General features: G+C 39.2%; 5 protein-coding genes across 6 annotated transcripts; all 5 read left to right on the top strand.

The window, feature by feature from the left end:
• Positions 1–18,499: 18,499 nt before the first annotated feature.
• On the top strand, positions 18,500–150,412 carry LOC128514119 (B-cell receptor CD22-like). Its single transcript, XM_053487817.1, has 14 exons — positions 18,500–18,728; positions 19,022–19,309; positions 22,741–23,001; positions 24,897–25,157; positions 31,026–31,286; positions 31,798–32,058; positions 40,178–40,438; positions 40,991–41,251; positions 53,490–53,750; positions 59,246–59,506; positions 144,848–145,114; positions 145,250–145,346; positions 146,269–146,407; positions 150,009–150,412. Exons 5-14 carry the CDS (start codon positions 31,109–31,111, stop codon positions 150,045–150,047), a joined length of 2,025 nt encoding a protein of 674 aa, XP_053343792.1. The 5' UTR covers positions 18,500–18,728; positions 19,022–19,309; positions 22,741–23,001; positions 24,897–25,157; positions 31,026–31,108; the 3' UTR covers positions 150,048–150,412.
• A 317-nt stretch (positions 150,413–150,729) lies between these two features.
• Positions 150,730–154,640, top strand: LOC128514434 (free fatty acid receptor 2-like). Its single transcript, XM_053488287.1, has 2 exons — positions 150,730–150,918; positions 153,635–154,640. Exon 2 carries the CDS (start codon positions 153,650–153,652, stop codon positions 154,604–154,606), a length of 957 nt encoding a protein of 318 aa, XP_053344262.1. The 5' UTR covers positions 150,730–150,918; positions 153,635–153,649; the 3' UTR covers positions 154,607–154,640.
• Positions 150,886–167,591, top strand: LOC128514433 (free fatty acid receptor 2-like). 2 transcript variants are annotated; one of them, XM_053488285.1, is made up of 2 exons: positions 150,886–150,918; positions 166,547–167,591. In XM_053488285.1, exon 2 carries the CDS (start codon positions 166,565–166,567, stop codon positions 167,552–167,554), a length of 990 nt encoding a protein of 329 aa, XP_053344260.1. In that variant the 5' UTR covers positions 150,886–150,918; positions 166,547–166,564; the 3' UTR covers positions 167,555–167,591. The 2 variants fall into 2 exon arrangements, with proteins under 2 accessions (XP_053344260.1, XP_053344261.1); XM_053488286.1 differs by lacking the exon at positions 150,886–150,918 and adding an exon at positions 155,966–156,159.
• Positions 160,641–161,599, top strand: LOC128513832 (free fatty acid receptor 2-like). Its single transcript, XM_053487383.1, has one exon. It carries the CDS (start codon positions 160,649–160,651, stop codon positions 161,597–161,599), a length of 951 nt encoding a protein of 316 aa, XP_053343358.1. The 5' UTR covers positions 160,641–160,648.
• A 32,431-nt stretch (positions 167,592–200,022) lies between the features above and the next one.
• Positions 200,023–200,886, top strand: LOC128514338 (free fatty acid receptor 2-like). The gene has a single exon (XM_053488147.1). The coding sequence runs from the start codon at positions 200,023–200,025 to the stop codon at positions 200,884–200,886; it is 864 nt and encodes a 287-aa protein (XP_053344122.1).
• Positions 200,887–208,591: the final 7,705 nt, after the last annotated feature.

Here is a 208,591-nt window from a genome sequence, read left to right on the forward strand (position 1 = left end):
AATTTTATTAAAACGATATAAAATTAAGTAAAACTTTCCTTTTTGATATAGTACGAAGCCCCTAGATAGACAAAGGAGGAGAAAAAACGGCAGAAAAAAAGTAATGGCAAAAACTTTTGGTTATAATGCAAAACATGACTTGTTTTTTTTTTCTTGTGCTGTTTTTTACTCTTCCTTTGTCCCTATAGAGACTCTGTAGTAGGTTTTCTTAGTTGAATATGAAAAAAAAAATACTGCTGAATGAATGGCGCATTGCCCAAGTGCAAGTTGATCTTGGAGCTAAACTATTTGCTTTGGGTGAAAGCGCCATCTAGCAATCATTGTGTGTCAGCAGCAGCTTCCCATTCAAAACAATAGGCGGTCAAAATGACCGCTGAACCGCATTATAAGTAGGTCACACTGGCGCAGCGCTTCTAGTGTTAAAACAGTAAACACTTTGTTTACATTGTGAAAATCATGGCACAAAATGGATTGACCCATCTGGCTTCAGCACGTTACTATGGGGCTGGATCAGGAGCTGGTGGACTCTTCGATGATGCCATTTCGAAGCATGTTCTCTATGTCGGCGTGTGTGAGTCCTGGCTCAGTCCTGGCTCACAATACTTTGTGAAATTTCTCCACCAGTTCACTTAGTTCTTAATTTTGGTTAGGTGTCAGGTCATTCCTTTGTTGGATCAGTTCACATCTGTGGCATTTTGAAGTAAGAGAAACAAGAGCTGAGAGGCAAGACAGAGGTTCTATCCATTTTTTTAACAAATTTATGTGATTGAGCTCGGTGGATTTTCTCTTACCTGGCTGGTGTAATCTGTACTTTACCGGGCTAACTCGTTCAACTACTGTATATGACTCCTGCCACTGGGCCAGAAACTTACAGTTTGCACTGGGAAATCGTAAAAGGATGCAAAAAGCCCTAACTGTGTAAAAAAAACAAGAGGGCCCTTCACACACTATGACAACATAAGGTCAATGTCATAGTGCTTGGGACCTAAAATAATCCTTAGAAAAACAATAGGGCCCTTGCACACTATGACATCATCACTATCAAACATCATAAGCACCATTATAAAGATGACATCTTTAAGACAAAAGTGTCTTAAACATACTAGGTGACATCAAATTAAGCTGCAAGTGTTTCAGACCCCTCTGCCCTCTAAATCTGTCTGTCTTATCCTGGTGTCCTGCTTCTGATTGGAGATCTTGTCGCATGGATGCCTGCATGGTCTGCCTGGGATGCGTTTGGTGACTGGGGACAGGTTAAATTTTCCACGAAGATGGTCCTGTCCTTGGCTGATGCAGACAGCTGTTGTCTAAGGACTTGTGACTTCAGTCGCTTTCATAGTTAAAGACTAGAGTTTCCTACAGTCTACCTGAGCCTCAAAGAATGAACTGGAATTCATTTTTAACTTTAACACATTTCCTGTTAAATTGAACTTTCAGTCTCACACAGTATGGTGCAGATCAATCCCTGCTATCCGTTTCACCCAAATGAAGATGGGTCTTCAAGCTGACCAACTTTTGCATTGCATGCCCTGTGCCCTAGTTAACAAGAAGTTAGTTATTTTTGGATCGTTTACAAAATTTGGTATATGTACAAATAAAACAAAACTTAATAAAAATATATCACAAGGCAAAAGAGTATATTAAATGTTTTTTTGTTTATTAATGGACTGTTTTCTAAAACACCAGTGTAGCAAATGAAAGTCAGAACTGTATTTTGGTCAGCTTGGTGCAATTTTAAACACTTACTTATTCCTACTTTACGGTTATTTCTTTAAATTACAATTGTAGGAAATAATTTAAGCTTTGGCTGATGACAGATATTGTTCGTCATTAAGTCAGTGGTGTGTTACACTGCTGTGCCCATTTGTGGCAAAAGGCAGGACAACCGCAGGACTGTTCTGCGCTCGGCTGAAGAAAATAGCATAAGGAGAGCCCGCAAAAGCCAGCACAACCAGGGGACGGGGCGCCATAACTCACCAGGGCTGGTCACAGATAATTACCTACCCTTCGGCAGTCGCACACCGCCTATAAAAGGACTAAGAGGATGCAGTAAGTGAGTATGTTGGGAGAAAGACAAAACTTGTGTTTTCTGTACCCGCAGATTCCGAAAGCTCCGGATTCACTCTGGAAAATCAAAATGTGCCAGGAAGACGCTCCGCCAGGACATCGCGCATCAGCCAGCAGTTTTGTGAGTACCCTGTATGCATGGAGCACCTGACCCCACTGGGGACTCCCTCTAAGCAGCAGTCTCCAGGCTCGTCATAAGGAGACATCTTAGATTGTTTTCTGTTTCCTACTTTTCACTGCACCTCATTTTACATTTACTTTTGGTTGAGCCAATAAAGGAGGAAAATTAAATAAAAATACCACAGAGTGACACAATAGCTCTTTTTCCTGGTTCTCTTTCTCTATCCCCTTGCTACACTGGTGGAGAATGCTGGCTACTAGACCGGAACCAGTGGTACCAGGTACCCTGGAACAATATCTGGGCCAACTGTTAGAAATGAACATTCAACAGCAAGGCCTATTGCAGCAAAGGCTGCAAGTCACCACCACAGAGCTAGCGTGCCTTCAACAACGCGGAGGTCAGGAAATAACTCTGCCAGACCTATGGAAAGACAGACAACACCTCCTTTCTAAGCTTATGCCACACGACAACATAAAGGTGTACCTCCAAATGTTCAAGGGGCCTGCAGAGCAGGAGGGCTGGCCGCAGGGGGTCGGGTTGGGGCGGGTAAAGAAATTGTCACTCTATTTGCGGGGCGAGTTGGGACGGGTCATTAAAAACAAAATAAAATAAAAAAAATCCATGTATGTTGCGTGCAATTCCCTATAGCCTATATTAAATATTTGGGAATATCTATTTTTATATTTTATTAAGTTCTTTAATAAGGTTACGTCACGTGACAAGTCACGAAAGCGCCAAGCAGCTAGGGCTGCCAGTCACAACAAAAACAAAGAAATAAAAGTGAAGATGGAAGACGAGGTGCGGAAGAAATTGAGGTCAGGTTTTTACATCATTAAAAGAAAAAAAGGTCAGGCTGCTAAATCTAATGTTTTAGCATTCTTTTTTTGCACAGCGAATGTAAAAACGCTTAATGAACATTTCCGTGTGATAAATGAAAAAAAGTCAGTGGTTATTTAGCGTAGGCTGTAAACGCTAAAGTAGAAATACCTGCCCTGCCCTATACAAATCTAAAATAAAAAATAGTTTAGCCTAGATTACAAACGCTGCTTTGTAGATGTTTAAAATGTATCATTATCTTGTTATTAATATGACCTGATTTATCGTTCATATTCATAATCATATGTTGTTGCCAGTTTACACAGCGATGTTTCCAAGCACTTTCAGGCTAAAATAGAGGCTGTTTTCATTTGAATTACAATGCCTAGTATGTCTATTTAATGGTCGCAGGTGCGGGGCGGGTTGTAAAAATAGATACAGTGGTCGCAGGTGCGAGGCGGGTTGAAAAATAGATACAGTGGTGCGGGGAGGGCTGGGGCGGGCCAAATAATTTCATAAAAGCTGAAAAGGTTGGAAAAATACCCGACCCGCGCATCACTAGTAGGAACTGCACCCAAGCTGCCCGCGAGTTCCACTGCTGGGTATTCGATCCACAGAGCCCACCTCGAGCCCAGTTAGACAGGCTTATGAGGCTCGCTGGCTACAACCTACCCCGCTGATAGCACAGGAGATAGTTGAGAAGGTTGTCGAGACAGAACATTCCAAACTCTTCCCCGCAAAAAAAAAAAGCTCTAGGAATGCAAGCCTCTACCTCACTTTGCGGCGTCACAATAGTGCTTAACAGAGTGATGGCGACACTCTCCCTTGGGCAGAAGCAAAAACAGATTGCAGAAAAAAGCCCTTCCCAAAACATTCCTCCGCAAAGAAGGGAATCATTCCAGAGACAGACACACACAACGATTCTTTGCCGAACCAATGCCAACAGAACCGGACCCAGGCAGACACGCATCCTCCTGGGGGTTTTGGAATATGCTACAGATCTGGGGCCTCATGTACAAAGACTTGCGTTGAATTCATACTAAAACATTGCGTACGGACAAAGCTGTAAATGTGTGTACGCAGTAAAAAAATCTGATGTATGAAACACTGCGTACGCGGAATCCCACACATATTCTCTTTGTACATCCGAATTAACGTAAATTGCCTCCTCCTCCGTATAAATATGGTAATAACTCCACTTTGGCAAAACCAAACGAAAAAGCGAAGGGCAAAAACGAGCAAGAAGAGAAACTTCACAGAATGTAAATTGGAGGTGCTCCTATCGGAGGTAGACCAGAGAAAAACTTTGTTATTTGCAAGTTTGTCCTCCAGAATTAATTACAAAATTAAAAAAAACTTGAGCTGGAATAATATCTTTAAATACATCACTCACTAAGAAGCCACCCATCGCGCACCCTGCCACCTTGGAGCCTCATCCCAACCATGCTGTTTGTGAGATGAATGAATCATGAGTTGTCCCAGGCCACCTTGCCACAATATTTGTTAGGCGCATTTGAGCATCACATATTATTTGCACATTTATTAATTGGAAATGTTTCCGATTCACGTATGCAAATTCGTCTTCAGATGGCGCCTTTATAGCAATGGAGCCGCAGTCGATCGCTCCGATTACATTAGGAAAACCGGCGATCGCTGCAAATTGCGCTTTAATGTTTGGCTGGTCAACTGCATGGTATGGAAACCTTATATACCTGTTAGACATGCGGATGATCCTGTCCCATACAGCTGGCATTGCACGGCTCAAAGACGACTGGCTTAACCCTGAGGCGGTCTGCCAGTTCCCTTTGGAAAGAACCAGTTGCCAGGAAACCAAGCGTTGTCAACACCTGTAAGGGAACGGGTATTGCGTGGCTCCTTGCTGTCTCTCTTTCCAAATTTGGACTCAACTCAGCACAGAGCTCCAAGAGGATAGCTCTTGGAAATCTGAAACCGATAATAAGCCAGTCATCATCGTGGGCCAGAAAATCACTGTGATCCCTAAAAACCCCATTGTCAATGTCCTCTAATAAGGCCAACACTGCCATTGCCATAGACTAAGGGTTTTATACATTTGTAAATGCTTTTATATGTTCTAAATCACATAATTGGTAGAAAAATATTGTGTCAATTAACCCATTTTATCAATTATAAATTAATAGCAATGTTTTTCACGTGTTGGTGCGATACTTTGTAGTGTGCAATTTAAGATGATTGCCTCTAGGAGTCGCCAACAGAAATAAAACAAACACACACAAGAAATACACGTACGCCATACATGAAGTTGGCGTGGAAGAACGCACATTCTCACGTTAATTTCACTGTTAGTAAATCCGACCGTGAGTGTGAAAACTGGCGTAAGCAAAGTTTTTGTGCGTATGCAGCGTTAATACATGAGGCCCCTGGCCTTTAAAAACGCACGTTTTCAGAAAAGGGATCCCACGACTTGCTGCGGCTGCGCGCGGCAAGCTGTGAAAATGCCCTTCGTTACCTGTAGGGGGCAGTCGTGTTTCATTCAAGTATTGTGTGTCTACTGTTGTCTCTTAGGCGCCTATTGACAGCAAGCGACAGAGCTCATAAACGTGTCAAGCTCAAACTGATATGTATTTATTCTTCATTTCCATTTAGAATTATTATTATTAGTAGTAGTAGTTCTCCGAATTTATTATTATTATTATTATTATTATTATTATTGTAACTCACCCACGCATGTGGGCAAAAGAAATACAAAGATGTATAATACGTTAGCTTATAACAGTATTGTTTTATTGTTTTTATGCGCTTTAAACATAGATGGGCACTGGTGGCTCAGTGGTAGGTGATTCGCCTGCCATGCGGAAGGCCCAGGTTTGATTCCCAGCCAGTGCTCAAAATGCCGGAAGTTATGCTTCGGTACTAAATGCATGTTTGCAATTGAGAATTTTTTTTTCTTAAGCTATAAAACACATTAGCACTCACCTCACAGTTGCTATAATTTAATGATTATCATAAGCAAAAAGTGTAAAACAAAGGATTCACATTTATTACATTTTCACCCAGAGCGGGATTCGAACCAGAGTCTGGACGATTTTATACTATTATTTAAGCAACGCCACACCACGTGGAAAGCGGCAAAAATGCTTCAATTTCATTGGCTGTCACTGAGTGTCAGCTATTCACGACTGGCCCCCCGCGGAACGCAGAATCTCCGGGTTTTGACTGCGCTTTCTCCATTCGTTATTGCCACAGGCGGACTGGGACCAAAAAGTGGCCCTGGACTTCCACTACAAGGGTGACAAATATGCAAAGAAAAAATAAATCAGGATGGGGGCAAACACTTTTTTTATGGCACTGCACATGTAGTTAGATTGTTCCACTGGGATTAAACTGTGCCAGGTGGAGTTAAAGCACTTTCAAAATCATACTGACTACACTGATTTGAATAACTTTGAATGATATGAATAGCTTTTTACCACCCTTGTGACTCAATAAGAGACAATGCAAAGAATATTTTCTAACAGCATGTAAATGATACATTTTGGCAGTATTGTCTTACATCTTTTGAAATACATAAATAAATAAAAAAAATCACAATACTGACAAAATGTCTAATTTTGCTATCAAACTGTTTATAAGCCTTCTGGGTCTCTGTGAGACTGGTGCTACTGGACACTGAAAATATTGTAGTTTTATATGTTTTTGACTTATTATTCTTTCCTTTGTTTTACAAATATGACCCAATATATGTTCAGTGAAACTTTGTTTTACGTTTTTGTATTGTGTTATATTTTTATAGTAAGTAATTTTAAAAATTAATCTCCACTTTAATGAGCCAGTGTATTATGATGTGGGATGTGGTGCGCTGCTGGATCCAGCCTCACTGTCCCTGACCTGTTATAGGCAGAATCTGTTCATTAGAAGCATTTCACAGCATTTACCTCTAAAGCTTTTTCTTATTTTCGCGTGAACTTTTCTTCTTCCTCCTGTTTATTCATGAAAATTATTATTAATTCGCTCAGAAAATTAACGCTGCATCAAGAAAGAATCAATATCTAAAAATTTAAAGATGCCCACGTGTGAAGAAAGAATACAAAAGTGTATAATCTTTAATAAAGTTAGCCTAATACAATATTGTTTCCAATGCTGAAGCAAACATGATTTTTTTAGTCTATTCTTTGAATACAACACGACAGCGCGCTCCGAGGTGAAGCGCACCCACAGTTACTGTAATCCCCCATCTCACCTTTACAACAGGTGTGAAGTCATCAAACCGGTTTCGCTGCTGGGGGAATTCACAGAATTGGGGGTTTTAAAACAAATTAACAAGACTGAGCAGACGTCTCTGCCTAAAATGTAATTCGCCAGCAAAACATAAACATAAATAGAAAAATAAACACGTAGATATAAAATGTTTAATGGTAACAATTAAATCAGATTTCATAGTTGGATTTGATACTTTGAGTGTAATTCATAAATTTAGCATAGTAAAATTACCCTAGCATGAGTTATTATATACCTGTATAAAAAAATATGTAATATTATTCACACACACATTGATTTATACACATCGCGCAAAGGGGTTAGAAGTGGCGATGACGGGGCGGGGGGATGGGGGGGGGGTGCGGCGGGAGGGAGTCTCGCCTGGGGAGGAATTCAGTGTAGAACCGCCACTGCCTATTCTCCACCACATCCCGCCTTTCCTAAACTCCGCGCTTGCTTTTATAATGTGGAGCAAGCCCGAGATCATATTAACGCTAATTATCGCCAGCCGAAACGAATAAGCGGCTCCGTCCCTTTGCCGCCTATTCAGGGAGCCTACGGAGTGAGCGAGTAGCGATAGTAGATTTGGGAGCACACCCATCACAAGCGCACGCCGTGACAGATCATCATAATTTTCTTTAATAGTAAATAATGACCCCGTTGCGCTGTACCACCGCTGGCAAAACCCTTATGAAATAGAAGTTAAACGAATTTACAAAACTTTATGCATGCGGTTAAGCGCTGATTTTACATACAGTAGGAAAGTAAAGAGGAGCAGTGGCGGCCTGGCCATCTGGAGCACCAGGAGTTTTCCCAGTGGGCCGCTGGCCAATGTGGGCCAGCCCAGTCAGTACGTAAATATATGTATATAAAAAAAAATGACGGAAATCATAATACCATGCATCTCTTTTCTACGCATATGGATGCGCAAGTGCGCCGCCGACAAAGAGCGCGTGTTTATGTTACCGCAGATCCCAGTGGAACAATCTGACTACATGTGCAGTGCCATGAAAAAGTATTTGCCCTTTCCTATTTTTTTTCCTTTGCATATTTGTCACACTTGTATAGGTGGAATTTCCCCCTAAACACTTTATGAGGAAAAGACAAATTGGCCTTTTTGATTTTAAAAACAATGCAATTTATGCTATCATAAGGGAAATATCATTTTTTTTCATTCCAAGGATTAAAAACGGTAACAATGTAAACTTTAGAATCTAAAATCCAGAAGATAAAATTTACACAAATTTAAAAAGAGGCTTTAAATCACTGAAAGTCTTCAGAAGAGCCGCAAATTCAAGAGGTTTTTAAAGTGTGGAGAGGTGCCTCTGAATGTATAGGTGAGAACAGCTGATTCACACTTGGGGAGAGTGAATAATTTGCATTTGAATGTTGTCTGGCATTGTAAAGCACACAACTAAAAGAACAACAACCCAGGATTAATAGGAATAGGAGGCACTAAAGAGGAGGATTTTTATTTAGACTATTAAAAAAAATAACCTGCGTCTATTTTTAGGCGTGCCAGCTTCCACTTTTTAGTTAGAAGTTTCAGTACAAATCTTATAATGCCCACATGACATCAAACATCCCCCTTGTTAATATTTTAACTATTACCATCCGTGCCTAATTCCGTGGCCCTGCTCCTTCGCATATCTGAACGGGAGGCCGCCTAACTAGTGAGCGAAGAGCTATATTAATTTGAGCGCACGCCGTGACAGGCTAAAAAAACTATTGTCCTTAAAAATGTAACAGATGAGGACTTAGATTAATGTGCAAAACTATATAAGACTACATAGCCTTTATAAGACTCAAGTTTTATTTAAGCGCACTCACAATAACGAAAAAAACTTGAATTTGTAAATGTTTGAAAGCAAGTAAGGTGCGCTGTTCTGTATTGTTTTTGGTGAACTTGAGCGCGTCAGAAAATAAACGCAAACGTTTTTTTAAATGGTCAGAGTCAGCATCATCATGAAGTGCTTTAAGCGGCTCATCATGAGACACATAAAGACCCTGCTGCCCTCCTCACTGGACCCACTGCAATTTGCGTACTGTTCTAACCGCTCAACAGACGACGCCATCTCCACTACACTACATCTTCCCCTTACACACTTGGACAAGAAGGACACATATGTTCGAATGCTGTACATAGATTTCAGCTCAGCATTTAACACTATCATCCCCCAACAACTGATTGGGAAGCTGAACCTGTTGGGCCTAAACACTTCCCTCTGCAACTGGATCCTGGACTTTCTGACCGGTAGGCCTCAGTACGGATCGGGAACTGCACCTCCAGCACCACCACACTAAGTACTGGGGCCCCACAAGGCTGTGTGCTCAGTCCCCTGCTGTTCACACTGATGACTCACGACTGTGTAGCAACACACAGTTCGAACCACATCATTAAGTTAGCTGATGACACAACCGTGGTGGGACTCATTAGCAAGAACGACGAGTCAGCGTACAGAGAGAAGGTGCAGAGGCTAACGGACTGGTGTAAAGTAAAGACTTTAGGAAGACACAAGGCGACCATTCTCCGCTGAGCATCAACGGCTCCTCTGTGGGAATCGTCGAAAGCACCAAATTCCTGGGTGTCCACCTAGAGAAAGACCTCAGCTGGTCCCTCAACACCAGCTCCCTACACAAGAAAGCCCAACAGCGTCTCTTCCCTTTGAGAAGACTGAGGAAGGCCCAGCTTCCACCACTGATCCTGACCACCTTCTATAGGGGATCTATCGAGAGCATCCTGAGCGGCTGCATCACTGTCTGGTTTGGGAATTGTGCCATAATGGACCGCAAAACCCTACAGCGGATAGTGAGGACAGCGGAGAAGATCATCGTGGTCTCTCTCCCCTCTATTGAAGACATCTACACGACACGCTGCATCCGCAAAGCCACCAGCATTGTGGCTGATCGGACACACCCCTCTCACACACACTTCACACTCCTGCCATCTGGAAAAAGGTACCGAAGCATTCGAGCACACACATCCAGACTGTGCAACAGCTTTTTTCCACAAGCCATCCGTCTCCTCAACAAAAAGGGACTGGACTGATAAACACACACACACACACACACACACACACACACACACACACACACACAAACATTATCACACAGCTTAACTCTACTACCTCAAAATATTGGTGAAAATAAGAAAACCTGGCAGATAGAAATCATCTGTAAGAGTATAAAGTAAGAAAATCATCCTTGTCATCGTCATTATAAAAATCATTGCAATGTTGGACATATTCATTACAGTAGTTATAAAACATCATAGATGGTACCACAAGTTAGTTACTTAGTAAAAGGTTTGCTTAGATTTATTATTTTGTTTTAGAGTAGTAAGTTATTATATTTATAGGCTTCTTAATACAGTTATAGGTATAAATATATTTTACTACTTAGTACCTAATAACCTGGCAACTTAGTTTAGACCACAATAATGTGGAGAAGCATTAAAAATGGGCTGAGCTATTAGTCTACTATTAACTCTCTTGACTAACACACAGTAGAGTCCACACCCATGACCACAAGCAAGTTGTCATCTTTTCAGGGAAGGACAGTCCTTGTGAATATTGAGAATCAATGTTTTTACCATTCTCACAGTGCAGTGGATCTGGTTCATTTTTTTGGTTATTGACATTCTCTTTTTCATGTCACTGTTTCAGGGGATTATAAATGGTTGCAGCAGGCAGATTTTAAAGAGTACAGAGGATCTGTTAATACAAGTATTAGACTGAGCAACAGGGATTGGATTGTGAATAGTTTTCCTGTACAGAGTATCTACATTATCCAGGTAAGATTATTAACTGGTGACTTATCTGAACACCCTACACTACATTTGAATGTTTACAGTACTTCCAAACATCAAACTTAAACACTTGCTTTACACTTTTTTTTTATCTTTAAGACACTTTTACTTGTTATGCTGTGAATAAAAGCCAGTGGGACACTTTTAGCATAAGTAAAGCATCATTTTATTTCTTCTTGTCTCCAGGGCTCCAGTAATGGATAGATTTAGGACTCTCAAACTTTTCATTGCAGGTAAAGTAACTGCATTAATAGGTGTTGTATTATGGAAAGTTAAAAGCGCAGTAACTGATCTGCAATGGTGCATATGTTTCATCTCTGGTTTTAATGGACACTATGTACTATTCATATTTAAAGGGACCCTGTGTTTTACAGACAAAAGAAAAGAAATGTGTCAAATTTTTGGGTTGCCATCACATTATTTGCAAATAGCAAACATTTAAAGAAATGATTCTTTTGTAATTAAACATGTTATCTAATCATGTTACAAATTACACGAAAAAAAGAAACATAATTTAGAGTTTTTTTTCTGGTATAAAATTAATTAATACAGTAGTCTGCTTCTTCCATTTATTCACAGTGTTAAATACGTAACTAAAGGAAAGTATTAAGTAACCAATTCCATATTTTAAAAGCCAAAGATGATGTGGTGAAAATCCACAACACTATAGTATAAAGACAAATAAATCATTAACTAGGTTAAAGCATTGAAACCACAGTTTAACCACAGTTGGAACAGAACTCCCAGTCTCATACAGCAAACAGTTACAGCATGGAGAAAGGAGATTTCTTTCTTCCACCCATTCAATTTTATACACAAACTTCCTTGCCAACATCATCTACACCCTGTAAAGCTTGTTCTTACATAAAAGGAGTTGATTTGTCTCAGAACAGATGTCTTAACCTTATTATTCAGTGGAAACCTACAGTCTGTTTATTTCTATTGTACATTATTTTAAGGCCTTATGTTGCCAAAAACCAACAGGCCAGTTTTAAAGTGTCTACAGTCTATATGACACAATTAATACAATACATACAAATAATACAATTAATATATGATTATTTTATTACAGTGACCAACGTGTTGTACAGCTGGTAGGATTTTTTTTTTTCTTTTAAAAAGTTTAAAAGAGGATTTGAAAAATGCTTAAGAGCACACCATACAACCTAGCATCTAAAAATACAAGACAGAGTAAAATCAAACAAAATGGCAAAATAACTACAACACGGAAAAAACACAGTCCCTAAAACCCAAGTAATTTCCACAACTCAGGAAATATGATGAAATAAATTTTTATTCAAATTTAACCCACTTTAAACACATAACTGTGCCAAAAATGTAAAAAAAAAAATAATAATAATAATAGGTCACATAGGCAAAGAAACATATACCTATAATCATGTGTTTTAATGCTTGTTTTGGTTGTTTCCAGTTGTTTTTATGACCAATAATAAAAATAATACATGCATTCGGTAAGTTCTACATTTTTGCAATGTCATTCCCATATTCCTGTGGTGGTAAATTTTTGAAAGTAATAAAAACTTTGGTTTTATACCTGACATATTTGAAACACAAAAGCACAGTTTGATGTCTAAAGCCTCCCGTTGACACACAATGGTTACTTGTTACAATTCCCCCTGCCATGGATGGGTATAAAATATTATATGACACTATAATTTTTATCTTCATTATGATTAAATATTATATTCCTATTATAAAGTGCCCTAGTCATGTGAAACTCCTTGTTGAACATTAATAAAATTTAGTTGTCTTTTTTGATCTGAGCTCTCTGAACTAAAATGATGACTGAATGTGTAAGAATTTATGGTTATATGCAATAATTTCCATATACGTATATGTGAAATCAGTATTACATACCTTTTTAATGTAAAAAATATTATTAAAATATTTATTTACAATATTTATTTAGTTTATGTAATTTGTATTACATGACTAGCCCTCGCAAAATAAATATGCCCAATAAGAAACCCAATTATATGCCCAATTATGTATAGGGCTTATTTTGATCGGAATATAATATTTGATCATAATAAAGATTGAAAATTATGTTGAGGTCTCAGTTGTGACAGTTGGGGGGGGAGTGCATTAAAAAAACACCTGGCATGGATTTGTGCCAGTTAAATTTTAATAGTTAATACATAAATGGGTCACATAAGTAATAATACAGTACTAAAAATACTAAAGATTAGGTACACACATATGCAAAAGAGAAGAGATGGCATGATTTTAATAGACTAAGAGTTGAAGCTGATCTTAAATCAAGAGGAAGCATATTCCACAGTCTAGGCGCAGCCACTGAAAATGTGCATTTTTTATTTAATTCTGACCGGCGAGGCTTAGAAGGGATTTATTGGTAGACTGCAGAGCCTGGCCTGATGTATAGGGAATGTGTCGTGGAGACAAACCATGTAGTGACTTAAAAACCCATAGTGCACTTGCATTTTGGACAAGTTGCAAATTATAGAATAAAGACTGAAAAACTCCTACAGTACCTAAATAAAGTTTGCAATAGTCCATGCAATTGTGATAAAAGCAGAAATTACCATCTCCAGGCCTTTAAACAAGAGATTTGGTTTGAATTTGGCAATGTGTTGGAGCTGGTTAAAGCTATTTCTCACAATAGAGTACCAAATCTAAGAGTTGGATAGTTATAGTTGTTAAATGTTGTTTGCAAGCCAAGTCTTGGCTTCAATTATGCAATCAACGAGAATATTTAGGGGGAAATATCCTCAGGTTTTAAAGGTAGATATGTCATATAAAATTATCTGCATACCAGTGATATGACACTCCATGGTTTTGAAAGTCTGTGGGAGCAAATATAAAGGAAACAGAACTAGTCCCACAATGGAATCTTGTGTTTTTTGTATTTGCACTATTTCTTACATTTATGACACTTTTTTTTCTTTTAATTCTTTGCTCAGACATGTTTGTACAGTTGGTTAACACAAAATAAATACAATCCATCATATTAGCTAGGTTGTGCTGAAAAAAGATAGCTCTTCCTATATTGCACAATCCTGAGCCCTATATATATACAAAATGAACAAAATCTAAAGACTGGGGGAAACATTCCAAGTCTTAGCATTTCGCGCTGGTGGATCATAACCAGGTTGTAAAAAATGCTTTAAAAGACAAAAAAGGAGCAAGAGACAAAAAACAGAGATTGGCAATTTATAAAAACTGCATTTAAACTCAAACAGGTTGTTTAACAGCTGATCAAAAGACCATAGCCCCAAATACCCACAACAGAACTAAGAGGGGGGACTCAGTAGTGAGTAGTGCCACTATTCTTGTTGATATCTTTAAACAATCATTTAGACATGCTTGATGCAACTGTTTCCAGGAGGCTAGTGGGAATGTTGTTCCATGTGGTAAAGATGGCTGTATAAAGGGCATCCACAGTCTGGAACTGACATCCACTTTTGTAAACTTCCCCTGCCATCCATCCTCAAACATTCTCAAGAGGTTTTAGATCAGGGGAACATGCAGGATGGTCCAGAAGTGCAACATTTTAGTCCTGGAAGAAGTCCTTTGTCCTCCCCTGCACAACCTAAACCTTTATTTTCCCATTAAAGGGAAAAAGTACTCACAACCTGGTCATGATCCACCATGATCTCCGTCATGAAAACCACAAATTATTTGAATTTGTTTTATTTAAGTTAATAAAGCTCTGCAAATACTACGTGATCTTGGGTTATTTTGATGTGATGATGTCATTTCCTTTAAATACAGGGTAATTCAAAAATAATTAACCGATTTTATGAATAATTGCTTCAGTTCTCGAGCATCATTATGGAATGAGTTAGTGACTATTTTAAAAAGTAGTTATCTATGTTTTGAATGGCTGCCACCTTAAACATTAAACATTGAATAACAACTGATCTATAATCAACTCAGTGGATCATAATATGCTGATACGCACCTGGGAGGACTTCTCTTATCATATTGATTTTGCCCGTACTGCAGGTGGTGGTCACATCGAACACTTGTAATACAGGAAATAAAAGTTGATTGTGAATAAAACACTTCTGACTTGGCTGGAGTTTTGTATTACTTTTCCTTAATAATATATCGTGTAGTAAAATCGGTTGATTCTTTTTGAATTGCACTGTATACTCTCTAAATAACTATAATTATATTTAGAGTTTAGGAGAAATGTTGTCAGGAGTTCACAAAAAAATGAAACAAAGCTTCTCAATAATACATGCACCTGCAGGGAAAACTTAATTATTTTGCAGTGGTCTCTTATTTCTTTTTAGAACTATATATAAAATACCATAGTAATGCAAATTATGGCTAAAAATGTTCTGGGTTTAAGGGTTAAGATGAGGTAAAAGAATATTGTGGTTGATTAAATGAAAGTCAGTGGTAGCAAAACTAGAATACCACAATAGCCAGAGTCAAGAGCAACATATCAGTCAGTTTCAAAAGAGTTGTATTATGACAGATCCTGACTGAAAGCCCGACTGGAACTTATAGAATATATAATTTCTGCTTAGATGTAAAGACAGCTGGAAGTAAACTACTTTTTTTTAAAAACGTTTTGAGTAAGTGTATAATCCCAATCCATGTTGTCCTGTATGGAACTCCAAAGTGTTTAAAATTAAATAAGTAAATAGGACATGATAAAATAAATAACTCGATGAATAAATAAGACACATACATGTAATATGAGAATGATATTGTGAAATAATGGAACATATTTTTTTAATTTTTAATTATTGTGAAATATATTGCACTCTGCAAATTATTTTTCCCAATAACAGAGATTATTGCAAAGGCATTTTATTTAATTCATGCTGTTTTTATTTCAAAATGTAATTTTTTCAAAGTCAGTTTTTATTTCAAAATCCCGTTTTCCACGATGGCCTATTTATTTTATCATGCGACTTTTCAGCAGAATGAGTTGTTCTGTCAATCAGCGCCAGTGGGTTGGACCTGCGCGCCTATTGGCTGATCCTTTAACATCAATTAGTTTCCCTGAATACCTGCTCCGCGGACCGCTGCTACAGCTAGCAATAACGTGCTAGGCAGTGGCGGAAAGGCCATCTGGTCAATGTGGCCGGCCCAGTCAGTACGTAAATTTATTTTAAAAATGACGGAAACTATAATATTGCATCTCTTTTTTACGCAGGTAGATAAGTGCATTAATCGTACGGGTGCCGATGATAAAGTGCGTGTTTTGTAACGGCCAACACTTTGTTGTATTTCACATCGTGTATGTACAGTATGTTGCCCTTTAAGAGTTGCTGCGCGTGTCTGCTGAGGAGGTGTGTGCGCGTGTGTCAGCTGTGCTGTTCCCCCCCGAAACGCTCTATTGTTTTACCCTTTTCTTTACTTTTACTGTATGTTTTGTATTATAATTTTGTGACGCTAAAAAGGCTGATAGAGGTTTTGTGCTGAACGCTATTGTTGGCTCTGAGCTCTTTTTTCCTGGCTATCCGGCCCAAAGCGGCACAGTTTGTGTGCATGTAAATGTATTGTAATCCTATTCCATACGTGTTCTGAAACTACGCCCCCTTTTACTTTTAATTTACAGAGGGAGAGATATGGATCATTTCTCGATACAGCAAAGAATAAATAATTGCCATGGATAAAAAAAAGGTGGAGCTGAAAATTTATGCGACAAGAAGAAAAAACTTTAAAAGCAGATGCTGTGAAATTCCTCAAATTAGCAGATTATGCCTTTTGTGTGAGGAAAAATTACAGTTCCACAGGCTCTGACAGCTCTAACATTACAGTTCTAACATCTAACAGTTGTGTGCTAAGTTAAAACTCATGGAAGATATTGGACAGGTGTGAACTTCAGCCAGTTCTGGTCATTTTAGCTGATCAGATAGAGAGGGATAATATAACCATAGACACTGTACTGCCACCTACTGCATAAAATATGTATTGCACCATTAGCCCTAACTCGATACTTCATGCGCTATTACTTACGTCTGAAATAAAGGACCAACCAATCACACAGCTGGCTCCGCCCTATCGATCTTGATTGACAGAACGACTCATTCTGCTGAAAAGTCTCATTATGAAATAAATAGGCCATCATGAAAAATGGGATTTTGAAATAAAAACTGACTTTGAAAAAATGACATTTTGAAATAAAAACAGCATGAATGAAATAAAATGCCTCTGCAATAATCTCTGTTATTGGGAAAAATAATTTGCAGAGTACAATATATTTCACAATAATAAGCTTTTTTTCCCCCAAAATATGTTCCATTATTTCACAATATCATTCTCATATCACATTTATGTCTTATTTATTTATAGTTATTTATTACATCTCTAAAGCTAATTTGTAGATTTGTAGTTTTTTAACACCTACAGTACACACAAAAATTGTCAAATCTGACACCCTAATATATTCACTGTGAAAATAAAGTGCTGAAAGTTAAATGCTTATGGAAACTTAGTTAGGACTTTGGTTATTGAACTTAAAAGATAGAAATGAGACATTAATGATTGACACTGCAAACATGCATGTAAATTTCATTTTAGTTAATAATTGTTCTTAAAAAAAAGTTTATATTTTTATTTATAGAAGAAATTCTAAGGAGGGAAATGTGTGTTTGTACAAATGCTGCGTTTTTCCTATTATACCTTATATAAAAATGCCAGCACATTGTTTTTCTTTATGTTGGTATCTGACTACAACTTTGTATCTCATTACTTGCAAATTATCACTTTAGCTTATTTACTATATAATAAAAAATAAATACATACTTCACAGCACAAAAATCAGATTTTCTTATGTAATCCCTATGTTTGTGCACTGTCCACAGATTAATTTTCACTGTATATAAGATTAACCTATTTTAAACTTAAACAATTCTAATATAGTATTTAAATTAAAAATAATTTACTGTCTCATTAAATTACTACTATATCAAGAAGGCTACATGACAAAAATGCTTTACTGTATTTTAATCAGTGGTGTAACCATATTATAAGGAGCTATTAAGTGCATTTTTGTAAATGGCTGCACAAGCAAGTAATATTAGGCCAATAAACTACATGAATAATCATTTAAAAATTGATTTACAGTATGTTTATAATTAATAATGAGTAAATAATTTATGAATCATTTAAATGTTAGCCCAGCTTTGATGTAAAAGCTTAGACACTTCTAGAAAATATAAATATCCCTAAAAATATGTGAGTATGCTTTTACTTTGTAATTAGCAAAATACAAGCTACAATGATTTCCTACAATGGAAAATCATTGATAGTCTTTTCTGCTTTATAATAAAGCAAAATGTTTAACAAAAATAAATAATGTTTATTTTATCTTCTCAGTTTCACTGCTAGTTGGTGCGTGTCACTGCTGGTGGGTGTCCGTGGATTCAGTCAATGCCATCAGGGGTAGCTGCGTCTTGGTGCCGTGCCGCACTGTAACTTACAGTAAAGTCGCCTGGTACAAGTATGCGAGATGGGGATACCCAACTGTCTACTCTAATGAACGTAGTGAGATATTAAGTGAGTTTAGTGGAAGGACATCAGTCCCAGGATCTCGTTATAGTGGAGACTGCAGTTTAAGGATTAACAACGTCCAGGACAGTGACAGTGAGGAGGGCCTGTACGTATGGGTCTGGGATAGAGATGGGTACAACCAAGGATTTTATGAAGATCATCAAATCATCAACATATATGTCTGTGAGTATACACATATTATACTGTATTAGGGTTACTGCATGCTAATGTGTGAATAGTTTAGAGTGCACCTATGCAGAATTCTAGAGAGATTTTTTACCACCTCAAATGCAAACATATTGATACTATATTTTATATTATAGATATTATCATAAAAGACGCAGTGGCTGGTTTCACATGAGCCTTAGCAGTTGTACGATAGAGTAGACATGGTTGGTGGATGGGAATTGCTATTATTGTGTTAGGTGTTAATTCGTCCTATGATAAATCTTACAAACACATATTTTTTCTCACAGGGGATCCTACAGAGCCTGAAATATCTGTTGAAAGCAAACAAGTAGAGGGCAAGCCTTTTACTGCAACATGCAAATTCCGCCATTCCTGCCGCTCGTCTCCACCACGGATTTACTGGTACGGTGCGAGTCCCATTTCTAATGCGTTTACCAACACGAAGGACTGGGAGGAATTTTGGGAATCTCAGGCCACTGCTACATTCAGTGTAACTCAGGACACAAGTCTCAGGTGCAAGAGCTCTCTCAGTGGAACATCTTACTGGAGTACTTCAGTTTATATCAATGTCCTGTGTAAGTAAAGTTTATAAGAATGATTTTATATTGGATATCAAGTCTAAAGATGAGATCAGAAAATCTTCAGCATTTGCCTCATGACAATTACCACATGTTGCAGTTAGAGTAGCTGTTTTATTTCATGTTGCACTGTTAACATATATACTCAGCAAAAAAAGAAACGTCCTCTGACTTTCAATTGTTTTTACTTTCAGTAAACTTAATGTGTAAATATTTGTATGAACACAAAGAGTCAACAACATAAGACATAAACTAAAAATGTTTCACAATGTGTCCCTGAATGAAGGGAGGCTCAAAATCAAAAGTACCAGTCAGTATCTGGTGGCCACCAGCTGCTTGAAGTACTGCAGTGCATCTCCTCCTCATGGACTGCCTATTGCGGACAGTCTGAGCACTGATGGAGGGATTGTGTGTTCCTGGTGTGACTCGGGCAGTTGTTGTGGCCATCCTGTACCTGTCACGCAGGTGTGATATTCGGATGTACCGATCCTGTGCAGGTGTTGTTACACGTGGTCTTCCACTGCGAGGGTGATCAGCTGTCCTCACTGTCAATTTATTGCCCTAGCCCAGTGGTTCTCAAAGTGTGTGGGGCGCCCCACTAGTGGGGAATACAGACATGACAGGTGGGGCGCAATGAACGGGAGGGAATTAATGGAAAATAATAGGAAAGTACCTATTCTAATTCATGCTTTTCTTTATTGATTTATTTAATCTTTATTTTCTTTATCGGACACTCGAAACTAAATAATGACACACAAAGAAATGGATCATTAATACAAGTAAATTAAAATAACATCAGAGAAAAAGTGGAACCACAGTGCAACAATAACAGTTTAACGTCGGCATGTTAACTGCAGAGGAACAATATATAAGGAAACATTCGGTATTATATATGTCATTTAATTTATTCCAATGTGTATGCTGATGTTTCTGTATTTTTGTTAAACATTAATATTTTATTAGGCAGTACTAGTCTGGCATTTCTAGTTTTCAAGTGCAGCAACAAAGTTGCTTTTTAATCCTTCAGGCGTTGAACAGAAGGGACGATCAATATCGTTCTACGCTTTTTGTTGGTGTGCGGCTTTTTGCGATGTTCCCTAAATCATTTGTTGCGCCGTAGAAAATAATGGTGTTTATGCTTTTAAACATGTATAATTTAAGGCGGATGTAGCTTAAAGACAATGTAGAGAGGAAATATATCTGGGTATCTTATTTGCGGGTTTATTTACGCAGCTATTGAATTCTGAGATGTGAATATCAAACTAACTTTACCGCGGACACAAACAGGTGTTATGCGCTAAAATGCCCCCTGCCACGGATTGCCCAAGCGCCCCCCTCCCCCCAACACACACACACGTAATCTCTATCAAATATTATATTAGGACATACTGTACATTCAAAGGTTTATTATTATCAAATATATAATTACTATTATAATTAACCCTAGGCACGTGACAGCCGTCAAAACAAATCCCCAAAAATTATGATTTTATGGCACATTTATTTTGCAGGGGATTGTCAATGTACAAATAACAAATTATTTATCACAAATTACACTAAATAAATATTGTTTGTGGTGAAAAATTACATCAAACGATTTATAATTTATATATTTTTCCCCTATACAACCTTTTTTTATATTGCTTATTTTATAATGAAATTCATTTGTTATAATTCGTAATTTGTAAACCATAAACTTATGAGTTTATGTTCTAATATATTATTTGAAAGAGATTATGTAGGGGGGGAAATCCGTGGCAGGGGGCATTTTAGGGCATAACACCGGGTCAGTAGCGTACTGTATGTAGTGAGCATAATAACGTCAATGGATACATTTATTACATGGACCACAAAAAAGCAGGTGATTTAGCACTATCAGCCTAATCAACCAAAAAGCCAGCCGAAAGGAAAACATGATGAAGCCTACTGTATGTTGCGATTGGATTCATGGTGGGGATGGTGGGGGCAGAGGAGAGACCCATGTGTGTTTTGTGTCTTAAACCGCTGGCAGCAGACAGCACGAGACAAAACAAAGTAGGAAGACACTTAGAGACAACACACCCCAGTCACATTAATTAGCCACTCGACTTCTTTGAAAGAAAGCTCTAGATAAGTGACAAAGTAAGTCTGTTATAACAATTGCACGTGTAATTTGCCTCTGGGATTAATAAAGTTATTTGAATCTTGAATCTTTTATCTGTTTTGAACTTGGTATTATTTGATCTTATTGGCTTAGAAATTGATATTTTAATAAATAGTAAACTTGGCCGTGGGGCTTGAAAATTCGCCCACCCCCTTAAGTGGGGAATGACAGAAAATGTTTGAGAACCACTGCCCTAGCCACATCAGCAGTCCTCATGCCTCCCTGCAGCATGCCTAATGCACGTTCACGCAGATGAGCAGGGACCCTGGGCATCTTTCTTTGGGTGTTTTTCACAGTCGGTAGACAAGTCTCTTTAGTGTCATGCGTTTTTAGAACTGTGACCTTAAATGCCTACTTTCTGTAAGCTGTTAAGGTCTTAACGACTATTCCACAGGTACATGTTATTTAATTAATTTTTTTTTGCTGAGTATATAATTAGCAAATAAGCTAGAGGCTAAAAAATAAGTTTTTTACAAAAAAAAAATGTAAAAAACTTGTTTTTTTAGCCTCTAGCTTATTTGCCAATTATATATGTTAACAGTGCAACATAAAATAAAACAGCAACACAAACTGCAACATGTGGTAATTGTCATTGCAGCTGATTGGTCATGTGGTAGATCCATCGGCTGCATTTCTCTGGCAAAAATAAAGAATATCTACTGTAATGTGTAGAATAAATAGTTCAAAAAGTAACAAGTCTAATGCAGCTGAATGTAGCGAAGTTAGAGTAACGTTAAAAGTAAAAGTAAAAAGTATGCAGTAAAACTACTCAAAGATTTTTGCTCTTCAAAAAGTTACTTACATAAATGTAACGGAATAAATGTAACTTGTGTTACACCTTTGGTACTACAGTAGATATACAGTACTGTATCTAAGAAGCAGAGCTAATATTTAATAAAATAGTTAAAATATGTTTGTTAATTATGTCAAATTTGATAGAATAAGGTGAAATGATGATAAGTTATTAAAGAAAATAACATAATGGCATAACATTTTAAGTTTTTTTAAAGATTTTTAGAAGTTACATTAAAAATATGTTAAAATGTAACAATTAAACATAACATAAAATTCCAATGTTAAATGTAACAATTAAATGTTTCTGCTTTTGTATTATCAAATCAATTTATAATGCAAACCTAAGCTTAGAGTCTACAAAAAATATGTATATTACTTTAAGATGTTTACCTAAATTGTATTATGAACAGAAAGTTTATACAATAAAGTGTAAAATATAAAAATGATGCTGCATTCATAATCACACTTGATGTTTAACACGTTTCATCAGATGCACCCAAGAATGTGAAAATAACTTACACGAGAAGCAGCACTGTAGTCGAGGGTAACAACATCTCACTTCAATGTACCAGCAATAGCAACCCTACAGTCACAGCCTATGAGTGGGTCGTCACCCAAAACACCACCACCACCCGCTACAGAGAAAATCCTCTTGTCCTTCAAAATGTCAGGAGAGACACGTCTGTTTCCTGCATCGCCACTAACTCTGTTGGAACGGGCCAATCACAGCAGTTATCTCTCAGTGTCAATTGTAAGTAGCAGCTATTATCGATGTCTTTAAGTCATCTTCATGTGATTAGACTTCCGGGCCAGGGTAGGTTAAAGAAAGTATGAAAAAGTAGTGTTAATAGCCAAGTTATGGTAAGTGATGTAGTATTCTATACTGTCTCTAACTGTTATAGTGCTTATATTCAGTCACTTTGTCATCCAGCGTGTATTAGGCATTGCATAAAACATGATATCATTCCTCTTTATTATTTCATTCTGATCAAAGGTGTTGATTTCTTTTTCTTAGAATATATTATTGATTTGCTCTTTCTATTAGCATTTCTTAAGTATCAGTTAACTTGCAAATATACTGCTCAAAAAAATAAAGGTAACACTTTGTCCCATTTTGACTTGAATGGTTCTCATATGTGTATGCATGGTTCAAGTCAAACCTGGACTATGTGTTCTCTTTATTTTTTTTTGAGCAGTATAATGCAAATATATGCAAAATAATGTTTAGTGCATAATTCTTGTAAAATGAGAAAGATGCATGTAGTTGTGAATGTGATGAAGTTTTCTGTAAGGATACACTTTTATAATTTATGCTTTATGAAAAAAGTCTCCAGTGTCTCGGGTTGCTGTAACTCTGTTCCCTGAAAAGGTGGGAACGAGATGCTGCGTGAAAACACTATGGGAAACATCTTGTCATGTTGCCGGTTGTGAAGCATGTGTGTATCAAACACGCCAAATTTTTGGCTCATATAACCTCAGTCGGGTGACGTCATCTGATAAGATGCACCTGCAGGTTATAAATAGGAGTAAACAGATGTCGGGTCACGTAGGCAGTGCAGCATTGGGACTCAGCATCTCGTTCCCGCCTTTTCAGGGAACAGGGTTACAGCAAAGTAACCCGAGACGCGGTGGACGTAAATCTGAACAACACGTACTGGACACAGTAAGTGAAGTGTTTCCTGCTCGGGAGCTGTAAAAGGCGGAGGACAGAAAGCTTCAAGAACAACAGGGTGCATGGTTGAGAATGAAACTTTCGGAAGATAGTTCAGGTGAGGATGCAAAATAGCCTTGACTAGTCCTACTAGTCTAAACTGGTTATATAAGCCAAAATTTGGCGTGTTTGATACACACATGCTTCACAACCGGCAACATGAAAAGATGCTCACATAGCGTTTTCACACAGCATCGAGTGTAGCCTTTAAAAGGGAACAGATTTATCATGCAAGGGTGCGCACAATAGCTAGGAGGTCTTAGATCTAGCTCTGGGAGGCTGACTCGAGGACCTGTAAGCCCGGAGTAGCATAAACATCTAAACTATAGAATCCAACAAATGTGTGTGGAGTGGATCAACCTGCCGCACCACACACTTGCTGCAGGGGAATACCTCTGGCCAGCGCAATAGATGAGGCTAAGCCCCTGGTTAAATGAGCACTAATTCCTAGAGGCGAAGTGAGCCCACGCGCCTCGTAGGCTAGGACAATAGCATCTCTCTTGAAAGAAATAATCCGATCCGACATCTTTGAGGCAGATTGCAAAGCGCAAATCCAAAGCGCTAAGAAACAGAGCTAATATTTAATAAAATAGTTAAAATATGTTTGTTAATTATGTCAAATTTGATAGAATAAGGTGAAATGATAAATTATTATAAAGAAAATAACATAATGGCATAACATTTTAAGTTTTTTAAAGATTTTTAGAAGTTCATAAAATTCCAATGTTAAATGTAACAATAAAATTTTTCTGCTTTTGTATTATCAAATCAATTTATGATGCAAACCTAAGCTTAGAGTCTACAAAAAATATGTATATTACTTTAAGATATTTACCTAAATTGTATTATGGACATACAGTTTATACAATAAAGTGTAGAGTATAAAAATGATGCTGCATTCATAATCACACTTGATGTTTAACACGTTTCATCAGATGCACCCAAGAATGTGAAAATAACTTACACGAGAAGCAGCACTGTAGTCGAGGGTAATGACATCTCACTTCAATGTACCAGCAATAGCAACCCTACAGTCATAGCCTATGAGTGGGTCGTCACCCAAAACACCACCACCACCCGCTACAGAGAAAATCCTCTTGTCCTTCAAAATGTCAGGAGAGACACGTCTGTTTCCTGCATCGCCACTAACTCTGTTGGAACGGGCCAATCACAGCAGTTATCTCTCAGTGTCAATTGTAAGTAGCAGCTATTATCGATGTCTTTAAGTCATCTTCATGTGATTAGACTTCCGGGCCAGGGTAGGTTAAAGAAAGTATGAAAAAGTAGTGTTAATAGCCAAGTTATGGTAAGTGATGTAGTATTCTATACTGTCTCTAACTGTTATAGTGCTTATATTCAGTCACTTTGTCATCCAGCGTCTATTAGGCATTGCATAAAACATGATATTATTCCTCTTTATTATTTCATTCTGATCAAAGGTGTTGATTTCTTTTTCTAAGAATATATTATTGATTTGCTCTTTCTATTAGCATTTCTTAAGTATCAGTTAACTTGCAAATATACTGCTCAAAAAAATAAAGGTAACACTTTGTCCCAGTTTGACTTGAATGGTTCTCATATGTGTATGCATGGTTCAAGTCAAACCTGGACTCTGTGTTCTCTTTATTTTTTTGAGCAGTATAATGCAAATATATGCAAAATAATGTTTAATGCATAATTCTTGTAAAATGAGAAAGATGCATGTAGTTGTGAATGTGATGAAGTTTTCTGTAAGGATACACTTTTATAATTTATGCTTTATGAAAAAAGTCTCCAGTGTCAGTCATTTGTAACCATCTTTCATCTTTGTCACCACATGGATGTCTTCACTTCATGTTTTTTCATTAGCATGACAAGATGCATGCTTTTGCTGTAGTAAAAATTCTAAATTGATCTTGGCCACCCGGCAGCTCCTGTCATAAAACATCTACCAATCAGGGAAAGTAAAGATTATCACATTAATGTGGGTCAGGTTAGTTTGGGGAACGTCTCGGGTTGCTGTAACCCTGTTCCCTGAAAAGGCGGGAACGAGATGATGCGTGAAAACACTATGGGAAACATCTTGTCATGTTGCCGATTGTGAACCATGTGTGTATCAAACACGCCAAATTTTTGGCTTATATAACCTCGGTCGGGTCATCTGATAAGATGCACCTGCAGGTTATAAATAGGAGTGAACAGATGTCCGGTCACGTAGGCAGTGCAGCATTGGGACTCAGCATCTCGTTCCCGCCTTTTCAGGGAACAGGGTTACAGCAAAGTAACCCGAGACGCGGTGGACGTAAATCTGAACAACACGTACTGGACACAGTAAGTGAAGTCTCTCCTGCTCGGGAGCTGTAAAAGGCGGAGGACAGAAAGCTTCAAGAACAACAGGGTGCATGGTTGAGAATGAAACTTTCGGAAGATAGTTCAAGTGAGGATGCAAAATAGCCTTGACTAGTCCTACTAGTCTAAACTGGTTATATAAGCCAAAATTTGGCGTGTTTGATACACACATGCTTCACAACCAGCAACATGAAAAGATGTTCCCATAGCGTTTTCACACAGCATCGAGTGTAGCCTTTGAAAGGGAACAGATTTATCATGCAAGGGTGCGCACAATAGCCAGGAGGTTTTAGATCTAGCTCTGGGAGGCTGACTCGAGGACCTGTAAGCCCGGAGTAGCATAAACATCTAAACTATAGAATCTAACAAATGTGTGCGGAGTGGATCAACCTGCCGCACCACACACTTGCTGCAGGGAAATACCTCTGGCCAGCACAATAGATGAGGCAAACCCCCTGGTTAAATGAGCCCTAATTCCTAGAGGTGAAGTGAGCCCACGTGCCTCGTAGGCTAGGACAATAGCATCTCTCTTGAAAGAAGTAACTATAAGAAAAACCATCTTAAGTGTCAGAAGCCAAACAGGCGCTGACTCTAATGGTTTGGAAGGGGTGTCAACCAGACCCCGTCAGTCAGAACATGACAAGCCGAAATAGCGGCTACGTACATTCTGAGGGTACTAGGGCATAAGCCCGAGGGCAACTTTTCTTGCAAAACTCCAGCACTGAAACAATTCGGCAGTGGACTGGGTCTACATGTTTCGCCATGCACAACATTCAAATACCCTCACCTTGAGGGCATTAGTTCTTCTAGTGCGTGAAAGTTCCAGGGCTCCCAACTTTATATAGAATAAAATATATATAATAGAATGTAAATCGCCCTGAGGGACAGGGACTCGCCCTGTGCCCCAAGCAGAACCTGGTGGGCTAGCTTATTCAATCGGCGCGAGCACAGTCCGCCCTGGTGATTATGTACAAGACTACTGTAATGTTGTCCACCTGCACTAGGACATGGTAGCCTCAACTGCTGGAGGAGGTGTTTCAGGGCAAAAATAAAGCCATCAGTTCGGGGCAATTGATGTGACACACGAGAAGATGGCCTCTCCAGCTCCCTTGGGACTGCGACTGAGCCAAAATCAGCCAGTTGCCTATGTTATACAAAATACGGATACATTTTGTATATGTGCGGGTGACAGAGCTAGGCCAAATAGAAGGACCCGATAATGGTAAGCTTCGCCCCCAAAAGTGAACCTCAGGAACTTCCTGTGTTGTGGAAATATTTCTATGTGAAAATATGCATCTTTAAGATCGATTGTCACAAACCAATCCCCTAGTTGGATTTGAGAACAATCGTTTCACAGTCAACATTTTGAAACTGTACTTTTTAGATAGCGGTTAAGCCCGTGAAAATCTAAAATTGGACGCAGCCCCCACGTTTTTCTTGGAATCAAGAAATACTGGCTGTAGTAGCCTGACTCTCTGTCTGGTAGGGGAACATGTTCTATGACCCCTTTTTTCTTGGGCGGATGTCGCCCCCACCATCCTGAGCGAATGAGCCTCAGGAGTTCTTCTTTGTGAAGAAGAGAGTACGCCGATCCGACATCTTTGAGGCAGATTGCAAAGCACGGCGCGCCGCACTCCAGTCTTTGCGAAGGCTTGTTCGTATAGCTTTGCCTCCGGAAACCTAGTGGCGGCCGAGTTAACGGTGTCGCCAAACAGGCCGGAAGGTGAGATGGGGGCATCAAGGAGGAATCTACGATCCTTACCCTTGATGCCTGTGAGATTCAGCCACAAGTGCCTCTGTGCGAAAACCATTGCAGCCATAGAAAGGCCAATAGCCTGGGCCGTCTGCTTTGTTGCACGAAGAGACAAGTCTGTGGCTCAGCGTAATTCCAAGAACGCCTGATCCTCAAGAGCCCCGCCAGTGCTCAAGTCTTTCAGCAGGTCAGTCTGGTAAGCCTGCAAAACCGCCATTGTGTGCAGTGCAGCACCAGCTTGACCTGCTGCCTGAAAAGCTTTTCTCCCCAGGGAAGATGAAAGTCTACACAGTTAAAAGGATTTGTTGGCTTTTTCAGGGAGGATGATGTCCCAGGAGAGAGATAGCCCGCAAGCATCTCTTCTATCTGGGGCATCATCATATAACCCCGCGCTTCCGCTAAACAATGTTAGAAAAAATCTAAATCTATGGCATGAAAAACACAGGATAAATATGGCTTGCTCCATGAAAGGGTTAACCCATCATGGAGGTCGCTAAAGAAGGGAAGAGAGCTTTATTAAGGCTCTCTCCCCTTTCCTTTATTGGTTTCCTTCACATGCTTTACAACCGGCAACACAAAAGATGTTCCCATAGCGTTTTCACGCAGCATCGAGTGTAGCTTTTGAAAGGGAACGGGATGGGATCAATTTTGCAAATACTGTGAATACGTACATGTACATGTACATGTGCTTTCTCAAATTTTTTATTCTTAATAAATTTGCGAAAATCTCAAGTTAACTTTTATGTTGTCATTATGTGTGTTGTGTGTAGAATTCTACGTAAAAAATGAATTTAATTTTAAGCCTGTGACATAACAAAATGTGGAAAAAGTGATGCGCTGTGAATACTTTCTCGGATGCACTGTATATATATATATATATATATATATATATATATACACACACACACTCACCTAAAGAATTATTAGGAACACCATACTAATACGGTGTTTGACCCCCTTTCGCCTTCAGAACTGCCTTAGTTCTACGTGGCATTCATTCAACAAGGTGCTGAAAGCATTTTTAAAAATGTTGGCCCATATTGATAGGATGGCATCTTGCAGTTGATGGAGATTTGTGGGATGCACATCCAGGGCAAAAAGCTCCCATTCTACCACATCCCAAAGATGCTCTATTGGGTTGAGATCTGGTGACTGTGTGGGCCATTTTAGTACAGTGAACTCATTGTCATGTTCAAGAAACCAATTTGAAATGATTCGAGCTTTGTGACATGGTGCATTATCCTGCTAGAAGTAGCCATCAGTAGAGGTTGGGTACATGGTGGTCATAAAGGGATGGACATGGTCAGAAACAACGCTCAGGTAGCCCGTGGCATTTAAACAATGCTCAATTGGCACTAAGGGGCCTAAAGTGTGCAAGAAAACATCCTCCACACCATTACACCACCACCACCACCAGCCTGCACAGTGGTAACAAGGCATGATGAATCCATGTTCTCGATCTGTTTACGCCAAATTCTGACTCTACTATTTGAATGTCACAACAGAAATCGAGACTCATCAGACTAGGCAACATTTTTCCAGTCTTCAACTGTCCAATTTTGGTGAGTTTGTGCAAATCGTAGCCTCTTTTTCCTATTTGTAGTGGAGATGAGTGGTACCCGGTGGGGTCTTCTGCTGTTGTAGCCCATCCGCCTTATTGTTGTGCGTGTTGTGGCTTGACAAATGCTTTGCAAATTGTAACACTAAATGCACATTGGTTGTGGCAACTATAATTCTCCTTTATCACACCACTATATATATATAGCTTGGCAACTATAATTCTCCTTTATCACACCACTATATATATATAGCTTGTTTTTAGCAGTATTGAACTTGCATGAACCAGAGGGGTGTCTGTCTTTCTTTTCCCCAAAACATTCCTGTCAAATCATATACAGTTAAACCTTGGATTGCAAGCATAATTCATTCCCGAAGCTAAAATGAATATCAAAATCAAAGCGAATTTCCAAAAAAGAAGAAATAATTTAAATTCTTATGATTTGCTCCACAGCCCAAAAATATTAATATTAAAATAATATGTTTTATAAAAAATTTACCAAATTAACCATGGTCACAATGGTATAGTAAACAGTACACACACACACAGATGCTGACTGTAATAGTGACGCACTGAGACAGAGTATGAGAGAAGATTACCTACAATCCCACAGCACAAGAGAGAGAGAAGAACCATTGGCTCAGTTGTAATCACATAATGCTCGGCAGACAAAGCGTATTTATACTTAAGTACTTGCATATCAGGACCATGCTCATTTAACAAGTTAAAATTAGTTTAAAAGTTTTGTTCGTCTCACAAAGCGCTCGCAGACTAAGTTTGCCAAGACAGACAAGGTTGCCAAATATTTTGGACGTCACTGTTAATCCTTAAGATGACATACATAAGATAGGTAGGTAAGTGCATGACCAGTGCTGTCACAGACATGTTTTGACCTGCTTTTGGGATCAACATGGGACTCGCGTCGGGGGACATGGAACCGTACAAGGCTGCGTCATACAGCGTCCGGAAGGTGGTGAAAGAGGCGAAGCAGCGCTACGGGAGAAAACTAGAGTCACAACTCCAACAGAGTGACTCTAGGAGCCTCTGGCAGGGATTAAGGACAATAACGGATTATAAAGCACCAACAACCAGTATGACGAACGCAGACGTGACTCTGGCAGATGAGCTGTTTTTTCTCTAAGCATTTCACTGCATATCGTACTGTGTATGACTGTGTATGTGACAAATAAAATTTGAATTTAAATTTAAAAGGCACATATATTGTGTTAATGGTATGTACCGTACATATGATAAAATGTTTTTGTTGTCCTAAATTAGAAATGCAGAATTTTATTTATATATATATATATATACGTAAGACATCAAGGTTTAGGATTATTTGCCTAAAACATTTTTCCTGTTTTATAGGGTACAAAAATTAAGCTGTACTTATAAACATATTTTATGTTTCACACATTCTATCAGATGCCCCAACAGATGTGAAAGTAGATTACACAGGAAGCAGCTCTGTGGTCGAGGGTGGCCAGATCTCACTTACATGTAACAGCATGAGCAGGCCTGCACCCACGTACTATGAGTGGTTAATTTTCCCAAACAGCACCACCTTCAGTCCCAGTGGAAGTACTGTTGTCCTTCTAGATGTGAGGAGAAACACATCTGTTTCCTGCATCGTCAATAACTCTATCGGACAGGGTGAATCAAAGCAGCTGTTTCTCAATGTCCATTGTGAGTAGTCTTAATGTGTTTTGCTGTTATGTTTCTTTTGGAAAATTCCTGAGCAGTGTATTATAGTGATCTGTGTTAAAGTGGAAATCTAAGATAAACACCTAGATTATACATCTGAGCAAGTGAGGGTTGAAGGTCTTGCTCAAGGGCACAACAATGTCAGCTTGGTAGGACTAGTTATTTTACCCTAACCACACTTTACAACTGTGATGAGCAGAAAAGCATTTCAGAGAGCACAACATGTTCAATGTTTAAGTTAATAAAGATACAACAGGTTCCTGTTCTTGCCTGCCATAAAATACCAATGGTAAATGAAACTATTTAATTTTCCTGTTTTTTTTTACATTAAATTAATGTATGATGCAAACCTATGTTAAATCTATAAAAATATATATGTTTATGACTTTAAGACCTTTGATTTAATTGTATTAAGAAAGGAAAAAGGGTTTTGTTGTATATAAAAATGATGCTGCATTCATAATCACACTTGATGTTTAACATGTTTCATCAGATGCACCGAAAAATGTAAGAATAGAATACACAAGAAGCACCACTGTAGTCGAGGGTAACAACATCTCACTTCAATGTACCAGCAACAGCAACCCTACAGTCACAGCCTATGAGTGGGTCGTCACCCAAAACACCACCACCACCCGCTACAGAGAAAATCCTCTTGTCCTTCAAAATGTCAGGAGAGACACGGCTGTCTCCTGCAGCGCCACTAACTCTGTTGGAACGGGCCAATCACAGCAGTTATCTCTCAGTGTCAATTGTAAGTAGCAGCTATCCATCAATGTCTTTCTTGATGTGACTAGATTTTGTTTAGACCCCTGAGCATGGTAGGTTACAGAAAGTATGAAAAAATGTAATAAAATTAAAAAAAAAAAGGATTGTTTGCTTTGTTAATTGTCAGGTTATGTAGTATGATATACGTATAGTTCTTATACAGTATTTAGTCACTTTGTCATCTAGCAGGCATCAAACATTCTATAAAACAGATTTCTACTTAAATTTAAGTTGTTTCTTTCAATTCTGATGTTTTCTTGAAGTGTATTATTAATTTGCTCTTTCAATTAGCATTTTTAAGTATCAGTTAACTTACAATGATTTGTATGCAGAAAGTTCTGTGTAAAGTTAGAAAGAAGCAGTTAGTTGTGAATATGGTGAAGTTTTCTGTAGGGAGACACTTTTATAATTCATGCTTTATAAAATAAGTCTCCAGTGTCAGCCCTCTGTAACCATCTTTTATCTTTGTCACCACACGAACGTCTTCACTTTATGTTTTTTTCAGTAGCATGACAAGATGCAACCTTTTTAAAAAAAATTTAATTTTCTTCCTAAATTGATCTTTGCTACCCGCCAGCCTCTGTCACAAAACATCTACCAGTCAGGGAGAGTGAAGATTATCACATTAATGTGTGTTTGGTTAGTTTGGGAAACAGTGTATTTAATTACTTTAGCTACATTTTCCATCGCTTGCTTTACTTTTCCATTCTTTTTGTATCTGCTTAAAAAAATGGCAAAATAAAGAAATAAACTTTAATAATTAAGTTGATTTTCATCTTGTAATACGTAAGAACATTCAGTTCATATGAATACTGAAAGGTACTTTGCAAAATGTGATGACATACAACCTATAATTGAACAAGAAGTCAATTTAATGTTAGCATATACAGATCTGGCCTTTAAAAATGCACGTTTTCGGAAAAGGGATCCCACGACTTGCCGCGGTTGCGCGCGGCAAGCTGTGAAAATGCCCTTCAATACCTGTAGGGGGCAGTCGTGTTTCAGTCTAAAGTATTGTGTGTCTACTGAAGCCGAAAAATGTTATGTCTCTTAGGCGCCCATTGACAACAAGCGACAGAGCTCATAAACGTGTCAAGCTCAAACTGATATGTATTTATTCTTCATTTTCATTCAGAATTATTATTATTAGTAGTAGTAGTTCTCAGAATTTATTAATATTATTGTAACGCACCCGCGCGTGTGCAAAAGGACTACAAAGATGTATGACGTTGGCCTATAACAGTATTGTTTTATTGTTTTTATGCGCTTTAAACGCAGACGGGTACTGGTGGCTCAGTGGTAGGTGATTCGCCCGCCATGCGGGAGACCCGGTTTCGATTCCCAGCCAGTGCTCAATATGCTGGTGCTATTCGCTAAAACGCCATAGATATAGCCATTACATTATCAAGTTATGCTTCAGTACTAAATGCATGTTTGCAATTGAGATTTTTTTTGCTTAAGCTATGAAACACAATAGCACTCACCTCACAGTTGCTATAATTTAATAATTATCATAAGCAAAAAGTGTAAAACAAAGGATTCACATTTATTACATTTTCACCCAGAGCGAAATTCGAACCAGGGTCTGGACGATTTTATAGGATATACGGATATTATACGGATATTATTTAAGCAACGCCACACAACGTGGAAAGCGGCAAAAATGCTTCAATTTCATTGGCTGTCACTGAGTGTCAGCTATTCACGACTGGCAGAATCCCCGGGCTTCGACTGCGCTTTCTCCATTCGTTATTACAGGGGCGGACTGGGACCAAAAAGTGGCCGTGGACTTCCTGGCCCACAGCAGCCCACACCATAATACATTGGCTCATTAATGTAGAGATACATTTTTAACACCAGTTACTAGTATAAAAATATAACACAATGCAGAAATCAATGCTATTTAAACATGTTATTTGAAGTATCACTGAACATATATTGGGTCAAAGAAACGGAAAAAAAAGAACATCAAGACAAACAACATATAAATCTATAAAGACAATATTTTAAAAGGAATGGCAATAAAACTGAACAGGTAAGCTGAAATAAAATCAGTAGCAGCAGTAGCTCACGCTAGTAAACTAGTTACTTATTTTAATTATTATGGTAGTCAATATTAACACGAAATAATGCTGAGAAACATTATTTCAATTAATATTGACCACCATCATAATAACTAGCACAAGTTAATGCTGCTACTAATTTTATTCTGTTTGATTGCCATTCTTTTTACTTGGCTCTGGTAGATCAGGGGAGACGTGTTGGTCATCATCAGCATGTATTATGATGTGGGATGTGGTGCGCTGCTGGGTCCAGCCTCACTGTCCCTGACCTGTTATAGACAGAATCTGTTCATTTGAAGCATTTCACAGCATTTACCTCTAAAGCTTTTTCTTATTTTCGCGTAACCTTTTCTTCTTCCTCCTTTTCATTCATGGAAATTATTATTAATTTGCTCAGAAAATTCGCTGCATCGAGAAAGGATCAATATCTAAAAATTTAAAGATGCCCACGTGTGTGGACAAAGAATACAAAAGTGTATAATCTTTAATAAAGTTAGCCTAATACAATATTGTTTCCAATGCTGAAGCAAACATGATTTTGTTTTAGTCTATTCTTTGAATACAACGCGACAGCGCGCTCCGAGGTGAAGCGCACCCACAGTTACTGTAATCCCCCATCTCACCTTTACAACAGGTGTGAAGTCATCAAACCGGTTTCGCTGCTGGGGGAATTCACAGAATTGGGGGTTTTAAAACAAATTAACCGAGCAGACTTCAGACAGGGGGTTTGGTTGGTTAGAAGTGCCGCTGACGGGGGGTGGGGCGGGAGGGAGTCTCGCCCGGGGAGCAATTCAGTGTAGAACCGCCACTGCCTATTTTCCACCACATCACGTACTTCCCTGATCTCTGACTAAACTCCGCGCTTTGCTTTTATAATGTGGAGCAAGCCCGAGATCATATTAACGTAGCATTCATCATTCAAAGTTATTCATATCAGTGTATAGTAAGTGTGATTTGAAAAGTGCTATAACTCCACCTGCTACAGTTTCAGCCCAGTGGAACAATCTGACTACATGTGAAGTGCCATGAAAAAGTATTTGCCCCTTCCTATTTTTTTTCTTTGCATATTTGTCACACTTGTATAGGTGGAATTTTACCTAAACACTTTAGGTGAGAACGTATAGGTTTATATGTATAGGTGAGAACAGCTGATTCACACTTGGGGAGAGTGAATAATTTGCATTTGAATGTTGTCTGGCATTGTAAGCACACGCAGTGACACTAAAAGAACAATAGGATTAATAGGAATAGGAGGCACTAAAGAGGAGGATTTTAATTTAGACTATAAAAAAATTAACCTGCGTCTATTTTTAGGCGTGCCAGCTGCCACTTTTTAGTCTTATAATGCCCACATGACACGCTGGTACAGAGCTGGACATAGCTCATCCATGCCAATGATCCCGGGTTTGCACCCTGCGCTATAAAATACGAGTACGACGGCCATCCGCGGACAGCAGCTCCTGCCTCCGTCCGCTCGCGCTGGCTCTTCTTTGAAGTCTCTGGGGCACGTTCCATTTGCCCCGTTTGCATGCCGCACTTTCGCGTTGTGTGCGCGCGTCTCACTCACACCGCGTAGTAAAATCCACTGTAAACCAACAAACCCCGAGTATTTTATAGCGCGGATTGGAAGCCCAGGATTATTAGCAAGGAGAGCTCTTCTTCACTATTCGTGCCTAATTCCACAGCCCCGCTTCTTCGCATATCTGAAGGAGAGGCCGCCTAAATAGTGAGCGAGGAGCGATATTGATTTGGGCGCACGCCGTGACAGGCTAAAAAAAAACTATTGTCCTCAAAAATGTAACAGATGAGGACTCTGATTAATGTGCAAAAACTATATAATAAAACTATATAAGACTACATGCCTTTATAAGACTCAACTTTTATTTAAGCGCACTCACAATAACGAAAAAACGTGATTTTATAAATGTTTGAAAGAAAATAAGCTGCGCTGTTCTGTATTGTTTTTGGTGAACTTGAGCGCGTCAGAAAATGAACGCAAAAGTTTTTTCAAATGGTCAGAGTCAGTCTGCTTGCTGTTTTCCCGATGCGTTCATAATCATTAGTCTACTTCTGCCGGTGCGCTCTGGAAAACTCTATGCATGCGGCTGAGTGCTGATTAAAACTATGGAGTAAATTAAAGAGGAGAATCACGATGCCGAATCGAAGTCCTGAGCCCAAACCTCATTTAAATTCAATTAACAAATACTATAAGTAAAAAAAAACAATAGCCCACGTTTAGAAACCGTTTATAAATTCTTTCCGACATGAGTTGGCCCGGTGTTATGCGCAAATCGCCGGGAGATTTCCTGAAGCTCCGAAATCACTGGGGCATTTTTTCTAAATAGATGCTATTGTTAATAACTGATGGAGGTTTTGGGCTGTATACACACACATTTTTGAGGGGTTTAAAACGAATTAGTCCGAGCAGACCTACATGAAAGGTGAGAAGTGAGTAACTGCGCGTGCTGTCGTGGTGTATATACTGTACAACAAACGTTTATCAACCTTTTGATAAAAACGCTGCCTTTTGTAAAGTGAAAGTACTTTACAAAAGACAAACTGCTTTATTTTAGTCATGAATTCACAATCACATCACATTCCAGCTATTATTTCCAGCCGTGGTTAAATAATGTATGAAATAATTATTAAATGCTGGACACAAACAGCAAATATGATGATTATTATAAAAAGCCAGAAGAAGTTCATGGTCATAAAATAATATTTACTTAATAATATAATATATATAGTTCATTCATGTCTTCTGATGATGTCGACACATTTTTTCCTTTAAATAAGATATGTTGGCATATTCACGAATCAGGACATTCGCATAGTTAAGACTATCAGATAGCCAGCTATCAGGAAATTAAATTAATTTCAACACCATGTAAACCGAGACATTGCCATGTCTTTGACTGTTTTGTCCCTGTTAAAACATTACAAAAAATATATAAGAAACTTATTAAGAATTTTAAAGCACGAATTTGGGCAGCTCATTTCATTATAATGAAAAAAATATGAAGCACATGTACACACATTTATCATGAAAGATCTGTTGTAAAGCAAAATAAAATTCATGTTTGCTTCAGCATTGGGAACAATATTGTTTTAGACTAAGTAATTATACACAATTCTTGTTTGTACAGTACTTGCTCCGGCGTTTAAATAAAGTCCTTCCATGCGCCATCTGGCGGATATTCAGTGAAGCACAACACATTTATTTAAATTCCCGAATGTTGCTTCCTGATTTATTTTTATTTTTTGCTGATTCAGATCAAAGAATGAATGAAATTTTATTATTACACAAAGACAACCAGAGTAAATACAAAGTGTTGTTTTTAATTGATGATTTTATTTATTAAAAGAGGAAAGTTGTCATTAATAAAACGTAAGCTTAATCAATTAACTTGGAGCCAAAAAATCAAAACACAAGCATTTAAACATGTGATTGTCAAAACTATCATTTGATCCTTTAAATAATTTAACAGTATTGTAGTTTTGTATGACTAAGCACCAGTTTCTCTCTCTCTCACACACAAGCAGACACTTAAACACAGACACAGACACACACACACACACACACAAATCAACAAAGTACTATTATGGCATTTAGCATCGATTTATAACCTTTTACCCAAGCATGTAGGTGAAGCCACAAAGTCTAATAAAAAAAAAAATAAGCTTCTTCTTTAAATTAAAAATGAAATTACACGAATTGGGTAAAGAACACGTTTATTATGATGGCCAGGGGTAGCTCAGTGGTTAAGGCATTGGACTATGGTTCGGAAGATCCCAGGTTCAAACCCCACAACCACCAAGTTGCCACTGTTGGGCCCTTGAGCAAGGCCCTTAACCCTCAACTGCATTACTACAGATGTGTAATGAGATAAAAATGTAAGTCGCTCTGGATAAGAGCGTCTGCCAAATGTAAATGTAAATTATAATCATGAAAGAATTTCCAAAACTGCCATGTTAAACTGAATCCGTAGTTTTCATTGTGTCTCTGCTGAGAGGATTTGTGCGCATGTAACTTACCTTCAGTTCTCCTATTTTTTTTAAATAAGTCAAAAGCTGTGATTGAACTGTTCTCTTGGCCATTGCGAAAATGCGAACAGTGCGAAAAATGAGGCAAACTAGCCTGAGCTTGAAAGCAGCGTGTTACAATATTGAATTCTGATTGGTTAATCTCCCTTATTAGTTTGAAGATGATCATACAGTACAGAGGAAGGTTTAATTATTTTATTTTTTATGACAAATATTACATAATGCACAGCATTATTAAGTTGCCATCTAAATTGGATGGTAAGAGGGGATTATAGGTTGGTTGGTTGTAATTTTTATTTTTTTAAAAATTTAAATATTTTCTTCCATGCAGTGTGTCATGTAGCTGTATGTGAACATAAACTATCTGCACTATCTGTAACGCCGACAGTGCACAATAAATGAAGTTTTTGTCTCTTAAAAAAAAGAATCGGCTCACCTTCGCCTAAACGAGTCATTAGTAAATCTAATTTTTCTCTGTTATGGATCCACGTCACTCCGTAACATATTTGCATAATATCCGCCCACGTTCTGTCACAAACAACTTGCCCGCCATCTTACAGTAAAATTAACGTCACCACACTCTTGTTAATGTAACCGAGCATTCATGCCGGGTTTGCTTAAACACTTTGTAATATAAAAAAAACAATAAAAAACGAGAGCACACGAAATCCTTTTTAACTGTTTATTCTCCACCATTCACCAAAACTGAACTCTAGCACTCGTTAAGTGCACATGCCTATCTACAGCAAGCCTCGAGGGGAAAACACACACTCGAAGTGCACATGCTCCTTCCCCTTACAGCAAAAATGCAACACAATTGCGAAGTGTGCATGCCCTATGCCCTTCTATGGCAAGCCCCAAGGGGAAAAATGCATGAGTAGTAATGGTGGACCAGCGCATTATTTGTTTGGACGAGAGAAGGAGAGAGTGCTGTGGATTAATTTCTTTCGAAGATTTTTTAACCGGATTATCTTTGACTGGACATATTCCCCGGACTTCTCACCCTCCATCATCGGCCTCCCGGATTTCATTAATCCCGGTGAGACCGAACCACACCCACCTAACACACATACAATAAACACGGACTTTGGACATTCTCCACTCACTCGCGTTCTCATACACATACCGTTTATTATATGTAGTTTTTAAATATTGTTTATATCTTTGTTTGGTTGTGGTGCACCTTTTTCGTTTACTTTGTTTAGTTTTGTATAATACATGTTTGCTTTATCTAATTGTTTGTGTTTGTCCTTTTTGCTCACCGGCCTTTTAACGCAACACTGACATAAATATAAATGACCTCTGGATTTTTGTAGCCACAGTTAATATAAAATTAGCTGGTCGTTACACGGTAAAACGAACGCCATCTTTTCTATGTATTGAGGGGTCTCCAGAGCCGTCGTTCAGTTATGGTTATGAGCGTTTCGTTTTTCCGACACGCGCTGTAGCGGTTGACCAATCATAAAGAACCGTGTCATCTGACCAATCACAGCAGTGAGGGCTCACGGAAAGGAGGGGTTTAGACAGACTGAATCTTCGAACTGCTTCACACGAGTCATTTACGAATCATTTAGAAATGGGGTAAAATTTAATCTATTTTTTGAGAAAACTAAAGTGTTTTTTGATCTTGCATACATGTAAACCTGTTTTAAGAGACTCAATAAGCAATATTAGCAACCTTTAAAATGGCATAATAAAGGCACTTTAAGATGTACATAAGATGGGAGAAGGCAAGTAAGTGCATGAACAGTGCTGCTTGTGTTGCTGTGAAAACAGATGCACATTTTCTGTAATTGCTAAAAATTTTCCTTTGCTTTTTCGTCACAAAATACAGATATATACTGATATGCACAAATGACAAATTATTAATACATAATAAAAAAAAACTCAAGACGTCATGGCCTGAGGTCATTTGCCTGAAACAATTCCACTGTTTTATAAGATGTCAAAATGAAGCTGTACTTATAAACATATTTTATATTTAACACATTCCATCAGATGCCCCAACAGATGTAAACGTAGACTACACAAGAAGCAGCTCTGTGGTCGAGGGTGGCCAGATCTCACTTAAATGTACCAGCACGAGCAGGCCTGCACCCACGCACTACAAGTGGTTCATTTCCCCAAACAGCACCACCTTCAGTCCCAATGGAAGTACTGTTGTCCTTCTAGATGTGAGGAGAAACACATCTGTTTCCTGCATCGTCAATAACTCTATCGGACAGGGTGAATCAAAGCAACTGTTACTCAATGTCCATTGTGAGTAGTCTTGATGTGTTTTACTGTTAACCTTCTTTTGGAAAATTCCTGAGCAGTGTATTATAGTGATCTGTGTTAAAGTGAAAATCTAAGATAAACACCTAGATTATACATCTGAGCAAGTGAGGGTTGAGGGTCTTGCTCAAGGGTTCAACAATATCAGCTTGGTAGGACTGGGATTTGAATCTGTGATCTTCTGATGAGTTAGCAAACATTTTACCCTAACTACACTTTACAACTGTGATGCGCAGAAAAGCATCTCAGAGAGCAAAACATTTTCAATGTTAAAGTTAATAAAGATACAACAGATTCCTGCTCTTGCCTGACACAAAATGCCAATGTTAAATGAAACTATTTAATTTTTCATTTTTTTTTTACTTTTTTTTATATCAAATAAATTTATTATGCAAACCTATGTTAAGTCTATGAAAATATGTTTATGACTTTAAGATCTTTGATTTAATTGTTTAAAGAAAGGAAGAAAGTGTTTTGTTGTATATAAAAATGATGCTGCATTCATAATTACACTTGATGTTCAACACGTTTCATCAGATACACCCAAGAATGTAAGAATAGAATACACAAGAAGCAGCACTGTAGTCGAGGGTAACAACATCTCACTTCAATGTACCAGCAACAGCAACCCTACAGTCACAGCCTATGAGTGGGTCGTCACCCAAAACACCAACACCACCCGCTACAGAGAAAATCCTCTTGTCCTTCAAAATGTCAGGAGAGACACGTCTGTTTCCTGCAGCGCCTCTAACTCTGTTGGAACAGGCCAATCACAACAGTTATCTCTCAGTGTCAATTGTAAGTAGCAGCTATCCATCAATGTCTTTCTTGATGTGACTAGATTTTGTTTAGACCCCTGAGCAGGGTAGGTTACAGAAAGTATGAAAAAAGGTAATAAAATAAAAAAAGGATTGTTTGCTCTGTTAAATGTCAGGTTATGTAGTATGATATATGTATAGTTCTTATACAGTATTTAGTCACTTTGTCATCTAGCAGGCATTAAACATTCTATAAAACAGATATTTTTCTACTAAATTTAAGTTGTTTCTTTCAATTCTGATGTTTTCTTGGAGTATATTATTAATTTGCTCTTTCAATCAGCATTTTTAAGTATGTCAGCGTCACACGACGCTGTAAGGAGACACTTTTATAATTCATGCTTTATAAAAGAAGTCTCCAGTGTCAGCCATCTGTAACCATCTTTTATCTTTTTCAACACATGGACGTCTTCACTTTATGTTTTTTTTTAGTAGCATGATGAGATGCAACCTTTTAAAAAAAAATATATTTTCTTCCTAAATTGATCTTGGCTACCCGCTAGCCTCTGTCATAAAACATCTACAGTACCAGTCAGGGAGAGTGAAGATTATCACATTAATGTGTCTCTGGTTAGTTTGGGAAACAGTGTATTTAAGCACTTAAGCTACATTTTTCATAGCTTGCTTGACTTTTTCATTCTTTTTGTATCTGCTTTAAAAAAAATGGCAAAATAAAGAAATTAACTTTAATAATTAAGTTGATTTTCATCTTGTAATACGTAAGAACATTCAGTTCATATGAATACTGAAAGGTACTTTGCAAAATGTGATGACATACACCCTATAATTGAACAAGAAGTCAATTTAATGTTAGCATATACAGGGCCATAAATAAGTATTTGCCCCTTCCTGATTCTTTATTTATTTTTGGTGATTCAGATCAAAGAATGAATGAAATTTTATTATTACACAAAGACAACCAGAGTAAATACAAAGTGTCATTTTTAATTGATGATTTAATTTGTTAAAAGAGGAAAGTTGTCATTAATAAAATGTAAGCTTAATCAAAACACAAGCATTTAAACATGTGATTGCCAAAACTATCATTTGATTCTTTAAATAATTTAATTTAACAGTATTGTAGTTTTGTATGACTATGCACCAGTTTCTCTCTCTCTCACACACAAGCACACACTTACACACAGACACAAATCAACAAAGTACTATTATTGTCATGTTCTCTGGGTAATTAAACGGACGCAAATGCAGATATGGGTTAAAACACACTTGAGTCTCTCTTTATTTTTTCTTACTTTTCCCACGTATCTTGAGCTCTTCATACAAAGTTATAATAACAAAAAATAAAACAAACACAAAACGGGGCTTTAACGAAGCCTCCTCAGGCTGGGTCTGTAGGCGGGTATGAACACACAAGAGTTACACAAAACTAACATAAAAGTCATGAGGGTTTCACGCTGCGCTCGGCTGGCGTCTTGACCGTGACCTTGACCGTACTGCCTGGTTACACAGGCCTTACCCCGACCCTGCAGACTCGGCTTAGTCCTGAGGAGGAGACAGGAAGACACAGTGAGGTTGAAACAAAACATGCAAAATCAACATAGCAACAACAGTGAGCGGACAAGACACTACAGGTTCGGCTGGCTTAAAATAAAGACACACAGGGGAGAGACACAGGTGAACATAATTTGTGATAAGGGGAAGACATACCGACGTAGACACACTAGGGGGAGACAAAGCCTCGGCTCAATAGTCCGGGTCACTCCCCCGGACTGTGGTGGCACATGTGTGACAGTACCCCCCCCCAGGACCGGCCTGGGCGGAGGGAGTGGGGGGCCGCGGCCTGGATGGACTGGCCGATGAGTGGGGCGGCCCGGAGGTCGGGGAGCCGGGCGATCCGGCCGTTCTCGATGAAAAGCTGTGATGAGTTTGGGGCTTAAGATGTCTTTAGCCGGCACCCAACTCCTTTCTTCCAAACCGTAACCCTCCCAATCAACCAGTTATTGGAGGGACCCCCCTCTCCTCCGTGAGTCTAATAACCTTTTTATCTTAAACATTGGGGTGCCCTCTATCTCCACAGCCCCAGGGAGCGAGGGTTCACTTGTGCCTTTATCTAAGGGTCCCCGGACCACCAGCCTTAAGAGAGAAACATGAAAGACTGGGTTAATGCGCATATGGGTAGGAAGTTTGAGTTTAAAAGAAACGGGGTTAACTTGGGAAATATTGGGAAATGGACTGATGTATTTTGGGGAAAGCTTGCGACAAGGAAGGTGAAGGTGTAGGTCCCGTGTCGAGAGCCATGCTCGATCGCCTACCTGGAGCGGAGGACTTTCCTTCCTTCGTCTATCAGCAAATCTTTTGAACCGGGCGACTGCTCTAAAGATTTGTGTGTGTGCGTCTTCCCAGACTCTTTCCGCTTTCTGAAACCACTCATCCACCATGGGTACCGCGGTGGGAGTAGCCTCCCAAGGACAAAGCGGAGGTTGATAACCAAGTACACACTGAAACGGCGTTAGGCCGGTTGTGGAGTGGGTTAACGAATTTTGGGCATGTTCTGCCCAGATTAGACAATGAGCCCAGTCGTGCTGATGGCTACTACAGTATGCTCGAAGATATCTGCCGAGTTCTTGAACAGTCCGCTCTGCCTGTCCATTAGACTCGGGGTGATAGCCCGACGTTAGGCTAACAGTGGTCCCCAATTTCTGGAAGAACGCTTTCCAGACTTTGGCGATAAATTGAGGACCACGATCGGAAACTATATCTTCGGGTATGCCGTAGCATCGGAATACACATTCAAAAAGGGCTTCTGCCACTTGGAGGGCTGACGGGAGAGAGCCAAACGGAATGAAACGACATCCCTTCGAAAACCGATCTACTATGACCAGAATAGTAGTGTACCCTTTCGACACCGGCAGGTCCGAAACGAAATCTACAGCAATGTGTGACCACGGCCTATTCGGCGTCGGTAGGGGCATTAATTTACCAACGGGTAGACTACGCGGGTTCTTAGTAGTCGCACAGATGGCACAAGACAAAACTGTTTTTACGGTTTCCTTTATTCGCGGCCACCAGTATTTCAGTGCGAGAAGTTTAAGAGTGCGTGCCACGCCAGGGTGCCCTGAGGACGGGTTGGTATGAGCCTCGATAGTGACGCGAGTTCGTAACGCTTCGGGAACGTAGGTTCGTCCCGGAGGGCACTCACTAGGCACGGGGTTGTGTAGTGCCCACTGAGTGATCTCCGCGTCGATGTCCCACATCACCGGAGCGACTACGAGCGGCACAGGCAAAATGGGCTCCGGATTCTCAACAGGAATCAAGGCTGGATAATAACGTGATAAAGCATCTGCTTTTTAATTTTTTGATCCTGGCTGATATGTAATATGGAAACGGAAACGCGTAAAAAACTGCGCCCACCAGGCTTGTCTAGTGTTTAATCTTTTCGCCTGTTGGATGTATTCTAAATTTCTATGATCGGTGAGGACCAAGAAAGGATGTTTGGCTCCCTCTAGCCAATGTCTCCACTCCCCTAACACCGCTTTAACTGCAAGCAGTTCCCTGTTGCCGATATCATAATTTTGCTCAGCAGGTGTTAGTTTGCGAGAGAAAAACGCGCAAGGATGGAGTTTCTCAGGTTGGCCGCTATTCCCACTTCGGAAGTGTCCACTTCCACTATAAACGGCTTCTCGGGATCGGGAAGCCGTAAGACTGGAGCCGTAGTAAAAGCCGTCTTAAGTTTTTTGAATGCGATCTCCGCTTCGGCGGAGAGCATATTTAGTTTTTTTGGCTTGCATTTAAGCAACGAAGTAAGGGGTGCTGCCACCGAACTAAAGTTTCTAATAAAGCGCCGGTAAAAGTTGGCGAACCCGAGAAAACTCTGTAGCGCCTTCACTGTCCTGGGTACCGGCCATTGAGTCACCGCCTCTACCTTGGCTTTCTCCATCTCGACCCCCAGTGGCCCTATGCGATAGCCCAGAAATGCGATCTCACGTTGGTGAAATTCGCATTTCTCAGCCTTTGCATAGAACCCGTGTGCGCGCAGACGATGCAGGACGGCGATTACATGCTTGACATGCTCAGAATATGACCTTAAGTATATCAGAATATCATCTAAATATACTATGACACAACGGTTAAACATATCCCGAAACACGTCATTTATAAACCCCTGAAACACTGCAGGTGCTTTACCAGCCCATATGACATTACGTTATACTGATAATGACCAGATGAGGTGCTAAACGCCGTCTTCCACTCATCCTTCCCTTACGCACACGAACGAGGTTGTAAGCGCTGCGGAGATCCTGTTTTGTAATGATAGGGGCACCTCGGAGTTGGTCAATAGCGGCCGGAACCAGTGGCAGGGGGTGCTTATATTTTACTGTTACCACATTAAGACCTCTATAATCAATACAGGGTCTTAAGCCTCAGCCTTTTTTTTCTATAAAAAAGAAACCTGCCGAAGCCGGAGACGTGGACCTGCTGATAAGTCCCTGCTTGAGAGCCTCATCCATGTATTCCTCCATTGCCCTGGTTTCTTCCAGGGACAACGGATAAATACGTGAGTAAGGCGGTGCTTTCCCAGGCAACAACTCGATCGCACAGTCCCACGGACGATGTGGAGGAAGTCTCGCTGCTGCCCTAACACTAAATACATCCTTAAAATTTGCGTACTTTGGCGGCACATTAAAGGACACTTTATTACCCGGGCTTTCAATAGTAGTGGTTTGGACCGTTAAAGTTAACGTTTTACAATGTTTGGCGCATCGCGGGGACCAAGATTGGAGGCGCGCATTTGCCCAATCAAAATTGAGATTGTGAAAACTAAGCCAGGGCAGGCCCAGCACGACGGAATGGTCCGTCTGAGGGAGCACGAAGAATTTTATCTCCTCAGAGTGGCCGGGGAAAGTTAAACAGAGGGGCGCAGAGATTAGCTTAAGGGGCGAGTGCGTGAGGGCATGACCGTCCAGAGCTTTAATAGATATCGGGCACGGAAGCTTCGACACTGGAGCTTGCAGCGCGGAAAGGACAGAAGATGAGATGAGATTACCAGCCGACCCGGAATCTATTAGGGGAAAAACAGACAAGGTGTTATTATTAAATGAAAGTTGTGCTTTTACAAACAACAAAATGGTGAGTGTGTGCAAGGTGGGGTAAGGCCAGTTCTAGTTGGATATCAGGATTTAGTCCATCTCGGAATCTGGCCAGCAAGCTTTTTTCACACCAGCCGCTTTCAGCGGCTAATACCTGGAACCTCACCGCATACTCCGCCACAGGCGTGCTTCCTTGTCTAAGCCTTAACAGCCGCTGCTCTCCAGTTTTTCCCTGGTCGGGGCGATCAAAGACCGCGCGAAGGGCCTCAATGTAGCGACGATAGCGAGTAATGGTTGCGCCTCCGGTGCTCCATACGGCTGTAGCCCAGTCTAGTGCGCGTCCTGTGAGATGTTGGGTGACGAAGCTCACCTTCTGCGGGTCCGTCATGTTTGGGAAGTCCGCTAAGTACAGCTCAACGGCGAGCAAAAACTGTCTGCAGCCCTCAGGATCTCCTCCATACCTTTCGGGAGGAGCGGGGCATGGAAGCGACGGTGTCACAGGTGGCTGGGGAGCAGCCGGGGGCACTCTCGCCGTCGCGAGTTGGCTGACGCTGCACGCGAGGTCATGGACGGCTCGTGCCAGGCTTCCGATTTCCTGCTGCTGATCGCGCAGGTAGCTGTGCAGGCGAGCGTTCTCGTCTGGCAGAGGAATTCCTGCTGCGTCCTGACGGGTCTGTTCATCTGTCATGTTCTCTGGGTGATTAAACGGACGGAAATGCAGGTATGGGTTGAAACACACTTGAGTCTCTCTTTATTTTTTCTTACTTTTCCCAATATTCTTGAGCTCTTCATAAAAAGTTATAATAACAAAAAATAAAACACAAAACAGGGCTTTAACGAAGCCTCCTCAGGCTGGGTCTGCAGGCGGGTATGAACACTCAAGAGTTACACAAAACTAACATAAATGTCACGAGGGCTTTACGCTGCGTTTGGCTGGCGTCTTGTCTGTGACCTTGACCGTACTGCCTGGTTACACAGGCCTTACCCCGACCCTGCAGACACAGCTTAGTCCTGAGGAGGAGACAGGAAGACACAGTGAGGTTAAAACAAAACATGCAAAATCAACATAGCAACAACAGTGAACGGACAAGACACTACAGGTTTGGCTGGCTTAAAATAAAGACACACAGGGGAGAGACACAGGTAAACATAATTTGTGATAAGGGGAAGACATACCGAGGTAGACACACTAGGGGGAGACAAAGCCTCGGCTCAATAGTCCGGAGAACGTCTCGGTTTACTTGGCTGTAACCCTGTTCCCTGAAAAGGCGGGAACGAGATGCTGCGTGAAAACGCTACAGGAACATCTTGTCATGTTGCCGGTTGTGAAGCATGTGTGTACCAAAAACGCCAAATCTTTGGCTTTTATAACCTCGGTCAGGTGACGTCATCTGATAGGACGCACCTGCAGGTTATAAATAGGAGTGAACCGGAAACATTCCTCAGATTGATTTGTCTGAACGGACGTCCGGTCACATAGGCAGTGCGGCATTGGGACGCAACATCTCGTTCCCGCCTTTTCAGGAAACAGGGTTACAGCAAAGTAACCCGAGACGTTTCCTTTCAAAGGCTACACTCGATGCTGCGTGAAAACGCTATGGGAACGAGAGTACCAACGCCGCCGCACTGCAAGTGTCTGGACTCCAAGGTTGTGTAGCGTGTGCGCACAAGGCCGAGAAGGTCTCAGAACTATGTCTGGGTAGCTCACTCGAGGACCTGTGGGCCCGGAGTAGCATGAACATCCAAACTATAAATGTAATAAATGTGTGTGGAGAGGACAACCCTCCGTGTCACACACTTGCTGCAGGCGAATACCTCTTGCTAGTGCAATTGATGAGGCGATTCCCCTGGTTGAATAAACCCTGATTCCTAGAGGTGAAGTGAGCTCACGTGCCTCATAGGAGAGGGCAATAGCATCTCTCACGCAGCTTGCGGCTTCAAAACATGTAAAAGCTGCTCTGACTTATGCCACTGGCTAATGCGGTGGACGTAAATCTGAAGAGCACGTACTGGACACAGTAAGTGAATTCTCTCCTGCTCCGAAGCTGTAAAGGCGGAGGACAGAAGGCTTCTAAAACAATAGGGATGTCCGATCCTCTTAGTGAGGTAACACCATTTAGAAAAACCATCTTAAGGGTCAGAAACCTGAGGCGCTGACTCTAGTGGTTCAACAAGGGGGCACAAGCCAGAGGACAATTTTTTTCTGCAGAAACACCAGCACTGAAACAATTCGGCAGTGGACTGGGTCTACCTGCTTCGTCATGCACCAACTTTCAAATACATTCTATTTGAGGGGAGGCAGCCCTAGTACTTAGAATAGTCTTAATTACGCTGGCTGGAAGACCAGCTTGACTTAGAGTCAGAGAGTAGTAAAGGGGACATTTGCTGATCTTGCGAGGCAAAGACGTCCACCTCCGCTACATGAAATTTTCCCAGAATGTAAATCGCCCTGAGGGACAGGAATCTGGTGCGCTAGCTATTTAGCGGCGCAAGCACAGTCCGCCCTGGCGATTAATATATGAGACTGCCATAGTGTTGTCCACCCGCACTAGGACATGGTAGTCTCAACTGCTGGAGAAAGTGCTTTAGGGCCTGAAATAGAGCCATGATTTTGAGGCAATTGATGTGCCGCGCAAAAAGATGGCCTCTCCAGCTCCCTTGGGCTGGACGGTCATTTAAGACCGCACCCCAGCCCATGAGGGAAGCGTCTGTCGTTAGCATCTGCGATGACAAGACGAACTTAGAGTGGGACCCAGAGTCAGAAACCGGGGTCTGAACCACATAGGAAGGGTACGAAGCACCTGGCGTGTAGCCCCTATTGGGGATTGGCCCTAGAGTAAAATCCCCTGGTTCTTAGCCACAACTGAAATGCTCTCATGTGCAGAAGGTCTAAAGGTGTCACCGTGGATACAGCTGCCATGAGAGCTAAGATCTGTGATGGTCACTTTCTGGTCTAGCTTGATGTCCTTGACGGTGTTGAGAATGGATTCGACACGAGCGGGCGACAGCTGTGCCCGCTTACGCTCAAATTCCATGTGACACCCAAAAATGTTGTCCTCTAAACAGGAAAGAGCATGCTTTCATGGCATTGGATCTCAATCCTAGAAAACAATGATTAGCTAGAACGACATGCTGATGTCGAAGCGCTAGCTACTGAGACTGGGCCAGCCAGTCATGTAATTCAATACGGATGCTCTGGAGTCGTAAGAGCCAGAACTACATCCATGTATTTTGTGTATGTGCGGGTGAAAAAGCTAGACCAAATGGAAGGACCCCATACTGGTAAGCTTCGCCCCCGAAAGCGAACCTCAGGAACCTCCTGTGTTGTGGCAATATTTCCATTGATTTATTTTTAGATAGCGGTAAAGCCCGCAAAATCTAAAAAATTGGACGCAGCCCCCCGTTCCTCTTGCACTTTTTGGTTTCATGGAAGTGGAGACCACGCCATTGAAATGCGGAGGGTGATGTGAGAACTGAATCCTGTAGTTTCTCTGTACAGTGCTTAGTACCCAAGGAGATATACTTGGCAGTAGCTTCCACGCTGCCAGTTTCTCAGAAAGGGGCAAAGCTCAGCGGCTTGGTTAAACGGGGGGATGTTAGATGTTCGGCATCCTGAAACACGGCAGGAAAAACCCGAAGAACTAACATTTTATTGGAGACTGGAGTTGCCCGAAACACCAGTGGTGGCGGAGCAAGAACACCAACCTCCTGGGGGTGCCAGGGAGAACACTTCATTCTTTAAAAGGAATTCTGCGTGCCTCTCCCCATTGGGGGGGCCACCCCCCACGGTCCTCGGCACATGAACCTCAGGGCTTCTTTGTGAAGACAATATGCCAGTCTGACCTCTTTTGAGGCGGATTGCGTGACGCACCCCAATCTTGCGAGGGGGTGCCCAGCTCAAAAACACTCTCCTTGTGTGTTTCATGCCTCGCAACAGTCAGACCCGGTCGAGACTGGGTGGCCGACAGTCCCGACTCTTGAGCAAGGCGGGGAAGGAATTTCCCGGAGGCTTGTTATATAACTTCGCCTCATGAACCTAGTGGCGACCGAGTTAATGACATCGCCAAGTAGGCCGGGAGGCGAGATGGGGCATTGAGGAGGAATACACGATCCTTCTCCTTAATGCCCCTGAGATTCAACCACAAGTGCCTCTCCGCGGAGACCATAGCAGCCATAAAACGGCCGATAGCACGAGCCGTCTGCTTTGTTGCACGAAGAGACAAGTCTGTGGCCCGGCGTAAGTCCAATACGCCTACCTTGCAGAGCCCCGCCAGTACTCAAGTCTCTCAGCAGGTCAGCCTGGTAGGCGTGCAAAACCGCCATGGTGTGCAATGCGCCAACCTGACCTGCTGCCTGAAAAGCTTTTCCCTCCAGGGAAGATAAAAAATCTACACAGCTTGAAAGAAAGTAATAGCTTTTCAGGAAGGATGATGTCCCAGAAGAGAGATAGCCTGGAAGCGTCTCTTCTATCTGGGTGTCATCATATAACTCCGCCATTCTACCTCAACTATATTTAAATAAATAAATAAGTTGATGGCAGGAAAACACGGGATGAATACAGCTTACTCCATGAAAGAGTTAACTTATATCGAGATTGCTAAGAAAATGGGAGAGAGCGTCGTTGAGGCTTCGCCCCGGCCACCCGGCAGAACCTGCCGTCTATGTTTTTATTTATTTATTTTAAGTGCTTAGAGGCTATTACCATCTCCGCGGAAGCAGGAGAGGATGTTTATCCTTGCCCATTCACAAGAAGCACAGCACTTAATCGAAGCAGTAAAGTGTAGAGATCGCCCTCCGATATGGATTATGCACACGGAGGGACATCTCGTTTAAACTCTGCCATTATCGGTGAGTTAAACACTTATTTTTGCTGGTTAGACACGACACGCTTACAACTAGGTGAAGACAAGAATCTGAGGAATGTTTCCGGTTCACTCCTATTTATAACCTGCAGGTGCGTCCTATCAGATGACGTCACCTGACCGAGGTTATAAAAGCCAAAAATTTGGCGTGTTTGGTACACACATGCTTTACAACCGGCAACATGACAAGATGTTCCCATAACGTTTTCACGCAGCATCGAGTGTAGCCTTTGAAAGGGAACCGGATCTCACTCCCCCGGACTGTGGTGGCACAGGTGTGACAATTATGGCATTTAGCATCGATTCATAATCTTTTGTACCCAAGCATGTAGGTGAAGCCACAGAGCGTCTTCTTTAAATTAAAAATGAAATTACACGAATTGGGTAAAGAACACGTTTATAATAATCATGAAAGAATTTCCAAAACTGCCATGTTAAACTGAATCCGTAGTTTTCATTGTGTCTCTGCTGAGAGGATTTGTGCGCATGTAACTTACCTTCAGTTCTCCTATTTTTTTAAATAAGTCAAAAGCTGTGATTGAACTGTTCTCTTGGCCATTGCGAAAATGCGAACAGTGCGAAAAATGAGGCAAACTAGCCTGAGCTTGAAAGCAGCGTGTTACAATATTGAATTCTGATTGGCTAATCTCCCTTATTAGTTTGAAGATGATCATACAGTACAGAGGAAGGTTTAATTATTTTATCGGCTCACATTCGCCTAAACGAGTCGTTAGTAAATCTAATTTTTCTCTGTTATGGATCCACGTCACTCCGTAACATATTTGCATAATATCCGCCCACGTTCTGTCACAAACAACTTGCCCACCATATTACAATTAACGTTACCACACTCTTGTTAATGTGACCGAGCATTCATGCCGGGTTTGCTTAAACACTTTGTAATATAAAAAAACAATAAAAAACGAGAGCACACGAAATCCTTTTTAACTGTTTATTCTCCACCATTCACCAAATCTGAACTATAACACTCGTTAAGTGCACATGCCTATCTACGGGAAGCCTCGAGGGGAAAACACACACTCGAAGTGCACATGCTCCTTCCCCTTACAGCAAAAATGCAACACAATTGCGAAGTGTGCATGCCCTATGCCCTTCTATGGCAAGCCTCAAGGGGAAAAATGCATGAGTAGTAATGGTGGACCAGCGCATTGTTTGTTTGGACGAGAGAAGGAGAGAGTGCTGTGAATCAATTTCTTTCGAATATTTTTAACCGGATTATCTTTGACTAGACATATTCCCCGGACTTCTCACTCTCCATCATCGGCCTCCCGGATTTCATTAATCCCGGTGAGACCGAGGCCTCCCGGATTTCATTAATCCCGGTGAGACCGAAACACACCCACCTAACACACATACAATAAACACGGACTTTGGACATTCTCCACTCACTCGCGTTCTCATACACATACCGTTTATTATATGTAGTTCTTAAATATTGTTTTTATCTTTGCTTGGTTGTGGTGCACCTTTTTCGTTTAATTTATTTAGTTTTGTATAATACATGTTTGCTTTATCTAATTGTTTGTGTTTGTCCTTTTTGCTCACCGGCCTTTTAACGCAACACTGACAAAAAGATAAAAGACCTCTCGATTTTTGTAGCCACAGTTAATATAAAATTAGCTGGCCGTTACACGGTAAAACGAACGCCATCTTTTCTATGTATTGAGGGGTCTCCAGAGCCGTCGTTCAGTTATGGTTATGGGCGTTTCATTTTTCCGACACGCGCTGTAGCGGTTGACCAATCATAAAGGACCGTGCCATCTGACCAATCACAGCAGTGAGGGCTCACGGAAAGGAGGGGTTTAGACAGACTGAATCTTTGAAATCTGCTTCACAGGAGTCATTTACGAATCATTTAGAAATGGGGTAAAATTGAATCTATTTTTGGACAAAACCAAAGTGTTTTTTGATCTTGCATACATGTAAACCTGTTTTAAGAGACTCATTAAGCAATATTAGCAACCTTTAAAATGGCATAATAGGGGCACTTTAAGATGTACATAAGATGGGAGAAGGCAAGTAGGTGCATGAACAGTGCTGCTTGTGTTGCTGTGAAAACAGAGTCACATTTTCTGTAATTGCTAGAAATGTTCCTTTGCTTTTTCGTCACAAAATACAGATATATACTGATATGCACAAATGACATGAATTATTAATACATAATAAAAAAAAATATATAAGACGTCATGGCCTGAGGTCATTTGCCTGAAACAATTCCAGTGTTTTATAAGATGTCAAAATGAAGCTGTACTTATAAACATATTTTATATTAAACACAATCCATTAGATGCCCCAACAGATGTAAAAGTAGATTACACAGGAAGCAGCTCTGTGGTCGAGGGTGGCCAGATCTCACTTAAATGTACCAGCACGAGCAGGCCTGCACCCACCAACTACAAGTGGTTCGTTTTCCCAAACAGCACCACCTTCAGTCCCAGTGGAAGTACTGTTGTCCTTCTAGATGTGAGGAGAAACACATCTGTTTCCTGCATCGTCACTAACTCTATCGGACAGGGTGAATCAAAGCAACTGTTGCTCAATGTCCATTGTGAGTAGTCTTGATGTGTTTCACTGTTAACCTTCTTTTGGAAAATTCCTGAGCAGTGTATTATAGTGATCTGTGTTAAAGTGAAAATCTAAGATAAACACCTAGATTATACATCTAAGCAAGTGAGGGTTGAGGGTCTTGCTCAAGGGTTCAACAATGTCAGCTTGGTAGGACTGGGATTTGAATCTGTGATCTTCTGATGAGTTAGCAAACCATTTTACCCTAACTACACTTTACAACTGTGATAGGCAAGAACAGAAACCTGTTGTATCTTTATTAACTTTAACATTGAACATGTTGTGCTCTCTGAAATGCTTTTCTGCTTGACACAAAATACCAATGTTAAATGAAACTATTTAATTTTCCAATTTTTTTTCAATCATCAATGTCTTTCTTGATGTGACTAGATTTTGTTTAGACCCCTGAGCAGGGTAGGTTACAGAAAGTATGGAAAAAGGTAATGAAATTTGTTTGATTTGTTAATAGTCAGGTTATGTAGTATGATATATGTATAGTTCTTATATTTAGTCACTTTGTGGTCCAGCAGGCATTAAACATTCTATAAAACAGATATTATTCTACCTAAATCTATCACGCATGCGCTTCATGTTTTGACAGCCAGCATCACATGATCACAACTAAGCCAACAGGTTTTCTCTTTCTTGCGCTGCGGAATTGTGTGTAATCGTCTCCCCTGCTGGCTCTTAGTGCGTCTCTTACTGGTATAATCAACATCCGTGCACGTGTGTACTGTTTACTATAACACTGTGACAACGTGTGCGTGTAAAACATATTTTTATTTGTGTCTGTATGCGTGTGTGTACAGTGCACGTGTAAACCAAAAGCAAGTCTCATTAGAGAGGTTAAAAATCCATTTTCTCCCTCTGCTTAATGATTAGCCTGCTCTGTGTGTCTGTGTGCATGCGCGCATCATTGACACCGTGCCCCCCCCACACACACCCCTCCTACTTTCGCCTTCACAGACAAAGACTCAGTCTTTTTCTCTGCTCTACACAGAAACACTGCTCTGTCGCGGTTCCTTTCAAAGGTAAAGGGCAGGTTAATTTGTTTTATTCTTACTTTACAGCAGTGATTCCGTTAGTGTGTCATCCAATCGAGTGTCGTTAAAAGATTTCTTGTTTATTTTTCTGATGAAACAGTGTTTCCGTTGTGTGTGTGTGAAAAAAGTGGAGGAAGGGTCTGTGTAAGATGTGGGAAAAGAGGGGAGCCTACTTTAGATTTATACACACGCGCATACACAGCACCTGTGCGCACAAACGGAAAGACTTATCTATCGGGATTTATTTTTACTTTTTTTTAAAGGTAAAGTGCATAATAATTATGATAACGAATAATTTGAGTTTCTATTATTTCTTATGGGAAAATTAGATTTGGTATATGTTTGTTTTGGAATACAAGCCCGCTTCCGGAATAAATTATGCTCGTAATCCAAGGTCCTACTGTATATTATTAACTTGCTCTTTCAATCAGCATTTTTAAGTATTATTTAACTTAGGAAGAGTTGTATGCAGAATGTTCTATATAAAATATGAAAAAAGCATGTAGTTGTGAATATGGTGATTACAGTTTTCTGTAAGGAGACACTTTTATAATTCATGCTTTATAAAAGAAGTCTCCAGTGTCATCCATCTGTAACCATCTTTTATCTTTGTCACCACATGGACGTCTTCACTTCCTGTTTTCTCAGTAGCATGACAAGATGCACTTAGAAACTTAGAATCAAATTACATAAATTGGGTAAAGAACACGTCCATTATAATCATTAAAGCATTGCGAAAACTCCCGTATTAAACCGAATCCTTCATTTTTATTGCATCTCCGCTAGGAGGATTTGTGCACCAGTATCATACGTTCAGTTCTCTTCTTTTTGAAATAAGTCAAAAGCTGTAATTGAACTGTTCTCTTGGCCATTGCAAAAATGCAAACAGTGCGAAAAATGAGACAAACTAGCCTGAGCTTGAAAGCAGCGTGTATTAAATTCTGATTGGCTAATATCCCTCATTAGTTTAAAGATGATCATACATACTTTAGGGAGTTTTAATTATTTCATTTTTATGACAATACATAATACACAGCATTATTACTCTAAAGAAGATGGTAAGAAGGGCTTATAGGTGGTTATCGGGGGATATGGTGGTTTTACAGGGAGGTGGATTTTGTAATATTTTTTTCAATGTGGGGGGGGATTCCATCCCCCAACTCCCCTCTCAAATCGAGCCCTGCTAATTCTGACCAGTTTTCCTTGTACATTTTGTGTTTGAACACTAAAATCCGCTTCTTTACTGCAAAAAAAATAATAAAAAAAATAAACGTGTAACACGTTCGACCCTTTTTGCACAGGCGGCACCATAAAGCATGGACAAGAGGCGAGGTCTTACGGGAAAAAGGGTATTTTATTTAGGAAAATAAGTAAGGAAAGAAAGGGAAGAATGTGCACGTGCAGATCTGGTGGGCAGTGCCCCGCTGGCATGCGGGCACAGGCTGGTCAGCGGTGGACCACTCGCAATGACTCTTCTCTCGGCGGATGGCCAGACCGACCCCTCCCAGCTCTCTCGGTGGGCGCGGCCTCAGACGGGATTCCTCTCTGACGTCTGCCGACTTTTCCCGGCTGGGAGGAAATGGCCATGATGTAACCCTTTTCCTCTTCAGCGGCAGGGTCACCGGCTCCATTTATGCAAGCACCTTGAAGAGCTGCGGGAGCTCGGGTAGACAGACAGGGTTGTCAAATATACTGGATGACACTTTTAATCTTTAAGATGTACATAAGAAGGGAGAAGGCAAGTATATGCATGAACAATGTGCTTGTGTTGCTGTAAAAACAGATGTACCTTTTTTGTCATTGCTAGAAATGTTAACACTAGAACGCTGCGCCAGTGTCACCTACTTATAACGCGGTTCAGCGGTCATTTGACCGCCTATTGTTTTGAATAGAAAGTTGTTGCTGAGACACAATGATCGCTAGATGGCGCCTTCACCAAGAGCAAATAGTTTAGCTCCAAGATAAACTTGCACTTCGACAATGTGCCATTTATTCCCGCGTGGATAATGAGCGGTATCTTTTTTTTCATATTCAACTGAGAAAACCTATTATAGAGTCTCTAAGGGGACAAAGGAATAGTAAAAAACGGCAGAAGAAAAAAAAACAAGTCATGTTTTGCATTATAACCCAAAGTTTTTGGCATGACTTTTTTCTGCCGTTTTTTCTTCTCGTTTATCCATCTAGGGGCTTCGTACTATAACAAAAAAAAAGCGCTACTTAATTTTATATAGTTTTGAGAAAATTTATTAGTTTGTTCATTCTATTTGAAACTACTGAACGTCTCAGATGGAGCAGGAGCAGCGATTTAGTTCTGAACTCGCTTCCGTGAAATTATCGCTTAAACAATATTGTGTTTGAATAAATCAGATCTACCACAGCAGATAATAAACTATGCTATGTCATAACCGAAGCAAACACCACCTCGTTTTGTTCAACGGGAATGTGGTTCACTTGTGGCCGCAGTGTATTATAAACCTGCGTAATGTTTCACTGTTTATGCTTACATAAGATTCATGTAATAAAAGCGAGGGAAATGTGAAAGTGATGATAAACCAAAGATTTCGGTACCTACACTGAGTGTAACATCTGCATAGTGACACTAAACAGCTGAACAACTTCACTTTTCCGTTTACCTCTGAGAAAATTTTTTTATTTTGTTTGTTTATATTTAGAATTTTTATAACAGTACACGCAGACACACACACACACACACACCTCCCCTGAGCCCTCGGTAAACATCCAATCACCGTGGGTATGCAAATGAGTCAAGACGTAGCCTAACGTGGTGTCGTGTCGGATTTCAGCGGTCACGGAGAGGAAAGACTTTAAAGCAGTTGCAGCGTTTTTTCAGTTACAACAAGCACAGCGATGAGTCCATGTTGTTTCACTGTTTATGACATAGTGACACTAAACAGCTGAACAACTTCACTTTTCTAAGAAAAATAGCTGTAATTTGTTTGTTTATATGTAGAATTTTTATAAGAGTACAAAAAGGTAACAGTTTGGTCTGTGTAGTTAGCGCCCTTGTAGAGAATAAATAAATGAATAACACCTGCATATCCCCTCTCAAGAGAGTGCCATGTCTATTGTTGGTTTTAATGATTTGGCTGAAAGTAATTATCACTACATAAGTACCCAAACACCATTGATCATGAGTTTCAACTGAAACTAATTCTATACATGCAAAAGAAAATGTAGATGCAAATTCCAAATGTATAAAGATATACATATGTGTGTATATATGTATGTAATATATATGTGTGTGTGTGTGTGTGTGTAATCGAGGCCAGCTCTACGCAGGTGCAAGAGGGGCAGCGCACCCTCAAATAAATGTCTGCACATGTTAATATATTCCTAAAATGTATATATTAAATATATTGTTGATATAAAGTTGATAAACTGATCTGCGGTAGCGGAAAAATGCTTTTTGCTTTTTAGTCACAAAATACAGATATATTGTGGTACTGATATGCCCAAAAGGTTTATAAGACGTCATGGCTTGGGGTCATTTGCCCAAAACAATTCCACTGTTTTATAAGATGTCAAAATTAAGCTGTACTTATAAACATATTTTATATTTAACACATTCCATCAGATGCCCCAACAGATGTAAACGTAGATTACACAAGAAGCAGCTCTGTGGTCGAGGGTGGCCAGATCTCACTTACATGTACCAGCACAAGCAGGCCTGCACCCACGCACTACAAGTGGTTCATTTCCCCAAACAGCACCACCTTCAGTCCCAGTGGAAGTACTGTTGTCCTTCTAGGTGTGAGGAGAAACACAGCTGTTTCCTGCATCGTCAATAACTCTATCGGACAGGGTGAATCAAAGCAACTGTTACTCAATGTCCATTGTGAGTAGTCTTGATGTGTTTTACTGTTAAGTTTCTTTTGAAAAATTCCTGAGCATGTTATTGTAGTGATCTGTGTTAAAGTGGAAATCTAAGATAAACATCTAGATTAAACATCTGAGCAAGTAAGGGTTGAGGGTCTTGCTCAAGGGCCCAAAAATATTAGCTTGGTAGGACTGGGATTTGAATCTGTGATCTTCTGATGAGTTAGCAAACATTTTACCCTAACCACACTTTACAACTGTGATGAGCAGAAAAGCATCTCAGAGGGCACAACATGTTCAATGTTAAAGTTAATAAACATACAACAGGTTCCTGCTCTTGCCTGACACAAAATACCAATGTTAAATGAAACTATTTAATTTTCCAGTTTTTTTTTTCAACTTTTTAAAAAAAATTTTAAATCATAAAATATGATACAAATCTATGTTAAGTCTATGAAAATATATGTTTATGACTTAATACAATAAAAAAAAAAAGATCTTTTATTTAATTGAATTAAGATAGGAAGAAAGTGTTTTGTTGAATATTAAAATTATGCGGCATTCATAATTACACTTGATGTTTCACACATTTTATCAGACGCACCCAAGAATGTAAGAATAGAATACACAAGAAGCAGCACTGTAGTCGAGGGTAACAAGATCTCACTTCAATGTATCAGCAACAGCAACCCTACAGTCATAGCCTATGAGTGGGTCGTCACCCAAAACACCAACACCACACGCTACAGAGAAAATCCTCTTGTCCTTCAAAATGTCAGGAGAGACACGTCTGTTTCCTGCAGCGCCACTAACTCTGTTGGAACGGGCCAATCACAGCGGCTATCTCTTAGTGTCAATTGTAAGTAGCAGCTATCCATCAATGTCTTTCTTGATGTCACTAAATTTTGTTTAAAACCCCTGAGCAGGGTAGGTTGCAGAAAGTATGAAAAAATGTAATTAATTAAAAAAGGATTGTTTTGTCACTTTGTCATCCATAAAACCTCTTCTTTAAATTATTAAAATCCTTTTCTAATAATTTAAAGCCTATCAAATTTTACACATTGAGTGAAAAAGACGTCCATTATAATTATTAAACCATTACAAAACTCCCATGTTAAACTAAATCCTTTGTTTTCATTGCGTCTCCGCTAAGAGGATTTGTGCGCTTGTATCATACCTTATTTTCTCTTCTTTTTTAAAAAAGTCAAAAGCTGTAATTGCACTGTTCTCTTGGCCATTGCGAAAAATGAGGCAAACTAGCCTGAGCATAAAAGCAGTGCATTACAATATTGAATTCTGACTGGCTAATCTCCCTTATTAGTTTGAAGATGATTATGCATACTGTAGGGAGTTTTAATTATTTAATTTTAATGACAAATATTACATAATACACAGCATTATTAATCAAGAGGGGATGGTAAGTGGGGGATTATAGGTGGTTATCAGAGGATATGGAGGTTTTACAGAGGGGTGGTTTTTGTAAAAAAAAAATTAACAAGGGGAATGACATCCCCTCAGAAACCCCTCTTAAATCGAGCCCTGCTAATACTGACCAGTTTTCCTATATCATTTATTTTTTATTGCTAAAAACCTCTCCTTTACTGCAAAAAGAAAAAGAAGAGAATTGTTTAATTACTAAAAAACTTTTTTGACAATCAGACAGACAGGGTTGTCAAATATACTGGATGACACTTTTAATCCTTAAAGGGGTCATACAGGCCTACATGCACTTTTTTAAGCCGTTTGGACTGAACTGTGTGTTAGGAGAGTGCGTACACAACCACTCTACGATGATAAAGAGCCGCCCAGTGGTTTTCTTTTCATTTATTACAATAACATGCCCCTTCTGAAATCAGGCCAATTACAAATGCCTTGCCGTGTGACGCCACACCGACAGAGGCCGCTCCTACACAAGTTGATTGGTGTTTTAGTAAAGACCCGCCCCGAGTGAAAAGAAGCTGTCGGCCATTGTTTTTCGCCGCTGGACCAAATGGCGCCTAAGCGAGTGTTGTGTACAGTTGTTGGGTGTAATAGCGAACACAGCAGTCGTCATTCACTACCTAGGGTTAGTGACCTAGGGTACCTACCTAGGGTTAGGTATCTGAGCCGCTGAGGACGCAGTGGCTGAATTTAGTTTTTGAAGCTAACGTCCCCGCCGATTTACCTAAATGCGTTCATGTTTGCGATAATCATTTTTCACCAGACTGCTTTATAAACGCGGGTCAATATAAAGCAGGTTTTACTAGGAAGCTGCTCCTGAAAATCGGATCTGTACTAACGCTTCGTGTTCCTGCTTCATCTTCACCAGGCTCAGTGAGTAATTCCTTTTACTATGACTCTTTGCAGATCGCCTTTACTAATAATCATGATGAATGCGGAGTGTAAGTTAACTTATACTCTCATAGAACATGGTTATGGCATCTTCTCTATGTACATCCGTCTCTATATAATCCCTAATCGCCCGTTTATAATAAACAATGCATTAAAGTGATTGTCTAGTTGCAAACTGTGTACGTAGTCGGAAAACTATATTATGCTTACCTTTGTTACGTTAGATGGTTTATAACGATGTCTGTCGAAGATTAAGAAGTCATGTAAACACATCAGTAAACACATCGCGTCCGTATCTCTCTCGGTAAGCTTCTCCGGTTTTTGTTGTTGTTGCTCGCGGCAGCGCAACAGCCCGTTAATTCATGCCCATGCAGTGATGAGAAAGACAAATCGAGTCGATGCATGTCTATTCTTTTAATTTCTGCATTGTCAGGCGATATTACAAACTTCCGCCTAGGTTCCGTACTTAAATCAAACCAAAAACGACTGAAGAAAACAGGCTCAGGCTCCATAATCCAGCGTTTTCCAGTTTGGACTGCATTACCCACAAAGCACTGCGTTGTGGGCAATGCTTTGTGGGTAATGCAGTCCAAAGCATTGCCCGCACTGGACTACACTTCCGTGGCTATACCCCCCATGTGTTGTGAAGACACGCCCCACAGAACTGTGTGTAGGCGGGCTCAGCAGAGGTCATGAGCATTTAAATTAGCATGTAGTGAAACAGGTTGCTGAGAACAGAGCTAGTTTTTACCAGGTAAAAGTAGTGTTTTTTTTACACAATCCTTTTGAATTTTTAATTAACGTATAATACAAACTTTTCATTAGGACCCTAAAGATCATATTAACATTTAATGAAAAATGGGATGTGTAGGACCTTTAGGAAGTACATAAGATGGGAGAAGACAAGTAAGTGCATGAACAGTGCTGCTTGCGTTTTTGTGAAAACAGATGCAACTTTTTTGTAATTGCTTGAAATGTTACTTTGATCTTTAGTCACAAAACACAGATACAGTGGTGTGAAAAACTATTTGCCCCCTTCCTGATTTCTTATTCTTTTGCATGTTTGTCACACAAAATGTTTCTGATCATTAAACACATTTAACTATTGGTCAAAGATAACAAGTAAACACAAAATGCAGTTTTTAAATGATGGTTTTTATTATTTAGGGAGAAAAAAAATCCAAACCTACATGGCCCTGTGTGAAAGTCAGTGTGGGTCACCCTTAGCAGCAATAACTGCAATCAAGCGTTTGCGATAACTTGCAACAGTCTTTTACAGCGCTCTGGAGGAATTTTGGCCCCCTCATCTTTGCAGAATTGTTGTAATTCAGCTTTATTTGAGGGTTTTCTAGCATGAACTGCCTTTTTAAGGTCATGCCACAACATCTCAATAGGATTCAGGTCAGGACTTTGACTAGGCCACTCCAAAGTCTTCATTTTGTTTTTCTTCAGCCATTCAGAGATGGATTTGCTGGTGTGTTTTGGGTCATTGTCCTGCTGCAGCACCCAAGATCGTTTCAGCTTGAGTTGACGAACAGATGGCCGGACATTCTCCTTCAGGATTTTTTGGTAGACAGTAGAATTCATGGTTCCATCTATCACAGCAAGCCTTCCAGGTCCTGAAGCAGCAAAACAACCCCAGATCATCACACTACCACCACCATATTTTACTGTTGGTATGATGTTCTTTTTCTGAAATGCTGTGTTACTTTTACGCCAGATGTAACGGGACACGCACCTTCCAAAAAGTTCAACTTTTGTCTCGTCGGTCCACAAGGTATTTTTCCAAAAGTCTTGGCAATCATTGAGATGTTTTTTAGCAAAATTGAGACAAGCCTTAATGTTCTTTTTGCTTAAAAGTGGTTTGCGCCTTGGTAATCTGCCATGCAGGCCGTTTTTGCCCAGTCTCTTTCTTATGGTGGAGTCGTGAACACTGACCTTAATTGAGGCAAGTAAGGCCTGCAGTTCTTTAGATGTTGTCCTGGGGTCTTTTGTGGCCTCTCGGATGTGTTGTCTCTGCACTCTTGGGGTAATTTTGGTCGGCCGGCCACTCCTGGGAAGGTTCACCACTGTTCCATGTTTTTGCCATTTGTGGATAATGGCTCTCACTGTGGTTCGCTGGAGTCCCAAAGCTTTAGAAATGGCTTTATAACCTTTACCAGACTGATAGATCTCAATTACTTTTGTTCTCATTTGTTCCTGAATTTCTTTGGATCTTGGCATGATGTCTAGCTTTTGAGGTGCTTTTGGTCTACTTCTCTGTGTCAGGTAGCTCCTATTTAAGTGATTTCTTGATTGAAACAGGTGTGGCAGTAATCAGGCCTGGGGGTGACTACAGAAATTGAACTCAGGTGTGATAAACCACAGTTAAGTTATTTTTTAACAAGGGGGGCAGTCACTTTTTCACACAGGGCCATGTATATTTGGAGTTTTTTTTTTCTCCCTTAATAACGTAAACCTTCATTTAAAAATTGCATTTTGTGTTCAATTATGTTATCTTTGACTAATAGTTAACGGTTTTAGATGAGCAGAAACATTTAAGTGTGACAAACATGCAAAAGAGTAAGAAATCAGGAAGGGGGCAAATAGTTTTTTACACCACTGTATATTGTGGTACTGATATGCACAAATTATGTAAATTATTAATACATAAATGAAGTTGTACTTATATTTAATACATTCTATCAGATGCCCCAACAGATGTAAAAGTAGATTACACAAGAAGCAGCTCTGTGGTCGAGGGTGGCCAGATCTCACTTACATGTACCAGCACGAGCAGGCCTGCACCTACACACTACAAGTGGTACGTTTCCCCAAACAGCACCACCTACAGCTCTAAAGAAAAAACTTGTGTCCTTCAAAATGTGAGAAGAAACACGTCTGTTTCCTGCATCGCCACTAACTCTATCGGACAGGGCGAATCAATACAGCTATCACTCAATGTCCTTTGTGAGTAGTCTTGATGTTGTCTTCATAAGATTCTTTTGGAAAATTCTTGAACAGTGTATTGTAGTGATCTGTGTAAAAGCAGAAATCTAGAATAGATTATACAGTACATCTGAGCAGGTGAGGGTTGAGGGTCTTGCTCAGGGGCCAAACAGTGGCAGCTTGGTAGGACTCGGATTTGAACCTGTGACCCTCAACTGGCTCCTGTGATCAGAAGCCAAACATGAGCCCCTTAAGATAATAAAATGGGTACAGTACCTCACATAACTATATTTTACAACAGTGATAATGATTTGCTGCTTTGCGACAATGACAATTGTTAAAAGTGGTATTCAAATAAAACAATTAATGAGGAGCAGAAAAGCATCTCAGAGGGCACAATATATTTAATGTTGAAGTTGAATAAGCGTACAATATATTTCTGTTCTTGCTGGCCAATCCAAAGCAGTCTTACTGTACTGTATGTTGTTGTTGTTTTTCATCTCCCTCAGGATTAGACGTGTGTGTTCTGAGATGCTTTCCTGTTCAGCATAGTTGTAAACTGTGGACATTAAAGGTCTTGTAGCTTTCTTTCTGCCTGCTGGACCACTGCTCGCTGAATGTTTTTTGTCAACCCGCCTAAAACACACGAACACACACACACAAACACACCTCCATGTGCGCACACACCTCCGTTCGCGCGCGCACCCACACACACAATCTGTCACACCACTGCAATTGCTAAATAGGCATGTTTGCATTTCTTTCTTTTTCTTTTTTTTTTTACTTCAACACATTCTTGTCAAATATCATATCTTACCTTTTCTTACCAATTTTTATAATGCAGTTTGTGTTTATTGTATTGTGTCAATAATTCTTGACTTCGCTTGCCATTACAAAAATAAAAATTAAAAATTTGATTTGACAGTCAAACACACAAGGTAGCCAAATACAGGATGTCACTTTGACTTAAAATGTACATAAGCTGGAAAGATGTGCATTCTTTCAAACACACTTCCCTAAGTTTTTGTAAGGTTTTTATAAATTAAAGTAAGCCCATGTGGTTTTGATATGTAGCTACATATGATAAAATGTTACAGTCGTCCTAAATAATAAATGAAAATGTCAAAATGTCGTTGTATTTATGAACATATTTAATATTTAACACATTTTATTAGACTTTTAACACATTTTATTACATTTTATCAGACACCCCAACAGATGTAAAAGTAGATTACATTGGATACAGCTCTGTGGTCGAAGGTGGCCAGATCTCACTTACATGTAACAGCACAAGCAGGCCTGCACCCATAAACTACAAGTGGCTCGTTTCCCCAAACAGTGTCACCTTCACCCCCAGTGGAAGTACTGTTGTCCTTCAACATGTGACAAGAGACACAGCTGTTTCCTGCATCGCCACTAACTCTATTGGACAGGGCGAATCAAAGCAGCAATTGCTCAATGTCCTTTGTGAGTAGCCTTGATGTGTTTTGATGTTAATTTTTTTTATCCTTAAGCAATATATTGTAGTAATTTGCGTTAAAGTGGCAATCCATCTTAACAATAGTGTTTCATTTGAAATAGACCTTTATATTTTCTTAAAGGGGAAAATCTACATTATGAAGACATATACTTTATTATTCCAGAAAATCAAACAAATGAGTCTAGTGACAAATGATTCACTTTAAGTGGGAACCAGAGAACAAACTGGTATTGTCAATGTTGTAAAGCATTAAATGAACTGTGGCAGTACATTTAATAAAAAACTGTGACTACACTTGGCCACAAAATAACAAATAAATGCTTTACACATGCACACACACAAGGTCACAATGTTATCGAGTATAAGAAAAGATTACCTTCAATCCCACAGCAAGAGAGAAGTTACCAAGTTAAAATTAGCTTAAAAATATTGCTTGTCTTGTAAAGCGCTTGCAGCCCAAGTTACGCGCACAACAACATTGTATATCATATCTAAATTTCAGTTTGTGTTTAAATGTTAAAAAACTTTCCTTTAATGTACGGTCAGCGTTTTCAATTCAAGAGGCAGCTCATGACAACAAACAAAAGAGAGACCTCTTCCCTGTGCTTAAAATTACAAAAAAAACATTACAAGACATTTGGGATGTCACTGTTAATCTTTAAGATATACATAAGATAGGCAGGTAAGTGCATGACCAGTGCACTTACTAGCAGCAGTTATCTCTCAGTATCGATTGTAAGTAGCAGCTATCCATCAATGTCCTTCTTGATGTGCCTAAATGTCATAAACTGGGTGGTGTAGTATTAGTATGGTGTTGTTGCCGTGGGCTTGAATGGGCAGGCATAAATGCAAAGGGTAATGAACATAGAGTCTTTTTGTTAAACAAAAACCTCATAAAGAAACCAAACAAGCAACTCTTACTATAAACAAAAGCATAGAACTAAATATAGACTCTTTTACTCGTAAGCAGGTTTATTTCATGTAAACAGGATTTAGGCTGTGTGTGTGGCTGTGGCCATCATTCGTGTGTAATCGCCGTGTGTGTCTAATAATATGTAACATTCTATCCCCCGATTGCATCTATATAAGTGGAGGTAATTTTTTCACCCTCAGGGATGCCCTCCACAATTGGTCTGTTACTATTGAAACCAAGGGCGAGCTCTTCTGCTGGGGTATAGGGAGATGGTGCCGGTGTTATGCGCCAAAATGCCCCCCCGCCCTGGCATGGATTGCCCCCCCTATATAAGCGCAAAAAATTTAGCTCGTTCTTTTGCCATTTCGTCAACCAATCAAAAGGGGTTGTGATTAGCGTTTCTACTGTCGATGCATATTGCCTTTTAAACCAACGCATGAACGCGCAATAATCCTAGACAACTCAATCCAGCCATACTAATCACCAACAACGGGTGTGCTCGAAGAACCAACTTAGCCACATCGTAATTGGCACGATGATCTCATCTTAGATGCGTCAATTCATTTCGGATGTGTCAAGCGACGCACGAAGAACAGACCCCAGTCAAGACAAACCATGCAAGACAGACTAGAGACGGGAGAGACCAAAGACGGGAGAGACAATGACTAAGTGTGTTAGTAGTTAATCGGGTTATGACCTAAACAGGTTAGTATCTAAGCAGGTTAATAACTGAACATACTAGGGGAACAAACACTCAAGAGGCTAAGCACACATGAGCTAATCTAAACTAGAGGCTAAAGCCACTAGCGGCCAATCCGACTAGAGGCTAAGCCTACAAATAACTAAACATACAAGGACCTAAACATACAAGGAACTAAACAAGAGGCAAACAAACACTGGAGACACACAAAACAGTACTTACACAGACCTTAAGACAAACAACACATACTTAAACTGAACAGCTCCACAACACAAAAAGCAAAAATAACCATAAACATAACAAAACTAGAGCCAACTTAAAGGGGTCATACAGGCCTACATGCACTTTTTTAAGCTGTTTGGACTGAACTGTGTGTTAGGAGAGTGCGTACACAACCACTCTACGATGATAAAGAGCCGCCCAGTGGTTTTCTTTTCATTTATTACAATAACATGCCCCTTCTGAAATCAGGCCAATCGCAAATGCCTGTCGATGTGACGCCACACCACAAGAGGCCGCTCCTACACAAGTTGATTGACACTGGTGTTTTAGCAAAGACCCGCCCCGAGTGAGAAGAAGCTGTCGGCCATTGTTTTTCGCCGCTGGAGCAAAATGGCGCCTAAGCGAGTGTGGTGTACAGTTGTTGGGTGTAATAGCGAATACAGCAGTCGTCATTCACTACCTAGGGTTAGTGACCTAGGGTACCTACCTAGGGTTAGGTATCTGAGCCACTGAGAACGCAGTGGCTGAATTTAGTTTTTGAAGCTAACGTCCCCGCCGATTTACCTAAATGCGTTCATGTTTGCGATAATCATTTTTAACCAGACTGCTTTATAAACGCTGGTCAACATAAGGCAGGTTTGACTATGAAGCTGCTCCTAAAAATCGGATCTGTACTAACGCTTCGTGTTCCTGCTTCATCTTCACCAGGCTCGGTGAGTGTGATTTATTTTACTATGACTCTTTGCAGATCGCCTTTTCTAATAATCACGATGAATGCGGAGTGTAAGTTAACTTACACTCTCATAGAACATGGTTATGGCTTCTTCTCTATGTACAGCCGTCTCTATATAATCCCTAATCGCCCGTTTATAATAAACAATGCATTAAGGTGATTGTCTCGTTGCAAACTGTGTACGTAGTCGGAAAACTATATTATGCTTACCTTTGTTACGTTAGATGGTTTATAACGGTGTCTGTCGGAGATGTAAACACATCAGTAAACACATCGCGTAAGTTTCTCCGCTTTTTGTTGTTGTTGCTCGCGGCAGCGCAACAGCCCGTTAATTCATGCCCATGCAGTGATGAGAAAGACAAATCGAGTTGATGCATGTCCATTCTTTTAATTTCTGCGTTGTCAGGCGATATTACAAACTTCCGCGTACGTTCCGTACTTAAATCAAACCAAAAACGACTGAAGAAAACAGGCTCAGGCTCTATATTTCAGCGTTTTCCAGTTTGGACTGCATTACCCACAAAGCACTGTGTTGTGGGCAATGCTTTGTGGGTAATGCAGTCCAAAGAATTGCCCGCACTGGACTACACTTCCGTGGCTATACCCCACGTGTGTTGTGAAGACACGCCCCACAGAACTGGGGGGGGCGGGCTCAGCAGAGGTCATGAGCATTTAAATTAGCATGTAGTGAAACAGGTTGCTGAGAACAGAGCTAGTTTTTACCAGGTAAAAGTAGTGTTTTTTTTACACAATCCTTTTGAATTTTTAATTAACGTATAATACAAACTTTTCATTAGGACCCTAAAGATCATATTAACATTTAATGAAAAATGGGATGTGTAGGACCTTTAAAACAAATGCAAACTAAATGCAAAACAAAACAAAACACCCACATGACAAAACCATTAATGCTCGACCCAGTTTCTTCTTCTTCTTCTTAAAATACACATCTCCAAACTCCGTTTGGAGTTTAACGGCGGCTTGCATCCCTAAGTGTTGCACTACTGCCACCTTCTGCCACCTGATTCTCCTTTGGTGTTTCTCCACTCTATTTCCAGATTATTTTCTCCACATCTTTTATACTACCCATCAAACCAGTAGTAACTAAGAAATTACAAATGTTTTTCTTGCCATGCCCAATCGTGCCACTTCTTCAATCATTTTCCTCCTATATATATATATATATATATATATATATATATATATATATATATATATAAAAGTATAAATAAAAAATTTTAAGTGCCAATGGCTGTGCAAATATGCATTAAAAGTGACTTAAGAAAGTGACTTAAGAAATGTGCAATGGTCAGATATATAAATATGTAGTGCATGAATGTGTCCATGGTTGTCCAGTCAATGTCAATGTTTAAAAAGATATTACTCCTTTTAAAAAGATATTACTCCTGTACTTACTCCTATTTTGAATGCCATATAAATGTCTCCCTTTAATTTCCCTATCCCACTGCTGTTGCCATTCTCTCATACTGTAGCTTCTTTCCAAACTTTACTTTTCCCTTCAATTAAATTTTGATTCAATTTAATTTGTATAGCGCTTTTAACAATTGTCATTGTCGCAAAGCAGCTTTACACAATCAAAAGAATTATTTAAGTCTGTATGGAATGTAAGTGTGCATGAATCAAGATGAGCAGATTGTCCCTGGTAAGCAAGCCGCGGACAACAGTGGCAAGGAAAAACTCCCTGAGATTGTAATAGGAAGAAACCTTGAGAGGAACCAGACTCAACAGGGAACCCATCCTCATTTGGGTGAAACAGAAAGCAGAAAATGATCTGCATTTATACAGTGTGTTAGATGGCAGGCAGTTCAGCTATAACAGTTGATGTTAATTGATGTAAATATGGAGTCCAGGTAGTTATTGGAAACAATTGCAATCTTGAACTATCGAGTAACCGCAGCCAAGTCAAGTCCTGTCAACAGCTGTCAACACCAATCGTGGCCAGAACCGTCTTTATGGTAGAGTGAAACCGTCCCCAGACACCAGACGCATCACAAAGAGACACACGGGGCATCCATGCGACGAGATCTCCAGCCAGAAGTGGGGCACCAGGATGGGTCAGACAGGTCTGGAGGGCAGAGGGAGTCTGGATCACTAGCAGCTCAGGAACAACATGTGTAGCTCGACAGAGAGATGGAAGAAAGAGAGAGGGAGAGAGGGAAGAGAGAGAGGGGGAGAGAGAACAGAAAAGGGGAGAACAGAAGAGGAGACATAACAGTTAGGTATGGTCGCAGTCACATAATGTATAATGTAAATGTATATTTAGTGTAGCGTGCAAGTAGAGACTTCGGCAGGACTAACTATAACAGCATAACTAAAAGGGGAAAGCCAGGAGAAAACACAGGTATGAGGGCTCCCTGAAATGTAAAGCAAACAATTACCTCACCGTCAACAAGCCTGAGTGATCAATGAAAGTGGGGAGGACAGCATCTAAACATACCAGTTCACCATAATACTCTACGACCATGAGTCCCCCAGATCTGCCCCTTTACCCAAGAGAAGTCTATTTATAAAAATGCTTGATTAAATAAATAGGTTTTTAGCCTGGACTTAAACACTGAGACTGTGTCTGAATCCTGAACATTATTTCGAAGACTATTCCATAATTTTGGGGCTTTGTAAGAAAAAGCTCTGCCCCCAGCTGTGGTTTTTATAATACGCGGTACTGACAAGCAGCCTGCATCCTTTGATCGAAGTAGGCATGGCAGATCGTAAGACACTAGCAGTTTGCTCAGATACTGCGGCGCGAGACCATTTAATGCTTTATATGTCAAGAGTAGTATTTTAAAATCAATGCGAAATTTCACGGGGAGCCAATGAAGTGAAGATAAGGTAGGTGTGATGTGCTTATATCTTCTGGTTCTAGTGAGAACTCTCGCTGCTGCAAGTATTGTAGTAAAGTATTCTAGGTTCCGATCTGACATAGTTTAATATCTGCATTAATTGCATTGTCCGGTTTCAAAGCCTCAATTTTATGCCTAATATTTACAATTTTATTATTAAAAAGTTCATAAAGTCCTTACTATTGTACGATAGTGTCGAGGAGATTTCTGAAGTGTTCTTATTTCTAGTTAATTTGGCTACGGTATTAAATAAAAATCTAGGATGATTTTTGTTATTTTCTATAAGAGTGGAGAGATATGTTGATCTAGCTACACTAAGAGCTTTTCTATAGCTCAGGATGCTCTCCTTCCATGCTGTTTAAAATACTAACAATTTAGTTTGACGCCATTTACATTCTAATTTCCGAGCTGTCTGTTTTAAAGTACGTGTGTGGTTGTTATACCAGGGAGCGAGTTTCTTATCTCTAATAATTTTAGAATAAAGGTATAACGAAAGGTCGACTCTAAATATTTAGTCGCCCGATCGAGTTCTGTGGGGTCAGATTGAATTCTTTGGTAATTCAATCAAAGTTGTTAACTCTGGGAGATTACTAATAAAACTCTGTGTGCTATTTGATGTGAATGTATGTTTAGTATGGTAGCGCGGTGCTGTACAAACAGTATCACTATAACACACTTTAACTGAGACAAGATAGTGATCTGATATAACTTCAGACAGTAGAGTTGTGAACAAATTTCTTATGCTTAATCCGAAAGATATTATTAAATCTAAAGTGTGACCTGCTTTATGAGTGGGTCCTATTACACACTGATTTACTCCTACTGAGTCTGCTATACGCAGAGGGTCTTCTGGATTCTCCAAATGAATATTAAAATTTCCAGCAATTAACGCTTTGTCTACAGAAATGACTAGGTTTGAGAGGAAATCTGCAAATTCACAAAGAAATTCAGAATACGGGAGGTCTGTAAATGATAATTATTGAGATCGACTGAGCTGGCTTCATATTTGTAAAAACACTTATGTTACTATAGAGAACTTCAAATGAGTTTAATTTGTGTCTGTTTTTGTACGATAGTCAGATTATCATTGTAAATAATTGCGACGCCTCCTCCTCTACCAGTTAACCAAGGCTGGTGTATGTAGCTGTATCCGGGAGGACTAGCTTCATTTAAAGCTACATACTCGTCCTGTTTAATCCAGGTTTCAGTTAAACAGAGAATATAAAATTCTTTATCCGTGATAATTTCATTAACTATAACTGCTTTATATGCGAGAGATCTAATATTTAACAATCCTAGCTTCAGATCAGAGGGGCCAGCTGCACATTCAGTGTGATCAGAGTTTGTGGTATCTATGTTAATTAAATTACTAAAACAGACTTTCTGGGTCTTTCTAAATTTGTGATCAACTCGGGGAACAGACACAGTCTCAATATAGTGAACTCTATGCAGCTAGCAGACGGTTGGTTTAGCCTGTCTGTCTGCTTCTTGGCCTGGGCTCTGGATGGTCACCGATTCACTAGGCCTCTTTTGAGACTATGAGCTATATTACAAAAAATGAGGTCTAGCTAATTTCACGTGCCTCAGTATAGAGTCTCCTATAACCAGAGCTCTTTCAGGTTTCTCAGCGGGTGCATCACTCAGGAGAGCAAACCTGTTGGACATGTGAAGCGCAGAAGAGGTGTGTTCCGGTGGGCTAGCCTTAGTCTTAGCTTTGGCTGAACAATTATGCCGCCGAGTCGTCACCCACTCGCCCCGCTGTGAGGGCTCTAATGCCGGAGTCGGGGTCTGGTTATCTCCGCCTGTGGCACCCAGACTGTCCGCTACGGGAATAATGCTGCTCTCACACTCTCTAACCCTCTCTAAAGTCTGGATGCGCTCCTCTAACGCTGACATCTTCTCCGTGTGTGTGTATATATATACACACACACACACAGTGGAACCTCGGATTACAAGCATAATTCGTTCCGGAAGCAGGCTCGTATTCCAAAACACTCGTAAGTCAAAACACATTTTCCCATAAGAAATAATGGAAATTAAAATTATTTGTTCCACAACCCCAAAAAATACATAAAAATAATAAACACAAAATAAAAAGTAAAAATAAAACAAATTAAACTTCGTTACCTTAAAAAAAGTAAAAAATAAATCCCGACCAATAAGTGTTTCCATTTATGCGCACAGGCGCTGTGTGTGTGTGTGTTTTTCTCCCTCTTGCACTTCTGAGTGTGTGTTATGTGTGTGCACGAGCGTAATTTGACACCATGCCAGTTGTGTGTAAGTGAAGCACATACACATAACACACACTCAAAAACTGACACACACTAATGACGAGAGAGAGTGTGTGTGTGCGAACCCGGCGCGGTGTCGAATTACGTGCGCGCACACACATACTGTAACACACACTCTGCAGCGCAAGTGAAACAAAACACAAACACATAACACACACACACTCAAACACTGACACACAGTAAAGGCGAGAGAGAAAGAGAGCGTGTGTGAGCGGTTTTTCTCTCTCTGGTGCTGCAGAGTGTGTGTGTTATGTGTGTGCGTGCATAATTTGACACCGCCGGTTCTCACACACACACACATAACACACACACTCTGCAGTGCAAGAGAAAGAAAAAAACAAACACACGCACACACACACGGATTGATTATATCAGTAAGTGACGAGCACTAAGACCCAGCAGGGGAGATGAATACCCGCAGCACCAGAGAGAGAAAAACCGTTGGCTCAGTTGTGATGACGCGATGCTCGGTGTCAAAACAAGAAGCGCATGCATTATACATGATACTCGGAGCTCGTAAACCACGACAACGCTCGTTTTTTAAGTCAAAATTTATTAAAAATCTTTGCTCGTCTTCCGGAACACTCGTAAACCGCGTTACTCATAATCCGAGGTTCCACTGTATATATATATATACACTCAACAAAAATATAAACGCAACACCTTTGTTTCTGCTCCGATTTTTTATGAGATGGACTTAAAGATCTAAAATTCATTTCAGATACACAACATCAACTCACATCATGAGTAGTGCACAGGTGTAGTTTCCACACATTCCAGGGTGGCCTTTTATTGTGGGCAGTATAAGGTACACCTGTGCACTACTCATGATGTCAGATCAGCATCTTGATGTGGCACACCTGTGAGGTGGGATGGATTATCTCAGCAAAGCAGAAGTGCTCACTATCACACATTTAGACTGATTTGTGAACAATGTTTGGGAGAAATGGTAATATTGTGTATCTGGAATGAATTTTAGATCTTTAAGTCCATCTCATGAAAAATCGGAGCAGAAACAAAGGTGTTGCGTTTATATTTTTGTTGAGTATATATATATATATATATATATATATATATATATATTACACAAATCTGGATAGTGATCACTTCCTACTGTTCCTTCCTTAAACACATTCCAATTACACATTGCTGCCACGCTGTTAGACACCAATGTAGGAGAGCAGACTCCCTTCCAGTACTAACCTCCATTCTTGTTTTAGTTCCATCATTTAAACATAAAAAATGTTTCTTCTCTAATAACTCTTTTATCACTTTAATATTCCCTTTTTACTTCCCCACAGTGTATTATGTGCATTAAAGTCCCCACACCATATAACATTACTACTACCTTGTCCCTCTATTTTTTAAGCTAATTTAATAGCAGTCTTCTATGTGGTTTATAAAAATGTACAGTTACAAATTTCTTCCCTACACCCCATACTTCCACTGCTACATACTCATTCGCTCCCTAAACCTACCACCCTGTGCAGCACCCCTTGTTTCACAAAAGTAACACACCCTCCTTCACCACCATTTAACCTATCCTGTCTAATTGATACATACCCATATATGACAAAATCTAAATTTGGTTTTATCCAGGATTCCTGAATACATATAACGCCTGGTTTTTCTTTCCAATTAGCAATAAACTGTTTGAACTCTTGCCTGTTTAAAATCAGGCTCCTTGCATGCCATTGAAGGAGCAACATTAATGCAATAGTTAGCCCACACATGTTATCTCTTGACTAGACTGTACACTTAGCTCATCCCTCACCTGTTCCCATTTTAAACCTGCCATATCTAGGTGATGTATTGCTGCTTTAACTATAATCTGGATTCTTTCTGTTTTAGATCTGATTTCAGCTGTAGGATTTATTAATCCTGCTATAAATGCCACCATTTTCTTCTTCTTCTCCCACTGATCTTTACGTTCTTTCGACCCAGTGTCCCAGAATAAACTGCTATTTATAGAAGGTCTCATGAGCTACCTCAGTTCAGGTGAGCTCCCTCATCAGGGTGCCTTCTGGAAAACTGAGTCTACAAACCAAAAACTACACAAACAACCCTATCAGGCATACAGTGCCCTCTAGGGGTGGTTCCTTACACTAGATTTTGTTTAATCCCCCTTAGCATGGTAAACAAAAAGTCTCTTTTTTTATTCTGACTTTTTCTTAGAGTATATTATTAATTTGCTCTTTCAATCAGCATTTTTTTAAGTATCAGTTACCTTACAAAGATTTGTATGCAGTTTGTATTAGTGTGTAGTTTGGGAAACTTTAGCTACATTTGCCTTGCTTGCTTTACTTTTTCATTATTCTTGTATCTGCTTTAAAAAGGGCCAAAATTAAGAAATAAACTTTATTTTCTTGTTATAATATGTAAAAACATTTAGTACTTATGAATACTGAAAGGTACTATGCAAAATGTGATGACGTACAACCTATAATTGAACAACAAGTCAATTTAATGTTAGCATATACAGGGCCATGAAAACGTATTTTGGTGATTCAGATCATTAAAGAATGAAAGACATTTCAAAGATAACCCATTTAAATACAAAGTGCAGTTTTTAATTGCTGATTCCATTAATTGAGGGAGAAAAGTTGTCATTAACAAAATGTAAGCCTAATCAATCAACACGTCCATTATAATCATTAAACCATTATGACAACTCCCGTGTTAAACTGAATACTTCGTTTTGTATTGTGTCTCCGCTGAGAGGATTTGTGCGCATGTATCGTACCTTCAGTTCTCTTTTTATTGTAATAAGTCAAAAGCTGTAATTGAACTGTTCTCTTGGCCATTGCAAAAATGCAAACAGTGCGAAAGGCAAACTAGCCTAAGCATGGAAGCAGTGCATTACAATATTGAATTTTGACTGGCTAATCTCCCTTATTAGTTTGAAGATGATCATGCATACTGTAGGGAGTTTTAATTATTTTATTTTCATTAATAATATAACCTAATACACAGCATTATTAATCTAAAGGGGATGGTAAGGAGGAATTATAGGTGGTTATCGGGGATATGGTGGTTTTACATAACCCCCTTATTAGGGTAAGGGGGGGGGGGGGTTCAACAGGGGGGATGCCATCCTCCCACATCCCCTCTCAAATCAAGCCCTGCTAATACTGACCAGTTTTCCAAATGCATTTTGTGTTTGAATGCTAAAAACCCTCTCCCTTACTGCCAGAAGAAAGAAAAAACAGGAGAGGACTTAACGTCTACAAAAAAAAGACAGTTTTTTTTTTTTTTTACAATTAGACAGACAGGGTTGTCAAATATTCTGGATGACACTTTTAATTCTTAAGATGTACATAAGATGGGAGAAGGCAAGTAAGTGCATGAACAGTACTGCTTGAGTTGCTGTAAAAACAGATAGCTAGAAATGTTTATTTGATCTTTAGTCACAAAATACAGATATATTGTGGTACTGATATGCACAAATGACGTAAATTATTAATACATAATTAAAAAAATATATAAGACGTCATGGCCTGAGGTCATTTGCCTAAAACAATTCCACTGTTTTATAAGATGTTAAAATGAAGCTGTACTTATAAACATATTTTATATGTAACACATTCCATCAGATGCCCCAACAGATGTAAAAGTAGATTACACAAGAAGCAGCTCTGTGGTCGAGGGTGGCCAGATCTCACTTATATGTAACAGCACGAGCAGGCCTGCACCCACGCACTACAAGTGGTTCGTTTTCCCAAACAGCGTCACCTACAGCTCCAAAGAAAAGACTCTTGTCCTTCAAGATGTAAGGAGAAACACGTCTGTTTCCTGCATCGTCAATAACTCTATCGGACAGGGTGAATCAAAGCAGCTGTTGCTCAATGTCCTTTGTGAGTAGTCTTGATGTGTTTTGCTGTTAACTTTCTTTTGGAAAATTCCTGAGCAGTGTACTATAGTGATCTGTGTTAAAGTGAAAATCTAAGATAAACACCTAGATTATACATCTGAGCAAGTGAGGGTTGAGGGTCTTGCTCAAGGGCACAACAATGTCAGCTTGGTAGGACTGGGATTTAAACCTGTGATCTTCTGATGAGTTAGCAAACATTTTACCCTAACTACACTTTACAACTGTGATGAGCAGAAAATCATCTCAGAGAGCAAAACATGTTCAATGTTGAAGTTAATAAGGGTTTACAAGTTCCTGTTCTTGCCTGCCATAAAATACCAATGTTAAATTTAACTATTTCATTTTACTGTTTTTTAACTTTTTTTTATATCAAATCAATTTATGATGCAAATCTATGTTAAGTCTATTAAAATATATGTTTATGACTTTAAGACCTTTGATTTAATTGTATTAAAAAAGGAGGAAAGTGTTTTGTTGAGTATAAAAATGATGCTGCATTAATTATTACACTTGATGTTCAAAACGTTTCATCAGACGCACCCAAGAATGTAAGAATAGAATACACAAGAAGCAGCACTGTCGACGAGGGTAACAACATCTCACTTCAATGTACCAGCAACAGCAACCCTACAGTCACAGCCTATGAGTGGGTCGTCACCCAAAACACCACCACCACCCGCTACAGAGAAAATCCTCTTGTCCTTCAAAATGTCAGGAGAGACACGTCTGTTTCCTGCAGCGCCACTAACTCTGTTGGAACGGGCCAATCACAACAGTTATCTCTTAGTGTCGATTGTAAGTAGCAGCTATCTTTCTAGCTAGCTAGTCTTTCGTGACAAAATTTTGTTTAAACCCTCTGAGCAGGGTATAGGTTACAGAAAGTAAGAAAAAAGTGTCAGCCATCTGTAACCATCTTTTATCTTTGGTCCCCACATGGACGTTTTCACTTTATGATTTCTTAGTAGCACGATAAGATGCAAGCTTTTTAAAATGAAAAAAAAAAAATAATAATAATAATTACTTACTAAATTAATCTTGGCTATCCGCCAGACTGTGAAGATTATCACATTAATGTGGGACTGGTTAGTTCTTACTTTACCACAATTACTTTAGTACTTTAGTACTTTAGCTACATTTGCCATTGCATACTTTACTTTTTCATTCTACTTTTATTTGCTTAAAAAAAGCAAAATAAAGAAATAAACTTTAATAATTAAGTTTTTTTACCCTTTTGTACCCAAGTATACAGGTGAAGCCACAAAGTCTAATGAAAAAACAAAGCCATTTCTTTAAATTATCACATTTCACACATTGGGTAAAAAACACGTCCATTATAATCATTAAAGCATTACGAAAACTGTTATGTTAAATTGTATTCTTCGTTTTCATTGTGTGTCCGCTGAGAGGATTTGTGCGCATCTACCATACCTTCAGTTCTCTTCTTTTAGAAATACACTACTTACAATAAGTTAGGGATATTGTGAAAGACTTAGTGGATGTCATACATACGATGTTTGTTTCACTTCAGACATTTTTGGGATGGGGAGGCAATTGTAATGGGGTGATGGACACATCTCTTTTTGTGTTTTCTATGTAATGGTCTCATTGAGTACAGGTGTGCCTTATATTGGGGCCAATCCCAAAAGACAACCATTTTCAATGTGGCATCAATTTTTAAATTCTGTGGGTATAAAAGCTGGTATTGTCAGTAAGTCATTCCAAGTTCATCATTTTAACAGCCATGAACACACGACATCACTTAATGGACGAGCAGCGCCACCTGGCCATCTGGTCTTCGGGTCGGTGGCAGGCAGTCAGATGTTGCTTATGAACTTGGTGTGTCTCAAAGTGTCATCAGCAGATTTGCATTGTTGAATTCTTCAACATTATCAAAAAAAATTTTTTTTGACAATCAGACAGACAGGGTTGTCAAATATACTGGATGACACTTTTAATCCTTAAGTTGTACATAGAATGGGAAAAGGCAAGTAAGTGCATGAACAGTGTTGCTTGTGTTGTCTTGATAAGATTCTTTTGGAAAATTCTTTGTTAAAGTGGAAATCTAGGATATATTATACAGTACATCTGAGCAGGTGAGGGTTGAGGGTCTTGCTCAGGGGCCAAGCAGTGACAGCTTATTAGGACTCGGATTCGAACCTGTTACCCTCTGATCAGAAGCCAAACAGAAGTACCTCACATAACTATACTTTACAACTGTGATGATGATTTGCTGCTTTGGGACAATGACAATTGTTAAAAGCGCTATACAAATAAAACAATTAATGAGAAGCAGAAAAGCATCTCAGAGGGCACAATATGTTTAATGTTAAAGTTAATAAGGGTACAATAGATTTCTGTTCTTGATGGCCAATCCAATGCGGTCTTACTGTATGTTGTTGTTGTTGTTTTTCATCTCCCTCAGGATTCGACATGGTGTGTGTTCTGAGATGCTTTACTGTTCAGCATAGTTGCTCAATGTTTTTTGTCAACCCGCCCACACACCCACGCGCACAGAAGCGCACACACACACACACACACACACACACACACACACACACACACTGTCACTTCTGCAATTGCTAAATAGGCATGTTTACATTTCTTTCTCTTTACTTTTTCTTTTTATGTATACTTTACGCATCATTGTCAAAAATTTTATCTTACCTTTTCTTACCAGTTTTTATGATGCAGTTTGTGTTTATTGTATTTTGTTTATTGTAAGGATAGAGTTCTCAATGTTTAGAGTTCATAACAACAGGAGAAAGATAGACAGCGTTTTTGACTTTTCTTGCCATTACAAAAAAAAAAAAAAAACACAATATGATTTGACAGTCAGACTCACAAGTTTGCCAAATACTGGATGTCACTTTTACTCAAGATGCAAAAAGGCTGGAAAGACGTTTTTTTTTTTATTTAAGTAAGCTCATACTTCCCATTATGCAGCTACAGTTACATACAGTGTGGTTTTGACATGTACATATGATAAAAGGTTACAGTTGTCTTATATGATAAATTAGGATGTCAAAATTAAGTTGCACTTATAAACATATTTTATATGTAACACATTTCATCAGATGCCCCAACAGATGTGAAAGTAGATTACACAGGAAGCAGCTCTGTGGTCGAGGGTGGCCAGATCTCACTTACATGTAACAGCACAAGCAGGCCTGCACCCACACACTTCAAGTGGCTCGTTTCCCCAAACAGTGTCACATTCAGTCCCAGTGGAAGTACTGTTGTCCTTCAACATGTGACAAGAGACACAGCTGTTTCCTGCATCGCCACTAACTCTATCGGACAGGGCGAATCAAAGCAGCTATCGCTCAATGTCCTTTGTGAGTAGCCTTTATGTGTTTTGCTGTTATTTTTATAGCAGTATAGAGCAGTTTATTGTAGTAATCAGTGTTAAAGTGGCAATCCATATTAACAAAAGTGTTTTATTTGTAATAGTCCCTTGTTTCCTAACATGGGAAAATCTACATTACGGAGACATTTACTTTATTATTTCAAAAAACCAAACAAATGAGTCTGGTGACAAATGAGTCGCTAGACCAGCTAGAATTTAAGTGTGAACCAGAGCAAACTGGTATTGTCAATGTTGTAAAATGGTCAATGTTTTCATAACAGAAATTATTGAATGTACTGCAAGTATGTACAGCGAGGCCTAAAAATTTAATACACACTTCAACATGAAAAATATATTCCTCTCTTCTGACGGTCACATGATGATGCGACAACTGAGATCCTTAGACGAAACATAGTAATGCACATTGCTGCCATAATTAAATTAAAGGGCATATGCACATCATCATGTGACCGTCAGAAGAGAGAAATATATTTTTCATGTTGAAATGTGTATTAAATTTTTAGGCCTCGCTATACAGTATATATATATATATATATATATATATATATATATATATATATATATATATATTGGTTGTTGGCAACTCCCCTTCATCACACCACCCTATTACACCACCACATTTTGATAAATTTTCCCATTACAGAAATTATTTATGGGTTTTAGTCATTTCACTCTGTAACTTTATATTGCCTTAACATATAACGCAGGCTGTAGTGTATATCTGTATGATAGGAAAGAGGCAGTTGTTTCTCAAAGGTAAAGGAATAGTAATCAGTTTTTTCATTTGTAAAAAAACAAGAGAAGTTGGGGAGAATGGCTGGACTGGTTTGATTCCTATATTTTACAAAATTTGACAGACATCCTTATCCTGTCTTTCTTTTCCCCCCAACATATTCTTGTCAAATCATATACAGGTAAACCTTGTATTGTAAGCATAATTCATTCCGAAAGCATGCTTGAATATCACGTATATATTAATATATTAATATATGAGATATATTATCTCATATATTACAGCAAATTTCCCCATAAGAAATAATATAAATTCTGATGATATGCTTCACAGTCCAAAAATATACATACTCTAAGTTCCGAGGTTATTTTGGGGCTCTTGAGATGTTTGGACATGCTCTGATATTTGTGTTTTTTTCAGCTACTTATAATATATTATTTACCAAAATGCATTTTTCTTGTAATCAGCACAAACTGTTCTACAATAATAGGTGACCAAAATGAATGTATGTGTTTGCAAAAAATTTTATGCGTGGTTAGTAAGTTTTGTGAAAATAAAAGTAGCTGAAATAAGGCTTAGAAACTCATACAGAACATTTGTTCTCAAGACTTTTTGAGAAATGGGCTGGTGGACTAGTGTTTTTGCTTCAAAATGATGTGAAAATGATCTTGTTTACTTGCTCACAGAAAACAATATAGTGATTAACATTTTTTAAGTCACTTTTTGAGTGTAAAGGGTCTATGCGAGAAGGTGTGAACTATCATTACTAATGCAGTGATTCACACCTGAGAAGAAAAAGGCCTGCATAATGAGCCATCAGACAGGTAGAGAGGAGAGTTACAAGAAAAAATCTGAGGACAAAATAAGTTTATATATTTTCAGTGTTTAGGTTATTTGAGAATGTATTTGACACACACAAAAAAACTTGAGATTCACTTGCGAGTTCAGTTAAACAGTTTATTAGGCCTAAACAATTAAAGTTGACTTTTTAGCTGCATTACTGCAGTCACTATAACAGAAAATATAGCTGTTATCACAAATTACACATGAATTACATGTTAAAATATAAAAGTGTAAGAACAGTGCAAAGAAACACTGATGACGACAATAAGAACTTAAATTACACGTTTAGTTTTAATTGTACAGACAAGATATATATATATATATATATATATATATATATATATATATTAATCAAATCTGTAAACTGTCTACGTTTTTTGTATGGACACATGTTAAAAATAAAAGTTTGTGCATTAATAAAATAGAGAAAACAAACAGGGTGCGCTGTATGTCGCTTTGGTCTGCGTGAATTGTCTACTTTTACATTTACCAATTCAACTCGAAAACAAATAATGTGTTTTTATGCTCATTACAGCTGATGTGATTCCGCCTCCCTGTGCGCGCGCTGTTGATGAAAGGTTCATTTCCATATGAACAGCACGCGCACTGGGAGGCGGGATCACATTAGCTGTAATGAGCCGATACAGGAGAATCTGTACCACTCCTTACTTTTATACAGATTACATAAAAACAGATTATTTGTTTTCGAGTTGAATTGCTAAATGTAAAAGTAGACAATTTAAGCTTTCTATAAATATGTATTTGGTGTCTCTATGTGGAGTATTTGCTGAGTGTTAGTTCATTTTAATGACGTGTTTCTCCCTGCAGTTTGTTTTTTTTATTTTATTAATGCACAAAGTTTTATTCTTAACATGTGTCCATACAAAAAAAGGAGACACTTTACAGATTTTATTAATATATAGATCTTGTCTGTATGATAAAAACTGAAAGTGTAATTTAAGTTCTTACTGGCGTCATCAGGGGAAGACGCCTCAAAACGCATATATGCGTGCGCGGACCTCAGAGGGTTAAAATAATTAATGCAAAGTATAAAATAAAAATAAAACAAATTAACCTGCACTTTACCTTTAAAAAGAACTGTTTTTACATAAGGGAAGAAACAAGAGGTTGGGGGACACTACGCGGAATCACTCCGCTAAACAGATTAATCTCCTGCAATGCTACAGCTTTTTAAAGTTTTTTTTTTTCTCCACAGGGTGTTGTGGCAGTACAGTTACTAAAGAAAAGTCACTACACTTGGACACAAAATAAAAAAAATACTTTACGCGTGCACACACATGTGGTCACAATGTTATAGTAAACAGTACACGAACATACGGATGTTGACTATACGAGTGACGCATTGAAACTGTGTATGGGAGAAGATTACATATTACATATTACAATCCCACAGAATGAGAGAGAAGAACCATTGGTTCAGTTATGATCACATGATGTTTGGCAGACTAAGCGTATTCATACTACAGTACTTGCATATCAAGAACACGCTCGTTTAACAAGTTAAAAATAGTTTAAAATTTTGCTTGTCTTGCAAAGCGCTCATAGACTTTAGACGCAGAAGTTACTTGCAAAGCAAGGTTCAACTGTATATCACATCTAAATGCAGTTTGTGTTTGAATGTTGAAAAAAAATTCTTCACTATAAGAGTTCTCAATTCAAGATGCAGCTCATGACAGAACTTTTCACTGCGCTTGAAATTACAAAAAAAAATTCAGTTTGATTTTACAATCAGACAGACAAGGTTGCCAAATATTTTGGACGTCACTGTTAATCTTTAAGATAGGCAGGTAAGTCCGTGACCAGTGCTGCTTGCATGGAAAGAGATGCACATTGCTTTGTCAGTGCCAGAAATGTTCCTTTGCTTACGGGTCATAAAGTACACATATTATATTAATGGTATGTACAGTACACGTGATAAAATGTTTCTGTTGTCCTAAATTAGAAATGCAAAATAAAAAAGTATATATGTCATCAAGGTTTATGATCATTTGCCTATAACAATTTCCCTGTTTTATAGGATTTAAAATAAAGCTAACCTTATAACAATATTTTGTATTTAACACATTTTATCAGATGCCCCAACGAATGTGAAAGTAGGTTACACAGAAAGCAGCTCTGTGGTCGAGGGTGGCCAGATCTCACTTACATGTACCAGCACGAGCAGGCCTGCACCTACGCACTACAAGTGGCTCATTTTCCCAAACAGCTCCACCTTCAGTCCCAGTGGAAGTACTGTTGTCCTTCTAGATGTGGGGAGAAACACATCTGTTTCCTGCATCGCCAATAACTCTATCGGACAGGGTGAATCAGAGCAGCTGTTGCTTAATGTCCATTGTGAGTAGTCTTGATGTGTTTTGTTGTTAAGCAGCCCCTGAGCAGGGTATGGTAGTGATCTGCGTTGAATTCGCAATGCAGATTACCATTAGTGTTTAATTTTTTTGTTATGGTTTTACTTGCTCAACTCTATATAACACGATATGCGTAATATATTTAACAACTTAATTGCTTAATTTAATTGAGTAACTTATTTTTCCTACAAACTCACTACAATTAGCCACAAAATTCATCTATTCATGAATAACTTACAACATACATTATGAACCATGTCGAACTCTTCTTTACCCCGGCACAGCCTGTTTATGATTTGCTTTGGCTCACATTTGAAAAAACTCTTGACATGATAATTTACTTAAGGACCATTTAAAAGCTGATCCTTTTTCAGAGTTCATTCAATCCAGTCCAGTCAATTCAATTGTTAACAATGATTCTTTTTTGGATCAAGTCTAATGAACATTCTTTTTGCTAACATTTAAATTCAGATGGTGCAATATTTCATGTCATCTTTCTCCACACACTTAGTGAAAAATAATCAATTACTAAACAGTCTCAGGCCATTCTCAAATCACTTCATCCTCCCTATATACTTCAAGTGGTAATAAAGCATTTCACCACCCTACCCTAGTTCAAAATGCAGCCACCTATACTAGTTTGCTATAGCACTGCGTAAAACAGCACCCGGATTGCTCCATCCCTGACTTGTGGTGGTCTGTGATAGTGAGAGTGTATTTGATGTTTTGTAGCAGAACGATGGTAGTGTTTGTTCGGAATTGGTTGTACAGTAGTTAAATAGTGGGAAATTATAGCAATTCAGCATATTACCTTATAAGTGGATAGTATCTGTTAGTACTTGATGTATTATTATATATTATTGATTATAAATATTCAACAATCAATTTTGCTTACTTTTGTTTCTGCTTTATTGTTTTATTATAACATATATTGAAAAGTGAGTCTTAATCTATATTTAGCTCTTTATTTCTTCTGGTTCTTGTGCTTTAACATATAAAGCTGGCTAATTGTGCAATAGTAAATCTGGACAGTTGTTTATTTGTGGTTAAGGACTAGGAATGATTTTTTCCCTTAACATAAAGTCTTGTTCATGAGAGAGGTCAGAAGAGAATGGTTTGAGCTGAAAAAAATATTATGATACCTTAAATAACCACTTTTACAACCATGGTGAACAGACAAGCATCTCACTGTACATCGTGTTAGATCTTGAAAAGGCTTTTTTTTTTTTTTTACTGCCAGTAGTAGCATCCATTGTTGTTGTGGTTTTCTGCCATGATTCAACATGTTTTGTGTTCTGAGTTGCTTTATCGTTGTTTCGGCACCAGGTAAAGCAGGAACAACAGGTAAAGCAACTCAGAACACAAAACATGTCAAACTCACACAAAAGCATAAACAGAAACATTAGCATATCTGCAAACAAAATTTGGCCCGATAATCTAAGGAAGTGTTCAGCACACTTCTGCCCACATTGTCGATACAGCGCAAAAACTTTGTTTCAAGCAGAGGTGGAAAGAGTAATAAACTTTTGAACTCAAGTAAAAGTACTGTTACTTCAGTGGAATTTCACTGAAGTACAAGTTACCATTATAAAACTTTCTAAATAAACTTATATCTACTCAAGTAAAAGTAGAAAGTAGCTCATAAAATTTTTTTTGAGTTACTCAGCGGGGGTGTGTTGCGGGATTCTAGTGTAGTTCAAAAAAGACAACCAGAGGTAAGTCTCGAACTAGGTGTTTTTAATTAAAGAAACACTTTTGCATAATAAAGCTCTTGTCTTTCTTGAGCTTGAAAATCAAAGTGGTCGCCTAAATATGTTGGTACGTCACAGTCTAGGGTTGGTTTGTACAGCAAAAGAATGGTTCGGGGTTCTAATTTAAACTGTATGGAAATGGTGGTATATGGCAGAAAGGACTAGACCCAGTTGTTAGCTGATAAAATAGCGAGGTTTGTATTGCTTTACAGAAATATACACAAACATAAATACACACACAACACCAGGATCAGGTTTAGGGTGGACCCAGGCCAAAATAATAAACCAAGGGGTATCGGTATTTTAGTAGCTAGATTACCTGCAAAAAAAGACAAGACACAAACAAAAAAATACAGGTATCTTCCCTGACTCCCTAAACTAGTGATGGGATGTACTGTGCCGATGCTTCGAGGAATTCAGGAAATATTTAGTGAAGCGCCTATCGAGGCTTGTAGTGTTTACGGCGACTGACGTCATGAGTGTGTGTGTGACATTTGAAGCCTCACTGCAATTGGCGGTTCAGGAAGTGTTTCTAATTTTGCCATGTATTGACAGATATAAAGCCCAAGCTCTGTTTTTTTTTAGATGCTCTGAATGTTATTCCTGATTTTTTTTTTTGTAGTATTATAGGTCTTTTGCTGCGTTGTTTTTTGTGTTTACTGTCTTGCTTTTAAAATATCTGTGCATATATATATAATATATATATATATATATATATATATATATATATGTGTGTGTGTGTTTGTAGTGTGTGTGTGTGTGTGTGTGTGTGTGTGTGTCCAAGGAATCACTGCAAAATTCGTCAATTCGTGGGTAGTATTGTTTTTAAATAAAAATGAATAAATTGTCGCCTCCCACAACCACCAGTTGCACATGCACTGCCCTTCTGTTCTTTCCTCTTTTCAGTAACAGTGCCTAAGTTTAAAAAGAGTTAATGACATCCTGAAAGACTCACATCTACTAAACACCTATAATGTTTTAATAATAATAATCATTCATCGTCTTAGTAACATTTCCCCAATTGGTAAACATAACTATCCCTCTCTCCCATATGACAGAAATTATGAAATATTAATGTTATGGAAGTGGGTCACTTTGGTTTGTGTTCTACCGCAATGGAACATTGATCAAAAATGTAACAGACATGAAAATATAAGAACACTATTTACAAAAAACACAAGCACGTTAATAGGAGGAGACAATAACAGATGGTTTAAATAGGCTATTATCTTGTGCTCACAATAAAAAAATGCGTAGTTTAATGACAGCTTTAAGAGGATCACATACAGTACTGGTAAAGTGACTACGAACACATCTGCTTATCTTACATTCCTTGACCAGTAGTGTGGTTTGTGTGCAAATGAAGCCTCGAGAAATGAACCCTTTTGTAAAGCAGTTGACTGGAAGGCTTAAGAACTTCATGAAGCTTTATCTCGCAATTACTATCCTAAACCAAAACCAGTGAATAAATTCTCTCCCAAAATAAATGGCAGCCAGACCCCTACTACCGGTGAGTGCTCAAACATACAGTGAAATTATTTACAACTATACAACAAAGAGCCAAGCAACCAAACTAAAGGGGCAAAGCAATAATCAAAGTCAATAGGAGGCAAAAAGTCAAAACCAGAATACACAATCAAATATCAAAACATCAAAATCACAATCAACACTTTGCCTACACGTCTCCCTTTTCCCGCGTCTCTCTCTGGTTTATATATGGCCGCACTGATTGATGAGGTCACTCTCAGGGCAGAAGCGACCATGTGGAAGGTCAGGTAGATGCCGATGTACAGTAGGGACGCTCAGAAAACCTGGAGTGGAGTCTGGTGTGGCGCACGACCTGGACACAATACACACATGCGAGCGCAACATAGCACAGCAACACAGACAAATACAGTTACCATCATCTTGCGGATCATAACAATAGCCAGGGGTTTGCTTTATAAGAATCTGATGGCATTTTGTTCTTGCGAATTTAGCGCGTTTAGTTTACCCAGTTCATTAATCAATCAGTGCAATGGTTTCCAGGGTGCAATTTTTTTTCTTTGTTGCATTATTTTTATTATTTTTCATTTTAATTCATTTTTTTTAATCAGTAGCGAATATAATAAATAAATGTAGCAAAGTACTATAATTCAAACAAAACATACTTAAGTAAAAGTAAAAAAAAATACAGATTTTTAAAACTACTTTAAAAAGTAGAAGTACACAAAAAAACTACTTAATTACAGTAGTGTGAGTAAATATAATTCCTTACTTTTGAAATAAGAATTTAAAAACCCGAATAAAACAACAAATTACAGACCGATTTCCAACTTTCCGTTTATATAAAAAATATTAGAAAAGGTGGTGTCAGATCAAATATGCGCCTTCTTATAGGAAAAAATATCCTCGAAGAATTTTAGTCAGGTTTCAGGCCCCATTATAGTACAGAAACTGCACTAGTTAAAATCAAGAATTATTTCATGTTTTTATCTTCGGACCAAGGCTGCATTCAACACTATAGATCATAATATTCTCATTGATCGCTTACAAAATCACATAGGTATTCAGAGAAAGGGATTAAAATGGTTTAGATAGTACCTGTCTGATCGATACAATTTTGTAGAACTGGAGAACTGTGGGTGTAATGCCAGTAAAATATAGGGTCCCACAAGGGTCAGTTTTAGGACCTCTGCTGTTCTCCATGCTTACCTTGGGTAAGTCATGGGATCACCCAGTTATACATCTCAACAAAACCACACGAAATAAACAAGAAATGTCTAGATTAATTGAGTGTTTCCAAGATATGAAAGATTGGATGACTGATAATTTTCTTTTACTTAATTCAGATAAGACAGAGATATTACTTATTGGCCCAAAACCAGTACACAACAGCTCTCACACTTCAGCTAGAGTTTAGAAGGATGTATCATTACTTCCAGCTTGACAGTGAAAGACCTGGGCGTAATGTTAGACAGTAACTTATCCTTTGAAATTCATATTTCCAATATTACAAAAACAGCCTTTTTCCATCTTGGAAATATTGCCAAGCTTAGGAACATTTTATCCGTATCTGATGCAGAAAAGCTGATTCATGCATTCATGACCTCCAGACTGGACTATTGTAATAGATTATTAGGTGGTTGTCCTGCATCCTCAATAACCAAGCTACAGTTAGTCCAAAATGCAGCCGCCAGGGTTCATACCGGATCAAGAAAATATGATCATATAACCCCAATATTATCCAGATCCCCTTTGTCCTCTGCACCTGCTGACTCATCCCTGTGCTGAACTGGACTCAATGATAACTTGGACAACTTCTGTTATAATAAACTTCCAGCAGCCTAACACACGATGTTGTTATATTAATATATCCTGTTATCCATTATTGCCTAAATGAGGATGGGTTCCCTGTTGAGTCTGGTTCCTCTCAAGGTTTCTTCCTATTGCCATCTCAGGGAGTTTTTTTCTTGCCACCGTCTCCCTCAGCTTGCTCATCAGGGATTATCTCACAAACTCATTATTATCTAAACAATTTTTTTTTTTACTCATACACACTTCCATACATTTTCTTTTTATCTTAAGAAGCTGCTTTGCGACAATGACCATTGTTAAAAGCGCTATATAAATAAAATTGTATTGAATTGAATTTCCCACCTCTGGTTTCAAGGTGTCAAAGTATCCTGTCTATTGTCATGATTTTGCTCCATCTGACTTTCACCTGTTTGGTCCACTATAAGCTTCTGTATGAGGATGAAAAGCTTTTTGATGTAACGAGTAATCTAACGTATTAGGGCCGCCATTTAAGTACTCAGTTATTCAGTTATTTTTTTTACTGGCGAAATTCCAGTGTCCTTGTTTAAAGTCCCTGGGGCGCGTCACATTGCCCCACTCGCATGACATTCTCTTATGCTCCACCGGATCACGTACTTCCTGGACCCCGGACTAAACTCTGCGCCTTGCTTTTATAATACGGAGCAAGCCCGAGATCCTATTAACGTTATTTATCACCAGCCGGCCTGAATGGGCATCTCCGTCCCTTTGCATACCTGCAGAAGGGGGTGCCGCCTATCTAGGGAGCCTACGGAGTGAGTGAGGAGCGATAGTAGATTTGGACACATGCCCAGCACAGGCGTATGCCATGACAGTGAGATAGGGGTATTAGTAGTTAACAGATTATGGGCCAAACTTTGCTGAGTGATGATGGTAGAATAATTATTAAGGTTTTGACTAAAACAACATGCATGAGGAATCACAAAGGAGTTTTCATTTTCTGCAATGGAAAAGTACTTGAACTAGTTACTTTTATCAGAAAGTAACGCTGTAATGTAACTGATTACTTTTTAATGAAAGTAATTTTGTAATATTATTAGTTACTTTAAAAAGTAACGTCCCCTAACACTGATGAAGAGTCACTTCTGATGAAGAAGTGAAGAGTCATGGCTCGCAGCTAAAACATTTGGTACCCAATTTTTGACTCTCATTTTTTAAAACATAAAAAGAGTTATTTACACTTTACTTCCACTTTACGTTTCAGTATTCAAACTCTGAAATATTTTGCTATGGATTAATGTGTCACTTCTGCAAGAGTAGGCATGTTCACATTTCCTCTTTTCTCCATGTTTTACTTCAGCACATTCTTGTCCAATTATGTCTCCTACTTTTTCAGATTCTCCATCCATCATGTCGGGCTCAGTTTGCTCCACTAAGAACGGAAGATTAACATGTGAATGCCAAGCTGGGGCTAATCCAAAGGCTACCATCTCTTGGACTGTAGATGGGAGCAGTGCACTTTTTCCAGCATTTAACACCACAACCCGGGACAATGGAAACTTGACAATATCAAAGTTGACTGGACCTCAGGGCCACAATGTCACCTGCACAGCAACAAACAGTGTGGGCAAAGAAATTTCTCAGATACTTGTTCAGGTTGAAGGTACTGTTCAGACTGATGTAGTTTGACAGCATACATAATAAATGATGTCTTTTTGGATGGATAATTTTTGTTCCTGTGCTTTAAGGAACTGCTTCTACACTAGGGGTAGCTGGGGCAGCCGTGGTGTGTATCATCATAATAGTTGCTATTGCAGTTATCGTGATCTGGAAGAAGAGGTAAAGTTATTTAATGAAGAAAGAATTTTAATTAAGTGAAATTCATTTAAGTATGCAGTATACATTTTAACATGGAGCTAAAAATCAGAAATTGTTTTATGGCAATATGCTACTGTTTATATAGTTTTGGATCCAAAATATTTCTTTTGAATTTTATACTGCTATTATTACAAATAAAATATAAAAAAAATAAATGTCACAGTATGCCATGTCACGGCTTTGATCTCCTGCTTCCGTTTCATATGCATGACTCTGTCTAAGCTTTTATTGCAACAATGGACAGCAGATGCACCCTTTAGAAATGTAACCTTTTAACGTCAGCGCTTCTGCCTGCAACTGCTTTTACGCTGTGCATTGGATGCTGTGTGCATCTTGCAATTCTGATTTTCAACACCCCTGCTCGTCACCACCTTCATTTTTTTTGTGTCTGCTTTTGGGTCCTTCAAGCCAGCCCCACATGGGCAGCCCATGACAATAAGATATAAGAACCTCACAACCTAATACAGTGGAACCTTGGATTGTGAGCATAACTTGTTCTGAAAGCAAGCTCGGTTTCCCCATAAAAAACAATGAAAACCCAAAAAAATAAATTAAGAGGTGAGGAGGAAAGAACCCCTCCCCTTTCCCTCCTCTTGTCTTCAAAATAACCCTTTCTCCTGTCTTATTTGAAAGGGGGAGGACTACTGTGTGGGACAAATTTCACACACACACACACACACACACACACACACACACACACACACACACACACACACACACACACACTCTAACAGAAACACAAAAACAAACAAGAAATCTCTCTAATGACACTCAAATGCACGCACACTAACGGAAACGCTGCTGTAAAGTAAAATTAAAACAAATTAACCTGCACTTTAGTTGCGACAGGTCAGTGATTCCGTCCAATGACTTACGCGCGCATACATAACGGATTCAGTGCAGGCTGAGAGAGACAGAAAGTGGATCTTTAACCTCTAATGAGACTTACTTTTGCTTACACACGCGTTATAATAAACAGTTCACACGCGCATGAAAAGACGCCTTTCACGCACACAAATACAAACACAAAATAAAAGACAATTTACACACACACACATGGTCACAGTGTTCTAGTTAACAGTACACGCGTGCACGGATGTTGATTATACCAGTGAGAGCCACGAACTAAGACCAAGCAGAAGAGACGATTTAAAAAAAACATTGGCTCAGCTGATAGTTTCACGTTACACCCAGCATCAAAAAAAGAAGCGCATGCATGCCACATAATTTTGCCAGCTTCAATAGACAAAGGCCAATCCTGCGAGGTTCCTGAGGCATCCAGAGAAGGACCAGCTCCAGCTGGATTCTGCTTTATGATGGTTGGAGCTACACATGCTGCCCCTGTGCTTCCAGTGATCCAGACTCCATCTGCCCTTTGCACCTGCTGACTCATCCCTATGCTGAACTGGACATCATATTAATTTAAAGAACTTCTGTTACAGTATATTGCACTTTCACCTGCATAACACACATGATGTTATAAAATTTCTATCTGTTATCACCCAAATGAGGATGGGTTCCCTGATTGAGTCTGGTTCCTCTCAAGGTTTCTTCCTATTGCCATCTCAGGGAGTTTTTCCTTGCCACTGTTGCCATTACCCTTGGCTTGCTCATCAGAGACATTTCATGCATCATTCATTCATTAATCTCATTATTTTCACATTATTTTTGACACATTTCTTTTCACACATACACGCAAATTTTTTTCTTTTCTTTCATTTTTGTGAAGCTGCTTTGAGACAATGACCATTGTTAAAAGCGCTATATAAATAAAATTGAGTTAAATTGAATTGATACTTGGTATCTGTAAAGCAAAATTTGCTAGTTTTTCAAATCAAAATTTATAAAAAACTTTTGCGCGCGTGAACTGTTTACACTCGCAAACAGGGTTACTCGCAATCCGAGGTTCCACAGTACATAGCATCTTTGATTACAATCCCATCCATTCTACAAATACGCAATCTCACCCAGCCTAGAAAAAATTCTTTTCTGATAAATATGTCTATTTCTGGCTCTTTTTTTTTCCCTTCCTTCTGTGATGTTGAGCAACAATGTGATGTTTCTGTAACAATGGTGATTTTTGTTAGCCTGACACGCAACTTTCCTCCTTTCTCTTCTGGGCTTTGGGACTGGCAATGGAGGAGTGTTTTTTAATTTTTTTTATTTTAATGATTATATGACTTAGGCAGCACGGTGGTGGAGTGTTTAGGACTGTTACCTTGCACTTCCAGGGTCTGGGTTAAATTCCTAGCCAGGTTCAATTCCTGTCTCTGTGTACATGGAGTTTGCATGTTCTCCCTTTGCTTGATGGGTTTCCTCTGGGTACTCCGGTTTCCTCCCACAGTCCAAAGACATGCGGATTAGGCAATTAGATTAATTGTCATCCCCAAATTGCCTGTTGTGTGTGAATGAGTGTGTGTATGTGTGTGCCCTGTTTTGAACCTCACCAACACCAGGGCCACTGTTAGGTCCTTGGGCAAGTCCCTTAACGCAGTACCCTTATGAAATCACGCTGCTGCCAGCCTCAAAGCCCAGATAAGAAAATATCCTATTTATACCAGTGTGCTTACATGTATACATGTATCTAAACAACAGAGGTCATGGTTTCTTCAAGAATTATCACAGTTTTTCGAGCAGGCAACTATTGTCTGAAGAAAATTATTAAATGTTTGAGAATTTTCATTTGGTCTTGTATGAAATTAACATATAAATTATTAAAGAATTTATACACAGTATGTTTTTATGTATGACTATGTGTATTTAGACATCATGCAGAGCCAAGTGGAGACCTCAACATTGCCCAGGCTACAAAGCATGAGGGAAGGTGCCATAACGACCATATAAATTCAGATGAAAACCTGTATGCAAACATACAGATGATTCAACGTGCTAATGAAAAGCAGGTAAACAATGTTAAAATGTCAATACACATGCTTTAAAAAAAGATTTTGGATCTACTCTAACTCATTAGATTCATCCTCGCAGCTGGTGGTTCCATAATCTGAGTTAAGTTTATATAACTGAATACAAAGAGTTTTAATATAGTCAATTCAGGAAGATAACACTGAATCTAGAAAACATACTGTAAAACCACAAATTTTTTTTTTACGAAAGTAGGAAAAGACCTGTAACTAGCAGGAATTTGACTGAATTTTTGATCCTCAATTTTAGTACACTCTTTATACAGGTTTTTGGGTCAGAAAAACAAAACATTTAAGGATAATAATTAATAATAAAATTTGTTTTATTAAAAAAATTAAGAAGACCATCATTATTTAATTTGTATTTATTCTCTTTTTTATGTTTTTTTTTAGATCAGAGATTCCTGCATCTATGCAAATTATGACGTACCATTCTAATTCAAGAGAAATCAACATGACAAGATGTTTAACTGAAAATGGTTTCTTCCCTGCCGCAGTACAAAACAGAGAATTAATTGTGTTTACCTTTACATTGCCAAAATTTAAACATAAAGAATTGTGGTACCTCGGGATACGAATGCTCTGCCTTGCAATTTTTTACCATAATAACTTAAATTGTGTCTGAATTATTATTATTTTTCTGAACACGAGCGACCGGGACAGTAAAGTTTTTAATGCACACAGTGCCAAGGGGAATCATAAATATAAAGGTTAAGTGTCTGTTTAATATTTACTTCATGTACATGTATATTCTAAATGTTTAGATTTTTTTTTTTCTGCAAAAATAAAATTATTTTGTTGTAAATTGTTAATATTTTTTGGGTAGCTAGGCTTTGCAAAATGAGTCTTATACAACTCTGACATGAATATACAATGTAAAGCATACCAATCTACTTGACTAAATCTGTCCCCTTACCCCACACTTTTTTGTCTCAAAGCTGTTTTTCAATGTGTTGACTGTGTAATGGTTTGTTGAGGATTATCCGAAATAAGGATTATCACCCCCCCCAACACCCCCCCCCCCCCACACACACACACACACACACATTTAATACAATAAATTTAAAACAGTCACGTAACTCGAATGTTTGTAAGTTGTGGACTATCTGTATTTCAATTCAATATGGGTTACGATGCATTTATTTGGGGTTTTTTGAAGGATTTATGAGCAACCCTGGTAACAGGAAAGAAAAAGATTTGTTTTATATTTCTGGCTTTAAAGTAAGTATAACTCTTTTCATTTAATAGTTAAGGCTTAATTAATGAAGTATTGAAATCAAGTAACATTAATAATATCAAATGCATCACATCTTGTTCATCAGTGTTCTACGTGCATACATACATGAATTAAACATTGGTTTAATAATGACTAAATATCATGCTAAACATTCTACAAAGCGCTTGTATAAATTAAGTTTTATCATCGATTAAGTTTTGGTACATTAAAACGTGCATGTTTACTTTAGTTTAGTTTATCTGTCCCTTATCTATAAACGTGATTAGAATGAACAAAAACACAGATAAATATAATCTGGTTAATTATTATTCTTCTTATTTAGCTTGTTTCCATAGTTATTTATATCTAGCGATGTCAACACAAAATAATCAACTAATATCCATTTTAATCATAGACATTGTAATATGCCAACTTTCTGGATGGTATCCAAGTACAGGTGACATGGTGGGATAAATGCATTAGTGTGGAAGCGGAATATATAGCAACATAAAATGATTTTTTTTCACTGTGTTCTAATATTCTGCACAATCAAACTATAGTACAAAATCAGATTTGACATAAACATTCCGTGAATGAATATCACAGGATACACCATTTCATTTGATAGAAATTTGTTAAAAATATCTTTTAAAAGATTGTGATTACATTTTTTCTTTTCGTCCTTTTTTGGTCCATGGTGGTCCATCTATTTTGGACTACAGCAAACTAGGGTCACTGTGGATTATTGCACTTCAAAGCCGTACCTCTCTCTCATCTGGGTCAGTCAGACCGCGGACTCAAGTCTCAGGGAAACAAGTTGTTTAAGAGATTCGAGTGTGGCCAGAGGGAGCATCTGAAGAAATCCAGAATTGTTTTTTTGCACTGATCCATATCCAAGGACAATAACATTAACACCTACACCTGTGCTAATTGATATAAGAGCCTGTATGGACACTGTCACTACCACCAAACAGATCTGTATCTTTCCTAACAACACACCATTTGGTGCACCGCGTGCTGCGAATTGCCGCAAGCAACATTTGGGAATTTAAATAAATGTGTTGTGCTTCACTGATTATCCGCCAGATGGCGCATGGAAGGACTTTATCTAAAAGCCAGACCAAGTACAACGAAGAATTGTGTATAGTTAGTTAGCCTTAAACAATTTTTTTCTAATGCTGAAGCAAACATGAATTTTTTTTTGTTTTACAACAGATCTTTCATGATAAATGTGTGTATATGTGCTTCATATTATTTTCATAATAATGAAATGAGATGCCCAAATTCATGCTTTAAAATCTCTAATAAGTTTCTTATATAGTTTTTGTAATGTCTTAACAGGGACAAAACAATGAAAGACATGGCAATGTCTCGGTTTACATGGTGTTGAAATTAATTTAATTTCCTGATAGTAGGCTATCTGATAGTGTTAACTATGCGAATGTCCTGATTCGTGAATATGCCAACATATCTTATTTTAAATGTAAAAATGTGTCGACATCATAAAAAGACATGAATGAACTCTATAACATATTAAGTTAATATTTTATGAAGATAAAGTGCTTTGGGCTTTTTATAATAATAATAATCATGTTTTTTTGCTGTGTGTGTCCAGCATTGAATAATTATTTCATCCATTATTTAACCATGGCTGGAATGTGATGTGATTGTGAGTTTATGACTGAAATAAAGCTGTTCGTCTATTGTAACGTACTTTCACTTAACAAAAGGCAGCATTTTGATCGAAAGGCGGATAAACGCGTGTTGTACAGTATATACAGCGCAACAGCACGCTCAGTTACTGTAATCCCACTTGTATAATTCTTTCATGTAGGTCTGCTCAGTCTTGTTAAATCATTTTAAACTCCTCAATTCTGCGAATTCCCCCATCAGCGAAACCGGTTTGATAACTTCATACCTATAGTAAATGAAAGGTGAGAAGAGGGATTACAGTAACTTGGGTGTCTGGGTGTCACCTCGGAGCGTGCTGTCGCATTGTATTCAGAGAATAGACTGAAAAAAAATCATGTTTACTTCAGCATTGGAAACAATATTGTATTAGGCTAAATTTATCAAGGATTATTCACTTATGTGTTCTTTGTTGTATTTCATCTTTTTGCACACACACGAGGGCATCTTTAAATTTAAACAGAAAATAATAGTGGGCTGGTAGACACGTTATTTTTCATATAACTCAAACAGCTGAATGAAGTTAAATATACAGAATAAATTAATAATTGTGTTTGCGTTACATTTGTGTAAATAGCTTTTTCATTGTGTACATTAACATATCATATATTTGTATCTAATACTGTTTAATTTATATTTTACAACATTATATGCAGTTTGTAATTTACTTGCGATTGTACTTTTAAAATGTAACTTCCTTATCTACAGTGTAAGCATATCTACATGTAACTACTTCAGCAGTGAATGAGAAATGTGGTCGATCTGACTTTTAGATAAAGTTCTTATTTTATATCATTTTATTATTTAATTAATTATCTTATTATAAATATAATTCCTATTCTCTATATTCTTGTCGAGTATAGTCCTTCAGAGCAAGCACTGTGTCAGAAGATTCTGCGGAATCTCTTCTCACCTTTCATTCATGATAGGTGTGAATTTATCAAACTGTGTGCGCTGTTGGCAAATAATGTAGGGAGGTTTTAGATGAATTAAGAAGAGAGCGGACATCTCTGCCTAAAATAGAAAAAAAAAAGATTAATGAAAGCAATTAAATCAGACTTAATAGTTGGATTTGATACTTTTCTTTGTATTTACTGTATAAACAGTCGTATTGTACAAACCTGGTAGATTGTCTTGAAAGTCTTGAGCAGTAGAGGACTGGCCATCTGGAGCACCATGAAACATTCATTAAAATGCAATTCTTATGCACAGAAAAAAAACTACACAGCAAAAATTTTATATTATATTATGACTTAAACAAATTGGCTCGAATCGGAGCGCGCTGCCATGTTGGAAAAGCCAGCGTTTAACTAGCGAGTAGTCTATATAGTTGTGTTTGTTGTATTTCTGGTGTGTTTTGTGGGGTGTATGACTGCATTTATAAAAATAAATTGCATGTGTTTATCATCCTTTTGATTGAAATGCTGCTTTTTGTTAAGGCTGCGAGTTTATACACGCCGATGAGTGTGTGTGTGCATGGAGTTTGTGTGTGTTCGCGCGTGCGTTTCATACTGTATGTGTTTTTGCACAGAGAGTTTGCGTGTGTTTGTGACGTTATCTTTTTCCTCCAAACATGCTTCCAACCAACCAACCCTGGGCTCCAAACTCAGAAGGCTGTCTCAGTCATAGCCAATAACTGCTCTTTTGATCTGTTGGTTACAGCGGAGCGCCGACTGTTGATGAGTGTAAAGTAGCCTGTAAAAAACAGTAAAGAGTTAGAATAAAAGTGCAACAAAATCTGAATGTCAAATAAAGTTAGAGGACAAATTGGTAACTAAACAACTACTATATATTATTAAATGGCTTTCTTACCCTTTGTTTTTTGCGCGCACAAACAGCAACATTCTTAGCGGAATAAAGAGTCTTTGCCTCCATTTTTGTTGTTACTAATATCTGTAGGAACTACAAATGTCTACAGTAGCTTAGGACCCTCCCTTCCCCCAAAAATAGTGTGAATGTCTGCACCAGTCACTAAGCACTAAAATGTTAAGAATTTAATTAAACATTATATATATGTATATGTGTGTGTGTGTGTATGTGTGTGTACAGTATATTAAATCATGCGCTAAAGTACCATTTAAAGCTATCTATTTATTTATCTTTTATTTGCTTACTTACTTGCTTCCTAACTAGAGAATGCTTAAGTAAAGGGCTCTAAAACAATGGCAATATGAATGACAATGGAATATTACAGAACGTGCGAGTTGACGCCCATGCACCAATCACTAACCATTAAAATGTTGGATTTGAATTTAAATGCCACTTATATATTCGTGTTTAATTAAATTCTTAAATCATTGTGTTCACCCATGGGTTTACTGCATAAACACCAGAACAAAAGGTATAGGGACAAAACGGAGAAGTTTCTTTTTTTTTTTTGCATTGAGTTTAATCAGGCAGCACTTTTAGTGTTCATAGCAAAAGCAACCCAACAGTGTGATTAAAGTACCCGAAATAACACAGGATTTTGACCCAGCATAAACAACCCAACGATGTGTTTACAGAAACCCAGCATTTTTTAGTGTACTACTACTACTACTAATAAATAACGAAAGCGCAGTCAAAGCCCAGGGATTCTGCGTGCTGTCATGTTCTACTCAGCTGGTAGCATATATTTTTGTTTGTTGCATTTCATATCTGTAGTTTTATTGATAAATCTGCTTATATCTGCGCACGCTTTTATCAGCCTTTTAATTAAAAAGCCGCACGCGAAACTCACTTTCACTTTGCAAAAGGCAGTGTTTATTGTTTAGTGTATATTTAAAGCGCATAAACACCAATAAAACAATATTGTTTTAGGTTTTACATTATTAATAAGTATAATAAATTCGGAGCACTACTACTACTTATAATAATAATAATACTGAATGGAGAAAGTGCAGTCAAAGAAGTATCGTCATTGAAGGAGAGAAGAAAATGAAGAATAAATACATATCAGTATTTACAGTTTAAGCTCAACACGTTTACAGTATGTTTACGTTTACGTTTAAGAGCTCTGTCACTTGCTGACACATTTTTGGCTACAGTAGACACACAATACTTCAGATTGAAACATGACTGCCCCCTACAGATAATGAAGGGCATTTTCACAGCTTGCCTCATGCTGCCCTGGCAAGTCGCAGGATCCCTTTTCTCGAAACGTGCGTTTTAAATGGCCAGATCTGTACCTGTAACCTGGTACCCTAGGGTCATTATGCCTGTGGGCAGTGGCGGTTCTACAATGAATTGCTCCACGGGCGAGACTCCCTTCCGGCGCCCCAAACCACCCCCCCCCCCAACACACAAAAAAAAAAAACCTTTACATTTTGTTCACACCACGTTTTATTGTAGTAATACTACATGTCGTTCCGTAACAGACCAATTTTTGCAAAAAATAAACTACTCATAAAGTTAAATAAATATACTTTGTACAAACAAATATTATTTAAGAAAAAATTATTATTAAGAACAATATACAAATAAATATAGAATAAATATAGAATAAACCACACTAAAGAAAATTAAATGATTTATTTCACTGCAGAACAATCTGCCATTAAATCTGCCATTTCTGGCCTTTCTAGATGCAAAGTCATCAATAATGGCATTATATGAGATATGCTCCCCTATTGAATGATTAATGCTTATGACAGCAAGGCCAGTGAGGCCAGTGAGCCGTTCCTGACACAAATCCCGGTTTTACACAAATGTTGCAAAGCATAATTTTGTGGTTAAATTTAATTAGATCTCATGTTGTATACACTGCTGAAAAAACAATAGAACCCTGTGCAAAAATAATAATAAAAGATGTAATGGATTTAATGGTTATAATGGGAATTGTATTGGTTTTAATGGTAAGTATAACAATGTCTGCTGGTATATGATGGATTCTATTGGTGGGTGGGATGGTAAATCCTATTGGAAAAGTGCCGGAAACACACTACAATATGCAATAACAATGCAATTTCTAGTAAACAAATTAAAAGTTCAACCACTGTGCAACACAAAGTCTCTTGTGACAAAGCACCCTCCTGGGGTTCTCCCTGATTTAACCACACCCAAGAGGGCCACCCCTGGTCCAGGACCCACCCATTAAAATCCTTTCTTGGATTTTCTGACTCTTGGGCTGTGCTGCATGTCCCTTAAACCAAGCGGGTGTTAGGCCTTCTTGGACAGCAGAGCAAACACAGTATTCTCGAACCTAGGAGGATTAGTGATCACAAGGTCCCTAAATATGAAAGGTGGGGCAAACACAGAGTCATCAAACCTGGGCGGGAAAGGAAAGAAAAAGCCCACAAAACTGGGAGGTGAAATGATCACAAAATCCTCAAACCTGGGTAGTGGCATAGGGCTGTCTCCGGGTTATCCAGGCTGTCTGGAACCAAAGCAATGTTCTTAGTTTTAGTAGGACAGTCAATGTAATTATAACATTCATCTCATCCAGGCTAACAGATATAACAGTATGTCATGTTGATGTTGGCTGTGGGATTGAGGTTAGGCATAGACGCAGAGGGGAGTACTCATGAGTCTTTTAATAAATAAACAAAACAGTAAACGAAACATGAACAAAAATAGGAGCCCATACATACTAGGAACTTAAACAGACAAAGAACTTAAATAGGCTCAAAGCTTAAACACAGGCTGAAAGCTTAAACAGACTAGGACAAGACAGTCTAGTGGCTTATCGGGTTAGTAGCTAAACGGGTTAGTACTGTAGCTAAACAGGTTATTATCTAAACTTATCTAAACAAGTTAGTAGCTAAATGGATTAGTAAACGCGTTAGTGACTAAAAGGCTAAACATACAAGAGGCTAAACATACTAGAGGCTAAACATTCTAAAGGGCTAAACAACTTGAATACACACTGACCAGGAGACACTTAGGCTTGGAGACACACAGAACAGGAGACACATAGAACAAAAGACACTCTACCTAGCGAAATCAACTAAACAAAATACAAAACTTAACCAAACAATGACAACATAACATAACAAAACAATGCAAACATATTGAATCCATGCACACTAAACAAAAACAGCTCCACAAAACAAATGCCAAATTAACATAACAAACTCAACAAAACAAATGGCAACTTTACACAACAAATGCAAGACACTGAATAACGGAGCTAAGGACTACTTATACTAAACCTAATGAGTTGCCTCGGTTTAGGTGATCGCTCCCATCACCTGACCGAGGTGCACTCTGGGAAACCGAGTTAAAAACAAACAAACATAAAACTACAAAGCACACGTACAAAGTCTTTGGATGCATAGCACCCTTTAGTGGTTATCCCTGACACAGTACCTTCCACAATGCTGACAGAATTTACAGGTTCTGCAGGGTTATTAGAGCTAACAACAAATCTGACACGCGAGAGTCTGAGATAAAGGTCGGTAAAGTGAAACGTGTTCGAGATCAGGCAGGCAGAGACGAGGAGAAAATACTGAAATATATCATGTAAATAATTTAATAGCAGGCCTAAACTAATACTTTGGTTTAAGGGTTTGGACACACCCTACACAGAATGTGAGCGTTCTGAGACATCAGATCAGATTTTCACTGTAGAAATCAAATGTAGAAAGTTGAATACTGACAGCATTTGCTTTGCAATCTCTAATTGTTTATTAATATTTCATTACTGTATTTTAGTTAGAGTGACCTCATTTTTCCAGCACAACCTAGGCAATATGATAGTCTGAATTTAAGTTCATTTTAACCAACTATACAAACATGACATCATTTAAAAATGAGTCGCATAGGCAAAGAAATAGCACAGAATCATCTTGTGTTTTTATCTGTTTTGTTTTTGGTTGTTTGTATGATCAAATAATAATAATAATAATAATAATAATACACCTACTTGTACTACTACTTATAATAATATGCGCATTGTTAGCTCTGCATTTTTTGCAACATCATTCTCCAATTCCTGGAGCAGTACAATTTACATGTTTTATAAGTTATGATACCTTTGGATCTACATGACATATCAGAAACCCCAAACACACAGTGTGATGTCTAAACCCTCTTTCATCTATTCACACCAGCAGGACTTGCGTATAAACATTTTTAAAATTATTTTTTGTTCACTGTTGCTGTGCTGCAGGGATCCACCCTGCTTTCATTTTAAGGGATTAATCTTCCTGTTTTTTTTTAAAGAGCAGCCTGTTCACTGTGTGAAACTGTGTTTCTCTGCAGAGCCTGTGCGACAGTCAGAATGTGTGGAACATTGCCCTGCATCGCATCCACTGCAATGTGACTACTGAAACAATGTATCACTCTTATACTTCTCAGACTATATAATTAGCCCAATGAGATCTTTTATTCTCAAAAATGTACAAATAGATAAGAGACGTTATAACTTACGTAAACTACATGGCTTAATTATGTGTTAATTACAACACTAAAAAGCCAAATGAAATCAGGGTATCTGGAATAAAAAAAAGAGACAAAACTGAATCTTAGGTGTTACTACTGTTTTTGCATTATTTTATAACTTTTTAAAAAGCATATTTTATAATCTATGACATCAACCCAGTATCTTAACACTGACAGTACATTAATTTAAAATTATACTGATTTAAGGTTTTAAAGGAACAAAACTTCTCAAAATATAAAAATGTCTTGAGCTGTTGCACATGTTTGGGTGTCATCAAAACATGCATTTCAGTCATTAATATTAAATCTTTCATATCATATTTTTGTAAATAATATCCTATTTTTTGGCTACTATAGCACCCAAATGTCTACAATAAAATACATCTACGCAGCATGTCTGTGTTAAATGATGCTTTGTGACATTACTGTATGGCCACAAGGGGGAGGAAACATTATTGCACTACAAGGATCACCCACACACACACACACAGCATTTCTTCTGTACTCCTTGACTATGGTGAGCATTGCAATTGCTATATGGTTAATTTAATTTATTTAAAAGTGCTGACGGCTCCTTTGTTAAAGAGACAACAAAATGCCTGCTAATTACTCTGAGAGGACAGTTCTGATTCACTGCATTAATCTTCTCCTCTCTTATCAAGACAAGACAATGCAAGATAAACAAGACACGTTACGACAAGCCTAGTGATGTACTCTCCTTAATACATTTCCTTAGTTATCTACTTATCTAGATGCTCACCTGCCAGTTTTTTTTTTTATCCTTTTCCATACAAGAGAATGATAAATGGAAACTGCCAAATTTTAAATAGAAAAGGTCAGGGGTAGCTTAGTGGTTAAGGCATCACATGACCACCAAGTTGTCCCTGTTGGGCCCTTAAGATAAAAATGTAAGTCTCTCTGGATAAGGGTGTCTGCCAAATGCCGAAATGTAATGCTTTCCAAATGTTTATTGCATGAAAATAAAAGGATCACATCTCTTTTTAGTTTACACATTTTTAAGTAACATACATCCAAATGCCTTAATATGCAGCAGTCCAGATATTTTTACTAGCTCATTAATACAATGCAGTGTAAATAGAGAAAGTTTAAGTCCATACTTTAAGTATAATTTGTATTGGTGTGAGACATTTTGTGTGGTGGTGTATTATTAGATATGACACATCCTTTAATGCTGAGTAAAAACTTGCATGTTCCAAATTCAGCATGGCTGAACTGCCTCCCCCACATTCCAACCAAAAGTGTTAATGTGAATGCAAAGACTTTTATAATTATTCTATGGCACAATAACTAGGTTAAATTCTGACTGAATAACTATACCTGAATTAATTACTGGGTAGTCTTTAGCTACAATTACAGAAAAAATATTTTTCATTTAACCATGCAGCTTCAACCAGAACACACTCCCTGAGTATTTTCACTCCATGTACTTCATATTTAATTTCTTCTCGAAGTGTTTATTTATTAATACAGTATGTTGCTGAGAAAATTATACCCCAGAGCACAAAAAAAAAAAAGGCAGCTATGGCAACTTCAATCATGTAATGCTAAAAGAGGAAATGCAACATGCCTTATGATCATAAAAAAAAGTGTGAAGAGAAGTGTGAAAACAAAATTAGCACAAAAGTAGCAGCACAAAGCAGAGGTGAAGTATTTACTCTTTGACATTGTTTCATATTGGGTTAAAAACATACATAAAAACCCACTTAAATTACCAATTTGTTGATGCTAAAAGTCCTACAGTAGGATGTCTTATAGATTTTGCTAAACCCAAGCTACTTGGTAATAATAATGGTAAACTGCAGCTGGTGCATTTAAGTCAAGTTAAGTAGGCTTTTATTTTCATTTCAACCATATACAGTTTAGTACAGCGTGAAACAAAACAAAATTCTTCCAGGACCATGGTGCTACATACAACATAAATAACAAAACTAACTACCTAACTATGAAACCAACTGCAATTAGCTGATTAGCTGAGACAAGACAGACTGACATTTTTAAATTAACAGAAAACTATTTAAGTTTTATACGGAAGAGACAACAAAGTGCACATGCAAATGTGCAAACAAGAGGGATAAATGGCAACATGACACACTTCAATACTTTGTGGTGATGAGGTAATAAGTTGAGGTAGTGGGAGGAGAAACAGTAAACATTCCTTGCAAGTAGCATTGTAAAAGTTTAAGCAAATAAGAAAAACATTTTCTTGTACACAAAAACAATAACAGGTTGGTATGAACAATTGTTAGATGGTTGTTGATCAGTGTGTTTTTGCGAGTGTGCTTATCAGTGGGACTTATCAGAGTCCCAATGTTTTGAGGTAGTTAAGTTTAACTAACTTATCTAAGTAATTCTATATGTGTGTATGTGTGTCTTCATTAATAATCTGCACCATGTAAAAGTCACAGCAATTCATTTAGGCCTTTAATGGCAAAACCTAATGGCAAAATGGTAAATATGTAAATAATTGAGCGCTGTCGGATCGCCCTCCAGGGTCCGGGTTCGATTCCCGGCCAGGCACGATTTCTGTCTATGTGTGCATGGAGTTTGCATGTTCTTCCCGTGCTTGGTAAGTTTCCTCCGGGTACTCCGGTTTCCTCCCACAGTCCAAAGATATGCAGGTTAGGCTGATTGGCGTTCACAAATTGCCCGTAGTGTGTGAATGAGTGTGTATGTGTGTGTGCCCTGCAATGAATTGACAACCTGTCCAGAGTGTACCCTGCCTCATGCGCTAAGTATCCTGGGATAGACTCCAAGGCCCCTGTGACCCTGAATACAGGATAAAGCGGTATAGAAGATGGGTGAGTGAGTGAGATATATAGAATCTGATAAAACTTTAGCAGTTAAGCCATGACCTGATTAAAATGCACCAAATGACAAACTGCCAAAAAAAGAAGTAGCAAAGCTGCCAACTAATAAAATTACACCTGCCTGACCCATACTGGTGCCCCGCTTCTGGTTGGAGATCTCGTTGCATGGATGCCCTGTGTGTCTCTTTGGGATGCGTCTGGTATCTGGGGATGGTTTCACTTTACCATAAAGACGGTTCTGGCCTCTGTTGACAGCTGTTTCTCCGAGGACTTGACTGGGCTGCGGTTACTCGATAGTTTAAGACTGCAATTGTCTCCAATTACTACCTGGACTCCATATTAACATCAATTAACATCAACTGTTATAGCTAAACTGCTTCCCATCCTACACACTGTATAAACGCAGATCAATTCCTGCTCTCTGTTTCACCCAGATGAGGATGGGTTCCCTGTTGAGTCTGGTTCCTTTCAAGGTTTCTTCCTATTACCATCTCAGGGAGTTTTTCCTTGCCATTGTCGCCCACGGCTTGCTCACCAGGGACGATCTGCTCATCTTGATTCATGCACACTTACATTCCATACAGACTTAAATAATTCTTTTGATTGTGCAAAGCTGCTTTGCGACAATGACAATTGTTAAAAGCGCTATACAAATAAAATTGAATTGATTTGAATTGAATTAGTATCAGGACATATGGTGAAGCCATTGTTGGGAACTTTTTCAGAGACCAGGAGACGTTGGGATATCATTCAAGCAGAAGTTACTCTTTATTGAGAACTCGCCGAGCGTCGCTGTAGTCATCCAAGTCTGACCGAAACAACTTAGCTCTGGAGAGTTTATACTTTACAAGAGGGAGGGATACAAAGAGGTGGAGACAATCTAAACAAAGCATAGTCTAGTACAGGAGTCAGCCTGGTAACGGAAGTTTCCCAGCCCTGATCTCATCAGCATAACAGTGGCTTTCAAATGCATAGGTGCTAATCTAATCAGCCTGACAGTATCACCCAAACCTTTACATTCTCAAAGAGACAAAAGGCATAGCCTGGTCTTGAGATTAGCATTCACATTGACTTTGGGACCCTACCCAGTGGTCAGGAAGTACATAAAGACAAAAGGTTAATGTCTCTGACACCTGGGGTACAAGACTTGATCTTCTTAGAATGTCACCAACTTTACCTTAAAATGTAAAACCCAATGTACATAACTTGTTCAGTTTATATACTATTACGTTGGAAGCTAGATTTAACATTTTATAAATTTGTAATCCTACAGTTCCCCCTTTGAGAGTTCTAATAACTCTCACCAAATACAAATTTAGACATTTAATTCTTGTAACTTGTGATCGTTACAGGCACATATCACTTGTTCTGTTGTTGATTGCAGTGATGAATGCCATGATGACATATAAACAAACATCTAGCTAGTGTCTGTGAAGTTCTTATGGATAATAGTCTTTTCTGGTTGGAGCGGCCATTTCTTCTTGATGGGTGTGGGTTATTTGTTGAATGAAACACTTGATACTGTGGACGCACAGATAGTACACCAGTAGGAAAAACAACAGCAGAATTGCGATTTCCTTGATCCACAGCCAGGGTTTCCCTAACATGTTTCCGAACCATGAAGAATTATCCTCAGTCATCTGGTGTAATTTTGTTGAAAGATCAAGAATGTCCTGTTGAATTTTGTTTGAGTCCTTGGTTGGATCCATTAACCCAGTGCAGCATTCAGGGCCGATAATGGTGCAGGCTCCTCCTTGCGATGCAAGGATGTAATCCAAAGCCACTCTGTTTTGTAAGATCATTATCTTGTGTGAAGCGAGAGTGTCTGTGATATTACCCAGGGCCAAAACCGTATCATTAGCCAGTTTTTGTACTGAATTTGATAAGCTTCTGACTTGATCAAGGGCCTGTATGACACCATAGGATGGGATTAATGCTCCAAGGGTTCTTGACCACCATGTTTGTGCACAAGTGAGTCCTGGAATGCAGTTATCTTCTTTGTTACTTGTAGGAGCTGAATTATGTAGATAGGGAGATCTTGAAGTGGTGTGTGTATTTTCTCTGATAGCCGGCAGAACATATACCAGGGTGCATCTGCCGCTGAATTGGCTAGGTAGGATGTTGTATACAGAAGTTCCACATAACCAAAAAATGCCAGTTGGTGGAGGAATCATACACCACTGATTTATTGCAAAGAGTTTTTTTAGAGATGATGTCCTTTGAAGACACCCTTCTAAGTCCTTTTCCTCTCCCCTTGCTGATGGAGTGATGTCAACATGAGATTCGGTTCTCATTTCAACCACAAGGCTGCAATGTTCACGGGGAATTTCACCCAGTGGGGTCGAGGCTGGAGCGTAATTTTCCATGCACCAAGGAAAAGTCATTGGCAAGAGTAGATCTGTCATGATTGGAGTAGCTGAAGTTAGGTTGCAAGATGATAATCCAGGAATGCAACATGGAGAAGCAGGAGGAATTGTGATGTTGTGACATGTACTCTTGTTATATATTCCACTGGCATGAACTTCAAATAAGGTACATGTGTCACAGTGGGAGATGGGATGTGCCACCCATGGGATTCCTGCTCCTACTGAAGGCGGGTGTGGCATGCAAACGTGTTTTCCAGCAAACAAGGCGTTTCTTGACATGCTCATCAATTCTAAGAAGATGTTGTTTCTGGAGTCTACAGCTTGTGCAATGTCCATGATGATTACAAGTACGACAATCTTGATCATGTTGCTGGATGCCTGAAGATCTCGTATTTGATACTCTGCGTTGTGTATTTTTTTATCTTCTGTGACAGTTGGCTTGGTAGTGAGTCTAGTTGTCTGTCAGAAGTTGTGGCTTCCTTTTTAGGTGACGAGGTCAGCGTGGTTGGGTCTCGGGACAGCCATCAAGTGGTATCTGCACATAGTTAGAAAGAAAACAAAAGACGACAAAGCAGTATCTGTCGTAAAATACTTCAAACCGTAGGGTTGTATCCTCTGTTCATCAGCATAACAGTGGCTTTCAAATGCATAGGTTCTAATCTAATCAGCCTGACAGTATCGCCCAAACCTTTACATTCTCAAAGAGACAAAAGGCATAGCCTGGTCTTGAGATTAGCATTCACATTGACTTTGGGACCCTACCCAGTGGTCAGGAAGTACATAAAGAGCCCAATCCCAATTCTATTTTCTACCCCTTCCCCTACCCCTCGCCCCTTCCCCTTGTCCCTTAAAACGAAGTGGAAAGGGGAAGGGTTAAAATATTTCCCCTAAGAAATGGGACACCACTACAACACTGTTATACGTCATCATACGTATCCGTTCATTTACATGTACACATACAGTATGGCCGTAAGCAAAACAAACAATGCGTTATCAAAAGCTCAGCAAACTGCCGTGCTACTGAACTTTCATATTTGTTTGTAGCATGCAGTAAAGTGTATATGACATAAAAATATATTTTTGTAATATTGCGCAATCGGTGCTATCCGCTAGCAAACTTTAGCGGTTTTTTTGCAAACGTTTTTTTACAAAACATCACCATAAACACAAACACAAGACTAAAATTAATATACATATATTGAAAACTTGTCATAAAAATCCTTATTAATGGCAAAAATTCGTTAAATCTATGGGTCTGCTTGCTCGAGTGAGCGGCCATCTTGAAAATTTCGTTAGCCCTTTGTTTGAAGTGAGGTCCCGAAAAATCTTTGTTTGGAGGGCTATCTGGCCCTTCCCCTTACCCCTACCCCTCCAACCAAAAGAGAAATGAGACACCCCTACCCCTTCACGTGAACGCGCCAAACGGAGGGGTAGGGCTAAGTGTAGGGGTAAGGGGTAGAATTGGGATTGGGCTTTGATCTTCTTAGAATGTCACCAACTTTACCTTAAAATGTAAAACCCAATGTACATAACTTGTTCAGTTTATATACTATTACGTTGGAAGCTAGATTTAACATTTTATAAATTTGTAATCCTACACCATCTTACATTTTAATTAAAACACTGACATACAAAATTTACTTTTGTGCTAAGAGAGTATGTAAAATTCTAGATTTTATTTTAAAAATTATTTATTCATATTTGAAACTAATAAAAAAAAAAAAAAAAACGATACAACAGTACCACCACTACTAATAATAATAATTATAATGATGGACATTACCACACTTTTACCATTTTATCTAACTTTTATCTAACATACCACACGAAAATGACATAAATCTATACATACTTTGTACAGCTGTTTTCTTTTTGTTCTATATTTCTTCATATATTTTCTATATTGTGTATTTTTGTTATACAGTTATTTTATTTTAACTTTAATTTTATATTTTATTTTATTCTTTCTAGGTAAATTCACCTTTTACTATATTTGTTCATATTTATTTCTTTTTCATAGTCTTTTATTTTAAGGTCACGAGCAGTTGTCTAAGCAGTTCACTGCATATCGTATTGTGTATGACTGTGTATGTGACAAATAAAATTTGAATGTGAATTTGAGTTTAATAATAATACATTTAAAAAATAAAAAATATATATTTTCTCCCCTCCCCTTTTAGCTGTCTGAATATTTACAAGTCGCAGACGATTTACACTAGATGCATTTACTAACACCTTCCTCCCTACTTATTTGATCTTGGTACTTTGTGTACACCGGCTTGTGCAACCTTTCAGTGCATGGAATTTTTAGCTGATACTGATAGCAGTGACTTGTTCTGACATAAATAACATTGCCACCATGTATTACCCCTTCAGGTGCTCATTTGCAGAAACTAGCAATGGGCTATATCGCTTCCTTTTTGATTTGATACCCTATATTTATAGGTTATGATACTTAAGTCTTAAAAACTTACTTACTGTATAATACAAAGATCTGATATATACAAATACAGAGATCTGAAGTTGGGTTTGAAAGTTTGGCACTAATATGAAAAAACTTTAAATATCGAAGTCTGTTTTGTTTTCAGTCAATATCAGTAAGCACATGTTCCATTAAGTTAAAGTATGTCCAACACATTTATTTATATTAGTAACCTTTTTAGAAATTATTTTTTACATAAACTAAATATGAGCATGTTATGATCTACAATGATGTCAAATCAAAATTATGTATTAAGTATTTTAATTTTTTTAATATCATTATTTTTTATTATTACTTTCTTCTTTATATATACTTCCTTAGAGTAAAAAAAAAAAAGTTATAGGTAAATAAAAAAAATCTATTTCCCAATCTTTAAAAGAACTTATTCTTATCACAGGATATTTGGATAGTGCCTTTCTTTCTGATAGACCTGTGTTAAGGAACTCTGCTTCACTCAGGCATTTTCCTTTGCACATTTTCCTTGGCACGGATTAATTGGAATGGCTTCCTGACATTGTGCAACTGACTGTGGAGACTGTTTCTCTCTGTGCCTGATGGCTGTGTTTTTGTAAGTTATAGGCAGCGGGGAGAAAAAGTGAAGGAAAAGTAGTTCCTATCTTAAACAGCAACTAACAAAAATAAATTAATAAAATAAAGCTAATAATATTACAGTACTACTTAAAGACAATGTATGTTATTCATTTTTTTTAATTATTTATTCTTAAAACCATCAGGATTTACAGTATCTTCAGATTTTTTTGTATCAATACGCTCATACTTGGCATAAATGACCCTATGTCGTCTCCAAATATTATACTGGACCTCTATGCAGGGAAGACAAGCAGGATGACGAGGAAAAGAAAACTTTTAATGATAAAAGGACTAAGGACTGCATAGTCGTGGTGAGTGCTCAGTCTATTTCTGTGTCGAGGTTTTATAAGAAATCGATCATCCAGCTCTACAGTGGGTAGACCACTGGTAGCAGATTGTACCGCAATTGTGTAATCACTGTTAAGTTTGTAGGGCCACAGCTTATTTCCCAGTTAGCATTCAACTCTGATCCGGTTGTAATTCAGATCAGTTTTCCAATGCAGCAATTTCACATAACATCCGCTGCAGATCCAGATCAGAGTCTTTAGCTATTTGGAGCTGTTTTTACTGGGTATATACAATAGTGAAGCCATAACATTAAAACCACCTGGATAATATTGTGTACGTTCTCTTTGTGTCACCAAAACAGTTATGAGATTTTAAGGTATTAACTCCATAAGACCTCTGAAAGTGGTCTCTGGAATCTGGGACCAAGATGTTAGCAGAAACTTCTTTAAGTTTTGGATCAGGCTTGTTTTTCCAACACAACCCACAGCTGTTCGATCAGATTGAGATCTGGGGAATTTGTAGGCCAAGACAATGCCTTAAACACTCAATAGAAAAAATGTTTTTTAAACTTATTTTGGCGGGCCACATATGCTGAAAGAGGCCAGTGCTATAAGCGCCATGGCCTTGTCACCAATTCACTATTTCTCCTACCAAAGGTCATCCAAGGAAGGAGTCAAATGAGTGGCAAATTCTCAAGCAAATGCTTACAATTTATAAGTCTATTTTGTGATATAACGTGATATTGGTCACTTTTAATCATACTCTCGAATTTCACAGTTATTTAATTGGTTGAAATTGTAGGAGACATCTGACAGGCTGCAGAGAATGTTGTTCGAAAAAAAAACGCATTTGTGAATATAACCGCATCAGAGAAAAAACATCTACTTGTGGTGATTTCTTTAAGACTGCAAGGGAAGCTCAGTTTCCCCTATAATGTCACAAAATTAATGGTCAATATATGTATTATTGTATTAACATTTTATTAACTAAAAATGCGTTAGAAAACGTTCGTTTCAAAGACGAGTTCGTTCAGAATCAGTTAGATATAGCAGGTCGGGTGACTTGATTTTCTTCTTATACATTCCCGTAGCGTCACAGTGCATTTCCCCGTTAAAGCCCAGCGTCCATTGACTTCAATGCGGCTGCTTTGAACGTTTTTTTCAGTGCTTTAAAACTAGACGGTCATTGAATAAACGCTACGATTATATCCCGCCCACGGACGCTCAGCGTCTCTGGGGGTGAATGAGGAGCAAATGAGGAGTGGGCTGGCCTGGACTCCGAGCTTCTGCGTGATGATTGGAGGGTCTTTCGAAAGATTGCATCTCCTTTTGACTGACAGCGATTTTGTATTATAAGCTATTCGCGCTCAGTCCCATCGCGGATTTCTCAAGTTTAGTCTAAATAAAAACTGCTGCAACCTATTTCTTTATATTTGCTTGGTGAAATTGCTTGATTTTAATCATACATTTCACACAATTATACACCACATTTCTTGTTTCACAACAATTTTTTTTTTAGAACGTTCATTTATTTATTCATATAGTAGGCTAGGCTAGCGTCATGGGTAAAACTGCACACGATGGCAGACATTGCTAATATTGTCGACCTGATTTTGGCGAAGCCATTTGAAAGTGTTTCTTATGAGGAAAAACTTAGAATTAAACAGCTGGGCAGATCAACACCTAAGACTGATTTAGTGCAAAAGATAGGGAAAAATAACAGGTCTTTTTTAGCTCTCCTGGTATGACAAAGTTAGCTGGCTGACTGGAAGTGCTGTGACAAATAAAATGTACTGCTGGCCATTGAGAGGACACTGGTCAAGTCACTGGAAAAGAGGCCTAGTTGGGACGACAGGGTCACAGACCATTTTCTTGAAAAGGAACGTAGGGCAGAACTTACTTTTAAATAAATAGACAATTTTATGATGTAGGCCGAAAATGAGCTTCCCCTATTTGACAGACAAGTAGCCGCCACTGACGTCTACATACAAGTTCAGGGATGTTCACAAATAAAGAGTGGTTTGTAAATGCAGCTTCATCAAATTGTAAGTAAATATTTCCGTGTGAACTAAAAAATATATTTGTGGAGAGTCATTTTTATGTGAATCAAAAAAAAATTTGTAAATCATGTAACAATCATTTGTGAAATATGAAACTGAACTGACACAATAAGTACTAACCATGGCAAAAAAAACTGTCATTTTAGAGATGTGAATATATCTTACAGTAGAAATAGTTATTTTTTATTATACGTACACTGTAATGAAGCAGTAGCAAGAAGTGTGTACGGGTTAAACCAGGACTTTTGACTGTGCAGAATAAAAGAACACAGTTCGCAGAGTTAAAACTTTGCTTCTTTATATAATCCCCTGCTACACCAATGCACTAATCCCAGACTTTCACTAGTGCTTGGATACCACCAAGGTAAAACATTTTCTCAGTACGCCGGAGACATGATCAGACTGCCTGTTCACATATGAAACACTGGCCTTCCAGGAACTCCATTAATGGCCCAAATATGTGTAAATGGCTTGGAGCGAGGTCAGGACTGTACGGGGGATATGGCAATAACTCCTAGGTGAGTTCCTGTAATGCGTAAGTGGTGTTGGTAAATGATCGTGTGCACAGTCCTTCAGACAGGTGTATCTCTTCGGAAAGTTGGTGACAAGCTATATGTCGATTTTCACGAATCACACACTGAATGTTCACAGGACAGACTGCAGTGGACTTCAAGCCTTCTTGCCTGGGATCATCATTTAGTTTTTCTGTGGCTAAGAGTCTCATTGCTGTACTCTACTTGTAAAGTCTTTTATAAATAGCAATCACAGTTTTTATACCTCCATTTATGAGAAATTTCATCACAAGTACTTGTTGGACTTAATAATAAAAAATAATTTCAGCATTTAAAGTAAGACCACAATGTTGTGTAACACAAGCAATTTTTCACCTGTAGACCAGAAACAGTAGTGTGTCCAAATAAAGAACTGCTGTTTTGTGTGCTTTCTGTCTAAGCACTGCTCTAAGCATAAACGTTCTCATGACATATAGGCACTCATTCACCTCCGCAACCTAAATTTAGCACATGAATGTTCTCTGAACTTCCTCTGAACTTGAGTAAACACAAGCAACTGATCAGCACACTTACCAAATTATTTGTTCTGCTAACTTAGTTTTTAGTGAAATCTTTTTTTAAAAACGATTATCATATCTTAGCAGTAAAAAACATATAACAACATTTAAATAAAAGAGGAAGTTGTTGGGGTTAACTGAAACTAAAAAGCCTCTTGGCAGATAATCTTTAAGAGAAGTAAAAAAAAAATCATCATTGTCATCATCATTTTAAAAATGATTGCATTGCAATGTTGGACATAGTTATTACATAATTTTTTAAACATCAAAAAAGGTACCATAAAATACTCAGTTAGTAAAATGTCTGCTTAGACTTATTAATCTAGTTTTAGTCTAGTAAGTTAATGCAACTTGGTTTAGACCACCATAATGTGAAGAAGTTTAAAAACAGTCTGGGCTATAAGTCTAGTATTAACATCCTTGACTAACAAACAGTAGAGTTCACGCCCACCTTCACAAGCAAGTGAACAGAACAACACTAAAGCCACACGTCATCTTTTCAGGGTAGGCCTCTGCTTGTAAGTAAACTTTTTAACATTGGCGCTTTAGGGTAAGCCTAGTTTAAGCGATTGTCGAAGTGGAAGTGGTAGAGTGTCACTTTGTTTGTTTGGTCAATGACATCCTCTTTTTGGTGTTGCTGTATCGGGGGATTATAAACAGTTGCAGTAGGCAGATTTTAAAGAGTACAGATGATCTGTAAATAAGAGTATTAGAATGAGCAACAGAGTTTGTGTTTGTGAATGTAGATTTCCTGTACAGCGTATCTACAGTATCAAGGTAAGATTATTTACTGGTGACCTATCTTAACACCATACACTCCATTTAATTACACAATTACATGAATAGAAAAATAGTTTTTGCAGTACCTTTGGACATCAAACTTAACTGCTCGCTTCCTTTTTATCTTAAAAGCCCTTTTAGTTGTTTTGCTGTGAATAAAAGCCAGTGGGACCCTTTTAGCATGTGTAATGCATCAATTTATTTCTTGTTGTCTCCAGGCAGCGCTCCAGTAATGGATAGATTTAGGACTCTTAAGCTCTTCATTGCAGGTAAAGTAACTTCATTAATAGGTGTTATATTAAATGTTAAAGTTAAAAGTGACTAATCTCCAATGATAGACATGTTTCATCTCTGTTTAAGTGCGTCTGTTTTAAGTGAGTTGTATCAAAAGAAAAGAAATATGTTTTGTTTTTAGGATGCCAATTGCTTTATTTGCAGTTAGCAAACTTTTTAAGAAATAATTATTTTCTAATAAAATATGTTGTATGATCATGTTACAAATTATGTGAAAGAAAAGAAACATAAGTTCAGTGTTGTTGTTTGCTTGTTTCCTGGTTTGAATAAAAGAGTGATAGCTTTTCACTTAATGCATCACTGACTATGTGTTCCTTTAATGAAATTTAGTAAATATGTATCTAAAGGAATGTATTAAGTAACCAATTTCATGTTTAAAAGCCAAAGATTATGTTATGGAAAGACTATAAAGACTAATAAGTCATAAATGTCTGCAGAAAAAAGAGTTTACACAGATTTCTTTCTCTTAGCCATTCAATTTTATACACAAACTTCTCTGCCAACATAATATACACCCTGTACATTGTGTTCTCACATTGGATTGTCCCAGGTTGATTTCCCTTTGATACCGAAGGAAATTTTCAAAAATGTCTTCACCTTATCATTTAGTTGCCTCTCCAATCAGTTTATTATTATTATTATTATTATTATTATTATTATTATTATTATTATTAATTTACGATATTCATTAAGTTTAAACAATTTGTATTACATGACAAATCCTTGGAAAATTAATGGGCCTAAAAAGAAATGTTGCAAATGTTTTATTAATGTTCTGATCATAATAAATATATTAAATTGTAATATAATATTTGATAGTGATTTAGTTGGGGGGCAATCAGCGGCAGGGGGCATTTTAGCACAGAACTTCTGGCATGGATTTGTGCCAGTTCCATTTTACTGTAATGTTAATACAGTACATAACTGGGTCAAATAAGTGATTCTAGAATTCTGCTAGAAAATTCTACAGATTCGTTACACCCATAAGCTAAAAAGAAGGTATAAGTCTAAGACAAGATTGTAATAGATTAACAGCTGAATTAAGAGGCACTTTACTCCACAGTCCAGGTGCAGCTACTGAAAACATTACATTACATTTGTGATTTAATTGAAATTTCATGGACCCCTAAAATTCTTTAAAAATCTTAAAATGCTATACCATTACACAATTACACAATATAGCCATGTTTTGACTTTAATTACACAATCAAAAAGATGATATAGGGGGTAACAATCATCTGTATATGATCTGTATGTGATATAACACTCCATGGTTTTGAAATATTTTACTCAGTGGGAGAAAATATAAAGGAAACAAAACTAGGCCTAAAATGGAACCTGGTGGTTTTCCATTGGCAACAAAAGCTAAAGAAGATGTTTGCTTACCCATTTGTACGGGAATTGTACAATCTAATAGGTATCATTACTTTTAAATTTGGAATGACATTGCAAAAATGAACTCACCAAATAAGCATATTATTATTGTTTGGTCATGAAAACGACCAAAAAAAAAAAACCAACAACCATAAAAACATGTGATCATATGTATCTGTGCTATTCCTTTATTCTTTGCTTAGATATGTTTGTATAGTTGATTAACATAAAATAAAACACAATTCATATTGCCTAGGATGTGCTGAAAAAAATTTTAGTTTCTCATTTTCTCATTTTAGTTTCTTGCTATGCAGTGTGTATTTTATTTTTAATTATATGTTTATGATTAATAATGATTTTTAAAATCTAGCACATCTTTGATGTAAAAGCTTCCATACTTCTAGAAAATATGAATATCCTTAAAAATGCCTAGAGTATTCTTCCATTTTGTAATTAACAAAATAGCAAAAATGTTCTAGTGTTTTAGAATTGCCTACCTACCAAATGCAAACCCAGGAAAGCCAAGAATAGTGCTTTCTGCTTTATAAACAATTAAAAATAAATGTCTATGTTATCTTCTCAGCTTCACTGCTAGTTGGTGTGTGTCACTGCTGGGAGGCGAATGTGAATCCAGTCAAAGCCATCAAGGGTAGCTGCGTGTTGGTGCCGTGCCGCACTGTGGATTACAAGAAAGTCGCCTGGTACAAGTATGTGAGCAGGGGATACCCAACTGTGTACTCCAACGACCGAAGTGAGATATTAAGTGAGTTTAGAGGAAGGACATCAGTCCCGGGTAGGGCGTCTGACGGAGACTGCTCTTTAAGGATTGACAACGTCAAGGACCAAGACAGTGAGGTGGGCCTGTATGTATGGGTCTGGGGTTCTGACGGGTACAACAAAGGATTTTATGCCAATCATCAAGTCATCAAAATAAATGTCTGTGAGTATACACATATTATACTGTATATCTTAGGGATATACATAACCAGTAGGGTTAGAAATTACTAGGTACCAACAATATAATTTCAATACCTAGGTGCTAAATAAATTTAAATTATGTTTCTGTAAATATTTTTTTCATATTTTGCTACACTTAATTACACTCAACAAAAATATAAATGCAACACCTTTGTTTCTGCTCCGATTTTTCATGAGATGGACTTAAAGATCTAAAATTCATTCCAGATACACAATATTACCATTTCTCTCAAACATTGTGCACAAATCAGTCTAAATGTGAGATAGTGAGCACTTCTGCTTTGCTGAGATAATCCATCCCACCTCACAGGTGTGCCACATCAAGATGCTGATCTGACATCATGAGTAGTGCACAGGTGTACCTTATACTGCCCACAATAAAAGGCCACCCTGGAATGTGCAGTTTTGTCTCACAGCAAAATGCCACAGATGCCACAAGCATTGAGGGAGCGTGCAATTGGCATGCTGACAGCAGGAATGTCAACCAGATCTGTTGCTCGTGCATTGAATGTTCATTTCTCCACCATAAGCCGTCTCCAAAGCCATTTCAGAGAATATGGCAGTACATCCAACCGGCCTCACAACCTCAGACCACGTGTAACCACACCAGCCCAGGACCTCCACATCCAGCAGGTTCACCTCCAAGATCGTCTGAGACCAGCCACTCAGACAGCTGCTGAAACAATTGGTTTGCATAACCAAACAATTTCTGCACAAACTGTCAGAAACCGTCTCAGGGAAGCTCAACTGCATGCTCGTCGTCCGCATCGGGGTCTTGACCTGACTCCAGCTCGTCGCCGTAACAGACTTGAGTGGGCAAATGCTCACATTCGATGGCGTCTGGCACGTTGGAGAGGTGTTCTCTTCACGGATGAATCTCGGTTTACATTGTTCAGGGCAGATGGCAGACAGCGTGTGTGGCGTCGTGTGGGTGAGCACTTTGCTGATATCAATGTTGTGGATCGAGTGGCCCATGGTGGTGGTGGGGTTATGGTATGGGCAGGCATCTGTTATGGACGAAGAACACAGGTACATTTTATTGATGGCATTTTGAATGCACAGAGATACCGTGATGAGATCCTGAGGCCCATTGTTGTGCCATACATCCATGAACATCACCTCATGTTTCAGCAAGATAATGCACGGCCCCATGTTGCAAGGATCTGTACACAGTTCTTGGAAGCTGAAAATGTCCCAGTTCTTGCATGGCCACCATACTGAACGGACATGTCACCCGTTGAGCATGTTTGGGATGTGCTTGACCGGCGTATACGACAGCGTCTACCAGTTCCCACTAATATCCAACAACTTCGCACAGCCATTGAAGAGGAGTGGACCAACATTCCACAGGCCACAATTGAGAATCTGATAAACTCTATGCGAAGAAGATGTGTTGCACTGCATGAGGCAAATGGTGGTCACGCCAGATACTGACCGTTTCTGAGTCCCCAGACCCCCAATAAAGCAAAAAACTGCACATTGCAGGGTGGCCTTTTATTGTGGGCAGTATAAGGTACACCTGTGCACTAATCATGATGTCAGATCAGCATCTTGATGTGGCACACCTGTGAGGTGGGATGGATTATCTCAGCAAAGCAGAAGTGCTCACTATCACACATTTAGACTGATTTGTGAACAATGTTTGAGAGAAATGGTAATATTGTGTATCTGGAATGAATTTTTAGATCTTTAAGTCCATCTCATGAAAAATCGGAGCAGAAACAAAGGTGTTGCGTTTATATTTTTGTTGAGTGTAATTTGCTCCTACCACACAGAATGCTGTATTGCATGCCAATGTGTAATAGTTTAAAGTGCACCATATTTAAAAATTTTAGAGGAACGGTGATGTTTTACCACCCTAAATGCAAACGTATAGAAATAAAGATTTTATTTAAAAAAATATTTTTGAGGTAGGTGGTAAAGACACAAAGGCTCGCTTTAAATCTGCCTTTTATAGCTATCGTACGATACAGTAGACATGGTTGGTGGGTGGGATTTGCTATCATTGTGTTAGGTGTTAATTTGTTATATTATAAATCTTATGAACACATTTTTTCTTACAGTGAATCCTACAGCGCCGCAAATATCTGTTGAAAGCTACAATCAAGTAGAGGGCAAGCCTTTTACTGCAAGATGTAAATTCCTCCATTCCTGCCGCTCGTCTTCACCACAGATTTACTGGCACGGTGCGAGTCCTATTTCTAATACATTGTCCGACCCAAAGGAATCTGCGGGATTATGGGAAACTGAGGGAACTGCTACATTCAAAGTAACTCAGGACACACGTCTCAGCTGCAGCAGCTCTCTCAGTGGAACATCTTACTCGAGTACTTCAGTTCTGATCAATGTCTTGTGTAAGTAAAGTTTATAAGAATGATTTTATATTGGATACCAAGTTAAAAGCTGAGATCAGAAAATCTTTAGCATTGTCTTCTAACAGTTGTAAAAGAAATTTATTTAATATAAATTATTAATTTTGCTTATTATATACAATATGCTTGTAACACTAGATATACTTTATCTAAGAAATGGCTAATATTCAATAATATTGTCAAAATATGTTTGTTGAATATATCAAATTTAATCGAATAAGGTGAACTAATGAGTTATTACAGTATATCAAAAATAACAATGGTATAGCATTTTAAGATTTTTAAAAAATCTTAGGGCCCCATGAAATTTCAATGTTAAATGTAACTATTTAATTTTTCTTGCTTTTGTACTTATTTCAATATAAAATCAATTTATGATGCAAACCCAAGTTAAGAGTCTACAAAAATATATGTCTGACTTTAAAATCTTTGACTAAAATGTATTATGAACAGAATGTTTATACGTACAGAATATGAAAATGGTGCTGCACTCATAATCAGTATGTTAAACACGTTTCAACAGATGCACCCAGGAAAGTAACAATAAAATACACAAGAAGCAGCACTGTAGTTGAGGGTGACAAGATCTCACTTCGATGTACCAGCGACAGCAACTCTGCTGTTACAGCCTATGAGTGGGTCGTCATCCAAAACACCAACACCACCCACTACAGAGAAAATCCACTTGTCCTTCAAAATGTCAGGAGAGACACGTCTGTTTCCTGCAGCGCCACTAACTCTGTTGGAACGGGCCGATCAGAGCAGCTATCTCTTAGCGTCAATTGTAAGTAGCAGTCTATCTTGATGTGATTAGATTTTGTTTAGACCCCCTGAGCAGGGTAGCTTACAGAAAGTATGTAAGTATTGTTTGATTTGTTAATAGTCTTATGTTATAATTATAACAATATATGACAGCCTATATTCAGTCACTTTATTATCCAGCAGGCATTAAACTTTGCATAAAAATAGAAATTTTTCTACTTTTAATCATTCAATTCAGATTTTTTATTTTTTTTAGAATATATTATTAATTTGGTCTTTTTGTCTTTGTCATAACATGGAGGTCTTCACTTCATGTCTTCTCAGTAGCATGACAAGATGCAAGCTTTTGTCGTGGTAAAACGTTTCTTCCTAAACTGACCTTGACCACCCGCCAGCCTCTGTCATAAAACATCTACCATCTAGTACTATACTGTACTCTCGTACTTTAGTGTAAGTTATCTGAGTCAGGTTAGTTTGGGAAACAGTGTATTTATATTTGCTTCTGCTTGCTTTTCTTTTTCATCCTTCTTTTATGTTCTTAAAAAAAACGGCAAAATAGAGAAATAAACTCTAAAATTTAAGTCAATTTTCATGTAATATATTAAACCATTCAGTTTTTATGAATACTGCAAGACACTATGCAAAATGTAATGACGTACACCCTATAATTTAACAATAAATCAATTTAATATTAATATATACAGTGCCATGAAAAAATATTTGCCTCTTCCTGATTTTCCTTTTTGCATACTGTATATGTCACACTTAAATGATCCAGATCATTGACAAAATTTTAATATAACACAAAGATAACCCAAATAAATCCAAATGCAGTTTTTAAATGATGATTTTATTTATTGAGGAAAAAAAAGTTGTCCAAACCTTCCTGGCACTATGTGATAAGGTAATTGCCCCTTAATCTACAGTTACTGGTTGGGCCACCCTTGGCAGCAACAGCTGCAATAAATAATTTATGATAACTGGCAATGAGTTTTTAAACATCACTCTGGATGTATTTGGGCTAACTCATCAATAAAGAGTTGTTTTAATTCAGCCACACTGGAGGGTTTTCTAACATGAACAGCCTATTTAAGGTCTTAAACAGTTTTAAATCCACACCAAAACCGTGTTTTTGTATTTTTTGAGCCATTCAGAAGTGGACTTGCTGGTGTGTTTCTTTCCTGCTGCAAAACCCAAGTGCCTGAGCTCACTGATGGCCGGATCATCTATCGTTGATAGAGCGCAAAATTCAAGGTTTCATTAATTATGGCAAGCCGTCCAGGTCTTGAACCTGCAAAGCAGTCTCAAACCATAACACTACCACCACCATGTTTGACTGTTAGTCTGATGTTTTTTTTTATAAAACGCTTTGTTAGTTTTACACCAGATGTAACAGAATGCACACCATTCAAAAAGTTTTGTCTCATCAGTCCACAAAATATTTGCCCGAAATCTTGTTAATATCAAAATTTTGAGATGCAAACAATGGCTTTGTAACCCTTTCTGATTGTTACAGACTGATACGTGTCAATTACGATTGTGGCGTGATGTGAGATCTTTTAGCATGTGTTTGGTTTTGTAATTCAACAATAATCAGGCCTGGGTGTGCAATTGAAATTTAACTCAGCTTTGTGGTTAATCACAGTTTATTCATGATTTATTGGGGAGATGAGGGGGGCAATTAGTTTTTCAGATAGTGGCAGGTGGGTTTGGACAGCTTTTTTTTTTTAAATGAATCATCATCCTTGCGTAATATTAAAATGTGTTTGATCTGACTCATTTAAGTGTGACAAAGTTCACAGCAAATGTGCTTTTTCACAGCACTGTACACAAGTACACAAGAGAAACTCCAAAACGTATATTCAACTTATAGTCAAAAGTAATGCAAAAAAAGATTGCTCTGACTGTAAACACAAGACTAAAAAAAACAAAAACAATGCAATTTCAGGCTTTTTTGTATTAGTGTCATTCAACAAGAAGAACTAACAAATTCTCTCCATCTAGCTTTACTAAATCAACCAGTGCTTTACTTCAAAATCACATGTGTACATAATGGTCTAGACTGCTATTGAACATTAATACTGTACTAACTAGCTTTCCTAATGCATTTTGTGGAGGTTTTAATATTGGATGCAGATAATGACAACTGTTAAGAGGGAGGCAAAATGCTTGAAATGACCAAAAAAATGTCTGTTTGATTTGAGAATCAGACAGACAGGGTTGCCAAATATACTGGATGACACTTTTAATCCTTTAGATGTACAGTACATAAGATGGGAGAAATGAAGTAAGTGCATGAACAGTGCTGCCTGCATTGCTGTGAAAACAGATGCACCTTTTTGTTATTGCTAGAAATGTTCCTTTGCTTTTTAGTCACAAAATACAGATAGTGCTACTGCTATGTACATATGCTATAAATTATTAATACATCATTTAAAAACAAATTATAAGATGGTCCACGCTTGGGGTTGTTTGCCCAAAACAATTCCCCTGTTTAATAGAATGTCAGAATGAAGCTGTAATTATAAACATATTTTATATTTAACACATTTCATCAGATGCCCCAACAGATGTAAAAGTAGATAACACAGGAAGCAGCTCTGTGGTGGAGGGTGGCCAGATCTTACTTACATGAAACAGCACAAGCAGGCCTGCACCCACGCACTACAAGTGGTACGTTTTCCTAAGCAGCGCCATTGTTAGCCCCAGTGAAAATACTGTTGTCCTTCAAAATGTGACAAGAGACAACTGATTCCTGCATGACCACTAACTCTATCGGACAGGGTGAATCAAAGCAGCTATCACTTAATGTCCTTTGTGAGTAGTCTTGATGTGTCTTGCTAATAATGTTCTTTTGGAAAATTCTTGAGCATGTTATTGTAGTGATCCGTGTTAAAGTGGAAATCTGAGATCAATTAAACACTCATATTATTCATCTAAACAAGTACAGGGTTAAGGGTCTTGCTCATGGCCCCAACAATATTTGCTTGATAGGACTGGGATTTGAACCTGTGATCTTCTGATCAGTAGCCAAACATTTTACCCTAACTACACTTTACAATCATGATGAGCAGAAAAGCATCTCAGAGAGCACAACATGTTTAATGTTGAAGTTAATAAGGGTACAACAGGTTCCTGTTCTTGCCTGCCAGGAGTAGAATCCAATGAGGTCTCATGTTGTTGCTGTTTTGTATTGTTGTTTTTCCATCTCCCTCAGGATACAACATGGTGTGTGTTTTGAGGTGCTTTCCTGTTAAACATAGTTGTAAACGGTGGTCATGTAAAGTCTTGTGGTTTTCTTTCTGGCTGCTGAACAACTGCTCGCTGGATGTTTTTTTGTCAACCCACCCACACACGCGCAGGTACATGCGCACGCACAGACACACCCGCACCCGCACCCACATTTGACATTTTCATTTAGCCTCATTGGAGGGTTTTCAAACATGAACAGTCTAGACCACTCCAAAACCGATTTTTGTATTTTTTGAGCCATTTAGAAGTAGACATGCTTGTGTGTTTCAGGTTTCATTTTCCTGCTGCATAACCCAAGTGTGCTTAAGTTTGAGGTCAAGAATTGATGGACCCACATTCTCCTACATAATTTTATGGGAAAGCGCAGAATTCATAGTTCCATTAACTATCGCAAGACGCCCAAGTCCTAAAGCTACAGTACCACCACCATGTTTGACAGTTGGTCCGATGTCCTTTTTATATAACACTGTTAGGTTTTACACCAGATGTAACAGAATGCACACCTTTTAAAAAGGTAAACTTTTGTCTAAAGAATATTTGCCCAAAGTCTTGGGGTATATCAAGATCTTCTTTGGCAAAGGAGATGAGCCTTTGTGTTCTTTTTGGTCAGTAGTTGCCTCTCGCCTTGGAAGTTTCCTATGGGTGCCTTTTTTGCCCGGTGTCATTCTTACTCCTGAATCATGAACAATGACCTAAACTGAAGCAAGCCTTAGAAATTGCTTGGTAATCATTTTCAGACTGATAAATACTTTGTTTCTTATCTGTTCTTGATTTCCTTTAAATTGTGGCATGGTGTGAGATCTTTTAGCATGTGTGTGGTTTTGTTATTCAACAGTAATCAGACCTGGATGTGCAGTTAAAATTTTACTCAGCTTTGTGGTTAATCACAGTTCATTCACAATTTATTGGGGAGATGAGGGGGGCAGTAAGTTTTTCAGATAGTGGCAGGTGGGTTTAGACAGCTTTTTTTCCCCTTATAAATGAAATCATCTTTTAAAAATGGCAGATAATGACAACTGTCAAGAAGAAAGCAAAATGCTTGAAATTACCAAAAAAATGGCAGTTTGCTCACCAGTGACTATCTGACCATTTTGATTAATACACATTCAAATTCCATACAAACTTAAATAATTATTTTGATTGTGTAAAGCTGCTTTGCGACAATGACAATCGTTTAAAGCACTATACAAATAAAATTGAATTGAGCTACTGCTATGTACATATAATATAAATCATTAATACATATTTTTTAAAAATTATAAGATGCATAACACTACGTTTGCCCTAAACAATTCCCCTGTTTTATAGAATGTCAGAATGAAGCTGTACTTAAAAACATATATCATTTTTTAACACATTTCATCAGATGCCCCAACAGATGTGAAAGTAGATTACACAGGAAGCAGCTCTGTGGTGGAGGGTTGTCAGATCTCACTTACATGTAACAGCAAGAGCAGGCCTGCACCCACGCACTACAAGTGGCTCATTTCCCCAAACAGCACCACCTACAGCCCCAGTGGAAGTACCGTTGTCCTTCAACATGTGACAAGAGACACATCTGTTTCCTGCGTCGCCACTAACTCTATTGGACAGGGTGAATCAAAGCAGCTATCACTTAATGTCCTTTGTGAGTAGTCTTGATGTGTCTTGCTGTTCAGTTTATTTTGGAAAATTCTTAAGTATGTTATGTAGTGATCTGTGTTAAAGTGCAAACCTAAGATAGATTAAACACTTAGAATATGGGTAAAGGGTCTTCCACCCACACACACACACACACACACACACACACACACACATGCATATTTGATATTTTCATTCAGCCTCAGTGGAGGGTTTTTAAGCATACAGAACCTAGGACACTCCTTTGACTAGGCCATTTCAAAACCTTAATTTTGTATTTTTTGAGCCATTCAGAAGTGGACTTGCTAGTGTGTTTCAGGTCATTTTCCTGCTGAATAACCCAATTGTGCTTGAGTTTGAGGTCAGGATCTGATGGAGACACATTCTCCTACATGATTTTATGGTAGCGCTCAGAATTCATGGCTTTATCAATTATGGCAAACCGCCCAGGTCCTAAATCTGCAAAGAAGCTGTACACCATCACCACCACCATGTTTGACAGTTGGTCTGATAACTTTTTATAAACACTATGTTAGTTTTACTCCAGATGTAACAAAATGCACACGTTCTAGATTTGGTTACAAGCCCATCACAGACGCAAGCCATCACACAAGTAAAATTTTAATTTCCAAACAATGTGGTTAATCGCAGTTCATTCATGATTTATAGGGGGGTAGAGGGGGGCAATTATTTTTTCACATAGTGTCAGGTAGGTTTGGACAGCTTTTTTTCCCACTAATAAATGAAATCATCATTTAAAAACTGCACTTTGTATTTACTTGGGTTATCTTTGTGTAATATTAAAATTAATTTGATGATCTGAATGATTTAAATGTGACAAATACAGCATGCAAAAAAATCAAAAAGAAGCAATGAGTAGTGGTTATCACTGTCGCCTTTCACCTCCAGGGTCTGGGTTTAATTGCCAGCCAGGTTCAATTTCTGTCTTTGTGTGCACGGAGTTTGCATATTCTCCCCATGCTTGGTGGGTTTCTTCCGGGTAATCCAGTTTCCTCCCACAGTCCAAAGACCTGCATATTAGGCTTATTGGTGCTCTCAAATTGCGCATGTAAATTTACATTTACATTTTACATTTGGCAGACGCTCTTATCCAGAGCGACTTACATTTTTATCTTATTACACCTTTGAGCAGTTGAGGGTTAAGGGCCTTGCTCAAGGGCCCAATAGTGGCAACTTGGTGTTTAAAACAGGGTACCCTCCAAACCGTAGTCCACTGCCTTATCCACGGAGCAACCCCTGGCCCTAAATATGAGTGTGCAAGTGTGTGTGCCCTACAATGGATTGGCACCCTGTCCAAGGTGTATACCGCCTCATGCCCTAAATCTCATGCACCCCGCGACCCTGAATACAGGATAAAGTGGTATAGACGATAAGTGAGTGAGGTACAAAGACTTTTTCACAGCACTGTACACCAAGTACACAAAAGAAACTCCAAAACGTATATTTAACTTATAGTCAAAAGTAATATACAAAATATTGCACTAACTTTAAGCACAAGACATGTTTCTGGAGTATCATTCAAACAAACCATGTTTAAAATAAGATCAACAATCCAATTTTTGTCTTTTTTTGTACTCATTTCAACAACTACAGTAGCAAAACTAATAAATCCTGTCCATCCAGCTATGCTAAATAAACTAGTGGATAACATGTTTTATATTGAATAAATTTTGTCAGATGCCCCAACAGATGTGAAAGTAGATTACACACTAAACATCTCTGTGGTCCAAGGTGGCCAGATTAGAGCTGTAATCGGGCCTTAAGAATTAGGCCTGACAGGGCCTGAGCCCGCCAGAATTCAACCCGATACATTTTGATTGACAGCTTTTTAAAAGCCAGAACTTATTTACAGCCCGATATTATTCAAATGTGCGCGCACACACACACAGCTTTTGCCTTTTCAGGGATGGGTTTTGATGCCTTTTCTGGGCACTAGCAGCTGTTGCACAGCTTCGATCAACATGCCTTATCAGCCAGGATTCCCTGTCATTTTACTGTCGTACTTTAACAGAATGTTGCATTTTTTGCCTTTTACATAACCCACTGGCTCCTTATTCTCATTATGCAAATGGTCAAAACTTTTCCACACCTCAGACTTAGTTTTAGTTGCACCAGCAACCAAAACGTAAACGCCAGAAGCAAGCCTCCGTTTCGCCTCCTCAACATCCATCTTCGCATCTTTCTTGCACTAATCGAAAGGCATCACATGACCACTCATTTACCGCCAAGACTGAGCCCAGCCGGGCCCATGTAAATAGAAATTAAGTGGGGTCCCGTCGGGTCCTGGCAAAAAAGGTTTTTTTTTTTTTGTCCTTCAAGATGTGAGAAAAGACACGTCTGTTTCCTGCATCGCCACTAACTCTATCGGACAGGGCAAATCAAAAAAGCTATCACTCAGTGTACATTGTAAGTAGTCTTGATGTTGTCTTGCTGTTAAGTTTTTTTGGGGGGGGAAATTCCTAACACTGTATTGTAGTGATGTGTGTTAAAGTGGAAATCTAGGATATATTTTACATCTGAGCAGGTGAGGGCTGATGGTCTTCTGATCAGTAGCCAAATGTGAGACTCTTGGGATGATAAAATGGCTACAGTACCTTACTGTACATAACTACACTTTACACCTGTTATGAGCAGAAAATCATCTCAGACGACACAACATGTTTAATGTTGAAGTTTATAAGGGTACAACAGATTCGTGTTCTTGCTGGCCAGGAAAGGAATACAATGCTGTCTTATGTTTTTGCTGTAGTTGTTGTTTGTCATCTGCCTCAGGATTCGACATGGTGTGAGTTCTGAGATGCTTTCCTGTTCAACATAGTTGTGGTCATTTCTGCGCACACACACGCGCACGCGCGCACACAAATCAATTTAGGTAAACATAAGCTCAAGACATGTTTTTGTCAGCATTTAACTTTGTCCTCCCTTTGCAGAACCAGAAAGCAAAAGAAGATATGGACTCATGTCATTTCTGCAATTGCTTAATAGGCATTTTTACATTTTTTTTCTCTTTTCTTTTTCTTAATTCAACACACTCTTGTCATCTCTCAAAATACTCCTTTACCGCAAGGTTCTTCATTTATTGAGTCTATAAGAACAGGAGTGCTTGACATTCAAAAAAATCACAGATTGATTTGACAGTCAGACAGACAAGGTTGCCAAATATACTGGATGTCACTACTGTATTTTCTCAAAGATGTGCACTCTTTCAAGCACACCTCCCAAAGTTTTTGTAGGCTTTTATGAATTAAAGGAAGCCCATGCTTCCCATTAGGCAGGTACAGGTACATACAAGAACCAACTAAAAACTCGACTATTTATATTCAAACTAATTAGATGGGAGCACTTACCTGACCGAGGTGCACTCTGGGAAACACAGTCCCAACCAAACAGAATTATCTGGCCCCAAGGCGCCCTCTAGGGGACATTCACATACATACACGTACATACACATACAGGGGTTGGGGACAATGAAACTGAAACACTGGCTAATTTAGTGTTGGAAGTTCCATGGCTAAATTTGACCAGCCTGGTGGCCAATCTTCATTGAATGCACATTCCACCAATAAGAGCAGAGTGTGACGGTTTAGTTAGCAAAATAATAGCACAGTTTGCTTTAAAATAGTACAATGCACACAACATTATGGGTGACATATCAGAGTTCGAAGAAGGACAAAATTGTTGGTGCACTTCTCGCTGGCGCATCTGTGACTAAGACAGCAAGTCTTCGTGATGTATCAAGGTATCCAGGATAATGTCAGCATACCAGCAAGAAGGACGAACCACATCCAACTGGAGCAACTGTGGACACAAGAGAAACCTGTCTGAAAGGCATTATAAGGGATTGTATCCAAAAAATATAAAACCACAGCTGCCAAACTTACTGCAAAATTAAATGTGTACCTCAAGTCTCCTGTTTCCACCAAAACTGTTCATTGGGAGCTCTACAAAGTCAAGGTACATGGCCAGGCTGCTATAGACAAACCTTTGGTCACTCATGCCAATGACAAACAAGAGAAGCATACCACCCAGACTGTTGCATGCCCAGAGTAAAGCATGGGGCCGGATCAGTAATGGTTTGGGCTGCAATATCATGGCATTCCCTAGGCCCAATACTTGTGCTCACTACCAAGAACTACCGAGCCATTCTGGAGGACTATGTGCACCCAGTGGTCCAAACATTGTATCTTGAAGATGGTGCGTGTATCAGGATGATAATGCACCAATAGACACAGCAAGACTGGTGACAGGGTGGTTTGATGAACATAAAAGTACAGTCGAACATCTCCCATTGTCTGCTCATTATTATATAATATTGGGTGTTTTTTGAAAATAAACAAGAAACCTCTCTGACACTCCAGCACATGCACTAAGTAACGAAATCACTGCGGTAAAGTAAAAATAATACAAATTAACTTACACTTTATCTTTGCGAGGTAAATATTGCGACAGAGCAGTGTTTCCGAGAGGAGAAGGGAAGGGGCACGCTGTCCAATGATGCATGCGCACACACACACTAACAGAATCAGTGCAGGCTGACAGAGATTTTTGTAAGGTATTGTAGAGTTTTGTCAACTTAAGGGGCAACTTAGTGACACCTTTCAGTGTTTTTAGCAGTATTGAACTTTGCCTTACTTTTGCATGGACCAGACGGGTAGAAAAAAATCCTTTTTTAAATTTACCTCCACTTTACTTTTTTTTCTTTTTTTATCACATTCTTTTCAAATCGTTAACAGTTAAACTTTGGATTGTGAGCATAATATGTTCCAGAAGTGTGCTTGTACAGTATATCAAAACACTCATATTTTAAAGGTAGTTCCCTTTCAAAGGCTACACTCGATGCTGCGTGAAAACGCTATGGGAACATCTTGTCATGTTGCCGGTTGTGAAGCATGTGTGTACCAAAGACGCCAAATTTTTGGCTTTTATAACCTCGGTCAGGTGACGTCATCTGATAGGACGCACCTGCAGGTTATAAATAGAATATAAATATAATTCTTGTCTTCACCTAGTTGTGAGCGTGTGTGTCTAACCAGCAAAAATAAGTGTTCAACTCACCGATAATAGCAGAGTTTAAACGAGATGTCCCTCCGTGTGTATAATCCATATCAGAGGGCGATCTCTACACTTTACTGCTTCGATTAAGTGCTACGCGCGCGCCTCGCATTCCTTGAGAATCTTTGAGCCGCCGCGCATTCCTAGGGCTTAAACTCGTGCATCCGGCAGAGCAGTGAGAGACGGACTTAAAACTCCTTTCTTTCGCGTTCTCATCGGATCGGGAAATCCCTCTGTCCGCTCGCAAGGGATATAAGTTAACCCTTTCATGGAGTAAGCTGTATTCATCCCGTGTTTTCCTGCCATCAACTTATTTATTTATTTAAATATAATTGAGGTAGAAACGCGGAGTTATATGATGACACCCAGATAGAAGAGACGCTTCCAGGCTATCTCTCTTCTGGGACATCATCCTTCCTGAAAAGCTATTATTTCCTTTCAAGCTGTGTAGACTTTTTATCTTCCCTGGAGGGAAAAGCTTTTCAGGCAGCAGGTCAGGTTGGCGCATTGCACACCATGGCGGTTTTGCACGTCTACCAGGCTGACCTGCTGAGAGACTTGAGTACTGGCGGGGCTCTGCAAGGTAAGGCCTATTGGATTTACACCGGGCCACAGACTTGTCTCTTCGTGCAACAAAGCAGACGGCTCGTGCTATCGGCCGTTTTATGGCTGCTAAGGTCTCCGCGGAGAGGCACTTGTGGTTGAATCTCAGGGGCATTAAGGAGAAGGATCATGTATTCCTCCTCGATGCCCCATCTCGCCTCCCGGCCTACTTTGCGATGTCGTTAACTCGGTCGCCACTAGGTTCATGAGGCGAAGTTTGTACAACAAGCCTTCGGGAAATTCCTTCCCCGCCTTGCTCAAGAGTCGGGACTGTCGGCCACCCAGTCTCGACCGGGTCTGTCTGTTGCGAGGCATGAAACACACAAGGAGAGTGTTTTTGAGCTGGGCACCCCCTCGCAAGATTGGGGTGCGTCACGCAATCCGCCTCAAAAGAGGTCAGACTATATTGTCTTCACAAAGAAGCCCTGAGGTTCATGTGCCCAGGAACGTGGGGGGTGGCCCCCCAATGGGGAGAGGCATGCAGAATTCCTGTTAAAGAATAAAGTGTTCTCCCTGGCACCCCCAGGAGGTTGGTGTTCTTGCTCCGCCACCACTGGTGTTTCGGGCAACTCCAGTCTCCAATAAAATGTTAGTTCTTCGGGTTTTTCCTGCCGTGTTTCAGGATGCCGAACATCTAACATCCCCCCGTTTATCCAAGCCGCTGAGCTTTGCAACTTTCTGAGAAACTGGCAGCGTGGAAGCTACTGCCAAGTATATCTCCTTGGGCACTAAGCACTGTACAGAGAAACTACAGGATTCAGTTCTCACATCACCCTCCGCGTTTCAATGGCGTGGTCTCCACTTCCATGAAACCGGAAAGTGCAAGAGGAACGGGGGGCTGCGTCCAATTTTTTTTTAGATTTTGCGGGCTTTACCGCTATCTAAAAATAAATCAATGGAAATATTGCCACAACACAGGAGGTTCCTGAGGTTCGCTTTCGGGGGCGAAGCTTACCAGTATGGGGTCCTTCCATTTGGTCTAGTTTTTTCACCCGCACATACACAAAATACATGGATGTAGTTCTGGTTTTTACGACTCCAGAGCATCCGTATTAAATTACATGACTGGCTGGCCCAGTCTCAGTAGCTAGCGCTTCAACATCAGCATGTCGTACTAGCTAATCTTTGTTTCCTAGGATTGAGATCCAATGCCATGAAAGCATGCTCTTTCCTGTTTAGAGGACAACATTTTTGGGTGTCACATGGAATTTGAGCGTAAGCGGGCACAGCTGTCTCCCGCTCGTGTCGAATCCATTCTCAACACCGTCAAGGAAATCAAGCTAGACCAGTAAGTGACCATCACTTTCAGAGATCTTAGCTCTCATGGCAGCTGTATCCACGGTGACACCTTTGGACCTTCTGCACATGAGAGCATTTCAGTTGTGGCTAAGAACCAGGGGATTTTACTCTAGGGCCAATCCCCAATAAGGGCTACGCGCCAGGTGCTTCGTACCCTTCCTATGTGGTTCAGACCCCGGTTTCTGACTCTGGGTCCCGCAGATGCTAACGACAGACGCTTCCCTCATGGGCTGGGGTGCGGTCTTAAATGACCGTCCAGCCCAAGGGAGCTGGAGAGGCCATCTTTTTGCGCGGCACATCAATTGCCTCAAAATCATGGCTCTATTTCAGGCCCTAAAGCACTTCCTCCAGCAGTTGAGACTACCATGTCCTAGTGCGGGTGGACAACACTATGGCAGTCTCGTATATTAATCGCCAGGGCGGACTGTGCTCGAGCCGCTAAATAGCTAGCGCACCAGATTCCTGTCCCTCAGGGCGATTTACATTCTTGGAAAATTTCATGTAGCGTAGGTGGACCTCTTTGCCTCGCAAGATCAGCAAATGTCCCCTTTACTACTCTCTGACTCTAAGTCAAGCTGGTCTTCCAGCCAGCGTAATTAAGACTATTCTAAGTACTAGGACTGCCTCCCCTCAAATAGAATGTATTTGAAAAGTTGGGATGGTTTTTCCAAATGTGTTACCTCTCTAAGAGGATCGGACAGCTATTGCCCTCGCGTGGGGGCGTGGGCTCACTTCGCCTCTAGGAATCAGGGCTCATTCAACCAGGGGAATCGCCTCATCAATTGCATTAGCAAGAGGTATTCCTTTGCAGCAAGTATGTGACACGGAGGGTTGGTCCTCTTCACACACATTTGCCAACATGCATCCTATTGTTTTGAAGCCTTCTGTCCTCCGCCTTTACAGCTTCGGAGCAGGAGAGACATCACTTACTGTGTCCAGTACGTGCTCTTCAGATTTACATCCACCGCATTAGCCAGTGGCGTAAGTCAGAGCAGCTTTTACATGTTTTAAAGCCGCAAGCTGCGTGAGAGATGCTATTGCCCTCTCCTATGAGGCGCGTGGGCTCACTTCGCCTCTAGGAATCAGGGTTCATTCAACCAGGGGAATTGCCTCATCAATTGCACTAGCAAGAGGTATTCCTTTGCAGCAAGTCTGTGATGCGGAGAGTTGGTCCTCTCCGCACACATTTGCCAATATGCATCCTATTGTTTTGAAGCCTTCTGTCCTCCGCCTTTACAGCTTCGGAGCAGGAAAGACTTCACTTACTGTGTCCAGTACGTGCTCTTCAGATTTACGTCCACCGCATTAGCCAGTGGCGTAAGTCAGAGCAGTTTTTACATGTTTTGAAGCCGCAAGCTACGTGAGAGATGCTATTGCCCTCTCCTATGAGGCGCGTGGGTTCACTTCGCCTCTAGGAATCAGGGTTCATTCAACCAGGGGAATCGCCTCATTAATTGCACTAGCAAGAGGTATTCCTTTGCAGCAAGTCTGTAATGCGGAGGGTTGGTCCTCTCCGCACACATTTGCCAATATGCATCCTATTGTTTTGAAGCCTTCTGTCCTCCGCCTTTACAGCTTCGGAGCAGGAGAGACTTCACTTACTGTGTCCAGTACGTGCTCTTCAGATTTATGTCCACCGCATTAGCCAGTGGCGTAAGTCAGAGCAGCTTTTACATGTTTTGAAGCCGCAAGCGGCGTGAGAGATGCTATTGCCCTCTCCTATGAGGCGCGTGGGCTCACTTCGCCTCTAGGAATCAGGGTTCATTCAACCAGGGGAATCGCCTTATCAATTGCACTAGCAAGAGGTATTCTCTTGCAGCAAGACTTCACTTACTTTGTCCAGTACGTGCTCTTTAGATTTACGTCCACCGCATCAGCTAGTGGGGTAAGTCAAAGCAGCTTTTACATGGTCTGGGGCCGCAACGGGGGGTGGCCCCCACTACACTGGGCTTATTGCCCTCTCCTATGAGGCGCGTTGGGCTCACTTCGCCTCTAGGAATCAGGGCTCATTCAACCAGGGGGATCGCCTCATCTATTGCACTAGCAAGAGGTATTCCCCTGCAGCAAGTGTGTGACACGGAGGGTTTGTCCTCTCCGCACACATTTATTACATTTATAGTTTGGATGTTCATGCTACTCCGGGCTCACGGGTCCTCGAGTCAGCTACCCAGACATAGTTCTGAGACCTTCTCGGCCTTGTGCGCACACGCTTACACAACCTTGCAGTGCGGCGGCGTTGGCACTCTCGTTCCCATAGCGTTTTCACGCAGCATCGAGTGTAGCCTTTGAAAGGGAACGTCTCGGGTTACTTTGCTGTAACCCTGTTCCCTGAAAAGGCGGGAACGAGATGCTGCGTCCCAATGCCGCACTGCCTATGTGACCGGACGTCCATTCAGACAAATCAATCTGAGGAATGTTTCCGGTTTACTCCTATTTATAACCTGCAGGTGCATCCTATCAGATGACGTCACCTGACCGAGGTTATAAAAGCCAAAAATTTGGCGTGTTTGGTACACACATGCTTCACAACCGGCAACATGACAAGATGTTCCCATAGCGTTTTCACGCAGCATCTCGTTCCCGCCTTTTCAGGGAACAGGGTTACAGCAAAGTAACCCGAGACGTTTTCCCATAAGAAATAATGGAAACTCAGAGGAAACTCATTCTACAACTTAATAATATTTCTATTTAAATAATTAATACAACATATAAAGTACAAATAAAACAAATTAACCTGCACTGTACCTTTAAAAAAGAACTGGTATTAGGTGAGGGAAGAAGCAGGAGGTGGAGGGCTACTGTGTAGGATGACTTTCACACACACACATTAACTGAATCACTCATAATAAACAGATTGATCTCCCGCACTGCTACATTTTTTTTTTTTCATGGCAGCAGTTGTTGCAGTACAGTTCAAGTACAAGTCACTACACTGAAAAAAGTTTTACACGTGCGCACACACGTGGTCACAATGTTATAGTAAACAGTACACATGCACATGGATGATGACTAATCAAGTAACTTACTGAGACTTAGCATGGGAGATGATTATCTACTGTACAATCCCACAATGCGAGAGCGAGAAGAATTTTTATGATTGTGTAAAGCTGCTTTACGACAATGACAACTTTTAGAAGCAATATACAAATAAAATTTTATTGTATTAAATTGAATTGAGAAGAACCATTGAGCCTTGAGTACTGGCGGGGCTCTTCAAGATAGGTGTTTTGGAATTACGCTAGGCCACAGACTTGTGTTCCTGAATCTCAGCGGCATCAAGCATACAGTAGGTTCGTGCATTCTTGATGCCCCTATCTTGCCTTCTGGTCTGTTTGGCGATGTTGTTAACTCGTTCGCCACTAGGTTCATGAGGCGAAGCTATATGAACAAGCCTTCAGAAATTCCTTCCCCACCGTGCTCAAGAGTCGGGACTGTCGGCCATCAGTCTCGACCGGGTCTGACTCTTGCAAGGCGTGAAACACACAAGGAGAGTGTTTTTGAGCCGGTCACCCCCTCGTAAAGATCGGGGTGCGTCGCGCCGCGCTTCGCAATCCGCCTCAAAAGAGCTCAGACTGGCATATTGTCTTCTTCACAAAGAAACCTTGAGGTTCATGTGCCCAGGACCATGGGGGTGGCCCCCCAATGGGGAGAGGCACGCAGAATTCCTTTCTAGAATTAAGTGTTCTCCCTGGCACCCCAGGAGGTTGGTGTTTTTGCTCCGCCACCACTGGTGTTTCGGGCATGGTTTTTTCTGCCATGTTTCAGGATGCCGAACATCTAACATCGCCCCCCGTTTAACCAAGCCGCCGGGACTTTTGCCCCTCTCACAGAAACTTGCAGCGTGGAAACTACTGCCAAGCATATCTCCTTGGGTACTAAGCACTGTAGAGAGAAACTACAGGATGCAGTTCTCACATCACCCCTACCACCCCTAACATGTTCCCCTACCAGACAGTGAGTCAAGCTACTACAGTTGGTATTTCTTGGTTTCCCAAGAGGAACGGGGGGCTATGTCCAATTTTTTGATTTTCGCTGGCTGGTCCACTATCTAAAATAAATAAATACAGCTTTAAAATGTTGACTGTCAAAGTGATTGCTCTCAAATCCTCCCAAGCGATTGATTTGGGACAATCAATTGAAGGACGCTTACTTCATATAGAAATATTGCCACAACACAGGAGGTTCCTAAGGTCGCTTTCGGGGGCCCAGTATCGGGTCCTTCCATTTGGTCTAGCTCTCTCACCTGCACACATACGAAATACATGGATGTAGTTCTGGCTCTTACGACTCCAGGGCATCCGTATTTGAATTACATAGACGACTGGCTGGCCCAGTCTCAGTAGCTAGCGCTTTGACATCAGCATGTCGTCCTAGCTTATCTTTGTTTCTTAGGATTGAGACCCAACGCCACGAAAAGCGTGCTCTTTCCTTTTCAGAGGACAACATATTGGGTGTCACATAGGATTTGATCGTAAGCGGGCACAGCTGTCTCCTGCTCATGTCGAATTTATTCTCAACACCCTTAAGGAAATCAAGCTAGACCAGAAAGTGACCATCACTTTCAGAGATATTAGCTCTTATGGCAGCTGTATCCACGGTGACACCTTTGGGCCTTCTGCACATGAGAGCATTTCAGTTGTGGCTAAGAACCAGGGGATTTCACTCTAGGGCTAATCCCCAATAAAGGTTACGCGCCAGGTGCTTCGTACCTTTTCTATGTGGTTCAGACCCCGGTTTCTGACTTTGGGTCCCACTCTAAGTTCGTCTTGTCGTCGCAGATGCTAACGACAGACGCTTCCCTCATGGGCTGGGGTGCGGTCTTAGATGACCCTCCAGCCCAAGGGAGCTGGAGAGGCCATCCTATGCGCGGCGCATCATTTGCCTCAAAATGATGGCTCTATTTCTGGCCCTAAAGCACTTCCTCCAGCAGTTGAGAGGCTACCATGTCCTAGTGCGCGTGGACAACACTATGGCAGTCTCATATATTAATCGCCAGGGCGGACTGTGCTCACGCAGCTAAATAGCTAGCGCACCAGGTTCCTGTCCCTCAGGGCGATTTACATTCCAGGGCATATGAATGTGGGAGCAGTTGTACTGTCTAGTCAATCTCTGACACACAGGAAATGGAAACCCCACCCCGAAATAGTCAGTTAATCTGGGAGAGATTTCAGGTAGAAGAGGTGGACCTCTTTGCCTCGCAAGATCAGCAAATGTCCCCTTTACTACTCTTTGACTCTTCCAGCTACCCCGGGTCTGGACGCCTTGGCCCGTACATGGCCCTGGTTACGCCTTTATGTGCTTTTCCTGATAGCTCTGCTCCCAGGAGTCTTGGCGAGGGTCCATCAACAACAATATTTCATCCCCGGCCCGAGCTTTGGAACCTTCACGTTCTGTCCCTGAACGGGACCAACTAAGTCAAGCTGGTCTTCCAGCCAGCGTAATTAAGACTATTCTAAGTGCTAGGGCTCCCTCCCCTAGAAGAGCTTATGCCTTCAAATGGAATGTATTTAAAAGTTGGTGCATGACGAAGCAGGTAGACCCCGTCCACTGCCGAAATGTTTCAGTGCTGGAGTTTCTGCAGGAAAAATTGTCCTCAGGCTTGTGCCCTAGTACCCTCAGGACGTACGTAACTGCTATTTCAGCCTGCCACGTCCTGATTGGTGGGGTTACTTCTGACCTTTAAGATGGTTTTTCTAAGGGCCGTTTGGCAGATTGGAGATCTGTCAGCCTTCCCATCCTGCCTAGACTTTGCCCCTGGGCTAGTTAGGGCCATTTTGCATCCTCACTGAACTATCTCCCGAAAGTTCCATTTTCAACATGCACCCTATTGTTTTTGAAGCCTTCTGTCCTCCGCTTTTTACAGTTTCGGAGCGGGAGAGACTTACTGTGTCCAGTACATGCTCTTTAGATTTACGTCCACCACATTAGCCAGTGGCGTACGTCAGAGCAGCTTTTACATGTTTTAGGGCCACTACACTGGCTGAGAGATGCTATTGCCCTCTCCTATGAGGCGCGTAGGCTCACTTCGCCTCTAGGAATCAGGGCTCATTCAACCAGGGGGATTGCCTCATCTACTGCACTAGCAGGAGGTATTCCCCTGCAGCAAGTGTGTGACGCGACGGGGTGGTCCTCTCCGCACACATTTGTTAGATTTTATAATCTGGATGTTCATGCCACTTCGGGCTCATGGGTCGTCGAGTCAGCTTCCCAGATATAGTTCTGAGACCTTCTCGGCCTTGTGCGCACACGCTACACAACCTTGGGGTCCAGACACTTGCAGTGCGGCGGCGTTGGTATTCTCGTTCCCATAGCGTTTCTTGCGCTGCATCAAGTGTAGCCTTTGAAAGGGAACGTCTCGGGTTACTTTGCTGTAACCCTGTTCCCTGAAAAGGCGCGAACGAGATGCTGTGTCCCAATGCCGCACTGCCTACGTGACCGGACGGCAGTTTAGACAAATCAATCTGAGAAATGTTTTCCGGTTTACTCCTATTTATAACCTGCAGGTGCATCTAATCAAATGACGTCACCTGACCGAGGTTATATAAGCCAAAATTTGGCGTGTTTGATACACACATGCTTCACAACCGGCAACATGACAAGATGTTTCCCATAGCGTTTTCACGCAGCATCTCGTTCCCGCCTTTTCAGGGAACAGGGTTACAGCAAAGTAACCCGAGACGTTCTTCACTTTGCTCAGACAGACAGGGTTGCCAAATATACTGGACATCACTGTTAATTCTTAAGATGTACATAAGATAGGCAGGTAAGTGCATGAACAGTGCTGCTTGCATGGAAAGAGATGCACAATGTTTTGTCAGTGCAGGAAAGTCTATTTGCTTTCGGGTCATAAAATACATTATATATTTTATGTTAATTGTATGTACAGTACATCTGATGTTTGTTGTCCTAAATTAGAAATGCAGAATAAAAAAATATATATAGTTATAAGACATCATGGTTTGGGATTGTTTGCCTAAAACCATTTCCCTGTTTTTTAGGACATCAAAATGAAGTACTTATAACCATATTTTGTATTTAACACATTTTATCAGATGCCCCGACGGATGTGAAAATAGATTACACAGAAAGCAGCTCTGTGGTCGAGGGTGGCCAGATCTCACTTAACTGTACCAGCACGAGCAGGCCTGCACCCACGCACTACAAGTGGTTGGTTTTCCCAAATAGCACCACCTTCAGCCACAAAGGAAATACTGTTACCCTTCAAGATGTGAGGAGAAACACGTCTGTTTCCTGTATCGCCAATAACTCTATGGGACAGGGCGAATCAAAGCAGCTGTTGCTCCATGTCCATTGTGAGTAGTCTTGATGTGTTAAGCAACTCCTGAGCAGGTTATTCTGCAGGTGATCTGTGTTTAAGTGGCAATGCAGATTAACATCAATGTTTTATTTGATATTGTTTCTCAAAATTTTCTTGTGCATGTATTACAGTAAGTCATTATGGTATGTAATCATTGATATGATAAAGTTTTCTGTAAGAAGGCGTGGAATTAGGGTCTCCAGTGTCAGTGCTTTGTAACAGTCCTTTATGTTTTCTAAAATGGGGAAATCTACAGTAAGGAGGAACTTTTAGTTTCGCTTTAATATAATAACCTACATTTTATTTTTTCTTAACTCCAGAAAATATAAAAAATGAGGCTGGTGAAGGTACAACTGTTTAGAGAAGCAGGAATTTAAGGAAGAACCAGAGCAATCAGCATCTTTGTTTATTTTCCCAATAACACAACTCAAGTGTTTTGTTGTTTTTTCGTGTGGTAAAACTAAGCAATTTTTGTTATGAATTTAAATGCTTGACGGCTTTTACTCACTTAATTTTGTGACACCATATCCTTTATTTAACTTAACAACTTAATCGCTTAATTTATAAACTTAACTTCCTTTACCCTGGGTACATGTTGGCCAAAAAAAGAAAAATGTATTTCTGAATCACTTACAACATACGTAATGAACCATGTCGAATTCATCTTAACCCCGGCCTGTTTATGATTTGCTTTGGCTCACATTTAACCAAACCCTTGATATGATAAGTTACTCAAGGACCAATTAAAAGCCAATCCTTTTTAGAGTTTATATCACGTCAATACACCTGTTAACCATGACCCTATTTTGGAACTTTTCTGATGAACATTTTTTTAATTAACATTTAAAATCCAGGTGGTTTAACATTTTATGTCATTTTCACACACTGGAAAATAATCAATTACTGAACAGTCTCAGGCCATTCTCAAATCACTTCATCCTCCCTATTAATACTCAGCAAAAAAAAAAAAAAACGTCCTCTGACTTTCAACTGTTTTTACTTTCAGTAAACTTAATGTGTAAATATTTGTATGAACACTAAAAGAGTCAACAACATAAGACATAAACTAAAAATGTTTTACAATGTGTCCCTGAATGAAGGGAGGCTCAAAATCAAAAGTACCAGTCAGTATCTGGTGTGGCCACCAGCTGCTTGAAGCACTGCAGTGCATCTCCTTCTCATGGACTGCCTATTGCGGACAGTCTGAGCACTGATGGAGGGATTGTGTGTTCCTGGTGTGACTCGGGCAGTTGTTGTGGCCATCCTGTACCTGTCACGCAGGTGTGATATTCGGATGTACCGATCCTGTGCAGGTGTTGTTAGTTGTGGTCTTCCACTGCAAGGATGATCAGCTGTCCTTCCTGTCTCCCTGTAGCGCCGTATTAGGCGTCTCACAGTGCGGACATGGCACTTTATTGCCCTAGCCACATCAGCAGTCCTCATGCCTCCCTGCAGCATCCCTAATGCACGTTCACGCAGATGAGCGGGCACCCTGGGCATCTTTCTTTGGTTTTTTTTCACAGTTGGTAGACAAGTCTCTTAAGTGTCCTGTGTTTTTACACTCTAAAAAGAAACGTTTAGACTTACACACAAAAAAAAAAAAGCAACGTTTTGCATTAGTCTTTTTGAGTTATGACAACTTCATTTGAAATTATATTGAACCAACAAGCTACTTTGCGTTGGGGAAATTAGCTTTTCCTCTTCAGTCAAAGATTATTTTAATTACCCCTTACTTATTAACTGTTAGACAAAAGGCAAGTTTTTAAGTTGATAACTCGTATAAATCATGTTGCTCCAAATGGCTTTACCATATTGTTTTAAAGCAATTTTATATGTTGTTTAATTACTATAATAATTTATACAAAATTTCAAATAGCAACCATTTAAAAATTAAGTGACTCCAAATAGATTTTTTTTCAGGTTTCTTTTTATGTAGGGTTTTTTGGTTTTTGTTAATGTAGTAGATTTTTTTAAAAAGACATTAGTTCAACCATTATTTTTGTGCAATTAGCTTTTATTTTTAATTGCAGTAGAGTATGTGAACAAATTATATTTAAATCTTGCACAAAATGCAAATAAAAAACTCAAAATTCAACTGGAATAACGAAGCATAATAAATTATATTTATATACAACTTTGTTGTGATAGCATAACAGTCAAAAGCCGAGTAGCATGTCATAGAACATTCCAAGAGACTAAGCTCTGAATGATACCAGTCATTTCCAATGAGAGAGATAAATTTACAGTTTGCACAGCCCATTTTTTAAAACAATATTGACAAACTTAACACACTAATCTAATTAGATTGATAATATCTATTGAATAACTGTTGATGCAAAATATTAATTTCAGGTGGACACATACACCTCAGTGATACTGTCAGAATCACAATGCCAACATTTTACATACCCTTTAATGTTATAAAGAAATACCACAAAACCCAGACAAATATTAACTTTGAATTATATTGCAAAAGTAACTAAAAGGCAAACTAAAATAAAAGAAACACTCTGCTTTTACTTCTTTGCTCCTACAATTTGCCTACAGATATCTCAATGAAACAAGTGCAAATTCATTACTTTAGTGGAACTATTAGATGTAAATTAAAGTGTTACTCACCATGAAATTTTGTTTATATTGAGTTTGGTTAGCCTATAAGTCTGATAACACACAATCTTACCACTGGAACACGTCCAGGCATGTCCTGTGGGTAGGATATAACTTTAAAAAAATTAACTTATCATGCCAACTTTTTAAAGTTAAGACAACTTAAATTTTGTTTTCAACCCATTAACAATTAAATTTGAGTTTCAATTACATGCGAAATTAACTTAATATAATTACCAGCATTATTATTTGATCACAACTAATAAAAATAAAGTTTGCAACTTTGAAAGTTCATCTAAATCAATTAATTAGAATGTTTAACTTGCATCCATGTATTAAATCAAGTAGTGGTAAAAGGTCCTCTAAGTTAGTTTTTAGAGTGTAGAACTGTGACCTTAAATGCCTACTTTCTGTAAGCTGTTAAGGTCTTAACAACCATTCCACAGGTGCATGTTAATTAATTGATTATGGTTAATTGAACATGCATGGAAAACATTGTTTAAACCCTTTACAATGAAGATCTGTAAAGTTATTTTGATTTTTACAACATTATTGTTGAAATACACATTCCTGAAAAAGGGACGTTTCTTTTTTTGCTGGGTATATTTTTATTGGTAATAAAGCATTTCACCACCCTACCCTAGTTCAAAATGCAGCCACCCCTTTGCTCCATCCTTGACTTGTGGTGGTCTTTGACAGTGAGGGTGCATTTGATGTTGGCAGTGCTTGCAGTGCCATGGCAGTGTTTGTTCGTAGATGGTTATAGTTAAATAGTGGAAATTTCTAGGAATTCAGCATTTTGAATAATACGTGGATAGTATCTATCTGTTAGTATTTGATGCATTATTGAATAGTATTAATTATAAATATTCAACAAGAAAGATCATAGAAAAAAACTGCACCAGCTACTATTTCACAAAAACATTAATTTTGCTTACTTTTGTTTCTGCTTCTCGTGCTTAAACATATACAGTACAGCTGGCTATTTTGTGCAAAAGTAAATCTGGGCAGTTGTTTCTTAGTGTTTAGTGACTAGTAATGAGTTTTCCCCTCAATATAAAACCTGTGAACATGTTACATCAGTTCATTCGTAACATCAGTGTGAGGAAAAAGGAAGCCTCATTTATGATTTGCACAAAAGAAAAGTTTTTTTGTGATCTGCGGTTTTACCTATAGTGCCGAAACAACATAAAAAAGAGCATAAACAGAAACGTTTAGATATCTGCAATTTGGCCCCATACTCCCGATAGGGAAAAGTTTCTTAAAAAGAATCGTTACTTATGACAAGGCATGGATTCATGACTACAAGCCTGAGAGTAGACGGCAGAGTATGGACTGGAAACATCCTCAATCCTCAAAAAAAAAAGTTCAAAAGTCAACTATCAGCTGTAAAACTAATGCCTACATATCCCTTTGTCCCCTTAATCCAGTTTAGCACATTCTTTTCAAATGATGTATTTTTACTTTTTTCAGATCCTCCAACCATCTTGCCGGGCTCATTTTGCTCCACTAAGAACGGAAGATTAATGTGTAAATGCCAAGCTGAGGCCAATCCAAGGGCTAACATCTCTTGGACTGTAGATGGCAGCAGTGCACTTTCTCCAAAATTCAACACCACAACCTGGGACAATGGAAGCTTGACATTATCAGAGTTGACTGGACCTCAGGGGCATAATGTCACCTGCACAGCAAAAAATAATGTGGGCCAACAAATTACCAAGATACTTTTCCAGTTTGAAGGTACTGTTCAGTTTGGAGTAGACTAACAGCATACATAATAAATTATGTCTTTGTATATATATATATATATATATATATATATATATATATATATATATATATATATGTATATATATATTATTCCTGTGCTTCAAGGGATTGCTTCTATTCTGGTGGTAGCTGGGGCAGCTGGAGCAGCCGGTGTGTGTATCATCACAATAGTTGTGGCAGTGATCGTGATTTGTAAGAAGAGGTAAAGTTATTTTTTTTGTAGTGAAGAAATAGTTTTAATTAATAGAAATTAATTTGAGTATGCAGTATGCATAAAAAAATTGTTCAATATGGACCTAAAAATTAGGAAGTTTTTTTTTATTTTTTTTGGCAATACACTACTGGTAAAAAAAAAAAATGTGTTTTTTATTTTATTCTCGCAACCTTACAACCTGAATATAGCATCTTTAACTAAGATTCCACCCGTTTCACAAATAAGCCATCTCACCCAGCCTAGGAAAACAGATTTCCTGATAAATACCCCCCCCCCCCCCTTCCTTCGGTTGATGTTGAGCAGATCATTATGTTTCTGTAACAATGGTGTTTTTTGTTAGCCTGACACCCAACTCTCCTCTTTTCTCTTCTGAGCTTTAAGACTGGCAATAGTGAAGTGATTGAAAATAATGAAGTGATTTTTTTTTTACTGAGTGTATGCCTTTTTTGTGCCCCACTAACACCAGGGCCACTGCCCTTGAGCAAGGCTCTTAACCTAATACCCATACAAAATCACTCTGCTGTTGCCGGCCCCAAAGCCCAGATGAGAAAAGAAATTGTATCCTAAAAAAGAAAATATCATCATCAGTTTAGATTAGCTGCATTTTTTTATTCCATTTTAAATTATATTATTATGTTCAATTCACAAAAACTGTCTCGTAGGTGATCTTGAATTCACAAGTCTAACCAAATCAGAATTTAAATGTGTTAATGCCTTCTTTCTTTGCTATTTTTTTTCCTCAAAAAAATCCTATTTGTACTAATATGTACTTATGTATCTAAACAACAGAGATCAGAAGACAGAAATAATGAAATGTCTAAGAATTTTTATTTGCTGTTATATAAAATTAACATGTGCATTATTAAAGAATATAGAGTCCACAGTATGTCTTTATTATGTATGACTTTAGGCGACATGCGGAGCCAAGTGGAGACCTCACCATTGCCGAGCCTACAAAGCATGAGAGAAGGTGCCATAACTACCATATAAACTCAGAAGAAAACCTGTATACAAACACAGAGCAGGATCCACCTGCTTATAAAGAACAGGTAATTGATGTTAAAAATGTCAACACAGATTTTTTTTTTTTAATTCTTCTAGATGTACTCTAACAAAGTAGATTCATCCTCTCAGCAGGTTGTAACATAGCCTGAGGTAAATACAAACAGGTGGCATCTGTTTAGCAAGATAACACTGAAATTAGAAAACATAAAACCCAGCAACAACTAAGGCTATGTTCGCAATAAAAGCCTCATTGTTCAATTCCTAATTCTTGGTCAGATCAGATTTGCATGTCATAACAGTTCACATTCATAAACTCTTATCTGCCTCTATGTAGACATGTCTGTCCTCTGAAACTGCACGTATACAGTACACACTTTGATACGTCAATGCTCAGTGAAATTCTCTCAAACGCCACTCTATCGCTGTAGGTTGCCTCCAGTGTTGCCTGAACAGACTTCCTGCCTCAAATTTATACAAAATAATTTCTTTTTATAATAATAATTTTTTTTTTAAATCTTTCTCCTCTCTCCCTTATTATTCTAATTAAATTCCTGCACTGCCAGTGATGATTGATGATGTCAGCAGCCTACACATAGGCTACGCAGAGGCATAAAGTCACATGCGTTCTAATCTGAACATTCTCATTCAAATGACATGACCATATACATCTGATCTAAAGCCATGTATAAAAGTGACTCAAATCTGATCTTAAAAAATCAGAGTTGTGTGTTTAGGCAGCCCTAAAAATTAAAACTGTATCGCATTAGGGTAAAAATAGGATTTGAGTCACTTTGACTTCGTAACGTAACCTTGAAATGAAACGAGATCATTTGGTTTAAACTGTAGTCATTTGGTTTATAGCAGCTATAAACAGACCAAAGGAACTGCTTTACCTCTGACTGTTACAAAGTGCTAACACACTTATAGCATGTCAAATAAAGTTTAGGTTGTGGTGATGATTTCTGTTCAACCATAGTACAGGAACAGCTGAGATATCCACATCTGAATCTCTGAATCTAAGTTAAATTATTTTTTGTCTATTAAAATTTTTATTCCCTCCTTATTGCTTGCTGTTGCATCACTCTGTGGCCTTATTTATATATATTTTTTATATTTGTTAATTATTTTACAATTTTTTTAAGTCCTATCATTTCAGAGGTAGTACACGATAGTCCAGGTTGTTGTAATTTTTATGTTGCAAATCAAGGTATTTTCTACAAATATATTCAAGATTCAAGATTCAAATAACTTTATTAATCCCAGAGGGAAATTGCTTATGCTCGGTTACAGGTGCTCACAGTTGTTAACTAAGAAAGGTAATAAAGAATAAAGGTAATAAATAATAATAATAATAATTAAAAAAAAAAAAAAAAAAGTTGTCAAAACAGTAAGTACCATAAGAATATGACTCAGGGCCACTTGTAAGTATTGCACAGTAATTTAGTATTGTTTATGTAATATTCTATTATTGTATGTAATCTTGTATTACATATTTTATTGGGAGGTAGTATTGCAGTAATTATATTATTAATATGGTAAGTGGTAATGTCCTGTTGTGTACCAGTTAGTGAAAAATCCACATACATGAGTTACAGGGAAGAGTTGTTAATTTTTATGGCCGTTGGGAGAAAGGATCTTCTGTGGCGCTCTATGGAACACTTGATAGTAATCAGTCTCTGGCTGAAACTGCTCCTCTGTTCAGCAAAGACACTGTATAGCGGGTGGGAAGGATTGTTCAAAATGGATTGTACTTTGGATAGAATCCTCCTCTTTGCTACTACATCCACAGAGTCAAGCTCCATGCCTAGCACAGATCCGGCCTTTTTAATTGACTTGTCCAGTTTGTTCTTATCAGACACCTTAATGTTACCACCCCAACAGACCACAGCATAAAAAATGACACTCGCCACAACGGTTTCATAGAACATCCGCAGAATGGTGTTACAGACGTTAAAAGACCTGAGCCTTCGAAGAAAATACAATCGACTCTGTCCTTTCTTGTAGAGTGCCGTTGTGTTGAGTGACCAGTCAAGTTTGTTGTCCAGATGGACTCCGAGATATTTGTATTCAGAGACCATTTCCACTATCTCTCCCTTTACGGATATAGGAGTCACAGGGGTCTTGCCTCTCCTAAAGTCTACAACCATCTCCTTTGTTTTCCTGATGTTTAGTTGTAGGTGGTAACGCTCACACCAGGAAACGAAGTCATCCACCACAGACTGGTACTCAGAGGTGTCACCCTCCTTTACACACCCAACAACCACAGAGTCGTCAGAGAACTTCTGCAGCTGGCATGACTCTGAGTTATATCTAAAGTCAGATGTATATAGGGTGAAAAGAAACGGAGACAGTACAGTCCCCTGGGGAGCTCCAGTGCTGCAGATCAAAGTCTCGGACACACAGTTCTGTAGTCGGACATACTGGGGACGGCAGGTCAGATAGTCCATGATCCAGGAAACCAAGCGGGTGTCAATGTTTATGTTCATTAGTTTCTCCCCCAGTACTGCCGGTTGGATGGTGTTGAAAGCACTGGAGAAGTCAAAGAACATCATCCTTACTGTGGTCCTAGGCTTGTCAAGGTGAGAGTAGGTACGATGTAGCAGGTGTATTATGGCGTCATCGACTCCCATGAACGGCTGATAGGCAAACTGAAGAGGGTCCAGAGAGGACTTCACCAGGGGACGAAGTGTATCCAGGATCAGTCTCTCGAACACCTTCATAATGTGCGATGTCAAAGCAACAGGCCTGAAATCGTTCTGGGCACAAGGACGTGGTGTTTTGGCACAATGCATGATGTTTTCCACAGTGCAGGGAATTTTTGCAGAGACAGGCTCAGGCTAAAGAGGTACTGGAGGACACCACATAGTTGGGGAGCACAAGATTTCAGGACTCTCGGATTGATCTTATCCGGATCTACAGCTTTCGTAGGGCTGATCTTCCTGAGGCCATGCTTCACCTGATCCACTGAGATATTGATTGCTGGGAGTGCAGGAGTAGTGACTGTGACTGATTTCTGTGTAGGGGAGGAAATATATGTTTATTCTTGAGGTACAGTGCAACCAGAAAGTACTCACAGCACTTCTATTTTTCTGCATTTTGCTATTTGCTTCAGCCTTTTTATTTTAAAATGGATTAAATTTATTATTTTCTTTACAAATTTTTATTGAAATTATATTGAAAATAGTTTTTTTTCTGTTACTGTTTTCCTGATATCACACCTTCAGTTAATCTTAATTTAATGAACAACAATACATGACAATTGTTTTATGAGTTACTGCACATCAAGTCGAGTAGGCTTTTATTGTCATTTTAACCATATACTGTTCAGAACACAGTGAAACGAAACATTTCTCTAGGACCAAGGTGCTACATAAACATAAATTTACAAAAATGGCTAAGAACCATACAAGAGACAAAAAGTAACAAACATTAACCCTAACCCGAGAAAATGCAATACAATGTGATATGAATACACATTGATGTCGGCTTACTGTAAAATTACCTTAAAAAAAAACACTATACAGGTCTTTCGCTTAGGCAAAAAGGACATTTAAGAATAAAATGATATTGCTTTTAGATAAATAGTACAATTCTAAAACATTGTAACTGTTATTATTTGATCAAAACTTTTTATCTTTTTTTTAGGTCGTAGATTCCAGTATCTATGCCAATTATGACTTATGACCATCTCAATTCAAGAGGAATCAACATGTTGATGTTTAATTAAGAATATTTTCTTTACTGCCACAGAAAATAAGAATTAATTGTGCTTACCTTTACATTGCCTAAACTGCAAATATAAAGTTTCTTACAAGCAAGAACAGGCTTTATACTAATACATAATAAAAATGCATCATTTTTTAACTTAATATATTTGTATTTTTATTTTTTGAGCATCTATTTTTGTACCATATGTAATATCAAAACTGATTTTTTTTTCAGTATTGCTTAAATTAAATAAAGGCTTTCTTGTCATAAAACAACATAAGTGTATTGAACTGTCATATCTGAATTATTTAAATGAAATTAAAATCATGATTATAAGATCTGTGGATATCAGCTGACAAATTAGTTGTTTTTTTATCCTCAAATGTGAGTAAAGAGCTTTCATGATAGTGTGAACTCACCCAGGTGGAACGGTTTAGATTAACCCCTTTCCTTGTTTAATCTAATATGTAGCTTCTTATATAAACAGGCATCATTCGCTCAAAGAGGATTATAAATTGCTGCTGCTCTATGCATACTGGAATAAAAACAGATGGCCCTGCCTGGTCGTAAAAGTCACCCAACGTTTACAAGCCTCATTTATTTGTCTTGATTACTTAGACAGAAGGAAATACTGCATCATATCCTTGGAGGAGTTACCGAGAAGCAGTTCAGTTCCAAGGAGCAAAGTTTCAAATCAGGATGTGAAAGAATGAAGCAGGAGAGTTCGCTATTAAAATATTTAAATTCTTAATGGGTTACGATGCATTTATTTAGGGAACTTGGAGTGATTTATGAGCAAAGGTGGTGACAAAAAAGAAAAGACTCATTTCATATTCCTGGCTTTAATGTAAGTATATATATTATTATTTATCTATTATTTTTTAAGTTTTAAGGCTTTATTGTTGCAACATAGAAGTCAAATAACTAATAATATTACATACATTTTGTTACTTTGTTACTTTTGTTGTTCATCAGGGTTCCACATTCATACCTACATGTATTAAACATTGTTTTAATGTATTAATGAACAATTAATGGTTTAATTGTTTTAATAATGGCTAAATATCATGCTTAACTTTTTACAAAACTCTTCCATAGATTCAGTTTTATCCTAGAAACTAAATTTAGTGTGTTAAAAACTGTCCATATTTTTTTGTTCAGTTTCTCTGCCTCTTGCCCTATCTACAAACAAGATTAGAATAAACAAACATGCAGATTAATATCAGTTGGCTGATTATTATTCTTCCGTCTCAGCTTATTTCCCTGGTTATAAATATCGGGCAATGTCAACACAAATTAATCAACTGATATCGTAATATGAAGAAACAGACATTTTCATGTGCCAGTAAGTAGTTTCTCAACAAATACAAAACATCATTATTTTCTAAAATGAACCTATGAGAAATCTCTCTCTCTCTCTCTCTCTCTCTCTCTCTCTCTCTCTCTCAGTCCTGCTGGAATACCCCTCTTACCTGTCTGGGGGGGCTTGGGTTTATTTTTCTGCTTGTGGGAGAAACTCAAAGGGCATTTAAGTCAAACTGGAACATTAAACAAACTCAGTTGGGAGATATAGGCATATCCCCCTATAACTCATGACAAATCCATATCCACATATTCGTTAATAGAGTTCCTGGGAGGCCAGTGTTTCAGATGTAAAGCAGGCAGTCAATCATGGCTCAGGCATACTGAGAAAAACTAGTGAAACATTGGGATGAGTGCAATAATGCAGCAGGGGATTATATGGGGAAATAAAAGCTTTCATAAGTCCCAGTTTGACTTGAATACCCCTTATTTTTGATTACTGAAATTTGAAAGACTGCTTCTAGTGATTTAATTTCAAGAGTTCCAAATTTTATGTCTTGTGGTTGCATAATTAATGACCACAGTGCTGGGAAACCTCCATAAATAAGCTTATACTAGTGGAATGGAACTGCCCTGAGTACAGCTCAAGAATTTGTTAGACAGACATATCTAACTAATGAGAGCTTATAGAAGGTAATGAGAAGGTATAGAAGATTTATAAAATAATCCTATTTATAAATATGGGACTGTATCAGTCATTGTTTGGTTAAAAAAATAAATAAAACTTCAAACATTCCACAAAGCACTATTGAATCCTTTTTTATGACACAACATACCAGATGTCAGTGAGCAGATAAGAAATGAATGAGTCACAGAAGGAACGTAGTGGCAACACAACCATGTTTCCTTATGATGTAACGAAGTTGATGTGCAGCATAATGGTTCAGTCAAACATAACACTTTGTGCCAAGCTAACATGAATCTCCAACATGCATGTCTGGTAAAAGTCAAAGAGGAACTCATAAAGCTCACCATTGTTCCAAAAAGTCCAGCTTTGCAGAGTGTCCATGCTAACTTGTCCAGTGAATAGCTTCTTCTGTCTGATTGCTTCTGCTCTTTTTATGTAACCTGTTGTCCTTTTAATTGCCTCTTTTACTGATATCCATTTTACCCAAATACTGACTTTTTGTTGGGCATCACCTCCAAAGTTACTTTTGTAAAGTTAAATATATATATATATATATATATATATATATATATATATATATATATATATATATATATTGTGGTCTTATCCCACAAAAAAAACAGTGCAACACAAATTAGAGAAAAAGCTGGTGCTGGCCATGATAGAAACCCCCAGCTCAATCCCCTGCTGCACATACAGTAGGGCCCACCAAGCAAAGAGCTCAAGAGTCAACAACACAGTCTCTAAATTCCTTAGATGCCAATCCAATTAAGCACTCACAGGATTTATTGGACAAACAAGTTAGAGCCACAGAGGCCCCACCCTAAAAACCACAGCACACAAAGGATCCACTGCTAATGTTCTGGTGCCACCACAGCACAATCACAGAGGCCCTGCAAAGCCATGCTCCAAGGGGCCAGAGCTGCCCAGGTAGCACACAGTAATCCTAAAAACTAGGTAATGTTAATGGTTTTACTGTCATGGTTTATCATCGAATGTCATCAAATTCAAGACCACTGTGGAACACATATAGTTATATTAAAAACTTTTGAATACTTATTTATGCACTGTAGTTTTAACTCTCCCTCTGCTAACAGAGTCAGTATTTGAACTTTTTAGAGTCAGGTGCAATTTGTGCAGTTTTACAGAAAAATTAGCTAGAAAGTACTATGATTTTCTGGGAATCCAAAAGAACCACCTACAGTTCTTCTAAGGACGTTGGCTGTTGCACAAGCTTCTTTTTTGCATTCAAAATCTGTCAGCTTACATTTTGTTTTATGTCTAAAAAGTGTTCTCTTATAGAATATGCTGCTTTCCTTTTTGGCATACATTTATTTATTTTTTTACTTTTAATTTTGTGCTGCTTTTAATTTTCTAATATTTTGAACTGGCTCAAAATAAAAAAAAACATTTTGACTCAAAATAAAGTTTATGAAAAAATTTTAAAATCTATAACAAAATTTGTACTAAAACACCAACTGTACCCTAGATGTTTGCACAGATCTAGGCTTGACTAATTCAAGGCTGGATACTTAATACCTGTTTATTGACAAAAATTATTCTCCTTTGTCAGACTTTTGTCAGAGCTATGGTGTCAGACGTGGTGATCCTGTCAGTCTACATCCTTACCTTCTTAATTGGCCTGCCGGCCAACATGCTCGCCTTGTACACCTTCATCAAGAAGCTCCGCAACAAACCCACACCCACTGACTTCCTCCTGCTCAATCTGACGATATCTGATCTTCTTTTCTTGCTCTTCTTGCCTTTCAAGATGTATGAGGCAGCATCTCAAATGATTTGGCTTCTCCCTAGTTATCTGTGTCCCCTTACCACATTTATATTCTTCTCCACCATCTATACTAGCTCGCTGCTTCTGATGGCTGTCAGTGTTGATCGTTACCTTTGTGTGGCATTCCCGGTCAAGTATAAGATCCACCAGAAGCCTATTTATGGAGTCATCTGTAGTGGTTTTATCTGGATCACAACATCAACTCATCTTTGCTTTGTATACATTGTGGATCACCTGACTGGGGGGGATAGCCAGGTCCATGACTGCTACAACAACTTTACTCAAATCCAGCTGGATGTAATTTTGCCCATGCGTCTGGAGCTATGCCTTATTCTTTACTTTCTACCGCTTTTTGTTTGCACATTCTGCTACACAAGATTCATCTTCATTCTCAGGCGCACAGCCAGCCTTAACAAGGGCAAGCGACGCAGGGCTGTTGGCATGGCTATGGGCACACTGCTGGTCTTTGTTGTCTGCTTCCTTCCCTACAACATCACGCACATCTTGGGCTACATCAGCAAGGATAATGTGAGCTGGAGATCTGATGCTTTGCTTCTCACCACCGTCAATACAGTCTTCGACCCAATCACATTTTATTTCTCCTCAGCTGCCTTTCAGGGAACTCTGAAGGGTCTCCTGAGACCCAGGACTAAGACTCCTTACACTGGCAATGGAATCGAAAATGTCTACACTACACAGAATCGAGTTAGAGAAGAAGACCAGACTAAAAATGTTGATGAAGTGCAAAGTGGATAGAGAGTCTGATTTTCTGAAAAAAAACTTCTTAATATAAAATCAGGGGGCCTTGCAAGACCTTCACAGGTGGTAGACAGAATAAAAAAAAAATGAATATGTATCTTTACTTTCTTAACTAACAAGTCCCTGTGGGACCAAATAGAGCCAAATTTGGTTATCTGTGACATGAAGCTATAACCACAAGTATGGCCTTCACATCGTGGGAAGAAGATGCGTCAACCTGGCACTTATGGGATCGCGTACCTCTCAAAGTTGGAATTTATGCCACCCTCCTATTCAGACCTTATTCTCTGATGAGTTTATTCCATTTTACTGATCTATTTTTGTTGCGAGGAAGCCAGAGCATTTTTTCAACCTTTGAAACATTTTTTTTTTACTGCATCAATCCTTTATTAGAGTCAATAAAGTCAATGTTTGCTTTTTAAGGGTTATCCAGGGAACAAGTATAAAGTTATTTTGCAGTGCAAGTTGAACTCTGTGGTGCAAATACTGTACCACTCCCTTGTCATATTTTCCATGTTTTCTACAACAGCTTATATCGAAGAAGAAAAAGATGAAAACACAATTCACAGCCTCCACAATCAGATGACCTAAATATTATAGTCAGGGATGTGTCTGTACCTTGAGAGTCCTGGGGCCAGTGTTCTGTAGACACTGATAAAGAGATAAAAAATAAATAAATAAATGCTTTTGCGAGGGAAAGCTTTTGACGCAATAGGTGCAGCTTGACAGAAATGGGGTTTAAAATCTCTTTTAGACTGTTTTATATATAAACTTTATATATACATATCTATATCTATTCTCTCTCTCTCTCTCTCTCTATATATATATATATATATATATATATATATATATATATATATATATATATATATATATAAAAAAATATATATATATATATATATATATATATATATATACACACTCTCTCATTATAAAAAAAAGGGCTATACATTCTACAAATAATCCAACCATCATTTCCCCCAGTAAACGTTTTTAACGACAGTATCTAAACTGATATCTTGGTTGTCTTTACACTATAGTCAAAAGCTGTATTATCAGCACTTCACATTAAAGCAACTCGCAGGAGAATAAATACTCTGGTATCTTATCAGTATGCTTTTTGCTCATATGCTGGATTTTTTTTTTTTTGGTGTATGTGTGTGTGTGTGTGTGTTGTGTAACTATACTGTATAGTTACATGAGGCATGTACAGATAAGGCAATGCTGACAGTAGGCTGAAAGATACACCCAAAGAAAAAAAAAAATTAGTAATGAGTAAGCCACCAGTCTGAGCACTCAGCTACTGCTCTCAGCTACACACGATTTATGGTTATTAACAGTTGGGGAGGTGTTTTGTTTCCTAAATGACATCAACATAATCAAATTTGCCCTGACTTCCTTTTGAAGTTTTATTCTTTGCAAGGCTGTAACCCAAGTGCCTGTATGCTGAAACTGAAAAAGTTTACAACATATGGACTGCTTTTAATCTTAATAAGAAGGAAGAAGACTTCTTTGGTTGTCATAACGCCGCAGCACATTGTTGTCATTGGGTAAGTCACAATGCTTAGTGTATTTAGACATACTATATGTAGGAGCAAGAGAAACTGCTCCGTGTTGACCTGTAATTTAAGTTTTTTAATGTTTTATCTATAACTTATGCTGACACATTTTTTCTTTCTTATTTCTTACTCTATTACATTTGTCTTCCTCACTTCTAATCTTACTTCTTCTAATATCTTTTTGCATATTTTAGATCTATGGGTTTATGAACCCCAATAAGACATAGCCAGCTTGCATAACATTTTGTTTCAGTGGTGAAAATCACAACTAACCCATGTTTGACTGAATGTGTTTAATCCACAAAAAAAACAAACCAGGATGTAAATCATATCTAGATGGACCTGATGTATTCCGATGTTGGAAACTTCTACTAACTAATCGTCTCCATGGGACCAAATTTTTTTTAGATGTTTTTTCGTTTTAAATTTTTATAATATATTTATATATTTATATATTTATAAAATACATAGGCTAAATATTTTAACCGGTATGATATTTAAACACTTTTTAAGGATGATATTCAAAATCAGTCAATTCTATTATATTTGGTGATGCACAGAAAAGTCTAGATAAATCATTAATATTTATTTATCTATACTTCCACTTTTAATCCTTAAAGCCTTAGTAAGCAAAGCTAAGCTTATTTATGTAGTATTTTATTAAATCTATTTTAAAATTACTGTTATGACATGGTCATACAGGGAACACAAAATGAAATTATACACAATTATTAATACAGGAAATGAATATGGTTATGGTAACCATTGTTTGTGGATGTTTGCCTGTCTGCAATATAGCTCTATATTTGTATTGTGGTTATTCATATCAAACCAAAGAGGGATCAAGGAAGTTAATGATATAATGTTTGAGCTGCTCATGTTACAGTTAAAGGCAGCAGCGTGTGACACAGTTGACTAAGGGCAACTGATGCTTTTAAAAACAGTTTCTGTTTTCTGATCCTAGGGTGGTAAATAAACCCCTTTTTTACTACTATGTGGATTAACTAAATAAGAAAATTATATTATAATATATTTTTATACAGTGCATTATGTCCAAAGAGTCTAAAGAGTGCAAAGTAAAGTAATAATTAATAGATAAATGTTATCATAAAAAGTAATTCTTATGTATGTAGCTCTTTCCTTTATGGTTTCTGGAGAAACTCTGATTAACTGTAAATGTTAGTTATATATAGTATGTAAGTATTAATGGTTCTGTGAAAACCCCTTAGGGGGAAAATCATCTAAATAACTTTCACCTTTCCAGCAAAATCAAAAAGCAGCATACGATGCAGTGTTTACAGTAAGTATGACTGACCTAAAGCCATGAAACCATCTTGCTCTAAATGACACGGTGGTTACCTTGAGGTTTGTAGCATTTATTTTCATTTCTTTTAACCACCAAGCATGGAAAGAATCACTTGGATAATGCAAGGTAGTGGAGTATAAGAAACCTGGAAACTCAAAAGATCACAGCCAAATTCTTGAACTGGTGCATTATGATACCCAGCTATCAGTGCCGTAGCTTTCTCGGAACAGCATGCCTCTAAGTTAAGGGCTTTCATCTGTATAATCTGTAGGTTTCTATTCCAGCTAAAAATAAGGGATAGTTGATTAGAGTATAGAACTGAAGAAACATGTGGAATCAATTGTTGCCCCTGTTTGGTTGGAATTAAAACTTGCAGCCCCAGAGGTTAGCTGCTCTAAGCAAATACCCCTTGTGCAAGTGATACAATTAGTGATATTCCTTTGTCATTGCTGCCGTATTGCTGAATGTGCGCAAATGAGACACAGTTATCGGGGCTCAAAATTTACCAGACACGCCATATCTTGGCTGTGTAGTGAACTGCAGAATTCAGTAGACTGACACGAAAGGAAATACCTACCGGACAAGATGAATACGTTTCAATGGGACTAATGTAATCTGTTTAAAACTTGTTTTATACAAACAGTTTCATCCACAGGTTGACCGTTATTACCCAAAAACATAGATAGTAGATATTGAAACCTTCAGGTAACCTTAAGGTCTTTCCTTTTTAGGTAAGGTAAGGTAAAAAAAAAAAAAAAAAAAAACTTTAAGTTTTTTTTTTTCACTAAGGTAAAACCTTAATGAACAAAAAAGATAACAAACAGTCTCTTAAAAAACACTATCCCCGTGTCTGTTGTGAATGTATGAGCTTTTATCACCTTTTTAAAGACTTAAATAAGCAGCAAGGAGTCGACATTGTGCTCTCATGAATTTGTACCTGCTCTTTGGGTTGACCCTCCAAGGTAGGATGCTATAACCATCTGTTATTCTATAAAAGCAGGGAAGGTGTATAGGTGTATGACATATAGACACATTTATATTACAGTGTAGCAGGTGGGCTGATGTGTATAGTATAAGAGAGTGTCTGAGAGGAAGTCCAGCAGCGAGTGTTTATGCAGATAAATGAGACACTATCATCTTATCTGTCTGCCGGCTTATGCGCCAGATATAGATGTAAAAAAAAAATAAAAAAAAAATAAAAAATAGAAACCAATAACAGTTAAAGATATAAGAACAAATAGCAAGTCTGCTTTAAAACACAGTTAACAGAAAGAGAGCCCAAGATATTTTCCCAGATAAGGTAAGCAGAGTAAATCATAAAGACAAGAAGGGTTATTCTCTGCAGTTAGAATTAAATGTCTTGTTGTCAGATATATATAGTAGCCCATTAAACAGAGGACAAGAAAATATCTCTGGCATATTACTGTATGCAGGAATTTAATTAAAATGAAAATCTTTGACATATAATTTTGTTTAAAAACAGCTGTCTAAGCAATTTAAAGATTAGGAAAAAACGAAATGTTCACAAAATTTTTTTGCAGTTGTGCAATGTACAGCTGTGAGTATGACAGGCAAGGTAAAAATCATGTGACGATGTGGCATATCGGCACAAGCTCTATAGGCCTGTGTCATTTCTCTGTAGGAAAATAGTTGATTTGACTAGCACTATCGATTCTCAGTAGTACCATAGGATGTGCATTAGGCACAGGAAGTGATACTCTGTAGGCTGATTGACTAAATGAATGATTTACTGTACAAATTTGGGTGATATTATCTTAGTTTTTCCACAAGGTCAGCTGATGGTCATCTGGCCAGCAACTCATCCAACTTTTTGTCTGACAAATAGTTCTTTAGAAAAATAGTTCGTCTGGGGGGAAAAAGGCACCGATGTCAGTTCAGCATTATACCCTAGCCCAATAAAGTGGTGCCTTAAGGAAGTCCAGCATTGATACTATGCCAGGCTTATTGGAATCATGATGGACTGAAGTGCCAGGTTCTTCCAAAATTATATGCAAAATGCTTAAAATTCTACAGATAAATGCATACTTTTAAAAATGAAAGTAATTTGTCCTAACACATTGGATCCAGCTACACATAATTTGTAGGACAGGATCTAACCAAAGCATTACAAGGCCTGTGCACTAAGAGGTTGTCTGTTGGATGTTTTCTGTGCTATATAAGTACTGTATTCCAAATCACTTGAAATGGGCCTGAAAAAGTAACTACAGTATGTAACACTGATTGGCAGCACTTTCAAATATTGAGAGCCAGCTATGTATTATTCTACCCCAATCACTGATTTTGCAGAACATATTTTCCCTCTCTTATGTTCTAACAAGTTCGGCCTGTGCATTCTTATGCAATATATGTTTTACTCATTTCAGGAATTTAATTCATTATATATAATGTATTTTCAGGTGAAACACTTGTGTCATAACGGCCACCAGTGACTTAAAGCAGAAAAAAACAATTAGTCAGATACATTACTGATGTACTATATGTGTGCATGTACCATATAATGTACATGAAAACTGAAATCTATTTGCTGCATGATGTTTCTTATTTTTTATTCAACCAGTGTCCTGCAGTCACCAAAAATGATAGACCCCCAGAAGATAGACCCCTGTGATTCCGCTAGTCTGTCGCTCAATCGAGTTTCATTAGAGAGATGTTTTGTTTATTTTTTCAGATTAAACAGTGTTTCCGTTGTGTGAAAAGCGTGGAGGAAGGGTAACTGTGTACGATCAGAAGGGGAAGAGGGGAGCTTACTTTAGATTTACACACACACACACACACACACACACAGAGCCTGCACACACAAACAGATACACTTACCTGTCGGGATTTATTTTTACTTATATTTAAAGGTAAAGTTTTTTTTTTTTTTTTTTACTTAATATTTTGAGTTAATTGTTTTTAGGTATTTAATTTTTGGGGCTGTGGAATAAATAATTTGAGTGTCCATTATTTCTTATGGGAAAATTATATTTGGTTTACGAGTAGTTTGGAACACTAGCTGATTCCAGAACGAATTATGCTCGTAATCCAAGGTTCCACTGTATATGTGTGCATGTAACATATATATGTAGACGAAAACTACAATCCATGTGCTGCATGATGTTTCTTATTTTTGTTCCACCAGTGTCCTGCAGTCACCAAATAAAAGACCGCAAGATGACACCCTCGCAGATGACACCCACCCAGTATATAAACCCACACGTTCTTCTCGCTGCCTACATTATAACCTTCTCAATTGGCCTACCAGCTAATATCCTGGCCATGTATGCTTTTATCATAAAGCTTATCAAAAAGCCCACACCCACAGATGTCCTCCTCCTGAATCTGACTCTCTCTGATCTCCTCTTCTTGGTTTTCCTACCACTTAAGATGTATGAGGCAGCATTTAACTTGAAGTGGTACCTTTCCAAGGACTTGTGTGCTATCATGTCATTTGTCTTTTTCAGCACCATCTACATCAGCTCTCTGTTGCTGATGGCTATTAGCATTGACCGCTACTTGGCAGTGGCTTTCCCAGTGACCTACAGGAAGTTTCGCAAGATTCTTTATGCCATCACTGGCAGTATTTTTATCTGGCTATTCGGTGGTGCACACTGCACAATTGTGCTTTTTGTCATCTATATGAGAGATGACAACGACACTACAGTTACCAACATTTGCTACGAGAACTTTAGCAAGAACCAGTACAGTGTTTTACTTCCAGTGCGCCTGGAGATTTTTGTAGTTGTCTTTTTGGTGCCCTTAGCTATATGCGTGTTCTGTTATCTTAACTGCATTTGGATCCTTAGCCATAAGCCCCGCATTACAAAGGAGAAAAAGCAGAGGGCCATTGGAATGGCGCTGGGTACCTTGATTGTCTACTTGGTTTGCTTTTTGCCTTTTAACACCTCTCATCTGGTTGGCTTTATCACCACAGAAAGCCCAGAGTGGAGGTACTACACGCTGCTCTTAAGCACCTTTAACGCCTGCCTTGACCCCATTATCTTCTACTTCTCATCTAGTGTGTTTCGCAACACTGCCAAATTGTCTTTCTGGAAATTTTTCTCAATTAAGCGCAAACTAGTCTTTAATATCCCTCCTACCCTTCACAATTTGAGCACTGAGTAATGATAATAGTAGCAACAGAAAATAAAGAGATGTTACAAGATTGTATTGTTATTTTCCTCCTTAAGTAAATTCATCAGCTGAATATATCAAAACTGTTGTTTTTTTTCTTTTTACATGATTTTTTTAATACATACATATTCATGTATAATACAGAGCTGTTTTATTCTTGAAGAAAGCTTTTTTTTTTATAAGTCAAGAAAACAATTTCACTTTGCAATGAGCTGCATTACACACACACACACACACACATATATATATATATATATATATATATATATATACATACACACATACCCACAAGTATATATATATATATATATATATATATATATATATATACACATATATATATATATATATATATATATATATATATATATATATAAATAAATAAATTTATAAATATAAAGCAGTCATAGCTCTGGCATTCCGAGAAAACTTTCTACCTTGATGGTATTCAGGCACTAATGAACCACTGGGATAAGTGCATTATTGTAGAAGGGGATTATTTTTTGAAAAATAAAGTGATTTTTCAATTCTATTTTGCTTAATCAAAAGTCCCAGTTTGACTTGAACCAGGACTTTATATATTAATATTTAGATAAATGTTTTGATATTTAACATTTTTATAAAATATTTAAATGTCGAATAATTTATTCTGCTTTAATTTTTTTACTATGTGTTCATGTCTCATGATGTTGACATGACTGATGTTTTTGCTGAAAGGAAATGCAGAACCATTTTAGCCATTCAGAAACAGGCACAGCCATTTATTTCTCATTTACTCTTGTGACTGATGTTGAAAAATAATTGGATTTTCCTGGAAAGAGGTTTCCTAATTGATTTTTCTTGTCTTTCCTATACCATTAATATATTATACTTTAGGATGCGATAATATATTATCATCAGCATTTAGCAGTGTACTAACATTTAGCAATATAATTTACATTTACTGTAGCAATGTACTAAGACATTTTACAATATATTCCATTTCAGTATGGATTCTTTTAATTTTTTCTTCTTATCCTTTATCTTTTGATCCAGCAACTCACTTGCACTCGGGCATCCTGTAAGCACACATGTTAAAGATACCTGCAATGCAATGCAAAAAAAAAAAAAATTGATACATTGATGGTTCTTACAAAACATAAACTGTGTTATTAGTATTTACGTATTTTTTCACCTGAAAAAGGTAATTAGCATAGCAACCCAGTCGAGTACGTAGGTACTCGACTGGAAAAAAAGCGCTTTTCCAGAAATTTCAAAGTAAGGAAGATATTAGATTTTAGCTTGCTGTATTACCATAAATCCAAATATATTCTGAGGTTAATTTGGTAGCACTTGCAGTAGGGAGGTCATGTAAACAGTTGAATATTTGGGTTCCTCTAGGATTTTCCAAGGGGTTTGACTTGGATCTATTTTTGAATGTCCCTTAAATCCACAAACCCATATAAAGTTGGCAACTCTTTAACATGTTCAGCTTATACAAACTAACTGATCCACACACAACATGGCACAGGTTTTATGGCAAATGCCATGTCGCTTTATTTAAACAAAAACATTTTCTTTTAAGCAAGTGATCATTTCTATTATGGTATTGTGTAAATTAAAAGTCTCAGACATCCTGATTTTTTTACTTCTACACTTTATAACTTCTACATTGTGTGTATAAAATTCACATCTAAGAACAGTACATACACTACACTATATAGCCGAAAGCTGGTTTACACTTGAGCATCACACCGATCTGTGGTTCTTTCCACAAACATGGAAGCACACAATTGTATAGAATGTCCCTTCTTTAGATTATGCATCCCAAACCTCTTTCATCGTAACAAAGCCACAATGTACAGTCGTGGCCAAAAGTTTTGAGATTTAAATAAATATTGGAAATTGGAAAAGTTACTGCTTAAGTTTTTATATCAGCAATTTGATTATACTCCAGAATGTTATCAAGAGTGATCAGATGAATTGCATGGTCCCTCTTTGCCATGAAAATTAACTTAATCCCCCAAAAAAACCTTTCCACTGCATTTCATTGCTGTCATTAAAGGACCCGCTGAGATCATTTCAGTAATCATCTTGTTAAAGGTGAGAATGTTGATGAGCACAAGGCTGGAGATCATTATGTCAGGCTGATTGGGTTAGAATGGCAGACTTGACATGTTAAAAGGAGGGTGATGCTTAAAATCATTGTTTTTCCATTGTTAACCATGGTGACCTGCAAAAAAACGCGTGCAGCCATCATTGCGTTGCATAAAAATGGCTTCACAGGCAGGGATATTGTGACTTCTAAGATTGCACGTAAATAAACAATTTATAAGATCATCAAGAACTTCAAGTAAGAGGTTTAATTCTTGTTAAGAAGGCTTCAGGGTGTCCAAGAAAGTCCAGCAAGGGCCAGGATCGTCTCCTAAAGAGGATTCAGCTGCGGGATCGGAGTGCCACCACTGCAGAGCTTGCTCAGGAATGGCAGCAGGCAGGTGTGAGGGCATCTGCATGCACAGCGAGGCGAAGACTTTTGGAAGATGGCCTGGTGTCAAGAAGGGCAGCAAAGAAGCCACTTCTTTCCAAAAACAACATCAGGGACAGATTGATCTTCTGCAGAAAGTATGATGAATAGAGTGCAGAGCACTGGGGCACAGTCATTTTCTCCGATGAAGCCTCTTTCTGATTGTTTGGGGCATCTGTAAAAAGGCTTGTCCGGAGAAGAAAAGGTTTACAGCCATAAATAAAGAATGGTACCAAAACTCTCTCCAACATCAACTTCTTCCAACAATCCAATAACAGTTTGATGAAGAACAATGCATTTTTCAGCACGATGGAGCATTGTGCCATAAGGCAAAAGTGATAACTAAGTGGCTCGGGGACCAAAACGTTGAAATTTTGGGTCCATGGCCTGGAAACTCCCCAGATCTCAATCCCATTGAGAACTTGTGGTCAATCCTCAAGAAGTGGGTGGACAAACAAAAACCCACAAGTTCTGACAAACTTCAATAAGTGAGTATGAAAGAATGGGCTGCTATCAGTCAGGATTTGGCCCAGAAGTTGATTGAGAGCATGCCCAGTCGAATTGCAGAGGTCCTGAAAAAGGGCCAACACTGCAAATACTGACTCTTTGCATAAATGTCATGTAATTGTCGATAAAAGCCTTTGAAACGTATAAAGTGCTTGTAATTATATTTCAGTACATCACAGAAACAACTGAAACAAAGATCTAAAAGCAGTTTAGCAGCAAACTTTGTGAAAACTAATATTTGTGTCATTTACAAAACTTGTGGCCATGACTGTACATGGTTTGCCAAGATCACAACAAAAGAACCTCACTGAACATTTTTTGTCATTAACAGAAATGGCCACCTATGTCCCGATCTCACCCAATATAAGTGCTTGACCTCACTAATGCTGTCGTGGGCTTAATGAAGACAAATCTCCAAAGCCCAATTCTTCTGTAGAATTTTATAGGATGGAAAAATGATAGTTTTGACCATCCTGGCATGAAAGGAAATACCTACCTGACAACATAAATACTTTCTAATATAATTTGTTTAAAATAGTTTTATACAAACAGTTCCATTTACAGGCTGATAGTTATTACCTAATGGGATAAATATCAAATGTTAAAACCTTAAAAAAAAAAAATTTATCATTAGCCCTTCAACTCCAACTTCCACACTCATCACTCTATCAGACATTCTCCTCACTTCCACTACGCTCTTGGCATACTCTTCCCCTTGTATTAGGTCTCCGTTATTATCCGTCTTTTGTACACGGTACATCCACTTTACTCTACTCCAACATTTTAGCTAGCTCTCTCCCTTTACCAGTCATAGTGCCAACACTCAAAGTTCCTATTTTAAACTCTACGCTTTCAACTCTTCCAGACAACAGTTTAGAAAGAACAGAATGTTCAAAACTGCAGCACAAAAATGTGGGAGGTTGTACAGGTGTCACAAATACCGGAAAGATCATTTGATGATGCAATGTTTCCGCATAATCTGCATAAGGACATTCTCAGTAGTACCATTGGGTGCACATTAGGCACAGAAGTAAATGTTCCACAGGCTGCATTAAATACTCCATGGCCAATTGACTGATTTAGACATTTGAATGACATTAGCTTGGGCAAAACTCTGGAAATCTAAAGTTTGTCCCCAAGGTGGTGATCGTCTGGCCACCAACTCATACAACTTTTTTGTCAGGCTTACCATTTTTCTGACAAATAGTTCTCACGTCTTTTTTGTCAAACTGTGATAAGTAGGAAAAAGGCACTGATGTCAGTTTAGCAGAAAATTTAGCTTATTAAGGAGAGGCCTGTAGGAAGTTTGGCATTGATATTGTGCCAGGTTATTGGAATCATGGTGGACTGAAGTGCAACATTCTTTCAGAAATCATATGAAATATGTTTAAGATTCTATAAATAAATGCCATCAGTGGTGCTGTAGTGAGGTCCAACGGCCAATGCATACCTTTAAAAATAGGTCATTTAAAAATAATTTGAGACCCATGCAAATACATTAAATCCAACTAATGAAGGACACATCATTTGTAGGACAACTCTAATCCTGGTCTAATTAAAGGATTACCAGGCCTGAGGACTAAAGTGTGTTGAGGTGTGTCACCTGGATTGTGTAGTCAGTCCAAATCACTTGGAATGAGCCAAAACGTTTGTGTTAACTATTTCATGCTGATTGGCAGAACTCAGGGCCAATTGAGCATTATTCTACCCCAATCACTGATTTGGCAAAACATATTTCCCCCTTTTACAGTATGTTTAAACAGTTTGGCCTGTGCTTGCATCAAAAAGGCCACCAGTGACTTTATGCAGAAAAAAGCAATTAGTCAGTTACATGACTGATGTACTGTATATGTTTGCATGTACCATATAATGTAAACAAAACCTGCAATCCATGTGCTGCATGATGTTTCTTATTTGTGTTCCACCAGTGTCCTGCAGTCGCCAAAATGATAGACTCCCAGACGATAGACCCCCGGGTGCTTCTCACTGCCTACATTATAACCTTCTTAATCGGCCTACCAGCTAATATCCTGGCAATGTATGCTTTCATCATGAAGCTTACCAAAAAGCCCACATCCACAGACATCCTCCTGCTGAACCTAACTCTCTCTGATCTCCTCTTCTTGTTTTTCCTACCACTGAAGATGTATGAGGCGGCATCGGACATGAAGTGGTACCTTTCCCAGGACGTGTGTGCTATCATGTCATTTGTCTTTTTCAGCACCATCTATGTCAGCTCTCTGTTGCTGATGGCTATTAGCATTGACCGCTACTTGGCAGTGGCTTTCCCAGTGACCTACAGGAAATTTCGCAAGATTCTTTATGCCATCACTGGCAGTATTTTTATCTGGCTGTTCAGTGGCGCACACTGCACAATTGTGTTTTTTGTCGTCTATATGAGAGATGACAACAACAGCACATGGAAAAACACCTGCTACGAAAACTTTAGCCCTAACCAGAAAAGCATTGTACTTCCTGTGCGCCTGGAGTTTTTTGTAATTCTGTTTTTGGTGCCCTTAGCTATATGCATGTTCTGTTATCTTAACTGCATCTGGATCCTTTACCATAAGCCCCGCATTACAAAGAAGAAGAGGCACAGGGCTATTGGAATGGCGCTGGGTACCTTGGTCGTCTACTTAATTTGCTTTTTGCCTTACAACACCTCTCATCTGGTGGGCTTTGTCACTGAACAAAGCCCACTGTGGAGGTACTACATGCTGCTCTTAAGCACCTTCAACGCCTGCCTTGACCCCATCATCTTCTACTTCTCATCTAGCGTGTTTCGCAACACCGCCAAATTGTCTCTCTGGAAAGTTTTCTCGATTAGGCGCCGACTAGGCGGGAACAACCACCACACCCCTCACAATATGAGCATTGAGCGAGATTCTGTCTCAGATAAGGAATATGACCATGACAATGGTAGCCACAGAAAATAAAGAGATATTACAAGATTATACAATGATTTTGCCTGAAGCCTTAAATACATGTTTGAGGTAAATTCATCCACCAAAAGTTTTTTTGTATGATTTTTATATATATACTGTATATAATATATACAATACAGAGATGTATTATTCAAGTATTAGTAAGCCAAATCTTGTTCTAAACAATATTTTAACTAGGTTTCTTGAAAGAATGCTTCTTATTTGTCAGTATACTACAAACTATAATCAGACAGTGTTGTCAGCAGTACTGGCTGCAAGGTAAATCACAGGTTTATAATTAAATGTACTAGTTCTTATTTTTAATATGAAGCAATGATCATATTGTAATATTCAGATGTCAAGACGAGTAAGCTTTTCCTTAGACCAGAAAACAATTTCACATTCCATTGAGCTGCATTACACATACCAACATATAACCAAATATAGTAATTGATATTTATGAGAGATGTTCAAGTCAAACTGGGACTTGTGATGAATTTCTGTTGATTGAAAGCATAAATCATATTGACAGACACCGAAGACTTCAATTACAGTAAAAATAATGAGATGCAGTCATGCGTTTCAAAGTAGGCCGTATGTCTGTGAATGATGATCCCGGCTGAGGTGGCACTGACCCCACAGTCATTCCCATTAACATTCAGAAAATGAAACGCCTGATACTTAAAAATCCATGGAAAATTTTGAGATGGAGATTCATCTGTCTGTGGGAATTATACACACATTCACCAACACCACTTTCGCATTACAGGAACTTATCTGGAAGTTATTGCCACATCCCCAGACAGTCATGACCTTGCTTCAAGACATTTCAACACATATGGGCCATTAAAAAAGTTCCTGGAGAGCCAACCTTTCATAAATGAAGGATGCAGTCCGGTTATTGCTCAGACATATGGGAAAATTTTCTACCTTGACCGTTTTCTAGCACTAGTAAAAAGCTGGAACTAAGACTTTTGGCTTGAACTGGGACTTTTGATTTTGCTAAATAATTGCCCTTTCACCAACCTAAGTCTTTTTTTTTTTTGATAACTGACATTGGAAGACTTCTTATAGGCAAAGAGTTTGCAATTTCATGTTTTGATTTCTTGTTATAATGAACCGGTTGTTGCTTTTTTTTTTTTTTAATAATTGCTGGATTTCCCAAAGTAAGTTTTGGCAGTAATGTTCAGGCAGATATTAAAATTACTCTGGTAATGTACTCTGCTCAAAATCTGCCCATTTTGAATGCAACAATACATTGTATCTCTAGATCTTTCACATAAGTATTTACAATTTTTAGTTTAACTTCATTTCTCATTGATATTTATGTTGCTGTTACTTAAAGAAAAGTTGAGAATCATTTCTCAGAGTGAAACAGGCACTGCCATTCATTTTAAGACATTTAATGCCGTTCTACTATTTGGGATCATTTACTTTTGTGACTGATGTTGGTGGATAATTGCTTTTTTGGAAAGAGTTTTGTTAATTGATTATTGTTGTTCTTCCTATACAATTAATATATTATACTATGAAATACTATAGTATTATCATCAACAATTAGCAATGTACTAACTTTTAGTAATATAACTTACATTTAGCAATGTACTACATAGATATTATAATATATTCCATTTCCGTATGGATTCTCCTTGTTTTTTAATTCCTTTTTATGCTTCTACATCATGATTCTCACCTGCATTCATGCATCCTGCAGGCTCATATGTAAAGAATACCTGCAATGCGAGCACAAAAAAAAATAAAACAATAGGTAGATTCTCACGAGACGTGGCTTGTGTAATTAGTATTTACGTATTTTTCCACTTGCAAAGAAGGTCATTAGCATAGCAACCCATGTATGAATATTAGACCAGGAAAAGTGCTAGTCACTAAAGTGCTTTCCCAGAAAGTTCACCATTACCCCGGTGTAGATCGCCATGGCCAGGAAAAGGCCATGGCAGAGAAGGCTAAAAAAGTTAAGTATAAGAATTTAGGGTTCAGGATTACTAGGATTAATAAACCTAGTGGCTGTTGCTTACAGGTTGCTCACTGTATAACCATAAACTAAAATATTTGCAATCTGAGGTTAATTTGGCTGCCCTTAGGTAACAGAGTCTGGCCATTTTTTGCTAACTCTAACGAAGTCATCTATAAAGTTATAAATCTGGGTTCTTCAAGGTTTTTTTTTTTAATGGGGTTTTAACTTAAACTTAAATTTTGCATCAACAACCTGTTCAGCTTATACAAACTTATTTGAGACTATTCTTGAAGAGAAATGACCGAGAGAGGGTTTAGTAATAGAATGTTAATTTTAAACAGTGTTTGGTGCTGATCTTTCGGCTGCTTATCTATCACATAACATGGCAAAGGTTTTTTTGCCAAATGCCCTTCCTGACAGAACCCTTCACTACTATCCGGGCTTGGGACTGGCACAGCATCCCTATGTTGCAGTGATTAAACCAAAACACTTTAAGCAAGTGATGATTTCTATTACCTTGTTGTTCAAGTTCAAAGTCACAAACATACTGGTTTTCACATTTAAGAACAATGCATAACCTACGTTATAAAGCCAAAAGTCTGTTTACACCTGATATTACACCATCAATTGTGGCTGAATGAACACAAATCCCCACAGCTAATTCTTTACAAGGTAATAATTATTACCTAAAGAGAAATATTAAATGTCAAACCTTGTCAAAATCAGCCTCTAAACTTCGCTCATTCAAGAGAGTTTACAAAAGGAAAACGTGCACAACCTACAGACACATTTATAGATCAATATTCACAGTGTAGTAGGCGTGCTGATTTGTACAGTCTGAGAGAGAACATATTAAATGGAATGGAATATTTTGTGAGAAATATCATCGTCCCTGTAAATCAATATCAACGGTAGCTAGGAAAAAAAAAACAATGAGATGGCAATAGGAAGAAACCTTGGGAGGAACCAGACTCAACAAGTAAACCCCTCATCATTTGGTTGTTTAGGGACAGTAGGAATTGTTTTGCAGTCATACTGTGTGTTAGGCAGCTGGAGGTTCAATATACAGGGTGACACAAAAAAACTTTTTTACAATCCAATAAAACTAGAAGTGATAAAAGAAATACATTTTATTACCCATTCCACTGATCCATGATTACTAAAAAGGCGGAGTGTTTACTTGCTAAATGTCACTAACCCGCAGTGCTACCACCTGCTAATGGCTACCAATACGCATTTCAAAAATTCCTGTTATTCTGTGTCACCTTGTATTAGCATATGTTAAAACCCTCCGATTTTCTCCCTAATTTAGTCATGTCCAATTCCTCCACATCACTAAGGGGCTCCCACATTAAGGCTACTACTACCACTCGAAGTCGAAGGCCCAGCAGATGTTTTTAAGTTAATATAGAGTCTCGTTATTGGAGGCTCAGGTACAAAAATTAAATTTATTTACTACTATGTTATTATTGTGGCGGTTTCTGCAGTCTTTTTTGTGGTTAACTTTGCTACGGTATTAAATAAGAAACTAATATTTTTTTTGTTATTTTTCATAAGAGTAAAGGGATCTAGCAACACTAAGAGCTTTTTTCATAGTTCAAGATGTTCTCTTTCCATGCTATTTAAAAATACTAACAATATAGTTTGATGCCATTTATGTTTTTATTTTTGAGCTGTCTATTGTAAAGTGTACGTGTGCACATTTATTCAGTGAGCTAGGTTTTATCTTAATATCCAAATTACAGTTGATAATTCTGGGAGATTAGTGAGAATTGATATACGTTTGATGCGGCGGCGTGGCACTGTAATTGTCACGAGCGGGGTGTAGTGGCAGGTGTTGATCGCCGTGGGCAGTGTTAGCAGGCACAGAGGCAGAGGGGTGTGTAATAAAAAAAAAGGAGTCTTTAATGAACATTAAACACAAAATATAAATAAAGACACAAACAAAGGAACAAACACTTAAACAATATTTAACTCTGTGCTAACAGGGGCTCTCTGGCAAGACACAGACTGGAGGACAAACACACGTCCTGTGGCGAGACACAGGCAGGAGGAGGACAAACATAACAGGACACACAAACTATGCGTGGATCTGAAACCGGACACTAGAAAGACACGTAAAGACTAGAGGGAGACACGTAGAGACTAGAAACGGGACAAGGGCTAAAGACATGGCAATCAGCTAGGCATAGCTTTTAACTAAACATGGTTAAGCTGTGCTGATGGATAAGTCTGGGTTTGGCAGGAAAACGCTACTTGTCTGACTGCAATGTCAGACACTTTACTCCTCCAAGTGAAAAGTTTGGTGGAGGGGGGATTATGATGTGGAGATGTTTTTCAGGGATTAGGCTCGACCCCTTAGTTCCAGTGAAAGGATCTGAAAAGGAATGCTTCAGTATAGCAAGACATTTTGGACAATCTTATTTGTGGGAACAGTTTGGGGATGACCCCTTCCTGTTTCAACATGACTGCACACCAATGCACAAAGCAAGGTCCATAAAGACATGGACAAGTGAGTTTAATGTGGAAGAACTTGACCTGACTGGAGTCCTGACCTCAACCTGATATAACACCTTTGGGATAAATTAGACCAGCCATTGTCCAACATTAGTGTCTGACAAATGCGCTTCTGGGGAAAGGGACAAAAATTGACATAACCACATTCCTAAACCTTGTGGAATGCCTCTTCAGAAGGGCTAAAACTGTTGTAGCTGCAAAGGGTGGGCCAACATCATATTACACTTTATGGATTAAGAATTGAATGTTACACGTTCATATGCATGTGAAGGCAGACAATCGAATACTTTTGGCAATAAAGTGTATCTTGTAGTTTTTGTTTTTACCATTACACTAGTAACTTATGGTCAGTTTTCACATTACCCTGTGTATACTGACTATATGTAAGATATACAATTTATAACCTGTCTAAGAGTTTCTGTGTCTGTTTCTTCTAATTATCTAAAATTATCATTGGGATCAATAAAGTATCTATCAATCTATGACTGTGTGGGTAATGGTGGATTAATCAAAACTGTGAGTCGGGTGGATGGTCACTCAATGCTTCCTTTATTGGCCTGGAATAAACATCACCATAAGTTGGTTATATTGCAGATCATTAATGATGTATAACAGTCAGCAGAAAGTCAGTATGAAAACTGCTGCAATTCTATTTTCTCAAAGTGGTCATGAACATATAGTGGATAAAATTCTAAAATAAAATATTAAACAGCGTTGAAACTATGCACTCAAGTGACCAACATTTTACATATTCTTGTATAAAATAAAGACAAAGGGAGAAATGCACATGTCTGAAATGATGCAAAACATAAATTAGCACATGTAAGTCTGCAGCATGTGTGCTAATGCTAAACTTGGTTCGGCTAACAATTTACAAAGAACATGGCAAAAACACATACCTGGGATAAAGAGCACTGTAAGTTGGTTATACTGCAAATCATTAATGATGTATGACAGTCTTAAATGAAATAAACAAATGTTCAGAGTCTACAAGCAGCCTAATAGAACTTTCTTATTATTTTATTTTCACAAATAACACACTAAAAGAACTAGAAGCTCACAAACAGAAGTAATATCTCGTGTATAGAAGTATAGAATTTTAGTTTTATGCTTGAAAATCTTTTCAACCCTAGTTAATAAGACAGAGCAATCACCATGCGCCTTACCGGCAGAAAGTCAGTATGAAAACTGCTGAGGGGGCGGCAAGATGGGACCTAGGTGCACATGTTTTTTTGAGCTCTGGCAGGACTGTTAAATACTTAAATTTGTATCATTGTACTAGCACAAGTTTATTGCAGGGGAAAAAACTCCACTTGCTAATTAAACGCATCTGTATCACTTTTATCTGTTTGACAAACTTAAAATTAGCGCTTTTAACGAGTATAACTTACGGGAGCATGGGGCATTCAGCAAACAGAGGCCAAAGTGCACTTATGGAAACGATCACAGTTATAATCGAGAAAAACGACGAGATGCTTCTCATATCACCCCAACCAAGAAGCTTCAAAAAAAGGTAAAACCAGACGATACTGACATCTCCAATGCAGCCCTGCTGCAGGCAATTAACTCATTAATAACCAGATTTGATTCTCAAGATAGAAAGTTGAAAGATATTGCAGATAAAATTAAACAAAATAGCATCATGATTGCAACCATCTTCAAATCAGTGGAGTTCAATGCTGCAGATATTAAGGAGTGTAAGGACAAATATGCTGTTTTGGAAAAACTAACAGCATCTCTGGTGAGATCCAGTGAGGAGTTACAGTTGAAAACTCAGAACGTCTCAGGTTACTTTGCTGTAACCCTGTTACCTGAAAAGGCGGGAACGAGATGCTGCGTGAAAACGCTATGGGAACATCTTTTTATGTTGCCGGTTGTGAAGCATGTGTGTATCAAACACGCAAAATTTTGGCATATATAACCTCGGTCAGGTGATGTCATCTGATAAAGCCCACCTGCAGGTTATAAATAGGAGTGAACCTCAAACATTCCTCAGATCAAATTTGTCTGAAAAGGATGTCCAGTCACACAGGCAGTGCGGCATTGGAGCGCAGCATCTTGTTCCCGCCTTTTTAGGGAACAGGGTTACAGCAACCCGAGACATTCCCTTTCACAGGCTACACTCGATGCTGCGTGAAAACGCTATGGGAACGAAATGCCAACGCCGCCACAATGCACGTGTCTGGACCCCAAGGTTGTGAAGCGTGTGCGCACAAAGGCCGAGGAGGTCTCAAAACTATCTCTGGGAGGCTGACAGGGACTCGCCCTGTGCCCAAAGCAAAAACTGGTGCGCTAGCTTATTGAAGTGGTGCAGCACTGTGCACTCTGGCGATTATGAGCCAAAATGTACATCACCCTGAGGGCCAGGGACTCGCCCTGTGCCCAAAGCAGAAACTGGTGCGCTAGCTCATTCAAGCGGCACGAGCACAGTTTGCGGCGATTATGTACGAGACTACCCTAGTGTCGTCCACTCGCACTAGGGCATGGTAGCCTCTCAGCTGCTAGGGGAGGTGTTTCAGGGCCAAAATAAAGCCATCAGTTCGGGGCAATTGATGTGCCACGCGAGAAGATGGCCTCTCCAGCTGCCTTGGGCTGGATGGCCATCTTAAACCGCACCCGTGAGGGAAGCGTCTGTCGTTAGCATCTGCGACGACAAAAAGACGCACGTAGAGTGGGACCCAAATTCAGAAACCGGGGTCTGAACCACATAGAAAGGGTATGAAGCCACATGGCATGTAACCCGTATTTGCCTCCGGGGATTGGCCCTTGAGTAATCCCCTGTTTTTTTTTAGCTATAATGTACATCGCCCTGCAGGACAGGAACTCGTCCTGTGCCCCCAAGGGGAACCTGGTGCGATAGCTATACAAGCGGCGCGAGCACAGTCCTGGCAATTATGTACGAGACTACCGTAGTGTTGTCCATCCGCACTAGGACATAGTAGCCTCAACTGCTGGAGGAGGTGTTTCAGGGCAAAATAATGCCATAATTCGGGGCAGTTAATGTGCCATGCGAGAAGATGGTCTCTCCAGCTCCCTTGGGCAGGACGGTCATTCAAGACCGCAACCCAGGCCGTGAGGGAAAAGTCTGTCGTTAGCATCTGCGACGACAAAAAGACGCACGTAGAGTGGGACCCAAAGTCAAAAACCGGAATCTGAACCACATAGAGAGGGTACGAAGCCCTTGGCGTGGCCCAAAGGTTTCACCGTGGACACAGCTCCCATAAGACCTACAAATATCTAAAAGTGATGAACAGTCACTTTTTGGCCTAGCTTGGTTTCCTTCAGGGTGTTGGAATGAAGGAACGGATTGGTTTTCCGTTTCCGGTAAGAGTACGCTGTGCGCGAAGTGGCTGCCGCTTCTCATCGCAATCTTTGTTTGTTAGTCTGTTATTTTGTCAATTGTTTTTGTTGTCTATCGTTCAGTGTGCTTTCTTGGGCAACACCGCCTGAAGTTAATAAAACAGTGGCAGAGTGCTATCTGGATATAATAACAAACAGTGATACCACAATTTCCAAGCACTTGGATGAGTTTTCTTGGAACTTGACATTTGGATTTAATGGAACAGTCCCTGGATGCTTGGACGGAACATTTGAACCTCCTTATAAACAATAAAATCATCAAATCGGAGAATTTAGAACTTTTATACCGCTGGACTGTTGACTTTTTTTCTTTTGGACTCTTTGCAAACTGCTGTTCAGGATCTCACTTTTGAAATCCCCGCGAGCCCTCTGCCCGTGTTTTGCTCTATTACTCTGCACTCACGGTGAGTAAGTTTCCACTTTCTCATTGAGTAGTGTTTCTCTGTGGTGCTGCTTATCTGGTCTTGGCTAATGTGGAGTTATGTGGCCACACTTTACCGTTTTCCGCGAGCCCTCTGCCCTTGTCTATCTGTAGGTCCCTTATCGCTTGACGCCTGGTAAATAAGTTTTCCACTTGTTTAGCGAGCTGTGTCTTGTATGGTTTTGTGGATCGTACCTAGCTGGGCCTGGCTAACGTGGATTTTGTTTAATGTGGAAACTGTGCAAGGAGATTTTTTATATTTTTTTAATAAATAATAAAAAAAATTTTTTATAACTTTTTAATAAATTCTTGGCTTTGAGACTGCTGGCACTAGTTGGGCTTGTTTTGGTTTTCATTAATACCATGGATCTTTGTTATACCTCATCGCAACTGCATAACCTTAACTGTTGCTCCCGTCTGGATATATCTACATATAAATGGTGTAGAACTCTCGGAATTGCTCGTTGTCCACGATATGTTCATCGGTCTGGATTTATAACTAAAGCATCGGTGGATTTATAACTCGTCAATACCTGTGGTCGGGTCGCGCAGATTCAAGCGTTACCATAGTAACAATGTGTCTTTCCACTGCGTCCGTATTCTCACACCTTTAACCAGAGATAGTTTTTTTTATTTGCCATGGTGTGCAACGCATGTGCCACACAGACACAACTGTGCCCTTTGGAACATTTGTTCTTTGACTGGTAAGGGTACACTGCTGAGTGACATTATAAATGAGAAAAAAACGGTTTTACTATTTCTAACTGAAACTTGGCAAATGTCTGATGACTTAATTGATCTTAATCTATTAACTCCTCCGGGATATAGTTATCTGACAAAACCTCGTCTCACTGGCAGAGGTGGTTGTCTGGCTGTTGTTTTCAAGGACATCTATAAAATGACCAAAAATGATATTCTTGATGTTTCAAGTTTTGAATGTCTGTCATTTAAACTTGCTGGCCCTGCTCCACTCTTGTTTCTGTTAATTTACAGACCTCCTAAATATAACGCATGTTTCCTTTCTGAGTTGACTGAACTTCTCACTCTTGCCTGTGCCCTGCATGATAGAATCATAATGCTAGGTGATTTTAACGTACATGTTGTTTCTGATTGTAATATTGCAAAAGACTTTTTGTCTGTTTGGAATAATTTTGATGTATCTCCGCATATTGATTTTCCCACGCATTCACGCTCTCATACCCTTGATTTGCTTTGCACTGTTGGTGTTGACAATGTTGTTCCCTTTCAAAGGCTACACTCGATGCTGCGTGAAAACGCTACAGTATGGGAACATCTTTTTGTGTTGCCGGTTGTGAAGCATATGTGTGCCAAACACGCCAAATTTGTGAACCGAAAACATTCCTCAGATCTTTTTGTCTTCAAAGGACCGAATATTGTGTTTGTGTGTGATGTGTGCAAGTGAATTTAAAAATATTAACTCACCAATATGGTGAAGTTTGTTAGGAGATCCATGCCTCCGCTCTTTTGGATCGCGATCTCCACACTGTTGTTTCGGCACATTCCTGGGTTAAACAGTGCAATCTGGCAGACGTCTACGAGACAGGAATCCCCCTTTCTCTCGCATCCTCGCCAGATCAGGAAGTTTTCCATCCACTTCTTAAGCACGCTTCGGCGCTTCTTGTGAATGGAAAGGAAAGACTTACTCTCGCTTCCGCAGGTAAGTAATGCATGCGATCAAGCAATCGCGTTTCGTATTTCGCCACGGAAGCGGGATTTCCCCAAGCGCTCGGAAAAAACAAACAAAAAACGATAGATTGCTGTCGGGTGGCCGGGGGGGAGGAGCCTTGGATAAACGGCGCTCTCTCTTTCTCTCCCTTCTTTCTTGGCAACCTTCATGACGAGTTAACCCTTTTATGGAATAGCCCTATTTATCCCATGTTTTCATGCCATCATCTTCAAATTATTTGAATGATGTTGATGCGAAGGCGTGGTTATAGGATGATGTCCCAGTTAGAAGAGACGCTTGGGCTATCTCTCCTGGGACATCATCCTTCCTGAAAAGAAGTATACACTTCTCACCAAGCCGTGTAGACTGACATTTTCCCTGGTGGGGAAGAGCTTCAGGCAGCTGATCAGGCTGGTGCTCTACTGCACACCATGGCGGTTTTGCAGGCTTACGAGGCTGACCTGCTAAAAGACTTGAGCACTGGCGGGGCTCTACAACGTCGTTTCTGGAATTAGGCTAAGCCACAGACCTGTCTCTTCGTGCAACAAAGCAGACAGTCCGACCTATCGGCTGTTTTTATGGCTGCGATGGTGTTCCACAGAGTTACCTGTGGCTAAATCTCACTGGAGAATCAAGGATAAGGATCGTGCATTCCTTTTTAATGCCCCATCTCGCCCTCTGGCCGGTTTGGCGACACTGTTAACGTCGCCACTAGGTTTCGGGAGGCGAAATCATATGAACAAGCCTTCGGGAAAGTCCTTCCCCGCCATGCTCAAGGGTCGGGACTGTTGGCCACTCATTAGACTGGGGTGCGGCGCGCCACGCTTTGCAATCAGCTTTGAAGAAGTCGGACCTACGTACTGTCTCTATCACAAAGAAGAAGTGTAACTAACTGCAAAGACTCTGCCCCTTTCGGAAAAACTGGCAGCGTAGAAGCTACTGCCAAGTATATCTCTTTGGGTACTGAGCATTGTATTGAGAGCTACAGGATCCAGTTCTCACATCACCTTCCGCGTTTCAACGGCGTGGTCTCCACTTCCGTCAAACCTGGATTGAGACTCCGTCCTGGATTGAGACTCAACGCCATAAAAGGGTTCTCTTTCCTGCTCAGAACACAACATTTTGGGTTTCACCTAGATTGCAATCGCAATGCGGGCACAGGGGTCTCCTGCGCGTGTCAAATCCATTCCAACACCCTAAAGGAAACCAAGCTAGGCAAGAAAGTGACTGTTTATCACTTTCAGATATTTGTAGGTCTCATGGCAGCTGTGTCCACGGTGAAACCTTTGGGCCTCTGCACATGAGATTGTTTCAGTTGTGGTTAAAAGCAAGGGGATTATACTCAGGGCCATACCCCCGAGGCAAATAAGGGTTACGCGCCAAGGGCTTCGTACCCTATCTATGTGGTTCAGACCCCGGTTTTTGACTTTGGGTCCCACTCTACGTGCGTCTTTTTGTCGTCGCAGATGCTAACGACAGACGTTTCCCTCACGGGCTGGGTTGCGGTCTTGAATGGCCCTCCAGCCCAAGGGAGCTGGAGAGGCCATCTTATCATGTGACATCAATTGCCCCGAACTGATGGCTTTATTTTGGCCCTGAAACACCTCCTCCAGCAGTTAAGAGGCTATCATGCCCTAGTGCGAGTGGACGACACTAGGGTAGTCTCATACATAATCGCCGGGGCAAACTGTGTTCGCGCCGCTTGAATAAGCTAGCGCACCAGTTCTGCTTTGAGCACAGGGCGGGTCCCTGTCCCTCAAAGCGATGTACATTTTGGCCTGTGATTGCCCAAGCGCACTGTGCTGCGCCGCTTCAATAAGCTAGCGCACCAGTTTCTGCTTTGGGCACAGGATGAGTTTCTGGCCCTCAAGGCGGTTTAGGCTTCAGGGCATATGGAGTTGGGAGCCCTGGTACCTTCAACGCACTAGAAGAACGTATGCCCTCAAGGAGAGGGTATTGGAAAGTGGAAAGACCCAGTCCACTGCCGAATTGTTTCAGTGCTGGAGTTCTGCAAGAAGTTACTCGGGCTTATGCCCTAGTACCCGCGGAAATGTACGTAGCCGCTATTTCGGCTTGTTATGTTCTGATGGATGGGGACTGGCTGTCACCCCTCCCAAACCACTAGAGTCAGCGCCTGTCTGGCTTCTGACCCTCAAGATGGTTTTTCTTATAATCACTTTGGGAGATCTGCAGGCTTTCCTTCCTGCCTAGACTTTGCCCCTGGGCTAGTCAGAGCTATTCAGCATCCTCACCCGAACTATTTTTATTCTTGACAATGCACCCAGTTTCCTCAAAGCCTTCTGTCCTCCACCTTTACAGCTCCGGAGCAGGATAGGTTTCACCTACTATCTTCAGTATGCACTCTTCAGATTTTACGTCCACCGCACTAGCTAGTGGCGTATGTCAGAGCAGCCTTTTTTTATCACATCAGGGAAAGATGCTATTGCCCTAGCCTACAAGACGCGTGGTCTCACTTCGCCTCGAGGAATCAGAGCTCATCCAATCAGGGGGATTGCCTTATCTATTGCGCTGGCAAGAGGGTTTCCCCTGCAGCAAGTGTGTCATGCGGCAGGTTGGTCCTTTTCGCACACATTTGTGAGATTCTATAGTCCGGATGTTCATGCTACTCCGGGCCCACAGGTCCTTGAGTCAGCCTTCCAGAGATCGTTCTGAGACCTCCTCGGCCTTTGTGAGCACACGCTTCACAACCTTGGGGTCCAGACACTTGCAGTGCGGCGGCGTTGGTATTCTCGTTCCCATACCGTTTTCACGCAGCATCAAGTGTAGCCTTTGAAAGGGAACGTCTCGGGTTACTTTGCTGTAACCCTGTTCCCTGAAAAGGCAGGAACAAGATGCTGCGCTCCAATGCCACACTGCCTGCGTGACTGGAGGTCCTTTTCAGATGAAATTGATCTGAGGAATGTTTCCGGTTCACTCCTATTTATAACCTGCAGGTGCGCTTCATCAGATGACGTCACCTGACCGAGGTTATATATGCCAAAAATTTGGCATGTTTGGCACACACATGCTTCACAACCGGCAACACAAAAAGATGTTCCCATAGCGTTTTCACGCAGCATCTTGTTCCCGCCTATTCAGGGAACAGGGTTACAGCAAAGTAACCCGAGACGGTGCTTAGGGTTATGAATTAGGCATCTCTGATCATGAACTTATTGATTTTGGTTTTTCTTTTCCTTTGTTAAAACCAAAAACTAAATCTACTATATCTTACTGTAACCTGAAGTCTGTAACCATTGACAATATGACTGCTGCTATTGCGTTATCCCTCTCAGCTTTCAGTCTTTTTTTCCACAGAAAATTTAAAGCATTAACCAAGCCATTTTACCATCTCTCTCTCCCCACCTTTCTTCAATTTTGATAAGTCACCCACTTAACGCTTTCCTACCCACAAATACATCTGCAGTTGAACAAATGATTATTAAATCGAACTCTTCCTCTTACACGCTTGATCCTATTCCAACATACTTACTCAAAAACCTTTTGCCTTCACTCATCCAACCTATTACTCATATTATAAACATATCTCTTGCCACTGGTTATGTTCCACAAGATCTAAAAGTAGCTGCCATCAACCCTTGTCCTTAAAAAACCTGGTCTTGATAACACAGTTCTGAACAACTTTAGACCTATATCAAACCTTCCTTTTGTTGCTAAAATACTTGAGAAGAAAACATGGTCCTTATGAGCAGTTTCAATCTGGTTTCCGTCCTTCTCACAGCACAGAAACAGCACTTTTAAAAGTGGTTAGTAATCTCCCTCTGGTTTCTGACTCAGGTGCACACAGTATCCTGGTTCTTCTTGACCTAAGTGCAGCTTTTGATACTATTTGCCACTCTGTACTTCTGCTATAGGTATCACTGGTACTGCTCTTCAGTGGCTGACATATCTGTCGAATAGACAGCAATTCGTTAGTATAGGTAAGAATAGATCTCGCACCGTCAGTATTTCCCATGGTGTCCCCCAAGGTTCCGTACTTGGTTTACTTTTATTTCTCATTTACGTACTGCCATTAGGTCAAATCATCAGACGTCATGGTATCAGTTTTCATAGTTATGCTGATGATATTCAAATCTATTTTACAGTTTAACCCGATTCACTCTGTCCACCACTTTCTATTGTTCCTTTTCAAAGGCTACACTTGATGCTGCGTGAAAACGCTATGGGAATATCTTTTCATGTTGCCGGTTGTGAAGCATGTGTGTACCAAACACGCCAAATTTTGGCTTATATAACCTCGGTCAGGTGACGTCATCTGATTAGATGCACCTGCAGGTTATAAATAGAAGTGAGTCGGCAACATTCCTCAGATCCTTTTCTTTACAGCATTGTGCGCGTGTGTGTGTCAGCAAAGCATAACAAAAATATAAAACAAGCAGAATTAAAGCTCATAAAACTCACCAGATAATATGGGGGAGTTTAGAGTAAGATGTCCCCCTCCTTGCGAAAATTTCCTTTTTGAGGGCGATATGCATACGTTCTGCTTCGAATGTTCAGGTGAGAAGCACGCTCTCGAAGGGCTTAATGGAGAGTGTGAGCACTGAGATCTTCTCCCCATGAAGCTGCTTCGCGCGCGCCTCGCGTTCTTTAGGGAACTACGAGCCACGCTGCAATCATGGGGATCACAAGTAGATCTGGCCGAGTCACGAGAGACGGAGTCCCTCCTATCTCTCGCCCCCCCGGTCCTGAAGTCTCTCCTTCCACTTCACGAGCGCACTCCGGTGCTTCTCGCAGGTGTGTTGAAGAGACTCGTTCTCCTGCTTCTGTGGAAATGGAAGTTGCTTCCTCAGAACTATCATCTAAAGATGATAGAAAATACGAGGATATGCTCGAAGTTATAACGCGTGCAGACGAACGACTGCATATTGACTGGCCACAGGAGCAGGCTCACCCAATACAATCTAAATTAGATGACAGATTTCTGTCGGGTGGCCAGGAGATGTAGCCAAAACGCCTCTCTCTCCCATTTTTTGATGACCGCCACAACGAGTTATCTCGTTCTTGGAGAAATCCTTTTTCTTCCCGTATTTTTGTACCATCGACTTCGTTTTATTCGAACATCATTAATGCAAAAGCACGAGGTTATGTGGTGATGCCCCAGATAGAAGAGACGCTTGCCTCCTTGGTGACCGCTGAAAGGCACCTGTGGTTGAACCTGACAGGCATCAAGGAAAGGGTTGAACATTCCTCCTTGATGCCCCTGTCTTACCTTCCGGCCTTTTCGGCGACGCTGTGAATTCCGTCGCCACTAGGTTCCGAGAAGCTAAACTGTATGAACAGGCTTTTGGGAAATTTCTCCCACGCCGCTCAAGAGTCGAGGCCCTCGGCCACCCAGCCTCGACCAGATCTGAATCTCGCCAGGCGAGAGGCACAGAAGGAGAGCATCAGCAGCCGGGCACCCCCCACTAAGGACTGGGGTACGGCTCGTCGCACTTACAGGCCGCCTCCAAAAGATCAGATCGCCGCACTGTCTTCTTTTCAAATACTAAGTCCTGAAAGTCTACGCGCCCAGGACTGTGGGGGTGATCGCCCCTGGGGAACGGCACTCAACGCTCTTTCCTATAAGAGCATGCCCCCCCCCGGACACCCCTAGGGGGTCGGTGTTCAGTTTCCGCCGCCTCTGGTGTTTTGGACCACAGCGACCTCCAGAGATATGTTAGTGCCTCGGTTATATCCTGCTATATTCCAGGATGCTGAACCACTAACACCCCCCCTCGTACTAAAACTTGTACCCCTTTCGGAGAAACTGGCAGCGTGGAAGCTACTGCCAGGCATATCTCCCTGGGTGCTAAAGACTGTAGATAAAGGCTACAGGACTCAGTTTGCTCATCGCCCTCCGCGTTTCAACGGCGTAGTCTACACTTCCGTGATACCGGAAAGAGCGCATCTGCTGAACTCCGAACTCCAGGCGTTGCTGGAGAAGGGAGCCATAGAACAGGTTCCACCTCCAGACAGGGAGTCAGGCTACTACAGTCGTTAGGCGGGGCTGCGTCAGATTTTGGATCTTCGCGGGTTGAACCGCTATCTCAAAAAGTACAGATTCAAAATGTTAACCATCAATATGATTGTCTCGCAAATCCAACCAGAAGATTTGCATTTGCATGTGTTTGTGACGATAGATTTAAAGGACGCATACTTTCACATCAAAGTTTTGCCTCAACACAGGAAATTTCTGAGGTTCGCTTTTGGGGGAGAAACTTACCAGTATCAGGTCCTTCCATTCGGTCTAGCTCTGTCACCCCGCACATATACAAAATGTATAGATGCTGTCCTGGCTCCCTTACGACTCCAGGGCATCCGTATTCTCAATTACATAGACGACTGGCTAATCCTGGCCCAGTCTCAGCAGCTAGCGCTCCGACATCACGATGTCGTCCTAGCTCATCTCCATTCGCTGGGTTTGAGACTCAATGCTACCAAAAGTGTTCTCGTTCCGGCTCAGAGGACAACATACTTGGGTGTCAGATGGGATTCGATCACTATGCGGGCACAATTGTCTCCCGCTCGTGTCGAATCCATCCTCAGCGCCCTCAAGGAAATCAGACTAGACAAGGAAGTGACTATCACTTTCAAAAATGTTTAGGCCTCATGGCAGCTGCATCCACGGTGATACCTTTGGGCCTTCTGCACATGAAAGCTTTTCAGTTGTGGCTAAGAGCCAGGGGATTTCATACAAGGGCCAATCCCCGAAGGCGAATAAGGGTTACGTTCGAAGGACGTTGTACCCTTTCTATGTGGTTCAGACCCCGGTTTCTCACCTTGGGTCCCACTCTAGGTCTGTCTTGTCGTCGCAAAATGCTAATGACAGACGCTTATCTTACCGGCTGGGGCACGGTCTTGGATGGCCGTCCAACTCAAGGGCGCTGAAGAGGTCATCTTCTCGCATGGTACATCAATTGCCTCGAAATAATGGCTCTATTTTTGGCCCTACAGCACTTCCTCCTGCAGCTGAGAGGCTACCATGTTCTAGTGCGGGTGGACAACACATCGGTAGTCTCCTATATAAATCGCCAGGGCGGACTGCACTCGCGCCACTTGAACGAGCTAGCGCATCAGGTTCTGCTCTGGGCACAGGACAAGTTCCTGTCCCTCAGGGCGATTTACATTCCAGGGCACATGAATGTGGGAGCAGATTTAATGTCCAGACAAGCTGTGACACACTAGGGAATGGAAACTCCACGCCGACATAGTCAGCCAAATCTGGGAAAGTTCTTTACAGCAGAGGTGGACCTCTTTGCCTCCCAAGAGACAGCACAATGTCCCCTCTACTACTCTCTGACTCATCCAGCTCCCCTGGGTCTGGACGCGATGGCCCATACGTGGCCCAATTTACGCCTTTATGCGTTTCCTCCAATACCTCTGCTCCCGGGAGACCTGGCGAGGGTCCGTCAACACGGTTTGCGCCTCTTACTGATAGCGCCCCGTTGGTCGGCCAGAGTATGGTTTTCGGATCTAATATCTCTCCTCGATGGCTCACCTTGGATGATTCCAGTGAGGAGGAATCTTCTGTCTCAGGCGCAGGGGACAATATTTCATCCCCAACACGAGCTTTGGAACCTTCAAGTTTGGCCCCTGAACGGGACCAACTAAGTCAAGCTGGTCTCCCAGCCAGCGTTATTGACACTATTCTAGCCGCTAGAGCTCCCTCCACTAGGAAAGCTTATGCCGTCAAATGGAATGTTTTCGAAAGTTGGTGCATGACGAAGCAGGTAGACCCAGTCCACTGCCGAATTGTTTCAGTGCTGAAGTTCCTGCAAGATAAGTTGTCCTCGGGCTTGTGCCCTTGTACCCTCAGGACGTGCGTGGCCGCTATCTCAGCCTGACATGTTCCAATTGAGGGGGTTACTGTGGGAAAACACCCTTTAGTTGCCCGTTTTATTCGTGGAGCTAAACGGTTGAGGCCACCCACTAGAGCCACGACCCCTTCATGGGATTTATCTATCGTGCTCGAAGGTCTAATTGGTCCTCCTTTCGAACCGCTAGATTCAGCGCCAGGCTTCTGACTCTTAAAATGGTTTTTCTTATGGCCATTACCTCTTTCAAGAGGATTGGGGATCTGCGCGCCTTGTCAGTCTTCCCATCCTGCCTGGACTTTGCTCCTGGGCTAGTCAAGGCCATTCTGCATCCCCACCCTAACTATCTTCCGAAAGTTCCATTTTCAAACATGCACCCTGTTGTTCTTGAAGCCTTCTGTCCTCCGCCTTTTACAGCTTCGGAGCAGGAGAAACTTCACCTATTGTGTCCAGTACGTGCTCTTTAGATTTACGTCCACTGCACCAGCCAGTGGCGTAGATCAGAGCAGCTCTTTATATGTTATGGAGGCCGCAACCGGGGGGCGGCCGCCACTACGCAGACCTTGTCACATTGGGTGAGAGATGCTATTGCTCTCTCCTATGAGGCGCATGGGCTCACTTCGCCTCTAGCAATCAGGGTTTATTCAACCAGATTTTTCATCTATTGCACTGGCAAGAGGTATTCCCCTGCAACAAGTGTGTGACGCAGCGGGCTGGTCCTCTCCGCACACATTTATTAGATTTTATAGTCTGGATGTTCCTGTCACTCCGGGCTCACGAGTCCTTGAGTCAGCTTCCCAGACATAGTTCTGAGACCTCTCAGCCTTTTGCGCACACGCTACACAATGCAGGGTCCAGACACTCGCGGTGCGGCGACATTGGTACTCTCGTTACCATAGCGTTTTCATGCAGCATCGAGTGTAGCCTTTGAAAGGGAACGTCTCGGGTTACTTTGCTGTAACCCTGTTCCCTGAAAAGGCGGGAAACGAGATGCAACGTTTCCTGTCTTCAAGAACTTAAAACTTGGATGTCTAATAACTTCTTACAACTAAATACAGATAAAACGAAAATCTTACTCATTGGCCATAAATCACAGTGTTCCTCCCAACATGGGCCCCTCCCTCCATTTATCATAGATGTCAATGGAGTCCAGATTAGGCCATCAAAAACAGTGAGAAATTTGGGAGTATTGTTTGACTCTGCGTTATGCTTTGATTCACATATTGGTTAGACTGTTAAAACATGCTTTCATCAGTTACACAACATTGCTCGTTTACGTCCCTCACTTAATTTTGGAGATGCTGAAACAATTATCCATGCTTTTATAACCTCCGAGCTGGATTATTGTAACTCCTTATATGGTGGCTTACCTGCCAAAGCTATCAATCATCTCCAAATGGTACAAAACTCAGCAGCTTGTGCTCTTACATTTAACAAACAATCTGCACATATCACTCCCATCCTCCACCAACTTCACTGGCTTCCTCTATCTAAACGTATCCAGTTCAAACCCTTAATCTTAGTTTATAAGGCCTATCATAGACTTGCACCTCAAAATCTTGCAGAGTTAGTGCAACCATACACTCCGCTACGGACTCTTAGATCTAGCAGTGACAATTTGCTTGTTGTGCCCAAGTATAAGCTCTCTACAGTGGGTGGTAGGGCCTGTTGTATTATAGGACCCAAGCTGTGGAATAAGCTGCCCCATAATATTCGGGCTGCCTCCTCTTTTCAGATCTTTAAATCTCAACTTAAAACTCATCTATTCACTACATTTAAATAACTTTTTCTCCTCTCTTCCTCTTCTCTCACAAAGTTGCTAGACCTTCTGATGTTATTATCAATGGTTCCTTGTTGTCAACACTTGCTTGTCTAAATGTCCCCTCTGTTTTTTCTGATGTATCTTGTTTGTCAATTGTCATTGCTTGTATTCTTTTGTAAATTGAACTTGGGTCCTTAACAGGCGCTATAAAAATTAAAACACGCGCAGGAGACCAAATCCTAGGTGACACCCAAAATGTTGTGTTCTGAGCAGGAAAGAGAACGCTTTTATGACGTTGAGTCTTATTCCAGGCACGGAGATGAGCTAGGACGACATCCCGATGCCGAAGTGCTAGCTCCTGAGACTAAACCAGCATACCTCGTCGTCTAATGTGCATGTTAGCTAGACCATATGGAAGGACCTGATACTGGTAAGCTTCGCCCCAGAAAGCAAACCTCAGGAACATCCTGTGTTGTGGTAATATTTCCGTGTGAAATATATGCGTCCTTTAAATTAATTGTCACAACCAATCCCTTGGTTGGATTGAGAGCAATCACTTTGACAGTCAACATTTTGAACCTGTCTTATTTTGGATAGCGGTTAGCCCGCGAAGATCCAAAATCCGACGCAGCCCCCCGTTCCTCTTGGGAACCAAGAAAAAAAAGACCAGAGCCAAAAAAGAGAGCCTGACTCTCTGCCTGATAGGGTAACATGTTCTATGGCCCCTATTTCCAGGAACGTCTTGTAACTCCAGAGTCAGCAGATGCGCCCTTTCCGGTTTGATAAAAGTGAAGACTACGCCATTAAAACGCGGAAGGCAATGTGAGAACTGGATCCTGTAGCTCTCACTACTGTGCTCAGTACCCAAGTAGATATACTTGGCAGTAGCTTCTACGCTGCCAGTTTTTCCGAAAGGGGCAGAGTCTTTGCGGTTAGACTGGGGGAGTGTTAGCTGTTCGGCATCCTGAACATGGCAGGGAAAAACCGAGACCGTGTTGTCCAAAACACCAGCAGTGGCGGAGCAAGAACACCAACCTCCTGAAGGTGCCAGGGAGAACACTTTATCCCTGAGAGGAATTCTACGTGCCCCTCCCTGATGGCAGCACCCCCACGGTCCTAGACGACCTAGGGACTTCTTCATGAAGGAGACAGTACAGTTGAGGCTGATTGCAAAGCGTGGCGCGCCGCACCCCAGTCTTACGATGGGGTGCAGGCTCATAACGCTCTTTTCCTGCGCCTCAGAATCGATCGGGGCTGGGTGGCCAACAGTCCCGACCCTTGAGCATGGCGGGGAAGGACTTTCCTGAAGGCTTGTCCATATGATTTCGCCTCCCGAACCTTGTGGCGACGTTAACAGCGTTGCCAAACAGGCCAGAGGGCGAGATGGGGCATCAAGAAGGAATGCAGGATCCTTATCTTTGATTCTCTCCTGAGACATAGCCACAGGTAACTTTGTGTAACACCATCGCAGCCATAAAAACAGCTGATAGCACGGACTGTCTGCTTTGTTGCACGAAGAGACAGGTTTGTGGCTCAGAGTAATTCCAGGAATGACGTTGTAAAGCCCCGCCAATGCTCAGGTCTTTCAGCAGGTCAGCCTGGTAAGCCTGCAAAACTGCCATGGTGTGCAGTATCGCACCAGCCTGATCAGCTGCCTGAAGCTCTTTCCCACCAGGGAAGATGTCAGTCTACACGGCTTGGTGGGGAGTGTATGCTTCTTTTCAGGGAGGATGATGTCCCAGGAGAGAGAAAGCCCAAGCGTCTCTTCTAACTGGGACATCATCATGTAACCATGCCTTCGCATCATTCGAATAAATCGAAGATGATGGCATGAAAACACGGGATGAATAAGGCTATTCCATGAAAGGGTTAACTCGTCATGAAGGTTGCCAAGAAAGAAGGGAGAGAAAGAGAGTGCTCCTCCCCCCCGGCCACCCGACAGCAATCTGTCGTCTTTTTTTTTTTCCTCGAGCGCTTGGGGAAATCCCGCTTCCGCGGTCAAATACGAGGCGCGATCGGTCGATCGCATGCATTACTTACCTGCGGAAGCGAGAGTGTGTCTTTCCTATCCAATCACAAGAAGCGCCGAAGCGCGCTTGAGAAGTGGATGGAAAACTTCCTGATCCGGCGAGGACGCGAGAGAAAGGGGGATCCTCACCCTGCCAGATTGCACTGTTTAACCCAGGAACACAACGGTGTGGAAATCGCGCTCCGAAAGAGCGGAGGGACAGATCTCCTAACAAACTTCACCATATCGGTGAATTAATACTTTTAAATTCGCTTGCACACATCACACGCAAACACAATATTTGGTCCTTTGAAGACAAAAAGATCTGAGGAATGTTTCCGTTTCATTCCTATGTATAACCTGCAGGTGCGTTTCATCAGATGACGTCACCTGACCGAGGTTATATATGGCAAAATTTGGCATGTTTGATACACACATGCTTCACAACCGGCAACACAAAAAGATGTTCCCATAGCGTTTTTACGCAGCATCGAGTGTAGCCTTTGAAAGGGAACTGGAGCGTTACAAGCGGAGATGGAACCTGCGCATTAAGGGATTGAAAGAGCATGAAAATGAAAACAGACTTTCGGGTAATATTGCCCTACATTTGGCACAGAAACTGGAAGATGTCGTTGACTCGGTCTACCGGATTGAGAAAAAGGAAAGTGGAAGACACCGCCAGATCATTGTTCAGTTTGCCATGCAAAGATACAGAGACGAATTTTGGATAATCACAAAAAATTTGCAGCTGTGCATTGATCGAGGGGTCCAATTTGCGGACGATCTATCAGCTCATGACCAAGGGCTCGTGCAACTCTTTGGCCGCTCATCCAAGAAGCCAGAAGTGCAGGGAAGAGGGCGTACTATCGTGGTCCTTTGGGATACATTGATGGTCGTCTAATTTCATCAGCATATAAAACCAAAGGGTGATTACTCCTGCGAAATGAAAATGAGGATTTACGAAGTGAGATCTAAAGAAAAAAATATCTGTTGTGTGGTTTATGAGTCAGATTTAAAAAAAAATTGATGATATTTCATCCCTGTTGGGATAGGTTATTTATTATTATTATTATCTTTCTCTTTTTTCTTGTTTGCTTGTTTATAGTGTTATATCTATTTAATGTTTCAACTTAATAGTTGTATTTCTTTTCTTTTATTAAACGTTAGGGGTCTAGGAAATAATACCAAAAGAAAAGCTACTTTTTTGTTTTGTAAAGAGAAAAAAGCTCTATGTTCTTTTGCAGGAAACCCAATCAAGGGAGGTGATTGTACTTTTTGATCTAATCAGTGGGATGAACCAATTTTATTTGCTCATGGCACAATGCATTCAGAAGGTGTTGCTATTTTATTTAACAACTTAACTGGGAAACTTATTGAATCAAGATCTGCTTTAGATGGACATTGGTTATTTTGTATTCAAAATATAGATAACTGTTACATTATCTTGGGAAATGTGTACAGGTATAACAATGTATCCCAAAACAAACTTTTAATTTTAGAAATCTCATTAATATTAAAGGGAATGAAAACAAAATATGATTTTGTTATACTGGGTGGTGACTTTAATATGGTGTATGATGAGTGGCTAGATAGATCACCAACTAAATATGATGTACATCATTATACACTCACCTAAAGGATTATTTTTTAAATAATCGGTGTTTGACCCCCTTTTACTTTCAGAGCTGCCTTAATTCTACATGGCATTGATTCAACAAGGTGCTGAAAGCATTTTTTTAGATATGTTGGCCCATATTGATAGGATAGCATCTTGCAGTTGATCGAGATTTGTGGGATGCACATCCAGGGCACGAAGCACCCGTCCACCACATCCCAAAGATGCTCTATTGGGTTGAGATCTGGTGAGCATTATCCTGCTGAAAGTAGCCATCAGAGGATGGGTACATGGTGGTCATAAAGGGATGGACATGGTCAGAAACAATGCACAGGTAGCCCGGGGCATTGAAACGATACCCAATTGGCACTAAGGGGCCTAAAGTCTGCCAAGAAAACATCTCCCACACCATTACATCACCCCCACCAGCCTGCACAGTGGTAACAAGGCATGATGGATAAATGTTTTCATTCTCTTTATGCCAAATTCTGACTCTACCATTTTAATGTCTCAACAGAAATCGAAACTCATTAGACCAGGCAACAGTTTTCCAGTCTTCAACTTTCCAATTTTGGTGAGCTCGTGCAAATTGTAGCCTCTTTTTCCTATTTGTAGTGGAGATGAGTGGTACCCGGGGGGGTCTTCTGCTGTTGTAGCCCATCTGCCATAAGGTTGTGCGTGTTGTGGCTTCACAAATGCTTTCCTGCATACCGCAGTTGTAACGAGTGGTTATTTCAGTCCAAGTTGTAACTGAAAGTCTTCTATCAGCTTTGTAGGTGCATGTTATTCACAAGTTCTGACGCGTGTCTTTAGTTACACAGTGTCACTGACGACATCAGACGTTTCGTTGATTTCTTTGTCTCTTGTTTATTTTCAACATCAAAAACAACGGTTGTTACAGTTTCTTGCATAAATTCACTGTAGTCACGACAAGTCGCTTGCTGTGTTCTGTAGCTTCGATAGATTACAGTTACAACAACTTATTTTACTGTATTCCTTTTAGCTTACTGTCTCACGGTCAAAAGCTTGTGTGCTCCACACCTTTCTGTATCCTTCCGTGTCTTAACAACAACTACAACTAACATGCGTGATAGACATGGAACTGCATAACTGTGGGATGATGTCACAGAACAACCCATGAAATTATGTCACAATACAAATTATATGTATGATACTTAATGCTTAATGCTTAATGCTTAACTAATAAACTGAAATAAGATAAACATAACAACAAATCACAAGAATGAAATATGGCCCTTACAAGCTTGAATCAGTCGGCCCATTCTCTTCTGATCTCTAGCATCAACAAGACATTTTCGCCCACAGGACTGCCGCATACTGAATGTTTTTCCCTTTTTCACACCATTCTTTGTAAACCCTAGAAATGGTTGCGAGTGAAAATCCCAGTAACTGAGCAGATTGTGAAATACTCAGACCGGCTCGTCTGGCACCAACAACCATGCCACGCTCAAAATTGCTTAAATCACCTTTCTTCCCCATTCTGACATTCAGTTTGGAGTTCAGGAGATTGTCTTGACCAGGACCACACCCCTAAATGCATTGAAGCAACTGCCATGTGATTGGTTGATTAGATAATAGCATTAATGAAAAATTGAACAGGTGTTCCTAATAATCCTTTAGGTGAGTGTAATTCATTATTGCTACAATTTTTGTAATAAACAGGGTTTAATAGACCCCTGGCGTGAAGCAAACCCTTATCAAAGACAGTTCCCTTTCAAAAGCTACACTCGATGCTGTGTGAAAACGCTATGGGAACATCTTTTTGTGTTGCCGGTTGTGAAGCATGTGTGTATCAAGTATACATTTTGCCATATATAACCTCGGTCAGGTGGCGTCATCTGTTGAAGTGCACCTGCAGGTTATAAATAGAAGTGAACTGGAAACATCCCCTGAATCAGGACGTATTGTGATTCATGTGTGTGTGCAAGCTAAACAAAGAACAAAGAGTGTTTGACTCCTCCCTTGCTTCTGCAGAAATGGAAGTAGTTTCCTCAGAACCCTCCTCTATTGATGACAGAGAGTTTGAGGAGCTGCTTGAACTAATAAATGCCAGAGGAGCAAATTTTCCCAAACGCTTTAAATTAAACGACAGACTTCTGTCGAGTAGCCAGGGGGTGGAGCCTCAATGACGCTCTCTCCCTTTCTTTAGCGACCTCCACAGCGAGTTAACTTGCTTTTGGAGCAAGCCTTATTCATCACGTGTTTTCATGGCATCGACTTCGATTTATTTGAGTATCGTTGATGCGGAAGCGCGGGGTTATAAGATGATACCTCAGATAGAAGAGACACTTGTGGGCTATCTCTCTCCTGGGACATCATTTTCCCTAAAAAAAAAAAAAAAAAAAAAAAAAAGCCAACACTTCCCACCAAGCCATGTAGTCGTTCATCTGCCTTTTTGGAAAAAGCATTTCATGCAGCAGGTCAGCCTGCTGCTTCTCTGCACACCATGGCGGTCTTGCAGACATACCAAGCTGATCTGCCAAAAGATCTGAGAACTGGCTTAACCTCACGGGCATCAAGTATAAGGATCATGCATATTTGGGTGTCATGTCTATCACCCTGAAGGAAACCAAGCTAGGCCAGAAAGTGACTGTTCATCACTTTCAGGGATTTTTAGGTCTCATGGCAGCTGCATCCACAGTAATACCTTTGGGACTGCTGCACATAAGATCATTTTAGTTGTGGTTAAAGGCAAAGGGATTTATCTCAGGTCCAATCCTCGAAGGCAATAAGGGTTACGCGCCAGAGGCTTCATACCCTTTTCTATGTGGTTCAGACTCCAGTTTTGACTTTGGGTCCCACTCTATGTGCGTTTTTGTCGTCGCGAGACACTAACGACAGATGCTTCCCTTATGGCCTGGGGTGCGGTCTTAGATGGCCATCCAGCCTAAGGGAGCTGGAGAGGCCATCTTCTCACGTGGCACATCAATTGCCCTGAACTGATGGCTTTATTTGGCCCTAAAACACCTCCTCCAGCTACCATGTCCTAGTGAGGATGGACAACATTACGGTAGTCGCGTACTGTACATAATCGCCAGAGCGGACTGTGAATAAGCTAGCGCACCAGGTTCTGCTTTGGGCACAGGAAGAGTTCCTGTCCCTCAAGGCGATTTATATTCCAGGGCATATGAAGTTGGGAGCCCTGGAACCTTCACGCACTAAAAGACATTATGCCCTCAAGGAGAGGGTATTTAAAAGTGGTGCATGGCGAAACATGTAGACCCAGGCCACTGCCGAATTGTTTCAGTTCTGGAGTTCTGCAAGAAAGTTGTCTCGGGCTTATGCCCTAGTACCCTCAGAATGTACGTAATCGCTATTTCGTCTTGTCATGTTCTGACTGATGGGTCTGGTTGACACCCTTTCCAAACCACCAAAGTCAGCGCCTGTCTGGCCTCTGACCCTTAAGATGGTTTTTCTTATAGTTGCTTCTTTCAAGAGATCTGCAGGCTCCCGTCCTGCCTAGACTTTGCCCCTGGGCTAGTCAGACCTATTCTGCATCCTCACCCAAACTATTTTCAGTCTTATCCATGCACCCAGTCTTCCTCAAAGCCTTTGTCCTCCGTTTTTTACAGCTCCGGAGCAGGAAAGGTTTCACTACTGTCTTCAGTACGGACTCCTCAGATTTACGTCCACCGCGCTAGCCAGTGGTGTAAGTCAGAGCAGCCTTTTTTATGACAAACGCTGTCACATCCAATAAGAGATGCTATTGCCCTAGCCTACGAGGCACATGGTCACACTTTGCCTCTAGGACACAGGGCTCATTCATCCAGGGGGATTGCCTCATCTTTTGCCCTGGCAAGAGGTGTTCCCCTGCAGCAAGTATGTGATGCGGCAGGTTGGTCCTCTCAGCACACATTTGTGAGATTCTATAGTCTGGATGTTCATGCTACTCCGGGCTCACGGGTCTCGAGTCAGCCTCCCAGAGCTAGCTCTAAGACCTCCTTGGCCTTTGTGCGCACACGCTACACAACCTTGGGGGCCAGACACTTGCAGTGCGGCAAGGATCTGAGGAATGTTTTCGGTTCACTCCTATTTATAACCTGCAGGTGCACTTCATCATATGACGTCACCTGACCGAGGTTATATATGCCAAAATTTGGCATGTTTGATACACACATGCTTCACAACCGGCAACACAGAAAAATGTTCCCATAGCGTGTTAATGCAGCATCTCGTTCCTGCTTTTTTAGGGAACAGGGTTACAGCAAAGTAACCCGAGACGTTTTCTTGGTTTAAACCTGATGCCTCTAGCAAGTCCCGAATAGATTTTTGGTTAATTACTTATAATTTTCTATACTATTAAACAATATCCTATTTATCGGCAGCTTCTCTTACAGACCATTGTTCAATTGAATAAATTATAAAAACAAACATGCTCGTAATAAAGGTTATTGGAAACTTAATTCTAACCTTTTTGTGAAAGATGAGTATGCAAATCTGGTTAAAGATATATTTTAAGGATTATTATTGATGATAATTTGGTCTCATGTAAATGGAAATTATTTAAATATAAACTTCATCAAAAATCTATTTCCTATAGTAAACAGGTTAAAAAAAAAAAAACATTGATCAGATCCATAAAGCAATTGAGATAGTTGATTACTTTTCAAAATTTTCGGGCTTAAAACTTAATATTGAAAAATTTGAAATTATTACACGAATGTCATCTTACAACTGCGTATAACATTTCAATTAAATCTAATGTTAAATATTTAGGCATACACATTTCTAAAGATGAGATCAAGATGGAGAAGCAAAATGTCTGGAATAGATGGAATTAGTGTAAAAACTTAATAGACTTAAGGAGTTTATTTAACTAAAATGGAAAGTCTGCCTAGATGCATCTATCCTGCATCTTGTCTTTCTATTTCTAATAAAGCCATTAAGACTATCAACCAAATAAATGTTAACTTTTTATGGAAAAACTGTGTGCATTATATCAGGAAAACACAACTTATACAAGATTATGAAAATGGGGGATTACAATCCGTCGATTTTACCTGTAGAAATGGTATGTTAAAAATTAAATGGCTAAAATATTTTGTAACAAATGAAAATAAATTTTGGTTTTCCGTTCCTAGAGGTTTATTTAAAAAAATGGGTGGAATTAATTTTCTATTAAGATGTGATTTCACTGTTTCTAGACTACCAATTAAATTACCTTCATTTCACCAACATGTTTTGCTATATTGGAAATTATTATACAATCATAACTTCACCCCACACCAAACCTCAATATGGAACAATAGATTTATTCTATTTAGATATAAATCTTTGTGCATTCTTGATTGGCTAGAAAAAGGTGTTTGGTCAGTTCTTCACTTGATGAAAAAAATGGGAGCTGGTTATCATTCAGTGGTTTCTGCTCAAAATACAATTTGCACGGTAAACGTAAACAATTTGAACATGTATTAAAAGCTATTCCAAAAAGTTTTATAAACCTTGTACAGAACAGCTTTACCGACATCTCAGATGGTTCATGTGATCTCCCATCACTTCTTTTTAATGGTAATAACCTTAAAGCAACACTTCCCAACAAAATCATCCGCTCTTGTTTAAATTTTATAATATATCCAACATCGTAATATTATAACAATATTTTACAAATTTACGATAAACCAACCGTTAAAATACTATGAACACAATATTGCCTTTCCAGTGGCTCCTAAAGCAAAGGAAACCTATTTCAAAATATTTAATGGTATTTATCCATCATCTGAGTTTTTAAGACAACGGTTTAATTTTAAACAAAATGCTTGTACTTTCTATAAGATTAACATTGAGACTACTGATCACCTTTACTTTTCTTGTCAGTAAAATACTATCTTTTGGGAAAACATGTCTTATTGGTTGTAGCCAAGGATACAATCACTGCCTGCTTTTGAAAGAAAACATATTATATTTGGAATACTACTGGATGATAAGAATAATAACTTTCTCATCAATATAATGTTAATTTTAGGCAATTTTTTTATTTATAAATGCAAGTGTATAAAACCTAAACCTTATTTTTCAGTCTTTAAAAAGGATTTTATTTGCAATTATATTGCATCATTGGAACATATGAAAGGTAAAAAGGCCACTAAACTTGTTGGAATAATAAGAGACTTTGGTTTATCAGAAGAAAAATAAAGAGACCCTTTTTCATTTCCTTTTTTTCATTTCTTTTTTATTTATTTTTTTTTTTTTTCTTTGTTATATGTTTTTGATTATTATTACCTTGTTTCGATACTTATTTTTTGTTAATTAATGTGTGCCTTGTTTTTTGATCAATGTTTACACAACATTATGATGCTAATATGAATGTATATTTTGTTCTATGATTTTGTTAAAAAAAAAAAAAAAACTTCTGCTGTTTGTGTAGCACCGCCCCCATCTGTAAAGACTGCGGATACAGCAGAGCACAACCAATGGCGTGTTTTCCCAATTTATGCATGAATTTAACCAACGTTATTTAAACAATGTTACATCTACAGGCCCGTAGCCAGCCTAGTGCAAGGGGGGGTTCTTTTTTTTAAAAAGTGGACCTTTTTTCTCAGTATTTTGTATTTGAGTATTTACTCATTTTGTATTTCATTTTGAGGATTAAATACTGCATTTCAGTGTCATGTGCTGAATTAGCTTTTCTGCTGGTATCATAATGTGCATGCTTTTGATGCACCAAAAATATTTACTACAATGTTGTCAAATTGCTTATCAAGATCACGTGCCCCTTTTTACTTCAAAAACACACCCACACACACAGAGTTCAAAAGTTTAAAAACCACACTAAAAATAGAATACATTTAAGGAATTTTTTACTGGAATATTATTAAACTACAAATTCAACTTCTCTCATCAACATGCTCTCTCATTTCTTTGTCTTTGCCTCTTCAATTTATTGAACTTATATAAAATATATTTAATATTCAACGAATTGTTATTTATATAGTCTATTAATTAGGCGAAATATAATAAAATATGGTAAATTCAACCTTTAAAATCCCAGTCATATAGCATAATTCAATCTTTATTGGCATGTCGAGCATTTACAGTAGGCTATCATTTACATTCAGAACGTAAAGTAAAGAGATCGAATATAAACAAATATTACCAATAATTATCTAATAATAATAATATACGAATATTACGGGGAAAAGACGATCAGTTAATGTACTTACAAGAAGGGGGATGGATAAAAATTATTTTTTGTGGGCTTATTTTATTTTATGTTTTGTGTAACAATTATTAATGGTAAACTTCATTCGAATGCTGTCTACACCGCGTATAGACACTAGACAGCATCGCCTATGGTTAATAGAATAATTTAATAAATTAACTAATTTAATAGAATAATTTATTAATTCAAAATAAAATGTTAATAAATCCTAATATTATGCATGGTCAAGCAGGTTTGTTTACGCATTGAACTCGTCGTTCTTTCTTTTCTTTTCTTTTCTTTTTGATGGATTAACATTATTTAACATAATAAATTCACAGATCCATCAGATAGGCTCCTGTCTGTTAATGTTTATTTAAGATGTTACAGACTTGTCATAGCCATTCAGACTGCTCAAGAAAAAGCACAAGACAACTATTGTGTGTGATGTGGGGTTGACGATTAGCTACCACTTAACTAGCGTTAGCAATTTGATCTTGAGGTAGTAACAGACTTACTCTGTTTGGCAGTCTTTTTGAACATATGTTCAATATTCTGCGATAATGACGCTGCTGCCTGCTTTCTCTTCCGTCTCTCCTGCTCTTTCTCACAGATTTAAAAAACGTCAGTTGCTGCGCAGGTTTGTCACGTCGCGTTTTTTTTTTTTTTTTTTTTGTAAATTGTTTTGTAATAAAGTGTTATTTTAAATAATGCCCAACAATTTTAAACTGTCTCAAAAATAAAAAATAAATAAATAATAATAATAATAATAATAACAAAAAATTCTGGACCTTTGGCAGTGGGGGGGTGGGTCGTTCGAACCACTCGAACCCCCCCTGGCTACGGGCCTGATCTATTAGTGATGGCGGCACTGGTGGCTTAGTGGTTGGCGTTTCGCATGCCATGCGGTAGACCTGGGTTGGGTGCAGCACACCCCAAGCCCGGATAAAATGGGAGGGTTGAGTCAGGTCAGGTAGAGCACTGGCGTAAAACCTGTGCCAAGTTGTAGTGCTGACTGGGTATTCCACTGTGGCGACCTTGCCGGGAGCAGCCGAAAGACCAACAACAACATACATCTATTAGTGATGTGAAGTTTGAATCATTTTAGTGACTCGGTTCTTTGAATATCGTTCATCAAAATGAATGAATCTTTTTTTGAGTCAATTAGTTCATTTCGTTCTTTTGTTTAGAACTAAAATAAAATGTTGCATTTTCAACAAAAAAGACCCCCAATACGTCTACATACACAAATTTTGGCTATAGTTCCAGTAATGTAAATATTACAATGCAGCTAAGTACATGTTATAATAAACAGAATGAGTTGCTCACCTGACACATCTTCCAGTCTGAATTTTGAATCTATTGCACTGCATAGCGTCTATGGGAGTCACGTGACAAAAGAACGAACGACTCAAGACCGAAAAGACTCAAAGGTAACTACGCATTTCTGTTTCCTGTATGAGGTTTTGCGATGCTTTGCGCATGCGCGCCCAATAGAAAATGAACGAATCACTCTCCGAGACAACTCGTTCATCTGAGTCATGTTAAAGATTTCTTTCAAAAAGAACGAATAGTTCATGAATGACCCATCACTAACATCTATCTATCTATCTAAAATGTAGCAGATTAATAACTGTACAGCCGTGAGAAATATCAGCAAGATTCCCCTAATGACAAAAATCATGTTAAAATGTGGTGTATCTGCACAAGCTCTATAGGTCTGTATCATTTTTCTTTAGCAAAGTAGTTGATTAGACGGCCACTATCCATTCTCAGTAGTACCATATGGTGTACATTACGCACAAGAAGCAATGCTCTGCAGGGTGCTCTCATGAAATGCTCCATGGCAAATTAACTGACGTACAAATTTGAGTGATATTATTAGATAGTGATATTGGCCAAAACTTGGCAACTTCTTATGTCGAGCCAGTCAGGTTCCTGCTTCCTTATGCTATATGTCTTTTGCTCAGATCACTAATTTGATTTATTATGTATATCTTCAGGTAAGGCACTTGCATCATAACAGCTCTAGTCCAAATGCAAGAAAAAACACTGACTGATAGACTTTATTTGTGTTTATGTACCAGATAAGTACCAAAAACTGCAATCCATGCAATGCATGATATTTCTTATTTTTGTTCCACCAGTGTCCTGCAGTCACCAAGATGACAGACCCTTGTGTGCTTCTCGCTGCCTACATTATAACCTTCTTAATCGGTCTACCAACTAATATCCTGGCAATGTATGCTTTCATCATGAAGCTTACCAAAAAGCCCACACCCACAGACATCCTTCTGCTGAACCTAACTCTCTCTGATCTCCTCTTCTTGGTTTTCCTACCACTGAAGATCTATGAGGCGGCATCAGGCATGAACTGGTACCTTTCCCATCACGTGTGTGCTATTATGTGCTATGTCTTTTTCACCACCATTTACGTCAGCTCTCTGCTGCTGATGGCTATTAGTATTGACCGCTACTTGGGAGTGGCTTTTCCAGTGACCTACAGAAAATTTCGCAAGATTCTCTATGCCATCATTGGCAGTATTTTCATCTGGCTGTTCAGTGGCGCACACTGCACAGTTGTGTTAAACATCATTTATATGAAAGACCCTACAAACATTACAACCTGCTACAAGAACTTCACCAGTCAACAGAAAAGCGTTTTATTTGCAATGCGCCTGGAGTTTTTTGTAATTCTATTTTTGGTCCCCTTAGCTATATGCGTGTTCTGTTATCTCAACTGCATCTGGATCCTTTACCATAAGCCCCGCATTACAATGGAGGAAAAGCAGAGGGCCATTGGCATGGCGCTAGGTACCTTGATTGTCTACTTGATTTGCTTTTTGCCCTTTAACATCTCTCATCTGGTTAGCTTCATCACCAAAGAAAGCCCAGAGTGGAGGAACTACACATTGCTCTTAAGCTCCTTCAACGCCTGCCTTGACCCCATTATCTTCTACTTCTCATCAACCATGTTTCGCAACACCACTAAAATGACTCTCTGTAAAATTTTTGCAAATAAGCACTAGTCTTCAACACCCCTTGCAATTTGAGCACAAAGCGGAACTCTGTCTCAGACAGGAAGGAATGTGACCATAATAGTAACAACAAAGCAACAACAGTTATATGTATATATACACTACCATTCAAAAGTTTGGGGTCACTTTCTAACTCCATGATCGTTCCTGATTTTTATTTCTTTCTACATTGTAAAGGAATGCTGAAGGCGTCCAAAAAATGCATTAATCTCATTTGAACAGTTAATGGTAAGATGTGTCTGCTACTTCTGCTCTGAAAAGACTTCATAACGCCTCTAATCTGAGCTGCTGTTAATTGGTCATTTTTCAGGCTGATAACTCTAAATTAACTTCTCGTCTGAGGCAGAGGTAGGTTTTGGTCTCGCCCTCTTGGGATGGCCTTCATGAGAGCCAGTTTCATTATGGTGCGTGACAGATTTTGCAAATGCACTTGACAATACTGTTCTTGCAAGAACTATTACAGAAAGGCTGACCTCTGTGTCTTAAAATGACAACCAACTGTTGTTTTTGTTACGTAATTACCTAATTCCATACGAGTTATTTTATAGTTTTGAAATCCCCAGTGTTGTTGTAGGATGTAGAAAATAAATCACTAAACAAAAACAAAGAAATTTGCAAGTGACCCCAAACTTTTGAACGGTAGTATACGGTATATATATATATATATATATAGTATTTGTGTGTGTGTATACAGTACACTGATTAGTCAACACAATTTGACCACCTGCCAAATATTGAGTAGGTCCCGCTCCCTTTGCGACCAAAACAGTTATGATCTGTGTGTTGTGGCACTTTTTTTTTGGAACCAGCATTAACCTTTTCCTTTATTAAAGCTACAGTAGCTCTTCTATCGAATCAGATTACACAGGCCAGGCTTCACTCCCCAGTTGTCTAGCCATCACAACTGTGGGATGTTCCCAGGCTGCAGTGGACATACCAAAAGTAATCCCAAGATGGAAAACTGGTGACAGGGTCATGAGCGGCCAGGGCTTACTGTGGCACATGGGAAGCAAAGGCTTGTCCGTGTAGTCCAATTCAATAGAAGCACTAGTGCAGGCCAAACTGATGAAAAGGTTAATGCTTGTTGTTATAGAAAAATGTCAGAACTCACAGTGCATCAATGTTTTGGTGGCAAGTAGGATATATCGATAGATATATAGATAGAAAGAGAGAGCTGTATCATTCTACTAGTAATTGATTTGCTATTATACCATAGAATTCTTAAATCAGACAATGTTGCCAGTAGTTCAGGTTGCAAGGTGAGTCACAGATTCATATCAATGTCATAGTTCTTATTTTTTATGATATAGCTATAATCAGAGTTTTGTAATACTGAAATGTCAAGCTGTATCAGTTTTATGACAGAAAAGTATTCGAGAAAGGACATGTTTTGTTTTGTTGGGGGTTTTTTTTGTTTGTTTTTTGTAAGACCAGAAAATAATTTCACATTAGTTGTAACAATGAGTTGCATTGCACATACAAATGTACAGCCATATACAGTAACAACTTTTCATGAGGGGCGTTCAAGTCAATCTGGGTGATGAAATTTCTGGTGAATGATAGCATAAAACCGATGACATTTAAATCTACATACATACTGCACTTCAAGCAGAGTACAGTGATGAGACTCTAAGATCCAGTATTACATTTGGTTAGTGTGATACAGGGTGCAAACATTTTAAAGAAGGCTGTACATCTGTAAATGACAATCCCGGCTGAGGTGGCTCGAAGGTTACTGCAGTCGTTCTCGTGAACATTCAGCAACTGAAATGCCTAAACCTTGAAAATCGTTGGATAACTTGTTGCCAATTTGTAGAAAAGATGTAACATTTATTTCTTGGTAGTGTTTTTATAATGAGTGCGTGTGTTGCCAGTTTAAAAAAATATATATTGCTGGGTTTTACCAGGGAAGCAGACAGCATATTTCTGCCACTAATGTTAAGATAAATATTACATATAATTCTTGGCATACTAATTTTACTATGCATTATTAGAATCACACAATTACCTTTAAACAAAAAAAAACCCTGTAAAAATATTTTAATAGTCTGATAATTTGTTCTTCTCAAAATCTGCTCATTTTAAATGAAACATTATGTCATATTCCAACATCTTTCACTTTGTCATTTACATTTTTACTATACTTTAATTTCTCATGTTGGCATTGTTGTTGTTACTGAAATGAAAGTACAGAATCATTTGTCAGAGTGAAACATGGACTTTCATTAATTTCAGGATGATTTTTAATGCTTTCCACTATTTACTCTCATTTACTCTTGAGATTGATGTTGGTAAAGTTTTTTTTTTTTCTGGAAAGAAGTTTCCTAAATGCTTATTCTTGTCCTTCATATACTGTTTATATTTTGTACTGAAAAATAATATATGCTTTACATTTAGCAATGTACTAACATTTAGGACTATCATTTACATATAGCAGTGTACTCACAATGTATTACAATACTAGCATAGTAGTAAGTACCTGTCACTGACGGGAAAAGAGTTTATGAAAATAGTAAAAAGGTTTAAGCAAAAAAAATAGGCTACTCAGCTTTAATGTAATCAGTGATATTATTTCAGGTTGAAACCCATGTACAGTACATATCTGCCTGTCTTTCTGTATGGCAGAACTCTCTGCCTCACTGATTAATACGAAGAAATTAAATTAAATAGTTTTAAGGTTGAGTATCTTATGCCTTTTTACTCCATGTTGTACTTCTTTTAGCCAAACACACTTCCTGTTCGGTAATTGGAGAGTGAATCATAGATGAGAACTCAAAAAGGACATCAGATAAAGATTAAGTCTTAGTTAAGTTAACAATTTAATTTTAATTAAGTCTTAATTTCAGTGCATTACATTTCACTAATACCACTTCATTGCCATTATTTCATTGGTGGCAATATGAACTAATGCTGGTAAAAATATTCAGTGTAGTTTTTCTAATTAATATCAGTTGGTGCAGGTGATTGTTTACATTAAGCAAGTATCTTATTTTAAATTAGATTATTAAATCCACCACATTATTGTTTTAACACATATTTCATTTATGGTGCTGCCTAAAATTCAGGCAGATGTGGTCACATTCAGGGTGTAATGGACTTGCGTAGAACGCCGTGGGCGTAGAGAGCAGGCATAGAGGCAATGGGGTTGTGTAACCAAAAAAAATTTAATGATAGTAACAAAAGTATAAGTAAAAACTCAACAAAAAGAAACAAAAAACAAACAATACTTAACTTTGTGCTAACAGGGGCTTTCTGGCAGGACACAGGGACGGATAACGCACCCTGTGGCGAGACACAGGCAGAAGGACGACAAACACGCAACAGGACACACAAACTATGCATGGAGCTGAAACTGGACACTAGAGGGAAACACAGACTAGACTAGGGCTAAAGACATGGCAGTCAGCTAGGCATGGCTTTTAGCTAAACATGGTTAAGATTGCTCTTAACCATGGCAGTCAGCTACACATTCACCTAGCTAAACATGTCTTCAGCCCCAACACGCACTAAGCTACACTTACCCAGTAGCTCAACACACACTAGGGAGTTGGGGGCACAGAGACAAGGGATACCCAGTGGCTAGGCTAGGAGACATTCAAAGGCCAAGCTCACTGGGACACTAGGGACTTCTATGACTAGAAGCATGCTAGTTAGCTCAACCTAGATTTTAGCTACACACACACACACCTATCTACTTACCTGTTCTAGCTAAACACACATGAAAACAAGGGGACAAGAACCACAGTACATACATACACAGATTACATGACGGAATCAGCTCCACACACACACAGAACATCTACAGAGAAACATTGCCAAACTGAGAGCCCAAGTCAACACAACTTAAATCAAAATATAAACTAAACAAAGAACAAACCAAAACAAACCAAAACCACGCACACAACTGACAGTGGTTAAACCAAAAATGCTCGACCCAGTTTCCCAGACTAAACAGCTATTTATAGATGGATTAATGGCTACCTCGGCTCAGGTGTGCACTCGCATCACCTGACTGAGGTGCCTGCTGGGAAACTGAGTCAGCCAACAAAAACTACAAATAAAAAACAGCGACCTCTGGTGGTGGACCCTTACAGATATCTAGGTACTGTACTGCCAAAGTTTTAATAAATTCTGTCCAGAGATCGATATAAGACACAACCTAGAGTTTGACGTATGCGCAGAATGCTGTCAAAACTTGCAGTTTATAATCCAGCACAAAACTGCTCATTACTTCCCTTCTATTGCATTTTAGTATAGATTCTTTATGTTTTTAATGCATTTTTTTCCTTCACTCGTGCATCCTGTAAGCACACATGGAAAAAGATACCTGCAATGCAAGCACAAAAGAAAAAAAAGGAATACATTGACCGTTGTCACCAAACATGGCAACGATGAGCGAGCCCAAGCACCATCTCTATCTGGGTGCACCACACAAAAACATGCTTTTTAAAAGGACATACCAATACCATTATGACATGATTTTAAAGTAGGTTGAATTTTATGTCAAGACCTTCAAAATGTCATTAGCAACCACTTTTCAGCATAGGTTTAAGACATTGTCACTGCTGACCCATTTGAGATATCAAAAATTCCCATTCATTTGCATCCTTAATGTCTTGAGATCACATACAGGCCTGATTTGGTGGTGATCGCATAAATTTCCTAGGCAGATTGTATCAAATTCCATTAGATTCGTTTTAAAAAATGACCCAAAATTCCTGTTGATTAAAGCCCATGACATGAATTGTAAAAGTTATTCAGCTCAATGAGCTCTAAAGTGTTCCTGGTTTTGCATACATGCAAGTGCAAGTATTACAACTGACCATCATACCCATCCTCAGTTCTTCCCCAAAGTTTTGCCACAAACATTTAAGCACACAATTGTTTGGACTGTCCCTATCCTAAAATAACAAAGCCCCTGTGCATGTGGTTCCCAAACATCACATTTATATTATAGGATTCACCCAACATCAGTATGTGACCTCCTCAATGCTCTTGTGGCCAAATCAACACAAATCCCCATAGCTACACCCCCAAATCTAATGGAAAGCTTTTCTTGAAGAGTACCAATTATTATAACAAAGCAACATACAAAAACAACACAGGCATGTTATTCTCAGGCATTATCAGTAAAGTCTGAATACTGATATGTCTGTTACATAACTCATGTATGATACAGGTTTAAAATTTACCAGAGACTTGCTGTGTAGTGAACTGCAGAATTTATAGGATAAAAAAAAGTGAAACAGTTTTGACCACCTTGTCACGAAAGAAAATACTTACCTGACATAATAAATATCTGGATTATACAAAATCTAGGCTCTTTAAGGGTTTTCCAATGGAGTTTGACTTGAATCCATTTCTGAAAGATCCATAAACCCTTAAACCTGTATTCAGAGTTGTCAATTGTTGTTGGTGGTCTTTTGAAAGAAAAGAGAAGAAAAGAAAAAAATACACGGGGTCTCTATGCAACGAGATCTCCAACCAGAAGTAGCACCAGAATGAGTCAGACAGGTCCAGAGGGCAGAGGGGTCTGGATCACATAAAAAAATAGATTTACCTAAGAGAAATATATTCACATGTACTAAGTTGAATAAATAGGTTTTCAGACTAGACTTAGACACAGTCTCACAGTCAAATTATATGTGCCGGTCGCAGTCCGACCTCAAGCCCTTTCTTGGGGTCACACATCACCTTTCACTGCACATCCAGGGGTGGTCAGAACCCTAGAGTTCCTGCGCCATTGCCTGTGGTGGCCTGGCATGGTCAAAGATGTTCGGTCCTATGTGACAGCTTGCCCCATATTTGCACAAAATAATCAGCCCCACACATGTCCTTACGGGTTGCTACACCCGTTGCTCATACAGTTGCGGCCATAGTCCCAAATTTCCCTTGATTTTGGCTCTCTTCAAGGGAAGCACTGTGATATTAGTTGTGGTTGAGTGCTTCTCCAAATCCTAAAAGTTTGTCCCTTTGTCAAGACTCCCATCAGCAAAGTAAACTGCACAACTAATGATACAGCATGTGGTAGATCTTCACAGCCTTCCCCTGGACCTGTTTTCAGATCATGATTCATAGGTTGCCAGCCAGTTCTGGAGGGCTTTCTGTATCCTAATCGGGGTCATGGCCAGTCTTTTATCTGGCTTTCACCTGGTGTCAAACAGGCAGACAGATAGGGTCAACTCGGATTATGAGTACCGCTGTTTACGAGCGTTCCGCAAGACGAGCAAAGATTTTTAATAAATTTTGACTTGAAAAACTAGCGTTGTCTTGGTTTACGAGCACCGAGTATCATGTATCACGCATGCGCTTCTTGTTTTGACACCGAGCGTCACGTGATCACAACGGAGCCAACGTTTCTTCTGCGCTGCAGAATTGTAGGTAATCGTCTCCCCTGCTGGGTAAATACACACACACACACACACACACACACAAACACGCACACACAAACACACACTCCGCAAGCACTAAGACCCAGCAGGGGAGACGATATTGGGGCCCTGGCATAAGTGAATTCTACCCAATATAATTCCACCCAATATCTGGTGGATTGGGAAAGGTACGGCCCAGAGGAACGCTCCTGAGTCGCAGCCCGACAAATACTGAATCCCGAGCTCATCAGGGAGTTCCATAAGAACCAGGCCGCTGGCATGGGAACATCGCGAGCCGTTTGCTAAAGCGGGGGTACTGTAACATCGGGGGTCTCATACCAGGCAAACCCACAATTAGCTGCTTCATGGGTTTTCAGTCAGGCATCCTCTCATGCTGTTACTAAGCAATGCTCCCATGATGGCAATTAAGAACAATGCAAGACACCTGGACGCATGTCTATATAGGTCCCCAAGACAGAGCAGTAGATGTGCAGACATTTAGGAAGCACCAGGTCATGGAGCTTTGCTCTGCTATAAGAGACAAATGAAAAAGAGAAAAGACAATATTGAAAAGAAAAAGATAAATTATAAAGTTCAAAAGGAAAAGAGAAAAGATAACCTGCATAATGCCCTGCATAAGGACTTTGAAAAGATACCCTGCATAAGGGCTTTGTATACAATCAACCAGTCGCTAACACCATGCACTCTCTTTACAACACAATAGACTGTATTTAAATTTACAAACTGATAACGATCAGTCAAATAATAAGATCTAAGTCAGGAGAAGGCCGTGCTATTAATTCCTACTACATTTTCTAATCTATTTAAGAGATATTGTCTACATGAGCTTTAAATGAAAGACTAGAATCTATAATCACACCGAGGTCTTTCACTGTTGCACTTGATGAAATAGAAAGGCCATCTAAAGTTACAGTGTGATCTAAAATCTTGCGTCTAGCTGCATGCGGTACTATGCCTAGAACTTCTGTCTTATCAGGATTAAGCAGAAGGAAGTTTATTAGCATCCAGTCTCTTACTGTATATCCTTTAGCAAACTTTTCTCATCTGGCTTTGCTATATTAAATCCTAGCATACCAAAGCATAATTAAATGTACTTGCAGCCAGACTAATGACTAGTATACTTGAAGTTTGCTATTTTGGAACAACTAATTTTTTACAGTGTATTTAAGTTGTAAGTAAATTGTACAAAAGCACAATTTTAAGTGTTTTAGGTATACTTTTGTGTGCTAAAGTGGAACAACTTTAATTATATTTAGTAAACTTAAAGTATATGCCTGTGTGTGTACTAACATACATACCTGACA

Source organism: Clarias gariepinus, chromosome 26, assembly GCF_024256425.1.
Source record: "Clarias gariepinus isolate MV-2021 ecotype Netherlands chromosome 26, CGAR_prim_01v2, whole genome shotgun sequence".
Taxonomy (NCBI): Eukaryota; Metazoa; Chordata; class Actinopteri; order Siluriformes; family Clariidae; genus Clarias; species Clarias gariepinus.

What these genes read in the sequence shown, in the direction of transcription:
- LOC128514119 (XM_053487817.1), top strand. Translation starts at nt 31,109, where the DNA reads ATGAGCAGGCCTGCACCCACGTACTATGAGTGGTTAATTTTCCCAAAC. An exon ending in ATCGTGATTTGTAAGAAGAG is followed by an intron (nt 145,347 to 146,268) that starts GTAAAGTTATTT and finishes GTATGACTTTAG; the next exon opens with GCGACATGCGGAGCCAAGTG. An exon ending in CACCTGCTTATAAAGAACAG is followed by an intron (nt 146,408 to 150,008) that starts GTAATTGATGTT and finishes TCTTTTTTTTAG; the next exon opens with GTCGTAGATTCCAGTATCTA.
- LOC128514434 (XM_053488287.1), top strand. Translation starts at nt 153,650, where the DNA reads ATGGTGTCAGACGTGGTGATCCTGTCAGTCTACATCCTTACCTTCTTA.
- LOC128513832 (XM_053487383.1), top strand. Translation starts at nt 160,649, where the DNA reads ATGACACCCTCGCAGATGACACCCACCCAGTATATAAACCCACACGTT.
- LOC128514433 (XM_053488285.1), top strand. Translation starts at nt 166,565, where the DNA reads ATGATAGACTCCCAGACGATAGACCCCCGGGTGCTTCTCACTGCCTAC.
- LOC128514338 (XM_053488147.1), top strand. Translation starts at nt 200,023, where the DNA reads ATGACAGACCCTTGTGTGCTTCTCGCTGCCTACATTATAACCTTCTTA.